This window comes from Rattus rattus, chromosome 15, assembly GCF_011064425.1.
Source record: "Rattus rattus isolate New Zealand chromosome 15, Rrattus_CSIRO_v1, whole genome shotgun sequence".
Classification (NCBI taxonomy): domain Eukaryota; kingdom Metazoa; phylum Chordata; class Mammalia; order Rodentia; family Muridae; genus Rattus; species Rattus rattus.
Window position 1 is genome coordinate 63,667,097 of NC_046168.1, and position 271,555 is coordinate 63,938,651.

General features: G+C 44.7%; 5 protein-coding genes, 1 non-coding gene and 2 pseudogenes across 8 annotated transcripts in view; 4 read left to right on the plus strand and 4 right to left on the minus strand.

Annotated features, from left to right (window-relative positions):
• Positions 1-6,525: 6,525 nt before the first annotated feature.
• Spire1 (spire type actin nucleation factor 1) lies at positions 6,526-133,338 on the plus strand. The gene is given in 21 exon segments (XM_032885769.1): positions 6,526-6,565; positions 6,568-6,609; positions 6,612-6,644; positions 6,647-6,703; positions 6,706-6,822; positions 29,141-29,175; positions 67,900-68,133; positions 74,471-74,596; positions 90,506-90,583; positions 92,836-93,000; positions 98,586-98,672; positions 99,060-99,189; positions 111,072-111,244; positions 115,124-115,214; positions 117,715-117,857; positions 119,906-120,079; positions 123,965-124,102; positions 124,972-125,042; positions 126,400-126,427; positions 126,516-126,652; positions 130,554-133,338. Coding segments are annotated over 21 exon segments (2,343 nt in total). The 5' UTR covers positions 6,526-6,540; the 3' UTR covers positions 130,813-133,338.
• Positions 130,334-130,498, plus strand: LOC116885080. The gene has a single exon (XR_004385953.1). It is a non-coding gene; the product is annotated as a U1 spliceosomal RNA (small nuclear RNA).
• Positions 133,339-140,942: 7,604 nt separating the features above from the next.
• Positions 140,943-142,604, plus strand: LOC116884692 (annotated as a pseudogene).
• A 1,629-nt stretch (positions 142,605-144,233) lies between these two features.
• On the minus strand, positions 144,234-157,965 carry Prelid3a (PRELI domain containing 3A). 3 transcript variants are annotated; one of them, XR_004385879.1, is made up of 7 exons: positions 157,735-157,964; positions 149,444-149,612; positions 148,561-148,650; positions 146,776-146,846; positions 146,579-146,681; positions 145,587-145,697; positions 144,234-144,573 (listed from the first exon to the last, which is right to left on the minus strand). XR_004385879.1 is itself a non-coding variant. In XM_032885706.1 (6 exons), exons 1-6 carry the CDS (start codon positions 157,764-157,766, stop codon positions 145,644-145,646), a joined length of 519 nt encoding a protein of 172 aa, XP_032741597.1. In that variant the 5' UTR covers positions 157,767-157,964; the 3' UTR covers positions 144,965-145,643. The 3 variants fall into 3 exon arrangements, 1 of the variants encoding a protein (XP_032741597.1); XR_004385880.1 differs by lacking the exon at positions 144,234-144,573 and adding an exon at positions 144,965-145,485 and having other exon boundaries at positions 157,735-157,965; XM_032885706.1 differs by lacking the exon at positions 144,234-144,573 and having other exon boundaries at positions 144,965-145,697.
• A 5,731-nt stretch (positions 157,966-163,696) lies between these two features.
• On the minus strand, positions 163,697-173,171 carry LOC116884398 (annotated as a pseudogene).
• A 1,971-nt stretch (positions 173,172-175,142) lies between these two features.
• Positions 175,143-219,203, plus strand: Afg3l2 (AFG3 like matrix AAA peptidase subunit 2). The gene is made up of 17 exons (XM_032886220.1): positions 175,143-175,612; positions 179,401-179,500; positions 179,862-179,939; positions 182,022-182,125; positions 182,234-182,386; positions 189,186-189,260; positions 191,431-191,555; positions 193,962-194,235; positions 196,757-196,894; positions 201,891-202,044; positions 204,932-205,039; positions 205,131-205,256; positions 208,123-208,233; positions 209,808-209,923; positions 214,544-214,744; positions 216,605-216,799; positions 218,484-219,203. Exons 1-17 carry the CDS (start codon positions 175,499-175,501, stop codon positions 218,718-218,720), a joined length of 2,409 nt encoding a protein of 802 aa, XP_032742111.1. The 5' UTR covers positions 175,143-175,498; the 3' UTR covers positions 218,721-219,203.
• Positions 219,204-220,434: 1,231 nt separating this feature from the next.
• Positions 220,435-230,330, minus strand: Tubb6 (tubulin beta 6 class V). The gene is made up of 4 exons (XM_032886222.1): positions 230,230-230,330; positions 229,616-229,724; positions 228,007-228,117; positions 220,435-221,890 (listed from the first exon to the last, which is right to left on the minus strand). The coding sequence occupies exons 1-4, from the start codon at positions 230,284-230,286 to the stop codon at positions 220,824-220,826; spliced, it is 1,344 nt and encodes a 447-aa protein (XP_032742113.1). The 5' UTR covers positions 230,287-230,330; the 3' UTR covers positions 220,435-220,823.
• Positions 230,331-254,707: 24,377 nt separating this feature from the next.
• The window catches only part of Cidea (cell death inducing DFFA like effector a), a 25,810-nt gene continuing 8,962 nt past the window's right edge, over positions 254,708-271,555 (minus strand). The window contains exons 2-5 of the mRNA XM_032885642.1: positions 264,387-264,531; positions 263,313-263,459; positions 256,169-256,344; positions 254,708-255,111 (exon numbers count right to left, since the gene is read on the minus strand). Of these exons, the coding sequence (XP_032741533.1) occupies positions 254,970-255,111; positions 256,169-256,344; positions 263,313-263,459; positions 264,387-264,531 (610 nt within the window). The 3' untranslated portion in view covers positions 254,708-254,969. The remainder of the gene's footprint in view (positions 255,112-256,168; positions 256,345-263,312; positions 263,460-264,386; positions 264,532-271,555) is intronic.

The window sequence follows — 271,555 nt, forward strand, 5'->3', positions numbered from 1 at the left end:
CCTGTCAATGTCAACCATCATGTTCCTTTGCATCTTCATTTTGTTTGTTTGGTTTTTTGAGACAGGACTTGACAGCCCTGGCTGTCCTGGAACACACTCTGTAGACCAGGCTGGCCTTGGCTATTCAGAGATCTGCCCGCTTCTGCCTCCCAAGTCTAGGATTAAAGGTTCGTTTGATCCATCACCAACAGACTGGTATATTCTCTAATTATATTTGATTCCTAGTTGACACATGAAGAATACACTTAAAACCCATTTTCCTATGACTTAAAGTTTGAACCAAATGTAGTCTAGGCTTTATATTTATAAAATTATCTTTATGTATGTGTGCGTGCGTGTGCTTCATATCCACACAGTGTCATCAGGTCAGACGAGAGTGTCCTTGGAAGTACAAAAGACTTTAATGTTTACAAAAAGTTTCCCCCTTAGTCTTACCTCCTTGGAAAAAAGTATTTGACTATAGATGTACATGTTTTTACCCCTCCTTGAGTCTTTTCTTTTATGTCAGTACCACACTTTTTTTTTTTTTTTTTTTTAAGAACTTATGTATCCCTGTTGACCTGGGATTCATCAAGTAGACCAGACTGGCTTGGAATTTGCTTTGGTTCCAAGTGCCAGGATTACAGGTGTGTACCACCATGCCTACTTTGCGACACTTTTTTGAGGCACGGTCTCACAATGCCAGGTTGGCATTAAATTGACTCTTGTAGCTGAGGGTGACTGAATTTTTGATTCTTGAGTCTGACTCCTGGGGTTGGGATTTAGCTCAGTGGTAGAGCACTTGCCTAGCAAGCACAAGGCCCTGGGTTCGGTCCCCAGCTCAAAAAAAAAAAAAAAAAACAAAAAAAACGAGTCTGACTCCTAAATCCTGGGATTACAAATAGTGCCACCACGCTCAGTTGTATGCAGTGGTGAAGATCAAACGTAGAGAGCCTGATGCATGCTACCCAAGCACTCAACCCACTGAGCTGCAAGCCTAGCACACACTACACATTTTGATTACTATTTGGGAAAGTGGGTTCACAACTTCATTCCCCAAGATCACTTAGATTGTTCTGAGTACCTTGAAAATTGCCTATTAATTTTAGACCCAGATTTTCAGTAGTTGGGGTGGGGCAGGTTTGGGGAGAAAATCAACTGGCATTCTAAAGGGTCACTTAGAAAGAGTGGGTGATTTGAGGGGATGCTGTTTTTCATGATGATAGCCTCGTCCATTCTTAAACCGTTCAACCAATGTCTTTGAATGGCAATCATGTCTCATGCAGATGATATAATTGAATCTTTTTAAAACCCAGTTGAAAGTGGTGTGGCTTAAAGGGATTGTTAAATTCACATTAGGCTCAGTGGTAGAACACATGTAGAAAGCTATGTATTAAATTCCCAGTAACCTCTTCAAAAAACATTCTTTTTTTTTTTTTTAAGATTTATTCATTTATTATATATAAGTACACTGTAGCTGTCTTCAGACACACCAGAAGAGGGCATCGGATCTCTTTACAGATGGTTGTGAGCCACCATGTGGTTGCTGGGAATTGAACTCAGGACCCCTGGAAGAGTAGTCGGGTGCTCTTAACCGCTGAGCCATCTCTCCAGCCCCAAAAAACACATTCTTATTCTATGTTTATATTATATTCATTATTCCTGATGTAATCGTATTCAGGTCTGCCATTTTTCTTTTTGCCTAGTGCCCGTTTTCTTTTTTTTTTTTTTTTTTTTTTTTTTATTTTTTTTTTTTTTTTTTTTTATAAGTACACTGTAGCTGTCCTCAGACACACCAGAAGAGGGCATCAGATCTCTTTATAGATGGTTGTGAGCCACCATGTGGTTGCTGGGAATTGAACTCATGACCTCTGGAAGAGCAGTCAGTGCTCTTAACCGCTGAGCCATCTCTCCAGCCCGCCCGTTTTCTTTTTATTCGTCCTTTACTACTTTATTAGTTTATAAAACCCTGGTTTTGCTTTGAGGTTTCGGTGTACTCGTGTCATGAGAACCCACCCCACTGTGGTATCATCTTTCTTAAGACAGAATCTTACTGGGCAGCCCAGATTGCTCTCAGACTTGAGGTCTACCTGCCCAGCTTCCCCAGGATGGGATTACATCTGGGTGCCACCATGTTCTATTCTATTTTTCTTCCTCATCCCTTTTTTCCTTTTCCTACACTGGTTCTTTTATTTTGTTAAGCAGATGTTCTGTAATTTGAAAAGAGCTCATTCCTGAGCCATATGTCTAGCCCCACGTCCTTTATAAAAAAGTATTTTCAGTATTATTTTTGAGAATGCCTTTTTGGGGCGGGGGTTGTTTTTGTTTTTTAAGACAAGGTTTACTGTTTTGGAGATAGCAATGTAGACCCGGAGGGCCTTGAATTCAGAGATCTGCCTGCCTCTGCCTGGGATTAAAGGCGTATACCACCATGCCAGGCTTGAGGATGCCTTTAGTCGGATGTGGTGGCTCACACACATAATCCCAGCATTCCAAAGGTTGAGAAAAAAGAATTGCTACCGTGAACGACATAGCTTCAGGTGGACTGAGCTCTAGAGTGAGACTGTCTGAGAAAAACATGTAAATGGTATATCTGTCTTCTGAAGTATGTATAGAAAGGAGTCCAGTTATTTAGTTGGTACTTGTATGCGTGTATATGTATGTACACTTGTGTGTGCCTGTATACATACATTTTAGTGTGTGTGTGCACATATCTACATGCACATGTGGAGGTCAGAGGTGGGGACTGAACACAGGGCCCCTGCAATGGCAACAAGTGCTCTTAACTGCTGAGCTGTCTCTCCAGCCCAAGATACCAGTTTCAAATAGGAAGTTAGCCTGCATGACAATTCATAATTGTTTTAGAGAGATGGGACCATGTCAACCACCATGGGAGGTAATTACTATGGGAGATGACTCTTGACAAAGCCCAAATGCCAGTTAGTGTACAAAAACTAACTAAAGGGATGGCCTGACTTAGGCATTTTTGGTGTTTTAAAATAGCAAGTTTAAACCATCATACTGCTCTTTTCCTATTTTCTTAGACTTGAAAGGAGGAGGGCTGCGGGTCAGCAACAGAGAAAAGCGAGCTGGTCAGGAGGCCTGGACTCCACTCCCACTCTCTCACTTTCCAGCCCTCCATTTTGTCCTGACTGTAAGATAGGAATAATAACTCACCCTTCAACTTTGATAAGTTGAAGAAAAAACAAATTTTGAAAGCATTCAAAGTCACTATAATGTATATGTATGTAATTATTGACAATGGAAATTGAGGTTACAACATGGAAAAAACCCACTGTTCTATTTTCCTCCCTTTGGTGTACTTTTCTAGGTGAATGTGTCTCTTAGGAGCATTTGTCTGGGATTAACTTGGGCTGCACACACAGGCCGGGCTCCCCAAAGGCCTCGGAGCAGCTCAGCCTCATCGTGTCCAGAGTATCAAGCGAGAAGTACATTTATTCTACAAAAATGTTAAGTAAATAGAAGTCTCAAGGATCCTATTTTCAAAATAAACATATGGAAATCAAGGAAAACTAAAATTATATTCTGAGTTACACCATTTAGTTTCACTGATCTCCCGATCCTTTGAAAATATCTTAAATGTTGATTTGGGTTGTTTGAACTTTATATAAAGTTATATAAACCCAAATTACAGAGTTTTTTTTTAAAACGATGGTAGAACGAAATTTACCAAACCAAAGGTATTGGAATTTTTGAGACTGAAATGATAACGGTGAGCAGGAAGCTGCCCCCGATGGCACAGTATTCCAGGGACAGGATCTCGGTGAGAAGCACGTTCCCTTAGCAGCTAGCTGTCGGTCTCAAGAGAATCGAATATGAGGGGCTTGTCAGAACCGCAAAGATACTGAAATCTCAGTACGGAGTGTCCAGTGTTCAGCTCCTAGCTGAGGAGATGCGTACCAGTTAAAGTCTATCACTTGAAGAATTTCCCTCCTACTCGTTCTGTGTAGAGAAGAATATGAAACAATGTTCTAGCTGTCATTTTGCTTCAACGTGTGTGCTCACAAAAGATAGATTTACTTCATAGTATATATCAGAAAATTTGTACTTCAAAACACAAAAACTCAAGAATTTTTCTTTATATATATAAAACCCATATATATATATATATATCACACACACACACACACACACACATATATATATATATATATATATCTTTCAGCAATTCATGGTATTTTTTCCTTTCAAAATGTTTACATTTTAAAAATTATTATTCAGAAAATGAAAATAATCCTAGGGTTGCAAATCAACTTTCGAAAAACCTATATAAATAGTCAACCCGGGGGCTGTGGCTGGAGCTAGCTGCTAAGCATTATTGCCTAGCATGCACGAATCCTTGGGTTTGAAGCTGCAATCAATCAAGCATGGACACACAGACAAGACTTATCCTTGGCTACAGAGAGCATTCATAAAATTCTAATTCTAATTTGGATTTTAATAAAGTTTCTGCTCACTTCCACCTCTTTCCTCTTTCCCTCCAGTTTCACAGTTAATTGAGCATTTATCCCCCCCCCCTCGCCCTACTTCAGTTTATGGCTTGTTTTGAGCGGGTAAGGCAAGGACAAAGCTGGTTTTGTGCAGTTCGTGTGCAGGGGGCAGCAATACTTCACAAGGCCAGAAGATGGCGGTGGTGTCTATACAAGCGGACCATTGTTTCTCTGCCTTGTTCAAAGGATGATAAGCTCCTCAGTATTGTCAAAAGCCACACAGAATCCAGACTTTTAAAAAAGCAAAATTTGGGGTTGGGGATTTAGCTCAGTGGTAGAGCGCTTACCTAGCAAGCGCAGGGCCCTGGGTTCGGTCCCCAGCTCCGGAGGGAAAAAAAAACTTTAAAAAAGCAAAATTTGGCTATGTTGGTATATTAATATATCATTATATATTATTAATATTATCATAGTAATCCTAGTACGTATTAGTCTCCCACACAGGACTGAGAAAGGCCTCTGCCTCAGAGCTTTGGCACACAAATACTACATTTGTTTTCTTTTACATCTTTTGTATGTATTGGGTATGTGCACATACACACGGAGTTCAAAGACCAACCACATGGAGTGGAGTCTCCCCTTCAACTATATGGGCTGCAGCTTGGCAGCAAAGTCCGTTCACCTGCTGAGCCGTCTCACTGGCCCTAAATACTGCACTTTTATATTTGAGATATGAACCCATAATTAAGTAATTTTTCTTGAAGAGCTTGTTTTATATCTCTTGCCTTGAAAACAAAAGGAGTCCACTGAGTTTTTCCTTAACCGCCAACTTCTAACCCTTAATGACTTTCTACTATAAAATTAACTGTAGGGTGCCATTTCCCACATTCCACATAAAATTGTACCTACTACGATGTTCTTACTTGGTTGATGCTACAACTCTAAGGACTTCGAAGGCTAGCCTGGGTGGAATGTTACCAATTAAAACCATCTATGATTGGATGGACATTTTAAAGAGTTATTAGCTTTATCGCACACTGGAAGGGGTTCAGGGAGGCCCCTAGAGTTCTTTTGTACTCCAGATAATTGTCTTTAGTTTTGTCTCTGACACCTATTCCTTCTCGAATTCCTTCTGGGTTAACTAGGCTAGGATGAGTGTGGTTATTACCTCAGGGGAGATTGAATCTGTAAGGCCTTGTGCATCACATCTAGGCTTTCGGAGAATTTGGCAAAGCAAGCCTTTGATCGTTGTCCTCACTGAACGTCTGAGTAGAGAGAGTACCAACACTAAAGAAGCATTGAAGAAGTAGCGGGACATGGTGGTTCAAGGCCAGTTTGGTTACCCAGGGAGACTGTTTCAAAATAAATGAATAGGAAAATATATTTAAATAATTTTGCAGATGTGCAGAGAGATAGTATGTGTCAAATGGTCCGGAGAAACTGAGACGAGTCTCGAAGGGCCCAGGGGGCCTGTGCTCGCAGGCCAAAGCTGGAAGCGCTGGGCAGCCAGTGGCGAGGGCGATTCAGATGACCGTTTCTTCTTGGTAAATCGCCCCAGATTGAATTCAAGTTCTTAAATAGACTGTGGGAGCCGAACGGGTGACAGCGCCTTCGCGGCCAGACGCCTGCAGGACCACAGCTCGGGCCCCAACCTTGCGGTCGCCCCTCGCCGCCCGTCACTCATCTCGGGGGTGACGCCCCCAGGCCGTGCTCCGCCGCGCGTCACTCACATCGGGAGGGGGCGTGACGCCCCCCAGGTCCTGCTCGGCCGCGCGTCACTCACCTCGGGGGTGACGCCCCCAGGCCCTGCTCGGCCGCGCGTCATTCACATCGGGAGTGACGCCCCCAGGCACTGCTCCGCTGCGCGGCCCCCAAGAAGGGGCGGGGCGAGGCGAGACGGGGCGGGGCGAGTGGACGCCATCGCCGTGCTACCGGCCGGCTGCGTGCTGGTCAGCGCCGAGCGCCGCGGCGTCCCCGCCTAGTCCCCGCGGCGGCGCGCAGCCGGCCTGGGCGGCGGCAGCCCGGGATGCGGAGGCGGCGGCTCGTAGAGACGATGCTCCAGCGCTGAGGAGACGCGGCAGCCGAGCGCCGGCGGCGCAGCGACGTGGGCCGCATGGCGCAGCCCTCAAGCCCCGGCGGCGGGGGCCGCAGCTCGGCGCGACAGGGGACCCGCGCGACGCGCTGAGCTTGAAGAGATCCTGCGGCTCTACAACCAGCCATCAACGAGGAGCAGGCGTGGGCCGTGTGCTTCCAGTGCTGCGGCTCCCTGCGCGCCGCCGCCGCCGCCAGCCCCACCGCCGCGTGCGCTCGGCCGCGCAGATCCGCGTCTGGAGGGACGGCGCCGTCACCCTGGCGCCCGCCGCGGACGAGGAGGGAGAGCCGCCCCCTGCCTCCGGTGAGGTCGCGGCCCGATGCCCCCGGCCCGGTGGGAAGCTGGCGGGCGGCTCCCGGAGGGCGGGCGGGGCTGCAGGACCTGGCCCCGGGAGGCTCTGGCGTGTCCGCCGGCCTCGGCTGTTTACCGGGGGCTGAGGTGGGGGGGGGGGTGGCGAGGGCTCCGGAGATGCATGTGTGAGGTTCGGTCAGGAAGATGACATCCTTGGGAAAAGGAGCTGGCCCTTCGTAGCGTTTTGAATTTGTCAGTAGTCCTTGGAAATGGCAGGGAAACCACTGAACCCCCAAGAATTGTGCTATTTTGGAGAGAAATAGAAGAAATGAGGACTCTGGGTACCCGGTGTGAAAATTCGCTGTGGTGAAAAGTACAGGTTTATAAGAAGTAAACAGGCTGTTTAGATGAAATTGCTTTTAGTTAGTCCGCGTACATTCTTCATGACTTGTCACCTAAACAGTGACACATAACCAGGAGCTTACTCACATGCTTTATTGATGGGAAGACTAGTAATAGGTTTCCCCTATCCGGTTTTATCTAATTCATTCTTTGAGAAGCAAGTCTATTCAAAACATAGCAAAACAATCCACCTTCACCTTTAGAAAGTTGATGGAAGTGTCAAAATGCTCAAGGATGGAAAATGTAATTAGAATAGTCTGTAAAACGACATTTCGTGAAAATCCTTTTCTAAATTGAGGGAAACGTTCAGTATTATCAGCCCTACTAGAATATTCTCTCATTTTTAGTTCAAGTAAACATAGTTTTGTTTATTTATTTAAAGCCAGCCATTGGGATGTATTAATAACCTCAATGTTGCACTATTTCAGAATACCGTGTGACGTTTTCATACACGTGTACCTCGAATGATATTTAAAGCCGACCTTTTGATGATCTTTTTGAATCTTTTTTCTCCCTTCAAACAAACATTTTTTTCTTTTATTTGATCTGTTGCTTGATTTTAGACCTTGGCCTTAGTAGATTACAGTTTCAGTTGTAACTTATTTATAAGATGCCATGAAAAGATAATTTTTTTCCCCAAACAACGAGGCTTTGTCTTGGTCCAGAACTCTTTCCAAAGGAGAGAGTGTGTGCGACCTCGCTTCAGAAGAATCTTTGGTTCTATTGAAAGAGCAGGCCTGGTTGTATGGTGTATCAAGAACTGTTAAGGAACTTGATCCCAGAAATGTTTTGACTGTCAAAGACCGATAGATTCTTTGTGGGTGATTCTTCTAACTGTTGTTGTTGGAACGATGAGGAACGATGAAATGAGTGCATCATTAATATTGGGTGTAATACATTTTGCAGAGAATAATAAATAGATGATTCCCAGAAACTAATGAATTTTTTAAAACGTATTTTTAAATGTCTATATATTGTTAATTGAGTGCATCGTGTGGCGGGGCACTTGCCTCAAGGCATGTGCAGCCAGAGGACAATGTCGATACACCTGTTCTCCTACCTTTAAACGGGTTCTGGGGGTCAGACTTGGGTTGCCAAGTTTGTGAGGCAAGCCTTTTACTCACTGAGCCATCTCACCAGGCCTTTATTTTACATTTAATTTTCCTTTTTGGGGGACTAAGTCTCCTGTACTCCAGCGGAAGCTGTTCTTGAACTCCTGGTTCTTCTGTCTTCACCTCACAAATGCTAGGATCATTGGCATGGACCTCCACACCCTACTTTGTAATGGATTTATAACCATCTTCTGTCTCCTATCCAACTCATGGTCTCTGCTGCCAGATACCAAGAGAACCTAATCAGAGTAGTTGGTACAGTCTGGAACATCTCAGGGCTTGTTGGTTAAAGCATTAGAGATGGGGGCAGGGGAAAGAATAGAATAAAAATACATTTATGAGAAAGTTTTTAATAGAAATATTTAGGGTTGTTCATTGTCAATGTAATATTAGTTTATTTCATCCTGGGATGTAATATTGGGTCCTTGGTTGTAGAAAATACATTAGTTTTAAACATTTAATGTTGAATTTTGTTTAAGACAGGGTCCTCTATAGCCTGAGTGGGCCCCAAACATTTTTGTGGAGCAGAGGCTGACCTTGAACTCTTTGATCTTCTTGTCTACAACTTCCTAAGTCCAACTACTGGGATTGCAGATGTGTACAATTAATTCTAGCTTTAAATTTGCTCTTAAAATGTGGTTAGTAATGTCTATTATGGTTGTCTGCATAGATTCTCTCTCTCTCTCTTTTAAGATTTATTTATTTTATGTATATTAATACACTGTCACTATCTTCAGACACACCAGAATAGGCATCAGATCCCATTACAGATGGTTGTGGGCCACCATGTGGTTGCTGGGAATTGAACTCAGGACCTCTGGAAGAGTAGTCAGTGCTCTTAACCACTGAGCCATCTCTCCAGCCCGAATCTTTCTCAAGAAAAAAAAAGTGATTAAAAAGTAGTTTGATACTTGATACTGGGTACATTTCTGTAAGTTTTTTGGTTTTTTTTTGGGGGGGTGTTTAGAAATGAAACAGGTTTATTGAGTGTACTCCAAGGGGGATCAGACTGGGTAATAATAAAATACTGCTTGCTTCTTTTTTGTTTGTTTTTGATATATGGTCTCACTATGTAGGCCTGGATGGCCTTGAAATGACAGAGATTTGCCTGCCTCTGCTGATTCAAAGCAGTGACACTCTACCCCACTTCAGGACCTCACTCTCTAGTCCAGGCTGGTGCCCGACCTCTCACTTGTGACAGTCCTCCTACTCCCAGTCCCTGCTCATTTAGTCTCCAAGTTGAATTTTAGAGAAGTCCAGTGACATGTTCAAAGTCACATGGTGAACTCTCACTCAGACCCAGCTTTGCAACATTGTGAAGTGACAGAGATTTTGTTTGACTCCTTCGGAGATGAAGACCTCAAGAAAGTTCCCCCGGTCTCCAGTGTCCCACATGCTGTGGGGAATCTGTGTCTTCCTTTCCTGTCTTTAAATCAGTGTATGAGGCAATATGTAAAATGACTTACACATTCATTCTTCCCAAAGCCTTGTCCTCTGGCGACACCAGAGGGTCTTAGCTAACTGTTTTAACTACTCACTAAAAAGGGACAGATATCTAAGGCAAGTGTTTCTTAATCCCAACACAGTTGACATTTTGGGCCAAATAATTCCGTTGTGGGGCTGTCCTGAGTGCCACTTCCCTCTTTGCGATGTCTCAGGACTCCTGTACTGCTGCCAAGAACCCTCCTCTCCAGAAAAAGACCTGTCTGTCTATCCATCCATCCGTCCATCCATCGATCAGTAGGGTCTCTCTGTAGCCATGTCTGTCCTGAAACTCACTATGTAGTAAGGCTGGCCTTGAATACACAACGCTCCTCCTGCCTCTGTCTCCCAAGGGCTGTGATTTAAGGTGTGTGCCCTCATGCTTGGCAATGAAAGATCTTTAGAAGCTGGCAATCTTCGAACTGGGGACTGGAGAGATTACTCAATGCTTTAGAGTACTTGTTCCTGCAAGGACCTGGGTTCCATTCCCAGCACCCACACAGGGACTTACAGCTATCCAAATCTCCAGTTCCAGGGGATCTGATGCCCTTTTCTGACCTCCAGAGCCACACACACACACACACACACACACACACACACACACACACACACACGCCAGCAAAGCATACACATAAAATATGTAAATTTAAGAAAAAAATTAATTAAAGAAACATCTTCAGACATTGTCAAAAGTAATCCTGGACGAGCACTGTTGCTAGCAGATGGTGGGTAATTGTGGCAGCTAACGCCTTAATCCTTTACCTGTGGGCTGCTGTTGAGTTGAATGAAATGAACACCTTTGGTCTTGCCTGCCAGTATTAACTCCATTGACCTCACCAGGAGAAAGAGCACCACACATGCCTTTCTGACTTGGTTTGGGATGGAGGATGGTAGAGTGGACCCTGTCCTTCTGACCTGTGGTGTGACTACACTCATTTTATCATCAAAGCAGAAAAAAAAGCCATGTAAACAACAACAAAAAACAATCTTATTTCAAGCATCCCAGCGAACTTTTAGTGTAGTTACCTCACTGAAATATAAGCATTTGCATTGCATGACATGGTTAAAAAGACTAAAGATAAAAGGTTTCTCCCCCGCCATCTGCCTTTATAGTGGCTGTTTGTTCGTCTGTTCCTATGTGTGGAAACAATGTCCAATAAAAAGAATTTTATTGTATTGAGTTGTTCTAAAATAAAAGAGAGAGTTGCAACTGGTGAGATTTAAATATAGCCTAGCTCTTTATGAGGTTAAATGTCTGTTTATCTGAATTGTAACAAAGAGAGTTCGTAGTGTCATCTTAGAAATGAGAAGCCTGATTGGCCCCATCAGCCTTTCAGAATTTCAGTACCCATTGGACAGCAATCATTTATTTCAACTTGGGTTCCAAAATTTTGGTAGACCTTTAGCTTAAGATGTACAAAGAACATTTTAAAAATTATGGCCCCATCTTGATTTTAAATAACCTGAAGGGTGGTGGCAAACTAGATGTTCCTGGGAGGAACAATGAAGGCAGTGTGCATACTAATGAGGGGTCCCTGGAGGGTGGTTTTGGGTATGGGGAACATTCAGGCTTTGTTTGGGCTGTGAAAAGCGGGTGTGACCAGGCTTCTCAGCAAGGCTCATGCTAATTTGAGGAGAGTGGTCTTGGAACATGGCCTACTTGCTTCTTAAGAGAAACAGTGTTTGTGGAAAAGGTGGACTCATTCAACACGGGCTTCAGAATATTTTGGTCCACACGTGCTGTGCTTCTTGAGTGTTCCTAACCTGCTCACTGTGGGCTGTGTATGTGTAAGAGTGTATGTGTGTGAGTCCAGTGTAGGTGTCTGGGAGGCAGAGGTGGGATTATAGACTCCCCAGTACATCATTGCTTACAAGAAGAAGTAAGAATCATCTTCGTTGCCTGGGTCAGACTAGTTCATTTTAGCAAACATCTTGACTTTATCTTATACGCAGGCAGTGTTCTGGTTTCCAGTGCAGTTTAAACATAAATAGTTGTAAGAAGGAAGAAATGTAAACACAGTGATGAATTTACCATGAAGTTAATGCTGCCTAAATGTCAGGCCTAGTCTTTTTCCAGGCACCTGGGAAGCTCTAATCACACGTTCAAACCCTCGGTTGCAAAGTGAAACCTGATTGGATAGTATTGCTGTCACTTTGAGTTTCAGTTTACTCCTCAGATACTTACTGCGCTGGATTAGCTGGAAGTAGCCACAGCATTCTGGGAGACATTTGGGAAAGATACCTCATAGTTTGCTTTTCTGCCTCTACAAAGGAAAAAGTAGTCTCATTATATTCAGCTATTGATAAACTGTTAGAAAATGATTAGTTAGGCAGGGGCAGAGGCAGGGGCAGGGGCAGGGGCAGGGGCAGGGGCAGGGGCAGGAGAATCTCTGAGTTCAAGGTCAGCCTGATCTACAGAGTGAGTTCCAGGACAGCCAGGGTTACACAGAGAAAGCCTGTCTTGAAAAACAAAACAAAACAAACAAACAAAAAAGACTGAACAAAAGAAAAAAAAAACCCACTCACATTTACCAATGACTGCATGTTAACAGGCTACTCATATTCTGCATGCATGGTGGCTCAATTCCAGAATACAGGAGGCTGAGACAGGATTGTCAAAGGTTCAAGAACAGCCTGGGCTACACAGTGAGTTTGAGAGAGGTTGAAAGGACACACACAGAAAGAATAGGATAGAACACGGAGACAATGTGCTTCATCAAGTCAGACGCATTCTCCTGTTATCACAACCTCTGTAAAATAGAAACAATTCCCATCTATGTTCTGTAGAAGCACCATTAAAGTTCTGTGTTTGGGATGGTCATGGTGCTATACACCATGCAGGAGGCAGAGGCAGAAGATTCCAGGCCAGCCAGGGCTACTTAGCAGGAGCCCCAAACAAAATGAACAAACAAAAAGAGAGAAGAGGACACCTATAGCAAACACACCCGTGGCAAACAGGAAATGCTTCTTGTATTTACACACCATGCTCCTCAGTCTCTTCTGAGCTGAGGGAATTTTTCAGAAGCTTAGATTTGCCTTATGCTTTTATGACTAGACTAGGGCTGTAGGCTTGGCGTGGGGAGGTGGGAAGAATACCACAGTGGTGAAGGTCTTATCTTATTACACCATGTCTGAGCACATGACATCCAGTGTAACATTGATATTAGCCCTGGTTGGTTAAGAAAGTGTTTATCAAGATGTTTTGTACCAAAACTCATTTTTACCTTTTTATATGATGGTTTAGAAATGACAGAAAATAAATATAATTTAAAAAATTTTGGTATTCTGAATCATACTGAAGACACGTTGTGTATGTGGGGCATTCACTCTACCACTAAGCAGTCCCCTGTCTCCAAACCTTCTGTCTTTAATTTTAGTTCAGATTTGTTTACATTTAGTCTGATTACTGAAATTTGGGATTGTTTTCGTTTTTGTTGGTTTGGTTTGGTTTGGTTTGGTTTTTCAAGACAAGGTTTCTCTGTATAACAGCTCTCTGTAGACCAGACTGACCTTGGACTCAGAGATCCACCTGCCTCAGCCTCTCAAGTGCTGGGGTTAAGGCATAAACCACTATGCCCAGCTGAAATTTGGTTTTTATAAACTTGTTTACTAGTTGTCCCACCTCTTCTATATTTATTGTCTGACTGATTTTTGATTATTTAAAAAAATTCTTCCAGTTGTATACCTTTAGTATAATATTCCTTTGTCATTATGTGGTTGCCTTATTAAAGTTTTAAACAAATTGCTAGTTGTATTGCTTTCTAGAAAGTGCAAAGACTATAAAATGCTTCTATTCCATTTATTTCCTGATTTTATATATAGACTGCTGAGAAATACTTTAATTCATGCTTTAAACTATCATAAGGCAGTATTTTTTTTACTTGTCAAGATAGTACTTTTTTAAAATTTATTTATTTATTTATTATATATAAGTACACTGTAGCTGTCTTCAGACACACCAGAAGAGGGCATCAGATCTCATTACAGATGGTTGTGAACCACCATATGGTTGCTGGGATTTGAACTCAGGACCTCTGGAAGATCAGTGACTGCTCTTAACCACTGAGCCATCCCTCTACCCAAGATAATACTTTTATATAATCTTCTTTTTATCTAGATAGATACATGTAATGCCATCTTGATCTTCAAGGAGATCTGTAAGATAAAAACCTACTTTTCTTTTTTTAAATTATTTTTTAGCATATAAAATAATGAGTTTCATTTTGACTTCTTCATATATATATACATATATATATCATCATACTTTACTTATATTTAGAATCCATTGTTCTGCACCCCTTCCATTAGTCCCCTTAAATACTTCCTGTTTTCTAGTCTTTTTATATATACATTTATGTTATTCGTGTGTGTGTGTGTGTGTGTGTGTGTGTGTGTGTGTGTGTGTGTGTGTGTGTTAGGGTTTCCATTACTGCATCAAAACACCATGACCAAAGAGCAAGTCGGGGAGGAAATGATTTATTTAGGTTACACTTCCATGTTGCCGATCTTCACTGAAGGAAGTCAGGACAGGAACACAAATGGCAGGAACCTGGAGGCAGGAGCTGGTGCAGAGCTGATGCAGAGCCATGCTTAAATGGCTTGTGCAGCTTGCTTGCTTTTAGAACCCAGGACTGCCAGCTCAGGTGCTTCTTTTTAGAACCCAGCACCACCCACAGTGGGCTGGACCCTCCCCCGTCAATCACTGAGCAAATGCTTTACAGTCAGATCTCATGGAGGCGTTTTCTCAGTTGAAGGGCCCTCCTTTCAGACAATTCGAGTTTGTATCAAGTTGACATAAAACCAGTCACTACAGAGAGGGGGTTGGGGGGAGAGGGAGGGGGGGAGAGAACTGGCATCTGGATTCTGCATATGAGATTAAGCTATCTTAAAAATGCATCCAAGACATTACTACAGTCTTTCCTAGATATCAGCAAGGGATTGGTTCCAAGGTTCCCCTTCCCGTTCTTTGCCAGGCACTAACACCCCAAAATGTTCAAGTCCCTTACATAAGATGGTTAAATATCGCATATATTCTCTCTGCACATTCCCCACCTCCTCTATGCTTTAAATGGTCCCTAGGTTTAAAGAGATACATAATGTGATACAAATATCCTGTAGTTATGCTCTATTATTTTGGGTATAAGAAGGGGAAAAAACACTCTGTATGTTTAACAAGGATACAGGAGTTTTTGTAAACACTTCATCTGTGATCGGCTCCATTCACAGATGGAGAAGGCCAACTGTCTTGTTTTTTGTTTTTTTTTTTAATTATATCCTATATTTTCCATGGGACCTTTTCTTTTTTCTTTTTTTTCCCGGAGCTGGGGACCGAACCCAGGGCCTTGCGCTTGCTAGGCAAGCGCTCTACCACTGAGCTAAATCCCCAACCCAGGACCTTTTTTTTAACCTGAAACTTCTTTTTACTATTTTTTGTATTATAAACGCCCATTGTTGAGTTCACTCAGTTTTTAGTTTGAAAATACCTTTATTTCTTATTTTGTTGTGTTTTTTTTCTCCTCCCTTTTGAGACAAGGTTTCACTTATGCCAGGCTGGCCTTGGATTCACCATGTAGTCAGTGAGGAACTTGGCCTTAAACATCTTTGATATTTTTTTAATAATTTTTAGAAATCTGAAATTATAGTATAATTGCATCATTTCCTGTTTCCCCTTCCTTTCGCCAATCCCTTCCATGCAGTCCCCATGCTCTTTCTCAAATACGTGGCCTCTTTTCCTGTGTTGTTACATACATGCATATGTGCATGTATATATACATACATACACACATTCCTACATGCATAAATACCACCTGTTCGTCTGTTTAATGTTACCTGTATGCAGAAGACCTCAGGACTGGCCACTGGGTGTTGGATAACCAGTTGGGGGACTCTTCTCTGATAAAGACCATTTTTCTTGCTCTTAGCATTCCCAGGTTGCCTCAGTTCTTTGTCCTGGGCTGAGGCCCAGAGAGCTTGCCCCTATCCATGCTAGCACTCCACTGGGCTCCTTATTGTGGACCCTTAGCTTGATCTTCCTGCCTTCGCTTGAGTGCTTGGATTATGCAGCTCTGGGGATCAAACCCTGGGCTGCTTGCTGAGCGCACTAGGCAAGCACTCCTAGTTGAGTTACTTCACCAGCCTTTGTCCTTATTGAAGGCAAATTTTAATTAAAATGTAATCTACAGAAATGTACATCACAGTGTGTGTACACACATTTGTGCACCCAGGACCCAGGTGACAGAACAGAGCTATTCTAGCATCTGGAAAGGTCTTCTGTGCACCTTGCAGTCAGCATTGCCAGGACTCTGATGGCTGAGTTCTTCCCACTCTCCATGTCTTATGGAGTGATTCAGGCAAAATGTATTTTTTTGTCTGATTTTTCTTTCTGAACTTTGTGAAATCAATCCAGATTGTCGCATATGGTTATAATTGGTTCATTTTTTAGTATCACATTCTTTTGTATGAATATGCTGTTGATTCATTCATCCTACCCTGCATTGACATTTGGGATTCAGATACCCACTGTCGTGATTAATGCTGTTATTGAACATGTCTTTTGGTGAACAGATGTAGCATTTATGTTTAGTAATGTGCCTACGTGTGTGGTCTCTCCTTATTTGTGTGTTCAGCATTATAATAGATACTGTGTTTTAACGTTTTCCAAAGTGACTATACCTCACAAACCTTTTTAAGGGTTATTTATTTTTATGTTATGTCCATGAGTATTGTGTCTGCATATATGTCTGTGCACCACACACAGACAGTGGAGGCCAGAAGAGAGTGTTGGATTCCCTGAAACTGGAGACACGTGTTGTTGTGAGCAACCATACAGGCACAGGGAATCGAACTCAGGTACTCTGAAAGAGCAGTTTAAGAGAGGGCTCTTAGCCACTGAGCCATCATCATCTGTCTAACCCACCTCACAGACCTAAAATTAAAACCACTCTGGGACATTTAGGTGACTGTACTTACCGATAATGTATATTTCAAAATAGTAAATGAAGCAAGAGTTTGTGAGATGGCACACACAGTAGGTAAATGTACTTACTTGCAAGCCTGGGGATCTGAATTTGATCCCTAGAACCCACATAGCAGTGGAGTCAACTCCATGAGATTGCCTTTGAACTCCTAGAAGGCTGTGGCACCCCCACCTCCCACCAATGCTCCCAATATACACATCCATACACTATAGTAATTCCTCAGAAAGTCTCAAGATCCCAGGATTTGGAGGTAGGGGTAGGTACATCTCTGAGTCGGAGGCCAGCATGGTCTACTTACTGAGTTTCAGGTTAGTAAGGACGGACTCCGTAGTAAGGTGCTGTCTCAACCAAAAAGTGTCTGAAGAGACCAAGGACACATGATAAATAAGTGACATGTGATATCTCAGGTGGAATCCTGGCCTAGAAAAGGGCAGTGTGGAAAAACTAAAGAAATCTGCATTTTAACAAAAGCATTTCAGAAGCATAGACAGGTTGATCTCTTGAGTTTGCGGTCATCTTAATTTATACATAGGGAATTCCAGCCACCCAGAGCTACATAGTGAGGCCCTGTTTACAAAGACAAAACCAGTCCAGAAATGATACGGTGTTAAGGTGATAGATCTTCTAGAATGTATTGAAATGTCACTTTACAGTTCATAAGTTATAGTCTTATTTATCCATCCAAATTAGCACATGCATGTTTTTATTAGTGTTATGTGGAGGGATTACAGTCCTAATAATCACAACCTCAGGGCCCATCCATAGTCAGCTTCTGGAAACGCTGAATCTTACGTTTTCACACTGCTTGTGCTGTGTTGAATCTCACGTTTTCACACTGCTTGTGCTCTTTAGGACTATTGCCCTTTATTTTCATATTTTCCACTTTCTACCTACACCCAGGATGCTTCCTCAGTGTGTTGTGTTTCTGAGAGATAATGATGGGTCCGGTTGGCAAGTGTGTACTCAGCCTAGCATGTGGGCTTAGGTTTTCAGTGGAAACCCAAGTTATCAGAGGAATTCCTGTTAAAGGTTCCATTTGCTGATTTCACTGGGATTTGTTTGCATGTCTTGTAAGTGGACTGTGCTAGATGTTGAAGTGCATAGAGGAATGGCGAATGACTGCACATAGAAGCTCACAGGTACATACAGTACCACATGAGGCACAGTTCAGTGATTTCAGAAGGCTAGGGATGTGTAGAAAACCGTGAGCCCAGAGAGTGGTTACCTTTGCCTCATGACAAGCATGTGTCACATAGAAGACTAAGTTCTGAAGCCCTGAAGATGAATAGAGGGTGAAATGGTATCCACACAGACAGAGGTATGTACTTAGAAAGGTTTACAAGTGTAGACGGACATCTTACAGTATCCATAGGACAAGGCTCCACGTGTGTAGACACTGTGACGTTTGTCAGGCCACCTATTTCTCATGCTAGAAGCAAATGCTGCTTACTAATCAGTGACGACTTTTAGCAGCAACCTCTTTAGTTCTCAACAGGATGCTTCAGGCAGCCACTACAATTATTTGGACTTGGCATGTGAGGTTAAACCCGTTTGTCTGCTTTGTGGTGGGTGTTCACTGCCCAGGGCATAGGATGTGTGTGGGCATGGTGGGGAGTAAGACTGGCTGGAAAGCCGTGTTTACTGAGAGCCACATAGATCATGTGTGTCTAGAGGCGAGGTGGGCAGTGGAGAGCACATAAGGAATGTAAACTAGAGAGTGGGTATGAGATTACTCTTTTTAGAAAGATACACGGGCTTTGTAGAAAGTACCCATCTCTGGCTTTGCTGTGATCCCAGCACTTGGGAGGCTGAGGCAGAGGGATTGTTTGTGAGTTTGAGGCTGACCTCAGCTACCTGGTGAATACCAATCCAACCAGGCTCGCAAGACCCTGTTTCCAAAGCAAAACAAATGAGTAGATTACATCTGCAAATGTAACTGTAAAGACAGCGCTTCATGCTGTCTTTAGGTATTAGTAGCCTCTGAGCTGATAAACCAGTTAGGAGTATTTCAGCTCTTCAGACAGGAGATGAGGAGGATTTGAGTAAGAAAGTAAGAGGAGAAAGAGCGGTAAGAGTAGAAAGCCAGGTTGGTTCTTTAGAGAACGGAACGTGGCATGGTTCTTTAGTTTTGATGTGTAGGTGCAAGAAGGAGGGAGGATGCCTCTAAGGTTCCCAGAGTCCTACCTGGTGATGCATGGGGAAGGCAGGAGGAGCAGGTTAGGGTGGGAAGATGATGATTTATGCCGCATGGAAATTAGGATGGTGTGCAGCATACCTTCCTGATAGAGTCATGTTAACTTCCACCAAGTTTGCTTTTTCAGATGCAGGCAAATCGCTTTTGATGTCCCCTGGCAGCATGGTGACTGCAGGGGATGTGCTTTAGAGTCTTGGTTCTGAGGCTTACTGGGTAGTGAAAGCCTCTGGTAAGCCACTTAGCCTTTCTGGTTCTGTCTTTTTTAATTTGTAAAAATGGAGCTGTGTTTGTCCAGCTCTTGTGATTGTGAGAGTCTAATGAAGACTAATGTACGTGAGGGGATTCTGTCAGCTCGTACACATCGTACAAAAAGGTCTTTTCCTACCGTTTTGTGAAAAATGTTTCAAGATCGTTTGACCAAAGATTGATAAAGAAAATTTAAAACAATATTAAATCTATATTTTGAAGTCCAGAAAATGGTTATTGAGGTTGACAAAATGTGAAATGTAGGTAGCTATTCATAGTTGCCCTAGGTCTATGACCAGATTTTTTTTGTAACAGACTTGGGAGCTGTGGAGAATTTCTCACAGCTGTCAAAGTTAGTGTCTGAGCACCATTCATAGTTCTGCATGCTTTCCATGCAAAGTTTTTTGTGTGGTTCTATGTCTATGAAATACCTAGAGGAGGCACTCCATTCAGACAGCATGTTGATGGTGTCATTACTGTGGCACCCTGTGATGATGCTCCCTGTCTATTTATGGGCCATTCCTGAGATGCTGATTTAAATCCTTTTAACCAGATTTAAATTGGACTGGTTTTCTTCTTATTTGTGGTTGAGTTTGAGGGGGTTCTTTATATCAGGTCTTTGATTAATGTTCAGTTGAAGGTTTTGGATGGAATGAGACAAAGTTCTATCTTTATCCAGTTTCCCCAAGACTTTCTGTTGGAGAAACTATTCCTTCTTCATTAGCTGGCCTTCATGAAGACACAGATAACTTTAACTTTCCAATGCACATATTATTAAATTCAGTTTCTTCTCTTTCCAACTGGCTGGTCATTTGTTGACTATGTAGCTTCTGTAAGTCCTCTGAAAAGTGGAGGAGGGCTCCTTTACATTGATCATGAAGTGTGCAAATGTATGTCTTAATTTCTGTAACATTTCACTTGAAATGTAGTTTAGATGAGACATTTGGACTATTGCCTGATGTATATAGAATTAAATCTTGGTGGAAACTGACCGTTCATTAGCTTAGTGGTTGCTCTAATGCACTTCTTTAATTTGTGCTCACTTCGTTCTGGTTATCTTTAGAGAACTTAAGCTCTCTGGATACTGAACACTAGTGAGTTCCAGGCTAGTCTGGGTAACTAAGTAAGACCCCTTACTCAAAAACAGAACAAAAACAGTCTTTTAATCATGAATGCAATACAATGTTAATTAGAAAGTTAGTTACAGAAGGGTTATTTCTTGTAATATACATAGTAAAAGTTAAACAGCTAAATGTTTGTGTTGGTTTTATTTATTCACTTATTCACTCCTTTTTTCCTCTCATGACTGGGGATTAACCTCAGAGACTTGTATGTATTAGGCCAGTGTACTTCCCAAGCCAACATAGATAGTTTGCATAGTTTAAAGAATTCATATTCTCTTTCCTTTCTCTTCTCCTTTCTTCTGCTTCCATTTTTTTTGTTTTTTTTTTTGTTTTTTTTTTTTTTTTTTTTTGGTTCTTTTTTTCCGGAGCTGGGGACCGAACCCAGGGCCTTGCGCTTAGCGCTCTACCACTGAGCTAAATCCCCAACCCCACTGCTTCCACTTTTGCTCTCCATTTTTCTTCCTTTTTTCTTTCATCCTTTGAGTTGACTCACTGGGCAGTCCCAGCTGGCCTCACACTGGAAATCCTCCTGGCCTGTCCTTTTGAGTACTGGGATTAGGGATGTTTGCTACTGTTTTGATAGAGAATTAGTAGTGAAGAATTAGGTGGGAGCCGTACATGGTGGTGTGCAGCTTTGTGCCAGATTCCAGGCCTCTGGAGGCAGAGACAGGCGAATCTCGTTTGAGCTGAAAGCCAGGCTGGTCTTCATTCTGAACTCTAGGCCAGCCAAGGCTATAAAGAGAGACCCTGTGTCTGGGTAGGGATGGGAGAGCAGGGGGGAGGAGGCTCGAGCAGGAAGGAGTGGCCAGATAGTGCTGCGTCTTAAGGGAGGTAGAAAAGTACTAGCGATAGGCCAGCAAGATGGCTCCACAGATTAGTCTGCTGATCTGAGTTAGAGCCTCAGAGCCTACATTGTAGAGGGAGGGAGAGAACCAGCTCCCAAAGGTTGTCCTCAGACCTCTCTGCGCCACACACACACATACACACACACACACACACACACACACACACACACACACACACACACACACACACACACGCCACTAAATAAATAAATGAATAAATAAATAATTTCAACTTTTTTGTTGTTTGATTTTTGTTTTTTCAAGGCAGGATTGTTCACTATAGCCCTGGCTTTTCTGGAATTCTCTTTGTAGATCAGCTTGACCTCAAACTCAGAGATCTGCATGCCTCTGCCTCCTGAGTGCTGGGATTCAAAGCACCATCACACCCAGGTCCAAATAATGTTTTGGGATTTTGTTTGTTTTTAAGGGAAAAGTACATGACTGTGAGAAAATTATTTTTGGCTGAGTGTTCTCATATTTAATCAAGTTCCTAAGTGGGAGAGGAAACTCTAAGTCAAATGCAGATAGAAATCAAGGTGGAATTTTGGGGTTGCCTCTGCTGGTAGAGCTGACCTCACTATTTGACCTGGGACATTTTCCCTCCAAATACTCCTTGCTCTTGAAATAACGTAGCATTAGAGTGCAGGAGTTTTGTTAGTTTTAAGGTTCCTTTTATGAAATTTAAGCAATGTTTGAATTACTTTTACTAGGGGAAATTTTAATTCAAGTCTCTATGGTTTGCCAAAAGTACCAGACTCTCTTCTCTTTGTTCTCTAACATGGTGCCAGCCAGCCTGGCTTATGCAGGAGAGGACAAATGCCATACAGTAGGCCGGAAGAGTCTGGGCCAACCTTCTCCTCAGTAGGGACCAGGAATATGGGACAGGGCAGCAGTCCCTCGTCCTTTGATGGTTCATTTTATGCTTTAGCATTTATATCTCCACATCTGTGAAAATGAGGCTCTAACTTAGAGTTCTTGGGTCTGGGTTTTAGAGCAGCAAACACGCACATAAAGCAAGTGTGATTAATTTTAAAGACTTAATGACATCATTCACCTAAACTTATTATTTAAGCATGAAAATTGGTGAAGAAAGCACGTGTGCCAGAGGGCAGTGGAATACAATATTGTTCTTTATGAGGAGATGCCTGATGCTCTAGTAGTCTGCGAAAACCAGTTTCTACCCATGGCATACTCCTACATTCCTGCCCATTCTTAGGTATCTGTATTGGTGGCATTGTCTAACAAAGAGGGAAAGGAGTTGATAATTTGATGAAGTAAAAAGTATTCTTTATGGTTGTTTCTTATGCCAAAGATATGCTTTTGTTAGAAAAAATTCTAGCTAATGAATGCCTAGTTTTACAATCCTAACTTTTGATTTCTTTTTTGTTGTTGTTGTTGTTGTTTTGTTTTGGTTTGGTTGTTTTTATTTTGAGACAGTTTCCCATGTAGACCTGGCTATCCTCGAACTCAGATCTGTCAGCCTCTGCTTCCCAAGTGTTGGGATTAAAGGACTGACATGACACCTAGCTAATTTTTAATATATTCATAGGGAACTAAAATATAACGATGTTCTTGGATGAATCCCAGGTCCCCAGTGGCCTTAATCCTTTAGAAATTCAAGTCTCATTAGGTTGCAGAAAGTTTTTAATTACGAAATGTCAGCCTGTTCATTATTCAAAATGTTTTTTCCCTTTGTATTAATGTGATAGCTATCTTAAATCTCAGCACCATTCCACACCACCCTTTTGGAGACAGGGCCTGGAATTTGTAACTGCATCCCAGGTTGTTGGAGAACTCAGAACAGTCCTGTTACCTAAAAGTTAGCTACTGTGCTTGTACAGAGAAATTGTATGTAGTACCTCCCACTTGATAAACACTCGTTTCCACTGAACTATATCCCTAACCTCTTCAAATTATCTTTTGATGTCTCTTACCTTTTATAATCCTGTCTCTACCTTGTGCTGACCATCCCCCTTACTCTCAAGGATGACAGCAGCCTCCTGGCTGGCCTTTGTCCCTCTGGACAAGGCTGACCTGGAAATACAGTCAGCTCACCCTTTGGTTTTGGTTTTGTTTTTTTGTTTGTTTTTGTTGTTGTCATTTTTGAGACAGGCTCTCACTGTGAACCTATGTAGCCTTGGATGGCCTGGAACTTGCTGTGTAAACCAGACTGGCCTCACTTACAGACGCCCGTACTTCCCTTTCCAGCGCTGGGATTGCAGGGGTGCACCATTGTCTCTTAACTGCCATCCGCTTGTGTTTAAGAGCACACTTGAAAGTTGGGGCCCTATGATCTGCCTGTCTTTCCTGCCTTTCCCAGCACACTCTGTGTACCACCAGATGTAGCCAGGACTCGAGCTCCCTCCTAGTTCTCCAGCAGGCTCTTCCTCCAGTCCTCAGTGGGCCCTACACAGATTCAATGTCTTTGTTTAAATATCAGGAGGGCTTGCCTGGCTAACCTAAGTTGGGTCATTTTTTTTTTACTTTCTCTCTTCCTTTTGTGCCCCTAGTTGTCATCTGTTGTTAATTTTTGTTTATATTTACTAAAATGAAGGCTCTGTAAGGCAAGGGCTAAGTCTGACTTGCTCTATGTGTGTTGGTGTTTATCCATGGTGCTTTGTAGGAGTCCAAGGATTTGTGAAACAGAGGGGTGCATCTGTTGAAGGCTTTCAGTTTTAGCATGAAACAGGACATGTTTGCACATGGTCAGGTAGGTCTGATTGATTTGAATCACATAGGACAAAATTAGTAGTTCTGAACCATTTAGTCTAAAATTTTGGAAACTCATTTTGGTGGGTATTCCTTGCTTCTTTTTAGTCAGCTAATTTGCCTCCCATTGATAATATGTGACTGACAATTCAAGAAGTCTGTGAGGTTACTCCAGAGAAAGCTGTCCACATTTATTTAACATTAATATTAACATTGTTAATATTAATTCTTTAATAATATTGATCTACATGAAAATCTGATTTTTTTTCCTGAACCTACCTTAAGGTCTATCTACAGGCTGTGTGGTTCATTAATATTATAGCTGTGTCGACGTGTGTGCGAAGTGTGTAATATCCAATCCTGAGCAGCCAAGGTTAAGGGGACCATTTAGGGGCATTCCCAGGAATGTTCTTCCTGGGACTTTTGGAGCATATTGGTTAACTGGAGTTTTTCTGATTATTAACATTTAAGGTTTAAAATGTCTAAAAGGGCTGGTGAGATGGCTCAGCTGGTATAGACGGGTAACAAACTAATAACGTGAGTGCTAGCCGAGAGTCATGTGATAGAAGGAGAGCAGCAACTCTTGTGAGTAGGGAGTGGTTCTCTGACCTTCACACGTGACTGATGGTAGTGTGCACACACAAATAAATGAATACAAATGTAAAATTTGTAAATGTCTCATAAAGTAAGTGGGATTTTGCTTGTGTGTTTGTTGTTTTTAGTAACAGGATAGTAACAGGCATTGTCTACCAGGTTACTTTGTTACTTAAACCCATTTGTATCACTTTATAAGGATTTTCTAATTGCTAGGCCTTGAGGGGGTCTCATCTTCAGAGCAGATCTTATACATTGAGTTAAAAATACAGATCTGAAGCATAGTCATGGTCCTTATAGCCCTAAATACAGAGCTAAGCTTTTAACTTTCTGAGCAAATCAATCCTATTTTTGTGAGAATTTTGAGATATTTGAAAACTTAATGATTACATACCATTTCAGATTTTATTAATATCTGTTCTAAATGTACCCAATGAAATTATAACTTGATTGAAAGCTAATTTGCTATGATTACAATCTGAAGACTTGTTAAAGCCTACCATAGTTTAGATTATTGAAAATGTAGAGAGTGAAACCATGGTTTTTCAGAGGTGAGAGGGATTCCTTGAGTGTGGTTTCTCTGAAGCAGAGATAGCCAGCCCTTGAAAAAGGACTCAACGTTGATGAAACAGAAATGCCTTATGTTGTACTGGCAGGCCGCAGCCGAAGGTGTTGGAAGAAAACAGTTAATGTGCTAGGACAGCATGCCTGCAATCCCAGCCGCCATAGCAGTAAACAATGTAACAAAGCCATGTCAGTATGCATGACGAAGCTAGGGGAGCCCTAGAGTATCTCTGTAGCCCTCCAGCCTGCTGTGTTGACATGAGAGTGTGTGTCAGTCAGTAGTCAGATGAAGAGATGTCACGCTGGCTTCCCGTTGTCACCTGCAGAGTGAATGGAATGTCCAAGGCCCTCTCAGCTCTGATGACAGGTGGTTGGGATTTCCTAGGTCAGTACCTGGGTGTGGAATTGGATGACAGAGTTTTGTAGGTGGTTGGGAATGTTGTGCTCTCAACCTGCATGTTTTCTTGAGGTGCTCAGCAGTTTGTGTGGGACAACCAAGTGTAGTCGCACAGCTGCACACAAAGTTTTTGGTTTTCTTAGAGAAAAGTTGTACCTGAGGGTTTTTCCACCCATGGGCCAGTTCCCGAACAAGGACTCGGAGCTTAGTTATTTATGACTATGCCTAGTCCATAAGCTTTGGCTTGCTCCCTGACTAGCTTTTAAACTACTCTATGCCTGCCCACACGCGTGCGCACACACTTGCTAATAGGCCAGCTTCCAGGCGATGCTTCCCCGCAGAGCGCAGGAGGTTATCCCTATGAGGGATCTTCGTATCTTTAGTTTTGCATCAGAGGTGATTAGAAGGAATCTAATTTCAGTAGCGATGCTTTTTAACACCATTCAACAGTTCCTTAAACACATTATTTTCTGGTGCAAAGACTTGCTCACAGATTCTTATAGCTGTCCTAGCCAGAGTTGCCAGTCTCCTGAGGGTTTCTGAATCTGCTGAATCAAGCTGGATAGGCTCAGGTGTGCCTTTGCAAAGTGGAGTTCTCCCATTTTTGGTGGGCAGAGTTAGTTTTTCAAGTTGGGTAATACCTCTACTCCCAGATCAGCACCTAGAGCTTCTTCTCTTTCCCATAGGTTAGGTTTGTATGTTGTCACATAGCACAAGCCATGACAACCAATAGCCACTCAGGGCCGCATAGCCAGACCTTGTCTCAAAAATCAAACAAGAAAGCCCAAGTTAGTATAGGTTTCTAATAGTTGTTTGTTGTTTGTGTGTTTGTTTGCCTTTTGGTGGGAAGAGTGAGAGCAAGATATTGTAACTCAGGCTGGCCTCAAACTCACTATATTACCAAGGATGATCTTACCTTGTGATTCGCTGACCCTCATCTCCCAAGTGCTGGAATCACAGGCATCAACAACCATACCTGGTTTACACAGAGCTGGGAATTGAACCCAGTACTTTGTGCAAGCCCTCTACCAACCAAACTACATTCTCATCCTTTAGTTCCAGAATTTCTGTGATTCTTTCTTCTTTAAGAACATTTCTTATTGATGATGTGATTCATGTACTCTTTTTTTAAAATATGGAACCCAAAGCACAGATTTTTTTAAGGTTTATTTATTATTTACTTTATATATGTGTACACTGTAGCTGTCTTTAGACACACCAGAAGAGAACATCAGACCCCATTACAGATGGTTGTGAGTCACCAAGTAGTTGCTGGGAATTGAACTCAGGATCTCCAGAAGAGCAGTCAGTGCTCTTAGCCGCTGAGCCATCTCTCCTCTCCAGCTCCTGATGATCCATGTACTCTTAAAGATGTTGTTTTTATTTGTGCCACAGTTTGGTGTCCTGTCCTCTCCTGTAAAGCACTCAGTAAATGTTTCCTCACAGACATCTATGCTCTGCTTTGAGCTGTTTCTTGCAGTATGCTTTTGAGTAAATTAATTACTGATTTCAGGAGTCCTAACTCCTATAAGTAATGTACCAAAGTATTGTGATCTGAACAGTCTTATAATTATATAAATATGTATATATATCACCACATATAAATACAATTTCATGTTAGCAACAAACTTATGCCATATATTTAGCAAGTCCCACTTTCTATATAAAAGCCTTATAATAAATTAAGGTCATTTTATACATGTGTTTTTGTTGCTTATATATAATTTATGTTTTACAATACCTAAGGTTCACATTTTCTTCTAGTCTTAATTTCAGCTACTGTTTTATAATATTTAGGATTATATTAATATTATGAGTGTTAAGGAAGGGTTTCAACTTTATTTTTTATTTTAAGAATTAGGTGGCAGAGCTGGAGAGATGGCTTAGTGTCAAGACTACTGAGTGTTCTGCCAGAGGACCAAAATTTAATTCCCAATGCCCACATTATGGCTCACAACTCCAGTTCCAGGGATTTGGTGTAATTTTCTGACCTCCTTGGGCACTGCATGCATATGGTGCACAGACATACATGTAGGCAAAGTAAAAATTAACAAATAAATAAGTAAAAAAAGTATTGGGTATGATTATATTTTCTTTTCTTTCTTTTTTTTTAAAAAAAAGATTTATTTATTTCATGTATGTGAGTACACTGTAGCTGTCTTCAGACACACCAGAAGAGGGCACTGGATCCCATTACAGATGGTTGTGAGCCACCATGTGATTGCTGGGAACTGAACTCAGGACCTCTGGATAACAGTCAGTGCTCTTAACCGCTGAGCCATCTCTCCAGCCTGATTATATTTTCTTTGATGTCACCATGAACAGTAAGATGGGTAAATAGTATTTAAACATTGAGGTTTCGAGCATGTTAGAGCCACTACTGTGGAGCAGTCTGGGAGAAGGAGGAGTTAATAGAGTGTTACTGGAGGGAAGGCTGTGCAGACCTGTGTGCATGACCCTTAGACAGTGACACTTAAGAGCAGATGGAACCCATGAGATGGCCTTAGTGAGTAACCCAGAGTCAGTCCTCAGGACCTACACAGTAAAAGGTCCCCCCACACATGTGCTGTGGCAGCTGTCTGCATGTACATATACACAAGTAGATAAATGTGAAAAGATAGAGATGGGGAAAATTAAAGTTTCTGCTAGCCCAGTACAGTTATTGTCGGTTCTTTTGTATAATAAATGACTATCTTCTGAAATAGCTGCTTTTATTTTCAAAGTATGATTTTGTCCCAAATTGACAAAATATATGGTTGTACAAGTCTTGGATATTATGTTTTATCGATGAGAACAGTTACTATTGTATGGAACAGCCAGTTGCTGTTCAATTTGAGAGGTTTCTTTCTTCCTTTGAGTGGTTGTTTTGACACAAGGCCTCACTCTAGTTCATGCTGGCCAGAAGCTCTAGACACTCCTGCCTCAGCCCGAGTCAGTGAGTCAGTGTGTGTCTCTTTCTCTGTGTTGTCTATATTTTTGAGACACTGTCTCACAGTGTAGCCCTGGCTGTCCTGGAACTCACCATGTAGAGCAGCCTGGCCTTGAACCCAGAGATCTGCCTGCCTGCCTCTGGAACTATGGTGTATACTGCCATGCCCAGTTTTTTTTTTTTTTTAAGTTCTTTAGCTCATGAATGCAGGTGGTGGCGGTTGTTGTTGTTTATACAGGGTTTCTCTGTAGTAGCTCTGGCTGTCCTGGAACTTGCTCATTTCGTAGACCAGGCTGGCTTCAAATTCACACTCATAGAGCTCCGCCTGTCTCTGCCTTGAGAGTGCTGGAGTTAAAGGCCTACACTACCATGTTTGGATATGCAGTTTTGTTTTTAAAATCTTTTTTTTTTTTTTTTTTTTTTTTTTTTGGAGTGGGGTAGTGAGACAGTCTCATTAGTCCTGGTTGCCCTGGGCCTTGCTATATAGATCAGGCTGGCCCACAACTTACAGTAATCTTCCTTCTCCACCCTCTTGAGTTCTGGGATTCTGATTATGCAGCCAGCTTGGTGACTGAATAAACCAGTAACTCTGTATATGCAAAACTAACAAAAAAATGTTAGTATTATTTAGTATTTAGTATTTTCTTAGCTATTTTCATGTTTAATCAAGCCTAGGCAAAAGTTGTTTGAATATATTATCCATGATTTAAAAACCCACAATCATTTGAAAGTAACTTTTTGCATTTTTATTACAGGTAAATTGGGATATTCACATTGTACAGAAACAGAGGTAAGAGAAATATACAAATATTTCTGTAAAAGAGCTTATACTTTTTGGTATGACTTGAGTGGTGAACTCTTGCCGTGGCCCCCAGTCTTCAGATAAAGTTATATGGAGAACAGACACATATCGTCTCCGTTCAGGAAGAACAGGTGCGAAAAGAATCAGGTACTTGTCCACTCGTCTATAGCATTAGAAGAAACAGCTTATTTCCTGTATTTGTAAAATTACTTAACATCCAGAGCCCTGAATAAGAAGTGTTTTAAGAGTGGTTTGTTTTCTCATAATACAATCTGGTATGTCATAATAATAACGTGCTGAGGATGAGAACCTCCATAGTGCTTCTTTAGTAGAACAAAATTAGGACATGGGCATTGCCCCAGTGAGAAGAGTAATGGGAAGAACTGCTCTAAGCTTAGTCGCCCGCTTGCTCAGTTTTCTCTCTCTCTCTCTCTCTCTCTCTCTCTCTCTCTCCTCCCTCCTCCTCCCTCCCTCCCCCACCCCCCCCCGTTTTGCTTTTTTTCAAGACAGGGTTTCTCTGTGTAGCCCTGGCTATCCTGGAACTTGCTTTGTAGACCAGGCTGGCCTTGATCTTAAAGAGATCTGCTTGCCTCTGTCTCCCAAGTGCTGGGATTAAAGATGCACACCACCACTGTCCAGTTTGCTTGGTTATTTCTAAAAGAAGTTTCATGATTTTAATTTTATTCCAGATTTTTATGTGAAATTTCATGTGATTGATTGTGCTCTTGCAAGGTGTCAAGGATAACAGGCCATCTGTAGCAGACCACCATCCTTACACTAGCGTAGTATCAGCCTTGTTAATGCCTACATAATTAAGAAATTGTGTCAGGGGCTAGAGATTTCTCAGTGGTTAAAAGTACTTACTGCTCATCCAGAGATCCTAGTTCAAATCCCAGCAACCATATGGTGGCTCACAACCATCTGTAATGGGTTCTGATACCCTCTTCTGGTGTGTCTGAAGACAGCTACAGTGTAAATAAATATATCTTTAAAAAAAGAAATTGTGCGTCTACTTTTACAATGCATCTGGATATTTCAGTAAATTTTAGTTAATTTTATGTGAAATGCACAATTCCTTAAAATGTTATTTCATAAACAAAAACCAAAAAAATACATTCTTTTTATATTCAATTTATTTTTATATTTTCTACTCAACTTTGAAGGTACAGATACATTTTTAAATTAGTTTTTTAAATGGATTAACGTATAATTACTATTTTTGATGTATTTCCCACACAAGTTAAGGAGTAGGTTCAATCTGAGTCAGAAGATAGTTTTGTCGTAGTTTCAGGATCTGTGAAATTTTGAGTGGTGCATTTTTTTCATCCCAGACCCTTGCCTATAAAATAGGATAATTTCTGTTAAACTCACAGGGCCGTGGAGCTGTAAGGAGAGAGTATATGTGGAATACGTCATTAGCTCCAAGGCACTGTTGTAAATTAAGAGTATACTGACAGTCTAGAATCGTCTGCATCTGTCTGTGGTCCTGACGCGAGGCTCGGTCCATCCAGTGGTGCACTGCCATAAGGTCAGCGTGGCTTTGACACTGTTCCCACCTGGAGGATGACTGTCAGCTACTTGCAGAAGCAAGGGTGAGATCTGGCTGTCTACTCCTAAGGCCGTTAGAGATTTAGAACGTTTAAAAAAAAAAAAAAAAAAAAAAAAAGGTCTTTTAATATTTTTTGTCAAACAATAGTTTTCTTTCCCTTAAAAGTGTTGTTTATATTAATGTGTTGCAGGTTAAAGAGGTTAACTTAGTATCTTCAGTCTTCGTTTTGATTTCCAGCACCGTGAACATTAGTCGTTCACAGGCTGCATCAATGATTCTCTTTAGCAGCCATTATTATCTAAAGAGTATTGAGGTTGGAAACCCGGGCACTGTGGGGCTGAAGAGCACCTGCAAGTGCGACTTGGTCTTGAGGAGGTGGAGTTGGGGGAAGAGGGGCAGCTAGAGGGCTGAGGCAGCGATGTGCAGTCACTATGGGGGTGGGTGGGCCATATAAAAGCTAGGTTGCACTGGGCTAGAAGGATTCTCTGAGAGCTCTCTTAGTTCTGAATTGACTTTCTCTCAAGGAAGAGACTCCCATATCCTAGTGGGAGGCGGAAGCCTTTCCTGCTCTCGCTGGCGGAAAGTCAGACTGAGAATGTATGGAGCTAGCTGCCTCAGACTGCCAATCTGAGCTAACGAGTGGGTGGAGGGTGGTGGAAGGGGTCATCCGAGCCCTCTCCTTCCGTCTTTTCTGAGTCCTCAGCCACAGTGGATGGCTGTGAAGGAGGCTGGAAGAATGAAGCAAGCCTTGGCATAGAATGTTGTTATTCTTCCTTGGGGGATCAGGAAGGACCTGATTCCTAAGCAGGGTTCATAGGCTAACGGAGGGAAATAAAATTACCTTTTCTGAGACTGAAGGAGCCTGATCAAAACAATGTAGTCCACAAAGAGTTTTTATAGCACGTAAAAACCATGTTATGAATTATCTTTTAGTTTTTAAATATGATTTTTAGTTCATTCTTCGAGAGTTCATAAGTGTATAAAATGTATTTTATCAAAGCCACTCTTATTTTCACTCTCTAACTCCTCTTGGATCCTCTTCCTCCCCCATCCCCAAGGCCCTTTTAAAAAAAGATAAAAAAAAAAGCTACTGAGACAGTTTGTGTTGCCCATGTGCACGGATGCGAGGCCATCCACTGGAACATTGTCAGGCTTTCCCTGCGCTGGTTAGGTTTTGGTTTTCGTTGTTGGTTGCTTGGTCGGCTGGTTGGTTGGCTGGTTGGCTGGTTGGTTGGTTTGGTTTGTCATTTTGATGCAAGCTAGGTTCATCTGGGAAGAGGGAATCTAAACTGAAACATGCTTCCATCAGATTCTCTTGATTAATGAGTGGTGTGGGAGTGTCACCGTGGGCAGTGACATCCCTGAGCAGATGGTCCTCAGTTGTATAAACAGGCCGAGCAAGCCGTGAGGGGCAAGCCAGTAAGCAGTGTTCCTCTGGGGTCTCTGCTTTAGTTCCTGCTCCAGGTTCCTGGTTGAGCTCCTGCCCTGATTTCCCTTCATGGTGAAGTGTGATACGATGAGATAAAGTGTCTCCTCCCTTGCTTTTGGTTAAGTTTATCACAATAGAAAGCAAAATAGAATATTTCCCTAGCAGCCATCGACTGTCAATAAATCTTCAGCCCAAGGCAGAAGCTTATGAGCCCCTCCTCTCAGCCCATGCTGAAATGTCAATTGGCTTAATCTTGTGCAGGTCCTGTGCAGGCAGCCACAACTGCTGTGAGTTCATGAGTGCAGCTGTCCTGTCATGTCCAGAAGACACCTTGTTTCTCAAGGACCTCCAGCTCTCACCTCTCCTGTGGCGCTCACTGAACCTGGTGGCAGGAGTGTATGATTCAGATATCTCATGTATGGCTGAGCACACCACAGACATGTGTGCCTGTGCTCTGACCACAGTATACTGTACAAGGAAGCTTCTCAGATGAGGACTGAAAGCACTGGTCTGTGGTATAGGGATATTATTTAAAGGGCAATTTTAGCACTGTGTCTATCTGATGAAATATTAGTAAGTTCTCTCCTAGTGCTTGTGAGCTCACTAGCCATGAGTTGATGGTCAGATTACTGTACCAGGGTGCCGGCTTTCCTCCTGTGGAAAGGCCTTAAATGTAGCATGAAGTGCTGGCTACTCTAACGTTCCTGCTAACTATTGCACCGGGGAGGATATCAATCTTGCCATATGCCGGTCATTATTTGTAGCCCACAGTGGTCACAGCTGGGTAAATGTGTTGATGTCATCCCTGCTGCAGCTTACAGATCACTTTCTGGTACCATTAGAGCCAGCCATTAGGGAGGAAGCTTCAAAATCAGTACCAGCTTGGTCTCTCCATGTCCTGTGATCAGTGTGATGGTGTCTTCAGCAGTAGGATCTTACCTATTATGAGGTTTGGGAAGACAAGGAGGGGCAAGGCAGTATCTGGTATTGTTTGAGGTTTTGTCTTTGGGGACAGACGGACACACACACGCGCGCGCACACACACACACACAGTACCCCACCCCACCCCCATTAGGTTGTTTTGTTTTGTTGTTATTATTTTGAGAGAGGGTCTCTTTATGTAACCATGGCTGTCCTGTAACTCACTAGGTAGACCAGGCTGGCCTTAAAGTTGCAGAAATCCGTCTGCATTTGTCTCCCAAGTGCGGAGATAAAGGAGTGTGCCGCCATGCCCAGCTGGCTAGGTTTTGTTAACTTGATACAAGCTAGGATCTGGGAAGAGGGAATCTAAATTAAAATGTGTCCATCAGATTGCCTTTGGCACGTCTGGGGTATTTCCTTATTAATGATTGGTGTGGGCAGTGCTACTCCTTGGCATATGGTTCTGGGAAGCATAAGAAGCGTAGCCAATGGTGAACCTGGGAAGCAGCTAGGAAACAGCATCCCATGGTCTCTGCTTCCATCCCTCTGTCCTCCCTTCCTGATGGACTGTAACCCGTAAGCAACAGTAAACCCTTTCTCCCTGAAGTTGCTTTTGGACATGGTGTTTTATCCCAGCAACAGAGACTTAGCTAAGACACTCGCTCCCAACACATCATGCTGCACTGGTCTGTGGCTTCTGGGGGCCTCCTAAGCTCTGGTGTAGTGTAATTCTCATTTACTCCCTCCTACCTGGCCTGTGCGTGCGTGTGTGTGTGTGTGTGTGTGTGTGTGTGTGTGTGTGTGTGTGTGTGTGTAGGAAGCTTATTAAATAGGTTTCCTTTTGTATTTTTCAGACATCCTAGTATTGTCTTTTTTCTGCCCTCTCCTTTGCCCTCACTGGTCTTATTTTTTCTATAATTCCTTCTTTTAAATTTATTTTATTTGTGGATGTTTTACATTTACTTATTTAGTGTGTCACACATGTTTATAGAGATCAGAGAACAGTTTTTGAGAGTCATTTCTCTTGCTGTGTGGTTTCTGGAGGCTCAAACTCAGGTAGTCAGGCCTAGTGGCATGTCCCTTTAATCATGGAGCCATCTCGTGTGCCCTGTAATTTTCTTTTTAATACTTTTCCTAATTCATAGAAACCAAACTGAAATTGAGTATAAAGAAAGCCAGGAGAGTATGTATAGATATTCAGTCAGGCCTTCTTCCTTAAGGCAATCTTGTATATCTTTAAATCAATTGTTTTTACCACATCTCTCCCTTTGGGAAGGTTTTGTTATTTTCAGTGCTGGGTATTTACCTCAGGCCCTGGCACATGCTAAGCCAGTGCTGTTCTTCAAAGCTAAACCTCAGCCACCTGGGAAATGTTTTCACATACTTGATGCTAGCCTTCTCAGCATTGGAGTTTGTGAGGGAAACGCCCCTTGTCTTGTCCTGTCCTGACTCTTTAGGACTTTGAGATGGGGTCTTGCTGTACAGCCTAGGCTGGCCTCGAACTCATGTGTAACTCAAGATGGCCTTACCCATGCAGCTGTGCTTCTGTAGGTCAGGGCAACTGGGACGTACCACTGTGCCAGGCTAGCTTTCGAGGGAAGGGAAGTCTTTCATATGATTTAAACAAAGGCCTGGCTTTCACTGTGTAGCACATGCTGGCCTATAACTCGCTCTCCTGCAGCTACTTCCTGAGTGCTGGAGTTCAGGTATGTGCCATTATGCCAGGCGTCAACATGAACATTTAAAAGTTTTAAATAGTTAAATTTCCCCTATTTTTTCAGTTCTTAACTTTTTAATTTTAATTAAAATATAATTACATCTTTTTTTTACCCTCCCTAAACCCTCATGTTCTCTCCCTCCAACCTTTCCCACACATCCCTACTGACTCTTGAATTTGTGGTCTCTTTCTTTTATTATTGTATATATAAACACTATATGAATACACCCTGAGCCTGTTTTATGTTGTTTGTATGTATATGACTTTAGACCACAAATGACTTGGTTTTTGAACATATAATTTGCATACAGTGAAGCTCGCCCTTATAAGTTGTTTTTCCAGTGTTCTATGGTTGCGTTCCTCTGTTAGCCATCCTTATAACCAAATTCTGTCATCTTCGAAACTCTCACCTCACTTCTCTTCCCAGCAGCCACCGATCTCTGCTGCTCTTTTTAATGCTTTAAGGAGACCTGACTCTCTCTTCCTAGAAGTGGCTCAAAGCCCGGCTGCTGACTTATAAACTTGCGAGTGGACGACTGGCCTGTGCTTGCGCTTGCCTGTCCAGAAGGCAGCTCTGGTTCAGGGTTAGGGATAGCTGCTGGCACTGCCATTTTACAGGGTCGGTTTTACTACTGTTATGTAAATAGTCTGAATGGATTGTAATCCTTGATGAAATTGCTGGACACTTTTTTCTAGATTGTAACTTAATTTGTAATTTCTAGTTTCAGCCTGTTCCATTCTGTCTTGTATTAACTGCCGCCAGTTACATAGCACTAGAGCCTTTTCCCTCTGAGAGGAAGGTGGCTAAATGAATAACTAGAGCAGGCTGCTGTTCTTGGGCCGGATTGGCTCATTTTAAGTGGACTAGGTTAATGCATTATATAACATTAGTTTGTCATTACTCAATCTTGATAGACTTGATTTAACTGGGCACTCACGGATAGAACTGATCGGAATCTGTACAGCAGAAGAAAACTGAAGGAAACTGTTAAAAACATTCATGCTTATGTTTTAAAAGGCTTACTTTATTTTAAGTATGCATATGTGTGGGTATGTGTTTGAACGCAGTGCCTGTGAAGGCCAGAGCCGGAGTTGTCATGGGTGTGGTGAGCCACCCTGAACTCAGGCCCTCTTAAGTAATGTGTGCTCTTGTCTGCCCAGTCTACTCTCCAGCCTCTCGAGCTTAGATCTTCTATCCATAAATGCCATTTGTAATGCTTATATTCTCTTCACTCCTGTATACATCCTTAAAAAACTGCCTGAGGGCCTACTGTGGTGAATATTGATAAAGACATTAATACCAAATTTACAAAGTTGATCTATAATTGTTGACATGTGATAGATAAGAACTAAAGAGTAAAAAGCACAGTAATTTATGATATTAATCTTTCCTGGTAAATGTACAGTCACTTGGGAGACACTCGTGGGTATGCTTGCGAGGGGTTTCTAGAGAGGGAAGAGTCATCTGAACTGTGGGCAGCATTGTCCCTGCTCTATAGAAAGAGAAAAAGGAGAAAGCAGGCTGAGCACCAGCGACATCTCGTCCTGCCACGCAGTGTGACCTGCCACGCAGTGTGACCTGCCACCTCATGCTCTTGCTGCCCTGCCTGTCCACCAGGATGGACTGCACCTTTCAACTGTGAGCCAGAGAGGAGCCTGCTCCAGTGCTCTGTCTGGGACCCCGTCACAGCAGCAGCAGCTGACACACTTCCTCCCCGGCTCTGTCTGACTCCTCGTCACAGCAGCAGCAGCTGACACACTTCCTCCACACTTCCTCCCCGGCTTGCACGGTTGGCAGCTGGAGTTCTCCTCACCTGCTCCCCGAGTTTATTCAGCTTCAGAGTAAGGCAGCCACACGGTGCTGCAGGCCATGATGCCCCTTTGGAGCAGCGAGCTGAGTAGGTGACTTCCTAGTCTGCAGATGCCTCTCAGCAGCCACAGCTTCACTTGCTGCCCGGGGCGCAGCCCTCCTGGGTTATTAGATGTAGTTCCTTTTCCTGTAGAAGCGTGTGAGATAGGCCAGTTCTAAATTACTCAGAATGATTTAGCAGTTGTCCTGTATACTGAAATTCTCAGGGAAATTAGACCTATAATTCTAGGTCTTCCTTGGAGAAACTTAAATGTCTTGGGAACGAACCAAAAAAATACATTGATGCTAGTTTCCTGGACTTACTCTCTTGTGGATATAGTTAGTTTTAGGCCCATATTACAGTAGACAAAAAAATTTCATTTCCTGGGCTGGAGAGATGGCTCAGTGGTTAAGAGCATTGACTGCTCTTCCAGAGGTCCTGAGTTCAATTCCCAGCAACCACATGGTGGCTCACAACCATCTGTAATGAGATCTGATGCCCTCTTTCGATGTGTCTGAAGACAGCTACAGTGTATTCATACCTAATAAATAAATCTTAAAAAAATATTTTAAAAAATTTCATTTCCTAATAGCCTAAAGTAAATCACTACAAGTAATGCGTGGGATGCATTTCTTTAACATGGAGTGTAGTGTTGGAAGTGTGTACTTGGTCTTTAGCTAAGTCTGCCCCTCCATTTTAATTTCCCCTCTGGCTCATGACTGCTCATGTGACACTTGGGTGCGTGCTGGGTTTTAAGTTGACATTGATAAGTCTTGGTTAATTTCAGAAATGAAATGATCTAATCTGAAAGAATATGGTGTTCTTAATAAAAAAATATTAGCAGGTTGGAAAAATGGCTCAGCTGGTAAAGTGCTTGGTACACAGGCCTGGGGGCCTGAGTTCATACCCCCCAGCACCTGTGGAAAACTCAGGCATGCGGTACCTGTCTGTGACCCCAGCCCAGTGAAGAGCTGGTGCGTTTACTGGCAGTTGACTGAGGTTACCTCAGTTCTTAGTCTGCAGTTCTTATGTGAGACTGCAGCATGGCTACCCTCTTCCTCAGAGCCAGCCATGGAGAAGCTCCTCTAACACTGGGTAACACGGCCATGGATTGGAATCACAGTATCACATCTGCTCTATCTTCTGTTGTCTAGAAGCAAATCACAGGGCTCATGGACATGACTGTTAGATGTGGAGCCCACAGGGTCACCATAGAGTCTATCCATATGGCCGGAGTTCACAGACCATAGGGCATGCCTCTCCCTGCTGGAAGAGCACACCCCTGCCTCTTGTCAGATGTGCATGACCCAGCGACATGATACAGACAAATACCTTAGGAGCTCTGTGTAGACTGTACTCCTCAGCTGCCATGCTACAAAGACAAAACTCAGGAACCGTTCTGGGTTAAAGGAGGCTAAACAGACTTAATGACAACTACAGCTGATGGTACTGGTTAGGGACACAGTACCGAGGAGTGACAGTTGACAGTTTAGTACGTTTTTGCATTACGTCGTATAGGCAATAACTTTCCTGATACAGATAATTGTGCAGTGGTCATCTGCAGTATGCCCTTAGTTTAGAAAATAGAATTCTACATCGCTTGGAATTGAGGTGGGCACTAAGTGTGCTTCACTCTCAGGTCTGAGAGAGGTAGGGAGGGAAGAATGGCACCGCAGATGAGGCAGATGCTTAACTATTGATAAATCTGGTAAAAGATAAATAGAAATTCTTAAGGACTACTTTTAGGGTGTTTCTGAAAGTTTAAAATAATATTAAAATAAAGTTCCCCCGACTGACCTGAGGGACAAGGAAGCTGTCCTGGAAGTTGGGAGTCTAAGGAATCACCTGGGGCTGGCACCGTCAATGCTGACCTGTTAGTCCCAGCTCTAAGCTCTTCATCCCGAAGCACTTCCTCTGCCACGTGCGAGCGATCCTTAGAGCCGCCCCCTTTCTCCTTGAGTCATTTGAGTTGGTTTAAGAGTTTGAAAGTCTTCCTTTTGATATAAACCAAGACTCACAGAAAAGTTTCAAAACTAGTACAAAGAAATCATTAACATGAGTGTTACCGCTAACACTGAAAGCTTTCCTGCATTGTTGGTGAATTTGGTTGGTAAAGTTTGTTACTAAAAACCTGTAAGTGCTGCTTCAGGATGCACATAGACTGAGACAAATGCAGTCTGAGAGCAGGAGGAGGGGACAGCCCTTCCCTTTCTTTCTGTGGTCATTAAATGTCACTGGCCTTTGTGTCTTCTATGAGGGAGTTCTTAGAGGTAAAACACTGTGCCTGGAGCTTGGAGAGGACTCACAAAATGACTGGCTTCTGAAATACTTTGAAATCAATTCTAGATTTCAGATACCTTATCAACATGTCTGTATATGAATATTATGGATATGTCTAGTTTAGCTTAAGATATAATCACAGGCCTATGAGGTGGCTCAGTGTGGCCACCCGCAGCTAAGCTAGTAAATAAGAGAGATTTATACAGATAGAGTGGCACAGCCATGGAACGACACAGCCATGCCAGGCAAGTACCAGAAAACCCGAAAGTAAATGTCACGGTTATTACTGAGTTTCCACAACTGTTTCAGAATCTTGAAATGCTTGTGATCTAATACCCTTTCCTGGGGTGACTCAGTCTAGTCTCTAGTTTAAAAATGCAAAGTATTCAGACTCTGGGCTGGCCTCGGCCTGCAGGCACCAGCACAGGCCAGTTGTCTCCGCACCCACCCCTCATTCGGCTTCATAGAGTTCCTGGTAGATGCAACTGGGCAGGGCCTACACACCCAGCTATGCACTAGTGTGGGCAAGAGAGCGACTACATTCCATTCTTCTTCTTGCCTTCACCCTGCATATTTAATTAGACACTGTCCTAGGTTGCTTTCTATTGTAATAACACTGGCACAAAGCAACTTGGGGAGGAAAGGGTTTAGTTTGCTTATAATGTAAAGTCCAGGCCAGGAGCTCAAAGAAGAACATGGAGACAAGAACGGAAGCAGAGACCATGGAGGAGACGGCTTACGTACTGGCTTGCTCTCAGGCTGTGTTCTGCTTCCTAAGAAGCCCAAACCCTGTTGCGTAGGGATGGTACGACCCCCCGTGTACTGGGTCACAGACATGCCTACACGCCAGTCTGACAGGCAGCCCCTCAATGCCTTTCCTCTTCCCGGTGTGTCAAGTAGACAGCCAGTGTTAGCTATCACAGACTTCTTGGAAAGTGCTGTCAGGAAACTTAACTCGGCTGTCTCAGGTCTCCGAGAGGCTCTGAAAAGGCAGTGGGAAAGCTTACCTACTTTGCTTTTTGAGCACCTTGAGTACAAGAGAAACCAGAGTTGAAGCTGTTGGTTTATCATTCTCAGCAAATTGTTACTGGGCAGCATTTCTTGTCCTCCTGCCAAACATGTCTTTGAGGCAGTCAGTTTTGTTTTGGGGACTTGAGATAAGACAGTCATTTAACAAATGTAGAGCAGAGAGGCACAGACACACAGAAGTGGCCTTGCCTTAGTTGTACCATTGTAGCGTTGGAAAGCTGCTCTAGCTCCTGCCTGTCTTCAGGAGTCTTCAGTGTCTGTCTGTGGGCTAAGGCAGCGCCATCACTGCTCACGGCAGGCACAGCCTTCCCTTCTGTGTTATTGCCTCTGGAGCCCAGAAGGCAGGACTGGCTGGTGGGAAATGAAGCAATAACCAAGTTTGAGTAAGGGGTGCTCAGGATCTGTAAAAGGCCCTGCATACACAGCTATGTCGGGAGATGTAACTGTGAGTGCCCCAGGGCTATGGAGATTGGAGCGGGGCTTGCTTATTCTTACAGTGAGGTCAGCAGCGTCCTGAATGGCTCACATCTGCAGTGAGCATGTATTTTGAGACAGGACCTTGTATATCCCAGGCCAGCCTCTTAATTTGCAGAGGGATAATCTTGAAATTCTGATCCTTCTGTCTCTACTTCCCAAGTGGTGGGTGTCTTAGTTAGCATTGTACTGCTGTGAAGAGACACCATGACCAAGGCAACTCCTATAAGGACAACATTTAATTGGGGCTGGCTTACAGGTTCAGAGATTCGGTCCATTATGATCAAGGCGGGAACATGGCAGCATCCAGGCAGGCATGGTGCAAGAGGAGCTGAGAGTTGTACATCTTCATCTGAAGGCTCCTAGCAGAAAACTGGCTTCCAGGCAGCTAGGATGAGAGTGTTATAGCCCATGCCCACAGTGACACACCTACTCCAACAGCCACACCTTCTAATTGTGCTACTCCCTGGGCTGAGCACATACAAACCATCACAGTGGGTTACGAGTGTGCACCACCCTGCTCAGCTTATACTCTGGGTCACACCTAGAACCTGGTGCACACTGGGCAAACACTGCCTACTGAGCTATGTTTCCTAGCTTACAATGACTTCTTAAGGAACATGGAGTCTGTTGTTAGGGAATTAATGAGAAATGTTCTGTCTCTCAATTCTGTGTATGTTATCTGTTATTTTAAATATTAAGGTTATTCAAATATGAACAAAACCATATTGTCTGGGAATATATGCAATTTTATCTAAGCTACAAATTTCCCCTAATGAAATCTTACTATGAATATCTGTCACAAGCAACAGCAAATCACAGTGGTTTCTGTTGATTACTCAAAATACTCTCCCTCAAACTTTGTAGAAAAGTATTTCTTCTAGATTTCTATACAGTAAAATTTTAATACTTGGTGATTTGACTTTTGTGTGCAATTATGTATATATTACTGTATATTTTTAAGAATTGGAAATAGGGGGCTGGAGAGATGGCTCAGTGGTTAAGAGCACTGACTGCTCTTCCAGAGGTCCTGAGTTCAAGTCCCAGCAACCACATGGTGGCTCACAACCATCTGTAATGGGATCTGATGCCCTCTTCTAGTGTGTCTAGCTACAATGTACTTAAATAAAACAAATAAATAAATCTTTAAAAGAATTGGAAGTAGAATTATAAAAGAGAAAAACAGCTGTGACACAAGAAGACCAATGAAAACTGAGATCACAGCAGTGCTTTCGGAAAGGAGTTAGAGCTAAGAGCAAAATGGAGACAGGAGCTTCCTGCTTTATTGGACACATGGGACAGAGAGAGTGCTAGCTACCTTCTTGGCTTTCCTTGAAGTCACTCTTTTTTCATTAAGTTCCCTCCTAAGGGTGGGCACCCCAGGCAGTTTGTTTTTCTGAGCTCTTTGAATTTACTTGAAAACTGTCCTCTTGTAGGCAGACGCAAGTGCACACCTGTTCTTGGCAACCCAGAACTCGAGAGTGGGAGCTGAGAGAGATAAGGACGCTCTTGGTCTGGCCATTGTGTCCTCCCAACAATGGCTCCTTGTGAGGCAGGAGCGTATATCAATACTACATTGTAGTTCTGGCTCATGTAATTGGTACAGTGTCTCTTCCAGCCCTCTCCCTAACTTTCTTCAGGTGCAAATAGGTCAAGGTGATGTGGGATAAAGGTGACTCCCTGAGGTACATGAGGAAGATAGCAAGGACAGGCTTCTCCAATGACAGTAGCCTCTGACCTCAGGACTCCACGGTTACCTCTCTAAGCCAGACAGTCTCTTCTCTTCTCCCCCCACCCCCGTGTGTGTGTGTGTGTGTGTGTGTGTGTGTGTGTGTGTGTGTGTGTGTGTGTGTGCGTGTGTGTGTGTGTAGCTGCACATGTGTACATTTCTGTATGGAGGCCAGAGGTTGGTATTTTCCTCAGGAGCTTTCTACCTTGTTTTTGACGGTCTCTCTCTGGGACCTGAGGGATGGTGATTGCAAGCCTGCCAGTGAGCAATGAGGATCTGGCTCCTGGCTTCTTCCATGCTGGGATTACAAGTGTGTACCACCATGCTGTATTTTTTAAATGTGTGCCAGGAATCAAATTCATGTCCTTGTGCTTTTTGTGGCAAGCGCTTTCCTAGCTGAACTGTCTGCCTGGCCCTCCAGGTCACACTTTGTATTTACCTGTGTATCTGTCACTTTACTGAGCTTTTTAAGGTCAAGGACTGCTTCATCGGTCTTCATATCCATACTTCAGTGTGTGGTGAAGCAGGCCTTCATTGAAAAGTAGTTGCAGAGTTGTTTAAAAACCACACAACTTTGTGTGGAAGAGGGAAGGTTGAGAAAAGCTCTCAGGAAGCCTAGCCTTTCCCGAGGCAGCCGAGCTGGCTGTAAACTCCTGAGGTTCCTGCCTCTACCTCAGAGAGCTCGGATTACAGCATGAGCACCTGTGCACGCTTCGCTGTCCCTTGTCTGTCTGGCTCTGGGACAGGTGAGCGATGTGTAGTTTTATTTAATATTACTTAACACATGAAAAGGATTCTAGTTTATTTTGGCTTACTTACTTTTTTTTTTCTTTTTGAGACAGTGTCCCACTATCCAAGCCTGGTAGGCCTAAAACTTGATATGTAGACCAGGCTGGCCTCGACTTTAGAGAGATCTACTTGCCTCTGCCTCCTGAGTGCTGAGATTAAAGGCGTGTATCAGGCTTTGTTTATATAAGTTTTACAGTAAAAAATGGAACGGCTAGAAAATAAGCCCCATACACCCCATCACCTCCACTTCCACTCTGTAGTAACTAAACATTTAGCATTTAATAGTTTCTTACCTGCTTTTTCTTGTGGATTATAATAAGAATTATAGTGCATATGAACAATACTGGTTTGTAACCAAATTTTTCACCTAACTCAGAGCCTCCTGATCTTTGCTTTGATGGTAGAGATGGACGATCCAAGCTGTTGGATAGGACGAGGTTATTAAACTTCAGCGCTGTGGTAATTATGCTGTGTGTGTGTGTGTGTGTGTGTGTGTGTGTGTGTGTGTGTGTGTGTGTGTGTATGTGAGAGAGAGAGAGAGAGAGAGAGAGAGAGAGAGAGAGAGAGAGAGAGAGAATAGCATGACCAAAAGCAACTTAAAAATGTATTTTGGCTCCAGAGGGCTGGCTGTCCATAATGGTGGGGAAGGTGTGGGAGCGGAGCACGATGTTCTCCGTGACGGACTCCTTCAGCAAGGCTCCACCTCCTCAAGGCTGGACAGCCCCCCTAAATGGTGCTACCAGCTGGGGGCCAAGTATTCAAATGCATGAGCTGTGGGAACAGTTTTTCATTTAAACCTCTACACACTCTCACAAACTAAGGAGCAGCTGCATTGTCACTAAAGGGTATCGATTCTGACAAGGATTCTGACAAGGTGCAGTGCAACTGTAAGACACCTTGAGGAACCATGTTAGATTTGCAGTTATTGCCATGAAGAGAGCCTTCGTGTTGGCAGCTCTATTGAGTTAGAAGCAGACTGGGAGCCTCTGCTATATAAGGTGGACAGCACCTCTTGGCAGAGAAGATACAGTGGAAGGGAGGCTGGGCCTGGAGTCTGCAGACTCATGATGTCGTTTACCCTGGGCTATGTGTGTGGATTTTGAGCAAGTCATTTAACCTCTTTTTACCTTCTGTGAACAAAAGGCGTGTTCTTTGAATATTTTTTTCTGTTGTTCAAACATACAAAAAGATTTTTGGTATTTCAGCTATCAGTTTTGTTATCAAAAGAAGAAATATGCAAATGAAAACTGGGATAATGCCCTCTTCTAAATATTTACTGTTGAGTTGCAGTTGGCACTTGCCATCTCACCCCTCATTCCTTCCCTGCAGTTCAAAGCCAGGCTGTTACCATGCCTCCGTCCTGTCACTCTGCGGGCTTTTCAGGGGCTCCATCCTCCTTCTGTAAGAGTGCTTACAGGATTGAGTACCAGGCTTCCACTATGGAGAACCAGGCTTCTCAGCTCCTGTTCACTTCCTTTACACACACTGGCTACCTTTGAATGTGATAGAAACATTCCAGGCACCTTCTGTCTGAGCCTTCATACTGGCTCCTGCGTCATTCGTTCTCAGATTGTTTAGTGCCAACTACCCCTTACCCAGCTTAATCCGCTCCTGTTAAGTCGTGGGGTATGAACTATCTATTGACTATTTAAAATTTTCCAATGCTGTCTTGAGATGCTGTTCTCTTCACAAGGTATCTAGTCTTTTCCCTATGAGAACACAGATTGTAGAGAGCAGGATTTTTTCCTTGGGTTCACTGGTGGTCACTCACTGGCTGGCCCTACAGTACTGAGTTAATAATATCATCCTCACAGATTTCGCTCACTGTATAAAAACAGCAACATGCTTGTAGTACTTGTAGGCATCAAGTACTCCAGGGAGCTCATGAAGAAGTAAAGACTCATAAAGAAATCCATTTCACAGAAAAGCAGGTATAGAACACCCCTGACTCGGGAGAGCTGTCCTGCTAGGCCATGCTGGTCTGGGGACTTCTGCAACATCCCTTCCCCCATGAGGGTAGCATCCTCAGGGACCCTCTGGGAACCCTCACACTCATGTCCTTTCTGTGTTTCGTCCCCTCATGCTGCCCTTTCCCTGGAGGCTTGAGGGCTGTGTGGTGGACATGGGGCCCATGCCAGCTTTGTGCTCCTTCCAGTTTAAATGATCTGCTGTGTCCTGACACTGGAATGCTTTTTATCTTTATGAGGAACATTAATTCCTAGTCTGCAGATCACATCAGAAGAAAACTTTCCAGCTTACTCTATTCAGCAGTTGGCATGTTTGGTTATTCAGCTACTGGTTAAAAATGTCCTCACCTGCCTGCTAGTATAAGCTCGCAGTTCTTCATCAGTGTTTCCTTCATGCCGATACAGTGTATGTGAACAGCTAGTGGGAAAATACTTATTTTGTTAACATATTGCTACATTGAACTGCCCTCCATGTAGCAAAAGGTAATTTTGTCTTTCACAGCATTAGGTCCCCACTTCCTTGTTTTCATAAGATGACAGAGGTGGTTGCTGTCACTGGATTAGACTAGAAGGAGCCCGCTGCTGTGTGTCCATCTGTCCTTGTCCTCTTTCTCCTCAGGCTGGGCCTTGTTTGTTTTCTCAACTTGGCACAAAAGTTTTTTTTTAGAAGTGATGATCTATAAACTGCTTAGAACAGGTTGGTTTACCTAAGAGCAACTTTTACCCAAGTATCTGGGTTTTGTACCCTTTCTGTCTTGCTAATGCTTGTGTGTGTTTGAAGAGAGATTGTGGTAAGAATACACCTGATCTCACACCCCAACAGGGCTGCACACCTCCTCTCCCAGTCCCTGGGCAGGGTGGTCCAAGGTCAGGGTTCTCTTTCCCTCACTGACTTTGACTGTATGTGAATAGAGTGGTACAGCACTCTGGAGTTTATGGCCTCTGAGGGAAGTGGATCTAGCGCCACTGCTTATGTTCCTTAACCCCAATTTGTGAGTCTCTAAAATTGGAAGGGTGTAGGTTAATATGCATAATGCCTGTTAAAAATGCTAGTATAAGAGTGAAAATGTGTGAAAATAGTTAACATAAGACCTTACATAGCCTAGTTCAGTAGATGTCAGCTGATTGGAAAATCTCGTTTAAGTTGTATTTCTTTCTTTCACAGTCTCCTTTTATGTATATTAACTTATCTGCACATATGAATAACTCTCAGATCTGTGCTCTGTGCTGAGTACACAAGGTGATCAAAACAGACTTGACCTTGATCACAGAGGAAAGATGTTTGTGCCCTGAAGTCTGACAGTTACTAGAACATTTAAGTTGAACCAGGAATAAAGTTTTAAATACACAGTTTAATTTTTAAAAACTCCAGAGAGAGAGAGAGAGAGAGAGAGAGAGAGAGAGAGAGAGAAAGAGAGAGAGAGAGAGAGAGTAGTTTTCCAGAGTTTTGAGTAAGAGGTGCTTACATTTGCTGAGAGAGCTTGTGTAACTGTCCTCCAAGGACAGTTAGTAGGTCAGTAGAAACGGAAGAAAGGGACAGAAAGAAACAGGGTTTGTGAAGCAGACTGGAGCAAGTCCATTGAGGATTTTTTTTTTTTTTAAAGTGAAACAAGGAAAGCAATTGTGAACTGGAAAGTGAAGTCCGGAATTTTCCAGCATAACTTTTGAAGCTGTAACTTCTGACAGCAGAGTCAGAATTAATAGCTGTTTTTGCCAGAAACAAAATTTGGCTTAACAGTGTGAATAGACCCCAACAGCGCTAACATGGTATGGGGTCGTGTTTGGTTTTGGTATGACCAAATATTATGTAAAAGTTTATTGTCAACTGTAAATAGTATATCATTTAACATATTTATTTTTATGTATGAGTGATTTTCCCCACGTGTATGTATGTGTACCATATATAATAAGTAATTATATATGTATTTATGTATTTATATGTATATATGTAGGTGCTGGGAACCAAACCAAGTCCCTTGTAAGAGCAGCAAGTGTTCTTAACCACTGAGCCATCGCTGCAGCCCCTAACACACCATATTTATTTCTATGATAAATATAATTTAACATATGAGGCCTGGCGTGGTGGTTCATGCCTTTAATCCAGCACTTGGGAGGCAGAAGCAGTTGAATCCTAATCCTGTGAGTTCCAGGACCGCCTGAGCCACACAAAGAAACCCTGTCTCAGAATAACAACCACAAAAGGTTTGGTATAATGAGCAGATTAAGTGCATTCATGTATTTATTTTTAAAGAATAGGAATGTAGTTTTTTGCTTTATATTAAAATAAGTCAATTTTAGAAATAACAGTAGCCATCAACTGATAAATGAATGACTAAAATGAGGTATAATCATATAATGGGATGTTATTTGAGGATAAACAGATGAGAAATCCAAATAGAGCATAATGTAAGTGGAACGTTCTAGGTGAGAGTGGCTGTTTACCATGTGTCGTATGGTTGCATTTGTATTATGTCCAGAGTTGTTCATCTCTAGACAGAAAGTAGACCAGTCATTGTGTGTGGGAAACAGGGATGAGGGATTGGAAGACAGCTAACTGCTAAAGGTCGCGGTGTTCTGGGAGGGGGGCAGTGAACAAACGGAAGGTCTTAGCCTGTGGTTGTGTAAGTACAGTGAGTGCTGGCATGGCATGTGATTAATGTGCATAAACGCTGGTTGTGTCTTAAATTAACCTCTAAGGTATACAAGGTAAAACCTGAGACTTACACTGACTTGGATTCTCCCTGATACTGAAGGGAGTGGGCAGCAGCTCTCTTTCTTAAAGCAGGGGTTCTCAAATGTGGCGTCACTGGCTGCTCTGGGAGGCCCCAGGTCTGCACTCTGGATTCCAGGCGGCAGGAAGTGGGGAGAGTTCCTTCAGAGCTGCTCCACTGCCTCAGCCTTCGCTTTCTTCTTCGTTGGTTGTTTGTTTGTTTGTTTGTTTTGGTTTTGGTTTTTAATAAGATATTTGTTAGGTGGACATGTATATGTGTATAGCACACGTGATAGACGCACGTGTAGAGGTCAGAGGACAACTTGTTGGATGGAGTCAGTTCTTTCACCGTGTGGGACTGTAACGTATAACTCAGGTTGTTGGATTTGGTTACAGGTGTCTCACTGCTGAGCCATATCTCGGGCCCTGCTTCAATTAAAAAATATATATATGTGTGTGTGTGTGTGTGTGTGTGTGTGTGTGTGTGTGTGTGTGTGTGTGTGTGTGTGTGTTGTGAGTTAAGCCACTGTGTGGGGTGAGAGCAGAGGGCAGAAGAGTGAGTTGGAGATCACACCCAGTCCCAGGGGACTTAGATATTAGATATTGAACTCGTCTCCTTCTCCTCCTCCCCCAGTCCTCCTCTTCTCTGATGTCTTCTTCAACAGGTCTTCTCTATGTAGCCCTAGCTGTCCTGAGACTGACCAGACTGATCTTACCTCAGCAATGCACCTGCTTCTGTCTCCCCAGTCGTCCTGGGATTAAAGGGGTGTACCACAAGCCTAGCTTTGTTTCAGTTTCTTAATCAGGAAGAGTTAGGATAACAGTCATGTCTACTTGGTAGAAGGATAGTGAGGACCTGCAGTGTTATATTGATATTGATGCAGATGCTGGCATATGTGCAGATAAAGTGGCACTTTTTTTCCTAATAATAAATTTTCATTAACTAGGTAATAGTGGTGCAGGCCTTTAATCCCAGCACTTAGTTAGTCAGAGGCAGGCAGAAGAGGTGAGTTCAAGGGCAGCCTGTTCTACAGAGTGAGTTCCAGAAAAGCCAAGGCTATACAGAGAAACCCTGTCTCAAAAAAAAAAAAAAAAAGAATAGATTTTTCAGATATTGATGCTTTTAACAGCCTCTCACCTTTAAATACCTTTAAATTAAAGTTTAAAATATCAATTTTTGTAAGATTTATTTTTTTTCTTTTTTTCGGAGCTGAGGACCAAACCCAGGGCCTCGAGCTTGCTAGGCAAGCGCTCTACCACTGAGCTAAATCCCCAACCCCTGTAAGATTTATTTTATGTATGTGAGTACACAGTCGCTGTCCTCAGACACACCAGAAGAGGGCATCGGATCCCATTACAGATGGTTGTGAGCCACCATGTGGTTGCTGGGTATTGAACTCAGGACCTCTGGAAGAGCAACCGGAGCTCTTGATTGCTGAGCCATCTCTCCAGCCCTAAAATAGATATTTTTCTCAACTTTCATGCAATGTAACTTTCTAGCTGAGGCACAGGCTAAAAACTAAGAACAGATATTACCAAATTTTACCAAATTCCTCTCGAAGATGGAGCCCTGTGCTGCTTTCAGAACACGTGGTAAACTGGCTTTTAAACTAGAGAGAGTCTTGGACATATGGAATGTGACATTATTTCTCAACTTGTTTTGTCATCTCCTGCTAAGACTGTAGCATATACTGTACTGAGAAGATTGTTTTTTATTTAAAGAATTGTCTTCATTAGTTCAGGTGTTCTGTGACTAAGGTCATCATTCTTGCTCTTGTGGGCTCACAATTCATTCCTTCCAAGGAATGTTAAGGTGACCTGACAGCCTGGCTTGAGAACTGTGGTTCTTGGGCAAAGGAAGGAGTATGGAGATAGTTTAAGAAAACTTCTTTCTTTGAGGGATAAATAAGTTCTCTACTTAGAGTTTAATGTTACAGAGTTATGGTGACACAGTGTCAGAGTGTAATTATATACTTTAATGGAACTAATACAGCAATACACAGCATAGGAAGGCTCTTCTCCTGAAATAATGCTAAATGACTTATAGGCCTTTATATTTGTCATATGCTTTCTTTCTATGTGAATTTTTTATGCTGGCTGACTTACAATCTTCCTTTCTTGATCATTATACAGACTTACCTCATTGTGTTTAGTATGCATTATAACATCTTTTTAACTTGTGGATTCTTTGTTTTATATCATGCACCCCAATCCCACTCATCTCCTGTCCCTTCATATCCACTCTTTGCTCTTGCAACAAAATAAAAAACACAAATAAACAAACAAAAAAGCATGGGCAGCATCTTACTGTGAAAGCTGTAGCATGTCACAGTGTGTCCCACAGTGCATCCCTCTGTCCACACATCTTCACTCGCAAATGTTCTTTGCAGTGAGTCATTGGTCTGGTTCAGGATCTCTGGCTTCTGTGACACCATCAATATTAGATTGTCACCAGGCTTCCTCCAGGTTATCTTGTTGCCCTGTGTCATGGAGATCCTGCAACTTCAGATAAACAGGGGTGGGCCAACCCAATGCTGCCATTGGCAGGAGGCAGGGTCAGCTCTCTTTCATGCCTTTGGGATGCACCCACACCTCCGGGGCCAGCTCCACTGTGCTGCTGTCAGGCCCACTCTCCCATGTGTTGCAGCCTGTGAGGACTTGAACCAGCTCTCCTGCTTTCATATGCTTGGGGTGGCTCACCCATGCCTTCACCTTCAGGGCTAGCTCCACTGTCAACCAGGTGAGCTGCAGGGTCTGCTCTCCTGAGGGGGCAGGGCTAGCTCTCCTGCTCTCCTGCCCTTAGGACTAGCTCTCCCACTGCTGGGGGTGGGGAGGCCGGGACAGGGACTCATCACTCTCACACCACCTCACCCTTGCCTCTTCTCCAAAGACTAATGGCAGAGGAGTGGCAGGGCCAACTCTCCCACGCTCTCACCCTCAGGGCTGGCTCACCTGTGCCCCTACCACCAGGCTGTACTGGTTTGTTGTCCAGGTGAGGGGCAGGGCCAGCTCACCTGCTCTCAATCTCATAATGCCAGGGCAAATTCTCCAGACAGCCTGTAGGTGGGGAGGGGTGAGGTGGGGAGGGCATCACACCCACACCCACGCAGCATCCCTGCAGACTAGTACTGCAGCTGGTGAGGGGCAGGGATATCTCCCATGCTTCTGACCATGTGGGTAGCTTTCCCAACTGCCGGAGTTGGTAAGGGGGTAGGTTAATTGTGCCTCTGCCACCAAGCCAGTACCTGTGCTGCCTGGTTAAGGCATAGGGCCTGCTTTCTCTAGTGCTGTGGCTGGTGAGAGGTGGACCAGCTTTCCAGAGTGCTGCAGCCAGTGAGGTGTAAGGCCAATCCCCCCTCCCTCACCCCCTAGAGCTGAGGACCAAACCCAGGGCCTTGAGCTTGCTTGCTAGGCAAGCGCTCTACCACTGAGCTAAATCCCCAACCCCAGATAAGGCCAGTTCTGCACAGCCCCTGGACATCCAAGTGGTCCCCAGTGGCTATCTGTCCCCAACTCAGACACGGTCCTCAGCCATAGCTTAGACTGGGACCTCATCATGACCCCAGATAGCGGAGTTGCCACTCCAAACAGCCTGCACCTCTCCCCCTAGAGCCTCCAGTTCATCTCTCTTCATAATGCTCAAACTACCCCATTTCTTTCATTCCTTCTGTCCACCACATACTCGCACATTGAGGTGGCTCCTGCTGCAGGCTGACCTTGGCGCAGGCTGATAAGCTCTTGCAACAGCAGTCTATTGCCTGCCTATGCTGTAGGCCCGTGGGCAGGCCTGTGGGTGACATGGTGGTCTGCACATCTCTCTATCTTCCTCCTCCCACTGCACTAGGTGGGATTCTGTATGTCTATGGCCTGCCCTGGCTGTGGGGTCAGGGGAAGGTCTGTGGGTGTCTTTCCAGCCCTCAGTGTGTGACCTGGGGGAACACAGGTCTCAGTCTTCCCCCATGCTGTGCTGCCTGGATTTGACTTGACTTGGTTTGATTTTTATGTGTCCTAGGCACCAAGCCAGGCGTCAGAGGACTGCCATTCGCCCTGGCCCTGACTGGTATAAGAAATGCGCCACCCACAGGTGCCTCTTTGCCCATTGCCAGGCGTTTCTACCACTTTAAAAGCTGACAGCTTGCTGGGCTCTCTGTGTGCTCTATCACTCATTTAATACTCACAGCAACCATGAACTAGGCACAGCTACTCACATTGCATAGAGGACTTGCAGGTATGGGGGGATGTCAATTAACTTTCCCAAGCCCCATGACCCTGGATTACTTGGGCCAAGGTATGGGCCCAAGTAACTAACTTAACAGACTGTTCTGTCAATCAGAACAAGTCGTCTAGCCTCTCTTTTATTTCTGTGGAATTTACAGATGTGGCAAGAATTATTTGACTATTGAATTTGAACATTGCCACTGTTGGTAGCTCTCTGCGCTATAGGGCTTGTAGCTGTCTTCTGCTCGTCCCCTCAGTGTTTCTTTTTTACACACATTCTTAAAAAGTGAAGTGTTTTAGTTTTCCGTATTTCAAGTGTGTGCGTGTATATTTCTTTTGGCTTGATCATTGTATTTAAATGCCCTTAAAAAAATTCTCCCTTCTGCCCTCCCTTTCGGACCCCTCTTCTCCGTCTGTCTCTCTGCCCCACTTTCTCTCTCCACCCCCCTCCCCCCATGAAGCTCATCTAGGCTAGATGGCCAATGAGCTTCAGGGATCTATGGCTAGATGGCCAATGAGCTTCAGGGATCTATGGCTAGATGGCCAATGAGCTTCAGGGATCTATCTATGGCTCACATTTCTTCCCCAGAGGCTGGATTGGTTTTGTTGCTGTTTGTTTTGGTCTTATTTAAGTTTTTTTATTACTTCCTTTTGGCTAAGATCAAGTGAATATCTGTTCTCAAAAATGCAAAGAGAAGTTAAATAGCAAGTAAAGTTTTGATTTATTCTCATTGTTATGTGTAATACCCATTACCATCAGGAGAATGCAAATTAAAACTACTTTGAGATTCCGTCTTGTTCTCCTGAAGAAAACAAAAGACAATGAATGCTGACAAGGCTTTGGGGAAGGAGGACCTTTCCCTTACTCACTGCAGTGGGAGTGGAAATCAGTGTGGAACTTCAAACCTAGAACTACTACGGACACAGCTGTACCACGCCTGGACACGTGCCCAAAACTCTAAGTTCTACTATAGATGTGCTTACACGTCCGTTTTCATTACTGCGTTATTTGTGTAGGGAATGGAGCCAGCCCAGGTGTCCATACATACCGTGAGGATATGATGTATCTGTGTGTGTGTGTGTGTGTGTGTGTCTGTGTACACAAAGGAAGTTTAACTGCTTAGCTGTTAAGAAAATTACCATGAAATTCACAAGAAAATAGATGTAATTTTTAATATTTGTGTGTGAATAAGGAGGCATGAAAATGGGTGTGGCTTAGGAGGCTGGACTGGAGACCAGGGGAAGGCAACCAGAGGTGCTGAGGAAGGAACAGGGGTAGGGGAAGTGGGAAGGAGGAAAGCAGGCTGGGGGCCAGGGAGCAGAAGGAGGGGGGTGGGAGGGGGTGGTAGGGGGTGGGAGGGGGAGGATTTGGGGAGAGAGATAAATTTTATCAAAAGAAAATATTCAATAGTGAAACCAATCTTAGCCTGGCGATTCTCTTCAAGGTATGTTTTTTCTTTTTGTTAATAAGTCTTTCTCCTGATTTGTCTTTTTCCTAGCATGGCAGCTCTGTCCTTTTACACCATGCTGTACAGTGTAGTGACTAGTGTGTTGTAAACTTAACTTTAAAAAAAATTTCCACTTGAGAATCTGCCTGTAATGGGCATGTTTCCCCTGATTTAACTTATTATGATATCTCACATACATTGACTAATGTCTGTCTTTGTATTATTTGCCCTGTTTTGGTCTTAGTACTTTCTCCCACCCTGAAAAGCATATTTTGCTGTCAAGCATGTGCTTCTGCATAGAGAGTCACTGACATAGAAGAGCTTTGGGAACTGCTCTCTCCAGTTGGTCAAAGTCCCCACAGCTTTCTGCTCGTCTTACCCATCATAGCAGGACCAAGACAGAAGCTCCTTCAGAGAGCGAGTGCCAGACAGGCTTGCAATCACTTAAACTGATGTGTTATGGATACCTGTACTCAGTGTTGAAAATTATAACGCAAGACATTGATTACTGGGTAACCTAGCTAATGCAATTAATATTGAGTCATAGTTTCCTATCAAACACATACAATTTTTATTTATTTATTTTTAATTAAAGTTGAGGGATAAGTGGGCTTCACCATTTGGGTAATGTTAGCATTCCTTCTAGGCAATTCATTCTCCACCCAGCAGTTACCTGGCAACAGACAGGTAGGCCTGGCCTGCTATAAAAGGGGCTGTTTGGCCCCTCCTTGCTCTCTGCCCCTTCTCTCGCTGACTCTTCTTGACCCCTCTCCTCCCCTTCCCCAATCCGTCTCTCTCTCTCCCCATGTCTCCTCTGCCTGTCTTCTGTCTGTCTTTCCCTATCTCTACTCCCTTCTCAACTCCCCTTCCCACGCCCTAAATAAACTCTATTCCACACTATATCTATTCTACACTAAACCACCTCAGGGGAAGGGGATGCCTCCGCTCGGGCCCACCGAGGCACCCCTCCCACCTCACCACACCTTTCGTTTATTCTTTTTCTCTTAAACGTTCTTTCAGCTTTCCTGTCCCTTTTCCATGTGATCTAGAAGAGACAATGTTATTAAACATGCCCTTTTGCCTTTTCATAGGCAGTATCAATAATTGGCAAAGCCAGAGGGCATCGAAGCACAGAAAGGAGTGGTTGACAGAGATGTAATTTTCAATTCCCAGTAGACGGAGCTATCACGGTCATGAAGGTGACTTGATTCCTATGGTGCTCTGTTACGTTGTGTCACGGTGACTGATTTGAGTTGAGCCACCCATGGAACCGGGAATGGGGTTTTCTTGTAAAGCACGTGATCCCTGTAGAGTTGTAGACAGTTGTTAGGGAAACCTAGGATTGAAAAGGTAATTCACTGAGTTCCTTTGTGCTCTCAATCTCGAGTGTTGGGAACATTGGCTAGTCTCAGTGAATTTTTTTCAATAGCTAAATTTTAAACTGGGGGATGCTTCATATTTAATCAGAGTAAAGTAAAAATTAATAAACAGGCTTTTTACTTTCAACATCTTTATCTTTCACTTATGGTTAGCATTTAACCTTTTAGTGCCTTGGCTTTCAAAATGGAGGTTATAATTTTGTGCTGTGTGGAACCTTAATTGATACTTACTATGGTGTGCTGTAATCATGGTATGAAAGTCTCTTCAGAATTCATAGTAACATTGCAAATAAACTGCTGAACTCTCTGGGGACACAACTGGCCTTAGTTCATTGACTTACATATTATGAGTCCTCATGCAAGCTTGGTGCCTTGTAAGGGAGGGATCATCAGGTGTGTGCTTGGTGAGGAGAATTTACTGCATCACTGCTCACATCGGGTCTGTGGCTTAGCATCAAATATGTGTGTGTGTGTGTGTGTGTGTGTGTGTATGTGTATGTATGTGTGTGTGTATATATATATGTGTGTGTTTATACATATGTATGTGTGAGTGTGAGTATGTGTGTGTATATATATATGTGTGTGTATATATATGTGTGTGTATGTGTATATATGTGTGTGTATATGTGTGTGTATATATGTGTGTGTGTATATATATGTGTGTATATAAATGTGTGTGTATTTATATGTGTGTGTGTGTGTGTGTGTGTAAAATGAGTCTGTGGCAAATAGAAATTACATAGCATCTCACTCCCCATGTGCACTTGTAGCTGATGCCGCTGTGCCTTCCTATACTGTCTGAGGACATGCAGGGCCCCTGGGCACTTCCCTTCTTCTAAAAATGACTACCACTTTCTTCCCTAGTGCAGAGGCATTTCTTCACATGCCCAATTACTGGAAATTTCTTAATGTACTTCTTTTTTAAAACAATGTTGCCTTTGCAAGAGAACTATAGTACCATGGATGTCACTGACACCATGTTCCTACACAGCGCTCTCAAACCTTGTTTTTCTCTTCAGCCCTCCATACTCTCCTTCCTCAGTCTTAGCTCTAATTGCAGTTTTCCTCACTCAAGAAAGCAGAAACAGCCCAAGGAGAACTGTGTTCCTCCATGCTGTGCACTGCCAGAGCCTGTTGAGATTCCCACTCAGGAAGGGCATTTTTCATGCAGGCGGTGATCCAGACAGAAAGCAGCAGAGAGAGTGAAACCATGAGAAGAAAGTGGCTCAGGAGGATCAGGCAAACTGGGTCCTAGTCAGCCATGATGTCTTCAGAGGCTCAATGACTGAAGGCAGCTGAGGCTGCCCCACAAGTGGAGGTAGGTGGTTCCTGGGACACTTCCTTGTGTCGGAAACTTTAGGAACCACGGTAAATAAGAAGAGTTGGATCTTTTGAATGCTGCTAAGCGCTAAAACATCATAAAAATTACAATCCTCAATATTTTAAAAATGTTACAGTTTATTCATGTGTACTAGGAGGTCAGGCCCTGCAGTCACAGGCAGTTGTGAGCTGCTGGGTGTGGAAATTTAACTTAGGTTCTCTACGAGAACAAGGTCTGCTTTCCACTCGAGCCGTCTCTCCTGCTCAAACCCTAGTATTTGTTGTAATAAAACACACACACCATCTTAACTGTTTCAGTCCATTTATAGTGATCCGCATCTGTCGTTACTGTCTGCTTCCAAAATCGTTACATAAACTCTGTATTCAGCAAACCTTAACTAACCCTCTCCCTACTAGTCTTAAAAAACGTGTTCTGTCTCTATAAATTTCCTTACCCTAGATGTGGAATCCTATCTTTTTTTGTGACTTCTTTTATTTAGCATAATATATGTTTGCTTTCTACTTTCATTTTTTAAAAAGATTTATTTATTTGTTTTAGGTAATATTCTCAGTGTCTTCAGACACACCAGAAGAGGGCATCAGATTCCATTACAGATGGTTGCGAGCCTCTGGAAGAGCAGTCAGTGCTCTTAACCGCTGAGCCATCTCACCAGCCCCGTGTGTTTTCTATTTCTATTAAAAACACAGTGACCAAAACCAGCTTGGGTTCATTTCATCGTACAGCTTACAGGCCATCATGGAGGGAAGTCAGGACAGGAACTTAGCAGAAAAACCCAGGAGGGAGGGAGGAACTGAAGCAGAGACCGTGGAGAGCGTGCTTGTTGGTTGGCTCCTCATGGGCTGCTCAGCCGCTTCCTTAAACACCTGTTCACAGTGGAGTGGGCGCCCACGTCAATTCATTAATCAAGGAAATGGCCCACAGCTCGCCACAGTACAACCTGACAGAGGCAAATCTTTCAATTAAGGTTTCCTCTTCCCAGATGACTCTAGCTTATATCAAGTTGACAACAAAAGGAAAAAAGAACTACTCAGCACACATGTTTTTAAGGTTCAACCCTGATTTGGTGTGGTTCAGACTTTCATTGTTATAAGGGCTTGATGATGCTCTATCGTATATAGCCTCAATCTAGTTTGTGACAGTGGTGCAACTCACTGTCTGGCCTTGAACTCACTGTGTAGCTAAGGATGGCCTTGAACCGTGATCCTCTGCTTCAGTGTCCCAAGTGCTGGGATGATGGCGTGTGCCACCATGCCCCGTCTCTCAATTATTTAAGCAGACTTCATTATTACTAGGTAATGGATCCTTTCCTTCTCAATGGTTGAGAATGCCTCTTTCCCCCAGCACTGTTCAGATTGGATTGTCTCTGTTTTTTTTTCTCCTCTTAATAACCTTAAAACCTGTTTTGTCCACCTGAAGGAAAGAGCCAGTTCCAAAATTGAGTATTTCTTAAGGAGGCCAGGCAGTTTCCCATGACAATTAGGTTGCTAATATAGGCATCCTTTACAGTACAATTCCTTTTAACACCTACTTGAAAAAAAATTTACTTAGCCTTTCTATTCATCACAACTAAAGTATTATACCTATGGTTTTTCATGTATTAATTCTGTGTTTTATTATTTCCCATACCCATTGTTGCTGGTGCAAGTTGTATGTCATGACCTTTGATTGAGTCTGAGGTTACATATCAGATAGCAGGTGGAATCCTACCTCGTGGCTCCTGGTTCAGTTATTTATTTATTTATTTATTTATTTATTTATTTATTTATTTATTTTTCTCAGTAGCATTAGTTCATTCAACTTTTAACAATCTTGAGAGCCAGGGTATGTGACTCACACCTGCCGTCCTAGCACTTGGGAGGCTGAGGCAGGAGACTATAGAAAGTCCAAGGCCAGCATAGGTTAAAGTGAGGACCAGGCTAGCCTAGGCTATCAAGGTGAGGCACTGCCAGAAAACAACAAATCTTGAGGCATAATTTAAATGTAATGAAACGTTGATAGTTAGGTGGTCAGTTTGATGAGTGTAAACAAACCTGCGTTCTTACATAAATGATATTCAAATCATTGCATCACCCCAGAAAGTTATCTTTGCATTCTGTTGCCCTACCCGAGCTCCAAGGTCCTTCACATGGCATTGTACAGGGTGCACCTTTAACGCTGTCTTCATTGTTGTTGTTGTTGTTGGGTTGTTTCTCTGTTGCTATTTTCTGATTAAGCACGGATGTTTGCAGTTCACCTAGATTGTCACCAGCCTGGTGTTAATCGTGTCATATTAGATTGTTCAGCTCTTGTTGAATAGGTAGGTTGTTTTACAGTTTTGGCCATTATGAGCATTTATGTAAAGAATCATTGTATATGGTGTGTGTGTGTGTGTGTGTGTGCATGTGCGTGTGCGTGTGTGTGTGTGTCACTTGTGCATGTAGAGGTCAGACGACACCTTCGGGCGTTAGTTGTTGCTTTCTCTTTGAGATAAGGTTCTGTCTGTTGCTTACCCACTGTAGTGGCCTAGCTGGCCTGAGGACTTCTGGGGAGTCTCTTGTTTCTGCCTTCCATCGTATTATAGGAACACAGGCAGGAATTACAGGTGTGAGCTACTACTTTTAAACGTTTTGTGAGTTCTGGGGATCAAACTCAGGTCCTCATGCTTGCAAGTACTCTACCTGCCAAGCCATCTTCCCCGCTGTCTGAGTCTTTGTTTGTAGACAGGATCTCTCTATGTAGCCCTGTCTGTTCCAGAACTTGCTGTGTAGACTAGACTGGCCTTGAACTCACAGATGTACCTGTCTCTGCCAGTGTCTCCCAAGTTACTGGTCTGTATGAGTCTTTTATAGACACACATGTTTACTGCTCTTGGAAGTGACCTGGTTGGGTTTTTGTCAACCTAACACAAGCTACCGTTATCTGGGGAGAGGAGTCTTAATTGAGAAATTGTCTCATCCAGATTGCCTGTAGTCCAGTGTGTGGTAATTGATTGTTGATTGATTAGAGAATCCAGCCTACTGTGGTGCCACCCCTGGGCCTGTGGTTCTAGATAGTGTTAAGAAAGCAGGCTGAGGAAGCCATGAGGAGCTAGCCAAGCCAATAAGTGTTCTTTCATGGCTTCTGCTTAGCTCCTCCTCCAGAGTCCTGCCTTGAGGTTCTACTCTGACTTCCTCAATGACAGACTCTGATGTGTAAGTGTCAGTGAAATAAACCCTTTCCTCTCCACATTGCCTTTGATAATGGTGGCTTTATCACGGTAATAGAAACCCTAAGACAGTAAATAAATAACTGGAAATGTATTGGTACTTAGGGTGGTAAATACATTTGACTTTTACAGGAAACTGTCAGACATTTTACAATATAGTTGTAGTCATATTATCTTCTGTTCATATCAGCAAATATGAATTCTTTTTTTTTCACCTTCCCTAATACTTAGGTTTAAAGGCTAAGTGGAGGTGGGATTTGTCAGACAAAAGGACAGCTTAGCAGAGGGCATTGTGAGTCAAAAAGAAAAGGACAACATGGGAAGTGCTTGAGGTGACTGATACACCCTGGGGAGCTGAGCATGGGGCCCCTTTGTAAAGGGCTTTGAAAGACGGGTGAATGAATATGTGATATGCTGACCTAGAAAGTCCTCTAATGTTGGTCAAGGAGTAACTACTGTGCGTGTGCAAATAGACCTTATCGGTTAACAAAGGCAACTGAGCCAGCACTTGAATTGCAAACCCTGGGCTCAATGCTCCCAGCACTGCAAAAACAAAACCATACAAACAGAGCAGATCTACCTCAGGGAAAGTGTTTTTGAAGGAAATCAGCTGCAGGTATGCTTTGTTCCTCCTCCTGATCAAACATTTGGAGACACATATCACTGTTCATGCATGAGGACTGTCCTTGCTGAAGTCCATAGCTGCCGCCTCTTGAGGCAGTGGGTGGTTCTGTGCTTGCCTACCTATTCCCACATTTGGGACACACGGCTGTGGTTTTTAAGTATTTTCTCCTCTGATTTCTGTGACTACCTGTCTTTATTTCATCTCCCCATTCCTACCCCAGGACTGTCACTCCTTTGTAGTCTAGACCTGGGCTTTCTAGCCTCTAGTTGATGGTTCAGTAGTTACTTCCTTCCCTGTCTGTTTTCTCCTTATACTGTTTCATAAGACTTCACTGACTAAGTATATACCAAGAAATTCCTTCTAGCTAGGCCACATAGCTGCCTATTTCTGCCTATTTCATGTTTCCCCAAACATGTCTGAACTCACCAAAATGCTACCACAGTCTCTATAGCACAAGCTAAAAAGTAGGACTCTCTTGAACTTTCTCCTACATTTAATACACTGAGAAGTCCTATTCTTTCTTCTTCCATACACTTCTCTTTAACCCACTGATCTTACCCTCCCTCCTCCCCTATTAAAGCCTCAGTCATCTTGACAGTTGGCTTAAGCATCTGCCATGGTGACGTCAGCCTCCATTCCTAGCTCAATACTGATGAATGCTGTTTCCCATCTCAGAAAGCTGTATGAGAGTCAGTGAGTTTTGGATCCTCATCTGCTAACTTTCCCTGAGAGCTGAGACTCCAGCACAGAGGTTTTTGGTCCTGTTTTTACAGTAATTCCCAGAGTCTTAGAAGGCATCCAGACTGGTGCTTTCACTGGGAGATTTATCACATGATTCCTTCAGCAGTTTTATTTTGTGGCTGATAATTCTAATTGCATGATTCCATAGTTATCTCTCAGTTATGTTTAAAACCCTTGCTGTCTCAGGTCTAGACTAGGAGCCTGAGAATCAGACACTCAGAGACTCTCTGATTCTCTGCACAGAGTGTGCAAGCATTGGAACCCGACTTTGATCGCAGCACCCAGATGCAATGCAACACATCCAGTGTGGGAAGAGAAGCAGAGACAGAAGGGCCTGTGGGTGAGTCATTCTAGCTGAGGTTCAGTGAAAGATCCCATCTCAAAAATAAGATGGAAGCCTGTTGAGGTGGCTTAGTAAAGGTGAAAGTCTTTCATATAAGCCTGATGACCTGAGTTCTATCCTTGAATCCCTGGTGGAAGGAGAAAACTAACTCCTGTAAGCTGTGCTCTAACCCTTCACATGTACACCATGTGACATGCATGTACCACAATCTTGCACACACAAGTAATGAAACTTAAAATTAAAAGATGAGGCAGAGAATGATTGAAGAAGATACCTAACAATCTCTGTGCTTTTCCATGAACACATATATACTTATGCATTCAAACACCACATATGTATGTATGCACACAAATGGAAGTAACATTTGAAAGCCATGAGATGTCTAAGAGGTAAATCTAAGTGAGATCATATTACAGAGGCATTCATGCTATCATTTTTCCTCTTTTAATTGTTTGGATTGTTTTTACCAGTGCTTAAACTTAACTGGACCTTAGCTTGAGGTTGTTTGGGGTAGGGATGGTTTTGCTGTTAGAAATGAGATAAGTTGTCCCTAAGTTTTGCTGGGGCCATGATGATACTAATTAGCAGATCTACAGTCTGTGGCCATTCTTTCTCGCTTCTTCACTTCCTCTCAAACAGTTTAGAATTGGAAGTGGCTTTAAAAGCTCCTGCCTCTTTATTCTTCCTTCCCCTCTTCTCTCCCCTAGCCTTCCCTTTTTGTCTTCCTTCTCTAGCTCAACCTCTTGTTTGGTGTGTGTAGCTTGTAGGATTTGTACTACTGGATCTGACTGGAGACAACAGATACAGAATCTCTACTGAAACACCATGTGGACTTAACATTAAACCTAAATAAAGCATTCAAAACATCACATGGTTCTTTCATAGTAAATAAATAAATGAAAGTTATGCTGTAGGTTAACTTTCTGAACTGCTGGTTTCCCAGTGAGAATGTGCTAAGGATACAGCAAACAAACACAAGCACCATTTGGGCTGATTTCTAATTTGTTCTTTGACATTGTGCCTTTTAATTTACAGTTTCTATATAGTTCTTCAAGTCAATAGACTTTATTCTTTCGTTGGTTTTGAAGAATGGTTAAATAGAATAGTCCCCATAGAGTCCTTCTCCTATAATTCCCTACATAATTTTGGTACATTGGTATATTGTTATTGATGCAAGTCCATAGTATATTAAGGTTTACTCTTTGTGTTGTACATGTATGAGGTTCTGACACATATGTAATGACACATGTCTCTCATTACTGTGTCCTATAGCTGTACTACTTGATAAGGGAACTTTCATTACCCTAAAAACTCTTATGCTTTACCTCTCCTTTTCCCTGAACCCTGGCAACCACTGTTTGTCTCCGTTTTCAGAATATCACGTAGTTAGAGTGAAACAATGCATAGCAAAGTAGCCACTTCATCTTGTAAAATTGTGAAGGGCTTGCATTTGTTTACAGTTCTTTGAACTTGACAGCCTTTTTTGATTGCTATGTCTCAGGCCTCACTGAACTGTGCCCAGGCTTAACTCAGCTCTTTATTTGTGGGCGATGTCCAGTGTCTTGATGTGCTTGATGTGCTATTCATCCACTTGCTAACTGAAGGACAATTTGGTTACTTCTTTGGGCAATTATGAATAAAGTTGCTATCAATATTTCATGTCTTGATTTTTTTATGTGCACATAAATGTTCAGCTTATTTGAATACAGTTGCTGGGTCATATGGTAAGAAAATGCTTACTTTTATAAGAAACTACTGGATTGTGTGAAAGGGAAAGTATCTGCCTAGGACACCTCAGAACCAAGTTCTCAGCACAAAGGAGATTTATTTGCCCCAGAAGGACAGAGGGCAGGGAATGAGAGACGAGGACAGGAGATAGAGGACAAAGGAGAGGGGGAAGGGAACAAGGAAGGGTGAACAGGGATGTTTGTCCAGGAGTGGAACGAAGGGCTGCCCCTGTTAGAGAGGAGACAGATGTGGCCCACAGAAAAATGTGGTTTATAAATATAAGAGGAACTCCTGTTTTAGGATAAGGTATTTAATTTTAATTGGGCATGTTAATTTGTCGAGCCAAAGCGGCTTTTGATTGCTGGATTTCAATAGGGGAGAAGAACAAGTCTTGCCACAGCCATGTTTGCTAGCCTGGGCCAGAGTCCCTTCACCATGGAGTTAACCCAGCCTCAGTGAATAAGAGTCCCTTTGGTCACGACTGGTGAGCTGGCGTGCACTTTAGTCTCATCCACTTCCAAGTCTGAGGAAGAAGGGTGGTTTGAAGCCAGCCAGAGCATCATAGTGAAACCCTGTCTCACAATGGGGGAAAGAAAAAGGACAGTTCCCATTGTTCCACATCTTGTTAGTGCATGCTACTGTCAGCTTTTGGACCAGCCTTTCTAGTAAAGTGGTATAGTAGTCTCTCATTTTCACCTGAAGTTTCTTTGACAATCATACAATGAATAGCTTCTTTGTTACGTGCCTGTTACCATCTGTGTTCTCTCTGATGAGGAGTCCACACACTTACTCATTTTATTTTTTAATAATTATTTTATTTTTCATATTGTGTGATGGGGGTGTGTATACATAAGTGCTCATGCCCGTGGAAGCAGAAGTATCAAGGCTCCATGGAGTTGCAGGTTCAAGTGGTTGTGAGCCATCAATGTGGATGCTGGAAACCAAGCTCAGGTCCTCTTAAAGGCAGTGTGTATGCTCTTACCCACTGAGCCATCTCTCCAGCTCCTTAATGCTTTTTTAACATTTCCACATGATTTGGGCGGTGTTCTCCTAAACTTAGTTTTAAGTAATTGTATGTGGGAGCTGCTATGTCCATAATGTGTCTAAATATCCTTACTTAAATTTTCAGTAGTTTTTCTGGCGATCACCTCTTGCTTTGAAGTCTGAAGAGTTACATACTCCTGAGGTCCGCTCATTCCCATCTGAGGGAAGAGCCACCCAGTATACGTGCCAATCTAATTATGTCCAGCTGGGTTATGCCTGCATCTGTAAGAGGCCGGCTTGCATTTAGAGCTACCTGTGACTCAGGCTAAGTCGTGACTCAGGCTTAAGATGAACAGTTCTGGAATGTTTAAATGGACCAGATGCTGTTTACTTTTGGGCTAGGAGATCCTCCTGAATGTTTCCGAGCCAATCAGGTTGGACTACCAGGTGGTCAGTTAGAAAAACAGGTTGGAGTGACAGGTAATCCTCCCTACGACTGTAGTGCCATATCTAAGCAGAAACCATGCACACACGAGTGGAAAGAAAGTTATATCTTAGGACGTGTTCTCTAGTTCCCTGTTGCTTATGCAACAATTTGAACACATGAAGATGAATTATAGAGGAAGTTTTGCTTTTAAGGAACTTCATTTTGTTGGAGACTTAAGAATGGGCCACAGAGATTCACAAGGTCTGGTTCATTTGTCTCCATTCGTTTAAGTGGTTTCTTCTAGACAACATACTGGTTTTTAGTTCACTTTTAGACTCGTATTTGAAGCATATAGACTCCTGATGTTCAGAATCATTGCTGACAAAGTTGCATCGGTGTCTACCACACTTGTGTTCTAGTCTCTTAACCTCTATTCTTTGCTCCTCTCTTTTGCACTCAGTGGTCTTTCTACCTTTTGTGATTTTTAAAGGAGCATTTAATAAAATTTTTCCTCTCACTTTTCTTAGCACACCAGCTATTTGTATGTGCTGAACTCTTCTTGTTTTCTTTAGTGGCTGCCCTAATGTCTGCAGTGAACATTTACAACTAAGTCAAGCACAGCTTCTGGTAACACTATCCATCGCTTTGTAGGCCATGCAGATCACCTCTCCTACCAAAAGAATCCCAGCTCTTCCTCTTGTTATTTGTCGTATTGTATTAGTTCTAGCTTACATTCCATGCATACATACATATGTGCATATACTCGCACGTACACATGTATACACATACAACACAGGAGATACATATATAAGCACACATAGTGTGCTGTTATTATTTTAAAATGTCATCTGTTAATAGTTAGATGTTTTTACTTCACCCTAATTTATTTTCTTCAGTGGTTTTCTTTTCATAGAGATCTGAGTTTCTGACTTTTTTTCTCTCTTCCTAAAGAAGTATTCCCCACTTCCCAGGCTAGTCATGTACCTAGGATATTAAATAAGGATAACCTTGTAGAGTACAAAGTCTAGGTTGGTGATTTTTGTTTTTTCCTCTAGACACAGAATATTCTGCTTCAATCTCTTACTGGTTGAATGCTTTCTGTTGATATAAAAACAAACAAAACAAAACAAAAGCAAACAACGCAGTGTTCACCGGAAAGAAAATAAAAGATAGTTTATTCTGGAGCTAGTTTGAATGACCGTGGCACAGGAGCCAGGCGAAATTTCATGGAGTTTTATAGTTTTATAAAACAATGGTGTGTACCTCACAGAGGCAGGCACAGCAAAATGAGGGAATCTTTTCTACAGGCCTCAAAAGCTATCTGATAATATTCTTAGCTTTTGGGTTGGTGGAAGCCAGTGGGTTTGCTAGGTTAATGGATTCCCAAAAGTTTTTATCTATTATTCATACAATGTTAGTACATACACAGAGGTGTGGACAAGATGGGCTATCCAGGGGCAAATGTTAGCCCAAGACAAGGTAACTGTCTAACACGTCAATCTTCTTCCCACAGTATTGTGATTCTGGCCAGTCAGTCTGTAGACACAGCACCTTCCCTGGATTCTCCTTCACAGTTTTGAGTCTGATGACGCTCAAATCCTTAGCTTACTTATTAGATGCCTGTTCCCCCACTAGCTTTTTTCAAGAATGATTTCTCTATCTTTGATTTTTCTGTGATTTGAAAATACATCTCTAAATTCAATTCTTGTTTGTTTCTTTGCTTGTTTGGTTTTGCATTTATCCAACTTGGTGTTTGCCAAGCAACCTGGGTCAGAATGTCCTTCCTGCTAAGAAGAACTTGTGTCAGCTCTAGTTAGTAGTTTCCTCATTCAGAACCAGGATGACTCCTTTAGTCTCTTGCTCCCATCTACCAGCTTCTGCTCCCCTATGGCTTGCCAACTCCACACTTCAGTGGATACACGAGTTCTAATGTCCAAGGCAATGGGACGGTGTGTGGACTGCTTTAGCCTCTGGGTCTTCGTGGCTTCTGCTGTCTCTGCTGAAGCTGTGTTTTGTCCTTGTGGAGTCTCTTCCCTCAGCTTGGCTTTCTTCTGGTGCTTGTGCTCCCAGGTTGTCCCTTGCCTTGGATGTGGTTAGCACACGGCTTTCCTTTAGTTGAGTCACTTGGGAGGATGGTGGAACAAGACTCAGCCCTAGGCCAGCGTGTTCCATGCCCCTGAAGCCAGCTCCTGTCACTACTGACTGCTGGCTCTTCTAGAACCCTTCCGTCGTCTTCTGGCTCCTGTGGCTCTGAGTCCTGTGTTGGGTGCCATGCCTTCCAGACAAGCAATTGGTGAGCATGGACAGGCCCTGCACTAAATGGCAACTGCTCCCAAAGCTCCTTAAGCACAGAGGGCTCCCAGATCTCCTCTCCATGCTCCTTTCACCACACTGTTATCTTGTTTCTCCACATGTCCTGCTGTCTCAATCCTCCTATTGTGCACTTCTGCTGCTTAGCTTCTCGCTCTGTGGAGTAATCTTTTCTGTCTTATCTTAACTCTTCTCCCTCATCAGGTCATACAGAGACAGCGTCTAATCTGCCATCTTTCCCAGAAATACTTTTTTAAAAAATAGTATCATTGTTTCAAAATGAGAGGTTAAGAACTTTAAGTATTATTCTTTTTAAATGCTTGTAGTATTCCCTCTGATACCATAATTTTTAGATTTTGTAGAGTTTGTTAAGTGAATATTTCAATGCTTTTACAGGATTTGTAAATGATGACACTGATGCTATTGTGTTTAACTTACCTTAAAACTCTTCAGTTAAAAATAATACTGTTTAAGTTGTTTTTAAAATCACAGCATTGACTAAAAGTAGAATAAAGGAACTGAAGTTTCCTCGTGCAATTTCAAGGTTGGTAACTGGATAAACATCAGAAACAAGTCAGTGTAGGGAAGGAAGGAAAGACAGACAACAGTTATTAGAACCTCTTGTAACTCAGGTACTATCCTGCTTTCATACATTATCATGTTTAGCGTCTTCAAGAACTCACGAATGGAAATATTACTAGTACTTATTTTATAGAAAAATGACTTAAAAATACTCTTTCTTGTGCCAGATGACTAGTGATAAAGGTCAATTTTTACTCATAAACCTTTGGTGTCATTGACTATTGTTTTTTTAAAGGGAAAATATGTAAGATAAAAAGCATAGTGTTATACAGTAAAGTAACTGAGCGGGTGGAAAAGGCAGTGCTAAGAAGTAATGTGAATCCTGCTGTACTAACCACGTCTGCAGCACTTGTCAGGCTGCGGTGTAACCTGATGGACCCCTGTGCACAAGTCAGGTTCACACTGCCAGGAGGTATTGCTGATGGAGGTGGGTTTTAGGGAGGATCATCTGTGTCCTTCATTGTAAGTTTTGGATTTAAAGGAAAAAAAATCTACCATTAGTTTATATCATTTGAGAGTGATGTTTTCTCAATGAGTGGATTGCAATGAACAGTCTGTATTCTGGTATGAAACGGTTTGTTATTTGGTCTTAGAATTGAATTTTCAGATACTTTGGGGTACCTATGAAGTTTATAAACACTGGCATAAAGTTTGTTTTGGTTTGATTTTTGTTTTTGTTTTGTTTTGTTGTGCAATATAGCAAGTCAGCTTGGCTACTTTTTCATATGCTTAGGAAAAACTGATCTTAGCTTCCAGTATAAATCTAAGAAAATATGAAAAGTGCTTGTGGATAGGTTATAACAAAATCACAGTAAAATGGCTGTCTCAAGTTTAATACATATGTTTATATAAATTTTTTAAATTTCTCAAGTATTAGTTATGTGTGAAATAATGATCATTTTATATCCTAGACTCTGCAGTCACTTCCATTTACCTCCTTGCTTTTAATGCTCCTAGGTTATCGAATCCCTGGGAATTATTATTTATAAAGCACTGGACTATGGCTTGAAGGAGAATGAGGAGAGGGAGCTGAGCCCTCCTCTCGAGCAGCTCATCGACCAAATGGCCAATACCGCGGAGGCGGATGGAAGCAACGATGAAGGGTACGGGGCAGCAGATGAGGGCCCAGACGAGGAAGACGGAGAGAGGAGAAGCAGCGCGGCCATTCGGTCCTATCAAGATGTCATGAAGGTAGACTGAGTGTTTGTCTCCCTGGGAGTTGTCATCTCAGGTTAAGAGTGGCTGGTGTGACCCAGCATTTGAGAGTAGTTTCCAGGCTTTGTACAGCCTGGCTTTGGCCTTCGCTGGGTCACAGCTCTTGACCACATCTAGGTTATCTTGGTGTCACCTCAGTCTGGCTGCACATGACGCTGTCAGCTGGCTGCTGCATTTCCTGTCTGTGGGGTAGATGGCACCTGCAAGTGGCTCTGTACTGAAGTCTGAGCTGCGCCGGTCACAGCTCTGCACCGGTCACAGTTCACTGTTCTGTGGATTTTTACTCTGGCCTTCCCAGAGGATCTGTGCACAATGATAAGACTGAAGTTTTCTTTGTCAATTTTGCTGCCTACACGAAGGGTAAATGTATAGAGATAAAAGCTATGAAGGATTTGACAAATTAGCCTTGTGATACTCTGTTCTGAGTTATATAGATAGAATCTTTACTAGTTTTTTCTTTGGTTGTTTTTTTTTGTTTTTGTTTTTTTTTTAGGTTTTTTGTTTTTTAAATGTATATCCCTTCAGAATATAGAGAAACACCATGAAAACAGTGTTTTTCAGTTGTGCTTTGTGCTGTGTACCTGGGTGCATCCCTGTTTCTCAGGAGAAACAACCGTCAGGACTCCAAAGGGATTATCCAAGATATCCTCTTCTTCCTCACCTCCTCCCTTTCCTCCAAAAATTTTTTGAGGGAGGGAGGGAGGGAGGGAGGGAGGGAGGGAGGGAGAGAGAGAGAGAGAGAGAGAGAGAGAGAGAGAGAGCGCGAGCATGTGCGTGGCCAGCAGAAGGTGACAAATGCCTTGAAACTGGAATTACAAGCTGTTGTATGCTACCTACATTAACTTTTCACAAATGTTATTCATTTTAGATATTCTAGATGTTAAGGACTATATTTAAAATAGACATGAAAGGCTAGTGTCCTAAGTGACATAAGCCATAGAAAAAGAAATTTTGTTTTCCCTCATGTGAAAGGAAAACAAAACTGATCCGAACATAAACTGGAGGTTAGTAGGGTTAGGCACGTTGACTGGTCATTGTGGGCATGTGCCTGTGTGAAAGTTATACCTACCCCATTAATGCATACAGTTACTGCAGAGTAGTCAAAATAAAATAAAGAAGACTATAAACACAGTTGGAGGCTGGCAGACCAAAACTGACCTAATTCTGTGAAAACCACTAATAAACAGTGATGGAAAATGTAAAGAACAGAAGATATTACATGAGAAGCAAAATTTACATTCTGACAGTGGCCACAGGCTTGGGGAGGCTGCAGAGGAGGGAAGAGCACAGGGACCGTGGTCTGAAGTCAGCCCCGCACCAGGACTCATGGGCGGCTCCCACTGTGCAGGGTTAGCCGGTGAATGGAAGCCTTCGAATTCTCACTCAGCAGCAGTATATAATGACTTACTTTTTAAAAAGGTTCTTAGGCGCCTAACAATTAGAATGAATTCATTTTACCTATTTTTTAAATTTGAGCCACTATGCCTATGAAAAAGTAAATTAGTAAAAGTGTACTTAAGACATATTTTGTAGTCTGGAGGAGAGCCGTACCTCATCAGTTCTAGTCTTAGCACCTTTGTTTGAGAATATCATAGCTTCACTGTCCGCTTTTGGTTTCCAGTGTTACTCAACCTTGCCTATACATGTCTCGTTTTTGTAAATATTGTGACTGCTCTTTTCAACTGAATGATGGGAAATTGCTAAGATGTTTAACAAGTTTTGAAAATTTGAAACAAATACCATAAAACCCATTGTTTATGACAATAGAGACAGACAAGAGTCTGTGGTTCAGTGGGATCAGTTAGCAATGACTGCTTGGCTTTGTTGAAAGAGAAGACAAAGAATTAACTAATGAGGAAATATGACTGTTCTTTCTCTTTTTAAACTTTTAATTAGTGTGTGTGAGAGTACTCGGGTGCCTTAGTGCATGTGCATGTGCATGAGCGTGTGTGTGTGAGAGAGAGAGAGAGACAGACAGACAGACAGACAGACGGACAGAGGACTACTTTGTAAAGGTAATTATCTCTTTTCACCTTTGCGTGAGTTCCAGGATCACCTGTACCCGCTGAGCCATCTCACCAAACTCTGATTTCTTTGTGATCATTAGATGTAGAAACATGAAACTAAGTTACAATAATACAACTGATAAGGATTCTAGGATCTTATACATTTATTTTCATTTAGTGTTAAAGCTCTCTGAGTATATAACATACAAACACTTCATATTTTATTCATGCCTCGATTATGCTGGAAAGAAAGCATATACACACAGGTTAAGTATAAAATACATGTAATTAGATTTTTGACTCCACCTGGGCTCTCTGCTGCTGATTCTAGAGCCACACGAGTGTACACACAAAGTTAGACATGTGTTCCTCTTCAATAAAGAGGCTGGAGAAGGCTGAGCAGTGAAGCTTGCTCATCTTCCAGAGGACTCAGGTTGATAATAGTCTTCATAAATGTGATTTTTGCTGGTTCGCTCTTGATGAACAGCTTATGCAATTTGACACTGAATTACTGCCCTGCAAAATACATTCTAGAGTTGGGGGTTTAGTTCAGGAGTAGAGCACTGGGTTTGATCCCCATCTCCAGGAAATAAAAGTCTTAATTAAGGAAATCATTTTGAGTTTGAATGGGAAACTGTTAAATTTGGATATGACATAACCCCACGAAGGCTCTTGTTAAAGCCTGGTCTCCACCTGTGGTGCTATTTAGAGGGGATTGAATCACAAAGGTGCTATGATGACTTCATCAGTGCTTTCTTGCTCTGATGAGATCATAGTTGGGTTGACCTTGTTGGAGGAAGTAGGCCTTTGTGGGGTGCCTTTGAAGGGTACTCTCCTCCGCTGGCCCTCTCTCTTTCCACCCGTCCACCATGATACAGCCACAGTACTCTACCACATCTTACCGCATGCTGTTCAGTCTCTCACCAGCAGAGCTGAGTGAGCATGGACTGAAACCTGTGAAGCCGGGCCTCAGAGTTAACCCTTTGTTTTTCTCAGTACTTTGTCACAGCAAAAATAGGAACACAGAAAAGAAACATGAAAAGCAATAGAGCTACTACTGACCACCTTTTATTTTTTTGACTTTTCATAATTTTTTTCCCTTGATATTCTTTTTTTGTTTGTTTTGAGACAGGGTCTCATTATGTAGCTTTGTCTGACTGACTATGTAGACCAGGCTGGCCTCAAACTCAGAGTCCCTCCTGCCTCTGCCTCTGGAGTGCTGGGACCTTTGGTGTGTGCAACTCCACCTTCGTTTGACTCTTAAAATAAAACAGTATTTTATGAGCCCAGGCTGGCCTTGAACCTTCTACATAGTGGAGGATAACCATGGATTCCTGACTTTCCTGTCTCTGCCTACCAACTGGTAGGATTGATTATAGGCATGCACTGACCTTCCCAGCTCTCTTTTATTCTTTCTTAGAAATTGTTAAAATATAACTTATTTTTCGACAAGTATATTAGTGACTAATTTATTAAGAGAAGTTACTGCTAGTGAAGAACTTTAAAATGTGCCTACCGAACATGTATGCATAATAGTTATATTATAGAAACATAACATAATTCTTTGGAATCTTAAGAGGATATCTTTGCAGTGAAATAAAGGAACAAATCACCTTTCATCATGCTATGCTGCATTCTTAACTCACAGTCAGTCATCTTGGGACATGAGGACACAGGCAGTACCTGAGTACACCACCAGCTCTGCCTTCCTCGCCACCCTCCATTGCCACTTCCCCACCCAGGCCTCACAAGTGAATGAATGTGGGCTTCAGAGCCTAGTAAAGTATGTTTAGATTCTGCTTGTGGTAACAAAACAGAACAGAACAAAACAAAACACACATGGGAAGGATTCGGGACTACATTGGAGAATGCATGATCGTGTAGTATATGTGACATGCCAAACACCGCATGTGGCATGGTAAGTGGTAGCTGGCTCTTTGCTTTTTGTTGCTGTGGTAAATACCATGACCAAATGCAACTTGGAGAGGAGAGGGTCTTACAGTCTGTTGTTGAGGGAAGTCAGGGTAGGAACTTGAGGCAGAAGCCATGGAGGAATGCTGCTTACTGGCTTGCTCCCTCTGGCTTAGCTAGTTTTCTTATACAACCCAGACCCACTTGCCTAGGGATTGCAGTGCCGGTGTGGAATATGTCTAGGCAATCAGCAATTAAGAAAATTAAATGGTGGGGATTTAGCTCAGTGGTAGAGCGCTTGCCTAGCAAGCTCGAGGCCCTGGGGTCGGTCCCCAGCTCCGAAAAAAAAAAAAAAAAAAAAAAAAAGGAAAATGGCCACAGTTAAAACATGGACACAGACCAGTCTGTTCAAGGCAAGTAAGACTTCAATTGAGGTTACCTTTTTCCAGGTTACATTTCTGTCAAGTTGACAGCCAAAACAAATTATGATACTGCTAAAATACCTGAGTTATTGTCATTATTTAGCAAATCCCCTCCCCCCACTTTTCCATCTCAGGTAGAACTTTGACACATGTCCTCTCATTTTCTTTTTCTTTTTTCCAAACTGGAACTCAGTCTTTATTATATGTATTATTGTCTTTTTTCTTTTTTTGTTTATTCACTTTACATCCCAATTACAGAGCCCCTCTCTCCTTTTCCCCCAATTCCACACCCTCCTCTATTACCACCTCCCCTTCTCAGAGAAAGGGAAGTCAAGTTGAAGTATGACTAAGCCTATCCTCTCCCACTGGGGCTTGATAAGCATCCAGCTAGGGGAAGGGGATTCAAAGGCAGGCAACAGAGTCAGAGACAGCCCCCTGTCCACGTGAAGAACAAGCTACACATCTGCTACAGATGTGGGGGGGGCCTGGGTCCCTTTATGCTCTTTGGTTGGTGGTTCAGTCTCTGTGAGCCTCCGTGAGCCCAGGTTAGTTAACTCTATAGGCCTTCTTGTGATGTCCTTGACCCCTCTGGCTCACTCAATCCAGTCTCCCACTCTTCCACAGGACTGCCTAAGCTCTGCCTGATGTTTGGCCCTGGGTCTCTGCATCTGTTTCCATCAGCTACTGGATGAGGCCTCTCAGGAGACAGTTATTCTAGGCTCCTGTCTGCAAGCATAGCAGAGTATTGTTAATAGTGTCAGGGGTTGGCTCTCTCCATTATGGTGAGACTTTAGTTGGGCAGTCATTGTTTAGTCATTCCCTCAATCTCGGGTCCATCTTTATCCCTGTGCATCTTGTAGACCAGACAGACTTTGGGTTCAAGATTTTGTGAGTGGGTTGGTGTCCTCCTCCCTCCACTAAAAGTCCTGTCTGGCTACAAAAGGTAGCTGCTTCAGTCTCCATGTCCCCAGCTGCTAGGAGTCTCAGTTAGGGTCACCCCTACGGACTCCTGTGAGCCTCTCCCATCCCAGGTCCTTGGCTTAGCCTAGAGATGTCCCCAATTTCCATTCTCTTTCCCAGCCCCCCATACCTGGTCCTCATCCCTGGTCCCCTCCTCACCCCCAGTTCCCCCCATCCATCCACCTCTTACATCTATTTGATTTCCCCTTCTGAGTGAGGTTCAATCATCTTCCCTTGAGCCCTTCTTGTTACTTAGTGTCTTTGGGTCTGTGGATTATAGGATGATTATCCTGTATTTTATGCTAATGTCCACTTAGAAGTGAGTATACCATGGGTGTCTTTCTAGATCTGGGTTACCTCACTCAAGATGATCTTTTCTAGTTCTACCCATTTGCCTGCAAATTTCATGATGGCTTTGTTTTTAATAGCGGAATAGTATTCCACTGTGTAGATACACTACATTTTCTTTATCCATTCTTCAGTTGAGGAACATTTGGGTTGTGTCCAGTTCCTGGCTTTTACAGATAAAGCTGCTATGAACATAGCTGAGCACGTGTCTTTGTGGGATGGAGGAGCATCCTTTGGGGATACGCCCAAGAGTGGAATAGCTGGGACTTGAGGTACAAGTATTCCCAATTTTCAGAGAAACCTCCAAATTGATTTCCAAAGTGGTTGTACAACTTTGCACTCCCACAAGCAATGGAGAAGTGTTCCCATTGTTTCACAACCCTGCCAACATGTGCTCAATTGAGTTTTTGATCTTAGCCACTCCGACAGGTAAAAGATGGAATCACTCATTTTCAAATAGGAGCTGATTCTAGTCAGCTTACCTTTGCTGTTGGGTATCTTTTACTAAACCATTTTTTCCACATGTTTGTGTGGGATGTACCTGTGGTCCTGTAGTATACTGAATCTCAGATGACAGGACATCTAAAAGAAAAGGTATAGGTAGACCAGGTGTGTCTGTTTTAATGGCACCTAAAATGCCAAATTCCATTTTTCTTTCTTCTACAGATATGTGCTGCTCATCTCCCCACTGAGTCGGAGGCACCGAATCATTATCAGGCAGTATGTCGGGCACTGTTTGCAGAAACCATGGAACTGCATACGTTTCTGACCAAAATTAAGAGTGCGAAGGAGGTAGGTACAAACACATATGTCTGTGGACTTTGGAATAGGTAGCCTGTTTTCAGTATTGTCCATTCTGTGCGTTTTAGTTTGAGCTTTGTTGTTTTCTTCTTTTAAAGACAAGGTCTTGTTATATGCCAAGGCTGGCCTCTCTCTCACCAACTCGTGATCCCCTTCCCTCAGCCTCTCTATTTAGGACTACAGGCGGTGAGTGACTGCTAAGCTCACCTCTGCTCCCGTCGGGTACTGCTCGCAGCAGTGCTTACATACATGTTGATAAACTAGACTCAGAGGAAACTTGCCAGAAGAGTGCAGAAAGGGGTGGACTGAGTTATTGAAGATCGAGTGCCTGTTTAGATACAGAAACAGGCAGTACTCAGTGCAAAAGGAAGCTTGCAGGTGAACATCTCAAGCCTCTCCTCACTAGAGTATCGGAGAGTAGGAAAGAGTATTTTTTTAAGGTTGTCCTGACCTAACCCTTCCTAGAGCATTTTTTTTTCAGTCTTGTACAGTAAATTAAAGGAGTTTTGAAATCGTCCAGCACTAACATTCTCAGCAGACATTGTTGAATTAAAGAGCGGTGAGCATTTTTAGCACTGTACTCTACTAATTTGAAAAACTTCTTTTTACTCTTGATTAAGCTTTGCTTTCTCAAAAGAGATGAACATCATTCCTGGAAGTGATGGCTAAGTGGTCCTCTGACCTCCACATGTGGGCCTGTACACACATTGAAAAAGGAAGAAATAAATTATGTTATTTGTAGGGGAAAAGATGCAATAAGGAGCTTATTATATATATGGTAAAATAATTCAGAATCATAGAGGCAAGAATCATACATTTCCTTTCATATATAGAATTTAGAAGGGAAAGGGAAGAAAGACATGAAAATAAGCAGAAGTTAAGCATAGTGGCTGTAATTCCAGCACCGGACAGCCAGGACAAGAAAGCCATTGCAGGTTCAGAGCCAGCCTGGCCTACATTGCTAATACTAGGCCAGCCTGGCCTACATTGCTAACACTAGGCCAGCCAAATGGTACAAGACCCTAGTGTCTTGTTCTAAAATGTCATAATGAAATCCATTGCTTTGTAATAATTACTAAATTTGTTGTTGTTAGTCTCTGTTAGCTCTAGCTGGCCTGGAACTTGCTCATGTAGACTAGGCTAACCTTGAGATCACTGAGACCCTCCTGCCTCTGCCTCCTTTCCATGCCTGTCTAAATACTAATTTTTAAAAGTTCCTTTACTGTTGCTGAATGATAGTCTACCACTCATTATTCATGTGATTGCTTAAGAAAGAGCCTGTGTTAGACACCTCTGCCCCACCTTTTCTTTCTCTCTCTCCATCACTGCCTGATGTCAACCTCTGTGTCTAGTTCCATGGTGTTTTCTCTTTCTTTCATAGTGTCGTTCCTTGTCCCTGGCTGTCTTGTCTTTCTCCTGCTCTTGCTGTGGCCTAGCATCTCAGATCTCCAGCATTTCTTTCCTGGATAGCAGCCGTACTGCCCCACCAGTCTTGTCTTCATGTCCTCCTCAGGTCCTGCTGGAAAATAAATAAGCCAGATCACAGCCCTCCTGGCCCAACCCTTCACAGGGCTCAGAGGGCTTAGTGTCTTTAAGGCAGCCTGAGGTTCCTCTAGTTTCCAGGAGTAGTTAGGCCAATGGGAGGAGAAAGGAAAGGGTGTGTGTGGGTGATTTCAGAAGTGATCATGGCAAGAGAGAGCCCTCCAAATACAGCTGAGAAAATGGACTGCTTTCTGACCAGACGGCCCGTTCCTGTCTCTGGGTCTCAGATTCTCTTGACTGTAGCAGAGAAGTCTTTGTGAACTAACAGATCCTTCCCTCTCAGGAGGGAAGCTAGCATTCCCTTCCCAAGCGTCTTCCTTTTATCCATAGTTTCCAAAGCTTCTAGGAAGGCTTCTTATACTGGATGCAGCCATGTCCTCGGAACCGCACTGAGTAGGCTGAGTGGGGGGACTTGGATTCCAAGGTCCCAGTCTTAGATAATAGGGATACTCCTACCTCACCCCTCCCTGACCACCCTGGAAAGCTGATACAGCGGTGGAAAGACGTGAAGTCACAGCACCTCAGCTCCCAGGCTCATCTTTTGGTTCCTTCTTCATCTCATTCTCAACCTTTGTTGCTCCCCAACCTCCCTTCAAGCAGAGAGCTTCTCTTGTCTCAATCAGAAAAGGGAAGGTTAGGCTTGCAAAGGTCCAAAGAGTCATGAAGCCTATACAAACAGATAGAGTAATAGGACTTTATAATGCTGTACTCATTAAACAAGCATTCCTCAGTTCTGTGTCAGTTTTAGCTTATAGGCAAAATATGCACATAGAGGCATTTTAAGTGTACATCCAAACTCTTAGACATTTTTATATTGTGTAAGTCTGACTTTCAAGTACATGCCTTGTAAAATTTTTGAGATTGTTACCCTATTTCAACTTATGTTACTTTTTTTTTAAGATTTATTTATTATATTTATATGAGTACACTGTCGTTGTCTTCAGACACACCAGAAGAGGGCATCAGATCCCATTACAGATGGTTATGAGCCACCATGTGGTTGCTGGGAATTAAACTCAGGACCTCTGGAAGAGCAGTCAGTGCTCTTAACTGCTGAGCCATCTCTCCAGCCCCTTATGTTACATTTTAAATCAAGACAGGTCTTTACAAATAAGCAATTCAGTGTTATAGATATAAATGTGCTGATTACATTTTAGATTGCTGCAGATCTTCATAGAAACTACAGATTTAACTTTTAAATTGGTGAGTTAACTATACCACCCAATATGGACACTAGTTTGACACTAAAAATAAATGCTTTCTTTTACAATCTAGTGGTAGATAACTCCCTTAAAGAAGATGTTTATTTCCTGAAAAACAAAACAAAACAACAGTAAAAAAAAAAAAAAACCCACAGTAATAGTTAAATAATGGACTTTAGGTTGGGAAACTGAGGCAGGAAGACTGCAAATTCAAGGCCTATTTGTGCTATAGAGTGAGTTCAAGGTTAGCCTAGGCAATTTTTAGCAAGACCTTATCTCAAAATTAAAATTAAGAAGGGGGTATAGTTCTGTGGGTCCTCAGCACCACAGAAACAACAGATAAATATATTTAAAAGGACAAAGTTTTCTTTCCCCTTGGGCATTTTTGAGATCGGTAATCTTGTCTTACATTGTCAGAGCAATTGCAGAATTGAAAGCTGAGATGATATTCCAGGTGGGTAATGTTCCCTTGGCTGGACATCTGTCAGTGATGCAGTCTGTGTGTTTGTGTGTTTGTGTGTTTGTTTGTTTGTAAACTAACATGACATTTTGAACAGCATCTGCCTTAATGTGTCAGGAGCTGAGTAAGGAGGAAGCAGAAAGCAGCAGCAGGAATTACACATGCACATGGACACCCGGCACCACTGCTCACACAGCCTCCCTCCCCTTCCTCTGCTGGCCAAGGCACTGGTGTGGAGTACTACTTGATTTCTGTTAGGTTTTTTTGTTGTTATTGGTTTTGGTTTTAGTTCTTACTGTAGGACAGCTGCATACTTGCAGAAGAGAAATGCAAAGCCTCTGCACGGAAAACCTCAGTTTAGACAGTGTTCATCCCTTGGAGACCTGTCTTATTGCCTGGGTAGCTTGACCTTCCCACTTTGATCCTGGTAAAATTCCCGCTGCCCTTTGCCTTCCATCTCTGTGTAGATAGGAAAAGTGCTTCTAAACCTCAGTAAAGTAGTGGTGACAGAAAGATTAGGGTTAGCTTTGTTTGTTTGTTTGTTTGTTTGTTTATGTTTTTAGAAGATGATGTTTCTCTATGTAGTCCTGGCTGTCCTGTAGACCAGGCTGGCCGTTCATCACCATGACCCAGAAGCTTTATAATTTTTAGAACTAGAAAAGGGGACTGGTGGGAAGGCTCAGTTGGTAAAGTGCGTAAGAACCTGATATTCAGATCCCTGGTGACCAAGTAACAGCCAGGCATAGCAGCATATGTCTGTAATCCTAGCATGGGGTTGCAGAGACAGGCAGATCCCCGTCTGTCTGAAACAGCAAGTTCTAGGGCCAGTAAGAAACCCTGTCTCAAAAAATAAGGTAGAAGAGGAAGACATCCAGCTTCAGACCCTGGCCTCAGCACACATATGTACACACATGTATACACATGTACACACGCACACACACACACACACACACACACACACACACACAATCAATCAATCAATCAATCAATCAACCAATCTATAAAATGAAAATGGGACTCAAGGTAAGAAACCAGAACATGAAGGTTTGTTTCTGTTAGCCCTAAAATGAGGAGCAATGAAGGACCTTGGAATTATGCTGAAAGGTCCACAGGATGCAGCACTTGTTTCTAGGGAGGTGTGCTAGGGAAAGAAGGAGGCACTAGACTTTAGGAGATCCAGGAACATGAGTACAATGATTACATTCCCAAAGCAGTTATTTAATGTGCGTGTTATGTACCAATGCTACATTTAATCATTTGTTCCTTAGGAATTCTGTGCTACATGCCATCCTAAGAAACTTGTGCACATTAATTCACTTAGTGATCACAGAAGGCCATGTGTTAAATGTGCTTGTTACTGCCTCTTCCCTTAAAGGCGAACAAGATGAATTTGGCCCATCTTCACAGTTCTTTAAGCAGGAGTGTTAGTCTAGGCGTGGACCGAGCACAGTGTGAGAAAGTTTGGTGGGCACATGCAGAGCTGAGACAGTGAGGGGCCTAAACTGCACTCAGAACCGACTTTGGCCCCAGCCGGAATGCTGCTGAGCAGAGTGGTGAATGGGGGCAGCCTGAGTGAGGCTAGGAGAAAGGGCAAGCAGGAGCTTACAGGAAGATATGTCCTTCAGACCGAGGGACCACTGTTAGGAGAGCATCTCATATAGGTACACCACTGGGGAAGTCGGGCATCTGAAATGGGGTGAGCCTTAGACGCTCCCTTTGTAACTACTTATACTATGAATGCTTTCTTTGGTCTCTATGTTTGGGATTCAGACCTTTCACTGAATTTGTTTTGTATATGTGGATCAATACCTCTGTGTTTAGTCAGGTAGTAAGCCTCTGAGCACATGCAAATCACTTTGTCTCCATGGAGATGCCGTGGACCTCCTTCTGAGCGAAACACTTGACAAAGAGAATGAACTTTCATCCAAAGGATAGTCTTCTCTCTGGTGCTCCTTATGACTAGATTGAAAATAAAGCACTTGCAAAACACAGTTAGAGGACCAAGGAGATAGGCCAGTCAGTAAAGTGCTGACGCCTGAGATTAATCCTACAGCCTGTGTTTAACCCTGGAGGCCTTGGCGCGTGAGTTTGTAATTCCAGATGGATCCCTGGAACCTACTCAGAAAGCGGGACCTGTCTCAATAAAACCAAGTGGTGACTCCCAAGGAACCGCCTCCTGGTTTGATCTCTGCCCTGCATTACATATGCACACATGTGAACCTGCAGGACACACAGACAAAGAAACTAAATACTATTAGTCGTTATTCAGTTTTCCAGAAATGAAGCTGCTTTATTTTAAAAATAGGACATGCGTTTTTCAAGGATCGATTGATTGATTTGAACTTTACAAATTAGAAGATGTAAATAAGGATATAATAGTTTTGTTTTTAAAAGAACAGTGTTAAATTGTTCACCTTTGACTTCCGATTTGCTATACTGAGAAGTTAATAGGCTTTCTAGGTCTTTCATATCTTAGTTTTTTTCTAAAGTTGTTCTAGAGAAGGAAATACTTTTCTTCTGGGTCACTACTAAGAGCTTCTACTGTTTAAAGAAAGTGGGATTATTTAGTGTTGAGAAGATGTTTTGGTCAGGAAACGGCTTGCTATACACACATGAGGACTTGAGTTCAGAGTCCAGCATTCAGGCATGGTGGTGGATGCCTGTAACACTGGCAATGGGTAGGTAGAGACAGGAGATCCCTGGACTTGCTGGGCAGCTAGTCTTGCCTAATTGGTGAGCTCCAGCTTCAGTAAGACACTTTGTCTCAAAACCTGAGGAAAGTGATGGAGGAAGACACCAGATACTGACCCATGGTCCCTACACACACAAACACCCATGTTCACCTACATACGCATGTGCACGGACCCAGCATGCAAACCCTCCAGAAATAATGTCAGTATTTTAATGTCTTGACTTTCAGATGCTGAAACAGTTCTCACATGTAACTTTGTAAAAACTTGTCATCAAGTTCTTCCAAATGGTTTTATGTCGTAAGCTTAACAAAACCCTAAGATGGGAAGATGACTTCTAGACGCCACTTAGCATTTAATTACTAACAGTTCACCAGGCCGTGAAGTCCTGGGATGAAGAATAAGAATGGTTGCTTAGGGATTTTTCAGGTTTTCTATCCACATTTTATACCGTGTGATCACAGTTATTACTGAGAAGCTCTACATGACTTACATGCATTGTTTTACTCAGTCTTATGTATAAAAGGACTTCATGTTGAAATCTTTGATCTCAGTGTATCTTGAATATGACTATGACTAAAATATCTTTCTTAAAATAGAACTTTTATGTACATATGTGAAATGTGAAATGCTTTAGAGAGCATATTTGGAATTGGCTCAACTGTTATGAAATGGCTTTTGTCTGGCTCATAACTACTATAACTACATTTTAAAAATTGAAAGTTTCAGAAAACCAAATGTAAATGTTTCCAATCTTACCATCTCTTAACCAAAGCCGGCTGTGTCATAGTGCAGACCGCACGTTAGCGGACACTGAGATGCCTGTTAGTGACCTGATTCGGCTTAAATAGATTCAGAGAAATAAAGCCACAGACATCTTTCTCTTTATACTGAAGTGCATTATAATCAGCTCTCTCCTTCCCTATCCTCCCTCAGGTCCGTTCCCAACACTTCCAGCTAAACAACTGTGGTGTTTAAGTTGGCTCGAAATTTATTCCTAGTCCTAAAGTGGGTTTATATCCTACCAAATGGTGGACAGACCACTTTCTGGCAGTCAGAGTCACCACCAGACGTCATTGTGCATGGTAGCCACTTGTTCATGTTAATTAGATCATTCATGGTTTGTAGCCTTCAGGATCCTCGTTGCTGTGTGGTTTTCTTTTGTTGTAAACGTCGGTGTACATGAGAGTGCTCACTTTCCCAACAAGATTTAAATAATCTCTGCCCAGAGTGTCCTTGCTCTTGTCACTATTGTCCCACTTTAAAAGTGTGTCTCAAGAATACTTTGCATGAAAGATGATGAAAAAACTGCTCCAAATGCCCATGCAGAGAGGAAATGACACATGAAAGAAAATGGTTACCACCTTGAGAAAAACAGTGATCTTTAAAATGTAAGAGAGACTTAATCAAAAGGGGCACTTAGATATGAATTGACCTTGAACTTACTAAAATGAATTGTACTCTTGAGTATTTGGTATATGTGTGATTTACAAAGTACATTTTATTTACTTGTTTTGAATATGCCAATAAACAATTATGTTGGCATAGAGATTGTCTTAGTTAGGGTTTTACTGCTGTGAACAGATACCATGACCAATGCAAGTCTTATAAAAGACAACATTTAATTGGGGCTGGCTTACAGGTTCAGAGGTTCAGTCCATTATCATCAAGGCAGGAACATAACAGCATCCAGGCAGGCATGGTGCAGGAGGAGCTGAGAGTGCTACTCTTCATCTGAAGGCTGCTAGAGGAAGACTGGTTTCCAGGTAGCTAGGATGAGGGTCGTAAGCCCATGCCCACAGTGACACACCTACTTCAACAAGGCCACACCTCCTAATAAGGCCACTCCCTGGTCCAGACATATACAAACCATCACATTCCTCACCCTGGCTCCCATAGACATGTTCAAACATATGAGTCTATGGGGGGCCATGCCTAAAAAAAGCATAATGCAAAATACATTTAGTCTAACTTCTAGAGTTCCCATAGTCTATAGCAGTCTTAACAATGTTAAAAGTTCAAAGTTCAAGATCTCTTCTGAGATTCATCCAATCACTTCACTGTAATCCCCAAAGCAAGACAGGAAACCAGCTGGGCAAACTCCAAACCCTGCATCTCCATGTCTGATGTCAAAGCAGTTTTCAGATCTCAACTCCTTTTTCATCTTTGTGGACTGCAACAGTCTTCTTTCTCCTGGGCTGTTTTCACTCCCTGTTAGCAGGTTCTCCTCAGCAGATAGTCCACAGCTCTGGCATCTCAAACATCTTAGGGTCTCCAAAGCAACTTCAATGTTACAGCTTCTCTGAATGTCTGGGATCCACACATGATCTTCTGGGCTCCTCTAAAGCGCTATTGTCACTTCTCCAGCTCTGCCCTCTGCAGCACTCTAAGCTCAGGTTGATCTATTCCACTGCTGCTGCTGTTCTTGGTGACCATCCCATGGTACTGGCATCTCCAGTCTTCTTCCTCTGCAACTAGGCTTCACATATAGCCTCTCCTAGGCTCTCTTCATGGTACCAAGACTCAACTCCTTTGCATGACTCCTTCACTCTTGGGACATCAACTGCAAATGAGGCTGTACCTTCACCAATGGCCTTTCATGGCCTCTCAGCGCCAAGCCTCAGCTATTCTTCATGACTCCTTCATGCCTTCAAAACCAGTACCACCTGAGTGACTCTTACACATTACCAAGTTCAGCTGCAGCATGAGGTACAACCTTGGCTATCTTTGGAACACAGCTTCTTTGTGCTTTCAGAAAACACTTCCTATAAGATTTCACCTCAGCGACACTGGTCTCTTCTTAATCATGACTACTTTCTTAGCTCCAGCTAGCCAGCATCAATTGCCCCAGTAGTTCCTTCTATTCTGGACTCTAAAGTCAGAGCCATGTGGCCAAAGCTACGGAGTTCTGCTGCTTACTGGGGCTGGAGCATGGCCTCCTTGTTCTATTACAGTATCTCTTCCTGTTTTCCAACTCCTTCACTGCCTAAACTTGGCTATCCTGGAACTTCCTCTGTAGACTGAACTCGGAGATCTGCGTGTCTGTCTCCTAAGCACTGGGATTAAAGGTGTGGTCCACCAAACTTGGATTTAAGTTTTTCTTTACCTAGAATTTGCTCTGTTCTAGGCTTGGCCTGAACTCTGAGATCTGCTTGTCTTTGCCTCCTGGGACTAAAGGCTTACACTACCATTCCTGGATCTAAATCTAGCTGGGTGGAATCTTACCTCAAGGTCATTACTCCCTTAATTCAATTTAATATCCTGGAATACAGGATTTAGCTCCATTTCACTTCCTGGTACCCCTTTAATACTCAAGCCGTATATTTCATTGATGTTTTTCCTTTCTCAGCTTCCTATGCTTGTTTAAAATGCTCTTCATGAGACTTAACCAGAGATCAAAGTCTATGATGGGCATTTCTGAGACTTCCTTTGTCAATGCAATTAATCTGAGTCTCTTTATCTTAGACTCAGGCAGACTCTTCAGACAAGGCCAAAAAAATAATCACATTCTTCACCAAAATACCACAAAAATATTCTCTATGCTACATACTGGAATTCTTCTCCTCTGAAACCTCTTGGGTCTGCACAGTTCAAATCACTCACAGCAACAAAGTCTTGCATATTCCTTCTAGGATGGCCCATTAAGGCCCACTTAAAGCATTCCACTGCTTTCCAAATCCAAAGTCCCAAAATCCACATTCTTCCACACAAAATCATGGTCAGGCCTATCACAGCAGTACCCCAGTCCCTGGTACCTCCTAATAGGGCCACTCCCTAGGCCAAGCATATACAAACCATCACAGGGATCTTCTAATTGCTAGCTGAGAACGGTTTCACCAGAAATGGGAAGAGTTAATTGGCATGTGTGTACTCCCAATTAGAGTTTTCTCACTGCCTTCTAAGCATAGGCTGGCATCTGTCATTACATTTATGCAAGAAAAAAAAAACTCATTCAGAAGTTAAAATAAACTAGAGGACAGACGCTCATCTCTGAAATAAGACCAATTTGTAGTTTATTTCCAAATAATTCAATTTCTTTTTTTTTTGTTAACTAGACAACCAAAAGTTTCAAGTCACATATTTGATCAAACTTGTACAATTATAGTATTTAAAACAAACTTGTTGATTTGTTCTGAGTTAAGAGTTTAATTTCATGAAGATATTAGAAGGAGGTATCAGCTGGTGAAACAAATCTGTAAGAATGAAAATCTTTAGGGATGAAATGTGGCTTCCTAATCATCCGCGCATGCCCTCAACTGGCTCGCACAGACCACCTACTTGGCTACTAAGGCTCTGCATAGAAACCAGGCTGTACTAAAAGCTAAGCGTTCTTAGCTTTTGTTTTTTGTTACGTTTTGGTTGGTTGGTTGGTTGGTTGGTTGGTTGGTTGGTTGGTTGGTTAGTTTTTGGAGAGAAGGTTTCTGTGTAGCCCTGGCTGCCCTGGAACTCACTCTGTAGACCAGACTGGCCTCAAACTCAGAGATCCACCTGCTTCTGCCTTCCAAGTACTGGGGTTAAAGACATAGGCCACCACCACCACCTGACTAAAATCTAAAAGTTTGTATTGTGGCCATTTCTACACATGATAAATCAGCTGAGGATTAGAGCTAAGATATGTAAAGTCACACAGCTGGAAAGCATCTGTTAACCATATATGCTACTGCTGTTAAGACACACGAAGTTCTTGAGCCAGTCATTTAAATTTATATTATATTTTATATTACTATTATAAATATTATAAATATAATATTAACATTATATTTAATATTATAAGAAATATCTTTTTTCTTAGCAGTAGGCAGGTAAGAACTTGATCCTAGTAAAGTGAAGGCAAGAAGTGTAAAGACCTACATTCAGTCAGAAATATGTAAGAGAATAATAACTAAAAAAGGGCGAATGGAGAATGAGCCATGGCAGGTTTAAAGCAAGAGTTCGAAATGAATATATCTAATTACTGCTTCTCATGCCCTTCCACCCCAGGACTAAACGTCACAGAAGCAGGAACTGATATTTCCGGAATTACATGAGCACACTGAGTCATGACTTTCAGTCTGCTGCATCTGCATAATCCAGCATTTTGCTCTGCTGTGCCTCCTGAATTTTGTTACCTTTTGGTTTTGAACAAACTGTAGTGCTTGCTATGGGATGAACCTTTAAATGACAAGAAGAACATGATAGAACAAACTTAATTCCTGTTGGCCCTGAGCAGCCCCCATGCTGAACTCTCAGTTATGTGCTGGCACGGGAGTATTGGTTAGATTTTTCTCGGGCACTGCGATTTCAAGTCAGTTCGTTTTGATGCTGGTTGAATCTTGCTGGCCTGATTAGTATTGCAATTATAATCAAACACAATGGGCTCTTTCTTGGAGACTGCAAAGCTAGGTCAAAGAATAGAGGAAGGTTTATTGCCTGCACCCAGCCAGGAGACCACTGTAGTTGTTCTGAAAGCAGCCAGTGCCTTTCAGACAACGGAAGCAAGCAGATTTTTATTCAGGAAGTCTGAGCATACGTATGCTTAAAGTCACTTCTGAGCATGCTATATTTAAGAAGCACGCTGTTAAGCGTGTTCAATTTAACCAGGGAAGATGGTAGATGCATCCCTGAACCTGATTAGCCCAGAGTCATGCGGCACATACAACCATGTGAAAGTTAGTAATAGACAAGAAGGGGCACATACAACCGTGTGAAAGTTAGTATTAGACAAGAAGGGGCACATACACACCGTGTGAAAGTTAGTAATAGACAAGAAGGGGCACATACAACCGTGTGAAAGTTAGTAATAGACAAGAACACTTCTGGGTGTGTTTACCTTGCTTTATAAAGATGTCAGATGGGAATTCTTAAGGGAACTCTTAACTTTTCCCCAAAAGTCTTCAGCTGAAACAAATTGAAAGGATATTTTAAAGATATGTTCACATACAAGTTTGCCCTTAAGGAGCTAGCCTCCTGTGCTGCTGACATAATTACTTCATTCTTAGGAATGTATTTCCTTTTTATTATTCATTATCTATTGGTCGAATGTAACACTTAAGCAGAGTATGAGCTCAAGTTAAGTATTTTCCTGAACAGGAGCATTTCTACCTCTAGTTCTCCCATAGGATTCTGAGTTTAAAGGCCTGAGATTTCCTTTGAATTATTTTCCTTCCAATTTAATTTGTTCCAATTGAAGTTGACTTAGTAAAGAGCTGTTGAAGACATTTAAGCATTTAACTTCTTGCTGTAAAGTGTCTTAATCTATTATTGGACAATTATTAAGTGTTATACATATTGGAGAATCCCATCACTAAGCAAAGTAAATGATTAAACAATGCTGTTCTCGTTACAGGAGGTAGAAAGAAAACACACAAAACATAGACTTGTAAGGGCACAGTGTCCTTTGAAAACAGTGTAGGCTAGGTTAAGTGCTAGAGGCTAGGGGGACTTAGGCTGTGAGGTTGGGCCTATTGAGAAGATGGCATTGGAGAGACTCTGAAGGGCGAGACTCTGAAGGGCAGGAAAGAGTTCTTGGTGGGTATCTGAGGAGAGCAGAGGGAGCCCTCAGCAGTTGCTCAAAAGAGGCAGGAAATGGGCATCTTCTGGCTCAGTGGTCTAGGCAGTGCTCTTTCCCTAAACCCTCAGTCTGTAAGGTAAGGCCCCAGAGCCCAGAAGCAGTTCACCTCCTAACCCCCTTTGCTTCTTTGTTGTAATCTAAGACCCCTAAAGACTGCACCTCCTCAGACCCGCCAGCAGTATGACTAAAACATGGAGCCTGCTAATAAAGTAAAGCTTAGCCTCTGCTAGGGCAGCACCCCAGCCGCCTCACCTAACCTAACCCTACTATCCTGCCCACCACCTGCCGTGGCCGGCTCTGTACTTCTTCAGCTCTGCTCTGCCCTGCTCCAGGCCTGTCCCCTCCAAGTCCACTCTGGATTGTCTTACTTCTGCTTTTCTCTCTCTGTCACTCCTCTGCCCATAAGTTTTGCTCCCTACTTCCTGCCCAGCTGTTGGCTTTCAGATCTTTATTACAACCAATCAGTATCGAGACAACCTCTGATACATTTCTAGATTGCTTTTAGGCAGGTGAAGAAGGACGAATATTTACAAATAGGAAACCCAGTGATGGACCATAGAAATGACAGTACCACAATCCTGCCAGCACTTAACCCTCGGCAGGTACAGAGTTAACAATTGAAAATACAGAGACACTCCTTCACACAATATGAAAAGAGGTTACTCCAACATCTTTCAGTCAGTAGAATAGTGTGTACTCTCAGTCATTAATCCTTTTTGCACAGAACTTCAATAACACCAGGGAAAACAAATAAGAACTTGTACCTGTGTGTGGGCCCCTCCCCACTTAGCTGTGATTTTGATACTTCATGGAGATCATGTACTTCAGACTGTGGTTTTGAATCATCAGAGAATTTTTTAAATTTTATTTTATATTTTTTACTTATTCACTTTACATCCTGCTCACTGCACCCCTCTTTACCCCCTCCCACAATCCTTCCCCCATCCCCATCTTGGCTGAACTATTGCACCCTCCTCTCCCATATACCCTTAACCCTGGCACTTCAAATCCCTCTGAGGCTAAGTGCTTCCTCTCCTACTGAGGCCAGACAGGGCAACCCAGCTAGGAGAACATGTCCCATGTACAGGAAACAGCTTTGGGGATAACCCCTGTCCCAGTTGTTCAGGACCCACATGAAGACCAAGTTGCACGTCTGTTATATATGTGCGGGGAGGTCTAGGTCTAGCCTTCGTATGTTCTTTGGCTGGTAGTTTAGATGGGGTTTCGATCTAAACAGAGAATTCTCAATAGAGGAATCTCGAACGGCTGAGAAGCTCTAAAAGAAATGGTCAAAGTCCTTTCTCATCAAGAAAATACAAATCAAAACATCCCTGAGGTTCCATTTTATACCCATCAGAGTGGCTAAGAGCAAATACTCGAGTGATAGCCCATTCTGGGAGGGATGTGGAGCAATGGCAACACTTACTCATTGCTGGTGGAATTGCAAACTTGTACAACCACTTTGGAAATCAATTTGGAGGTTTTTCAGAAAACTGCTTATAGTTCTACCTCAGGACCCAGCTGTCCCGCATCTGCACAGATGCCCAAAAGATGATCCAACATCTCACAAGGACACCTCAATAAAGCTCATAGCAGTTTTATTCATAATAGCCAGAAACTGGAACCAACCTAGATGTCCCTCAACTGAAGAATGGATAATGGAAATGTGGTACCTCTACACAATGGAATACTATTCAGCTATTAAAAACAAATTAAAAAAAACTAATTTGGGGGATGGGAAAGCAGGGTTTTTGAATATCACAAATACTATTCTCTAGGCTAGCACCTGACACATCTTAATAGAGAATGAAAAATCCTGATTTAATAATAATAATTCCTATTCAAAATTGATGTAAGATCATGCTACTTTTTAGAAAGACCAGTTAGTAGTCATAGATTTTGTTATATTTTCTTGTGTGTTACTAGAATTCTAAGTATTCCTGAAGGTTCCTTTTAATGAATTCATTAGAACTGGGCCTAGCTATCTCATGAGGACTCTCAGCCAGGGTGAGGTGGGGTGGGTTTGTTGGTAATGGGTGACCATTCTTCTCATCAGCTTCCAAACATCATCAGCGTGTCTGCATCCCTTTGCTTCAGACCTGCTCCTCACTCATTGCAGACAGGCCACAGACATGGGAGTTAGCCCTTCTGAGCCTCAGATCCTCAGCAATGTGGATTAGGGTGGATTTCACTTGTCTCATCACTTAGTAACTGCCATGATTATTGCCCCAGGACCCTAGTCTAGGTGAGTCCGGTAGATAGATACATTAGGAAAGAGCTAGGTAGCTGGAGAGATGGCTCAGTGGGTAAGAGCATTGACTGCTCTTCCAGAGGTCCTGAGTTCAATTCCCAGCAACCACATGGTAGCTCACAACCATCTGTAATGGGATCTGATGCCCTCTTCTGGCGTGTCTGAGGACAGCTACAGTGTACTCATAAATAAATAAATAAATAAATAAATAAATAAATAAATAAATAAATAAATAAATAAATAAATAAATCTTTTTTAAAGAGTTGTGATGTTCTAGAAAAGAGAACGTTCAGATAAAAGTAGGGAGTAGAGCTGAGATAGCACGGAAACCATCTGTAGTTGGTGAAATTGCTCTTCTGAAGAGACTGCAAATGCAAATTTGAATAATTGATTGTGTTTTAAGTTTTGATATATCCTATGGCATAATGAATTATGATTGATTGAAGTACAAGGAATTAAGCTGGACCCCTTTCCTATGCCAAGCAGTGTGTCCGTGATTTAATGTGACAGTCCCTTTAGTCCTTAGAAAGTAGAGGGCTGGGGAGTGGACAGCACCCAGACTGGGTGACTCAGACAGGCCTGCAGTCCAAGAACGGTGCAGGTCTTACTGCATCTCAGAAGGAGTCTTGGCTTTTAAAGAACATTGTGTAAACACATTCTGCAATAGCTAGAAATGGGTGGGGTTGGGGATGCTACTGTTCTTCCTTTTATTCAGCCTAGAACACCAGTCCATGGAATGGTATAATCCACATTTAAAGTGAGTCCACCTCAATTAACCTAGTTTTAAGAAACCACTCTAAGACATGCCCTGAGATTTGTTTCCATGGTGATTCTAAATCCCATCATGTTGACCATCAAGATTAACCATTACAAATGCATGCCAAGCATCTAGTAGTTCCAAAGCTCATATTAGCTCTGTGGGTGGACTTCTGCCTCGGGAAGCCTAGAGGGGAGCCCCAGACAAGTGTGACACTGACAGGATGGATGCCAAGAGCCCACAGATGTAAAGAGGTTTTGTAACATGGGAGAAAGGAAGGCCTGACTGAGGGGCAGGTTTCAGTTGAACGTGATGTCCACAGACAAGGAGTGGACAGTGGGAGAGAGGCCAAGCCAGGGATCTAAGGATAACTGTTTGCAGTTATAATTTGAGAAAGTAGCTTAATATATTTTTCATGTTGGTTTTTAATTTTTATTTTAACTGGTAGAACCTTAAGAAGATTCAAGAAATGGAAAAGAGTGATGACTGTAGCACAGATCTGGAGGACCTGAAAAATGCAGACTGGGTAAGGAAATGGATGAGCTTCTGCTTGGTTTAGCTTGAAAAAAATGCTGGCCACTAAGGACCGAAGCATGAGTTAGTACATAAATTTGCACACTTGATTTTACAAGTAAATAAATATTTTCGTTATTAAAACTTTTCTTTTGACAGAGTTGTTTCCATTGTGTCTGAAGATATTTGTATTAACATTTTTTTTCTTTTTTTCGGAGCTGGGGACCGAACCCAGGGCCTTGCGCTTGCTAGGCAAGCGCTCTACCACTGAGCTAAATCCCCAACCCCTTGTATTAACATTTATAATTATAAAGACTTTAAATAATACTCATGTACTCAAAATGGAAGCTCTGTGTAGCCTTGGTTGGCCTGGAACTTGCTCTGTAGCCTGACTTCAAGCCTCAGTTTAATCCACAGAACCCACACAGTGGAAGGAAAGAACTGACTCCTGGGAGTTGTCTTCAGACCTCCTGGCACACAGATGCTCACACACACACACACACACACACACACACACACACACACACACACACACATCAACATCATTTTTTTTTTTTTTTTTTTTTGGTTCTTTTTTTCGGAGCTGGGGCCCGAACCCAGGGCCTTGCGCTTCCCTAGGTAAGCGCTGTACCACTGAGCTAAATCCCCAGCCCCAACATCATTTTTAATTAAGAAAGAAAAATAGGTGGAAAGAGAGAACTGACTTACAAAGTTGTCTTCTGACTTACACATGCTCCACAGGGCGGGGGTGGGAGTGTTACACCCATGTATGTGTACATTGTGCACATTATACTTAATAATAATAGTAAGGAATCACTCGTTTTTAAAAATAATAATTAAGGGACTGGAGAGATGGCTCAGTGGTTAAGAGCACTGATTGCTCGTCCAGAGTCCTGAATTCAATTCCCAGCAACCACATGGTGGCTCACAACCATCTGTCATGGGATCTGATGCCCTCTTCTAGAGTGTCTGAAGACAGCCACAGTGTACTCACATACATAAAATAAATAAATCTTTTTTAAAAAGTCAAAAATACAGTAATTAAAATAACAATCCAAACTACAGCAGTCACTGACCAGAACCTGACAAATGTCGTGGGGACTCCACCTCCTCTTCATGACACACTCAGGTGAATTATGTAGACAGGTGAGAGTGGGAGGAGAGAAAGGTGGAGAACCCGGTTATTGTAAAGGAGGCCAGGAGCCCGACAAGTACATCCGTCCTCAGAAGAGAGTGCGGAGTGTACTGTTACACGTTGTAAATGAATACTGCCTGGAGGGCTTTTTTAGAAGTGTGGTCATTTATTTTAAATAGAAAAATGTTTTGGTATTGCAGATAGGACCGAGAAACTCATACATACCAACCACTTCGTCTATCAGAGAGCAACACACCTGAATGTGGAAAATTCCTATGACTTGACTTTATAACAAATACATTTAGAGAGCTACTAAATCACTTTAACTTTAATAGGGAACAGTTTAATTAAAAACTGTTATCAATTGACTTTTCACTGAACTAGACAATGATACACTGTAAGACAAGAGAACAAACAGATTAAGGGACAATTATATACAGTTTAGTATATATTAAAAATTTGTCATTTTGAGCATTTGATTTATATAAAAGACAATATGTCAAGTCTTCAGTATTAGTTATTTCTTCTTGATGAGATGAACTCGAAAACATAAAGGCACTGCTGGATGTCAGCAGCTAAGAGAAATGCTTGTGTCTGTTGGCTGTAGCTGCAGCTGTGCTGTGACACTGACCAGAACGCAGTCTAGAGTGTAAAGCAGTGAACCTACCTAGCTCGCTCAGCATTCTTCAGGCCAGCTCTGGCACCTCTGCTCTGTCCTAGGAACAGAGCCACCAGGCTTGACCCTTGGTATTTCTTGCTGCATGAAGAAGAAGTACAAGGAGGATAGCTTGCTGTATTTGTACTGCCCCCGCTTACACACACACACACACACACACACACACACACACACACACACACACACACGAACACACATGAACACACATACCCAAGTCAAGATGTGGGGAATACTCCCTGCAGTAAGCAGAGTCTCACAGTAGTCTGTATTAGGGACATGCCTTTTATCGCAGCCTACTGGCTTTCTACCCATTCCATAATATTCTAAAATGTAATGTGTTTCCTTTACTTGGTGTTTTATAATTCATGCCTTTCCTTGATTCTCTATGACTGTAACCATTCAAAGAAAATGAGTGGATTATTTCTTGATAACTATCCTTTCTTGGTTCTTTCAGGCACGGTTCTGGGTACAGGTGATGAGGGATTTGCGCAATGGGGTAAAACTTAAGAAAGTCCAACAGCGGCAGTACAACCCATTGCCTATTGAATACCAGCTCACCCCGTATGAGATGCTCATGGACGACATTCGGTGCAAAAGATACACCTTGAGAAAAGTAATGGTAAGCACACAAATGGTCACCTGTACTGTGTTTGTTAGAGATGGGCCAGTCAGGTACTTCTTCTCATAAAATACTTGACCACTGTAGAAACTTGGAAAGTACTTTAAGCTCAAAGAAGGAAAGTTATGAACATGTGATTTCATAACCAAGAAGAATCTTTTTATTATCTTGCTTTACCATTTGCATTCATACTCATTAACAACCCCACCCCCACCCCATGTTTTCTGGTGAGTTTTATTGTTCTTGTTTTGAAACAGGGTCTTGTGTTATCCTGGCTGGCCTGGAAGCCCCTGTGTAGACCAAAGCAACTCAAGAGCGATCCACACGCCTCTCCCTCTGCCTCCTGAGTGCCAGCGATCCAAACATTTGCCACTATGCCTGGCTTAATCAATCCTCAGTCTTTTTTCTGCACTTTATTAGACAAGATGGGCTGATTTCAGTTTAAAACTTATTAAGCTAGTTTCATGTTATCAATATTCTTCCATGTCATTAGTTCAACATTACTACTTATAAATGATAATATATTTTCTAGCTTATGGATATATCAGAGGTCATTAAGCAGGTCAGTATCAGGTATAGGCAGGCTGTTTAATGTATCCTGTTCTACACATCTTTAGTAATAGCTGTACAGTGAAGCCCTTGAGCGAAGTTCTAAGGAAGGGAACTTCTAGCTGATCAGCAAATCCTATAAGCTCTGGCTTGAAAGTGTCTCCTGTATAAACCACTTCCTCTCAGTCCCATCTCCTGTCCTTGTCACCTCATCTCTCATTGAGACTGTCACAGGCCTCACTGTTCTCCTGCTCGCTGGGATTACAAGTGTATAATACTACATCTTTAAATTTTTAGTCTATTTCCCCTGACATATGGTCTGTCTTGAAGAAATCATGTACCCTTAGGGAAAAATGTGTATTCTAAAGCTGCCAGGTGTGGTGACATACATCTGTGATTCCCAGCACTCAGGACATAGAGGTAAAAGGGTCAGGAGTTCAAGGCCACATAAGTTACCTCTCAGGAATATCACAGAAAGGCAGAAAGAGAAGAATATTCCTTATTAGGTAGAGAGTTCTAGTTAATTCATGAAAATTTTCAAATCCCTCTTTTTGTTTTCTGGTTGATCTGTCTGGTTCAGGGCACTGTTGTAAGTGAAGGATTAAAGGATGCAGCTGTTGTGCAGTTGCTCCTTTCCCTCTCCTGTCTGTCTGCTCATGTATCTTGGACTGGAATTTGGTTCATATTTACTAACAGTTGTTACATTTTCAATAACTGGTGTCTGTTGTCTTTCGTGAGAGATGTTTGCCAGACGTGTTTGCCCGGCTGCAGTGCTGCTGACCCAGCTCTTTTCTTCCGTTGCTTATGGTTTACATTGGCATTCCTCTCCACCCCTCACTCTCAAGCTTATCCATGCAAATTTCTTTTTTTCTTTTTAAAGACTTATCTGTTTTATACATTTGAGTGCTTTGCCTGAATGTATGTATGTGCACTGTGTGTTTGCCTGGTATCTAAGGGACCAGAAGGTGTCAGATCCCCTGGAACTGGAGTCATGAATAGTTGTGAGGAACTACTTGGGTGTTGGGAATGGAACCTGGGTCTTCTGCAGCCAGTGCTCTCCTGAGTCCCTCTCCAGCCCCTCTTTTAATTTTTTTTTTTTGGTTCTTTTTTTCGGAGCTGGGGACCGAACCCAGGGCCTTGCGCTTCCTAGGCAAGCGCTTTACCACTGAGCTAAATCCCCAACCCCTAATTTTTTATTTTATCTTAAAAGTAATTCGCTCACTATAAATATTACAAAATATATATAAAATAAAATTCAGTTCTATCATTTTGTAATGTGTTTACTTCTTGATATTTTATATACTATTATATAATATAATTAAATTATATACTCTTGTAATACCATGTTAACTTTCCCTTCTGTCGAATATGGGGTAAACTTGTTTCTATATCATAAAATATAGTTTATGTCATTTTAAGAAGATTCCGTGTCCATCAGTATTTTGCCTGCAGCTGTTTATGTGGTGTGCAAACCTGGTACCCATAGACATCAGAAGAAGGCATTGGAGCCCCTGGAATTGGAGTTATAAATGGTCGTGAGCTCCCATGTGGGTGCTGGGAACCATCCTCTGCAAGAGCAGCAGTGCTCTTGAACATGGGGCATCTCTCCAGCCTTTTTATTTATTTTTAAGTCATTTAAAAAGGTTCTTTTCAATATTGTTTTGAGACAGAGTTTCATAGAACCCTGCCTGGCTTTGAACTCTGAGTGTAGCTAAGGATGCCCTTGAACTCCTGATCCTCCTAGCTACACCTCTTGCTACCTAGAATTATAAACATGCCAGCATTCCTAGCTGATTTAAAATTTGAAAATAATTTGGTTTACGTACACAATGCATTTTATTCTATATGAACAAATTAGGGTTTACTTTTGAAAAGTTGCTCTTTCATAAGTTTGTTTCTCAGAGACAACCAACGTTGTTTCTTTGTACTGTTTTCTGTGTGGATGTGCTTGTTAATTATGTGCACATCTCTGGCACATTACAGATGTCTGTGTCTGTATCTGCTGACTGCATTGTGAAGCAGCATGTGCAGAGCCTTTCACATTGTAGCCTGCTTTTTTTTCCCATTGTTTCTAATTAGCGTGCGGAGTTTCACTGTGCGTTGTCATACATACATGGTGCTGTCCTGGGCTCCTTCCCTCCTCCATGCCAGAACCCGTCTTTCAAACAGTCCCACTCCTGCTCTGATAAGCTACACCCATTCAGTAGCCAAGGCGGTCTAGAATTTTTAAAAGATGTATTTTACTACATCTCAATTATGAACAGATACGTGCGTCTGTGTGTAGGTGAGCGCACATGAGTGCAGGCTCATGGAGGCCAGAGGGATCAGACCCCCTGAAACTGGAGATACAGACATGTCGGGGGCACAGAGGTCCTTGTACTCACAGAAAAGCTTTAAGGAAAACCAGGAATGTTAAATACACAGAGGCCTCTTCCTAGTGGAGGAAATAAAAATACCTGCTTTCCCATCCACAAGTCTGCAAATGGAGTTTGCTAACAACCTGGTGACCTTTTTGCCATCTGTGGAGGCAGACCTCACCTACCTTTTGCTAAAGAGGCAGACCTCACCCAAATTCTCCAGAATGGTTTTTCCAGACTCTTCCCTCCCTAAACTGTTACTCGCTCTTAGGGGAGATGGCACATGTACTTTATGACCTGCTGACCTCTGTGCTATCAGTCAGAGGTCACACTAGATTCTAGGCCTTTTAGCTATAGAACCCACCCTCACGGTCACATGCATTTTGTAAAGGAGTTTCTATGTAGTCACACCTTAAGCTTTATTGTGTACCTGGAGTTGGAATGATTGTTTCCTGGAAACCATGTAGAGTGTCTTGAGTATGCTGACCGTGACCTGCCTGGCACTAGAGTCCCCAAAGTCTGATCAGTTGACACAGTCGGTTTGCTCTGGGTTTTTATTCTCATCTCTTCTCACATCACTGCCTGCATGGACACCTGCCAGGACCCTCACATAGACAGCTGTGAACCACCCCATGTGGGGTTGGAAACTGGACGCAGGTCCTCTGGAAGGGCAGCAAGTGCTCTTAACTGCCACCCCACCCCAGCCCGTGGTTTACAATTTCTAATATTCCAGAGTAATCTAGAAATGGGCAAACCATAGTTGAGCTTATCTGTTGTTAGTTTACTGTTTGTAAACCTTCTTAATATAGGCTGTAGCACAGCTACTGGCTCAGTGGATATACATGTTTCTAGGCAGTGGTTCTGAACCTACAGCCCTTTAATACAGTTCCTCCTCATGCTGTGGTGACCCCAACCATACAATTCTTTTTGTTGCTACTTTATAACTATAATTTTGCTACTGTTATGAATTGTAATGCAAATATCTGATATACAGAATATCTGATATTCTATTCCTAAAGGGGTCTTTATCCATAGGTTGAAAAGGTCTGCTCTAAAACTAATAAATATTGCCAGATTGTCTAATATAATTGTAAGCCTCTTTGTGATTTGAAAGTCAGATACACATATTTGAAGTAATTCTGAGTTCTAAGACTATAGCTTCCCATAGTTCTAAAGAAGCTGTTTTCTCTACATGAGCCAGGGCCTCAGGTCAGGGCATGGGGTTTTTCAGCCCTCTCCATGTTTGGCACTAGTTGAAGTGTACATCGCAGCTTACTGAAGTGCGCATCAGTGAATCGTGAGACTTCATGTCCAGAGAGCTGCTAAAAGGGAAGGCTATGACCTGTGAGAACCAAGGGGATGGCAGTAAAGCAATTACTTTATCTGCTTTACTTCAAATTCAGCTGCCTCAAAATATTTATTTAAGAAACTAGACAGGGTTCGGGGTAGTTTTAAAATACTTCAAAGAAATCACTTTTTGTATACTATAAGATTTTTGTTTGTAAACCATTGTGCCCTTAAAATATGATCAGTTTCCTGTAATTGATCCTATTTTCTTTGAATTGACAATTTGTCCATCTGGAATCATTTCTTATCTCGGTTGGGACTGCCTTTTGTTTTGGCAGTGGTTCTGTGACCTGAGGATGCATCTGCTGGCCCTACAGTGCTCTCCACACACTGTAGCTTCCTTTGTGTCCATCACCGGGGTCCTCAGCAGGAGTCAGCGCACAGTGGGGTTGAGACCCATGTTGTAGCTCTTGGACACTGAAGATAAAGCCAGCAGTGTTGGTTCATGCACACAGGAGTTGACAACAGAAGGATTAGGAATTTGAGGCATAGCAACTTGAGGTCAGCCCAGGCTACTACATAAGACCCTGACTGAAAAGCCAGAAATACCAGGAAAGTATCTCATGGGACACGCTTCTGTGGATGTTGGCACTTGCAAGCCAATCTCATTTTTTTTTCCATTTTTTCTGTTTTCTGGTGATGGAAAATATTAAAGGCATATGAAAATTATTTAGAAGGATTACTCCTATTTAAAAGTAGAATCCTGGGGTTGGGGATTTAGCTCAGTGGTAGAGCACTTGCCTAGCAAGCGCAAGGCCCTGGGTTCGGTCCCCAGCTCCAAAAAAAAAAAAAAAGTAGAATCCTAAGAATAGGAATATCTGGTTAAGTTGTATATATCACAGGATCACAGGTTTTTTAAAATGTTACACACTGAGAAATCCATAGGTAAGGGTCACACCACAACAGGCTAAGTCCCACAGCGCTATGTGTGCAAGCCCACGTGCAAGTACACACACACACCCTTTTGATTTTTTGAGCCGGTTTTTAAGGGGATGGTGTTAGGTAGATCCCAGTGCAGTTGTCATAGGGGAAGAACCAGGCCTGAGGCGGCAGTTCCACCTGTTCTATTTAAGTAAAGACTGGGAAACAAAGCCATGTACAATGGAGCACCCCTGTGACCCAGCACTTAGGCTGTAGAAACAAGAAGATTGGAAGTTCACTGCATATCAAGTTCAAAACCAGCCTGGAATACACAAGGCCTTACTACAAAAACCTACCACATGGTAAAGTGGTGACAACTGTGCTCAGGAAAGCAGACTCTGTTATTAAATGTACAGTGGTGACTCCTCTCTTCACATGATCTGATTTGTCCTTGTTTTTGTCTCCTTTTAGGTAAATGGTGACATTCCCCCTCGGTTAAGAAAGAGTGCTCATGAGATCATCCTTGACTTCATCAGATCAAGACCCCCTTTAAATCCAGTATGTAACTTAACACACTCTCTCCAAGGGTGGGTCTGTAGCACTCCACCACACTCTCCCCTGACAGTAGGAAGCCCACCTGTAAATTACAAACTAAAGCACAGAGACATACCTTCAGTTTTTTAATGTAATTATTTGGTATGTCTTCACTCAAAACTCTGTTATTATCTGACCTCCACTCCTGTGCAAGCACACAAAGTAAATTACACACGCACACACATGTATGTATGTATGTATGTATGTCTTGATATTGAATGACCTGATTAGCCTTTTATTAGGCAACATTACAGCCAGTGACATAAAGTTCATAATTCTGCATTATATGAATGACTTTATTAAATAAAGAATAGTTAATCAAGTCTCTAACCATTGTACTGCCTTTTCAAGGCTTCAGCCAGAAAACTGAAACCAACCCCACCACGGCCACGGAGCCTCCATGAAAGAATACTAGAAGAAATTAAAGCAGAAAGAAAGCTTCGGCCTGTCTCACCAGAAGAAATTAGACGGAGCAGACTAGGTGAGTCTCCGCTTCCTTTACTCATGAGTCACCACTAGGAAAATTGTTTATACTTTCACACATAGACGTTAACCCACAGACTTCTCGGTCCTTGTCTAGACCTCCTGTTCCTGTCTCCTCCCTTCTCCTCTCCTCTCCCCCTAGCTTGTGTACGTATACCCTCACATTGGTTTACACTTGAAATTTATGTGACATGGCAGTGTTTCCCTTCTCTGATGTTGGACTGCATGAGAGCATTGTGGCACAATGGCAAGAGCTGAGGTTTAAGGATGACATTTGTGGTGGTTTCCATAGGAATGGCCCCTTAGACTCGTGTGTGAGAATGCTGAGCCATAGGAAGGGGCACTAAGGGCTGGAGAATACCTCACTGTGGGGGCCGGCTCTGAGGTCTCCTGTGCTCAAGCTGTACCCAGTGTAGCGCAGTCACCTGCGGCTACCTGCAGATCAAGTTGTAGAACTCGGCTCCTTCTCCAGCACATCTGCCTGCATAGCTCAGTGCTTCTCACCCCAGCAGTGATGACTTTCCTGTGAGGCGGTAAGCTCGTCCCAGCTAAATGCTGTGCTTTGTGAGTTGCCATGGTCATGCGCTCTTTACAGCAATAACACTCTAAGATAGCACGCTTTCCCCTTCTAAACATAACTGCCTTCATCACCAGAAAGGAGGATAAAGGATCTTACCTCTGTTACATTTTTTCTATGAGAACTAAATAGGATCTTGGTAAAAAGGAAAGAAAAACCTTATAAACTGACATGTGTGCAATAAGAGATGATAGAGACATAGCATTACTTCACTTCTTTCAGAACCCTTCTGATTATGCGTGTGCGTGTGCATGTGTGTGTGCGCGCGCTTGTGTGTATGTGTGTGTGTGTGTACGTGTGTCTTCTCTGCCTGCCTGCCTGCTTGCCTGTGTGTGTGTGTGTGTACACGTGTGCATGTGTGTACTTCTCTGTATGCACAGACACAGGCCAGAGGTCAACATAAAGAGGGGTTCTGCCATCATCTACCACATGTTTTGAGAAAGTTTTCACTGCACTGTTGTAGGTAAGCTAGCTGGCCCAGTAGCCCCTGGAATCCATCTGTCTCCACCCCTCTCAGCACAGCTCTTACAGGAGCGCCAGGGTCCAGACTCAGGGCCTCAGGCTTGTGCATCGAGCCCTTTACCCACTGAACTCGATTTTGCAGGACTTTCCGTAGTGACCATACCATTGTGTTCTCTCCAGCAACAGCAAACGCTCTAGTTGTACATCCTTGCTCCACCACGGGGGGCTTGGAGGGACTTGTTTGTTGACGATAACTATCCTGACATGTCTAAGGTGATTTCCAATTGTGGTTTGGATTTTCATTTCCCTAGTGATTGATAATTGATATTTGAGCGTTCTTTCATGAAGTTATGAACAGTTTCCGTGTAACCTTGGGATTGTCTTTTTAGGTTCTTCTGGGGAAACTACTATTGGAGATCCCCATGGCATAGGCAGGAGGAGACTGGAGGGATGGCTGAGTGGGTAGGAGCACTAGCTGTTCTTCCAGAGGACATGGGTCCAGTCCACTCACATGGCAGCTTCAACTGTCTACAGTTCCAGAGGATCTGCTGCTGCCAGCCTCCTACCCCATGCTTCTGGCCCTGAGGACCCACATATGTATATAAGTAATATACACACTTTCATGCAAGCAAAACACTCAGACAACATAAAATTAAATAAATCTTTAAAAAAATTTTTAAAAAGATTCTCTGGGAGCCTAGGAGTATAGCTCCATGGTAGAGCATTTGTTTATCATGAACAAGGCACTGAGTTTACTCCTTGGGCGTGGTGGTGCACGCCATTAAGGCTAACACTCAAGAGGCAGAAGCAGTTTGAGGCCAACCAGGTCTGCATGCTGAGACCCTGTCTCAAAAAAAAAAAAAAGCAAAAGGATTTCCATGGGAACACACATCTGTAGTCCCAGCACTAGTTTGGATGGCAGAAGATCATTAACTTGAGGCCAGCCTGGGCTGTATATGGTGTGTAGCCTTAAAAAGAGGAGAGAAGAGGAATAAATAGGCACAGAGAGAAAGAAGAGACACTGATTTTTTTTTCTTTTTACTGGGATTGAGTTGAATCTGTAGGTAGTTTGGGTATATTGATTTTGGGGGTTTGTTTTGGTTTGATTTTGAGACAGAGTCACCATGTAGTCCTAGCTATTCTGGAACTTAGAGAGATACCCCTGCCTCTGCCTCCCAAGTGCAGAGAATAAGGACATGTGCTACCATGCTCAGAAGGTACCTGGCTACCTTAACAGTATTAGTTTTTCCAATCTGGGAGCACAAACCATCTTTGCATTTGTTTATGTCTCAGAGTTTTCCACATTACTGATGTTCCTGAATAGCTGATTATTTTTAGTGATGTAACCAATGGGCTTGTTTTCCTGTGTTACTTTTCACATGGGTTAAATTAACACACAGTACATTTGTTTTATGCTGATTTTCTATCAAGAAACTTGGCTGAATTTAGTAGCACTTTTAAAGAGATTTTTATTACTGTTTTCCTTTATGTGTGCTGGTGTTTTGTCTGTATGTAAGTTCATATACTGTACACATGCCTGGTACCTGTGGAGTTAAAGATACTTGAGTCGCCACGTGGGTGCTGGGAATCAAGGCCGCATTCTCTGGAAGAGCACCCAGTGCCTTAGCTGCTGGGCCATCTCTCCAGCCCTGCTTTAACAGCTTCATTTTAGTTTGGTTTTAATGGCACTTGTAGGATTTTCTTTATAAGATTATGTCTATAAACTGGGATAATTTTATTCCTCCTTTCCAATTCGGGTATCAGTTCAGTCATATATCCTCATTCTCTCTGTATTGTTTTTCTTGCCTAGTTGCTTTAATTAGGACTCCTAGTATTATAAGGAACACAAGAAAGGCCGTGTGTCTTTATTTCGGATGTCAGAGGACCTTTCAGGTTCTCACTGTGAGTAGTGTAATGTGGTCTTCTCACAGGAAGGCCTCATTCTGGCAAGGCGGTTTCTCTGTAAACCAGCTTGCTGAGTTTTCGGTCTGAGAAGGTTGTTTTGTGAAATGCTGTTTCTGCAGTTCTTGAGATGACCATATTTTTTTTTTATCCTCTAGTCTGTTAAATGTGTATCACATTAATTACTTTCTCTTGCTTTAATAAATAGACACTTTGACCAGCAGTTTAGGGGAGGAAAGGATTTATTGCAGCTCACACTTGCAGATCATAGTCCATCATGAAGGGTCTGTCAGGACTGCACTCAAGCAGGAACTCAAGCAGAAGCCACGCAGGATCACAGTGGCTTGCTCACTAGCTCCTGTTCAGCCAGTATTTTATTTATTTATTTAAGGATTTATTTATTTTATATATGTGAGTGCACGGTGGTTGCTGTCTTCAGACACACCGGAAGAGGGCATGGGATCCCATTACAGATGGTTGTGAGCCACCATGTGGTTCCTGGGAATTGAACTCAGGACCTCTGGAAGAGCAGTCAGCGCTCTTAACCACTGAGCCATCTCTCCAGCCCTCAGCTAGTATTCTTACACAGCAGAGGCCCACCTGCACCAAGATGAGCCTTCTCATGTCACTCATCATTCAAGACAATCTCTGACAGTCCAGTCTGCGAGGCAACTCTTCAGTTGAGTTCTCTTTTCCCAAGTGAATTTAGGTTTTGTCAAGGTAACAAAAACTAAACAAGATAACATCCTTGTGTCCCAGAAATAAATCCTAGTTAGTCATGGTGTATGACCTTTTAAGGTTTTGTTTTCTTTCTTTGTGTTTTAGCTTTAGTGTTCTTCTGTGTTTTAGAACAGTTTGGAAAGATTGGAATTAATTCATCTTTCAAAGTTTGGTAGAGTCATGGGTGAGGCAATCTATTTTGGGAGTTTTCTTCTTGGGAGGTTTTCTGTTTGATTTGTCTTTTGAGACAGTGTCAGGTGCTTCTCAGACTTGCTCTGTAGCTAAGGATTGATTGATTCAGGTGCTGATGTCACAGGCTTGTGCCACCACTTCTACACTTTTGTTTGTTTTCCTGAGACAGGGTCACAGCTCTGACAGGCCTCATGTATAGACCATGATGGGCCCAACCTTGGCAGTGGTCCTCCTGAGTGCTGAAATCTCAGGTTGGGAGCTTGCGGACTTCTGATACATTCAGTCTGTCATGGCAGGCCTTCTCATACACATTCCTTCTATTTCACCTCTTAAGAGTTTATGTAAAGGCTAACCCTCCTTTAGAAAAGCTGAAGGACAGATTTATGTTGTTTACCGTATTTAACCCTGAGCATTGGTATTTCAGTGTCTAGCATTGATGGTTGTGGAAAGTGATTATTCAGACTCCGGTGAACTGGCTCAGCTCTTACAACCCTTGCCCAAGCCTTCGATACAAGATGATCTCCAGTAGGACACACTCGGCAGAAGAGACTCCTCAAGTTGTTCTTTGAGACAGACACACAGACAGACAGATAGATAGACAGACAGACAGACACACACATAAAATAAATTATAAATTTTTGAAGAAAGGTGATTACTCTGGGATCCTTGCTTCTAGGATTCTGAGTTTAAACTAATCTTAAACCTCAAATGGAAAGTAAGAAATTTTACTCCCCAACCCCTACCCCACTGTGTTGGGTTTTCCTATAGACTTGTATTTTATGGTATTTGGTTTAGATTGGATTAGTAGGATTACCTTGAAAAAACAAATTTCTCTGAATATTTTTATATTTCTTCCCTGTATTTGCCAGTAGAAACAATGCTGATGTTTGGGAACATCTTACTGCCCACGGAGAGTATTACCTCTACTTTAATCTGTGGGCATCCACTGTGAACTCGTGCCTTACAAAACCACGGTGAGGGCTAAGGAATGGCTCAGTCAGTAAGCCCTTGCCTTCAAGCAGGAGGGCTTGTGTTCAGTCCTAGAAGCCATGCACAATGCCCAGAAGGTAGTCGGTGCTCAGAATCCCTGCATTGAGGGATGGAGAGGAAGAGGATCCCTGAGGCTCCTTGGCCACCCATCTATTCCTGAACTGCAGGCACTGAAAGACATTACTTAAAGGAGCTAGAGGCCTTCCCAGTGCTGTCACCCAAGCCTGTCCTTCAGCTTCTGGACACCCTTCCACGCATAAAAAATAAAATTAAAAATTTTAAATGGGTGGTGGTCATGCACCCTTTAACCCCAGCACTCAGGAGGCAGATGCAGGCAGATCTTTGAGTTCTAGGCTAGCCTGGTTTTCTGGTAAGTTCCAGAAAAGCCAAGGCTACACAGAGAATGTCTTAAAAAACAAAAAAGAGAAGAAAGTACAAAGAAGAAAAAACAAAAGCAAAAACCAGCCAAACAAACAAAAAATAATGACAAAAACTATTCTTTTAGTTTAATACTGGGTATGGCCTGAACATTTTTCATCATTAAACATGAATCAAACATGATTTATTTGGACATGGTCTCCCAACAATGCCTAAGTGATTTATTTACCTACTCCCTTACTGTTACATGAGCCATTTCTTTTCCTAACAAATCTGAAATTATTATTGTTCCTCAATCTGTCATGTCACTGATATTTTTCTGTTCTAAAGTTCTTAGTTACAGTGATCCTTCAGTGGTCCTCTTGGTGGTGTATGATTATAGCTGAGAAAGCAAGAGCCTCAGTTAGGGAAACTCACTCAGACCCCCAGCAAGCGAGTGACAAGAGGAGAAGCCAGGGGTGCAGCTCAGTTTATGGTATACTATCCTCCTGCATAAAGCCCCCCGGTTCAGTTAGCTTAACAAAACCAAAAAAAGGAGAGGAGAAAAATGAACCACATCTCCTAAGAAGGGATAGCATTTCTTTTGTGTGTGGTGGCCAGTTTATTCAAAAGTTATATTCATATACCAGAGAAGAGCTCAACAAAAGATATTAGCAAACTTGATTAAAGAGTGGTTTGAGAATGTATGTAATTTTATTGGCTATACTTAGAAAGGGAAATCTGGAATATATTTGAATTAAGAACTAAGTATTTTATTTTATTTTTAGATGGCAAGTGAAAAATTATTCTCATCAATACAAAGTCTCTATCTACTTTCCTGAAACATCTAAACATCTAACTTGCACATTGGGGTGGTTCCTGCCCATTAAACATTCTTTACATTTATTTTGTCGTGAACATAACTTTTGAATGAAACTGAGCACTGCATACAGAAGGATGCCGTCAGGTCTGGGAAGACTGGGTTCTTATCTTTTCTCTGTATCTTGTTTATCTTGTTGTCATTTTCAGTGTATTTAAAGTGTTACTTTTACTTTTTATTGTTAGTTTGTTGTCATAAAACTGGAATTAAGACTCTTTAGTTGTTTTGCGTGTCAGACTTGCATCCACTAGCTTCTAGCTAGACTCCAAGGAGGGCCAGTGAGAGCTCTGGCCCTCCCTGCCCTGTCTGTCTTTGGATCCCTGATGGCTGAATTACTTTCTTTGTTTGTTTTCTTTTTTGCAGCAGTTCGGCCACTTAGCATGTCTCACAGTTTTGACTTGTCAGGTAAAAAAAAAAGCACTTTCACACCTGACGTGGTTGCGTGGTTTCTGTGAATCACATTCATTTGTCTGCTTGTTTAAACATGTCAGAAAGGAAAATTGAAAAGCTTTCTTCTGAGCTGTGGTCAGCTTAAAATAAAGTAGCCTGCCTCTTTCAAAGCAGTGCATGTAATTAAACCACAGTGAACGTGCACCTCCCAGCCTCACAGAAGGCGGTGGATGTGGCCGCCCCGTATATGGTTGCTCTCACTGGGTCAGACCTTTCCTGGAAGGGAGCAGAGAAAACTGTAAAGAACAGTTTTAAAGCGCTCCTTTCTCTGAAACACCGAGAGCCTTGGCGGGCAGGAACTGCTTCTGCACCACTCTGCATAGTGGTAGAGCCTGTCCTCATGTCTCTGCCCATTACACCCAGAAGCTCACTGTCACTACCTTCTGTCATGCGCCCTAAGTTTACAGCGTGCTTAACGGTTTGTGTTGAGTGGGCCAGGATGATGGTAAATGAATATCTGAAAATGGCTATATTTGATTATAAAACTAGCTTTTTTAAATAAAAATTTAAATATATTTATGAGCAAATTTTCATATTTTTCTTAATTAAGATATTTTGCAAATTCAGTTTTTTAATTTCATAAGTCACGGATTCAGACTAACATGAGATTAAGATGTATTCTTTCAGAATGTTTTTTGAAATGTTACAGACTACCTCTTAAGTTACAAAGAATTGTTGACATACAAATTTATCCTTAATAAGCCAGCAGATTTTCTACATTATTGACTGTTTACTGTCTTGTGACCACAGGCTAGTCTCCATACTTTTCTGTTTATTTTTGTAGCTCTCAGGCATGACTAATATTTTGGTCTTAAACTGCTTTTTGACTGACCACCAAAGAGCCTTTTCTATTTTCTTTATCCATTTGGCTAATTTTATTTATTTTATGAATCATTTGTGTAGTGAATCTGTAAAAAATTTAGACTGAAAAATAAAGCCAAAATTTGGACCATGTGTGTTATGACTGATCTCTAAAAGCTGGCCACATCCATTTCCTATCCTGTCACTCTGGCCGCACTTGCGCTGATTGTATAAGGAGTAGGAATGCCTGAGCACATGTCCCAGACCGGCGGGCGTAGCCGGGCAGCCTAGGTTCGTGTTGTCAGTGTTCCTTGTTTGCTGTCATCTCTCTGTGCCTTGGTGCTGTGCTGTGTGCCTGCCCTGTGGGCCGGCGCTCACTGCTGACCTCTCGTGCTGCTTGGTTTCTCATCGCTGCCCTTCACTCTTCATTAAATCGCCCCAGATCATAAGTGGGAAGAGTAACCCATTCTTCCAACCCTGAAGATGGGAGAACATCCTCTTAGTAGGGACATGACTAGGAGTAAACAGCCTAAGCACGTAGCCTAGTAAATGACTGGCCTTCAGTGCAGAGCGGGACATAAGGAAGTGCGTTCTGCCGTTCACGTGAACCTTAGGAATATCTCTTAGTGAGAATCCTAATAAGCCATTCAACATCAACTGAGGTAAGTCTGATTTATTTTTCTTATGCAAATATTAAATATATAATCCATGTTCCAATCATATTTCTTCCAACTGAATAAAGGGACAGACAGAATTATTCAAATATTTAATATCTTGGACATGCCTGAATCTAAGACATGATAATTTCTAAAAAAGAAAAATCTCTATTTTATATTTTAACATGTGCTCTAAATATAGATAATATTTTTCCCCTCAAGAAATTCTGTCTTTAAGAGTTTGACTCGTCTCACTTAATATACTGAATCATATATATTATTTCAATATTAGATACAAATAATCAAACTCCTTAAAATACATTGTGCCAAGCCTTATAGGAAATGAAACTACCCAGTGTCTAGTGTTGGAGTCACCAGAAGCCTCCTGGCAGGACCATTACCAGTCACATTGTCCGCAAAGCTTCACTTAGTACAGACGTTTGTTTGAGTCATCTTAGTCAGTGAACCACATGACAGCTGTTGGGAAAGCTTTTCCTGCCACTGCATCACAGTATCACGATGAAATGAGCCACGACAGCCTCTGTCATTTAGTGGATTTCCCTAAACTGAAGTTTATATGTCATTTTACCAACTTCCTCGTGTGTGTGTGTGTGTGTGTGTGTGTGTGTGTGTGTGTGTGTGTGTATAACTAATGTGAACTAAACCCCAGAGAGTTGCACAGTGTGGCAAAGTGCTACAGCGTCTGACTTACTCCCTTGCTCTTTTCTTTTTTTAAGTGTGTTTTGTTTGTTAAGGCAGGGTCTCATGTAACTCAGGCTGGCTCCTATGCCTGGTTTTATGTGGTGCTGAGGATTCCCGGAACCTGGATATACTAAATAAGCACTGGACCAGTGGAGTCCATTTCATTTTGAAGCAGGGTCGCTCAGGCTTGTTTTGAGTTCACTTTGTGTCTCAAGCAGACCTTGGTCACTGAACTTGTCGACCCTTCTGCCACCACCACACCAGGCTTTGGATTTTGCCAGTTGAAATTCTTCAGGATTCTCTAGAGATACGGAACTCAAAGAATGGGTTATTATGAAATCTGCACTGTATGTATATAATATATACACATGATTTAATAAGGTCTTGGCTTACAAGTTGTGTTCCCAGTGTTCCAACAATGACAATCCTCTGACAAAAAGTCCAAAAATCCAGTGTTGTTTGGTCCAAGTTGCTGGTCTCTGATGGCAGTCACTATGCCTGGGAGGGGATGAACTTGCTAGCGAGAGGCCAAGCAGGCAGAGAACCAGCACTTCCTTCCTCCGTGGTCCTTCTATAGACTGCCTCCGCAAGACGTGGCTTAGTGAAGGTGGGGCTTCCCACCCCAGAAGATCCAGATTGAGGGTGGGTCTTCCCGATTCACGGGATTTAATTAAGAAAAATCCCTCACAGGTGGATCCAGCCTCTTGGGTTTAGCTAAATCTAGATATACTCAAGTTAATAAACAAAATAACCATCACACCAACACTACTTAAATATTTTTAATCTAAATTAAATACTATCAACACGTCTTTAAATTTTTTTATTTTGTTTTGTTTTTCAAGATAGGGTTTCTCTGTGTAACAGCCCTGGCCACCTTGGACTCTATTTGTAGACCAGGCTGTCCTCGAACTCACAGACAAATGCCTGCCTCTGCCTTCCAAATGCTGAGGTTAAAGGTGTCTGTCACCATGTCCAGCTCTCAACAGTTTAACATGTTTAGTCTACCCTGACTCTGCAGAGGTGACTCGGTGATTGAGGGGAGACTCATGGCTAGTCTGCAGAGGAGGGTTGTGGCAGCTCACAGCCCTCTGTCATTTCAGTCCTGGGGATCCAACACGCACTTCTGATCTCCACAGGTACATGCCTGATGCACTTACCTACATTTAGGCAAAAACACACATTCGCACAAAAAAAAAATCTTAAAAATTTTTAATCCTTAAATAACTTCTAAATTTTCTTCAGCAATAGCACCCACAAAAATGTGGGTCTGATATCATAGTTTTTTACAAGATAGTAAATGAATATATGGCCAGTAAAGTCTGTTTGCCTTGACAGGGTGAGCCCAGTCTTGGAAGCTGGGAGTCTTAAATCCCTGTCTAGGAGGTCAGCTAGGTCACTGACTTTTGCTGCTGGAACACTGGTAACTGAGAAAGGACACAAATGCAGTTTGTCTATATGTTTATTCCTTTTTGGGTTTGTTTATTTTTTGTGATGAGGTCTTACTATGTAGCCCTGGGTGTCCTGGAGGTGTGTAGACTAGGCTGGCCTTATCTTCTTGCTTCTGCCCATGAGTGCTGGGACTCTGCCTGGCTCAACAGTTGTTTTACTACTATTTTTGTTGATTAACTACAAAAGTAATTTTTGCAGGAGGTATGAACTAAGGTACCTTTTTTCTTTTTCCTTTTTTTGTTCTTATTGTTTGTTTTGTTCTGAAATAGGTCTTACTCCCTAACCCAATCTAGCCACCTAGCAATCCTCCTGCCTTAGCCTCTCAAGTGCTGGGATCATAGGTCTGAGCTACCAAGTCTGGCTTCTTTTTTTCTTAAGTAGAAATTAACCTTCCAGTATCATATAAACTGAACCTGGTGGTATACACTTGTAATCCCAGCATAAGGGAAGTGGAGGTTAGATGATCAGAAGTTGATCCTTCTCAGCTACATCGTAAGTTCAAGGCCAGCCTGGTAAGCATGAGACCCCATCTCAGGGGAAAAAAAAAGGAAAAGAGGATGAGGAAGAGGAGGAGGGGGAAGAGGAAGAGGAAAAGATGATAGCTACACACTGAATGTTTTCTACTTCAGGCATGTAGATGAGAGAAAATTAACCTTTAATTACAAAGCTTTCCCATCTCAAAGTCTTTCTCTGTCTGCTGTTTAGAAGTCCCATTACCCAACAGAAGCTTCATAGATGTTTCTGTATGCAAAGAGCAGTTGATTGCCCTGATCTGCACATTAAATTCTGCACTGACTGTCACATTTTTACTTCTCTGATTTTATAGTTAGCTATTAGCAGTAACCCATGTTGTCTTTATCTGAAATGCTCAGGAAAATCAATTCTGTTTGCATGGGATTATTCTAGGCTAGAGTACCAAGAGCAGGCCTTGGGATTAGCTCTGGCCCACATCACTGTCAGTCAAGGGACTGGGTTACTTGGAGAACTGAAAACCAGTGTTACTCTTGCCTAACATTGTACTAGGCACAGTATGTCATTCTGTTGCTACCCTCCTTAATCTTCACAGGTAGCTGTATGTTACTACTCTGCTTTCCAGGGGAGGAGCAGAGGTTAGGTAGCTTGCCCAGACAGCTAACAACAGAGGTAGACTCTGAGTCCTGTCTGCATTACACCAACTGTATACTGCTTTGTCTTCTCCCATATACTAGAGAGCTTCCTTCCTCATTCAGATGTGAGCCCTTAATCATTTAAATCTGATGTATTGAGGGGACCTGCCCCAGATTCTCTGTGCTTATATAAATGTATTTATATGAGTGAAGATTCTTAGCTACTTTGATTTTTAGGACAAAACATTTTTAGATCTTATCCGTAGGAAGACTGTGTACTGTATCTTCCCTCCACCCACCGCTGGCCCCTTTAAATGAGCACAGCTAGCTTCTCTTCTCTGAGACTCCTTTTATTTATCTGGGAAACAAGAGGTCAAGGTCACTTCTCTAGGATTCCTCCCAGAACTCCTTGAGTTCTGAACTACAGATGTGAATATATAGTTATTCATTTTAAGTTTTCCTTTAATCTGACCATAGCTTTAACAAATATTCCATATGAATAGGCATGGCATCACTGTGCCGGGCCTTTGTGTTTTTATTCGTGTGACAGGGAAATGCTGTCACCTGGTTGTGCTTCTAACACAGATTACCTTTCCTGGCTCCAGAAAAGGTAAACTTTTGTCTTTCTCTTACTAGATGTTACTACACCAGAATCTCCAAAGAATGTGGGGAAATCATCTGTGGTGAATGGAGACTTAACATCTCAAACGAAAGAAAATGGGCTGGGTGCTGCCCAGCTGGGGCCTGCACAGCCGAAGAGGCTCCTCAAAGCCCCGACGCTGGCTGAGCTGGACAGCTCTGACTCTGAGGTAAGGCTGCCAGGCACTCAGATGCCCTCTGATCCTGTCCCTCTCCCAGTTCCTTGAGCTGTTTCCTCATCTCTTCTCATGTTCCAATCAGTAAAGGTAAGGCTGAAGTTAATGTGGCTGGAAGGGAGATTAGTTACTGTTCTTACTGTAGACCAGTGTGGTAGATATGCTTAGAAAATGGCTACTGAACTTGAGGTCTGTAGTCTTAGATTAGAAGTAGGATTAAGATAAATCGACAATCTTAAACTGGCATGGCCTCCATCGTTGTGAGAAAAGGAGAAACTGAAGTCGAGACATGTTTCTGTAGGCTCTTGTCCCTCTGCAGTGCACATAGACCCATGTGGGCTTCTTCTTTCCATAACAGCAATGCCAACAGACAAGCCTTCAAGAAGAAGCTGCCTTCCCTGAGTCTTTGCTCTACTCCGTGCCCTGCATTCATGAATGCTCATCCGTTCAGTGTACCTCAGTGTACCTCAGTGTACCTCAGTGTACCTCCATTCATGCTGAGCCTTCACCAGCTTCTGCTGAGCTATGAGTGTCACGGTGCACATTGCTTGGTCTCCATTGCCTCACCCAAACTTAGACAAAACGAGACGATCCCCCACTCTTCTCCATGCTGCATGGATGCACACACATTGTTGTATTGCTGGCTCCATCTTCCTCATGTCTATCCGCGTCAGAAAATGCTACTTAATTGTTTTATTTTCAATCTTCACCACCATCCCAAACAACACCAATAATACGGTCTTTCTACTAGAAGTTTTCCCAATAGGGCTAGGAAGATGGTCCAGTGGGTAAGAGTATTTGCTGTGTAAGCATGAGGAACTGAGTTCAAACCCCCAGCACCTAAGTAGAAGGCAAGGCATGGATGCACCCATGTCTGTAAGCCCAGTATCATGAGGGTATAGGCAAGAGGATCACTGGGGCATGCTGGCTGTCAGCTAAGCTCCAGGTTCAGTGAGAGACCCTGTCTCAGGGAACAAGGCAGAGAATGATATTGACAGATAACAGGCCTCTTCCTTGGGCTTCTTTGAAGGCTTTTGTGTATTTGTACAATTGAGGGCATATAAATGTGCCCATGAACCACACACACAGAGCAAATATCCTTATTGCTGACATTAATAAATGTCTCACTACCTCTTCTGTTTGATTTTCTTTTCAAGCTTCCCAAATCACACCCTGCAGGGATCCTTTTTCACTCAAGAGTTTGAAGGCTCCCATCCTATATAGCAGATATTCATGTTTCCGAAGGATACAGATGTTAGAGAGCCCTTCCCCAATCCCCTGCAGAGAGATGCTTATGACCCCTCTATCCTTGTCCCACACTCTCCTAGCCTCCCATTTTATGTGACCACAGGTGTGGCCATTGTCTTCCCTAAACAGTCTTCAGTTCCTCAGCTCTGTGCTTATCTGTGCCCACAATTTGTCTGTACTCCTGAGATCTGTGCAGCCCTGAGGAGTCAGAAGGCGTCTTTGTATTTAGTGTATTTCCCATGCTACTTGGGCTCTTCCTGTGGTTCTGTGCTAACCCTTTAATGGCTCTGTTCCCCTCAAGTAGTGGTTCTCACCCTGTAGGTCAAGACCCCTTGGGGGTATCAAATGACCCTTTCATAGAGATTGTCTAACATAGAGATTGGAAAACATAGACAGTTACATTATGATTCATAAGTAGTAACAGTAGCAAAATTACAGTTTTGAAGTAGCAGTTAAATAATCTGGTAGTTGGGGATCACCGCAACATGAGGAACTGTATTAAAAGGTAACAGTATTAGGAAGATTGACAACCACTGCTCTAGAGCCCCTGTCTTCGTTAGGGTTTCTATTGCTGTGATTATTTAAAAAAGAAAAAAAGAAAAAAAAGACCAAAAGCAGCTTGTGGGAGGAAAGGGTTTGTTTTAGCCAATATTCTACAACTCAGTCCATCACTCATGGAAGTCAAGGCAGGAACCTGGAGGCAGGAGCTGCAGAGGCCATGGAGGAGCACTGCCTCCTGGCTTGCTCCCCATGGCTTGGTCAGCCTGCTTGTTTATAGCACCCAGAACTGCTAGGTCGTGGGTGGCACCACCACAGTAAGCTGCTCTGCCTCACATCAGTCAAGGACATGACCTGTAGACTTGCCTATAGCCTAATCCTACGAAGGCATTTTCTCAGTTAAGAGTCCTTCTTCCCAAGTGACCCTAGCTTGCATCAGTGACAGCATAGCCCCTAACCTCTTGTCGTGTCATTGACTGCTGATCTCCATCTCTCTCTCTGCTTTGAACCATAACTCCTATGGCCCAGCAGGAGACACTCAAGGATTTAAATAAATCTTTGCAAACTTTATAAGGATAATTTAAATTGTGAAAGCATTTAGCTTAGTGCTATCTAAGTGGAGCTCTGTGCTATCTGGAACAGTGTTCCTTGTCACTATTTTTATTTAAATAGGTTATAATTAAATTAAGGATCTTCATTGTCAGTCACAGGGGGTACCAAAGAGGACAATGAAGATATGACCGTCCCCTCATGGAATTTCTTTGGGCCCCACTGATCTATTCTCCTGGGAATTTGCATTCCTTCAGTGTCCCCCACGTCACCTCTGTCCACGTCCTTGTCCAGCCCCATCACACATTGCAGCATTACTGCGTACAATGTTGTGACTGGATGTCTGCAGCCTTTACAGCCTTGGTAAAGGATACCCTAAAACAACATTGATTTGCTTGGCCATATTTGCTTTCTAATAATGGCCATAAAAGCAAAGCTGCTGGTGTCCCCATATCCATGGCAGACTCTATTCACTTTATATGGTAAAGTTTGTTTCCTACTTCATGTATTCTTTCACTCTTCTTTTTCTTTTCCAACTTACTTTTCCTTAGTTTTTTCCAGTGAAAGTGTCCATGTTCCCATAGTAAGTATCAAATGCAGAGGCAGAAGTGTGATGGCGCTCACACCTGTTGCTTCTAATTGAACAAAGCATGCCTAGTGAGACATGTTTGCTCAGCAGCACCTTGGCTGTGCAGCTAAATCCTGCAGAGTTCAGAGCTTGGATAGTCTGGAAGAGCTAGGGAAGCCTCAGGATTGATTGGTGCATACCTCAGACTGACAGGGCACTTCCCATGTTTCTGTGTGATGTTGGTTGGTCTCGCTGTGCCGTGGAATGCTCATCTGATTCTCCCCACTAGACTCATGCACACACCTTCCTCAGAACTGATCCTGACTGTGTGTCAGTGTCTCTGTCTCTGGCTGTGAGTCTGTACAATGAACTATCCTTCTGTTCCTCTCTTGCTCCTTTCCTCATCCTCCTCCTTATCCTTCTTCCCTTCCCACTCGTTTTTCCAGTTTATCTGAACATTTCCCCATCTTGAGGAACATCCAGATTCCTTGTTTTTAAACATCAAGACATATTTTTACATCAGATTCCCAGAGTAGTATACGTCCAACAGCTCAGAATGGGATGGAACTACAGCTAAGTCCACTCAGCACCTCACCTCTCAGGACTGTAGGGAACACTGGTTAGTTCATCTTCCATTTTAAGAGCAAGTGTTGAGGCTAGGGCCCAGTGGATAAAGCTCTTGTTCTAGTTTGTTTTCCTGTTGTTGTGATAAACTCCATGTTCATGCATTTATTTCAGCCCATAGGTTAGGTTACAGGTCCACCATTGAGGGAATTCATGGTTAGCACTCAAGGCAGGAACCTGAAGGCAGGAAGGACCTTACTGCCTGGATCTCTCCAGCCCTGTCCCATCACTTTTAATTAGGCAAAGAGAGGACATCAGGTCATCCCTAATTTTAGACCCTTTCTCGTTTGTCTGGAGCCTTTGACAATGTAATTTGGTGTCTCCTGTTAATGTATCTGTTTACTAGGATGCTATTAATCTGAAGCTCATGAATTTGCCTTTTTCAGGAGGAAACTCTGCACAAGTCAACCAGCAGCAGCAGTGCATCTCCCTCCCTCTATGAGGACCCAGTACTGGAGGCCATGTGCTCCAAGAAGAGTGAGTGCACACTGTAAAACACGTGGCCTAGAGCAAGGACCCCACAGTGCACTGATCATTTGGAATAGATAAAGCTAACCCTTCAGTGTCAGGAGCAGACAGGGTCAGGTGTCTTCCCTTAGCTCGATCAGGTGCATCTATCTGTCTGTCCATCCACCTGTCCATCCATAGCACACATATGGATAAGTCAACAGTGTATATGCATGCATGCATGCATACTTTTTAGATTAATGACAGGCTCAGATGTCTTCCCACGCTGCATGAACGTTGACTCAATCAGACTGATTGATTGATTGATTGATTTAAACATAGCATACATATGGATAAGTCAGCGATGTACATGCATGCATGCTTTTTAGATTAATGACCTCCTAGTCTGAATTTAAGCTCAGAAGCACTAAATAACCATATTTGCTCCCTACCTCCCCATACATACAGCCATGCCCAGTGCATGTATAGGTAGGGAAAACACTTTACAGCTATTGGGTAGTGGATTGTAAACACAGTGTCTAAAATTAAGAGATTTCTAAAGGCCCCTAGTAATGTGAAATCATTGTGAAGAGCTAAAAATTAATTCATTGAATATTAAGCTATTCTTGGGGGATGGAGAGACGGCTCAGAAGTTAAGAGCACTGGCTGCTCTTGCAGAGAACCGAGGTTAGGTTCCCAGCACCCACATAGCTGCTCAGACTCATCTGTCACTCTCTTCTGCCCCTAAGGCATCAGGCACACACTGTGCAAATGTGAACATGGGGACAAAATACTTACACACATAAGACAGAAACAAAAAAAATTTAAGATATCCTTAGAATGTTGGCTTGATTTTCCATATTCTTATAAAACAGAGTCTCATGTACTGCAGGGTGGCCTTGAACTTGATACATAGCTAAGTCTGGCCTTGGACTCTTGATCCTTCTGACTCTCCTTCCCAAGTGTGGGAATTACATAGCATTTCAGTTACTTAAACAGATGATATAAAAAACAGTGTGGGGGCGGTGCAGGCAAGATGACTTAGAGGGGAAAAGCACTTGCTGTGCAAACCTGACAACCTGCCTTCTGTCCATAGATCCCATTGTGGATGGGGAGAATGGTGGCAGGTGCACATCTGTATTCATATCACACACACACACACACACACACACACACACACACAGACAACACACACAGAGACACACACACACACACACACAGACAACACACACACACACACACATGGACAACACACACACATACAGACAACACACACATACACACACACACACAGACAACACACACACAGACACACATACATACACACACATGGACAACACACACATACACACACACACACACAGAGACATACACAGAGATACACACACATACACACATACACATACACACAGAGACACACATACACACACACACACACATGGACAACACACAGACACACACACACACACACACACACATGGACAACACACACGGACAACACACAGACACACATGCACATACACAGACAACACACAGACACACACACACACACACACACACAGACAACACACACAGACACACACACACACACACACACGGACAACACACACAGACAAGACACACACACACACACACACACACAGACACACACACACACACACACACACACACGGACAACACACACACACAGACACACACACACACATGCACACACAATAAATGAAAAAAACTTAAGTCAGTAGGAATTGGCTTTGGTCGTTTCCTGTGATTAGTACTTGGCCAGGCCTGTTGCACATACGGAGGCAAGAGCTGGAGCTCTAGCTCAGTCGAAGAGTGGTGAGTGCCTTGTACACGCGAAGGCTTAGATTTGAACTCTAACACTGAATCAAACCAGTGGATCGAGTTTATAATCTAAACAGTCAGGAGGTAGATGTAATAGGATCAGGTCAGTAGTTTGAGGTCATCCTTAGCCATGTAGTAGATTTGAGGCCAGCCTGGACTACATGAGATCCTGCTCAAAATGAATGAATAAGTAAATAAATAAATATTATAGAGTACCCATCATATTGTGCAGTGAATTTCAGTACAATTTCTTGACTGGAAATTACTTTTAGTCTTTTGTTTGCCTTAGTAGCTTGCCTTCATGGGTTGATCCAAATACATGAATTCCTGTATTTCTGTGTTTACAAGTAGGAGTAGAGAGCCCAGTTGGAAAGTTTATGGAAGTAGCATGAGGGCATCTGCACATACACATCTTAAAGCTATCATAATGTGTTTTAATGCGAACTCAAACAGAACTCTCCCCACCCCACCCCCATTTTCCTTGCTGTTCTGTACCAATTTATCTTTCAAAAATATTTGAAACAATTCTGCCTCTTTCTCCTGAGCTGCTGGCCTAAAATAGCTTTCTACTGAAGTAAGTCCTTCATCTGAACGCAATGGCCCTGCGTGATACAAAGGTTCTGTTGGGAATCTCAGAGTCCAAGATTTTATTTTGTAAGAGAGTTCATTTATTTGATTAAATCTTCAGAGCCTCCAAAATTCTTGCCCATCTCATCAACACCCCAGCCCGAGAGAAGGCAACCACCACAGAGGCGCCACTCCATTGAGAAGGAAACTCCTACGAATGTGAGGCAGTTTCTGCCCCCATCCAGGCAGAGCTCACGTTCTCTTGTAAGTATGAACAGGGATGTGCCTAGGAAGGCAGCAAGCCTGTTTGCAAAGAACAGGGCAGAGAGCCCCACAAGTTAGCTGCACTGTAACATCTCTCTGCTCAATATCTAAGGGGTGGGCTCTGGCTACACTGGCCCAGCCTTTGGTTTATTTTATGCACTCATTTTCAAAAACTTTATCGGTGAGTTATTACTAAAGAAATGTTTTCTTTCTCTTAGAGGATATTAATCCACTTAAAATTGTCAAAGACATCTTAGCATAATCTGACTAGAGCAGATTATTTTATCTGAGCAAAACAGAAGAGTCGACCACACATAGCCACTGTAACTTGTGTTCTAGTGTGTTTATAATGCAGGGAGAGCTGTTATGTGAGCTGCTTAACAGCTTCTACCTGCTCGTTGCAGTAGGGGAGTTTATTGACTTAGCAGCCAGAAGTGTGCAGAATTTCCTTTTGGTTTCCTCATGAGCTTCCAAGGTGTCCACCAACATTCTGCCCACAGTCTGACAGCTCTTGTTTTCTTCAATTTCTGAGGAAGGAGAATCACATGAGCGTGCTTATAGCTCCGTCTTTACCTGCGATGAGTCATAAGTTGTTCAAGGAGGAGACACGGTGGTCAGTGTAGACAGGAAGTATGAGCAGAGCTTAGAGTGCTGGCATTTGCTGTCACCTCTGCTCCAAAATGGTACTGTTAAAGAATTCATGGGGTTATGGCCGTATTTTTATGAATTTTTTCTAACTCCTACGTAGTGATTGAGCCACTGATCTTGCCTGACTTAGTATTATACATGTAGAGGGTCACCACAAGGTCCAGGCCAACCTGGGCTACAGAATAGGAATTTGTTTAAAAAATAGAAATTGCTCTTTGAAATACAGCCTTGTTAATGGCCTATTAGATATAAAATAACTCAGCACAAGAAGCTCGGACTTTAACTCTGTTAGTGAATATGGATAAATTATTACCCAAATACACAGCTGGATATGGTGGTGCACACCTGAAATTCTGTCCCTTGGGACGCTGAGACAGTGAAGGTCAGAAGGTCAGGGTCACCCTTGGCTACAGCCTCCAAGGTTCCATGAGACCCTGTCTCTCGGGGGATGGGGGGTCAGCATAAAGGAGCTGTAGGTTTCTACAAGGTAGTTCGATCTCATACTAAGCGATGCCAAGACCTGCAGCCACATGCAGTGCAGACAAAAACTGTTTGTGATGAAGGTGAACTGTGGTGTGAGCCTGGTCAGATTGTGAGCTCTCTGTGGAGAAGGGGAGAAAACAAAGAAACCTACTGGGAGTCACCGAGAAGGGTCTTGGGAACAGGCAGTGGGGAAGGAGCCCTGGGCCACACAGATAGTGCAGGTTAAAGGGCAGGGAAGGAGGTCATGCTGGGGACAGCTCCCTCAAGTGCACAGGGGCCCCAGATGAGAGAAAGAAAGCCTCCTCCACATAATGGCTTTTCTCACTAATAACTCCTCATTAGTAGCTTGGTGAGTTTATAAAAATCACTGACAGTGAAGTTCTTACAGGATGTCCTGGGAAACTCTCGCTGTACTCTGCAGTGCAGTTAGGAATAGTTTCCCTTTTGTCCCTCCAACTGAAAATGTTAGGATGCTATTGCAGTTAATACATTTTATTATGTTTAAATGCTCTTTTATTATTTGGTGAAATTACTGATACTGATTGCCCATTCAAGTGAAAAGCAGTTGCCTTTAAGGACCTGCCCAGGCACAGCAGCTGGGCCTGTGGGCACAGGACCCAGGCACTCTGCCCTGCCCTGCATCTCAGCCAGCCTCTTTTGGGAGAATCAGTGCTCACAGACCACCAAGTTAGAACAGCCATCAGTGTCTCTGCTGTGTGACCCCGGGGCATGGCTTACTGCTGATCCTGACGGTGAGAATGAGTGGGATGTCTCGTGGACCATTGCCATCCTCGTGGTTTCTGTTGTGCTTTGTTTTGTTTTTCTTTCACGGTCTGTAATTGCTGTTTGCAGGTCACTTGTTCAGCGTTTTCTCCTTTTCTTTTCCCTGCTGTTTTCTTTCTCCCTCCATTGTTCAGGTTCCTAGGATAACCAGTGTATGGCCAAGGACGCCTTTCCGACCACTTTTCTCTGCCATACAAACAGCTTCTCTGCTGAGCTCTCATCCTTTTGAAGCAGCCATGTTTGGGGTAGCAGGGGCTATGTATTATCTGTTTGAGAGAGCTTTTACCAGCAGGTGGAAACCCTCAAAGGTTGGCCTCTTTCTGCTGGTTCTGGGAATTCCTTTACTCTCTGTCTGACAGTGACACCTCAGCTACTACACTCTGCAAGAATTAACAGCTCAGATGGGCACTCTGCTTTTGATTGCTGATTCCAATCTTGTATAGGACGCATAGATCATGCTGTGATCTCATTGGAGAAGAAAATAGCTGAAAGGACAACAAACTCAAAATGCAGCATCAGCTAGAGAGCCTGTGGGTGTTGGTCTCTGGGAATGGCTCCCTGTCAGCAGGGCATTGCTTCCTCCTGACTCATGCTCTCCCACCAGTGGAGTTTTGGGAAGGGTTTATTCACTCGCCCAGCTGGCAAACCAGCCCCTTGCTAGCCAAACAGCCATGATGGCCAGCCTGCCACACCTATAGAGGTGTGTCCCTGGCATTTCCTCTACACTTCATCATCAGCTCTGTGGCCCAATACCCTGCCCCCCTCGGAGTGCTGCTTCTCCAGAGAGAAGTGAGTTGTCTTTTTACTGATAGTTATTCAAAACATTTTTTATTATTTCTCATTACTTTTGGGGGATTTTTCTCCTCACAGAATAATAAATGTCACTATCATTTGAATGTTTACAAAAAAACAAAAAACACATTAAAATCCCCCACTCATTCCCCAGTGTAGAGAGCAGCCAGGACCTGGCTCTTCAAGGATCTATGTTATAGAACAAACTCTGGACAGATGACTCAGCCACTGTGGTCTTCTTTACTCATTGTTACTCATCTGAATATAAAACACATGAGGCACAGAGAGCCTGATCCTATCTTTGTCATTTGTCATGAAATCTCTATATCCTGTCTTCTGTCCAACACTCCCCACCTAACTTTAGATTAGCTCCATAGACAAAATGGGTGGGTCTCTTTTTTTTTTTTTTTTTTCTTTTTCTTTTTTCTTTTTTTCGGAGCTGGGGACCGAACCCAGGGCCTTGCGCTTGCTAGGCAAGTGCTCTACCACTGAGCTAAATCCCCAACCCCCATGGGTGGGTCTCTTAATTCCTCTTACAGCCACAGGTTGACATTTTTATTATGAACACCCTCAAACAGAAATATCTACATGCAGTCCATAGACTGTTTTAAGGAAAAAACAAATTCACTTTGAGTTTTAAAATTGGATTTGAAGGAGTGGTTAAGTCTATGTCAAATTTTCTATTTAAATTGACTTCCCTTTCGATGGTTCTTAACAACTGATGGTTTTACAGCTGGTGTATGGAGCTTCTTTCTAACGGAAGCCATCATATGAAAGATGTCTGTTTGAAGCCTGCACGGCGGCGCAGCAGGTTAAGGCGTCTGTCACCTGCCGAGCCTGCCAGCCTGAACTCAATCCCCACGACCCACATGGTGGGAGAAGAGAACCACAGTGATCAGTCCACACCTCACTGTAATATATATGTCCCACGCCTAGCATGTGATAGATAGATAGATAGATAGATAGATAGATAGATAGATAGATAGATAGGAGATAGATAGATAGATGATAGATAGATAGGAGATAGATAGATGATAGATAGATAGATAGATAGATAGATAGATAGATAGATAGATAGGAGGTAGATCTAGCTCATTTCTCTGTGGCCCAGTCACTAATAATCAATTTCACTTTCTGCTCTCTGGTTTCTGTGCTGCCTCATTCTGACTCCTTTTGTCTAAGAGTTAACCAGAATATTCAGTAAAGCTCAACTTGTAAATAAGCTATGACATAACTGCCCCACTGCCAACGCCTTTGCTGCTTTCCCCACACTTTGAGTTACTTTGGGACATAGAGCTCCAAGGGTGATGGTGTCAGGCTGGCTGGCATAACCCAACCCACTGAACCCACAGCAGGAGACATACAGGGTCATGGTGGACAAGGTACTCTCTTAAACGTTCTTGTCAATTGGAAAAATAATTGAAACTATACTAGTTAATTTATCTTTTTATTTCGTGTTGCATTAAAGTCTTGTTGTCCTTGGGCAAGCTCCAGATTTAACATTAGCATTTGACCTGATGGAAATCATTTTATTAAAGGATGGTATGAGTGAAATTTTTAAAAAGAGTAAGGAAATACAATGATTTCATGATTTCAATGATACATGATTTCTTACAATGCTGTACAAATTTAAAATGGTTCAGAGCTGAAAGTTGAGGGTGCACTTGACAAAGGACAAAAGTCTTGTGACTTAGACTGCAGAGAAGGAAGGAGCAAGCTGTCAGCTTGTTCCGTGGCAGTCTGTCCCCAAGTTAAAACACTCAGCAGCCAGGGACCTACAGGGCACAGGGGTCTGAGTGCCTTGTTAGATTAGACTAGGTTGGTTGGGTGGGTGGGTGGTTGGTTGGCTGGTTAGATCAGTACAGTATTTTGGTGCAGCTTAGCAGTTTGGTCATAGTTAGCTGTCAGCCACCTTTTATTAAATACTGGTGGGAAAACTTCTACAAAAGCTAAAGCTGAAAACTCCTGTGAGCGTGTTCAGCCAACACTGCTTATTTACTAGCCCGCTTAGATGGTCTAACTTAGAGGTGCCTAAGTTGTCCTTTGACATAGCTCTGTTCAGTGGGTTAAACAAACACATATATAAATTGAGCATACTGCTTAACTGTCATCTCTGAAAGCTGTTCCCACTAAATGGGAAACTGTGAGATGGGCAGCTCTTTTTTGAATGCCCATTGTTGGCATCGTAAAGTAAATGACACAGTCTTCTTCAGCTGGCCCCCAGCTACGGAGAAGCCCCCCCTAACAACTCAACAGCGTGGTGATTCTCTCCAAAGCAAGCATAGCCTTCCCTAAGTTAGCTCAATCGGATTCTGTATTGAACTGAAACAAGTTAGCCAGACTACTGTTTTGTTTGTTTTTTTTTTAGTAAATGCTAATGTTTGTCAAGTTTGCAACCTAGATTTATGTTTGTCTCTCTGATTGAAAGACAGAACTGAATGCTAACACTCCATAAACTGACTGCCCTCGTGGTCATGTGCTTTCTCATTTGGCTTGTTTGGTTCCAGAATGCCTGGGAGCAGTGCTATGGTGTGTGGGAGTGAATTGTAATGTGTGTGCTGAGAACATTGAGTTTCAGTGTCAATACACCACAATGGCCCCTTGAAGCCTGGCAGGGCCTGAGTGCACAGGGCTGTTCTGTCTTTCTCTTAGATCCACCAATCAGCAGCGCCGGATGGAGAACGGATGGTTCGAGGCTCTTATTCAGTGGATCAGTTACATCAACATTTTTCACAGCTGTTTGTAAGGAAGCCATTAACATAAGAAGCCAACATAAATATTTATCACGAAAGGCTCTGTCTCCATCTGTGCTGACTGTGCATTCAGCAGCGTTGAAAAGACCTGGGGCTTCTGGAGTGAGCTGTCCTGCCTCCCGCTTCCTGTTACAATTCCACTCAAGCCTTCAGGGGTTTTTGAAAGTGTGCTGATGTAACTGATCACTCAGTAATGCTTGTCCATATAAAGTACTAACCACCTTCGCTTGGCTATTCTGGGTACCACAAACAAAATCCTGCAGTTTTGAAAACAGGACCAAACTTGTGAATTTGCTGCATTTCTAATCCGAGTATAGCTCACAGCACATTTGCATAATCTTCTGTGACACAAAACTGGTTTAGCATAACAATGCTTTCTCAAGTTCTCAGCTCTGCTGGAGGCAAAATACCTGCCTTAATGTGAGGAACTGGTTTATTAGAAAGTGCTACACTGTTTCACTCTGTCAAGGTCCTGTTCTCTACCGTGGGCTTAGGAGTGATGTGGTCCCCAGAGGGAGCCAGCTCTGTCCCAGTGATCATGGGAATCCTGTTCTCTGGAGCTACTAACCAGGTGTCTGATTTGAAGGGAGTGCGGCAGCCCTAGAGCAGAGCGGGTGCGCCTTGCTCACGAGGAACTTTGAATTGCAGGAGGAATTCTGCTACCCAGTGGAATGCCTCGCTCTCACTGTGGAGGAAGTGATGCACATTCGTCAGGTCCTGGTGAAAGCGGAGCTGGAAAAGTACCAACAGTATAAGGATGTCTACACTGCCCTGAAAAAAGGAAAGGTAGAACTCTCTAACGTTGATTGACCTGTATGAGAATGGCCAGTCCCAGGCATGGTCTTCTGTAAGAGGCCTGTGTGCTTAGACAGGTGGTATAGGATTTTAGGGGTCTTAGAGGTGAGGTATTTATATTCTAGGCTGATCCCTGTTCTTCCTCACTTACAAGATGGGATTTTTGTTTTTCCTTGGCAAAATTAGTGGAAGGTTTAAAAACCACCCTAAAAGATAATAGTATGGCTTCCTAAGGCCATGTACACTAGAGTTGTAATTTTAAAGGATCAGGAGGGGCTGGAGAGATGGCTCAGTGGTTACGAGCACTGACTGCTCTTCCAGAGGTCCTGAGTTCAAATCCCAGCATCCACATGGTGGCTCACAGCCATCTGTAATGAGATCTGATGCCCTCTTCTGGTGTGTCTGAAGACAGCTACAGTGTACTCACATACATAAAATAAATCTTTTAAAAAGTAATAAAATAAGGGGTTGGGGATTTAGCTCAGTGGTAGAGCGCTTGCCTAGGAAGCGCCGGAGAGGCCCTGGGTTCTGGTCCCCAGCTCGGAAAAAAAAAAAAAAAAATAAAAAATAAAGTATCAGGAAAGAAAGCATGCCTGAGAAACAGAAGTTAGTTACTTTTCCTCAGAATTGATCCTGTGACCACGGGATGCTTGAGCACTGTGACCTTTCGTGACTTTTGAAGAACATAGAACTGGGTTATAAGTGCCAGAGCCAAGCATAAAGCCCAGGTTTGTGTTCCTCACCCTCATCTTTCTGCAAATGTACCTGGACCATCCCTAGATGACCAGGAAGTGGCTCCATCCCAGGAGCCTGCAAGCAGTGGCCCCACCTCTCTTCTCCTTTAACTTTGTATTTTTTAGCTCTGCTTCTGTTGCCGAACCCGGAGGTTTTCCTTCTTCACCTGGTCCTACACCTGTCAGTTCTGTAAGAGGTAAGGGTTCTGTCACTGGGGGTCCAGCGGCACTGAGAAATGCACTTGCCTTTTTGGTTCCGTCTTTTCCTGCTTGGGAGAGGAGTTAGAGGTGGCCTGGTCTGTGGCTTTGCTCTGCCTCCTTACTGGCTTGGCATAGTGGATCCTAACACTTGATAAACCTGGGTGGGAATGTTACTCTGCATGTTACTTCTTTCTTTTTTATTGTTGTTGAAAGGAGGTTTCATGTAGCCACCAGCCTCAAACTCATTCCATAGCCTTGGGGGAGCTTCAGCTCCTGATCCTCCTGCCTCTACCTCCCAAATGCTGGAGTACAGGTGCATACCACCATGCCTGGTCTGTTTCTTTTATATAAGCAAACTGAGACTGTCATCCTCGAACAGGACAAAAACAAAAACCAGCCATGGTTATCATATGATCCCTGGACACACTACTAAAATTCCGCATGGAAGTTGATCCTCTTTATTTATTTGTTTGTTGTTACTATTGTTGTTTTAAGGTTAATTTTTAGGTGGTGGTGGTGGTGGCACAGGTCTTTAATCCCAATACTCAAAGGCAAGAAGTGCTCTGTGAGTGCTCAGGACAGCCAGGTCTACATAGTAAGACTGTCTCAAAACGAAAAAGATTTCTTTATATTATTCTTATTTATATGCATATATGTGTACTCTGAGTGAAACCCCACAGTGCAGGTGCCATGGAGGCCAGAGGCATGGATTCCTTGGATCTAGAGTTACGATCTATCATGAGCCTCTTAATATGGGTGCAGGGAACTGAACTCAGGTCCTTCCTTTGGAAGAGTAGTAGGCACTTTTAACTACTGAGCCATTTCTCCAGACCCACTCTCCAGCGCCCCTTTTTGGTTGTTTGTTTTTTAAGATAGATCATATTATAGTATAAGTTGGTCTGGAACTCATTATGAAGCTGTAGTTGGCCTCAGACTCTCAATGGTCTCCCTCTAGTGTCCCAAGTACTAGAATTACAGACATGAGCCACCATGCTTGACTGACCTGAGTTTTTTGTTGGTTTGATTTGGCTTAGTTTGGTTTTTGGTTTTTGAAGACAGGGTTTCTTTGTGTAGCCTTGGGTGTCCTGGAACTCACTCTGTAGACCAGGCTGCCTCTGCCTCTGGAGTGCTAGGATTAAAGGTGTGCACCACCACCACCACCCTGCTAGCTGATCCTGTTTTTATGAAACAGTGTAGTAGCTAAATTTTATAGATTGTCTCTTTGGCAGTCTACACTTGTATCATTACATTCCAACACACCGATAATGTCTGACAGAACAGCACAGCTCTGTAGCCCTGGCTTCACTTACATTCACTGTGTCCACCAAGTAACACTTCTCGTTTTATCCACAGGCCCGTGTGCTCACAGTGTTGCAAAAAGGTAAGCTGAACTCGGTGAAATCACCAGTGCATCTGGTTAGGGCCTCTGCAAGTGCTGGAGCTCATTCTCTCCTCATTTGGGATAACAGATGCGGCTGCCTTCCAAGCCATACTCCACTTTACCTATCTTCTCTTTGGGACCTTCTGCCTTGCAAAGAGGGGAAAGTTGTTCGAGGTCAGAAAAACCTTCTACTGGTCACCATCGGCCGCTTCGAAGTATTACCAGGTGAGTGGGGACCTGGATCTCCTAGAGCGTCCTCTGAAGAAAGAACGCTTGGGGTTAGGATGGTCATGACCAGGGCTAGGGCTTGACTCGGGGCATGTTGCCAGTTCATTGGTTTTCAATAGTTTTAGTCTAGCACAATTCTTCAGAGTTCCCCAAGGTACTTTTTAGGTGATAATGGCTATTTCCTTAAAGTTATTTTAGCATAGCTTTGTTTTAATTATATTTTGTAATAACTTTTATACATTTTCAAAGACATCTTTAAAACTGACTTTTAGGCTAAATGAGCCATGCATGTGATCCCAACAGTTGGGAGAGGGAGACAGAAAGAATGGAAAGGAAGTCACTGGGATTGAAGAGAGGCTCAGTGCTTAAGCATTTGCTACTCTTGTCGCCCTGCTAATGAAGCCTACCATTGTCTGAGCAGCCTTCCGGAGGTGGCACAAGATGACAGACTCTCTTTAGCAGCAGGGCTTCTCCTTCTCTAACTTTGTCTGGGGAGTTTAAAATCCTCCACACACCTCTACCTGTGGAACATTACTTAGCCTTAATTAGATTACATGTTCAACTTCCTATCTCCGGATTAGAACCCATTCAGCTAGCACCTGGGATTCCTGAAATGCATCCCTGTGTCAATGAGGCACCTTGGTATCTTCCGCCTTCAACCTATGACTTTCTGGATACCCATAACTCCTCCACCCCCAGAACTATATAAGCTTTAAATCGCCCCAAGTAACTTGATCTGCTTCTATGCAGCTGGTCCCAGTGTGTCAGCACTGCCATACATACTCACAGGGCTTCCAAACCTCCTTCAGTAGACTCTTCAGTAGACCTACATTCTCCAAAGATCCTGGGGCTTACAGAGGACCTAAGTTCAGTGCCCAGCACTGACATGAGACCTCACAACTATAATTCCAGGTCTAGGGACTTTGGTGCTATTCCAGCCTATACAGGCACTATACACATGCATGTAGGCAAAATCCTCATACACATAAGAAAATAAATCTTAAAAAATAAATTACAGACATCCACCATGCCTAAGAAGAGTGCAGGATAGAGAGGCATAGTCCCCATGTGAGCCAGGAGATCGCAGCCCAGAGGGCTGTCCAACTGGGTCCAGAGCAGCCAAGTTAGAACACAGAATTTAGTAAGTAATTCAGGGTTATTAGTGGGAGGTAGTGGAGGTTAGGTAGTGGCCCATCTGTTGTGCTGTTTAAGGCATATTAAAATGTAAAGGCTGAAAAAAAATAGTTCATCTTCAGATAATAAGAGCAGGCTGGGTTTCCTGAGAGCCTATTCACAAAACAAAACAACAGCAAAAAAGAAAAAGTCCTTTTCCCCAGTCCAACCCTCCTTGTCTAGCTAAGATAAAACCCATTGACACCTATGTTTATAATGACTGCTATAGTTTTGAGTTGCTCTGCTTATTGTAAAGGCAGAGATAAAGCTTTATGCCAATAACAGAGTCTCAAACTGTTGCATTCTGTACAGGGTAAGGCAGTATCGTTCTTAACAGAAAGGTCCACTCAGGCCACATGCTGGCTGGGCCAAGATATCCCTGGCTCTGGACTGTGGGGTAAGAACACCTCATGCATTGAACTATAACCTGGATCCTGAAGCCTTGGGTCTTGACTTGCCCTCCAGGTCTTTGGGTGCCCATGCTGAGCACTGGTAGGGCAAAGACAAGCCAGGACAGCCATCCATGGCCAGGGCATTTTTTCTATTCAGTGATGACCTTGAGCCTTCTGTGTCTTCCTTTTTGCTTTCCCCTTTGGGAATTAGTTAATTGATATAGTAATGAGTTAGATGATCCTCAGGTTGATTACCTCAGACTTGAAAACATGATTATAATTCAGCTCTCTGGATTTACCTAGCCAGTCACTCTTAATAGAATTGTTGGGGAGACAGTGAATGTGATTGTTTCGGGAGGGCGGCAATGGGGGGAGGATGGGGAGGGGGGGAGGGGGGGGAGGGGAAAACCCATATAGAAGGGTAGGGGGAGGGAAACCGGGAAAGGGAAAAACATTCGAAATGTAAATAAGAAATACTCAAGTTAATAAAAAAAATAAAATTAAAAAAATTAAAAAAGAATTTTTGTTGGGGAGAAGTGAACACATTTGTTAAGATAAGAACAATGGTGAAAAGGTGTTTTTCAGAATAAGACACATAAGCTCTTTAGCTTCCTATAGTCTGACTTACTGTCTACCACCTACTAAAGTTGATTGATAATGACACAGGGAACTGGACCTTGGAAAAGGACCTTAAGTCCTTCTGAGTCATCAATAGAGTTTTTACAACACATATTTGTATTCCATTCAGGTATTTAAACTCAGTCCATGATGTGTGGCGATCAAGAAAATACCTGGACACCCTATTTTCCAAAAATTCTACAAGATGAGAATCCTACAAAATGAGATCTCATTTTCTTTGTTTCTTGTTTGTTGTGGTCCTGGAGTTGAACCCAGGGGCTTCTCTCCCTAGACAAATTTACCATTGAGCACCCAAGCAGCACCCAACCACAGTATTGGTTTTTGCTGTTGGCTCTGTTTTGGTTTTGAGTGTTTATGTGTGTTTGCATGTGTATGGGCACACAAGTGTGTGTGTAAAGGTCAGAAGTTGATGAGTACTGTCTTCCTCAATCATTCTCTGTCTCATATATTGAGACTGGGTCTGAACTTGGGCCCTCCCTCTAGCTGTCCTCTTGCTGCAGGGTCCCCAGACTTTGCCTCCTGAGTACTAGGACTAAAGGCAAACTACCATGCCCACTTGAGTATCAGCACTCCTGGTCCTCACATTGTACAGCAGGAGCTGTAACCTGCTGACCCATCACTCAGCTCTGCTCTTGACTTTTGTATTACTTTATGCATAAAGGTATTCTGCTTGCAAGGAAGTCTGTCGCCTCTTGAGTGCCTGGTACCTATGGAGCCCAGAAGGTTTCACACCCCATGGTCTAGAGCTGCGGGTGCCTGTGACCTACCATGGGTTCTGGGAATCAGATCCAGGTTTTCTGGAAGAAGAACCAGTGCTCTTAATCCCTGAGTCATCTCTCCAACTCCACCCTATCCTAGAGTATTATTATTTTTCTTTTTTTTTTAAAGATTTATTCATTTATTATATATAAGTACACTGTAGCTGTCTTCAGATACACCAGAAGAGGGCATCAGATCTCTTTACAGATGGTTGTGAGCCACCATGTGGTTGCTGGGAATTGAACTCAGGACCTCTGGAAGAGCAGTCGGGACTCTTAACCACTGAGCCATCTCTCCAGCCCCTGTTATTTTTCTTCTCCTTCCCTTTCTTCCTCTTCTTTCTTCTCCTCCTCCTCCTTCCTTCTTTTGTTTTATGTTTTTGGAAACAATGTTTTTCTGTGTTGCCTTGGCCTCTAACTGACCTGGAACTCACTCTGTAGACCAGGCTGGCCTCAAACTCAGAGATCCACTTGCCTCTGTCTCCCAAGTGCTAGGATTAAAGGCATGGACCACCATGCTCAGCTAGTATTACTTCTTAATAAAACGTGTACCTGATTTCTAAAAAGGTTGTTGAACCCTATCTGCAATAATAAATTCCTTCATGGCTATGACATAATCACACACCCTTTTCTGTGTTGTTTTGTCAACCCTTTAAAGGTTTTTTCTTTTATCAATTTTTAATATTTCAATTAAACTATTAAAAATACTAAATATTACACTTAGCTGGCATGGGAAGATACCATGATCACAAAGGTGATTTTCCCAGGGCAAGGCTTGTCCATTGCATTCCGGATGTACTGACCCCTGCAATTTCCCCAAATGAGAGGAAGCTCGACTACTTAATTTGTGGTAGTGAGGGACTGTGTTGCACTCTCCCAAAAAAAAAAAAAAAAAAAAAAAACTTAAATATTTTTTGTCGGCTCTCCCCACCCCAGATTCTCTTCAAAATCAAAGTCTGTGGACAAATCAGATGAAGAACTCCAGTTTCCCAAAGAGTTCATGGAAGATTGGAGCACAATGGAGGTGTGTGTAGACTGCAAAAAGTTCATTTCAGAGATCATCAGCTCAAGCCGGCGCAGCCTGGTGTTGGCCAACAAAAGAGCCAGGTTGAAAAGGAAGACACAGTCTTTCTACATGTCCTCAGCGGGCCCCTCGGAGTACTGCCCTTCAGAACGGACTATCAACGAGATCTGAGCCCTGTGCCTTCCCGTTCTTTGTGTCCAGAGGCGGGCAGTGCAGCAGGGCTGCAGGACTGACTCTTCCCAGGGGTTTACTTCCCAGGCTCCGTCGGCAGCAGGTCAGGCTTGGGCTGTACCATGAGACACAGACTCAAGGCTGTATTCCTATCAGCTGATGGTACGCGGCAGGTCAGCCACTTGTTCATTTGCACTCAGAAAGCCTAAAACTTGATTTTGTGTATGTGAGTAGGGAAGCCAGAAACTTCCTTAGTTCGGTTCCTCAATGTTCTTCGGATAATTTCCTGACTAAGGCAAAAAGCTTCTTGTGTGTGAAGTCAGTCTGCCGGAGTGTTGACGTTAGCACAGTTGTAAGCAGTAAGTCACACTGGCATTCCACATCACAGTGTTCCTATCTCATGCACAGACAGAGTGGCCCAAAGCCCTGCCACACACCGGCTCCCTGCGGGGGGGCAGGTTGGTTCAGTCTCACAGCACAAGTCTAGAAGGCCTTGATGATAATTCTCTTTTGGGGCTCTGCTGCATCCAGTGCAGAACAATCACGTAAGCTGTACACCGCATGGGTGGCCACTTCTCTGAGCTCAGGGTCTGCCCAGGCACAAGCCTCAGTGTTTCCTGAGCTGCTAACAGGCCTGTTGTGAATGTATTACGGTTTTGGATAGTTTTATAACACATGTCTAAGAATTAAGACTTTGTGGACGTTTGAGGAAAAAGGAAGACTACAGTTTTGTCAAGCAGCTGAGCAGGTGTGGTAACTGATAGGCTATAACAGCAGGGGTGCCAGCAGAAAGGAGCTGTGTCTCCTACCTTTTCACCTACATTTTCCATAACTTTATAGTGTGGCCATCGTGACTAAATTAACCACAGTTTGGTACCTGAGTCTCAAACTGAAATTTATTTTTATAAATGAATTTTAAAAGAAAAACCTTGGCTGTTTTAAAATTTCAAGAAGATTAATCTGCTCCATGCATAATCTTTTGATGCTTTTTGCACTAGTTGTCTTGTAAATGTCACTGAGTTTCTGATGAAGGGTGACTGACAGGTAGTATTGTGTGCCTGAAATTCCTCAGCTCCTGTGACACATACCATGGCTGCCCCTCACTTCCACAAGCTTAGTTAGAAATAACCAGTCAATCAAATCACCACTAATGTTTGGAAAATGACGTAAAGCACATGCACAGTCTAACTCCTGAAAGCTATAAAAACCCACCATCGTAATCACCACTGATGACAGTTCTGTTTAATAAAAGGCATGACAGCTGCATTTCATACCAACATCCAGACAGTAACATTTCCCATTAAATTGACAGCAACACCTCAGAAATGCTCCAACAGTCATTTCTAATGCACTGGAATTTATAGTTTAGTAAATGGCTTTAAATTCCTTATACTGACGAAATAAACCTTACCAGTTGACTGATTTAATGCATGTTAGTAGTTCATCTGTATGCATGTAGAAGTGGGCCGCCAGAAAACCCTCACATTCCAGCTATTTTTAAGACCAAGAGCTGTAAAAATTGCAGTGTGTGAATTCCGTTTCTACAGTTTTCCTGAAGACCACCAGAACTTTAGACTGCAGTTAGGTGGGACCACTGCTGCTATGGCCCCAGGTCTGTATTCTAGAATGATCTCCTGGAAGGAAGCAAGGAAGAAGGAGTATACCTGTGTGGGTTTATAAGCATGCATATGGGGTAACATGCTTCTGCAAAATGGTGACTAGTTAGTGTCTGACTTCCCACGTGAGATACGGAGCCCAGCTCCACAAGTGAAAATTGTATTCACATTCACAACTCAGTGGCCCAGTCACTGTCACACATTTGACCTTTGACCCCATTCCTTCAGGCGCACAGCACTGTGCACAGTGTTTTGGACATTACGGCCCCTTGTACCAGAATATCAGGATATAAATTCTTCAGCACATTAATGGATTTGCCAACTGTGTTAAGAGTTCAAGTATATGCCGTGCCCAGTAAACAACCTGCAGGGAATAGTGGAAAAAATGGCAGGTGGCAAGGTAGAAATTACAGAAATAAAATTAACATTGTTTGGGAGACACCAAAAAAAGAAAATGTGCATTTAACTGTGTCTTTTCTGTAAGACTGACTCTTCCCCTCAGCACTCATACTAAGCTAGGGTTCCATAGGCTAGGGCTTTGGCCAGAGAGCGGGTGCTGCCAGTGTGGCTTGCTTAAAGTCCTAGCTGACAACAGTTAGAGTTTCCTGCTCCTCCAGTAACCTTGTGCAGGGCCCCTTGTCCTGCTTCCCTGCTGTGTTGCTCTCTCCGTTCAACAGTTGTTTATGGCTGACCCCAGAGTCCGATGCCTCTCCTGGATACAGCTGTACGTCGTTCCTGAGCCTCCAGGTGTGAGCACCAACCAGTGGTCCCATGTCCCTGAGGTCGAGTATGTCAAACTGCTGTACATATTGTAACATACTCATGAATATTTGAAAGGCATTTTGTCATTGGCAATGGAAATTAATTCCCCCAAGATAAGTAAAAATTAAATAATTGATTTGCACATTGACTTAATGACCTTAATTACTTGATTTCAAGTCTCAGACCTTTAAAATTAAACCCAAAAGTTATTATACAGTAATTCTTAAAATGATGTGTTTTAAAGAGTGGTTAGTACCATGAACTCCCGCCATGAAATCTGTAAGGTTTTATTTTTCTAACTGGACTGGACTTTAGGTGAGTGCAGGAGGCATGGAAGCTTTTTTTTTTTTTTTTTTTTTTTTTGGTTCTTTTTTTGAGCTGGGGACCAACCCAGGGCCTTGCGCTTCCTAGGTAAGCGCTCTACAGCTGAGCTAAATCCCAGCCCCGCATGGAAGCTTTAACCTTTGTTGCTATTTGTTCAAATAAAACAGAAAATTTTACACATTTGAAGGACCAGTGTGTGAGCAGAGGATGGCTGATATTCCAGGGGAGGTGACAATGCTCAGTGTGCTCCACAGAATGAGTATTTCAGCCAGGCGTGACGCCAGCATTTAGGTCCAGCATTCCAGCAGCAGAGGCAGAAAATCTGTGTGACTTCAGGGCCAGCTCGGTCTACACAGTAAGACCTCTTTTTTTTTTTTTTTTTTTTTTTTTTTTTTTTTTTTAAGGTATTTTATTTTAGAACTTATGAAGAGGGAAAATAAACTGGCTTTCATCATACCTTCTGTGTTGAATTCCTATTGTAAAATGGTGATGTTTCCAGGGATTAACGAGCTTTTAGATATCACTCAGGCTGTAAAGAAAAGGTAGGTTCTTGAAGCAGCAGTTTAAACATATTTGAAAGCCAAGTGGTGGTGGCTCTCACCTTTACTCTCAGCACTCTGGGAGCAGTGGCAGGTGGACCTCCAAGTTTGAGGCCAGTCTGGTCAGCAGAATGAGTTCCAGGACAGCTAGGGAGAGACTTTGTCCTCAAACAAACAACTTTATAAATACAGTTCCCAAGGACCAAACAAATTAAAACAGCTCCACCATCAGGGACTGCTGTTGTGAAGCTATGTGACTAAAGAAAAGAGAGATTGCCAGGGACAGTGGAGCATCTGTGATTCCAGTGTTTGGGACACGGAAACAGAAGGATCGTGAGTGGAAGTTAGCCTGGGCAGTGTGGCATGGTGCAGCAGCCGTGGTCCTCCGTCTTCCCTCCACTGTGTGCATCCACTTGGCTTGTCACCCATCGGCCATCTTAACAGGACAGGGGGAAAGTGCAGACATGGGTCTCGGGTATCATTATCAAGAATGCTGCCCACATCTTTGGGAAAGGGTCTATCATTGCTTACCAACCAGACTAGGCTGATTTTCCACGTGTTTGTATACTTCTGTTGTTTCTATTGATAACCACCTTTAATCTTACCACGATGGTCAGATAGGATGCAGAATGTTATGTCAGTTTTCTTATATTTGTTGTCTTAGTGTGTGGTCAGTTTTAGAGAAAACTCGGTAGCTTCTGGAAAGGAAGTATATTTCATGGTTGGGTGGAATGTTCTATGGACGTCTGTAAGGTCCATCTGATTTATGGTGTGAATGTCATAATTTCTAGGTTTAGTTTTTGTTTCTATGACAAGTCTAATGGTGAGTAGATGTTGGAAGTTACACACTATCTCTGTGAAGGTCAGTATGCAATTTGAGCTGTAGTGTTTCTTTCATGAACTTGGGGGAACTTGGTTTGAATCTATTTTGTCTGTATTAAGATGGCTTCTTGGTTCCACTGCTTGGAATAGCTTTTTCCAACCTGCCCTTAATGGTGAGGTGAAGTGTGTTTGTTTCTTGGATATGGCAGAATCTCTCTCTCTTTGTCTGTCTCTGTCTGTGGGGGTGGACATGTACGTGCGTTTCGAGACAAGATTTCTCTTGTCCTGGAATTCACTCTGTAGATTAGATTGACCTCTAACTCACATACATCTGCCTACCTCTGCTTTCCAACTGCTGGGACTAAAGGCATGCACCACCACACCTAACCGGATCCTGCTTTCTAATTCAGTCCGTTAGTATGTGTCTTTTTTATGTGAAATTGAGACTATAATAGTTATGGGTAGTTTTTATTGGTTCCTGTTATTTTGTTGTGTGTAGTTTTTTATCCCTTCTGATTTACTGTTTGGCAATTATATGTTCCTTTTGTCTTCTTGGGTGTAGTTAACTTCTTCAGAGTGAAGTTTTCCTTCTAGTGCATTCTTAAAGCTGGATCCATAGATAGAAATCACTTAAATTTGGTCTTATCATTGAATTTTTTTTCTTTCTCCATCAATTGTGCTTGATAGTTTTGCTGGGTATAGTAGTCTGGGCTGGCATCTGTAGTATCTCAGACTTTGTAGAACATGCATCTAGGGCCTTCTGATTTTCAGACTCACCATTGAAAACTCAAGTGTTATTCTAATGGGCCTGTCTTTTATGTTACTTGCCCTTTTCCCCTTCACTTTTTTAATATTATTTCTTGCTCTGTACATTAAGTGTTTTGATTATATTGTGTATCATGGAGTATTTCTTTTCTAGTCCTATTTGGTGTTCTTGTACCTTATATTAAGGTACCTCTTACAAACTGGGGACATTTTCCCCCTTTGGTTTTTTTGAGACAGGATCTTCCTACATATTCCTGGCTGTTCTGAAACTCACCATGTAGACCATGCTGTCCTGGAACTCACAAAGATTGGCTTGCGTCTGCCTCTGAAGTACTGGGATTACAAGTGTGTGCCACCACACCTGACCAAATTGGGGAAATTCTTTGATTTTTGTTAAAATATTTTCTGAGCTTTTGACCTTAGTTTTTTTTTTTCTCCTTTCTCTATCTCTATTACTCATAGGTTTAATCTTCTCATAATGTCCCAGATTTTCTAATTGTTTTATGATTGGATTTTTTTTTCTTTGACTGAGTGTCTTAGTTAGAATTTTATTACTGTGAAGAAACACCATGACCATAGCAACTCTTATAAAGTAAAACATTTAATTGGGGCTGGCTTACAATTCAGAGTTTTAGTCCACTATCTTCGAGGCAGGAAGCATAATAGCTTCCAGGTAGACATGGTGCTAGAGGAGCTAAGAGTTCTGCATCTTGATTTACAGGCAGCCAAACTGACTGAGACACACTATCCAGACTTGGTCTTCTAAGACATCAAGCCTACCTTTGATCATAGTGGGTCAAAACAAAGCCACACCTACTCTAACAAGGCCCGCTTCTATAATACCCTCCGCATGAACTAACCATCCAAATGCATGCATCTATGGGGCCATATCTATTGAAATCACCACACTGAATTATCCTCTGTGTGTGTGTGTGTGTGTGTGTGTGTGTGTGTGTGTGTGTGTGTGTGTGTGTGTGTGTGTGTGTGTGTTTGTGTGTGTGGTTTGTGTGTGTGGTTTGTTTGTTTGGTTTTTGAGACAAGGTTTCTCTGTGTCCCTAGATGTCCAGGAACTTGCTTTGTAAACCAGGCTGGTCTTGAACTCAGAGGTCTACCTGCCTCTGCCTCCTAGGTGCTGGGATTAAATGTATATGCCACCACCATCTGGCCATTTATCTTCCTATCTTCAAAACTTGAGATTTCTCTTCCTTGTCTATATATTCTAAGCTTGTTTTATATTCTAAGCTTCTCATTTCCAGTTTTACTTTAGTTCAGGTTTTCTTTGACTCAATTGTTGTCCCCATGTTCTTTCACTTAGATGCTAGTCATACCCTCTCTAAGGTCCCTGGACATGTTCATAATAGCGATTTCAAAGGTCTTGTGCTTCAGCTGAGTCTTGTCTCAGCCTGCTTCAGTGTTTCCCACTGCTGGAAGAGACATTTGCTTGACTATTCGTATATTCGAGGTGTTTGTTGGTCTTGTCTTTGTTCTGATCTTTTTTTTTTTTTCCGGAGCTGGGGACCGAACCCAGGGCCTTGCGCTTGCTAGGCAAGCGCTCTACCACTGAGCTAAATCCCCAACCCCTGTTCTGATCTTTGATTGCTGTTGCCCACCCTGGATCCTAAGCATGTCTGGTGGTTCTGAGATCCTTGGTACAGAGTACTTTCTCATCTGCAGATGCCACAAAAAATGGAGATGGACCAAGAGGAAAGGCTGAGGGGGCACTGGGTGCCAGGGGGAACTGGGGTCCACACCATGTCTGCAGGGCATGGATGGAGGTGGGATAGGATGAGGTGCTCCTGCAGAAAGGTGCAGTAGAATGAAAAGTAAGCCTAGAGAGAAGAGTGAGAGGCTGTTGGTTGAGATGGACCTCATGTAGCCCAGGCTGCCTTGAATTCCTGACTTTCTTTCTTCTCCCGCCCAAGTGTTAGGATCACAGGTGGGCATCACGAGGCACAGCTCTGTGTGCAAAGTAGTTCACCTGACGATGGGTCTGGGAAGCATCCTCACAGAGTCTGCTCACATGTGCAGTGAACTGCCAGCTGTAGCACAGAACAATGGCACGTGGAGGCAAGGCCGCTCAGAGGGAGAGCAAGGGCCATCTGCCAGCCACATCACCACCTGTGCCAGGCCTCAGCTTAGATTTCAGAGATCTGTCTTCATCAGAAAAGAGTACAATAAATAAACAAGTGGAGTTAAATCTCCCTAAAAGAGGCTTTCTAGTCAGGATAGTATTATTTGAGGGAAAACTTAGAGTGACTGGATCGTTGTGAAAGGGAGGACCTACTGTACTTCCATGTAGAGTGACATTAGAGACGCCAATGGACCTATCTTCATCTGAAGGCTGCACTGGGCTGCAACTCTGCTTCCAACGTGGCTGCTTGCACAGCTAAGTGCCCTAGGGGCCTGCTGGGCTCCTCAGTGACCTTACCATATGGCAGACTGAGTCACGGCACCACAGGCACTGCCTGCCTTACATGGCTGAGTGCAGCAGCCCATATACATGCAGACAGACAGCTCAGGAGAGGTCATGAGGCACAGCCTCCTGGGACCATCATGGAAGTGACAGATTGGTGCAGAATGAGACAGTGAGAATATGAAGCAGATGGATCTAAGGTCTTCCTAGGGAGGCTTTCTTGTCCAAATGGCTGCGCAGGAACCTCAGGAGAAAGTGTCTTAGTAGGAGTTTTATGTTGATGGAAATATAACTGTATATCAAGAGAGGAAAGCTGTCTGGTGGGAGAAAAATTGGTTTTATTTACAATGATCGAACACAGTGGGGCCCTTAGAAAACTGGACACTGTGGGCGTCCATGTCTCTGCCAGATAGCCTGGAGTTGAGAGATTATTTTCCATAACCCTCTGAAAATAGCAAAACCATCCCAGCAGTAAGCTTGTCTGCCTGTGTGCTCTTACCAGCAAGTAGCACAGAATGTGAAAGAGCAGGATGGAGACCTACATGGTTTCTGGGAAGTGTTGATTACTACTGGATGGTGTCACAGTTGACCCCTCTTACTGACTTCAAAGTTAACACAAAGAAAAAGTACCCTCGCCCACCGTGCAAGCTCTGTTACTACAGCTTCCTCAGCACCAGCAGCCCCATAGCCTGGGAGCCCCTCACTCTGCTCTGACGCTCACAGCCCTTTGGAGTATGTCTCCATGTCCTTGTTTCTTGCATGTTCAGCAGGCACAGGCTGACTGAGTTTTCTCAGATCACTGTAAAGACCAGATGATGCCTGGCTACCTCAAATTCCCAGCACAATCCAGTTTCAAATCCTAGGGATACCAAAGTTCTAACAAATGTTTCGAGCCTAGAATTGTGGCTCAGCGAGAGCACACCAAAGAAAAAGTGTTTGGTAGGCTCAGCCCTAAGGAAACCCATAAGTTGGAGAGAAAATGGCAGAGAAAAGAGTTAGCAAACTTCCATATCAACACTCAGGCCACCTGAATATGAGTTGAGTTGAAAGACCTCTTCAGAAGCTAAAACCCACTGGCACAGAGAGGTAATCAGACACTATGTGTGCACGTGCATGCATATGTGTAAAGATTTGTATTTTATGTGTATAAATGTTTGTCTGAATGTATATCTGGTACTATATGTTTGCCTGATGGCTAAGAACCAGAAGGAGGGTATCAGATCCCTGGAACTGGAGTTACAGGTAGTTATGAGCCACCATGTAGGTGCTAGACACTGGGATCCTCCTGCTCTTTAAGAGCTGGGCCACATTTCCAGTCCTATAGATAGAATTTTGATCCCTAAACCAAATAGGTAGAGAAACTTTGAAAATTAATGCCAGTGATTCTCTACAAAGAAGCCTGCTAAGCCTCTTTCCTGGGTTCCAGAAGCCCAGCTTCTGAGAGGGAACACTATCTTCCCTTGAATGCTGGTCTAGCACTGTGTGGCTCTCCTCAAGAGTGGCAGCCACTTCAGATGCTTAACTCACTCCTTACCTGCCAATCCTATCTGATGATAGAACCTAGAAGCTTTCTTGTCATTATCCCTTAAACAACACACTGTAATAGTATTTATGTAATGTATAGAATTAGGTATTCTTTTTCAAAGATTATATTTATTCATTTTATATATGACACGTACACTGTCACTGTCTTCAGACACACCAGAAGAGTACATCGGATCTTGTTACAGATGGTTGTGAGCCACCACGTGGTTGCTGGGATTTGAACTCATGACCTCTGGGAGAGCAGTCAGTGCTCTTAACCACTGAGCCATCTCTCCATTCCAGAATTAGGTATTTTATCATTGAAAAAGTCTTAAAATTAAAAACATTGTCATTTCATGAAAAAAAAAAAGCTGAAACAAATTGTCTTTAGAAGAATTTATAAGGACAAATTATAGCACATGGACTCAGGCAGCCATGAGGCACCAAAGGAGGAGAGCAAGCCAAGATGAGTTTCACTGGAAGGGGTAGCCATCAAGGGTCCTGAAGGAAAAGCTGTCGATCCCCTCCATTATAAAGTGTGTCAGAGTTGCACATGAGTCTCAGGGAAACAGTCTTCAATTCCAAAGTAACTAAAGGATTGCCCTCTCTTACAAGTTTCTGGCAAGGGAGTGCCCTCCAAGGGTTTCTGAATGCCTTCTCTTATGGGTTTCTAGAAAGGGAATGCCTTCTCTTAGTTTCTAGATCAAGGAGCTCCATCCAACATTAGCCAGCTTTCATGCCCAAGAAGAATCACTAGGCAGGGAAGCACTAGATAAAAGCAGCTTCATGGTTGCCTTGGGCTTGAGCGTGGGATTGTTGTAACACCAAGTTCCATAAAGACTTCTCTCGTGGGTGATGGGAAAGATGACAGCAGTCGAGCTCTTCCAGAGGACCAACGTTCATTCCTAGCACCCACTCAAGCAGCTCACAACTGCCTCTGGTTCCAGCTCCAGGAAAACCTACCCCCCACCAATCCGCCTGCTTCCTCAGGCGTCTGCACTCTTGTGACATATCCATAAATAAAAATAAATCTTTAAAACAGTAACAGCAGTTTGGTGACTAAAAAGACAGTTCAGACAGTAAAGTGCTTAGCACACAAGCATGAGGGCCTAAACTCAGATCCCCGGCACACATGGAAAACAGTCCGGCATAGTGGCAAGCAGTGAGCCCACTGGCTTCCTGGCACACCTTCCCTAGTGTGACAGCAGACAGGGACAGCACCCCGGCAGTAAGCCCAACTCAAGCCTCCATCCCCTGCATAGTCTCATGCACTCTCACAGGCTGCAGCCCACATTTCTCTGAGTCTGCACAAAGGCCTGACTCCACAGGCTCTCAACCCTGCCAAGACTGCCCAACTATGGCACTTCTTAGAGACAAGTGGAGCTTCCTCACACACTATATTCTAGGTTTTGCCCGTTAGGCTCCTAGTTTGTGTTTTTACTGTGGGTTTTGTTACTTTGGGGGTTTATGGGACCCTTCAGAGGAGCATATTGGAATATGAGGCTGTCCTTTGAGATGTTTCTTCCAGGTACTTGAGCACTGACTAGCTGTGGAGTGGGATGTGTGAGGCTGATGTGATGCTGTATTTTTTTGAGCTGACTTGTGTCTGTTTTCTTAACTTAAAATTAAGGTCTAGCTCTCGGTCCCATACTGAACTCGAGTTGGAAGAGGCATGCCCGGTCTCAAAATGGAGGTAAAACCACCCGCCCCCCAGCCTGACTCCAGCCACAGTAGGCTGGAGTAGAGGTGGGGTTAGGGTTGGGGGCGGATGCAAAGGAGCCAGAGCAGTGAGGAAGCCGTTTATTGGTGGTTGAGCTTTGAAAGCATAGGTGATAGCTTAAGAGAACATTTTGAGAAATGGGGCACACTTACAGACTGTGTGGTAATGAGAGATCCTCAAACACAACGTCCCAGAGGCTTTGGTTTGGTGACCTACTCTTGTGTGGAAGAGGTGGATGCTGCAATGTGTGCTCGGCCACACAAGGTTGGTGGACGTGTGGTGGAACCAAAGAGCTGTTTCTAGAGAGGATTCTGTAAAGCCTGTTGCCCATTTAATGGTGAAGAAAATTTTTGTTGGTGGTGTTAGAGAGGATAGGGAAGAATATAATCTGAGAGACTACTTTGAAAAGTATGGCAAGATTGAAACCATAGAAGTTATGGAAGACAGGCAGAGTGGGAAGAGAGAGGATTTGCTTTTGTAACTTTTGAAGATCAGGACACAGTTGATAAAATTGTTGTTCAGAAACACCACACTATTAATGGGCATAATCGTGAAGTGAGAAAGGCCCTTTCTAAACAAGAGATGCAGTCTGCTCCATCACAGAGAGGTCATGGAGGTGGACCTGGCAACGTTATGGGTCATGGAGGAAACTTTGGTGGAGGAGGAGGCTATGGTGGTGGAGGGGGTGGCAGCAGAGGCAGTTATGGAGGTGGTAAAGGTGGATATCATGGATTTGGAGGTGATGCTGGCAACTATGGTGCTGGTCCTAGTTACAGTAGTAGAGGAGGTTATGGAGGTGGTGGACCAGGATGTGGAAACCAAGGTGGTGGATATGGTGATGGTGGAGGACATTATGGTTACAATGGAGGAGGAAAGTTTGGTGGAGGTAACTATGGTGGTGGTGGGAACTATAATGACTTTTGAAATTATAGTGGACAGAGACAATCTAATTATGGTCCCATGAAGGGGGTAGTTTTGATGGCAGAAGCTCAAGCAGTCCCTGTGGTGGTGGCTATGGATCTGGAGGTGGAAGTGGTGGATATGGTAGCAGAAGGTTTTAAAGTAAAACAGAGACAAATGGAAAAAATTAAGGTCTAACCTCTTATAACACTAGATCATAAACCATTAACTCTTATGATGATGAATCCCAAAAGGAAGGAGGGTTGTGGAATCCACTTCCAACCAAAACAGAAGTTATAAAGCCAAATGGCTTTACACAGAACAAACATTGAACACAACTATACTCCTTAATTTGGTTGAACTTCAAACAAGTGTTACCTACTTTTCTCACTGCTGTGACAGGAGGCAGCTTAAGGAAAGATGGGTTTGACATAGTTCAGAAGAGTCTAGTCCATTGTGGCTGCAGAAGTGGTGTGGTCTGAGGCGCCAAGCAAACAATGAGAACCCTGCACTCTGGTGGCTTTTGCCTTTCCCCAGTTGCCTGTGGGGGGAATGGTGCTGCCCACGGTCAGAGGAGGTGTCCTTTCAGCCAAACCTCTCCAGGAATGCCCTCACAAACACACCTAAGAGTGCTCCTTAGTGCCCTAGATGCTCCCCACTCCAGCCAAGCTGTTAGTCAATAGTCAATAACCATCTGAAAGTGGAAAAGTGTCTAGGAGCTGTTCCCACATAAAGAGGGAGCTGCAGCGTCCCTCCAGAGTAACCACCGTACTACGGTGGCTAACCCAGTGACTGTGGCAAGAAGCCTTCGGTGACCTCAGGAACTAAAGCCTAGGCTCTCGGTAATGAGTTCTCAAAGGGGACTTTTCAAGACACTGTTGTTTAAAAGTAGAAAAGAGTCACAAAAATAGTTACAGTATGAACTAGATTTAATGAAAGAAAAAGACATAGGAATAGGCATAGGAAAGTTCTAGAGGGGTCTAAAAATAGTGAGTGGACCAACAGAGGGAGAGCAGAAGTCTATACTATTCAACAGATTCAATACCTCTTTTTAAAACCACAAACATGGAGTGTGTGTGTGTGTGTGTGTGTGTGTGTGTGTGTGTGTGTGTGTGTGTGTGTGTGTTAACCTTGATGGTAGGAAGCCAGACCTGACAGACTCATAATTCATAAGAGGTGGAAGAAGATGGAGGAAGCCAGCGCATTTAATTTATAGTGAGTTGAAGGCCAACTGAGTTACAAGTTACCTTGTCTCAAGACGGTAGGCAGTACCTCATGCTCATGTCCCTGACTGAAACACTGACAGACTAAAGACCACAAAGAAAATGAGGAACACAGAAACTCTGAGGCAGGAAGGCGATGTAGGTAGGGGGAGGGGCTTCAGTCTAGGACAAGAGCACAAAAGCACTCACACCCCAGCAAGACCCCGAAGCCCAGGATACAGAGAGGGAATTAGCTGGACAGCTCTTTGTACCTAGCAGGACATTCCCACCTTCAGGGACAACCAGGCTTGTCAGGAGAACCTGATGAAAAGACAGTTGGAACTTGACAAGGATTCCATGACGAGCATGGTGGTACACACCTGCGATTCCAGCACTTGAGATGCTGAGGCAGGAGGAATGCCATGAGTTTCAGAGCAGCCAGGGCTACATACATAGCAAGATCTGTCTCAAGAACAACAACCAAAAAGAGTCAAGCATTGCGGCCCAAGTCTGTAATCTCAGGACTTGGGAATGGGGAAGCAGGAGGAAGAGTTCAAGACCATCTTCAGTCACACAGAGTTCAAGGCCAGTTTTGAGTTTGAAAATCCCAGTTGCTGCTGGATCCCAGTGGCCTGTGTAGAGAGCTCTGAACTGTTTTTGGATGCAATGCATGATGGGGACCCTGAGGGCCAGAGAGCAATTTCTCATTCTCCTTCCCAGAGGCAAGTGGGACACTATAAAGGACATAGGGTCACCAGGAACAGAGGACAACAGCCAGGCCCCTAGAGAAGGTTTGCGGGATCTACCCCAGCTTAGCTTGCAGGGCATGAGCTCTTCTCTTGGTGGAGTGACCAGAGCCAGCACAAAGAAGTGACACTCCTTCCAGAAGCAAATAAAGCTTAAAACCAACATGGGCGGTGCAGCCTAGCACAGGACCTACAGGAGAGCCCAGCAGACGAGGGCTCCACACCACTCCCGAGAAAGAGCCTCTCACAAACAGCCTCGCAGAGCTGGCGCCTTGGCCTGATGCTGCACTGGGAGGTTATCGTGGACAAGGAGGATTCCAGCAGATACCTCTTCCAGACTTGGCGGGAGCCACTCCACACTTGCCTCTCGTCTTATTTGTCCACACTTCCTTCTTTCCTTTCTTCTTTGACTCTTTTTGGTGAGACATCTGAGTGAAGAGAGGGATGGTTTAGCTCTAGTTGATGAAGGAACAACCTGCAGAGCTCAGACATCACATCAGGGCTCGCTCGTGCGCTCTCGCTCTCTCTCTGTCTCTGTCTCTGTCTCTGTCTCCACACACACACACACACACACACACACACAGAGACCTGCACACAGCTCCCACAAGCTCAGCTCAGATTGATGCTTAGAGACCCCAAAGCAGGTCTTGGCCTTGGATTCAAGGGAAACTTCTCTGCCATGTTTTGTTGACGGGAAAAAGCAAGAAAATCTTAAAGATACCTCAAACCCCACAGCTTGTCGGCTGAGGGAAATGAGGAAGCAAACATGACTGGAGGCAACAGAGGGATGCAAGCCACCACTGTCAGCAGCTTAGCAGGGACATTCAGGCAGGAAGTGAGGAGATCTCACCTAAAGGGAAGTAGGATGCTCTCTGTGAGGACATAAGACAAATGCCAACCAATTAAGTGTCAAAGATCTGAGGGCTGAAGAGACCAAGGAACATCTGTGAGGAGGTGCTTTTGCCACTACAGTGATGAGTGAACAGGCACAAAGCTCTCCATAGAGACGTGTACAAACGGGGTGGTGCTCAGAGGTAGAGGGCTTACCCAAGCCTAGCAGGCGTGAGGTCCTCAGTCCACTCCCCGGCATAATAAAAATAATAACAATGAATTTTTTTTCAAGAAGTACAAATTTTACCAAGACGAAAAACTCCAGATTAAATTTGCTGATAACACTGTGAACCTAATCGCAGAGGCTCTTCAACAGCCATGACAATCCTGAAGAATGTTCAGACAGCCAGGTACTGAGACCTCAGGGAAGCAACTGCTACACCGCCTTCCTTCCCAGACTCCGGCTGACAAGAGCTCAGGTGTATCCTGGAAAGAAGCCTTGGCACAGACTAAGGGCAAGAAAAGGATGGAGCTGTCCACTGTGACAGACAGTATGCAGCAATCTCTCATGCACCCCATGCACACAGGTAATGAAAAGCTAAAACTGTACCAGGTTAAGAAGTTTCTGTGACTGCCCCTTGTGTCACCAGGCATGGGTGCAGACCTGTTAGCTTATGGCGCTCTCAGAATGTTCAATTATCCACTCAATGGCAGCCCACCCCTGCAACAACACAGAAGGACTTCAGTTCTTGCACATGCAGGAGGGAACTGCTGTGGTAAAATGTACCAATAATCTCCCTGAACCATGGACAATGAGGTGGTCTGAATAAACATGGCCCACACAGGCCCATAGGGAGTGGCAGTAACAGGAGGTGTAACCCTGTTGGAGTAGGTATGGCCTTGCTGGAGGAAGTGGCTTGTTAGGGGTGGGCTTAGAGCTCTCAGAGGTCAAGCCAGGCCTAGTGGGCTCACTGCCTCTTCCAGATACCTGCGAGTGTAGAGCTCTCGGCTGCTCTCCAGCACCATGTCTGCCAGCACAATGCCATGCTTCCTACTATGACAATGGACTAAACCTCTGAACTGTAAGCCAACCCCTATTAAATGTTTTCCTTTTAAGTCTTGAGATGGTCACGGTATCTCTTTAAGCAATAGAAACCTTAACTAAACAATCCCCATAAGCAAGCTATTCAAGCTCAGAAACACAATGGGATGTTTCCATACCTAAATTTCTCTAGAGTTAAAGAATGTACCAGCTTGAGCTGGTCATCTCAAGGTCAACACCCTCTTGGAATAACACAGCCAATCCACATCTGAGAGAGACCTAAGACATCCCAAACTCCCAGAGCCAAACTGCCGTGTGGAGACCAGAGAGACCAGGATGAACTTCAAAGCAATAGTAATACTTACTGGGACAGATGTCTTTCCTCTCAGAACCTGGCCAGCCCTTCTGTATCTCTATAGAGCTGGGGTGGGGATTCTATGGCCAGAGAAGCTCAACTACAAAGATCCTAGTCCTCAGGAGGACCCAAGGACCAGACACGTCCCCACTTCACCTGGCACATAACCACAGAGTATACCAGGGCCCTCTACTGAGGTGTGCACCTTCTTGGCATTGGAGGATATCGTGGTGGCCATTAGACTTTCCAGGTAGCTCCCAAGGCTGATCCCCTTCACAGTGATGATGGCTTCTTGAGTGAGCATAGTCCTTCAGAAGAGCAGAAGTAAGTGGCTGACCAACCCCGGGAGGGAGGCTCCACCCACCCCGGTTGTTCAGTGTGTCCCAGGATGAGGTGACTCACTTTTCAGGGTTCTCTGGATGAGGCGTGTACACCAACCTCTCATTCACTGACACCAGATTCGTGAGCGTGATCTTTAAAACAAACACACACACATTAAAAGAAAATACCACTGGCTTTAGGGACACCACGGGGCGGCTCCTTTTGATGATGATTATAGATTTCTCCCTACACCTGAGGCAGGATCTACCTTCAAGGTACCCATCCATCACCAAGCCTGTCAGCAGCTGTAGGCTAGAGTCCACTCAGTAGCCAACTTTCCAGCCCTCATGGACTCTCTAAATGCCTAGATGTGATAGGTCCGGGATCTGCACAGAAGCCTTGTCTCCAGTCAGTCCTACTTCCTTCAGCAAACTAACTTACTGTTTGTCTTTTCTATTAAAACCGACCTAGAGCCAGTGAGATAGCTCAGCAAATAAAGGCGCTTGCCACATGGGCCTACCAACATGAGTTTGATTCCTGGAACCCACTTAAAGAAGAAAGGAGAGAACTGACTTCATAAAGCTGTCTCCTGACCTCCACATGCATTCAGTGGCATGCTCACATACAGTAATAAAAATTAAAAATAAAAAAAAACTACCTAAAAAAAATGCCTCTAGACTATCATGGTGAGCAGAGCTCGCTACGGCACTACGACGTTCCATTTGTGTGTGGCTAATGAATGCCCAGGATGCAGACTGAAGAATGGCACCAGGGAAACAGGAACGACGTTAACACACAGTTGTCTCTTCAAAGAGAGAGATGCATAACCTGTTTTCCGCCTAGAAGGCTGGGAGCCGATACAGTTAATAGCCTGGTGACTTTTGTGCTGTCTGTGGCACTGACTACACAGGATCCTCCTCCTCCTCATCTTGAGCTTGTTTTTCTCAGTCAGACCACTAGAACCTATCCTTACGGACAATGTCACTTGTTCTTTACAAAGAGATCCGACGTAGTCCTGTCTTAAGCTTTGTCGTGCATTGAGTTCATTACCACTGGAAAACCTCACCAAGTTGTGCTGTGCTAAATATGTCTCAAACTACCTGGGGTCAGACTCTCAAAGTTTGAACCAATACCAGCTACTGAGTTCTGTTGAACCCAACTGCCTTCTTGTCCCCCGGGATTATCACTTCTGGCTGTGGTGTGCCAGCCACCTCACACTCCACCACTGTGACTCAGGACAGACTGGGTTTGATCATGGCTGTTGCTTTATCTAACTGTTCACACTTTGTGAAAATTGTGTGCACTTCCGTCTCATTCTTCATCCTATTTGTATTAATACAAGAAAACAACACATTGCATAACATTCAAATCAGGGTAAGAAGTGGCTAATCCCACACTAGGAAGATCTGGCGTTCCAGGTCAGCCTGGTCTATGTACTTAGACCCTGTATCAAATTAAATAAAATTTAAAAAATCAGCATAAACATTTCTGATTCCTCAAATATTTATATCTTTGTGGTAGAGACATTCTAAATATTTTCTTTTAGTTCTTTTAATACACACACACACACACACACACACACACATACACACAGAGTTAGCTGGGCATGGTGACACACATCTGAAGGATATCTGTGAGTTCCAAGCCAGCCTGGTCTTCATAGCAAGTGCTAGGCCAGCTGGAGCTACATGGTGAGACCCTGTCTTATGATTACGATTACGATTATTATTATTTATAAAATACACTTCCTAAAAACAAGCGGGCTCAGAGCGAGCAAAAGGCAAGCTGGAAGTACGGTTTCAGGGAGGCGTTACGCACCATCGGGGAGCAACATTAAGCACCTTCTCATCCTAGACCACTGCTTACATTGGTGGAACACAGCTCCATTTTCCTGGCAGCGGGATCCACGACAGAGCGCTCTTTGATGTACGTCAAGGTCCTGTTGGCTCCCAAAATCTAAGAGACGAAAGAGTAGAGCACCATGCTAAGGACCAGTTATGCATTTCCTTACAACAAACCCTCTATGGATTCAAAGACGGGCAGAGAGATCAATCCCCCAGCAGATATTAGAAAGTGGAGCTAAGAGTTTAGAACATGAGAACGTTTGGGGTTGGGGATTTAGCTCAGTGGTAGAGCGCTTGCCTAGGAAGCACAAGGCCCTGGGTTCGGTCCCCAGCTCCAAAAAAAAAAAAAAAAGAACCAAAAAAAAAAAAAAAAAAAGAGAACGTTTCGACAAAACTTGAACCAGGGAAACCTGAGATCCGAGGAAAGAGGCTCCCTGCCGACAGTTTTGAAGGCAAGAATCGGCCTGCGGGAATGGTTTCCACATCCTACACACAATCCAGGAGTGGCAAAGGAGCCCCATGGAGACCCTGGGGCTATACAAGGGCCTGCACTTGGAGTAGAGAGAAGGTCTACATTCTCACAGCTCTCCACCCGACCCCATCCCACCCCCATTTTTGGCTCTAAAAGCGAGTATAGGCTGAGTTGTGTCTACCTGAAGTGCACATGTAAAAGGTGTAACTGCAAACGTGGGATTCTGCGCCTTCACATGTGTCACTGAAGAAAGGTCACCCAGCTCACCTAACCCAGGGGGACTAGCGTCCTTCCCAGACAACAGAATGGGATCCATGGACAGTCTAAGGAGAAGGGGGGAGGGGCTGCAGGGACCCACTCTACCCAGCCATTTGTAGCATCCGACCACAGTAAGTGCCTGCGGCCACCCAGGGAACACGCAGGGAATTCTCACCGCACGCACGAGGCCAGGCAGCCCCCATTCGGTGCTGAGCAGGCGTAGGCTGTGCAGGCGCCCATAGCCATCCACGCTGCGCTCCAGCACATCCACACCCACCACGCACGGGTTCATCGGGTTAGGGTACTTCCGCATGGCTGCCTTGATCACCGTGTCCCAGGGATGGCTGTCAAGAGAACACAATCATATAGGAAGTGGTCCTGGGGCTCAGGTTCCTGTGTTTACTCCGGCCAGGCTGTCCTGGGTGCCGTCTAAACCCGTGTCTTCTGGCCGGGGGTCCAGGGGCGCTGCGAGGGGTGTCTGTACTGAGGCTACACGGGTTCATCAAGCTTAGTTGATCTCTGGCTTTTCCTGTCCAGGTCCTCCTCCTGTCCACGGAGGCAGAAACCTTTTGTGGGCACTTCTCAGTGAGACCAGCTCCCTATTTGCACCTCGCTGCAGTCCTTAATGCAGGATGGCCCCTGATGTCCCGTTGGGTTCATGGCCTTACCTAGGATGGCCTGGCTATCCGGCAGAATACCAAGGAATCTTAAGGATGTCCCGAGAACTCCCCAAGGTATCCCTTGAAGAGTCACACTTCTCTAAGTCAGAGCTTAGAGCTAAAGGGTGAAGAACTTTCCTCCTAATAATTTACCTCTTGCTCTCAGAGATGCCAAAGCCTCAAACAGCAGCCTACTCCTGTCCAGAGCAATGCCCTTGGTTAGGATGGACCTAACCTCAGACCTCAGACCCCTGAGATGGAGCCAAGTTAAAGGAGCCATCCTTCCAGATGTTCAACATGGCTTCCCCATTGCTGAGAACTACTGTCAGGTCAGCTAGCCTTCCCTCCCTTCCTCTTACCTGTCCTGGAAGTCTCCCTTGCAAAGAGGAGTGTATCACCACCATGCCATCATCTCTCTTTCTGACTCAGACTCAACGGATAAACAACTTGTTTACTTGCAGCAAAATAACCACAGAAGTTATTGTAGATATGTGTAAGTTGTAAATTGTATTTTGTTGTTGGATTTTTGGATTTCAAGACAGGGTTTCTTTGTGTAGTCCTAACTGTCCTGGAACTTCCTTTGTAGACCAGGCTGGCCTTGATATATGTACCTGCCTCTGCCTCCTTAGTGCTGGTATTAAAGTGTGCTCCTCCACCACCACCTGGCTGTGTTGTGTTTTATCCTCATGTTTATATGTGTACCCATGTGTGTCTGGTACCCATGGAGGCTAAGAGAGTATCAGATCCCCCGAACAGGAGTTACCTGCTGAGAGCTGTCCCTAAAGCTATGTCTAAGGTGACAAAACCCAGCCCCAGCCTTCATCCCAGCAGGGAAGCAGAGGCAGACAGAAGAGATCTGGATTTGAGGGTAGCCTGGTTATAGAGCAAGTTCCAAACAACCAAGGCCACATAGAGAAACTGTGTATGGAAAAACAAAAACTAAAATTAAGCAGCAAATTCTAGGCACAAAGTGCACCCACTGGCTAAGAAAACAGTACTATACAGCCAGCGTGCAAACCTCGTAGCATTAGGAGCTGAGAATGGCACGGCTGGCTTTAGGCATCTGAGCTGTTCGTGGAGGGGCTGCTGCTCATCAGCCTGCAGGAAGAAGCTACAAGGGCACAAAGCTCTCTCTGGCAGATAAGAAGCTGAACGGAGGCCAATCTCCAGAGGCAAAGTCCCAGCTACACAGAGACTGGGGTGACTGTGACCTATCCCAAAGGAAGGGAGGCTTCTGCCAACCCCCATTCCAGAATGGTCCCAAGCATCCATAGCAAGGTCTGCCTGGAACAACGAAGCAATGGGAGGACTAATTCTGGCTTCTGTGCTGTATTATAGTTATTTGAAGGAAGAGAACAGAGAGAGACAAAAAGAGGGAGAGAATGTATACGAATTATTTGATTATATATATTCAAGGGGATCTGTTGGATTGGCTTACATGATCCAATCTAGGTAGCCCCCACAGTGGCTGTCTCACTGGAGAGGCTGAGAGGCTGGTACCTGCTCAGCCCGCAGGGCTGATCCCAGCAGTCCCCATCTGGTGCTGAATGCCTGGAGGACAACTAGAGAGCTGCTGGTCTTCAAGGCATTGGAATCTTGAAGAACTGGTCCTAATGTCGATGTCCATGGAGGAATACCATAGCGACAGGAAGGATGAACTTGCCAGCAGGAGTGAGAGCAAGCAGACAGAATTCGAAGCTCCCCCTTTCCATGTCCTTTGATCTGTGTAGCCATCAGAAGATGCTTCTCACCCTTGTGGTGTGTCTTCCGCTTCAAGTCATCTGGTCAAGAAAGTCCCTCGAAGGAGTGTTCAGTAGCTTACACTTCAGTTGACCTGAGGTCCAGTAAATTCGGCAATGAAGACTCATCGCACATGCTAAGGAGTGAGAGTGTCTAAGGGAGAAAGAAGCCCAGGCAATAGCAGGGTGGTAGAAACCAGTGTCCAAGATCTGCCTAAATCAGCCAGGCGGTGGTGGCACAGGCCTTTGATCCCAGCAGAGGCAGAGACAGGCAGACCTCTGTGAGTTCAAGGCCAGCCTGGTTTACAGAGCAAGTTCCATTACAGCCAAGACTACAAAAGAGAAGGCCAGTCATGAAAAACAAGACAAAAACCAAATCAAAACAAACAAACAAACAAATGATTTGTCTAAGTCATTTAGTAAAAAGGCCAAGGTGCGAATACAACATAGAATCAATCGCGCTATGAGAGGAAGTTAGCCCAGAAGATTCACCAAGGATCCAGGATTCTGCTCTTCCCACTCTTGCTTATTTCTGGAAGTTGTAGGTTTGGAGGTTAAGAGGCAGTCACAGGACTAAAAGCTCAGCTCTATCCTACCTCCAGTGGGTTCTGCAGAGCGTGGGCTGCACCCTGGGGGTTCTGGACCTGGCTGTCACAATGTGACTGGGACAGTACTAGCTTTTACCATATCAATATTTCTACTGATGACTCTTAGAGCAGTAGGGGAAAGTACTGGGCTCTCCCAGCAACGCAGGCCAGGCTCCAAACCACAGCCTGGCCACACCGCTGCTCACACACGCACTTAGCGAAACAACTCAGGAGTAGGTGATGAAATGGTAAAGTGGTTAATCTGATCATCACTTGACCCTGAGGACTCTTCTCTTTGACAATCTGCAAGAGAACAGGAAGCGTGCCAGAAATATCTGCGCAGGACAAGCCGATCTCCGGCTGCCCCGGGTATGTCAGGCAGCTGTTCTGTCGAGAGCTCACACAACAAGCTGCCTCTCAACACCCCTGCTTGCCCTTGCAGGAACAATGCACAAACTGTTCGCTCAGATTTGGGGACTTGGCGGGTGTTTTCTGGGAAGTGAAGAGAGCGAGCCTGTCACTTTAAGGCAAACATCTTTAGTGTTCGTTGTCCAAAGATAAAACCTGGGCTTCTGAATGAAAGCTGGAATCTTAGGAAACTTGTATCCATTACCATGAGCATGACCAGCCCACACTACAAACCTGGGGGGATCACACACCCCCACAGGACGGATGCACCACTTTCTGGTCACGCTGTTCTCAGTCACAGCAACAGAAACCCTAACTGAGGTCAGACATATTCATGTTTTACAACTCCTTATCTGTGTGATGCTGGACTCTACCCATACACCCCAACAAAGGCCATACATTACAAAACACCAGATACAGGCGTAGATAAGAGAGTCAAACTACAGAAATACAGGAATCGTGGATATTATTTTTAAAGTACCAGAGTCTCCCAATTTCTGCAAAATAGTTATGTTTTTTTTTTTTTTTAATTGTTGACAGAGGGTCTCATATATACTCAGCTGACCTTGAACTCCTGATTTTCCTGCCTCTACCTCCCAACTGCTGGGACTACAGGCATGTACCATTAAGTCAAGCTTTTGGGGTTGGAGACTGAACCCAGAATTCATGCATTCAAGGCAAACATCCATCATCCTCATCCCAATTTTTATTCTAAGTTGTATAGTAGTAAGTAGTAAAGGCTTAAAACCAGGCATGATGGCACACTCAGGAAACGGACACAGAAGCATCAGGAATTCAAAGTCATCCTTAGCTCCACAGTGAGGACAGCCTGGGCTACATGAAACCCTGTGTCCAAAACCAAAAGGGAGCAGGGTTATTATTGTTTAATGTAAAGAATTAATATTGTAAAGTTTCAATTACAATTTCTAATGGTAATATATAGTTAGTTGGTTCTTTTTTAAGATAGGGTCTCTGTATGCTTTAAGACCCTTCCTCCTAAATGCTGGGGTTACAGGCTGTGACACTATACCTGGCTCTCTGATATAGTAATTAATATAAGATATAATCAAATAAACAAAACTGAGGGCCTCAATATCTCCAAGATTCAGTCTATGGCCACTTGTCTCTGTGCCTGTGACAAGGCAGAACACAATGACAAAGACCATGAAGAGATGGCTCGGGGGTTAACAGCACTGACTGCTCTTCCAGAGGTCCTGAGTTCAAATCCCAGCAAACACATGGTGGCTCACAACCATCTGTAATGGGATCTGATGCCTCTTCTGGTGTGTCTGAAGACAGCTACAGTGAATCTATATACATAAAATTAAATAAACAGATAAATATATTTTAAAAAAGAACAAAGTAGTAAAATATTTTTTGACCCATTGATAAGATATAATTGCCCACTTAAACATACAAAGCCCGGTACCATCCATCCCTTGAAAACATTAATAACAACCTGTAAATACACAGAGCAGAATCTTAACATCACCTGCCATGGCTTCTCCCCTCTCTCCAAGTAAAATATTTTTTAAAAGACCATGGAGTACAGAGGAGCAGCTCCCCTCAAGACAGAGAGAGCAGAAAGGAATAAGAGAAGAAGTGAGGGCCAAGGCACACCTCAGGGGACTCCCTCAAACAAGATCCCAGCTTACATGGGTCCACCATTTCCCATTCTCAATGTAGGAGATCAATATTAGGTCAGAGAGCTCACGAACTCATCTCCTTTGACAGTGGTTCTCAATCTGTGGGTCACGACCTCTTTGGGGGTCATAGATCAGACATCCTGCATATCAGATATTTACATTACAATTCATAACAGTAGCAAAACTAGTTAGGAAGCAGCAATGAAAAGAATTTTATGGTTGGCGGTCACCACAACACGAGGAACTGTATTAAAGGGTTGCAGGATTGGAAGGTTCAAAGCCACTGTATAGAAATATCCTAGTAAGAGCACCAGTGGAAGAGGAAGCCCTGGGTCCTGCTAAGACTGAACCCCCAGTGAACTAGACAGTTGGGGGAGGCGGCAATAGGGGGAGGGTGGGGGGGAACACCCATAAGGAAGGGAGGGGGGGGATGTTTGCCCGGAAACAGGAAAGGAATAACACTCGAAATGTATATAAGAAATATTCAAGTTAATAATAATAAAAAAAAAAAAAAAAAAAAAAGAAAAGCTCTTGCAAACATACTCAGAGGCATGCCCTACCAATCTCCAGGTGTCTCTCAATCCAAGATAACAGTATTGGCCATCACAGGCCGTAAGTACAGAACAAGCACATGTGTCCTTTCATAAGACAGGGCAAATTATCGCATTCATAAGGTAGATTATACAGCTAGTGTAATCAACGTATATGTACATCAACTTATATCCATATGTATCAGCTTAGAGCTCAAAAACACACATGATTGGAGGAAAAAGAAACTGCCAAAAGATCCTTGCGGGATGGTGTCGGGGATCCCTATTTGGGAAAAACAAACCACATTATGCGGATTTACACATAAGCATACACGTATGTGATGGCGTGGATGCTGGCATGTTTACCATGTGTCAGCATGTTTTCGACATTTGCCATCTCAGTTGCCTTTGTTGAAAAGAAAAAGAAGAGATAAAACTGAGGAGAGGGGGGGTTGGGGATTTAGCTCAGTGGTAGAGCGCTTGCCTAGCAAGCACAAGGCCCTGGGTTCGGTCCCCAGCTCTGAAAAAAAGAAAAAAAAAAAAACTGAGGAGAGGGTAAAGTGGACATTTTCTGCCTCTCTGGAAGGTTACCTCTTTCCCAGCTCCTCACTAGGAAGCAAGCTAGCTGTAAGTTTTTCTCAAAGCCCCACTACCATGAGTGGGTGCTGATGGCCTGCCAGAGTCTACTGCTGCCCTTATTCTGGAGGGGCATCTGGTCTCCCTGTGAGTTCCTCCCCGTGAGCAGTGCCAGGGTCAGGCACTGGCAGGGGACCTGGGACATAAAACAAAGAACCAGCACATGCTAGCCACCACATGGGTGAGCCTCGATGATGATGATGATGATGATGACGACGACGACGACGACGACGACGACAATAATGCTTATCACAAGACACCAGACACAGGAAAGCACTTATGATGTTGATTATTTATATAAAATATCCAGGAGAAAAATCTACAGGAACAGATCAGTGGTTCCCCGGGGCAGGAATGGCGAGGGAGTACATAAAGTTCAGTATATCTTTAGACGATAACAGGAATGTTCTAAAACTGGACCACCACAGTGATGACTGCACAATCTGCAAAAAACTAAAAACGACAAAAACCAATTTCTGTAACTATACTAAAAATTAGTCAACTATATAATATATTTAAAAAGTTTTTCTCATGTTCTCTTTCACATGTATGAGGGTGAGTGCTGTGCGTGGGGTGTGCATGCCTGTGGAGGCCCGAGACCGATGCAGAGATCCTGTTACCCCTTTTCACTGAGGCAGGGCAGTCCTGCCAGCTGGCTTGCTCCAGGCATCCCCATCTCCATCTAACCAAGCTAGAATCACAGGCCAGCCGCTCCAATCACTGAGTTGCCTGAGTTCTGGAGATCTGAACTACAGCCCTCACGCACTCATGGCAAAGACTAACCAGTGAGCCATCTCCCCAGCCCAGAACTGTACAATACACTTTTAAGTGGATGACTTGGGGCCAACAAGATGGATCGGCTGCTAAAGATGTCTGCTGTCAAACCTCGAAATCTCAGTTGGATCTCCTGATCCACAAGGTAGGAGCTGAGAACCGAATCCCCCATGTTATCTTGACAGCAGCTTGCGCGCAAGTGCATGCACACGCACACACACACACACACACACACACACACACACACACACACACCACACACACACACACATTAATTAAATGTCATTTTAAAATTATTAAAAAGAGCCAACCTCGGTGTCACATGTATTTAATCCCAGCACTGGGGAGGCAGAGGCAAGCAGATCTATGTGAGCTCGGGGCCCTCCTGGTCTAAGGCCACAGAGTGAAACCCTATCTCAAAAAAAGAAAAATAATCTCCCCCAAACACACACACATTAAAATGAGTGGTAACACATTACAGATTACAAAATGTAAATAATAATGATTTTAAAAAAAGAGAATGGAAGCCGCAAAAATGGTCAAAATTGTCAACAGTGATTTTCCAGTGGCAGTCAACATTTCAGGACCCTTAGGGTAACTCTCAGCCGGCCCAAGTCAATACTCTTGGCATCTCGGCATTTGATGACTTTCTACCCGTCTCTGCCTCTGGCCCGTACAAATCACGTCTGAATCTTGGGAAAACCTTCAGAAAGCCTGCCAACTTTTCCAAAAATCTACATACCACCCGTCTAAGGTTCCATATTTAAAAGGGATTTTTTTTTCTAAAGGCGGATGCTAAAGTTCAGTGATGGAACACTTTTCTAGCAAGCTCGAAACACTGGGTCGGGGCCCAGCACCATCGAAAAATAAAAATAAAGAAGCCAGAAGTTCTGAAGCCAGGTGGTCAATTTTTATTAGAAATTTTACACTTTAAAGGACAATGGACGACAGTTCTGTTTCATGCAGTCTCTTCACGTCCACCCCCGCTCGGAACGAAAAGCTTCTCTAATCGGGATCAGAAAGTCTCAAAAATCCTTTGAAAAGATATCAAAACACTGGATGACACGCTGGAAGGCGCCCCAAGGGTCGGGGGAGCACTCGAGGCAGTTCGCAGTCTCCCTGGGGGCTTGGAGGCGTCCGTGCGCACAACGTATTCAGGACCAAACGCCCCAAATGCCTTCCTCGTGTCTAGATTTCTCGGGGGAGCCTAAGTCCCTCGGGCACCGTGGGTGACACCCGCTGCAAGGGGAGCTGGCCGTAGGCCGCTGCCCTACTCGGGATGGATCGCGACGACCCGGCGCAGCTCGCAGTCGGTACAAACCGGCTGAGGATGAGGAGGCCTCCCCACGCACCTGACACCCGGCTCCTCGCCCCGGCAGGACCCCGGCCCCGGAGCCGCTGCGGGTCCCGGCTCCCCGCCCCTCCCCGAGGCCGCACGGCTATGGCCACGTCCGCGCATTTCCCAGCGCAGCCCTCCGATCGCTCACCCGAACACGTGCTCCGAGCTCCAGATCTTCATCGCCGCAGCCGCCCGCCCAGGGCGCGAGTTCGGCGCTCTGCGGGATGCTGCGCGGCGCCGTGGGGGCGGGGCGCCCGCTGTACCGCCTCCCCCGTCACGTGGTCCGGACTGCGGCGGCTAAAAATAGGGAAGTGGGAGGCGAGTGGTACCCAGAGCGGCGCTGCCGCAGGGACATTCGCGAGTGCGCAGCCACAAACCGCAGCTCTGGGTTCTTTGACGCTGCCCAAATCACGGCCCTGCCCTTTCCAACCACACGCGAACGTCGTGGACAAACTAGAATTGCCAATTCAAAACAAAGTCTGGGTATTGAATAAGCTTAACACCCCAATCCTATCAAAGCCCGTCACAGGCAACCCACCAGAGAGGCTACAAAGACGGAGCTCTCCTGCTAAGAAACAGAAGTAGCCAGTTCTGCGAACGCTTTTTACATGAACAATATATTATGGGGCTGCCCCGAAAGGGTTGGGGACAAAAAGAGACTTCGTCCTAAAGTTATTAGTAATTATTACATTTATCCTGGAGACACAAAACAGTTCTCGCCTCGAGGGGAGTAAGACCCAGTTTATTTTTGAGCTAAATATGAGAGATCATGATTCAGGAACAAGGATTGAGGTTTCCCTGAAAGGCAGGACCCACAGCGGATGTGGTTACTTATGTGAGCCTGAATTAGTTTCAGAACAAAGAAAATCACAAATCGTGGCATTTACCAAGTCAGCAGGGACCAGGGCAACTAGGGAACTCTAGGCCTGTAGGGCTATAGGCCTCAGATGTTAACATTCTTAGCATTTGGATTGGTAAAAAGTCAGTGTAGGGGTTGGGGATTTAGCTCAGTGGTAGAGCACTTGCCTAGCAAGCGCAAGGCCCTGGGTTCGGTCCCCAGCTCTGAAAAAAAGAAAAAAGAAAAAAAAAGTCAGTGTGAAGGTTCTGATAGGCAAGGATATTTGGTCAGATACACGGGTATGCAATGAATTGTCTTCAGAGGGACTGAAAACCAGGCTACTGGGTTGGTATGGCAGCCCACACATAATCTAAGTTCACTGGAGGTAGATATGGAATCTAGCAAGCAAGATGGCTAGCTAGACTAAGAAGCTACAGTTTAGCAAGAGATTACATACATACATGCATACATACATGCCGACACACGCACCATGTGCCCACACACATGCAAATAGGAGCATAAACATCACACACAAACACAAACGAAAAAGAAAAATTTAAAAAGGACTAAAAATCGCTCCAGATAATTTGGCTCTAATCAGCAACATTTTAACTCTCCGTAAGCACTAAGTTCAGTCAGTCCGCCTTGGAGTCTTTAACAAGGTGTGGCTTTTCTTTTCCCTGGGAACTTCAGAAAAATAGATTGATCATAAATTAGGCTGGCAGGGTGGCTTGTGTTTATAATCCCAGCACTTAGTAGGGTAGAGAAAGACCAGGAGTGAGAGGCCAGGTTGGACCACATAACAAGTGTTAAATGCGAAGTAAGATGTGCCAGCCGTGGTGTGGCCTGGTGTAAACTGAGCTTAGCAGGGCACACCTCACCTGGGACATCTTCAGCTATAGATGGAGTCTGCGACCTGGACAGCACAAAATCTTGTCAAGACAAACAGAGGCAACAAACATACAAAAAAAAAAAAAAAAAAAAAAAAAAAGAGTAAAAAGAGGTTGGGAATATATCTTAGAGGTGAAGCAACTGCCTAGAATGAGCAACACGCATGGCTCAATTCCCCGAATAGGAGACAAATATCAGAAATTCAGCACCTCTTTCGGACACGAGGTATACCTGCAAATTGAAATCTCGTGGCCTCTGAAGTCATCCTCTGATCCTAGGGAAAAGGAAGCTCTCTATCTTTGATGTCACCATTTCAAAGGAATGGCTTCAAAATCTTTGAGAAAGACTGGCCCTGGTGGGTTAAAACTGAAAGGGTTTGATTTAACTCCCTGCAAACGCGTGCATGCATTTCAAGAAGCGAAGGCCTCTGCTGCCAAGGGTGGCTGCATTCAGAGGCTGGAAGATCATCGGGAGTCTAAGCTGAGACGGCCCTGAGCTGTGCGAGACCCTGGCTTAAAAGCAAACATTGGCTCAGTGGTTAAAAGCACTTTCTAAGGCTGGAGAGGTGGCTCAGTGGTTAAGAGAACAGACTCCTCTTCCAGAGGTCCTGAGTTCAAATCCCAGCAACCACATGGTGGCTCACAACCATCTGTAGTGGAATCTGATGCCCTCTTCTGGTGTGTCTGAGGACAGCGACAGTGTACTCACATAAAAAATAAATAAATCTTAGGAAGGTTTTAAAGTAAAGAAAGAAAAAAAGAAAAGAAAAGCACTTTATGTAAACCTTGAATTTTCTCCTCTGGTCTCACAGTGGACGGAGAGAACGAACTCCTGAAAGTTGTCCTCTGACCTCACGCCTACCACAGCAAACCTGCTCTCATATACTCACAATTAAGATAAAAATCAAGCTGGGTGTGGTGGTGCACAGCCACATCTCAGTATTTTGGGGGAGGATCAGGAATTAAGTCAACCTAAGCTACATAGTGAGTTCAAGGCCAGCTTGGGATACAAGAGACCCTGACTCTAACGGGGAGGTGTGCGATTACAAGTTTTCTAAAATAAATCCCCTAAGAAAGATAAAATGGGGGCTGGAGAGATGGCTCAGCGGTTAAGAGCACCCGACTGCTCTTCCAGAGGTCATGAGTTCAATTCCCAGCAACCACATGGTGGCTCACAACCATCTGTAAAGAGATCTGATGCCCTCTTCTGGTGTATCTGAAGACAGCTACAGTGTACTTATATGTAATAAATAAATAAATCTTTAAAAAAAAAAAAAAAAAAAAAAAAAAAAAAAAAAAGAAAGATAAAATGGGGAGGCAGAGGGGGAAGGGGAAGGAGAAAAGGGAGAGTCTCCCCCTTCGTTGACAAGAGACATGGCCGCTGGCTATGCATTATTTGATTAAACCAAGCGTAAGGTGTGGTTGTTTCTTCATGTTCATTTCTTTAATCCTCAATTACCCCATTTTACAAAGGAAGTTTCAGGCCCTTTAGATTCCGGCCCACAAGCTCTACACCAGACTGCAGCTCAGCGAGGACAGCAGGTGTGATCTTCCCCATTTACAACTACCAAGACCAGGGACTCCATCAGACGGAAAAGGGAAAACGTGGGTCCATCTCTTTCTTTTTGTTTTGTGGCAGAATCTCACTATTTGTGGCCTCAAACTAGCAATTCTTGGTCCTCTGCTTCCCGAGTGTTGGGATTACAGGAGTAAACTGCCATAAAATGGCTCTCGTTTCATTTGAATGGCTTATGTAGTCCACATGGGATGGGTTCCTGAAGGGTTTCTCATTCAGCCAAGGCCACCCAGCACCCCCACCACACACACACATAGCAGCTCAGCCCTGTGTCTCACTGGCCCTCTGTATGGTGCTGGCCTGGCAGCACACTGTATGGGTCCCTCACTCAGTGTTTTCCCTGTGTTCTTCCCACACTGACCTCTTCTTTCTCAGCACTCTCCCTGAAAGCATGTCCCAAGCCTCCTGCACCTCTGTGCTGACTGATATTACGTCACGGACATAGGCTAGAGTCACTGGAGAGGAAGGAGCCTCTGTTGATAAAAAATGTTCTCATAAGATGGGACGGTCCATAAAATGTAAGACATTTTCATTGGTGATTGATGGGGGAGGGCCCAGCCCATTACGGGCCTGGGCTGGTGGTCCTGGTTCTATAAGAAAGCAGGTTTAGCAGGCCAGGGGGAAGCAAACCATTAAGCAGCACCCCTCCATGGGCTCTGCATCAGCCCCTGCCTCCAGGTTCCTGCCTGTTTGAGTTCTGTCCTGACTTCCTTCAGTGATGAACAGTGATGTGGAAGTGTGCGCTGAATAAACCCTTCCCTCCCCGAGTTGCTTCCGGTCATCGTGATGTTTCATCACAGCACTAGAAACCCTGACCGGACGGTCTCCGTGTCACACTTCCTCAAGCTTTAGTCTCGCTCCAGCGGCCTGGGTGCCTACAGTCTCGCAGCAGGCTCCATGCACAGTATTCCTTAGGGTCCCCAAGCTAGACACCCTTAAAGCCAGTCAGCCACAGCCTTTTGAAATCTACTGCTTGCACAGGGCGCTAAGCCACTTCTCTATCTCCATCCTACAGGACACAGCAGTCTTGGGCTAAGGTCGCCCCTCCCACGCTCCCCAACCCCCCCGTCCCTTCATGAGTTACTTTTCTCTAAACCTTAGGGCCTTTATCTAAGAAAGAAGCTGACCGGCAGCAGCTACCCCAAGAGTGAGAGAGACTGGAATGCAACCATGAGACTAGCTTCCTTCCGCAGAGTGGCCTGACAGCTGTCATTGCCATCCTAACCCCACCCGCTTCCTCCTCATGACTGGTTTCTGCCTCCTATCAGCCTGCCTGAATACATGCCTGACAGCTGTGCCTTGTCCCTCAGGACCTGTCTCCTGCCTCTGTAGGCATGCCCTACAGACATTAGGGCTGCCCTTGGGTGCCCCTCCCTCACTCCTAAGGCTCAGAAGCCCTCCTGCACCTCTGGCCCTACTCAACAAACTCCTTAGCTGCTGGACTCGATGGTCTGTCCCTCCTACCAGACTCATGCTGAGCTGGGCTGGTTTTCAGGCCTGCTCAAAGCCTCTTGAGTGGGCATTTCTGGGGCAATATTCAGAAATTATCTTTCTTCTTCCTCTTTCTCCTCCTCTTTTCCTCCTCCTCCTCCTCCTCCTCCTCCTCCTCCTCCTCCTCCTCCTCCTCCTCCTCCCTCCTCCTCCTCCTCCTCCTCCTCCTCCTCCTCCTCCCTCCTTCTTCTTCTTCTTCTTCTTCTTCTTCTTCTTCTTCTTCTTCTTCTTCGTGATTTTCCTGAGCCATTTAAATGCTGGGCAAAGTTTAGAAAGCGGGTCTCAGCTTCTTTGAGCTCTCCAAGGACAGGATCAGAACCCCATTTGCTGTGCACACAAGACCTAGCCCAGTCTCTGGCAAACAGGCAGTCTCTGGCAATTGCTTGTTCAGTGACTCAAGAATCATTCCTCGGGAGTGATAAGGTCAAGAGGGGCCTGGCCCTGCGTGGCAGGCACACCACCCAGGGTAACTCCCAGCAGTCAGCTAGTGCAGTGTTTCCAGCCCTGTTCAACCCTACTGCCCCCTGGGGAAACCTACAGGCGAGTCCAGCAGTGGCCTTGCTCTTTAGCTGTTTGAGACCAGGTTCACACTTTGTGGTCCAGACTGGTCTCAGAGTCCTGATCCTCCTGCCTCAACTTCCCAGTGCTGGAATTATAGGCCTGCAGTGTGTGTGTGTGTGTGTGTGTGTGTGTGTGTGTGTGTGTGTGTGTTGGAGATTAAACCCAGGGTATTAAGTATGCCCTCTACTACTGGGATACATTCTCCCACTCTTTCAACATCTATTTTTGGGCCAGGCATGGCGGCACACATTTCTAATTCTTTCTCTTTCTTAGCAGAGTTTCAGTGAAACCTGGGCTAATATTAAAATAGATAGATAGATAGATAGATAGATAGATAGATAGATAGATAGATAGAGATAGAAGTATGATCAATCTGGTCTTCACCTTCCTGCCTCTACCTCCTGAATGTCAGAATTAAAGGCTTGAGCCACCAGGTATAACTCAAGTATTTCCTTCCTTCCTTCCTTCCTTCCTTCCTTCCTTCCTTCCTTCCTTCCTTCCTTTTCTTCTCCTCCTCCTTGTCCTCCCCCTCCTTCTTCCTCTTCTTCTTTTTTTAAATTAAAGACTCTGTTCCTAAAAATGAGCGCAGTATTTGAGAAGTGCTATACTTAGGTAGTTGTTTTTTTTTTTTGTTTTGTTTTGTTTTTAACTTAGAAAAAAAACAGCTCCCCAGAAGTGGAGGAATTAAAACAACAATGACAATGACAACACACGTTTGGAGTTGCTCCCTGCCTGTTTCCCACAGATATTTGTTTCATTCATTTCCCCAGAACTACAAGAAGACACAGGTTCGGGTGTATCACCAACTAAGTCAACAGCAGTAAAGACTCTGTTTGTAGAGCCTTACTGCTCTGTTGTGTTGTCAGAGCAAACAGCGCACCAGCACCACAGAGTGCCTTGCCCTATGGAGGTTTACTGAGCTCTTCCTGACAGAATACGCTGGAAGGGGCTGAGGATGTAGCCTGTGGTATAACTTGCCTAGGCCCTGGGTTTAAATGCCAGCACTGGAAAAGAAATCACTGGAGGAGCTAGAGAGAAGGTTCAGTGGGTAAGAGCACTATGTGCTCGCAGAGATCTGGGTTCGGTTCCCAGCACCCCCATGGGGGCTAACAACCGTCTCTAACTCCAGTCTGAGGGGTATCTGATGCCCTCTTCTGACCTCCACAGGCACTGTGCGCATATGGTGTGTGTAGATACATTTAGGCAAAACACGTATAACACATAAGGCAATAAATAAATAAATTTAAAAGGAATTACTGGAATCCAGACATAATCATATCTATCTTGAGCCTTATTTTGCAAAGGTTTCCAAGCATCATATTATTATTATTATTATTATTATTTTTTGCTGTTGCTGTTGCTGTTGCTGTTGTTGTTATTGTTGTCAGGTTTTTTGTTGTTGTTGTTTATTTGTTTGCTTGTTTGTTTTGAGACAGGGTCTCTCTGTGTAGCCTTAGCTGACCTGGAACTTACATTTAGAGATCTGCCTGCCTCTGCCTCCCGAGTGCGGGGATCAAAGGCAATGTGATACCACAGCCCAGCTTCCTAAGTGTGATCCTTTTCTTTTTGGGATGCTTTCTTTTCCCAGGGCCTACTAAGTTTTCTTCCTTATTTCTGTCATGCACGCATCAATTATATATAGTTTACCGCACACAGTTTTCCACTGGGAACCTGGGAAGCCGTTTCCTTGCAAACCTTTCTCCGCCGTGCCTCTGGCATTGCAGTATCATACTGTGAGGTAGTGATCACCAAGGAGTCTGATATACCCATTCTCTGGCAAGAAGACACATCGGGCTTTTTGCTTTGCCGAGGACTGAACTCAGGGTCTTGTACATTTTCGGAAAGCACTCCGTCTCTGAGCTGTGCTCCAGCTCCAAATCTAGGGACATTGTGACATTGCTGGTTTATTTTACTGTACTATTGAGGAAACATTGCAAGGAAATACTGACTGCTCCGAAGAAAGGGCTGGTCAAGGAATTCTAAATGCTCTGCTGGCACTGTTCACACAGCTTGTGTTGCTAACCCTCAGGGCTACTGTTGTAACTCCTGATTTTTTTCATTGTCCTGTGATCGTTAAGTGGACATTTTTAGAGTACTTTACCTGAGACACGTTATCTGGAGGCAGATCTTGCACAAGCTTTGTCTTGTGGAAAAAATCCTAGGATCTCGAAAGATAAACTACGGGCAATAGTAAAATCATTTAATGATAATTTCAAAAGAACCGCAGGCCAATCTTGTAAACCTATTTTAAGGGTTTTTTTTGGTTTGGTTTCTTTTTATTTTCCGGAGCTGAGGACTGAACCCAGGGCCTTGGGCTTGCTAGGCAAGCGCTCTACCACTGAGCTAAATCCCCAACCCTGGTTTAGATTCTTGAGACAGGGTTTCTCTGTGAAGTCCTGGTTGTCCAGTAACTTGCTCTGTAGACCAGGCTGGCCTCAAACTCAGAGATCTGCCAGTCTCTGCCACCAAGTCCTGCTTTATTTTACGTTTTTGTTTGTTTGTTTGTTTGTTGTGGTTTTTTTTTTAATGCAGCTAAGCTGCTTGAGCGTCTTGAAGAGCTTTGTAGCTCTCTCCTGACATCTAGTGGACAAACATGCGGCACTGCTCGGTTAGGCAATCCCAAGGTCCTATGAGAAGCAAGGGGATCACAAATTCAGGGCCTGCTTAAACTAACACAGTACATTCAAGGTTACACCGAGCAATTTAGTCTCAAATTAAAAAAAAAATAATAATAAAATGAGCCAAGTGTGGAAGTGGCATCGCACCTTCAGTCCCAAGAGGCAGGCAGATCTCTGAGTTCGAGGCTAGTTTGGTCTACACAGCTAGGTCCAGGACAGCAAGGAATACACAGAGAAACCATGTCTTGAAAAAAGACAAATAAATAAATACAAGAATAAATAAAAAATAAACTAGCTAAGCAGAAAGTATATATGAATATATATGTGTATATATGTGAATGTATATATTTATATGTATATACATGTATATGTGTGTGGTTTTTGTTGTTTTTTTTTAAAAGACTTATCTGTAAGTACACTGTATCAGACACACCAGAAGAGGGCATCGGATCCCATTACAGATGGTTGTGAACCACCATGTGGTTGCTGGGAATTGAACTCAGGACCTGTGTGTGTGTGTGTGTGTGTGTGTGTGTGTGTGTGTGTGTGTGTTTTAAGGCTGGGGATATAGTTCAGGGCCTGTCTAACTACGGTGAGGCTCTGGGCTCATCTCCAGCAAACAAGTCTGTACTCTGTGGAGCACACACTGTGTGTAGCACTGTCCTGTAAGCCCATCACTCAGGAGGCAGAGGCAAGCCTGGTCTATACAGTGAGGTTTAAGGCAGTCTGGCCTGTATAGTGAACCTGTCTCAGAAGAAACACGCTGCAGATGCTCGCTCGCTTGCATAGATAAAATGACATGTTCATTTTATCATCTGAACTGGAAACCCCTGGGGAGTTGTTTACATGCTCCTAGTGGGTAAATTGCTTGTTCCACAAACGTGCGGATCTGAGTTCAGATTGCTAGAACCTTTGTAAGATGCAGGGTGTGTTGGCAAATGCCTGTAACCCCGGGCTGGGAAGTGTGGAAAGAGACCAAAGGCTCCTGATGGTCTGCTGGCCAGTGAGACTGGCTTAAATAGCGAGCTCCAAGTTCAGCAAGCAACCCAGCCTCAGAGAGCAAGGTGGAGAGCAATAAAGAGACGTTCAACGCCGATTGGGAAGCTTACAAACCGTTGTGGAATATAATGGAGCTGACTAAAATCTGAGAGAGGCCTGGGCTGTGGCTTACACGTCCAGTTCTATGAGCACTGTTTTTAATCCCCAGTACTGGGGGAGGGGGGCAAAGAAAATACTCAAAGTCATTAACAAACAAAAATGTATATAAAGCAAAATGCCATGTGTATAAATAGAACTCCCTGGAAAATAAAGTGTGTTTGCTTGCAAGCACATACGAAACATAAATTCAGGCATGGAAAAGCTGTCTGTTTAGGGAAGAAGGATGAGAAATTAAAAGGGCTTTTTTTTTCTTGCTTTTTTATGAGATAGCTCAGGCTGGCCCTGACCTCATTCTGTAGGCCAGGCTAGCTTCACACTTGCAGTGAGCCTCTGCTTCCCAAACGCTGGGGTTAGAGACACGAGCTGCTAAGCCCAGCTCTGCCTACCTAGAGTTTGAGATGAGGGCTGGCTATGCAACTCAGGCTGTCCTTGAACTTGCTACCCTCCTGTCTCAGTCTCTCCTCTTCTAAGACCATAAATGTGCACAGCCACGCCCAGCTCTAGTTATGCCTTTGACCTGCCTGACCCTGATAGATAGCGGCACTGAGCAGCATCCGTAGGCTTCTGAGGCGTTCGTGTTTCTACCCTTAGGGCCTTTGCCAATTCAGGGGGAAAAGTGCCCCCCTTCTGATGTGGAGAGTGTGTGTGTGTGTGTCAGAGAAAGTGAGAGAGAGAGAGAGAGAGAGAGAGAGAGAGAGAGAGAGACTGTATATCTCTGTGTGTGTCTGTATCTCTGTGTGTGTGTCTGTATTTGTGTGTGTCTGTCTTTATCTGTGTGTGTCTGTATTTGTGTGTGTCTGTATCTGTGTGTGCCTGTATCTGTGTGTGCCTGTATCTGTGTGTGTGTCTGTATCTGTGTGTGCCTGTATCTGTGTGTGTGTCTGTATCTGTGTGTGTCTGTATTTGTGTGTGTCTGTCTTTATCTGTGTGTGTGTCTGTATTTGTGTGTATCTATCTTTATCTGTATATGTGTGTGTCTGTATCTCTGTGTGTTGCCCTCCTTCAGAGTTGGTTGTCTCCTCACCCTTCTGTGGGTTCTTGGTATTAAATTTAGGTCTCCGGCTTGCACAGCAAGCACTTTCACAGGCTGACTCATCTTACCAGCCCTTGCTTGTTTTTGAGACCAGATTCACTCTGCAGCCCAGAGTAACCTTGAATTCTCCACCCACCCCCAGGCTCCTACAGTGCCACCCAGCTTGCTTTCTTTTTACACTATTGTCATCATCTTTTAAAATTATTATCATTATCCTGAGTTAGGGTCTCTCTATGTAGCCCTGGCTACCTCAGAACTCACTAGGTAGACCAGGCTGACCTAAACGACATAGATCTACCCACCTGCTCTGTCTTCTGAGTGCTGGGTTAAAGGTGTGGACCGCCACCGCCCGGCTTACTTTGTCTTTGAGCACTTTTACATCTGTGTGCCGCATGCATTCCTGGAGCCGGAGGCAGGCAAAAGAGGATCAGCTCTCCTGGAACTGGCTTCTCAGGTGGTCGGGAGCTACCCTGTGGACTCAGGTCCTCTGCAAGAATAGAAAGTGCTCTTAACCACCGAGCCACGCCTTCAGCTCCTAACTGATACCCCCTTCATTGTGGAAAACACTAACAACATAGAATTTGCCATCTTGGCCACTTACCGAAATGTAAAACTAATTAATGTCACAATTCTGCTCACCATCTACTCTCGGAACTTTTTTCCCCCTCCAAACAGAAACTGTAGTCACTGAGCACCCCCTCTCAGCCTCCCTTCTAATGCATTTACCTAATACATTGCATTTCTAAGAAGTGGCCTATTCTAGAACTTCCATTTAGGTGGGGCCATCCAATATGTTTACCCTTTTGTCTGCCTTTTCCCACTTTTCGACTTACTTTTCTTCTTACAAGTTTTATTTGTTTTTGTTTTATACATATGAGTGGAGATTTTGTTTTGTTTTTTCTTTTTTCTTTTTTTTTGGAGCTGGGGACCAAACTCAGGGCTTAGCACTTGCTAGGTGAGCGCTCTACCACTGAGCTAAATCCCCAACCCCTTGTTTTTGTTTTTGAGAGAGTCTCACTATGTAGGCTTGGCTGCCCTACAACACAGTCTGTACACCAGGTTGGCCTTGAACTCACAGAGATCTACCTGCCTTTGTCTAAAAGTTCTTGGGTTGAAGGAGTGCACCACCGTGCCCAGCAGTCTGAGTGTTTTGCCCCTGTGAAAATCTGTATGTACATCATGTGCCTGCAGTGTCCAAGAAGGCCAGAAGATGGCACTGATTTCCTGGAAGTGCAGTCATAGAAGGTTCTAAGCCAGACTCAACCTTTCTAATACTATGACTCTCTCATAGTTTCTCATGTTGTGGTGACGCCCCCCGCCCCCACCATAAAATTATTTTTGCTGCTCTGTTTTAACTGTAATTCTGCTACTTTTATAAATCTGTGTGTTTTCCGATGGACTTAGGTGACCCCTGTGAAAGGGTCATTTCCCACCCCCACCCCCCAAAGTGGTTGCACTCCGCAGATTAAGAACTGTTGACCTGGGCTGGAGAGATGGCTTAGTGGTTAAGAGTACTGATTGCTCTTCCAGAGGACCTGAGTTCAATTCCCAGCAACCACATGGTGGCTCACAACCATCTGTAATGGGATCTGATGCACTCTTCTGGTGTGTCTGAAGACAGCGACAGTGTTCTCATATATATAAAATAAATAAATCTTAAAAAAGGGGGGGCATTGTTTTTCTAAGCAATTGTGTGGGGGTTGGGAACTCAGATTTTCTGTAGAAGCAAGAAGAGCTCTTAACTAGGGAGTGGTTCCTGGTGCAACTAGTCTACACGGTACAAGACCTTCAACCTGTGGGATGAAGCCACCTACATTTAGGGAGGGTCCTCCCTTCTCAATTACACCACTTTAGAAGCGCCCTCACAGATGTGCCCAGAGGTTTGTCTCCCAGGCGATTCTAGATCCTGTCCAGCTAACATTCAACATAAACCATAAGAGGTATGTTGTGGTTTGAATAGAAGTGACTCCCACAGATTCATGGTTTTGAATGCTTGGCCATAGGGAACAGCACTATTAGGAGGTATGGACTTGTTGGAGGATATGCCACTCTGGAGGTGGGTTTTGAGGTCGTATATACTTGAGCCACTCCCAGCGTGGCTCACACTCTCCTCCTGCTGCCTGTGGATCAAGACGTAGAATTCTCAGCTCCTTCTCCAGCACCACATTGTGGATTGATGTCTGTATGCAGGTGAGGGCGGGCACAAGATAAGGCAAGGCCTGTGACTGGACAGTGAAAAAGTAAGGCGGGCGCAGAGTTTTGGAGAGAGGAGAGAGAGGAGGAAAGAAGAAGAGAATGTGGAGGAGAAGGATGACCCATCCATGTGTGGCTTTAATTAGCCACAGGTAGCTATGAAAATCCTGTAAGGGACGGATTATTACAGGACAATTTGTCTTATCTAGGTGGGCAGCTTATATCAATATCAATTGGCTCTGAGTTCATTGTGTGGACGTTTTGTGGAGTGAGAATTTACTGATATAAATCTGACTGATAAATTACAGCTTCTAGAGTTGTGATTTTACCAGGTTACTGGGAATTGTGGCTATGGGGCTGGTGTAGAAGCAACCTGCCAAGGGAACTTAGCAAGTCGGGTGGAGACATTTTGAGAGCTCTGGGCCAGCCAAAGAGTCTGCCGAGTCTGGCTGACCGAGTGAGACCGCTGGCATCAGGTAGCCCGCCGGTGCCAGCGCTAACGTGAGGTGGAGTTCCTGTGTTTAATATTTACCACTACACCGTGTCAGCCTGCATGGCGCCATGCTTCTTTCATTATAATGGATTGAACCTCTGAAACCAGCCCCGGTGAAGTGTTTTTCTTTAGAAGAGTTGCAGTTGACCCGGTAGTGGTGGCTCACACCTTTAATCCCAGAACTTGGGCGTCAGAGGCAGGCAGATCTTGAGTTTGAGGCCAGCTTGGTCTACAGAGTGAGTTCTAGGACAGCCAGAACTACGCAGAGGCACCCCAACAACAACAACAACAACAACAACAGCAACAGCAACAACAACAACAACAACAGCAACAGCAGCGACAACGAAACACAGGAGTCATGGTGTTTTTTCACAGCCATAAAACCCGAACGAAGACAAGGCCCTGGCGTAGGGTGGGGATTGCGGACACCATATTGTCACGCAGCGACTATGTTCAGCTTTTGGAAGAACAGCTTGCTTTTTTTTTCCCCCCACCAACTTTCCATTTCTAAGTAAATCTCACTTGGTCATGATGTGTATTTTAAATATGTAAGAGTGCGCCTAACTCTGTGTTTAGTTTTCGGGGATTTTGCTCAGGCTTCTCGTGCATAGCTGTCTGTAAGATATGTTGGCTAAGATCATTGTTTGTATTCTGGGTTTTGGTGCCAGTAATCAAAGAGTTAGAGAATCCCTTTCTCTTCTCTAGACACTTTGTCAAAGATTAAAGTTAATGACCCCCTCCCACCCCCAGCCCTCCACATACACACATAGGATTTCTCCGAGTAACAGCCCTGACTGTCCTGGAACTCACTCTGTAGACCAGACTGGCCTTGAACTCACAAGAATTCACTAGCTTCTTCAGACCAAGTGCTAGGATTAAAAGTGTGTACCACCACTCCCGGCTTAAAGTTAATGTCTTTTTTAATTGCTTGGTAAAATTTACCACAAAAGTCACCTGGTCCTGTGTGATGGTTTGCATATGCTTGGCCCAGGGAGTGGCACTACTAGAAGGTGTGGCCTTGTTGGAGGAAGTGTGTCACTATGGGGGTGGGCTTGGAGACCCTCCTCCTAGCAGCCTGGGGATGCTCAGTCTGTTTCTGGCTTCCTTGGGGTGAAGACGTAGAACTCAGCTCCTCCTGCACCATGCCTGCCTGGATGCTGCCATGCTCCTGCCTTGATGATAATGGACTGAACCTCTGAACCTGTAAGCCAGCCCCAATTAGATGTTGTCCTTTATAAACTTACATTGGTCATGGTGTCTGTTCACAGCAATAAGACCCCAACTAAGACATCCTGGATTTTCTTTCTTAAAATGCTTTTGATTTCTTTCGGCTGCAGAGACGTCTCAGTGGTTAGGAGCGCTTGTGGATCTCGCAGAGGCTCCCGTTCAGTTCCCAGCACTCCCTGGCAGCTCAGAGGTATCTGGAGGTCCAGTTCCAGGGGAGCCAACACTCTCTTCTGTCACACATGTGATGCACAAACAAACATGCAAGTAAAACACTCATACACATACAATAAAGAAATATTGGGCTGGAGAGATGGCTCAGTGGTTAAGAGCACTGGCTGCCCTTCCAGAGGTCCTGAGTTCAATTCCCAATAACCACATGGTGGCTCATAACCATCTGTAATGGGATCTGATGCCCTCTTCTGGTGTGTCTGAGGACAGCTACAGTGTACTTATATATAATAAATAAACCTTTTTTTAAAAAGAAAAGAAAGCAGACTTGTTCATCTCTCTTGTATTTGATTGTTTAAAACCGTACTTTTACCATCATTCTGGTGAGTTTTTGTTTTTTCTTTTAGAACATATACATCTTTAGGCTGGTAGTAGTGACCCACTTTCATTTCCAATCATATTTATTAATTTCTGTGATGTTGGGGATGGGACCAGAAGCGTGAGCATGTTATGGGTGGTGTTCTGCCACTGAGTGGCCCACCCTGCCGTTGTAGACATTTTCACTATTTTTATTAAAGATTCATCAATTCTATACATTTTTTTGAGGTGTGAAACAGGATTTTTCTGTGCAGCCCTGACTATTCAGAAACTCGTTATGCAGACGAGGCTGACTGGGAACTCAGAGATCAACTGCCACTGCTTCTACAATGGTGAGATTAAGGCTATGAGCTCTCATGTTCTATGGAGCTGCTGCTGCTGCTGCTTCTTCTTCTTCTTCTTCTTCTTCTTCTTCTTCTTCTTCTTCTTCTTCTTCTTCTTCTTCTTCTTCTTCTTCTTCTTTTGGGGGTGGGGACCGAACCCAGGGCCTTGCAGTTGCTAAGCAAGCGCTCTACCACTGAGCTAAATCCCCAACCCCAGCAAATAATTCTTAAATTGTGGTTGGGGTTGAAATAACCTCATAAAGATATGGGGAGGCCAGGCGCACCCACAGATCTTAACTACAAGATCACTATAAGACCACTCTTCTCTCTCCTTTCTTTCCTGAATAACCTCTCTCTGATAGGGTTCAAGGTAGAGTTCGTCCTCCTCATATTTTGTCCACTGGTCCTTAGGTGAAATCTGATGCCTCACAGTCAGGTCTAGGGCTCTCTTCGTTTGAAACATTGTCCTTATGAAGGTCCTCAGGAAGCCTTCTTATGGCTTCTTTTACGTCTTCAGTTTCATGTACTGTATCATCTCCCATTAACTCCAGTTTACTGAATCCTGTAGCATCATAATACCACATCCGAAAACCATCCGGCCACCCGCTTGATGCTGCAACTGCGGGTCTGCCCGCCATTTGACCCCTTCTTCTTTATGATTTTTAAAAAAGATTTATTTATTTTATGTATATGAGTGTACCGTTGCTTTCTTCACACACACCAGAAGAGGGCATCGGATCCCATTACAGATGGTTGTGGGCCACCATGTGGTTGCTGGGATTTGAGCTCAGGACCTCTGGAAGAGCAGTCAGTGCTCTTAACCACGGAGCCATCTCTCCAGCCCCTGTGGATCTGCCTTTGTGTCTTTTTTTCTTTCTGCTGTAATTTTACTCATTTACTTCTTTGGGGCAGCATCTCCTGTATGTGAGGGTGGTTTGCAACTCCTCACAAAGCTGAGGATGACCCTGAAATCCTGACCTTGTTGCTTCTCCCTCCTAAGTGCTGAGATTACGGGTGTGTGCTATCATGTCCAGTTTGTGTGGCACGGAGGAATCGAACCCAGGTCGTTCTATAAACTATAAATACATTTGACTGAGCCACATCTCCGAGCCTCACTTCAGTTTCTTTGCCTAGAGCGGAAGCTGAGAACACTGATCTAACATAAATCTGGAAGTGTAATAAAAAAAAAATCCATGTAATTACAGCTCTCGCTTCATCTACAATTTTTCCTCTGAGATGAGATGTTTTATTATTTTTATTTATATTAAAATGATTCCTAACGTTCAATTTCCTTTTGACACATGGGTTGCTTAAAAGCACGCTGTTGGTAACAAACAAACAAAGGGGGAAAAAAGGAAAAGAAAGAAAGGAAGGAACTTGCAGGAGAACGGATGGAACTGACAAACAGTAATCAAGGTAATCCAGACTCAGAGAAACAAATACTGTGCGTTTTCCCTCATATGTGGCCCCTAGTCTCTGTTAAACATGTGCACATTTTGGAAGTAAACAAGGGTTAAGGCTAGGAATCCAGAAAGGCAGCCATGAAACTGGACAAAAAACGGCTTTGAGGGAAGGTGGTGGTGCAGACAGAGCAATGTGGGAGGGGAGATTGGGGCAAAAGGGTATAGTAGTGAAGAGAAAGTCGAAAAGTCGAAGGGAAGGTTAGACCCAAAGGAACGACTACGATGAGCCTTCTTTATGGAAACCTGTCACTGAGTCATCACCCCAGCCCCACTGTTGGTCTTTCTCTGATCCCGATTTCTGGTTTGGTTCTGTTATGGCTAGCAAGTATACATTGTAGGGTCTCACTACTTATGATTCATGGTTGTCTGGGTAAATAAACCTGAAAATATTGTGCCCAGGAAATTTCTTTTTCTGTCCTTGTCTGTGTGGTGCTGGGAATTGAATTCAGGCATTCACACATGCAAGTCATGTGGAAATTTTCTATAAATATCAACTAGATTTAGTTTAGTCATTGTGATGCTGGGTTAGACACGAGGATGAATAATGCTTGGGGTTATTAAAGGGACTAAACACAGCCCGAGACAATTTGGCTCTGGTTTTGCAACACCCCAACTCTTCACGGTCAGGTAGTTTTGACCAGTCACTCAGCATTGAAGAATCTTTAACACAACCTCAGTTCACAGTAGTGTTTGAGGACAGCCAGAGCTACGAGCCTGTCCCAAATAACACCAGGAGAAAATAAGTAGATGTCTTGGCCTTTGCAGAACTTGCCTCATGCCCGTCAGTGAGCAATCAGTTAACTACTCGGTAAGTAGTCAGAGAGTGAATGCTAAAATGTCAAACAAGACCAGTGGTCTCTAGTCCTGAATGAAAAATGGTCCTTTTCCATAGAGCCTCGGGTCAACTCTTTAAGGTCCGCCCTCGAACCTTTGCTCTCCTTATTTGGCCCCTCCTGCTTTCCTTCTTCGGTCCCTCCCTCAGACCCGCCTCTCCTGTGCCGATCCTCTTTAGGCCCCGCCTCCTGCCCGCCTCCACACTGCCCTTCGCACCAGCTTTACCCCGCCTTGACCTCGCCTCCAAAGCTCTCATTTGCTACCACCGCCAGCCCCTCCCCCCGCAGTCTTCCAACTCCGCCCCAACCCCGCCCAGCCTCGCCATCAGCTATTTCTCCTCTACCCCGCCTCCTTTGGGCTCACACAACCACGCCCCGCCAGTTCTTTAGTAGGCCACGCCCTTCACCCCGCCCCACTCTTCCTTTACTCCCGCCTCCAGTCCTACCCCTTCCCTACCCAAGAGCGTGGTCGGCCGCCTAGAGGGCACGTCGACGTCCGCACGCTGGGGCGGGGCCTGGCGAGCGCGCGTGGAGCGTGGGTTCGCGTTCTGCCGCGGGTCTCCTGCGCCGGTGGCGCGTAGTTCCCGGATAAGTTGCGGAAGCTGCGGGTTGCCGACCGCCCGCTTTGGCTCGGTCCCTGCGCGGGCCCGGGAGCGGGCCGGGCCCATCATGGCTCACCGCTGCCTGCTGCTGTGGGGTCGGGGCGGCTGCCGTCGCGGCCTTCCTCCCCTGCTCCTGCCCAGCGGCTGCCTGGGTCCCGGCCGGCGGCCCTGCCTCCGTACGGTGAGTCCCGCGTCGCTGTTGCTCCCTCCAGCCAGCTTCCGGTTAGGGCGCAGGTGTCAAGGTCACCGGCCCGGGACGCGTGACGGCCTGAGTCTCCTGGTCCCCGTGGGTGGTATTTCTCCTGACCCCGGGGCCCTGTGGACCGCGCTGTAGTGAGTGGCGCTCTGAGCCCGGGAAGGTCACGCCTCTGCTTTGCTACTCGCTGCCGTGGTCTCGTTGGCTTTCGTGCCACTGGAAAAGGACAGTCGAGTGGACTGCACCGGCGAGCTGGAGGGGAGAGAGAGGGCTGTGGAACTTCCCTTTCCGAACATCTGTTGAATTTGGAGGGCCGTTGCTGGCATCCGGAATACAAATGCCACTGGTGTCATTCATATATATATATATATATATATATATATATATATATATATATATATTTCAGGTTAGGGCCTATGTATTTAGTTGCATAACAGCGCCTATCCGGAGGCTTCGCTGCTCGTGTAGGGCCACACACTACCTAGTACCTTTTATTGAAGTGATGTTGTGTTGGCAGGACCATGACACAGCTTCTTGCTGTGTACCAGTCCAGCATAGGTTTTACCCGGAGGTACATAGCATGGCGGTTGAGAAATGTGATTGGTCGCTTGAACCTGGCTAGACAACTTACTGTCCAGCGTCTTTGAGGTGATTAGTCTAGCCTCTTCACTTAGAAGCTAGAGGTAATAATACAGCAGCCTTTCAGTTTCTGGAGGGGATTAATGCATGGACCCTTACCAAACTTAAAGGATGCATGCCCTCCTATGGGCTTTGGTTTGTTTATGTTTTGTTTGGGGATTTTTGAGATGAGGTCTTACTGTATAGCCCAGGCTAGCCTCCAGGATCTCCCACCCGATCCTCCTAATCATGCTGGCTCTTCGCTTATCCGCTCATTTCTAGATTGTTTCAGTACCTAATGTGGTGTAAACTGTTAGTAAGTAGACTTTACGTCCTAACACTCAATGAACAGTGACCAAAACCCAACCCAACCCACTCCTCCCCATACAGGAAACAACAAGAAACCCCTAAATTGACCTCAAACATTCCTCATGCTGAGGTTGGCCTTGACCTACTGATCCTCTCTTCCATCTCTCAAGTGTAGGGGTTACAATTGTGCACCACCACACCAACTCGTGTAAATTTTTGTTTGGTTGTGTGTGTGTGTTCTTTTCTGGTTGTTTTCCACCAGAGGTTGGTGGATATGAGAGAGGAAGCCATGGGTAAAGATGGCTGAGGGTGCCTGTGTTTGTGACATTTATTGTGAAACTCATTTGTCACCCTCGTGTCTGAGTCCTCGTTTCTACTGTGAACTGCCCTGCTCTAGGCCATCTGTTCAGTGTTTGACCATTTTCCTATCTTACCTTGCTCATCTGATCCCTTCCCTTTTATCATCAGTGGACATTGGACTCAGGGATCTACCTTGTGAGATTGAATCTCATAAAAGGCCTTAGCGGGACTGTTGTCCCTGTGAGTCACCAGCGCACGCTGAGACACAGTCCTCGTTTGGACAGCTACAGTTAATTGGTATGCCTTTCTTTGCTGTACAGAATGTATATAGCCCAGGATAGCCTTGAACATGTTATCCTCCTGTCTGTTTCCTATATGTTGGAATGTGGCCCGTGCCTGGTTTATTAGTGGTGTTGGAGCATCAAACCCAGGGCTTGTGCATTCTAGACAACCACTCCAACTGCTATATCCTCAGCCTCCAGAGGGCATTAAACTCTCCACCCCACCCCCCCATAGGGCATTTGGAGGTGACAAATATTTGTGGAGTATAACTTGTGTGTCTGGTTCCATGCCAAGCTGCAGAGTCCTGTCACATGTCATGACATGGAGAAGTGTCCCCTCGCTTCTGAGCTGACCCTCCACATCAGTACTTTGAGAGCATTAAACATGGAGAAACTTTCCTTCTGGAAAATACAGTATCGTTCCTAGAAGATGCAGTCCAACAACAAGTTAGAGAACAACTCTCTTGTATTATGCATTATAAGTAATATAAAGGTGGTGTCTTAGTTAGAGTTTCACTGCTGTGAACAGACACCATGACCAAAGCAACTCTTATAAGGACATTTAATTGGGACTGGCTTAGAGGTTCAGAGGTTCAGTCCATTATCATCAAGGTGGGAACATGGCAGCATCCAGGCAGGCGTGGTGCAGGAGGAGCTGAGAGTTCTACATCTTCATCTGAAGGCTGCTAGCAGAAGACTGACTTCCAGGCAGCTAGGGCTAGGGTATTAAAGCCCACGCCCATGGCGACACACCTACTCCAACAAGGCCACACCTCCAAATAGTGCCATTCCCTGGGCCAAGCATATTCAAACCACATTCCACTCCCTGGCCCCCAAAGGCTTGTTCACTCAAGTCTATGGGATGAATACCTAGTCATAGTATAATAAAAAATACATTTAGTCCAACTTCCAAAGTCCCCATACTCTATAGCAGTCTCAACAATGTTAACTCCAAAGTTCAGTGTCTCTTCTGAGATCCATCCAATCAGTTCACTGTAATCTCCAAAGCCAGACAGGAAACCAGCTGGGCAAACCCAGACTGCATCTCCATGGCTGATGTCAGAGCAGTTTCACATCTCAACTCCTTTTTCATCTTTGAGGACTGCAACAAATTTCTCTCTCCTGTGCTGGTTCCACTCCCTGTTAGCAGCTTTCCTCAGCAGATATCCCAGCTGTGGCATCTTTAAAAATCTTTGGGTCTCCAAGGCAATGTCACCTTCACAGTTTCTTGTTCCAATGTCAGGTATCCACACATGATCTTCAGGCCTCCTCCATAGGGATCAGATCACTTCTCCAGCTCTGCCCTCTGTAGCACTCTAAGCCCGGCTAATCCACTCCACTGCTGGTGCTGTTCTTGGTGACCATCCCATGGTTCTGACATCTCCCATACACTGGGGTCTTCCTTTGCAACTAGGCTTCACCTATAGTCTTTCATAGGCTCTCTTCATGGTGCCAAGCCTCAACTCCTTTGCATGACTCCTTCACTCCTGAGCCATCAACTGCAACTGAGGCTATACCTTCACCAAAAGCCTCTCACAGTGTCAAGCCTCAGCTACTCTTTATGACTCCTTCATGCCTTCAAAACCAGTACCACCTGGGTGACTCTTAAAACATTACCAAGTCCAGCTGCAGCGTGAAGTACAACCTTGGCTATCTTTGGAACACAGCTTCTTTGTGCTCTCAGAAAACACTTCCCAAAGATAGATAGATAGATAGATAGATAGATAGATAGATAGATAGATAGATCTCTCTCTCTCTCTCTCTCTCTCTCACACACACACACACACACACACACACACACACACACACACACACATATATTAAACATGTTGGGATTTGCCAAACCAGTGACATTTAGCTCTGATTTTTCTCATCACAGCAGTGTGATAGAGTTAGCATTGTTTATAAGCAACACTGGCTTGTAACTTCAGTTAGTACCCAAAAATGACTCAGCATGAATCAGCAGACTTTGGGTTAAAGTTTTGGGTGCTATAAATAAGATAAACATTGCCAATGAATGTGTTCTTAGGTCTTTATACTTGGACTGCACCCTGGGTTGTGCCTGACGTAGAAGCACACATGTTTTTGGGGTAGTTACTGCCTATCTGTTGCTTCTGTTGCTCGAATAGATGAGTAGCTTTGTGACATCAAGCCTTAGTTCTTCCCAAAGGGAAGTTCACATCTCACTTCAGGGTGTCAGGAGTGAGGTCCTTTCCCTCTGTTTTGTAAAATAACCTCATGCTCTTATTTAATGTCATGTTGCAGCTTTATCAGTACGCTACGGTCCAAACAGCAAGCAGCAGAAGTTCTCTTCTAAGGGATGTAATTGCTGCTTATCAAAGATTCTGTTCTCGACCTCCCAAAGGTAAGTGCTTCAGTCTGACTCCAGTGCTGTGTGTTCTTGCTAAAGGTGCATACCCCAGGAGGAGGGGCTTCCTGTGTGGGTACATAGGTTGACTTCAGGGTGACTAACTGTTGTCTGCTCTATCCTCACTCTGACTTCAGCTTCTGTCTGATGGTAGCAGGGGAAATTATGTGACCTACAAGTGAACATCTTACAGGTGGTGGAATTGACACCTCTGGATTGTGAACTGTATTATTTAGACTTTGCTATATTTCTATGAGAGGGATATTATGATTTCTAGTGGTGTGTCAGCAGCTTTATAACAATATGCACAAAACCTGATGAAATTTAGTTTGAAGATATATTTTATCTTTTTTAACAGGATTTGAAAAATACTTTCCTAATGGGAAAAATGGAAAAAAGGCCAGCGAATCTAAGGAAGCTGTTGGAGAAAAAAAAGGTAGTTGGGAAAGAAGACTGAGTTTTTATTTCCTTTGCTTTTCTATCAGAGAGTCGCCAGAAGTTGGCTATGTAACTGTAGTTATACACACATCCAAAATTCCATGGGTCCTGTTTTGTTCCTTGAGTCTCTCTATTTTCTTGCCACTTTACACATTGAAGTAGTTCAATTCACTTTGGAGAGAGACTGACTGCTCAAACTAACACTGTTTGGTAGGAATTCTGGACATATAATTTAAACTATTGAGAAAAATCTTAGGAACAGAACACATGCAACTTACTGTGGGATAGTGCAGGCTGGGGTTTTGTTTGTTTTTAATAAAGATTTTTAATTTATAATAGTAATTATATTTATTAATTATATTTTTATATTATTTTTATTTTTGTTTGTTTGTTTTTGTCTTTGTTTTTCGAGACAGGGTTTCCCTGTGTAGCTCTGGCTGTTCTGAAACTTACACTGTAGAGTATACTATGCTGGAACTCAGAGATCCTTCATCCTTTGCTTCCCGAATACTGGGATTAAAGGCATGTGCCATCATTGCCTGGCTAAAGACTTATTTTAGATTATGTATGTTTGTGTATGAGTGTGTGCACATGTGAGTGCAGGTGTCTGTGGAGTTGGAAGAGGCCATTAATCCCCTAGTGTTGGTTACAGGTGGTTGTGAGCTGCCTGGGGTAACTTGGGTACTGAGAACCAACCTGGATTGTCTGGAAGAGTAAGTGCTCTTTAACCACTTAGCCATCACTTAGTTTCACAGTACAGTGTTTTAAATTTTTAAATTAAAAACTTAAATTTAAAAATGAAAATCTTGAACCTTAAGAGAGCCCTGTCTGCTGGCTTGGAGAAGGTTTTACAAGGCTGGGCAGGTGGACAGATACTGTGGCACCAAGTCTTCCGGTCCCATTTCATAAGTATTGTGCAGTTGAGCATAATCTTTGACACCTATTGGTATCCAGTGGTGGCCCTTTCAGGGAAACATAAGGGAAATGTAAGTCAGACCTTTGGTCTTTTGTTATTGGTGGTCCTGGTCATTGAGCCCAGGTCTTCACCTATGCTAAGCAGACCATTGAGTGGCTTCCCCGGGCCAGCCCTTGTTTTTAATGAGCCCAGCCCAAGCTCTGGGTTGCAGTGTTGGTTACATGGGCAGCGCTGCGGGATTTACACAGGCATAGTCCAGTAGTTGGCAGGCTCACCAGTGACAGACTTACAGCCCTTTGGATGCGACCTTACCAGAGCAGTCAGGAATACCGTCACCCAACCTGTGCCAACTCAGTTTCTCAGTGCTGTGCTGTAGGGTGCCCTGAGCTGGCGTATGTCACGTCTGCCTCTGTGCAGGCAGTGGTTCAGTGAATGTGTCATGAAGCCACCCCAGCCTTACTGTCTGCTTTGTGAGAGAGGTTGTTTCATGGTGGTTGGTGACATTAGAATGGTAGGTCACTGGGAAGATAGAGAAGTGACAGAATCAGTGACTGTGTCAATTTGTCTGGGCTCCTTTACCAAGGGTCAGATCTTTGGGGAGGAGGTTAGAGAACAGACTGTCACCTCAAGTTCTGGAGGCCACCAGGCCTGGCTTTTGTGGTGCTGGAAGCAGAAACCTCAGTTTTGTGTGTGTTAGGCCAATACAGCCAAGCCAGTTACTCTCCCTCCCATGATCCTCTGCTCTCCCTTTTACATTCCCAGCCCAGCCCACACTTTTTAATATTGAATGTGGACTCAAGAATTTGCTCATGTTTAAACTGCCCCTGTTTATTCACACATGTCACATGGCAACAAATTACCCAGCAAGTTACTTACTCTCAGGTCTTCTCTGTACAATGTGTGTAACAGTAGCGATCTTCTGGGGTTGTTGGGTAACTGTGTACTTGCTGAGGTCCTAGGCAAGTGCATTGGAGCCTCTTGGCCTTTGCCACTTTGTATCAATGGCTTTCTTCATAGTGCTTTCTGCAGTAACTAATGTGCTAGCCAGTCAGTGGTTTCTTTTAGGTTCTCAGTCTCAGTGTGGAGCTGTGCAGGCCTTGCTGACAGCAGGGGTGCTGCACGCTGGACATGCTTCATGCTGGACGTGCTGCTCTCTGTTTATAGAATCACAACTCTCCGGCCCCCAGTCTTCTGGAGGTGCAGGTGGTGGGGGAGGGAAGCGCCGTGGCAAGAAAGAAGATTCTCACTGGTGGTCCAGGTTCCAGAAGGTTTGATTTCAAACTGTTTACTTTTGAGGTTGGGTTGGTGGCCCCAAGAAAATCCCACATAGCACAGATCGTATTTCTACACAGAAACTGTTGTCCCTTTCTGTCTAGGGTGACTTTCCATGGGATGACAAGGATTTCAGGATGTACTTTCTCTGGACTGCTCTTTTTTGGAGTGGAGTCATGATTTACTTCCTGTTCAAGAGCTCTGGGAGAGAAATCACGTGGAAAGACTTTGTCAATAACTATCTTTCTAAAGGAGTGGTGAGTAATGTGGGGCTGGGGGTGTCGTGGTTTAGATGGTGAAATGCAATTGTGTTAGACCATAGAGTGGCCATCATAAATAACTTTGCAAATATTTTCCTTGAATTTTTTTTTTATTAGTTTACAATTATTATGGAGGGGGCATGCATGTGTCATGGCATGTGTGTGGAGGTCACAGGACAGCTTTGTGGACTCTTCCCCTACCTTTATGTGGGTCCTGAAGATTGTGCTAGGCCTTGCATTCCAAGCACCTCTATTTACAGAGCCATCTTCCCAGCTCCACATTCTTTTTTTTTTTTTTTTTAAATAGATTTATGTTTTATGTATGTAAGTACACTGTTGCTGTATTCAGATGCACCAGAAGGGATATCAGATTCCATGTGGTTGCTGGGAATTGAACTCAGGACCTCTGGAAGAACAGTCAGTGCTCTTAACTGCTGAGCCATCTCTCCACCCCTCCCCCCAACCCCCAGCTCTACATTCTTACATTTCATGTATCTTTTGTTTCCTGTTGTTAGCATTTTAAGAATCATTGATGAATCCCATGTCATGAAAATTTTATGCTCTATTTTCTTCTGATAGTCAAGTCTTTGATTTGGGTTAATTTTTCATATACTTAGATAAAAGATTTATGTAGTTACATAAAGTTCAACCCTATTCTTTTGCTCATGGATATCTAGTTTTTTTTTTATTGCTTATTACTGAAAATAATTCCTTTCATATAATATATTCTCATTATAGTTTCCCTTCCCCGAGATCCATCCTAACTCCTCACCTGTCCAACTTCATGTCTTCATTCTCTTGTTCTCTTTAGAAAACAAACAGGCAAAACCAAATAAAAACAGAATAATTAAAAAATACAGTTAAGGGAGGATGGGGAGGGGAACACCCATATAGAAGGGGAGGGGGAGGGTTTAGGGGGATGTTGGCCTGGAAACCGGGAAAGGGAATGACAATTGAAATGTAAATAAGAAATACCCAATTTAATAAAGATGGAAAAAAATTACAGTTAAAAAACACAAGAGCGGGGTTGGGGATTTACCTCAGTGGTAGAACGCTTAATTAGAAAAAAAAAAAAAAAAAAAAAAAAAAAAAAAACAAAAAAAAAAAAAAAAACACAAGAAACAGGGCTGGAGAGATGGCTCAGCGGTTAAGAGCACTGACTGCTCTTCCAGAAGTCCTGAGTTCAAATCCCAGCAACCACATGGTGGCCCACAACCATCTGTAATGAGATCTGATGCCCTCTTCTGGTGTGTCTGAAGACAGCTACAGTGTACTTATATATAATAAATAAATCTTTAAAAAAAGAAAACAAAACACAAGAAGCAAAGACAGATACACACACACAAAAATCTCATAAAAATCACTAAATCAAAAGCCACAAAAGACCAAGAAGTTAAAATATTCCCAGTCAAAACAAGAAATGAGATTTTAAAAAATATCTACAAAAACACCATTGAGTTTGTTTTGTGTTGGCCATCTGCTGCTGGGCCCAACATATAAGTGTAGTATAGTTTATATACTTATGTACCCATATAAGGGCCCCCCTTAAATGTAGTTAATTCCCAGTGAGATTTGATTGGAGAAACTAACTTTTCCTTCAGGAGCGATTGTGATTTGGAGATAGCTTCTTGGTTAGGGATTCAAGCTCGTGTCCTCTCCCACTCTCAGCACTGGGACCCACCCATTCTGTCTTGAACCTGTGGATTCACATGTCTGTCAGTTTTGTCTGGAAGGCAGTGTTTCCTGGATTCCATTCATCCCCTCAGCTTTAATAGTCTTCCTGCTTCCTCTTCCACAGGGTTGCCTGAGCCCTGAAGGGAAGGATTTGATGGACATCCCATTTAGGAACAAGTGTGCCAGACAGAGTTTCTCTCTGTCCAGTTGTGAGACTCTGTGTTTGTTCCTTCTATGTTAGGAAGAAGCTTCTCTGATGACAGCTAAGAAAGACGCTGATCTATGGGCATAGCAGAATGTCATTAGGAGTCATTTTACTGTTATGTTCCTTTTCCCTAGGCCCATGGTCTGCCTAGTCTCAGAATCTTGGGCACCTGAGCAGTGTCAGGCATGGGTTCCAAATCTTGGAATGGGCCTTATCCTAGCTAGGGTTTTACTGCTGTGAACAGACACCATGACCAAGGCAAGTCTTATAAGGACAACATTTCCTTGGGGCTGACTTAGAGGCTCAGAGACTCAGTCATCATCAAGGCGGGAACATGGCAGCATCCAGGCAGGCATGGTGTAGGAGGAGCTGAGAGTTCTACATCTTCATCTGAAGGCTGCTAGCAGAATACTGACTTCCAGGTAGCTAGGATGAGGGTCTCAAGCCCATGCCCATAGTGACACACCTACTCCAACAAGGTCACATCTACTTCAACAAGACCACACCTTCTAATAGTGCTATTCCCTGGGCCAAGCATATATAAACCATCACAGGTCTTAAACTGAGTATCCATGTTTGTTGGAAACATTCCTTTTCTCATTGCATGGTCTTGACATTCATGTCAAAAATCATTTGATTCCATTTGTTTCTGTGTTGTCTGTTCTATACCATTGTCTTTTTTTAAAGATTGTTATTTTTTTAATGTATATGAGTATACCATAGCTGTCTTCAGACGCAGCAGAAGAGGGCATCAGATCCCATTACAGATGACTGTGAGCCACCATGTGGTTGCTGGGAATTGAACTCAAGACCTCTGGAAGAGCAGTCAGTGCTCATAACCACTGAACCATCTCTCCAGCCCCCTTTCCATTATCTTTTTTCACAGTTTTGAGTGCTGTAGCTGTGTAGTCGTGTAGGTCTTTCAACTTTGTTACCTTTTTCTGGTTTGTTTTGGCTGTTCCTTTGGGAGTCCATACAAATTGTAAGAATGGTTTTCTATTTCTACAAAAAAACATTTTTAGACATTAAGTCTGTGGATCACTTTCATAACAGTATACAGTCTTCTAATCTTTGAGTGCAGATTTTCTTTTATCTTTCTTATTTCTAAATAGCTTTCATTGCACATTTCTTTCACCCTTTGCTTAAATTAATTTAGTCCCTATACATTTTATTCTGGTTGCTATTGTAATTTATAACTATTTTCTTAATTTCTTTTACATATTACCCCTTGTTAGTAAATAGAAATATTACTAATTTATTATTTTTTTTGTTGTTGTTATTATTATTAATTCTTTGCTTTGTTTTGGTTTTGTGTTTTTTGCAAGACAGGGTTTTTCCATGTAAGCCCTGGCTATCCTGGAACTCACTCTGTAGACCAGGCTGGCCTTGAATTCAGAGATCCATCCGCCTCTGGCTCCCAAGTGCTGGTTTTACAGTTTTTTAATGTGTTTCCCTGTGTATGTGTGTACATATGTGCAGGTCAGAGGACACCTTATGGGAATTAGTTCTTGCCTTCTACTCTGAAGGTCTCAGGGATCAATCTTAGGTTATCTGCTTGGCAGAAAGTGTCTGCTTACTTAGCCATCCCACTACTCCTAAGGCTACACATGAGGGGGCAACAGGATCTCCTTATGTGTAGCCTTGGCTAACCTGGAGCTTATGATATAGTCCAGGCTGGCCTCAAACTTATAGCAATCCTCCTGCCTCTCCTTTGCTTCCCAGGTGCTGTAATTATAGGCATGTGTTGTATAAAATGACACTATGACCACTCCAAAAGATGGTTGAGGAGAAGGTTTTATTGTAGCTATGAGAGAGACTACAGCCAAAGACGTCTAGAGGTCTGGTGCAGGGAGAGAAAGTAGTAGCTTGAACATGGCCTGCAGACTGGAATTGGCCATGGAGGAGAGAGCTGGGCAGAGTGAGAGAGGGAGACAAAGTGTAGGCAAAGGAGAAGGGGCCCAGAGATGAAAGAGAGAGAACGTGGCCTAAACAGAGGGTTATATGGGAAGGAGAGGGGAAGGGAGCCCATGAGTCGGGAGGTTTATAACTAGCAGGTTATCAAAGACAGCCATTTGTCCCTCTGCCAGTGATAAGGAATGGCTCCTTTGGTAGAGAGAATAGGGGGTGGGTGGAGTTTCCTTCGAACCTGCCGGGTACCACCCTGCCTGGCGGTGTGTTGGCTGTTGTGAGCTGACTTTGAATCCTGCTATGTTCTGAATTCGTATATTTGTTCCAGGTTTAGAGGTGTGTATGTGTGGTATTTCCAGCATTTTCTACAATAGCTACTCCAGTTTTAGTTTCTATTAGCGTGATAAATGTCTTCCATCCTTTTACTCTCAATTTGTTGGTGCCTTTAACCAGTAAGATGTGTTTCTTAGAGACAACAAAGTTAGATACAGTTTTGTCAGGCCTGAAAGAAACCCAGAACAAATGGCTAACTGTGCGTCCATTAATACATCAAAGCAAATGGTGGCCTCCTCTAGTTCCTAAACCTCTCTGGTTCCTGGGCTTCCTTTTCCCTCGCTTCTCATTCTCATATAACCCTGCCATTTCGGCTATGGCCTCCCTCATATCTCCTGGTTCTCTGCCCTCTTGGTCTCTGCTCTTGGTCTTCTTGGCCCTCTTTCTTCTCTCTTCCCTCTCCTCTCATGGTCCAGTTCACTGTGTCCATAACTAGTTTTGTACTTTCTCCCCCTACTCTGGACTCTTCAGATGCCTCTGGTTATCTGGTTATATCCTACTTCTTATGTATAATAAAAGCTTTCTCTTCAACCACACCGTGGAGCTGCCATGCTGTTCTTTCATTCATTTTTTGAATCTAGTAAGCCTTTTTTTTTTTTTTTTCCGGAGCTTGGGACCGAACCCAGGGCCTTCGCTTCTTGGCAAGGGCTCTACCCCTGGGCTAAATCCCCAACCCCTAAGCCTGTCTTTTTTGATACATTTTTCTTATTTATGCATATTTGTGTGTGCCTATATGATATATGTGTACCATATGCTTGCCAGTGCCTGCAGTGGTCAGAGATCACTGGATCCCTGAAACTTGAGTTACAGACTTGTGAGCCATCTGGTGTAGGTGCTGAGAATCCAGCCTGAGTCCTGTGCTCTTAACTGCTAAGCCGCCTCTTCCCCGCCAGCCTGTCTCTTTACTGATGAATTCGGGCCATTTATGTATAAAGTTATTATAGAGAGATGCTTAGTAAATCCTGGGGGTTTTGTGGGATGTTTCTTTTGGTTTGTTTTCTGGTCCGAGTGTTTGCTCTTGGCCTTTCCTCTTTAGTGTCCAACCTGCTGACACGGTGGAGGACGTGGTAGGTGCTTTCCTTGTTTCACCCCTGTTGAGCTATTCCTGTCCCAAAATGTAAGCTTCTCGTGCTCCTGTTTCCTTTCTCCTCTTTTGTGTGTACTGTTTCCATAAGCATCTTTTGTAGTGCCATGTTGTTGGTCATGAAGTTCCTTCATTTGTGCTTGTCTTGAAATGTCCTTCTTTGTCATTTCAAAATGTAAGGTGGCGGGGTATGGCTCAGCATTAGCTGCCACAGGGTACATATGGAGGTCAGAGGTCAACTCCTCCCACCTTACATGGGCTCCTGGGACTAAATTCATCAGGTTTCATAGCAAGTGTTTTAAACCACTGAGCCATCTCTCCAGCACCCTATATCTAATTCTTAATGATATTCTTTCCTCTGCACTTTTAATAATACTTTTGAAATACCATATCTGAAGGACAGTGACAGAAGGTGTCCTTTAAGACATTTATTTCTCATGATCTGCTGTCAGTAAGTCTTCCAAGTGACAGTGGCAAACCAAAAGCCAGGGTGTTCCAGAGAAGCTAGCACAAGGGGTTACTCTGTCTGGGAAGGAATGGCTAAAAGATCTGCGTTCTAAAACTGTTTGGGAATTCCAGGTCAGCATGTGTCTTCTCATACAGTAACAAATGAGCACATATAAAATAATACAAATGATAATAGTTTAAAAATCGGAAATTAGGAGAGTAAAGAAAAGTCTGTACTATTTGATATTCAGGGAATGGGGAAAAAGTAATATCTTATAGTAGCGAGTATTAGAGAAGAAAGCAATAAGAATCCTTGACTAAAGAGTGTAGATTGCAGAGGCACTGTGGAGAGCAGTTTGACAATACCTAGGGAAGCTGAAGGACTGTGCAGTCTACCACTTACCAGTGCATCTGCATCTGTCTGTAGACTGTGTATCCTGGGAAAACTTTTGAAGAGATGTTCCAGAAATTATCCACAAGGGTGTTTATTGCAGTATTGGGTAGGACTGTGTACAATTTGAAAAACTGTTAATGAACATGGAGGTAACCTGGAGTGTGCTCATCAAAGGCAAGGCTCCACAGAACCAAAATGCTGATGTAGTGAACCTTGCATATGTAGTGATGGGAGGAAGAAGAAAGGGGAATAAAAACAGCCATGTAAAAGTTTGAAACCAGGCTGGAGTGAATGTAGATGCCATTCAGGGTTAGCCCAAAGGCAAGAGCTGTCTTAGCCTCTGGGAGTGCAGTTCCAAGGGGTGGGCATCCCCTGTGTGGATGCTGAGAACCGAATCCAGGTCCTGTGGGACCTCTACCTCATTTTGATAAAGGGTCTCAACCCTATAGTATGGTAGTTCTGGTTGACTTCTGTAGAGACTGGGCTGGCTCTGCCTCCCAAGTGCTGGGATCACCATGCCCAGCCTGTCATATGTCTTTTAAAAAATGAGAATAAAATAAAATCTCAAATATTTTTTTATAATCTTATGTTTAAATATTTGCCTTTTTAGCAACCTTTTTTTTTTTTTTTTTTTTTTTGGTTCTTTTTTTCGGAGCTGGGGACCGAACCCAGGGCCTTGTGCTTCCTTGGTAAGCGCTCTACCACTGAGCTAAATCCCCAGCCCCTAATATTTGCCTTTTTAACATTCTAGGTGGACAGACTAGAAGTTGTCAACAAACGTTTTGTTCGTGTGACCTTTACTCCAGGAAAAACTCCAGTTGATGGGGTAAGTAATTTTATAAATTGACATGAGTTAGTGGTAAATTAAGCTTTCTCAGGTTTAGACAAGAAAACATCCCTGGCATTGCATTAGCTGCGTATTGGGGACAGTGGGGTCTGCGAGCGCAGGCGGATGCTCACTGACAGCTGGCGTGTGCATTGCTGACACATGGAGAGGCTTCAGTGTTGGGCTGGTGTTGGTCGTTATTGTAGTTTCACACCTAGAACACAGTGAGGAGGACCTCAGTGTTCAGCATTCCAGAATAATTTCCGATTCTTGAACATGGAAAAACATTTGCTCAGTTGGGCAAAGCATTAACTTTTGAATCCCATGTGTTTTGAGGTGGATTCTTTCAAGCCAATTTCGGAGTCTTTCTGCTTATTTTCCTTCAACCTTTTTGTGGTAGCCGTTTGTTTTCCCAGTTTTTATTTGTGTATTTTTGAAACAGGGTCTTACTCTGTGACCGGGCTACCTGTGGACTCACAGAAGTCTCCATGCTTCAGCCCCTACAGAGCACAGACATAAACCATCACACTGGGCTTTGCTCTTCTCATGTGATCTGTGTTTCTCCTCCACCTAGTTTGGACTCTGTAGAGACAGCAGAAGTGTCAGATGAGCAGGGGAGGTAATGCATAGGGGAGGGAGACTCAGGTAATGTCAGCCCTTCCCTGGTCTGACCCTACTCCCAGTTCTTGGGTGTCCTGCCACCCTACTGTCTCTGCCAGGCCAGACTTCCCACTGTGGCCTGTTCTCTAACCATTTTCTAGCCACACCAGGCACCTGCTTTGGGAGATTACCCTCCCTAATTGTCTGTTTCCACCCTGTTAGTACTGTCCTGTGGGACTATCTTTGATAATGGAGAAGGACAACTTTGATAATGGAGAAACCTCATTTCTAGGACTAACATTCACAAATGTTTACATCTAAAATTGATAGCATTGTGTTATTTTTATTTCTCCATTATGCCACAGTAAAGGTTTCTATCTCAAGCTTGTTGGCTTTGTTTGTTTGTTTGTTTTGTGGTATTGGGGATTGAACCTAATCGCCTCATAGATACTTTTATCTCATAGCAAGTCCCTAGCCCTAAATCTTAAGATCATAGTCTGTCTGGTGTACGCACTGTAATCCTAATGCTTGAATTAGGACTTCAGAGTCATTCTTGGTTGCACTGAGGCTTTTCCCCATCACTGTCCTTAACTAGGAGAAGATTTTCTGTAGCATTTCCATGGTGTCAGTATTTTATGTCATCTAGAATTAAAGTATATAAGATACGGTATTCAGATACTGTTCCATTTCAGAGAAGGGACTTGTGTATCTCACATCTTTGTTTGAGGTTTTCTTAGGATTTGGAATCATTTCCCTATGCATCTTGGGGAGGGGGGTATCACTATTTTTGTGTTTCTTGTGTCTCTTCCATATTCTTCCAGGACCTCAGGAAGTCTCCAGTCCTAGGTATTAGAAGGGTAATGCCCAGCATAGCATTTCTGGTACTCTCTACTAGCCAGGTTTTGATTATTCCTGATCCCACTTCTTAGGAACATTCTCAGGGTGAAATGAGTTGATGTACCCATCAGGGCTTAGAGCAGTGTGTGCACGGCTGCCTTAACCTGTTCCTGCTGTGTCAGACTGGGTTTTACTGTGGAAATAGGCCTGTGGGAAGTGCACAAGAAGGAAAGAGTACTCGTTTACCTGCTTTCAAGTAGGTTTTTAAATGCTTTTCTCTTTTAACGATTTGTGGTTTTTTATATTTTATTTTTATTGTGTGTGCTAGTGTTTTGCCTGCATCTGTCTGTGCGCTATGTTCATGCAGTGAGTGTGGAGGCCAGAAGAGGGCGCTAGGTCTTGTGGAGCTGGAGTTAGGAGCTGTTAGTCGATATGTGGGTGCTGGGAATTGAAGCTGGGTCTTCTAAAGAGCAGCCAGTGCTTCTAACCGCTGAGCATCCTCTCGTGTCAGTGTTGTTCTGAGTTTATAATTTTTAAGCCAGTGAGGAAGATGGCTAAGGATTGCCACATGTTCTCAGCAAATTAAACAGTCACCATGTCTTTGCAGCCAGACTTTTATTATTGTTGAAGTCTTTGGGGATTCTGAAAAATTCTTAGCAGGTTAAATGCTTTAGAAAAATCAAAATTCTGTTTGTTCTTCATTCTTAGGATATTTGTTTTTCTGTTTTTATAGCAATACGTCTGGTTTAATATTGGCAGTGTTGACACATTTGAGCGGAATCTGGAGACTTTGCAGCAAGAATTGGGCATAGAAGGGGAGAACCGGGTGCCTGTGGTTTACATTGCTGAAAGCGATGGGTAAGAAATCGTTTAAAATACATGATTTGTGCCAGATAGGGTGCATATACCTATAATCCTGGCACTTGGGAGCCTGAAGCAAGAATATTGCCATGAGTTTGAGGTCAGCCCTGGGTACATAGAAAGACCTTGTCTCAAAAAGCTGGAAAAACAAACAATAAGAAGACAGATTTGAGTACCATTTACTATGCTGTGGATGGTTCGCTGTCCCTTGTCATTAAGTGACAGGGTTATAAATTTAAAGTCTCTTTAATTTTTAAGGTTTATTTTTTCATGTATTTTATGTAAGTGAATGCTTTGTGTATACACCTGCACACGAGAAGAAGGCATCAGGTCGCATTGTAAGTGGTTGTAAACCACCACCATGTGGCTGCTGGGAGTTGAACTCAGGACATTGGAAGAGCAGCCAGTGCTCTAAATTGCTGAGTCATCTCTCCGTTAAAGTCTTAAGCAGGCCTTGCTCTTTTTAGCTATATTGAAAAATAAATCATTAGTAGTTTAGTCTTTGCACATGACTACTGTCTTTTCTACATGGTTATGTTCTCTCGGTTAAGCAGGATTTAGTTACAGTCCAGTGTGCTGTCCTTGTATAAGTTTTGCATGAACAGCCCCATGTGAAGGAGTAGCATCCTACCCTTAGCTGTTGTTTACCTTTCTAGTTGACAGCCTTTCAGGATTTAAGACAGTTTTCAGTGCTGGGCAGTGGTGGCGCACACCTTTAATCCCCGCTCTCAGGAGGAAGAGGCAAGTGAATCTCTAGGAGTTCGAGGCCAGCCTGGTGTACAGAGCTTGCCAGGACAGCCAGGGCTACACAGACAGACCCTGTGTTGAAAAACCAGAAAAAAAAAGAAAAGAAAAGAAAAGAAAAAAAGAAAGAAAATTTCCCAGACTAGAGAGGTGGCCCAGTGAATGAGAGCACTGGTTGCTCTTCCAGAGGACCTTTGATTCAATTCCCAGCAACCACTCGGTGGCTCACAGCCCCCAGTAATTCTCATCCTGGGAGATCCAGTGCCTACTTGAGTCTCTATAAACACAAGGCATGCACACGGTGCACAGATATCTATGCAGATAAAACATTCCTACATTAAAAAAAATTTTTATCTTTCTTCAGAACTACTTCTCCTAGGGTTTATCTGAATAACTCCACTTATAATTTGGGCAGATACTCCTGTATGTTGAGGATATATGGGCTGGGGAATGAATAGTAGGCTGTTCATCTGTTGTGGTGTGCATACGTGTAATCCCAGTGCTGGGTCCTTTTCATTGAATGCAGAAACTGTCCTGCTATGAGACAGGCAGGTCTATAGTGTATCATTTTTCACTGTGTGTGAGAACAAAACCAGCTAGTGTGTTAATTGCACTGTTGGTGTCACTCATAACTAGAGACTTCTGGAATTGGGCCCTGGCGACTCATCTCCCTCTAGTATGATGCCTCCCAGCTGATGGGATGCTTTTGCATGAGATCTTAAGGTGGTTGCCCAAGTTGATAAGCTGTTATGGGTGTAATAGGCTAGAATTTCACAAGCTGGATAACCCTTATGTGGTACGCCTGGGGCCTGAACTGTTTCAGGTTTTGGAATGTCTACATAGACTTTGCTGATTGAGCATTCCTCGTTCAAAACTTGAAATTCAGATATCTCCAAAATTCTAAATTTTGTAAACGTCTGTTGGCACTGAAAAGTACAGGTTCTCTGGTATCTCAGATCCATGTTTTTTAGGTTAGGCGTATTCATAGACAGTTGCATTTCATTCTTTCATAAACTTGTTTTGTAGTGCAGGTTATTTCCCCCTGAGTCTTTAACAGTGTTTAAAAATGTATAAACATTTAGTAAGTTTGTACTCGAAAGTTAGGTTGAATAACAGTCACTCAGTCAAAAGACAGATTCTTCCCCGGGCTCTGAGGCGTCTTTGCAGGCACCATGCTGGAGACGTTCTGCTGAAAGGTTCTGCTGAAAGAGTGTCAAGCCAGAGCGGCCTGTGCAGCTTCATGCACGGAGGTTAAACATTGTATGCGTTACTTTCTACACCAGCATGCTGTCTGACGAAGGCTTTTCTGGAGGTCGAGGCCTCCTCATAAGAGAACCGGAGTCTGAGGCTAACACCGGGATTATGCTCAGCGTCTAAGTGAGTAACTGGAAAGAAAAGAAACTTGGAGACAATAGTAGTAGCCAGCAGGCCTGTGCGTACTGAGGCAGGAACAAGACACTGAGAGCCTGTGTGTTCACACACTCACTGTGTGTTACTTGTTATTGTTTTAGAGATATAAACATGCCAAGATTCTCCCGTGCCTCAGATAAATTATTAGATTATTTTAAACTACTAGATTTTTGGAACTTGTCAATGTTTGCCCTGATATCTGAAGCATAGGAAACTTACCAGCTGAACTGTTGTGTGTTGTCTCTCTAGCTCCTTCCTGCTGAGCATGTTGCCCACGGTACTCATTATTGCTTTTCTACTCTACACCATAAGAAGAGGGCCCGCTGGCATTGGTCGGACCGGTCGGGGAATGGGTGGACTCTTCAGTGTTGGGGAAACGACAGCCAAGGTCTTAAAGGATGAGATAGATGTGAAGTTTAAAGATGTGGCTGGCTGTGAGGAGGCCAAGCTAGAAATAATGGAATTTGTGAATTTCTTGAAAAATCCAAAGCAGTATCAAGACCTAGGAGCAAAAATCCCAAAGGTAAAAAGATACTTGGAGAGGACTAAGTTCAAGGTGTATGTCTATCAAGATGTCACCTATGGCCTATTCAATTAAATTTTCATTCTTCTTTCCAGATTTTGTTTCTGTCTGATTCAGTTCTGTAGCCTGTTTTCTATATCTCATTTATAAATGTTGTGTATTCCTACAAGTGTTTTTCTCCCTCCGAAGCCTTCTTTGATTGGGCTTTGTTCTCCCTCCATCTGATTTAGACACCTCCCTTCCTGTGGCAGCTATACCACCTGGTAGCATATTCATACTGCAGGGCTCCAGTCTCATCTTCCACAGAGTGATAGGCCATCTGCTCGGACCTGAGACTGATGGTCTTGGCACAGTGTGTGTTGAAGAAGAGACAATGCTAATATTCACTTCTAACACATATATCTCATAGCTGCTGTGTTAATGCTGTGCCTATATTGTGTTAGCCCTACAGCCCTTGGCTAGGCATAAAGTAGCAACTTCCCGTTTGTCAAGTAGCTTGCTTATAGGTGGAGGTCCTGTTGATGGACCTAGGATGTGTGCTAGCTCACCGAGTACTTTATCACTGAGCGGTGGGTACTCCAGCCCTCTTTACATAGTCTCATTAAGTTATCTGAGCTGGCCTTGAGCTCTTCCTATGGCCGGGTAGGCCTTGAATTTACTGTCCTCTTGCACCAGCCTTCCAGGGAGTTGGGGTTATAGATCTAGGCCATAAGGCCATCTGGGATTAGCTAGTAAGTAACTGGATAAAATACTTCATCTTCATCAATAAAGTTTACTTTAAGAAATGCTTAGGCTCTGGAAAGATGGCTCAGCAGTTATGCTCAGGCCTTTGCTGTTCTTTGAGGGAGCTGGAGTTTGGTTCCTAGTACCCGTGTCCGGTGGCTCACAAACACCACTCTAGTTCCAGGAAGTCTAATGGCCTCTTCTGGCCTCTGTAGGCACTTGCATACATGTACACACACATACACTAAGTACAGGTAAATATTTTGTAAAAGAAATGTTGTTGTTTGGAGGTATAGCTCTTGTTGCCCTGGACTGGGTATATAGACCAGGCTGGTGTCAGACTCAGATCCGCCTTGAAGGCGCGCTCCACCACATCTGGGCTGATGAAAGCTCTGTAAAGCCAATTGTTCTTGTGATTTCATGTCTTACCTGTATGAATTAAAAATTCATGTTCCTGATAAAAATAATTTACTTAGTAAAAGATTTACATAATGCCTAGGCAGATGGAAATAAACAAACTTTAAAAAGTATTTGAGTGTTGTATTACAACCTCGAAAAATGCATTTTTGACCATATTATTCATCTCTCCACACACAGTATTTGGAAATAAGAGTCGTATGTATATTTATAACAGTAATAGAAAGTAAACAGTGAATTCACACAGGTATTGGGTCCTTTTCTGTTGCTGCGATAGACAAGACAGTTTATAAAAGAGTTTATTTGGGCTCATGATTCTAGGGCCTAGAAGCCGATGATGGTGGAAGGAGTGGGAAGCTGAGGGCGCACATTTTGAATCACAGTCACAAAGCACAGCATGAACTAGGGTTGATGCAGGTCTTTTTTTTTGAGACAGGGTTTCTATGTCGCCCTGGCTGTCCTGGATCTCACTCTGTAGACTAGGCTGGCCTCAAACTCAGAGGTCTGTCTGCCTCTGCCAACCTAACATTGGGATTAAAGGTGTGAACTACCATTCCCAGCAATGTTACAGACCTTTAAACTTTCAAAGAACACCTGCAGGGCGTACTTTCTTCTTTGAGGCCATACCCCCTTACCCTTCCCAAATAGTACCATAGCTGGGGACAAAGTTTTCAAATATCCAAGACTGGGGAGGACATTTCTCATTGAAACTACCACAATACAGTTAGGCTTTAAGGTAGATGTGCATCTGTGCTAAGAAGTTCCTGACTTGTACATTTTCATGGACGTAAAAGTCAGTGGTTGTGTTTATACAGTTTCAAAAACCAGTTTTACCTGTAAAAAGCAAAAGAATTTTATAAATTGGGAGTGTGGTATTTATATTTCTTTATTATTTAAACAGCAGTTTATTAGAACCTAGCTGAAGTTTCTTTTTATACCATTAGGTTGAAAGTTTTAAAAACAAACACAACCATTACCACAAAACCCAACCATTAAAAAAAAAAAAAAACAGCCCCCAAACCTTGGAGTGTTGCGGATGCTTGTAAGTGCTGTACGTGCTTGTACATGCTTGTACATGCTGTTCGTGCTGTACGTGCTAGCCAAATCAGCACCAAGCTACTGCACAGCTCAGCACCAACGGTCTGGATAAGAGGAATGTGTGAGACTTCACAACACATTGTTACCATAGTATTTAGAAATAGAATTGTCTCTAACAATCCCTTTCTTAACCTTACTGCTGTAAAGACATTCTGCTATAATGTAAGTATTTCATTTATCAGTAGGATTTAGAAACAGAGGTACCCTTTGGAATTGTTAGGAATGTTCAGTGTACGTTTTCAAAATTCTGATTCCATGTACTCTTTCATTTCTGTGTCTGAAGGGTGCCATTCTCACTGGTCCCCCAGGTACTGGGAAGACACTGCTAGCTAAGGCCACAGCTGGAGAAGCCAATGTCCCCTTCATCACTGTCAGCGGATCTGAGTTTCTGGAGATGTTTGTCGGTGTTGGTCCAGCCAGGGTAAGTCTTGTTTTGCCCCTGGGTGGCTGGTGAGGATGACCATTTCTTGAGTTCCCAGAGGGACCCCTCACTGGTAATGCCCTCATTCGGTCTTCAGCTACACTAGCAGGGCTGTGCAACTCCCATCTACCTCCCCCTGCCCCAGCCAGTCTTGTAGTCCTTCTCAAGATAATTCTGATGGATAGATTTCAGTAAACGGCTTTACTTTGTGTGTAGTGGCTCTTGAGGCATGTTGGGTAATTGACTCGCTGTCCTAGAGTGTACAATTAAATGGGTTTTAGATCTGTGCAACTGTTAGAACAGCTAACTCATTTTAGTCATGATAAAAAAAATGCCCAGGTCCTTCAGTCTTCTCTTTCTCCCATCCCTAAGCAGAGACTAACATCTATAGATTTCATATTTTCAGACATTTCAAATAAATGTGTGATCTGTTCTGTTTTGAGCTTTTTTTTTTTTAATGTGCTTTGCTGTTTTGCCTCAGTAGATATCTATGTCAGATCTCTTTGAACTGGAGTTACAGGGGAGGGGAAGGGGGAAGAGGAAGAGAAGGAGGAATTGTTTTAGGTCTAAGGCAAACTATGTGATCTGCCACGTGGGTGCTGGGAATTGAACCTGGGTCCTCTGGAAGAAGACCTCTACGTCGTCATGTGGACCTTGCTTTGTGTTTTGAGACAGGGCCTTGCTGTGTAGCCCTGGCTAGCCTTGTGTTAGCTTTGTAGCTCTGCTTGGCTTGAACTCACAGCAGTGTTTTTGCCTCAGCCTCCCAAAGGATAGGCTCATAGATGTACACCGTTACGTGCCTGTGGACATGCCTGTGCTATGGTGTGCATGCGGAAGTCAGACGGCAGCTTTGTGGAGTCCGTTTTCATTCTGCTTGAGATAGTTTTTCTTGTTTGTACTGCCTGTGTAGGCTTGCACTTCCTGCCTCTGCCTCCCATTTCACTAGAGGAGTGCTGGATTTGCCCCTGTATCTGCCTTTTTACATGGGGTTTGGGATTAGCAGCTTCAAGGTGTTAGGCTGGTGTGGCAAGTGCTTTTATAACTGTTGAGCTGTCTCCCTGGCCTCGCCTCCTGGTTCTTCTTTTATTAATTTATTTATTGATGCTTTGTTAATTGAGTGGTCAAAAGTTTCATTTGGCTACTAATTCCTCGTTATATAATTGGTTTATGAACACTTTTTTCTTTGAGACTTGCTGTGTAAACTAGACTGGCCTCAGATTCACAGTGATCCATCTGCTACTGCCTGTGAGTGCTGGAATTAGAGGCATTAGCCACCAATCTTCAGCAAAAAGTCATTAAATTGTTCTTTTAAGATTTATTTATGTATACAGCATTCTGCCTGCATGTATACCTGCAGGCCAGAAGAGGGCACCAGATCTCATTGTAGATGGTTATGTACCATCATATGGTTGCTGGGAATTGAACTTAAGGACTTCTGGAAGAGCAAATAGTCCTCTTCACCTCTGAGCCATCTCTCCAGCCAATCATTGAATTCTTAACCTAATGGATTATAATTTTAGGCAATGGAGAGGTCTTTTGTATTAAATCACAAAAATCTGCTTCCTGTGTTCTGGGATAAAAGATGTAAGTTACCATGCTCAGCACACCCTGAAGCAAGGACTTGTTTACTTGTTTGTTTATTTGTTTGTTTTTAAAGATTTTTTTTAAAGGTTTATTTATTTATTTCATGTGTGTGAGAACATTCTCTCTGTCTTCAGACACACCAGAAGAGGGCATCAGATCCCATTACAGGTGGTTGTGAGCCACCATGTGGTTGCTGGGAATTGAACTCAGGACCTCTGGAAGAGGAGTCAGTGCTCTTAACCTCTGAACCATCTCTCCAGCCCTAAAAAAGATTTCTTTTTTTTTTTCCTTTTTTCGGAGCTGGGGACCAAACCCAGGGCCTTGCGCTTGGTAGGCAAGTGCTCTACCACTGAGCTAAATCCCCAACCCCTAAAAAAGATTTCTTAAGGTGTGTGTGTGTGCGTGTGTGTAAGTAGGGGCAGGAGGAATAAGAATGTATTGTGTTGGGGAGGAGAGAGAAGGAGGAAGAATATGTATGTGTCTGAAAGGAAAGGGGAGATTGACCTATGGACAAGGCAGTGTGGCTCGCTCGCTCTTTCTCTCTTTCTCTCTTTCTTTCTTTCTCTCTTCCTTCCTTCCTTCCTTCCTTTCTTTCTTTCTTTCTTTCTTTCTTTTTCTTTTTTTCTCTCTTTCTTTCTTTTAGTTTTTTGAGACTAGGTTTCTCTGTGTAGCCTTGGATATCCTGGAACTCATTCTATCTGCCAGGCTGACCTTAAACTCAGAGGCACCTGCCTCTGCCTCCTGTGCGTGGGATTAAGGGCATGTGCCACCACTGCCTGGCTCCTAACATATACATATACATACATACATATACACATACACACACATATATACATATATATATACATATACATATACATATACATCCAACTCTCATAGCATTATTGTTGAAAATACCATTTCCCCTACTGAATGGTCTTGCACTGTCAACCACAGATATATGCATTTTTTGCTAGACTCTCAGTTCTCTTGCTGATCTGCACATCTGTTCCTTAACTAGCACCATGCTCTGATTACCTGTAAGGTAAAATGGGCCAGTTGAAGCTAGACTAAAATACACATAGGCAGCTTTACTGCCATGAGGAGGGAGAAAGAGAGAAAGGGAAGAGAGAGAAAGAGCTCTCACAGAGAGAGAAGAGAGAAGGAGAGAGAGGGAGAGAAGGAGAGAGAAAACCATAATGACTGGAATGTATAGGGAAGAGCCTCTGGGGGAAGGGCAGCCCATCCCCTAGTCTGGAAAGTTCAAGGTTGGGGGCAGGATATTGCCAGCTAGGGACTGCAGGATGCTGAGAGAAACCTGAGGCCAGATCTGCCTTGGAATGTAAAATATGCACTGAAATCCTTTGCCCTAGGGTCTGAAACCAAACAATTACTATAGTTCTGTAAAGTTTGAAATCAGAAGGTATGGGGATAGTTTAATTTTAAAGAGATATTTTTAATGTATTTTACCTGTGTCAAAAATGTTAACCTAAATTAAAAAAAAAAAAAAGCTGTCAGTGTGCGAGGTGGTGTCACAGCACTCTGCAAACACGCTGACAGAGATAGCTTTTAATCTGTAGGAAAGTGTGTTATCTGGTAGCGAGTATACTGTGGGGATCGGGGATCTTAGTGTCAGTGATGGTCACAGTTAATGGAGTAGGTGGATTATTATGGATTTGCAGGACAGATATTCCCTAGAAGAACAGAAGATGGAGTCAGGTGATAGGTGACATACCACTAACCCTTACATGCACAGGGGTGTTGAAGAAGGGAGGTGTGTGAATGGTGCTGGACCTGTAGGTGGGGAGGCGAAAGGGGATGAAGCCTTGGTCATATGAGGTGCTTGGGCTGCACGTGGTGAATTGGTCTGGCAGGTGGGAGTAGGCAGGATGGACAGCTTTTGGCTGACTTTACTGAAGGCCAGTGGTGGTGCTGGCCTTGAGTGGGTCCAGCAATCATGTGCATGTGTATATCCACAACGGGAAGAGTGCCCAGCAGGCATCAGGAGTGTGGAGGATCTTAGCAAGGAGGGTGGGGCCTTCCACATGGCAGGAATAAGACTTTGCAGTAGAATTCTGAAACTTTCCTACAAATTAAAAGCTATATCTTCTTTTTTTGTTTTTTGTTTGTTTGTTTGTTTTTTTATTAACTTGAGTATTTCTTATATACATTTCGAGTGTTATTCACTTTCCCGGTTTCCGGGCAAACATCCCCCTCCCCCCTCCCCTTCCTTATGGGTGTAAGCTATATCTTCTTGTTTGGAAAGTAACACCACCTTGCCCTTTCATAACATTTTTTTTTTTTCCATTTAAGTCAACATAGGTTAAAATTTTTAAAAAGGAGGAGCAGTAGTAGTAGGGCATAGGGTAGACCCCACTTGAGAGCTTTGCAAGGGTGCCAAGTTCCAGTTAAGGCCAGGAGCTGAAGGATTGGGCTTGAGGGCAAGAGGTCTTTTGATCACAGCTCTGAGGCTGGGGTTGGGAGTTCACAAGCAGGGATGAGTTGGAATGAAAATCTAGAATCTAGGCTGGGAAAGGACATGAATCTGAGCATGGGAAACTGGACTGTGCACTTGCCAGGGCTGATGGTGAGGCCCAGGGCTATTTCCCTTTCTATGTTTCCAAGTTATAGCCTTAAGGGGAGCAGCTAGCTGCAGCAGTGGCCTCTGTTGTGAGTTGTGGGTAAGAACCGCATTGCCAGTTCTGTTGGTGAGCTGGTGGGTGTGGAAATTGAGCTCTGTGTGAAGCCTGTTAAGAGCCTTGGTTGTTAATAGCTGTCCTGGGCATGAAGTGTGAGCATGGAAGAAGCTAACTGACTAGCTCAGGGTCAGAGGAGAGGCCAACTACAGTGTATCTGCAGGGCGACTTGCACAGTACTGAGTATGCTATAAAAACAGCCGGTGTGGTCAGCATAGTAATTTATGGATTATAGGAATGATATTGACCCATCTTATGTCAGCTGCTTAATACTCTCATTTCCTGCTCCTTTACTCCTCATAACTTTTTAAATTATGTTTTCATTTATTTTTGTGTGTAGGCAAGTGTGTTCCACAGCATATAGATAAGTGGAAGAGGACACCTCCAGGAAGTCAGTTCTCTTTCCACTGGGTGGGTCCAGGGGGTCTAACTTGGGTCGGCAAGCTCAGTGGCAGGCACCTTTACTCACTGAGTCATCTCACCAGCTTTACTACTTATAACTGAAACAATATCTGGATATGTAATGTGAGTCACAGAAAGACTAGGGTTTACTAGTCTTTAGGGAGGGAGCAGGGTTTTATAGTGTAGCCCAGGCTACCCTCCCTTTTTCAGTCCTCCTCCCCCAGCCTCCTGAGTGCAGCAAGGACAGGTGTGTGCCACCGTGCCCTGTTTTGAGGTTAGCTTTGCTGAACTAGTAACATCGATCAACAGAGTAACTCAGATTTCTTTCTGTCAAGGTCCGAGACTTATTTGCCCTTGCCCGGAAGAATGCTCCTTGCATTCTCTTCATTGACGAGATTGATGCCGTGGGAAGGAAGCGTGGTAGAGGCAACTTTGGAGGGCAGAGTGAGCAGGAGAACACCCTCAATCAGCTGCTCGTGGAGATGGACGGTGAGCGGTCGCCCATCTGTGTCAAACTGAGCTCTAGTCTCACATCTCTGAATGAGAATTTGAACTGTGACAAACTTTAAAGAGTAAAAGAACATTGAGTCATTAGAGATGAGAGTCTAATGACAGCAGCTGCTGCTCCGCCAGGGGATGACCCTGCATGGCAGCTGCCTGAAGAGAAATGTACAAGTGCTTTGGCTCACAACCATCTGCAACTCCAGTTCAAGGGGTCCACCTCCTCTTTTGGTCTCCACAGACACACACACCTGATGCACATACATCCATGCATCTAACGTTATTCTACACCAGTCCCTTAGCTCGCATTTGCCTCAGTATTGGCGATAAGATGATGCTGACTAAGAAAACTGGTGAAGTAATCATCAACCAGGAGCTAATGTCTGTCTCGTCCTCAGAGTTGAAGGTGGTTCTGGAACATGAAAACTGAAGCACAGTAAAGTGTGAATTTGGCAGATGTTGACCACAGGTGCTTTTTGACCTCTGTGGGTTTGCATTTAAGTTGAAAATACCCTAAGTCCAAAATACAGTGAGTATCTCTGGTGCACAGAGCTTCTATTGAGCAGCACAGCACTCTGTGGAGTGTCCTAAGGGTGGTGCGGCTAACTGGAAGCTGCAGCTCCTTGCTGCCACCTGCATAGTTAGAGAGGATCAAGCCAGACTGCTGGTCCTGGGAAGAAGCAGATTCAGAATCTGAAGTACAGCCTTAACCACTTTCACCCCATCTTTCAGGTTAAAAAATCCGAAGGTAGGAGCTACCTGTACTTCTTAACCCAGAAAGTAGCAGTCTTTCCATGCTGGGCAGCCTGTCTGTCAGTTAAAGACACAATTTCTAGGGCTGCATCCTCCTGCTGGGAGGTGTGTGAATGCTTGCTTCTGTTTACAGAAAGGGAAGGCACAGTGCCAGGCATCACACTGGCTTAGATGAGGAAGCAGACACAGTATCCGTGTGTGTGAGGGTGGAGACCTCGCCCATCCTCTGACAGTCAGTTTACCCTCCAAGCTCTTGAGTTCAAATCAGAGTGCCACACTGGGGTACCACCCAGGAATGCTCTAGTGCCTGTGGGCAAGGGGCAAGGTTGGGGGAAGGGTATGAACATTTGAGAATGGCTAATAAAATTGAGCCGTTTGATGGTGGGAGAGACAGCGTAATGGTTAAGAAAGAGTAGGTACAGCTGCTACCGAGGACCCCAATTTTGTTTTCAGCAACCTAAGTTGTTTGTACCTTAGAACTGTCTGTAACTTGGGCAGCTCATAAGTGCCTGTAACTCCAGCCTCTGCACTCTAAATGTCTCTAAGTCACATGCAGATACACACATGTAGTAAAAATAATAACAATCTGAAAACAAAGGAAGTATTGTGGGCATAGGGCACAGCACTTGGGAGGCAGGGCTAAGAGACTCACCACAAGTTGGGTCCACGCGGTAAGTTCTAGGCCAGTCCAGAACACAGAGTGGCCTCTGTGTGTCTCTTTTCTTTTACTTGTTTATTGACTCATGATTGGTTAGCTGATTGATTCATCATGGTATGAACTCATGTTATCACCACTATTTAGCCAGTTTTTGACCACTCAAAGTGGGTTTCTTGTCCTGAATATTCTTTTCCCCCTATTTATTTATTTATTTATTTATCTATCTATCTATTTATTTATTCACTTTGCATCCTGATTGTAGTTCCTTCTTCAGCCCACCTACTACTCTCTGTATCTTTACAAGGAAAAAATGATTTAAAAATAAGAAAATTGATTGTTAAAACTGCCATGTAAGGAAAGTGCTGGAGAGAGAATGAGTGGTGGGTGTTAGTGTAGTTATAGAGGAGTAATTTCTAGTCTCTAACAGCAGGGACCACAGTTGTAGTTACCAGGCAGGGCTCTCTAGAGGAGCAGAACTGAGGGAGAGAGACACAGAGAGAACACACACACACACGGAGTTTATTAGAGTGAGTAACTTACAGGCTGTGATCCAGCTAGCCCAGCCAGGGATGTCTGCCAATGGATGTCCAAGAGTCCAGTAGTTGTTCATTCAGTCCATGAGGCTGGGTGCCTTGGCTGGTCTTTAGGATAGGCTAATGCCAGTGAAGGAATGGACTGGATGTGTAGACTACCAGTAGAAGGTGTGGTTCGGATTAAAGGTGGATCTTCCCACCTCAAATGATCTAATCCCTCAGGGGTGTAGCCAGCCATTGAATTTTAGTTAGCTCCAGATGAAGTTAAGCTGACAACCAAGAATAGCTAGCACAGCAGTGGACAATTGTTTACCTTTCAGAATAGCTAGCAGAGGGCATTTTCCCTGTTCCCAGCACAAGTGCCAATAATCACCCATTGTCTCTCATGCTGAAGTGTCTCTTGTGCCTCATTTACAGGCAAACGTGTGTGTTAGTAAGTAGGCATTTCTGAAAATAGGAATAATATTGGCCAAAACTTTAATATGTGATTTTTATGTCTAAGAACAAGGTGACAAGTGAGAAAAATAATTCAAGGTTTTGGCTTAAAAAGTGCTAAGTAAGAGTCGGGGTGGGGCAGCAGCGGCAAAAAAAGAGAGAGAGAGAGAGAGAGAGAGAGAGAGAGAGAGAGAGAGAGAGAGTGAGTGTCTAGAGAGACAGGTCCGAGCACCAGCTGCTCTTCCGCAGGGTTTGGTTTGGTCCTCGGCACGCACATGACAGCTCACTATAATCTGTCTCCAGTCCCAGGGGGTCAGATGCCCTCCTCGGGCCGACAAAGCACCTACCTGTGCACATGAGACTTTCAAACGTTTTAGCTGAGAACAGAAAACAGCGTCTACAGCTATGGCTCTGATGCCCTGCCACCGCCAGCCAGTCTTGTTTTCGGCCTTCGTTGTTTGGTTCTGACTCTGCGTTTCCATTACCCCTGCTTTAGGCTTCAACACCACCACCAACGTGGTCATCCTGGCAGGCACAAATCGACCAGACATCCTCGATCCAGCTCTGCTGAGACCAGGCCGCTTTGACAGGCAGATCTTCATTGGTGAGATGGTAGTCACTGGGTTCAGTAGATCACTTTTGTGGTAGAGCTGTGTCTCACTGTGACCCTTTTCCCCTTAAATATAATTCTAAAGGACCCCCAGACATAAAAGGACGGGCTTCAATCTTCAAAGTTCACCTTCGACCATTGAAACTAGACAGTGCCTTGGAAAAAGATAAATTGGCCAGAAAACTGGCGTCCTTGACTCCAGGGTTTTCAGGTGAGTGGAAATTGCTGCTGTTCTCACTGTATTTCAGTCACTGGTAAGGCCAGGTCATGGTAGTTCCCTTCACTTGGGGCCCCCATCACTTGTTTTTACCTTTTAGTTATGGGAAACGTCAGAGATGCAATAATTAGAGGATGCAGTAGATTGAACGCCGAGCACATTAGCAGCTTTGGGAGAGCAGGTGGCACTTAACATCTGGGCCCCATCCTCTGCCTGCATAGTGCATTATCATCAGCTCCTGATAGAGGCAGACATCACTTTATCCAAACGTCTTTAGGATCTGCTCCCAGCTGTCTTTCAACAGTTATTTGAGTACATAGCATGTTGTAATGCCCACCACTACCAAGTGTGCATGTGGGTTTAGTGTACTGACATTGTAGTGCAGCCATCACTATAATTTAACTTGGAAACACCATATCGCTCTGAGAGGAATCTGTCAGCAGCCCTTCCTTCCACCTCCAGCCTGGACAGCAGAAATCTCCTTCCAGTCTTTGTGTATATTTGGGAGTAAGGGAGGCACATGTGCATTCTGTGGCAAATGTGTGGCCGTTAGAGGACAAAGTTGTCAGGTCACTTTCTCCTACCTTTACCTGTGTTCTCAGCTTGAACTCAGGTCATCAGGATTGCACTGGAAGCACTTTCCTGAGTTGCCATGACTGGCCCTGATAGTGAACAATAATGTTTCAGGAAAACCAAAATCTGAGTAGTCTCTGAGTGTGCAGGAATTGGTGCCAGGTATGAGCACTGGGGACCGGCCAGTGACTCTTTCAAGTGACTGATTGTAGGTGTTGGGCATGTTGTAAGGAAGTGTCAATTCATGTGGCTTCCCTTTTGTGTCCCTAGGGCCCCTGCTAGCTGTGCTTTGCTTTGCCAGCTGCCAGCTGTGTAGGCTCTGTCCCGCTCCACAGACCTGAACTATGTCCCCTGGGGTTCTTAAGGGTCTGGCTGGAAGCTGGTGGCTTCTCAAGGGTATTGAGGGTTGGGGAAGAAATCTGTACAGGCATGAGACCTGTGTTCTCATTTTCAAAGTCCCCTATCTGCCCATCATCCTGCTGGAGTGATGCATGCCAAGGGTTCGTTGGAGAGTCGGTGTGCTTGACCTCTACAGCAGAAAGCAGCTGGCAAATGGTTCTGGGGTTTGGTCTGCCTGCTCACTGCAAGCCCCGTGTTCTCAGTTGTCCTCAGTGAGTGGTATCTTCTTCCAGCCACTGGGGGTGGGGGGCTGCCTGCGCCTGAGTGCTCTCAGCCTGCACTGCTGCCTGCGGGTTTGTTTGGTTGTCAGCTCCTGGTCCTCATATTTGCTGCGGTGTCCTTCAGAGCTGTGGCTTACCCTAGGACTGTAGCGGGTTAATTCAAGTCCTGATAGCTATTGTTCTGTGTTCTCAGACCACTGGGAAAGCACAAATTTAAAAACTAGGTTCCTCTTGCCTAGGAAGCGCAAGGCCCTGGGTTCGGTCTCCAGCTCCGAAAAAAAGAACAAAAAAACAAAAAAAACTAGGTTCCTTCCAAGATGGCACCTGACTGTTCCAAGTCATATGGAATAGGATTCCTCTCCTCTGCTGAAACTTGCCACCAAAATAGATGCTGTGCGGCCTGTGCCCGTTCTGTGGTAGCAGTGTCTGCTGCCGCCTGGGAGCTGCAGAGCTGGAGCAGTGTTCTCATGGCCTGGTTTCTCCCATGTCACCCTTCTGTGCTCTGTGTCTCAGCTGGAGTCAAGACCTTTGTGACCTTGTGAAGCTATCTTTCTTCTTACCCTGAGATTCTTCTCCTTCAGGGGCAGTTTCTGTGGGTCACCTTATCCACTGTACTGTTTAAAACTTGTTTATTTAGCACATGTTGTAGCTTACTTGAGTTAACACATACTTAATCTGAAAAACCCACATAGAGCCACTATTGGCCAAACAAGCATTTGACAAGCTTCACGTTATGTAAATTTAGTTCGTTACCAAATATAGATTACTTTAATAATGTATGTTTATTATACCGTATATAAGCATTTTGTTTAACATGCCTGTGAGTCGTTCTCAGTAAAGATGGGTGAGACTGAAAAAATTAATGAACATTTAGAAACATTGTCATTGTGCTGGGGAGAAAGCTCAGAGTTAACAGCACTGGCCGTGAGTTGGAGAGATGGCTCAGTGGTTAAGAGCATGGGTTGCTTTGCCAGAGAGCCTGACATCAGATCCCACAACCACATGGTGGTTCACAACCGGCTTGTCCTGGGAGCTGATGTCGTCCCCCCCCCGTGTCCCCCCCCCCCGCTGAGGACCCAACCCAGGGCCTTGCATTTGCTAGGCGAGTGCTCTACCACTGAGCTAAATCCCCAACCCCTGACGTTTTCTTCTGTTATGCAAGCACACCTGCAATAGAGCACTCCTATTCATAAATTACATAAATAAATAAATCAAAAAAAAACAAAAAACAAAAAACAAAACGCACTGCTCTTCTTCCCGGGTACCCAGGTTCTATTCCCAGCACTCACAGAGCTAACAATCTGTGACTCCAGGTGACTCACCGCCCCTTTCTGGTCTCTGTTGGCATTGCATGCAATCAATGTACAGATGTACGTGTAGGCAAAACACTATAGACATAAATAAAATGAACATTTTTAATGCTATCATAGTTTGCTCTTACATGAATCATATCTATTAAGGTAAATAGTTTTCTAAAGTTACCTGTTTACAACTGGTCCTCTCGTTTTAGCTCACAGGGCCAAGATTATATAGGTTGTACTTAACACCAAAATAGTTTGGAGTTCTTACACACTTCCCGTTGTATTTCAGTTAAACCTTTTGTCAGTCCCATGGGTGTCAGTGTGTGACCGGTCAGTGTGGGATGATTCCGTGTGTTTGTTTTGCAGGCGCTGATGTTGCCAATGTCTGTAATGAAGCTGCTTTGATTGCTGCCAGACACCTTTCAGACGCCATTAACGAGAAGCACTTCGAACAAGCGATTGAGCGAGTGATTGGAGGTAAGGCAGCTGAGCATGACTCGGGTCAAAAGGATGGTGGTAGTCAAGGTGACAGGTGGTCTGTGGCTGTAATCCCAGCACTCAGAAGGTGAGAGGAGAAGCTCAGATTCGAGCCCAGTCTAGGTTAAATGGTGGATGGTGAGAGCATGACTCTTTTTAAAAGCTCACGATAGGACTTTCCAGTCCATTATTTCTCTGTTCTTCCAAGAGCTACCACAGAAAAAGTGTATCCGTGTGGTCTTGGGGCTTGCCGTGCCGTCTCCAGTCCTGCCTCCTGCTTTCTTGCGCCTGAACCCTGCCCCATTGGGAGGTGGAAGGGAGTTTGCCTGTTGACTCTGCTGCCTCTCTGAGCCAAAGCCTCATGCTTTGTAATAATGGGGCACACTGAGACAGAGGAAGCCTGGGATGAAGTGTGAGGAGATGGTTTGTGAAGTCAGATAAGCAAGAAGGTTAGGGTTTATCAAATAATGGTGAAGTGCCTGCTTAGCATGCACACAGCTCTGGGTTCCATCCCTAGCACCCAAAGAAAGCAATGCTTGTGGAACAGAAGGTGCATTAACTCATCCTTAGTAACTTTTGACCTTAGTAGCTTTGTGGAGTACACTTATCTTGGGTTATACCATTGGGAGCATAGCTTTTTTCCCCTTCACATGAATTACTTTAAACAGAGAAAATACTTAGAGGGTGATGGTTTGCCCACTACAGAATGAGCACTATTAGGGTTTGCAATTATAGATTGTGATATTAAATGAGCCTTGGGGTCTACCTCTCTGCGGTCTGGAGAAGCTGAAATTTCAGGTCTTTGAGCTCTACAGTTGGTATTGAACTTTTTTTTTTTTTTTTAAAGATTTATTTATTTAATGTATATGAGTACACTGGAGCTGTCTTCAGAAACACCAGAAGAGGGCAGCAATTCTCATTACAGATGGTTGGGAGCCACCATGTGGTTTCTGGGATTTGAACTCAGGACCTGTGGAAGGGCAGTGCTCTTAACCACTGAGCCATCTCTCCAGCCCTGGTATTGAACTCTTACACAGGGTCATTTGGGCTGTGGATCTGGGACCTGACCTTCCTAGAGTGTTTCTTGACAAACTCCTTCATCCCTTTAACTGCCTGGCCTGTGTGATGGCCTGGCCAGCTTCGAGTAGGAATTTCAGGGCTTTGACTAGAATGATCTTTCCTGTCCTCTGCCTTCCACTGGCAGCCACAGCAAGCATCCTTGTGTTCTGAGGACTTGAGGGTTCTACATAACAAAGCCAAGCAGAAGACTCTTCTGGTCTTCTCTCTTTCCTATGAGTTTCCTGTTTCACATGACCTAGATGCGAATTATATTTACATGTCTGTTGATTTTCCCAAGAAAGGTATGGGGCTTAGGAACGAGCCTGGGGCAGAGATGAGAAGTACATTTGTGTTGCAGTTGGATATATTTTAGACTTTGTCCCTTAGCCTGATTTCAGTCAGGAAGTTTAGGCAGCCTACTTATGTCTTTGGTAAGGAGGTGTATAGTACTGTATCGCTATTTTTTAATGTCATTATCACTAAAACAGTGGTTTGGGGGTTTTTGTTATTGTTAGGCTTGGAGAAAAAAACCCAAGTTCTGCAACCCGAGGAGAAGAAGACTGTGGCTTACCACGAAGCAGGCCACGCAGTCGCCGGCTGGTATCTGGAGCATGCAGACCCACTCTTAAAGGTGCCGCAGCGTGTATTTCAATAGGCAAGCCAGCTTAGTGTGTAAGCAGTGACTCAAGAAATAGCAGACACAGTGTAGCTTTGGAGGGATGTAGCAGAGACTGATGAAGGTTGAAGGAGGTACTTATCCTCCTGCAGACACTGCCCACGTTCAGACAGCACACTTTTCCTGTTTGCTGTCCTGGATATTGAACCTAGGACCTCATTCATGCTGGATAAATGCTCTGCCACTGAGTTATACCTCTAGCCCTTTCAAAATTTTATCTTACTTTTGAAGTATGTGTGGTGTATATGTGTGTTTGTGTTCAAGTGTGTGCACACATAAACACCTGCTCTCATGTGTACACTTGAATGTAGAGTATCTTTCTCCATTGCTCTCTACATTACTTTTATTACCATCATCAATATTATCAACAAAATATCTCACTCACCTGGGGCTCACTGATGTGGCCAGACTAGCTGGCAGCCAGGGATCCTCCTGTCTCTGCCTTCTGAGTGCTAGGATTACAGGCACATAACATGAGGTAGGTGCTGGGGTCTGAATCTACGTCGTAATGCATGCCCAGCAGTCACTTCACTGACTGCCCCAACCCCTCTACTTTCTATTTTGAGGTAGAGTCTCACTATGTTTCACTCTGTGGCCAAGGCAGACCTTGAGTTTTCACTCTTCTGTTTCAGCCTCTCAAGGTTCTTAGAGTGAGGCCTGTGCTACTATGCCTGGTTCAGAAAGCCACAGCCAGAGGCAGAGCAGAGTTGGGAGAGAGCTGAGCCATAGTGAGCAGCAGTGTTGGCATTGGCCTGAGCGCTTCTGTAATTACACCACAGTGGGTGAAGGTATTGGCCATCTTGAGGTGCCAGAGTATTGTTGTAAAAATATGAAAATAAAAAAGTATAGTTGTCTTTTACCCCACTAGATCCGCACAGCGGTGGTGCCCAGGATATCTGCTAGATATCTTGGTGGAAACACATCCCCACTCCTCGGCGACCCAGTGTCTCTTGTCGCCACACACTTTCCTATACTCAAACCCTCACAAAAAAGAACACACAACACAATAATCTTTGACCCAATTGGTAAGATACAATTGCCCACTTAAACATACAAAGCCCGGTACCATCCATCCCTTAGGAACATTGATAACAACCTGTAAATACACAGAGCAGAATCTTAACATCACCTGCCATGGCTTCTCACCCTCTGCTCTCCTTCTGTCCTGTCTCTTCCTCTCTCTCCTAGTCTCCTCCTCCTTCAAACTTCTCTTCCGCCCATCCTTCCTTCTCCTCCAATGACAGGCTTCCTTCTATCCTGTACCTGCCCCTCACCTGTACTTTACAAATTCGTTGGGGAGGTGGTTCTGGTGAAGTCATCTGACTTCTGAGTACGTGACTAGGTAGCTGTCCTTGGTGCAGTAGAATTAGCATCAAAATACACATTACTCCAGGGCAAACCACAACACCAGAGAAGAGAGTTCAAAATTCCAAAAATACTGGAAATTTAACAGGAAAATTCTAGAAACAAAAAAATACTGCAGAGTTGAAACCCAGATCTGAACAGGAGCTGACCATATCTGGCTGACTGATAGAGCTATGTATGGAATGGGGAATCCCAGAGATCCTGGCCACAGCACAGCAGAGCCTAGCAAGGTCTCCCTCTGGAACTTCCAGCTGCCTTGTAATGTCAGAAGATGGTTGATGGGGTCAGCTGGAAAGGAGTCACAGAGGAGGTCACATTCACATACACATAAAATACCCAAGGATTCTACAGAGAAGCCACTAGAATTAATGAGTTAAGAAACGTGCAGAATCCAGGGCTAATATACAAAGATCTGTGATGTCTCTGTATTTGTTAATGGATAATTGGAAAATAAGTTTTTGTTTAATTTTAATTTTTTTTGGCAAATGCAGAGATTAGCCAGGTGTAGTAGCCCATCTCTTTAATCCCATCGTGTGCATGTGGAGGCAGGTATAGCTCTCTAAATCTGAGGCTAGCCTGGTCTACATAGCAGGTTCCAGGTCAGCTACATCTGAGGCCAGCCTGATCTACATAGCAGGTTCCAGGTCAGCTACATCTGCATAGGGAAACCCTGTCTCAAAAAAGAAAAAAACATTTCAATTGCATTTTCACTAGCTTCTGAACACATAAAATATAAATTTAAGAAAATATCCTAGGGTTTATACATTGAATTAAGGTATAAATAAAAGTGCATTCTGTTTATAGAATCATGTGCTGTTTCTTCCCAAGCTGACCCGTAGCCTCATTGCAATCTCTGTCAGGATTATAGCGTTCTTTTGCAGAACCTAGGCTCACACATGCTAGGCAAACACTCCAAGTCTCAGCCACACTCTCAGTCCAAACAGGCTTTTTTTTTTTTTTTTTTTAAATTGTGAAGCTGAATTAGAGTTTTCTGGAGATGCAGCTGGAACAGTGGGAACAGCTAGGTGGGAGAATAACCCTGCCTGACTTTCAGACTATGTACTGCTGCATTCAAGCCTGTGGCACTGGTGAGGGGACAGGTGAGGTGCCTTCTTAGGTGGGAAGCTGGGTGTGGTGGTGCCTGCCTGTAATAATAGCACTTGGGGGCTAAAGCAGTAAGATCTCCAGTGGGCTTAAAGTCACCCTTGACTTTTGAGGTCAATCTGGCCTTTTGAGACTCTTAACTTCATAAAGTCAAAAGATGAGGGAGACAGGGAGGGAGAGACAGAAGGAAGGACTGTCTTAACATGTGATTCTGATAACTCTGGGCTCGTATGAAAAATCAACATCAACCCTTGCATCGTGTGCCAGGAAATAGACGGAGTAGAGAAGCTAAAATGTAAAATGATGAAACTTCTCACAGAATATGTAGGAATGTTCTTGGAACATGAAAAGCATGAAAGGTTGGTGAATGGGTAGACAGGATGGCTCAGTGGGTGCTTGCCACCAAACCTGACAGTTTGAGTTCAATGCTAGGAGCCACATAATGGGGAACAAGAGAGCATATTCTTATATGCACACAGCCACACATACATGGGATCAATCAATAAATAAAGGAAAAGGGAGAGTTTATAAATGGAACCTCTCCCTTTAAAAATTGAAATTTACGATGGTTACTGAGCTCCAGGCATGGTATCTATCACATGCCTATAATCTCAGCATTTGAGAGGCAGAGACGAGGATTTTAAAGTTATGGCCAATCTGGGCTATATGAAGACACCAGCACTACTGGAGGATGTAACTCAGTGGGAGAACATGTGACCAGCATGCATGGTGAGCCCAGCCTGGGCACAGAATGAGACCCTGACTCAAGGAAAAACAAACAGCACCCGTGACTTAGAGAAAGGCCATGAAGAAATGTAAAAGGTGGGGTGGGCACATGGTGGTACACTCAGGAGGTGCAGGCAGGAAGATAGGAGTTTCAGGTCAGCCTGGGCTGTATACTGATTTCCTGTCTCAAAAATGTAATCATTCTGAAAATGATTTTCAGTAAATATGTGCAACAAAGGAGAGTTATATCTGGAAAAACAAGTCTTAAAGCTGGCACAGTAAAGCAGTGGGCAAGACTTCCATACAGACTCTGTTAGAACAGGACATAGGAACTGACATCAAGCCGAGAAGTTGCAAAGGAATCATAACTAGATACCAGAGCCACTTACAGGCTGTGTGCACTGCTGACATAGTAAATGGCTCTGTTTGCTGGGTTCTATGAAAGTGATCAAATGGCCCTCACCCAAGATGAGTGAGAATGGATTCCACACAAGAATTTTCCTGCTGTGTTTATAGTGTCTGTAGGCTGGAAACAATCTGGCTGTCCATCAAAAACTGGAGCTGTGTGCAAGGTGGTGGGGGACACTGATGCTTGTAATCTCAGCACTTCAGAGGGTAGAATTAACTTGCCATGAGTTGAAGGCCAGCTTAGGGAAGTCTGAGACCTTGTCTCAGAAAACAAAGAATGGATACCTGACGTTCATCCAGTGGCATGCTATAAAGCTGTAAAAATGAATAAGCAGGCAGTTAGTATACACAACAATATGGATGAATCACACAAATGCAATGAAACCAGACCCAAAGCACACTTTATGCAGTGGCACTTAGATGCCATTCTAGAAGGGCAGACTTGTCAGTCAGTGGTCATGCAGTTGCTGGGAGCTCTGTGTAGCAGCTAGGGGGTATGGTGGCCCCCATTTTATTTATTAGTTGTGGTTGGAAGTTGTTTATAAAACTCTGTTTTATACTTAGAGTGGTTAACACTTTATACAGAAAATTCCTTCAATATAGTTAACTTCTAAAGAAAACAGAACTCACCTAGTTTCATAAAAGTGACCTGGAAGGACAGTGACAGCTCTTGAGTGTCTTGGCCCCTTTGTCCTCTGAGACACAAGTGGCTGTGCAAGAGTTGAGTCAGCGCTGTGGTCTGCAGAGGGGACCCCAGCCAGCAGTCATCAAGACTCCTCTGTTAAAGACTGGTTTTAGTTTGCCTTTATATAAGGGCAGTAAATGCTTTTTGAAACTCTCCTGGTCACTGCTAGGTCTCGTGGCAGTGACGTGGGTGTGCAGCCCAGCACTGTGCTGCCTTTTCATCAGTGAGTGTCCTCACAGACACTCTGCCCAGGTCTGCATTGGCAGTGTGTGCTTTCTGCTCACCAGGTATCCATCATCCCGCGTGGAAAGGGGCTGGGCTATGCTCAGTACTTGCCCAAGGAGCAGTATCTGTACACAAAGGAGCAGCTGCTGGACAGGATGTGCATGACTCTGGGTGGCCGTGTCTCCGAGGAGATCTTCTTTGGAAGAATTACGACCGGTGCCCAGGATGACTTGAGGAAGGTTACCCAGAGTGCCTATGCCCAGGTGAGTCTGGAGCTGGGCTCTGCCTCCCTTTCTTACCAGCCTGGAAAGGTAGCCTTTGTGGGTCACTGAAGGTTTGTGCAGCAGAGATTCTTTCTTAAATGCGCGGGGGTGGCTGGAGACAGGACTCAGCGGTTGACAGATAGTTCGTATTGTTTTTACAGAAGACCCAGAACTCCAGATCAAATCTGACCCCTTTGGCCTCTAAGGGCACCTGAACTCATGGGTAAAGACACAATACAGACACATACATAGAATAATTTAAATACTTTAAAAAATCCACTTTAAAATAATAAAAACTTAAGAAGAAAAAATTGTACCATGGTTTTCAAAGTTTTCCCTTAGGGTCCTGCGTGTAATGCTTACAGGTAGTTTAAAATTAATTTTTCAAAGTATATTTTTGAGAGGGCCCAGGCTAGTCCTCACTACTTGTTAAGTAGCTGAAGGTGACCTTGGACTCTCAGTCCTCCCAAGTGTTTGGGTTTTGGCATGTGCCGCAATGCCCAGCTGTAAAGCCTTCATTTTTAAAAACGAATTCATTTTGTCATTTGAGGTATATGAGTGTCTTGGCTGTGTACATACATGTATACCACATGTGTGCTGGGGCCCTTGGAGGTCAGAAGAGGGCGTTGGACCTCCTAGAACTGGAGTCCAGTGACTGTGAGCTGCCGCGCAGATGCTGGGAACTGAACTCTGCTCCTCTCAGGCCCCGGCATTTAATGTTTACATCCATGTCCTCACAGCAGCTGACAACTGGACTCGGGGTCTTCCCGCACCTATCCCTTGCCACTCCCTGAGCAGCTGCCTCTCCTAACTGTAACCTTTCCTGTTTTCTTCAGCTTCTACCACAGGTTTGGCCCAGCAGTAGGCTGTTTTCTTTAGGCTGACATGAACAGCTCCTTCAGGAACTGCTCTCCACTGACAGCTCTTTGCCTGTCTATCCTCCATGTCTTTTTTTGAAAGTAATATTTTCTAATTTTTTAATGTTACATTTCCTAAGACATTGTTGCTTATTATTTGCTCTTATTTCTTTCTAATCTGTGTGTATCTTTTTCCTGCCTTCTAGCACCCATGAGTCCTGTGCTTGATTCATGGCTTCCTTTCTGCTTCCTTGCTGGCCTCATTTCTGCAACAGTGGGTCAGTTTCCTCTGCTGCAGACCTGCCCTTTCATCCAGGAAACATTATTCTGCATCTTAGTTCTTTTTCTCCAGTAACTTCCTGTTGTCCATTCTGACCTCAGGAGTGGGGAGGACTGGGGTGTGGAAATGGGGAAGCCTGTGCTTTTCCTCACTCTGGGAACTGGAGTCACAGATAGCAGAGAGCCTCTGTGTGGGTGCTGGGAACTGAACCTGGGACCTCTGGAATAGCATGCAGTGCTCTTGACCGTTGAGCCATCTCTGACCCTGGTCCTTCTCTTTCCAGGTCAGTTTGCGCTTTACTTCCAGAAGCTTCTCCCTCACCAGAGCTGTCTAGTTTGGGAGCCTCACATGAGTCATAGTACATCAGCCTCTTCATGTTGTCCCTTGGCTCTATGGACATACAGTTTGTGAAAAAAATGGAGATGTCACCCTGTGTCCCATGTTCTCTGGGTGTGACTGTCCATTCACAGGAAGAACTCTTTGGCAGTTTGCTCACATCAAGAGCTTTTAGCTCTTATCTTCTCTCCACAGTGGAGTAGCCTATAGGCTTTAGAGCTGTTGAAGTTTGCCCACTGTTTCCTGAATGTACTCCCAGATGAGCTTAAACCATCTGCTACTCTTGCCACCATCTACAGAGTATCTTTGTCCACTCCGCTAGCCCCTGTGTCAGTCTTTAGGGGTGAAGGTCCTCTGTCTAACCTATTAGTCCTGGATCTTTTTCAGATTGTTCAGTTTGGCATGAATGAGAAAGTGGGGCAGATCTCCTTTGACCTCCCACGACAGGGGGACATGGTATTAGAGAAGCCTTACAGTGAAGCCACTGCAAGAATGATAGACGACGAAGTGAGGATACTCATCAGTGAAGCCTATAAAAGAACTGTGGCTCTTCTCACAGAGAAGAAGGCTGACGTGGAGAAGGTGGGTGCCAGCAGATGGACAGGTCTGCACGTGTGTGTGTGTGTGTGTGTGTGTGGGTGTGTGTGTGTATGCATGTGTGCGCATGCGCGCGTGCACAAATGTCAATTAAATGATAATTCTGTGGAGTTGGTTCTCCTACCTTTTGTGGGTTCTAGGAATTTAACTGAGGCCATCGAGACTGCTCAGCTCGTGTCCTTACCTGCTGAGCCTTCTTGCCAGCCTTGTTTTTTGAGACAGAATTTTGCTGTGTAACCCTGGCTGGCCTGGAACTCATTGGGGAGAACAGGCTGGCACCATTCTTGCTGTGATTGCCCTGCCTCTGCCTCCTGAGTACTGGAATTGCAGGGTGAGTCACCACATCTGGCATCTGAAGAGCTTTTAGCCCCTTCCTTCCATCTGCTTGCTGTGCTCCTCCTCTCTGAGGCTGAGTGTCTTCCCCGTGCCTGGGCACAGATGCAGAACTGTTCTGGTGCTGTGTTAGCCGAGGGGAAACTAAAGAACTGCTTTACGCCAGCCTCATTCCCAGGGGCTTTGCCAGAACACCCGTGAACCAAGTAGTTAAAAATGAGATCACTATGTCTGTGCTGCAGCGAGGATGCCAACATGATGGAAGTGAGTGGGGGAGGGGGGGGTGCACTTATCGCATCCCTACCCAGATGCATGAGCTTACAGTGTATAGCAAAAGAATGCTTGCTGGGAGGAAAATACGTGGAATGGGGTAAGGATCCCGAACACTGGATTTTAGAAGTACTTTCTGACCCAACAGAGAAAAGGAAGCAGATGAAGAAAGTTGAGCCAGCCGGGAAGTAGTCTACTTCAAGGAGAGGGGCTGAGGGCTTTGCTCAGGGCCTCACCTGTGGAGGAAGGACTTGGCAGGTTGTCTGAGGTCCTTCTTCAAGATAAGGGGAAGTAGCTAACAGTACCAGCTAAAACCTGCAGGTTCCTGAGGTACATAGAGTCATTATCCCCACTTTCCAGAGACAAACAACAGAGAGAGGTCATGTGATAGCTTAAGGTCACAAAGTCAGTGAGTGAGTAGCAGAGGCAGCTCTGACCAGCTGGGAGCCTTTGCATAAGGGTTTCAGATGACTAATAGCCCAAGGTGACAGCCTCCTCCGTGGCACACAATCTCCTCGTCCTCCTAAAAGCAAGCATAGTGTGTTACGTGTGTCAATGTGTTACGTGTCCTATGCTTTTCTTATCTTCATGCAACTATGTGCATTCCTTTATTACAGCTACACAGTCCTTAATCATATAGATTAAAATGCCTGTTTGCTTATAAAGGATATTTGTGACTTCCATATAATGCACATCTTACTCTAAAATCGTGTGACCTTATCTATGAGACATGTTCTGTTATCTTAGGTCCTTTTTATCTCTTTACTTTTTAATATTAAAGTTTTTTTATGTGTATGAGTGTTTGCCTGAATGTATGTGTGTGCAAGTGTGCATGTCTGGTGCTCTCAGTGACCAGAAGTGGGGACTAGACCCCTTGGAACTAGAGTGACAAGAAGGTGACTTGCTGGGAACTGAACCCAGGTCCTCTGCAAGAGCAGTATGTGCTGTAATCATTGAGCCGTCTCCCCGGTACCTTAGGTTTTTATTAGAAAGAGCAGCTATAAGTGGAAATCTTAACTTTTGAGTAGATTTTGCTAAGTAACTCAATGGATTGCTTGTATTTCAGGTTGCTCTCCTACTGTTAGAAAAAGAAGTATTAGACAAGAACGACATGGTTGAACTTCTGGGTCCCAGACCATTTACAGAAAAATCCACATATGAAGAATTTGTGGAAGGCACTGGCAGCTTAGATGAGGACACTTCTCTTCCTGAAGGCCTTCAAGATTGGAACAAGGACCGGGAGAAGGAGAAGAAGGAGAAGAAGGAGAAGGAGGAGTCCGTGAATGGGAAGGTGGTCAGCTAGGCTCTCCCAGGGCTGGAGGCCCATTTACCTTCCCCTCTCGGGGCCGTCAGAACAGCAGCCCTGATGCAGCCCGCTGCTGACTCAGCCAGGCTGAGGACAGCCTCCACTGAGCCGCAGTGTCAGCACTGCCCGCCCCTCAGCCTGGCCTCACGAACACTGGCTGGAACAGGAGAGACAGCACCACCTGCCAGCGCCTGTCCCGTGGACTCCATCAGAGGGAGAAGACTCTTCCCATCGCCCTCTTCAGTCCTCTTCCTGTGACATCTCTGCAGGCGTGCTGTGAAATTCGGTTGGAGTCCTGAGGAGAATATTTTGATTCAACCAAATATTTTCAAATTTGAGTTCAGATCACTCGTTGATGTTTTAATGGAATGGTTTTCTATAGAGAACTGTAACATATTTAAAAACATGAATGTATTGTGTAAATATGGATTCTTTACATCAGAAATAAAAGGTGGACATTGTACTTTTTTCCTGAGCATATGAAGGGTTGCCATATTATGTTCTGTTTAGAAAACAATGTCAAGAAATTAAGCGTTGCCTTGGAGATGGATTCCTCAAAATCTCACCTTTCTGGTCTCATCAGCTCCCACAGAAACCCGCAGCCTTCCAGGTTCATGTCCTGGATCAGTACTGTTGGATCCAAGAGCCAGGCGTTGGGAGCAGCTCTGGTGACTACATCACTGGGCTCTCCCTGAGCTGCTCATGACTAGGTACGTTGTGCCATCTAAGCGAGGCTGCCCTGAGCCGTCTCAAGTTCAGGGAGGGCATGGTAGATCAAGGTCCCTGACGATGCTGGGGGCGTGTGGTGACTGTTGCTCTTGTCAGTCACTAGAGAGGGTTATAAAGGTTGCCCAGTGAAGATTGGTTCATCTTGAGATGCCATTGTTTGAGCTTCGAGGTACTACTATCTATTTTTCCTTTTTTTTAAAATCGGATTTACTGTGTAGCCCAGGCTGGCCCAAAAGTCACTATACACTGAACTTACAGCAATCTCTCTGCTTTGGTTTTCTTTAGAGATTTTTATCTTTTTTAATGTTAGTATTGTGCCTGAATTTGTCTGTGTACTACATGATGCCTGTCCCCTGAGGATAGAGCAGAGTATTAGATCTCCTGAGACTGCAATTATAAACAGTTGAGAGCTGCCCTGGATGTGGATGCTGGTAATGGACCCTGGGTTCTATGAAGAGAAGCCCATGTAGTAATGGAACTTGAGCCTCTCCTGTGAAGGGAAATAACTGGCCAGAGACCAGATTGCTTGTAGAACAGTGGAAGAAATGCCCTTCAGTGGCTTGTAGAGTGGCCAGGTCTTCGCTTGCCTGAAAGAACTCAAGTTTTCAAGCAGGTAGAGCTGAGACTTTGAGCCCTTACAAGTGTCCAAGGGTTCTCCTGCCCTCATGTGGTGGTTCCTACCTGCCTCACAGTAATCGAGGTACCAGCAGATGCCAGGTCCTGCCTGGCAAGCCCGGGTGCAGGAGAATGGTGTCTCTCTTGTCCTGGGAAAATGACACCAAGTTTGCACGTGGGCAATGTCAGTGGTACCCACCTCACCCTTTCCCTCTTCTGCACAGGAATGGGTAGCAATCGAAGCCTGACCCACAGCAAGGCCTACTCCAAACAGCTATTTCCAGGACAGATGTAATGGTCTGGTATCTCACAAAACAGGTATCTGAAGAATGAGACCTACATATCACAATTCAAGAGACCAATGGGAAGGTTTAGCATTTTATTATGAATGGATTGTCATCAAGTTCCATATTATGTATTCAATTAAGGCAGCATGGTGTGGCTTCAGTTTTTATCACCAAGGACGAAAAACAAATCCTTATTCTAACTACCCCGCTAACTCTGATGGGGCCGGGGGTGTGTAACAGAAGGTGGTCACTTTCTTTAGCCCTGTATGGCCCCGTACTTAGCTTGCAGTGTTCCTATATAACATCTCCCTGGTCTGCTGGGACTGCCAATTTTCTGATAAAGTTCTCTGTCCAGGTAACCTGGGGAACAGTGTGGTACATTTGGTTTGAGAGGGGCCTGTGACAGACCAGGGCACCATTGCCACGCCATCAGGGCTAAGTAGATATGCACTGTAGCATCTTACGGCCCCTATTCGTTGATCTCTTCTTCATCCTCATCTTCAAAAGCCTCTTCCCCATCATTGACCGTGGCGTCCTGGTACTGCTGGTACTCGGACACCAGGTCATTCATGTTACTCTCAGCCTCGGTGAACTCCATCTCATCCATGCCCTCGCCGGTGAACCAGTGCAGGAAGGCCTTGCGGCGGAACATGGCTGAGAACTGCTCTGAGATGCGCTTGAATAGCTCCTGGATGGCAGTGCTATTGCCTATGAAGGTGGAGGCCATCTTCAGGCCCCGTGGTGGGATGTCACACACGGCTACCTTCACGTTGTTGGGAATCCACTCCACAAAGTAGCTGCTGTTCTTGTTCTGGATGGCCAGCATCTGCTCGTCCACCTCCTTCATGGACATGGGGCCCCGGAAGACAGTGGCAACGGTCAGGTAGCGGCCATGGCGTGGGTCACAGGCAGCCATCATGTTCTTGGCATCGAACATCTGCTGTGTGAGCTCAGGCACTGTCAGGGCACGGTACTGCTGACTACCCCGGGCTGTGAGGGGGGCGAATCCGGGCATGAAGAAATGCAGGCGCGGGAAGGGCACCATGTTCACAGCCAGCTTGCGCAGGTCAGCATTGAGTTGGCCAGGGAAACGCAGTGATGTGGTGACACCACTCATGGTAGCAGATACCAAGTGGTTGAGGTCCCCGTAAGTGGGTGTGGTCAGCTTGAGCGTGCGGAAGCAGATGTCATAGAGGGCCTCATTGTCGATGCAGTAGGTCTCATCGGTGTTCTCCACCAGCTGGTGCACCGACAGTGTGGCATTGTAGGGTTCCACCACGGTGTCTGAGACCTTGGGAGACGGCATGACGCTGAAGGTGTTCATGATGCGGTCTGGGTACTCCTCTCGGATCTTGCTGATGAGCAGCGTGCCCATGCCCGAGCCCGTGCCACCGCCCAGAGAGTGAGTGAGCTGGAAGCCCTGCAGGCAGTCGCAGTGCTCACACTCCTTGCGCACCACATCCAACACCGAGTCCACCAGCTCCGCGCCCTCCGTGTAGTGGCCCTTGGCCCAGTTGTTCCCGGCACCCGTCTGTCCTGTGAGGCAGGAAGAGTCCAAGGGGATTATCAGTGACCTCATTTCTCCAATCATATTTTTTTTAGTGAAAGAGACTAGAGCAAAGGAACAGGAATCAGGCTGTAACAGGTACCCATCACCGTGCCTAGACGGTAGATGAGCAGGGACCTCCTCAGAGGCTATAAATCTGGGGTCCTGCTCACTAAAAGAGTGCACTTAATTCACTGAGGTCCTGAACCTGGAATCAACCTTAGGACATTATATTAAACAATACAAAATTTTAAGATACATGTGTCTCGACCTGGTAATGTCATTTCTTTTTGTTTTGAGTCAGTCTGCCTATATAGCCCAGGCTGGCCTCAAACTCACGTAGGCCAGGCCAGGCTCAGACCTTATTTTTAAATAATTTTGGCACATGGTTCAAAGAGGATACAATATATACATCATGGTTCTGAGCTTTCTAAACTTTGTACTAATCCAAAAACACTTCAAAACCCAAAACTTTCTGAGCTTTGATCTGATGCCACAATGGGAAGTTTCAAACCTGACCCCATGTGAAAGGTCCAACAAACGCAGAAACTCTGACAACAGTGCATGGACTGCCTTCAGGTTCTATGTCTAAAGTGTATGATACAATTCATGTTTGCAATCCGGTCTGCAAGGAAGCTCCCTGGAGGCATGCAACTGTTTCAACACTCCCGGGCTTCAAGAATTTTTAGATAAAGGAACAAACACTTACTTCCTTCTCAAGACAGCAATTTGCTGTTACACTACACACTCATGCCATGTGAAGACACTTTGATTTCACTCAGTGATGAAAACATTAATCACCTTTCAATATTAAAAGGTGGATTTTGAGTGGGCAACCCAGCATGACCAGAGTGACCTCCCTCTTGCCAGCCTCAGGAGGGTGCTCAGACTCTTGGTCCCGCCATTTTTGTCTCTCTGTGTACAGGGAGGTACCAAGATCATCGCTCCACGGTGGTCTGGGCAGATGCCCACTCCATGACTACAGCATACCTGAAAGACAGACGCTGGTCCCTCTAGCCTCTGAGGTAGCCATTTTCTTGCTTTGCTTTTCCCTGGCCTAACCTTGTCTAAGATGGGCCTCTCTTCCATCCTGTCCAGCTGTGCTACTTGGTGAAGCCTGGCTGTCTCTCAGATGATGTCTTGGGTTTCTATGGCTGCGATAAAACACCGTGACCAAAAGGCAACTTGGAGAGGAGAGTTGTTTCACCTTTTGGTTTAAGTCCATCATGGAAAGAAGCCAGGGCTGGTACTCAAGGCAGGAGCTGATGCAGAGACCATGAAGGGGTGTTGTTTACTGGCTTGCTCAGCCTGCTTTCTTACAGAACCCAGGACCACCTGCCCAGGGCTGGCACCGCCCACAATGGGCTGGACCCTCCCACGTCAACCATTAATCAAGAAAATGCCCCACTGGCTGGGTGGTGGTGCATGCCTCTAATCCCAGTAGTAGGCAGGTTTCTGCGAGTACAAGGCCAGCTTGGCCTACAGAGGGAGTTCCAGGACAGCTGGAACTACACAGAGACGCCCTGTCTCACACAGCAACAACCACCAGAAAAGAAGAGGAAGAAGAGGAGGACAAGGATGAAGAGATGGAGGAGAAAAGCAAAGAAAGAAGGGAAGGGAGGGAAGGAATGGAAAGGAAAGGAGCAAATGTCCTCAGACTGGCTTGCCCACAGGCCAATGTGATGGGGGTATTTTCTCAACTGATCATGTCATTGGGAACTCTCACCTTTTAAAATTATCTATCACTAATACAATCACTTTTCTTTTTCTTTTCTTTCCTTTTCTTTCTTTCTCATCCCAAAAGCCTCTAGCTCTTATCAGTTAAGTTGACCAAGCACTAGCCAGCACAGATTGTCATTGTCCTTCTTAAGCACTCACAGACCCATGTCTACCCCTTCCCACACAACTCAGCAGGCATCAGCCAGGCTAGACCCCAAGCCAGGCAGTGAGAAGAACAAACCCTGAGGTCAACTCGGAACTCAGGTTTGACCTTGTACTGGGAACTCACAGAAGGACTGCACGCACGGTCAGAGCCTAGAAACCATTCATTAAAAGCGCAGAAAGCATAGAGGGCAGCTGAAGGCAAGACAGAATCTTAAATCAAGCTTGCTCAAGCTTTAAGTGTTCCAGTGACACTGAACTCCAGTTTATGCCAGCAACTCAGATCCCTCGCAACCTGAAGCACGGATTAGCTCCAAAGTATTCTCTACGCTTGACAAAAGAAGGAAGCTGGTGACTTTTTGAAAAAATATTTTGCCATTGTCTCCTAGCAACAGATCATCCCTGCTTAAATATCTGGAGGTCATAAGTTGAACATCCACACAGTGCATTCGGCCATTAATCAGTGACTCCGGCTTGTTAAACACGGGCTGCAAACCTGAAGCTTGGCAGGCACGCTGCAGACGCCTAGGCTTTCCTCACAACCCTCCCTCTGGTGTTCCTCCAACTCACTCCGGGTGAAGAGTTAAGTCTGCCAGCTCCCCGTGCTCCCTGGCTCCTCAGCGAGTCGTTCATCTGAAGGAAAACTACAAACCCACAAAGGGGCTTAACTGTCTGGCGCTTAGCTTCTTTCCCTGTCTTCTTGGCCGTGTGATGACCAGCAATTACAGATGAGAGTATGATCACGTCATTGGGAACTCTCACTTTTAAAATTATATATTACTAATGCAATCACCTCTCTCTCCCCTCTCTCTCTCTCTCTCTCTCTCTCTCTCTCTCTCTCTCTCTCTCTTCTCTCTCTCTCTCTCTGGTCTGAAACAGGGTCTCTCTATGTAGCCCTGGTTATGCTGGAAATCAATAGGTAGACTAGGCTGGCCTTGAACTCGCAGAGTTTCACCTGCTTCTGTGCTGGGACAAAGGGTGTGCGCCATTTCAAACTCTATCCAGAACTGAGATGACGCCAGCTTCCTGATTCAGTCTTCTGTTGTTGAGGAAGGGCCCTTCCTCACGTTCCTCCACTCGATAAACTCTGCTTGACAACGCTGTTTTAATTTACCAAAGCTGGCTCCAGGCTGTGAACCAGCTGAGATGAGCCGTCCACGAGTCAGCGGCAACTTCAAATAAATACATTTTTTATTGTTTTTTTTTTTTTTTTATTTTCCAGGATAGGGTTTCTCTGTGTCTACCCTTGGCTGCCTGGAGCTCGCTCTGTAGACCTGGCTGGCCTCAAACTTCATAGAGATCCACCTGCCTCTGCCTCCCGAGTGCTAGGATTAAAGGTGTGCACCACCTTTAATTATACCGCCCCATGTAATTAATTCATAACTGGGAGTGGGTGGCCGCTGCAGAGGTAGCTCAGTGGTTAAGAACAACTGCTCTTCCAGAGACCCAGGTTCAGTTCCCCATACCTACTTCAGGTGCTCACGAACGCCTAGAAGCCCCAGCTCCAAGGACTTAACACACACACACACACACACACACACACACACACACACACACACTCTCTCTCCTACCTGTTGCCATACACCACACAAATAGAATTTAAAAAAAAAAAAAAGGGGTTTGGGGATTTAGCTCAGTGGTAGAGCGCTTTCCTAACAAGCGCAAGGCCCTGGGTTCGGTCCCCAGCTCCGGAAAAAAAAAAAAGACTGGGTATGGTAGTATATTCAAGTTCCAGGTCAGCCAGAGTTACACAGTGAGACCCTATCTATATTTATATCTATATATCTACATATATCTATATCTATCTATCTATATTTATATCTATAGCTATCTCTATAGATATTTAAAAGGGAGGGTGGCGAGATGACTCAGCAGCTAAGAGCGCACTGGCTGCTCTTCCAGAGGACCCGAGTTCAATTCCCAGCAACCACATGGTGGCTCACAGCCATCAATAACGGTATCTGATTCCTTCTTCTGGTGTGCATGGGAACAGAGCACTAGGACACATGGAATAAATATTTTCCTAAGTGTGTATCTCTGTGTACTGCCTTTTAAAAATATTTAAAAGGGGGGCTGGGGATTTAGCTCAGCGGTAGAGCGCTTACCTAGGAAGCGCAAGGCCCTGGGTTCGGTCCCCAGCTCCGAAAAAAAGAACCAAAAAAAAAAAAAAAAAAATATTTAAAAGGGAAAGAGAATGCATAAAGGTACAAGAAATTTTACGGACAGCTTTAAATGCCAAATGCTATTTTCTTCTGCGTGTGTGCATATACATATGTACCTGTGTATGTGTGTACAGTATACAAGTGAGAGACTGACAATTGCTACCCCTACCTTCTCCTCCCCCTCCTCCTTCTTTATTGGACAAGCTCTCACTGAACCTGGAGCTGGCTGGTTCAGCTACACTGGCTGGCTAGCAGGTAGGTACCAGGGCCCCCATCTCCAGGGGCACACACAGAGTACCCAACGTTTTTTAAACCGGATGCTGGGGATAGAACGTAGACCTCATGTCTGTCCAGCAAGCTCTTTACTAACCAAGATGACTATGCCATCTCCCTAGCCCCCTAATGCCATTTTCTTACATTTGTGAGGTCAGCATTGGGTCACTTCGATCACAAGTGTGTGTGGGATACTAGGCTTGATCTGTTCGGGTTTCTCTGGGGTGAGCCTTTTGTTCCAGGGCCCAGTTTCTCTTTTCGGGGTAGATACTTGGGTGTGGACACTTTACACACAGAACAGCCTCTTTCAGGGTTGTATTCCTGTGATTCCTACTGAGTGGACTTTTTTCCTTGGCTTGTTTTATGTGGTTCTGGGATCAAACCCAGGACTTTCTATATCCTGATCACATGTTCTGCCCCTGAGCCACACCCCATTCCTGGTAAAGCTCAGGCTCAGTGGTTTGAGTTCTCAGAACATCCGAATACCAAGTTCAGGTAGAGGCAGAGGTAAACTGTGCTGTGGTGGTACTTATCCAGTGGGAAAACTGACCAAGTCTTCTTAAATGTTTGCCTTTTGAGAGTCGACTCTGAAATTAAAGTCAGGGAAAAAACCCTATATGGGACAAAATGTTCATCTTCCTTTTTTAAAAAAGATTTCTGTATGGATCTATGTTTGTGAGTGTATGTATGTCCATGTCTGAGCGCATACATGCCCAGAAGACAGAGACAGCTTTCAGGACTTCTCTATCATTCTCTGCAAATCTGAGGCCGGTTTTGTTTCCTTTCCATTCCCAGCAATCCTCCTGTCTCTACTCTCCTTGGAGCTTCGATTACAAGTGTGTGTGGGGGGGGTTGGGGATTTAACTCAGCGGTAGACCCTGGGTTCGGTCCCCAGCTCCGAAAAAAAAAAAAAAAAAAAAAAAAAAAACAAGCGTGTGTGGGATACTAGGCTTGTTCTGTGAGCACTGGAGATCTGAGCTCAATATTCAGTTCTCACAGTATTCTTCTGCTGGCTCGTTTGAGACAGGATCTCACATAGCCCAGCCTGGCGTTGAACTCCCAAACTTTCTACCTCCAAATCCGATATGCTAGGGTTTCAGGCCCATGCCACCCCTCCCAGACCATTAGTCTGTGTGTGAACACATGTGTGGGTGCATGTGCACATGCATGAGAGGAAGCCAGAGAGCCTTCCTCCATCGACAGGGTCTCTGGATTAACTGGAACTCTCTGATTGGCTGAGTAAACCTCAGGTATCCCAGGTATCCTGGCTCCATCTCCCCTGCCACTGGGATTATAGGTGTACACTGGGGTTCTGAGGTATCAGGGATCATATGTGTGTGTGTGTGTGTGTGTGTGTGTGTGTGTGTGTGTGTGTGTGCATTTATACCTATGCACATATGGGCTGAAGAGATGGCTCAGCCATTAAAAGCTAGCCTCACAATCAAAAATATACCCATGCAGCACAAACCAGGCATGGAAACCCACTTGCTTTATGCATACACAGCGGAAACCAGGCATGGATGGAAGGCCAGCATCTATAATCCTGACACACGAGAGTTTGAGGCAGGAGGCTCAGTTCACAGTCATCCTCAGCTACATAACGAATAAAAAGATTTCAGATTTGCAGCATTTTGAATTTTCAGGTTAGGAATGCTGCGCCGTGCTCCAAATCTGAAATCTTTTTTATCATCTACAAAGTGCCGCAAGTGGACCACCCCAATTCAACCCCTGGTACCACAACAAACACATAAAAATGAAACAAGAAACGCAGGCCAGCAGGCGGAACCTACCGAAGATGAAGTTGTCAGGCCGGAAGAGCTGCCCAAAAGGCCCAGACCTCACGCTGTCCATGGTGCCGGGCTCCAAGTCCACCAGGGCAGCCCTGGGTACGTACTTCTTAGCTGGAGGGGGAAAAGCCCACCAGAGTTACTCCCAGGTTTCTGGAAAAATCGACTCAGCAAGTCCCACCAGGCCAGAGCGGACTGGCAGGGATGACCCATGTCTTTTCAGAGAGGGTACTGTGAGTTTCTCTATCATAGATGAGAAACTACTAAGCCAAAAAGGCAGGATTAGTGGGAAATCAACACTACGGCCTACTTCGTGTCCACTGGATTTTCCAGGTCACCTCCAACACTCCTATTAGACAGGTGCACTCCTCTAGCTGCAGAGAAATAAGTAAGATTTGTGGCAGCAGCGTGGCCTTCCGTTTGCTTTTGGGCACCTGCCCTGCGGATAATGGAATACATACAGGTACCTAAGCTCTCTGAGCAGCTCCCAGGCGCCGGCCCAGGGGCTCCGTGTCCCTCGTCTTCAAACTCGAATGAGCTCTTCACTCGTTTGAGTAGACAATGTGCCCGTGTAGCACCACATGACACCAGGGCAAGCTTTCATTCCCATCCGGTGAGGACGGGCTTTACAGCAAGTTCCACCACATCCTGCTTGGCTCTGCCCAGAACCAAGTTGAGGAAAGGGTCAACAAAATGTCGCCCAGTGAATAAGAGGAAGTGAACGCTGGAGTGTCTCTTAAGAGCTGCCTAAAGATTCCATGTGTTTCAGGTCTCCTTAGATGAGCAATATCCCATGATTCATTTCTACCGCCCTTCCCGGTTCTGGGTGAACAGGTGGGAAGTAACTGGTGACTCCAGTGTCTTTGGACACTTTCAATGTCATGCCGTGGGAACGTCTGTACATGCCATTCTGGGTGTTCTCTCTGCGCCCTGCGATTTCGTTGGTTTGTGAGGTGTGTGTCACACTCTTATAATAAAACTTGCCCTGTCTTAAAGTAGCCTTCAGAGCACAGAGGCGCTATTATTCCCAAACTGGGATTAGCCAGAGTCTAGAATTTTACTAATCTCCCCATTAATTATCAGAGCCGCCTACAGTTTTGGCGTCCAATGAATATAACTTCAGGTGAAAGACCAGGAAAAAAAAAAATCACTTAAGCAAGTGTTTCTCAAACTTTTAGCTAAGCATCCTTAATAAAAGACGCCCTTTAAAAAACCCCATTCCATTCGTTTCCGCCGCTCTCTTCTTTCAAAGCTTAAAAAGATGGCCTGGGAGCGATGAGGTTATTTCACAACCTCAACGGATGGTTTGGTGCGAGCCTTCGGGATAGGCCGGATCCCACAGTTTGAACAGACCTAGGGCGGGTTTCCCGCTCCAGGGGGAGTGAGGGAGTGGCCGGGCATCCAGCTCCATCCCGCCCTAACTTTTCCCTGAACAATTTCTCCCGGCGCCAAGACCGCACCCCGCGAGCCTCCCCCCTCCGGGTCCAGCCCGGGGTCCCGGCAGGGTACGGTCGGGTCCTGTCAGGGCAAGCCCGAGAGGCAGCCGGGAAAGGCCAGGTGCCGGCGCCGGAGGCGGGGGTTGGGGGAGACAGCCCGAAGGCGCGCGACTCACAGGATGACTCATTGTAGTAGACGCTGATCCTCTCCAGCTGCAGCGCCGAGTCGCCCACGTAGCCTCCGGCCGGGTCGATGCCGTGCTCATCGCTGATCACTTCCCAAAACTTGAGAGGGGACGGCGAACGGATAGAGAGAGTCAGACCCGGGGTCTGAGAAGTCCCCGCCACCCGCACCGGGACCTGTGATCGGCTCTCCAGGGCCAGCTCCCCGAGTCCTGGGTCGGAACCCTGAGTCAGCCCCCTGAGACCCGGGGCCCACTCTCCCCGCCAGGTCGCCGCAGGCACCTGGGGTTCAGTCCCCCGGGCCAGTTCTCCAGGGCGCGCCCTTCGGGACCGCTGGCCCGCTCTCCGAGTCCGAGCTCTGGGGCGCACCCTCTAGAACACACGGCTGGGACCGGTGGCCCACTTGGAGCCGGATCCCCAGGGCCAGCTGGCCCACTCTCTGGGCCGGATCTCCGGGTCTGCCCGCGGGGACACGGGGTGGGCTCTCCCGGGCTTGCTCTCCCAGGAGTGCGCACGGTCAGCCGGGCTCGGAGGAGCAAGGCGGGGTCCTCCGAAGCCGGCGACACTAACTGCCCACCCGTGGATGGAAACGCACGCCGGGACCCACCTTGGTACCGATCTGGTTCCCACACTGGCCCGCCTGGATGTGCACAATCTCCCTCATGGCGGGCGCGTTTGCGCTCGGGCGCTGGCTCTCCCGACTGAGGCGTGACTGCGGCCGGCCGCGCGCTCCCGGGACTCGACCCCGCTCGGCCCTCCGCCCTCGCCTTCCCCTCCAATGGCAGCTGGCTGTCCCGCTTGCCGTCCCCGCCCCCTCCCAAAGGCTAGCGGGCGGATCCCAAGCCAGGCTCGCCGTCCTGACGGCTGGAACCCTGGGCGTCCGACTAGGGGGAGCAGGATGGACTGGCGGGGACACCCGAAGAGAGGAGGGAAGCCCTAGACTCTCACTGCATCACGGTGCTATTAGTACCCAGGGTATTGGTCACCTGTCACCGGGTGAGTTACAACTCTCCAAGAGAGCTGGGAGAGCCACCCACAACCCTGCGGGTGGAAGGCGACCTTTGGGACCTGATGTGGATTCTTTTGGTTGTCGCACTACCCTAGGCACGCGTGTTTAGCTTGCACCGCTTTACCTCTCAGCCCCATCTATAAAGTGACTCCACCGCTGCGTTTGGCTAGCAACACCCTCATCCACGCGGCCTCCCAACGACAGGACTCGCTCCCGCCCTCACTCACCCCCTCAACTTTTGAAAGAAAGCAAAACAAAACTGAGCACTGTTCTGAGGGAGGGGCAATACACAGGCGCGGTGCTGCTGGAGAGAGAGGACCAAGAGGAAAGCAATCAGTCTCAGGAGGGGCAAGGGGCCCCTCGGAGATGCGGGAGTGCCTTACGACTATGATGCCCAAGGCCCCAAGTTTCTTGTATGATGGCTCCCGGTCTGTTCTTGGCCTCAGCAACTTTGCCACTGCTGGGCATTCCATCCTAGGAGGCTGTCCCTTGCCCCTCCAGCAGGCAGCCTCTTCTTGTTCCGCAGATGCCCTTACTTAACCCACAAGGACTAGTCACCAGCAGGGATGGTAGGCATGTCCTGACACCAGGGAACCTAGAATGCTCTGGAATCCCATCGGAGGCTCATCTGGCAAGGATCCGGCCCAATGCCAGGGGAAAACACCAACAGGTGAAAATCAGTGTATCCTTAGGGACCCTGAGAGGAACGAGCCCTGGCTGAAACGACTTGCTTTTCGGTTCTGGTGGTAACACTCAGGGCTTCACCTTCCTCGTTTGTAAAATGAAAGGCTTGTCCTGGAGACACCTGACTGGCTCTCAGGTGCCAGGATTCTTTGCTACCTGTAGTCTGTGCAGCCGGCAGAGATTCCCAGGTGTTCTCAAAACGCTTCCTGTCAGGACCTCCTGTGTCCTCCTGACCCCAAGCCAGGCAGAAATGCCACACAAAAATGAGGAAGCAGCAAGATCAAGATCGGTAATTTGTAGCAGTGGTTTCTTTTTAGATCTGTGAAGACTAACAACACCGTAGTGTGGAGCTGGGGAAGTGCTCCATTGGTAGTGTTTGCCTGTACGCATGCGGGAAGCCCTGTGTCAAATCTCCAGTATTCCCTGTGCTCAGAGGTTCAGGATTGATCTAGGTTAGAAATACATTTGAGGCAAACGGGTTGTGTGTGTATCTACCTACAAACATGAGAGAGAACACAAATGTGGGCGAATCACCTGAAAGGAGAAAACCCCCATTGAGAAGATATGCCCATAAGATCCAGCTGTAAGACATTTTCTTAATTAGCAATGATGGGGGAGGGTCCAGCATTGTGTGTGTGGATGTTGGGGGTGCCATCCCCGGGCTGGTGGTCATAGGTTCTATGAGAAAACAGGCTGAGCGGCCGTAAGAAACCAGCATATAAGAAGCACCCGTCCCTGGCCTCAACATTAGCTTCTGCCTCCAGGTCCCTGCCCAGTTTGGGTTCCTGCCCTGACTTCTCTCAATGGGTTGCGATTCAGGATACCCAAGCCAAACAAACCCTTTCCTCTCCAAGTTGCTTTTGGTCGAGGTGTTTCATCACAGCAACAGTGACCCTGAGACAATATATCTACTTGCCTTTGAAAGAGGGCAAAAGACATCCAAAAGCAGTTTTCTTCTAGAGCTTTTCAAATGTTTCCAAATTTGGGTATTGTTGGGACCTCCCCCCTCCCCCCTCCATCACTCCAGCGCTGTTCTCCTGCCTTCTTATGGTCTCCGGGACCTCCCCGTGCAGAGCTCTCCAGTAATATTCCTGGAGAAGCTGGGAAGAGGCCACCACCTTACCCAGGTGCCCGGGAACCATGAGCCTGAACCTACCCAGCTCCCCATACGGGACATTCAGCTGTCTCAGCAGCCTCCCCAGTGTAAGAGCTCTCTCTCTGGCCCTCGCTCAATGTAATTAGTGACTCCCAGTAAATGCTACCCTTTCCGCTCAGAGCGGAGTCTAGGGTAGGAGGAGGCCATAGAGGAGCTGTGCGGTTCCTGGGGCTCTGCTCTTCCTCCTCAGCCTTGAGCAGTTTAAAGGACACCTCCCACTTCCTCCGAGGCAGCCATTTCTACAAGGTGGTCCTGAGGCTGTGATCTGAGCCTATAGTTTCCTGTTGGGCTAGAAACTGGGTGCCAGAGCAGCTCCAGGAACTCTACCAGGAAGATAAGGATTCATTAAGGAATAACAGATCTTAAGGAAGTTTCTGGAGGTCTCCTCCTCCCGCCTGCGCCTTACACTGTGGTGGGAGAGGGTAAGAAAATAATGAGACCTATTGCTGGATGTTTTTGTCTGGAATTCATGGGATTATCATGGTCCTAGTAGGTGTTCTAGCAGGTGAGAAAAATGGGGGCCAGCTTAGACCCCATCATCCTTGCTAACAACTGGATGAAAGTCTCTACCCCAGGTCTGAGGCCTGCCCAGGGTACTGGGGGAACTTAGCTTAAGCAGAGCATGTGCTTTATATTTAAAAGGCCTGGAATGGGGTGGGGCTGGAGAGCCAGCTCCCTGGTTAAGAGCACTGATTGCTTTTCCAGAGGACCTGAGTTCAAATCCCACAACCACATGGTGGCTCACAACCATCTGTAATGAGATCTGATGCCCTCTTCTGGTGTGTCTGAAGACAGCTACAGTATACTTATATATAAAACAAAGAAATAAATCTTTTTTTTAAATATTTTTTTTATTTATTTATTTATTTATTTATATATAAAGTACACTGTAAAAGAAAAAAATCATCATTACAGATGGTTGTGGTGCTGGGATTTGAACTTCTCGGGAAAACATCGTGCTCTTAACACACCTCTCTCCAGCCGAAATAAATCTTTTTTAAAAGTAAAAGAAAAGGAAAAGGCCAGGGGGCTATTTCCTGCATACACACATTCATGTGCACATGCACACATCACACAAACCTGGTTTGGTGTCTGGAAAGCCGGTTGCAAATTTAGACCTCTAAGCCTCCTTGGATCCTGATCAGGGAGAGACAGTGGGATGCTGTTGGTATCTTACGTCCTTCCCTAGCTCTCCACTCAGCTCCCTTCATCCCCACTCTCAGTTCCCCCACACTGGAAGGGTCTATCCCATTATATTGACCATCCTACATCAACCCAGGTTCATCCTATCACCCACAGGTATTATCTCAGGCCACCAGGAGTCAAGAGGTCTTGAATGCAGAAGGCTCAGGAATCCTGGGGTCTGGGGCTGCAGTGTAGTCTAGAGCAGTGAACACATTGGGTAGGCAGCCCAAGGGCTCTTATCTGGGTCAAGGGCAGCAGTGGTTCTGACTCGGACCCTGGCCTGCTGCCCCAGTGGATAGGGGGTACAGCCTGCTCACCCCTACCAGCTCCATATTTAGGATGTGTTAAGCACTTCTAGTACATGGTGCCTTCCATAAATCATTGTCAAAACTTAATTCTGTAGAAGTCCTCAAATCCTACCACAAGGCACTCGAACCAATGTCAGTGAGTGTGTGGACATAGATATGGCCCATTTCAAGGCTGTTGGCCCGAGACAGGTTGGTTACAAACGGGAATAAAGTTTCAAAGGTAGCCTACAGGCCAGCTAGTGTGGACTATGTCCAGCTCATTGTAAAAGCATTTCCTGGTTCCAATTCCTTCATGTAAAGGAACTAAAACATTTTTTTAAAAACCAACCAGACCACGGTGCTCATGAGCTGAGGGAATAGAAGAGGCTCACAGATGAGGAGCCCAGAACACTGCAGGATGCTCTGGGAGACAACGAAACACAGAATGGGTTCTCTGCTGCAGGGAAGCAGCCATATTGTTATCACAGGCTCATGACTTGCCTCAGATGTCTCAGGCGTCTTGTCTAAACACTGCAAATTAGACAAAACAGTGCCCAATAGCTGCGCTGTGAATAACCTTTTCTATAGCTGGGTGGTGGCAAAAACAGAGTCAGGTAGGTCCCTGTCTTAGGGTTTTACTGCTGTGAACAGACACCATGACCAAGGCAATTCTTTTTTTTTTTTTAAGATGTATTTATTTATTATATGTAAGTACACTGTAGCTGTCTTCAGACACACCAGAAGAGGACATCGGATCCCATTACAGATGGTTGTGAGCCACCATGTGGTTGCTGGGATTTGAACTCAGGACCTCTGGAAGAGCAGTCAGTGCTCTTAACCACTGAGCCATCTCTTCAGTCCCTTCAAGGCAACTCTTATAACATTTCATTGGGGCTGGATTACAGGTTCATAGGTTCAGTCTAATATCATCAAGGTGGGAGCAGGGCAGTGTCCAGGCAGGCATGGTGCAGGAGGAGCTGAGAGTTCTACATCTTCATCTGAAGGCTGCTAGCAGAAGACTAACTTCCAGACAGCTAGGATGAGGGTCTTAAAGCCCACACCCACAGTGACACACCTACTCCAACAGGGCCACACCCTCTAATAGTGCCACTCCCTGGGCTGAGCACATACAAACCATCACAGTTCTCCTCCCCAAATCTGCAGAGTCCAGGATAACTGGACAGTTAGAAACTTGCACATCATATGAGTGTCCTCAACCCCCGGGCAGCAGGCCAGGGTCCGAGTCAGAACCACTGCTGCCCTTGACCCAGATAAGAGCCCTTGGGCTGCCTACCCAATGTGTTCACTGCTCTAGACTATGCTGCAGTCCCAGACCCCAGGAAACCATTTCCATTTCATGTAGCATGGCTTATCTTCACACTTGATAAGCCTGCCCCTCATGACACTCAGGAAGGCCAGCCTGGAATTTGGAATTTTCTGATACGATACTCTGCATCATTTGCTGGATGGGGTTAGACCCCAAAGGGTATTGAAGCCCTGTGCCTGACTGACTTGCCTTTGCTTGGCAGCTCTGCTCGGTACCTTGGGGCCCATTTGCATATTAGGTAGACATTAGGCCCTGTTCTTCAAATGGTACCCCTTCCTGAGCCAGTAGTCCCTTCAAAGGCAGTGGTTAGAGACCCACCACACAGAACAACCATTTGTTTTGTAGGAAGCATGGAGGGCCTGTCTGAACTGCAGGGGGATGCTGCTGGTTCTAACACACAGGCCTAGCACCTCCTGTCTCCACCCTGGTTCCTGGACCACTTCTCCAAGGTCCCGGTTCCTCTGGGTTAGTTAGGTCATTAAGTCAAAACTGTTCATAGGGCTTTCAACTCCTGGGGCTAAGTATCTCAGACATCTTTCCTTTCAGACAGTAATGGAGACTGAGATTATAATTTGCTTAAACTGTGGCAAGCATGGAACCCTCATCACTGTGTTATTCCTTTTCTCCATCTTGATTATTTATTTTTTTTTTTTTTTCTTTTTTTTTTTTTTTTTTTTTTTTTTTGGTTCTTTTTTTCGGAGCTGGGGACCAAACCCAGGACCTTGCACTTCCTAGGTAAGCGCTCTACCTCTGAGCTAAATCCCCAACCCCTTGATTATTTATTTTAAAACCTGTGTTGGTTGGGTTTATGTCGACTTGACACAAGCTATAGTCATTTGAGAGGAGGGAACTTCAATTGAGAAAATGCCTCCATCAGACTGGGCTGTAGGCAGGCCTTTCTTAATTAGTGATTGATGTGGGAGGGCCCAGTCCATTGTGGGTGGCGCCACCTCTGGGCTGGTGGTCCTGGGTTCTCTAAGAAAGCAGGCTGAGCAAGCCATAAGGAGTAAGCCAGTAAGCAGCACCCCTCCATGGCCTCTGCATCGGCTCCTGCCCTCGAGTTCCTGCCCTGTTTGAGTTCCTGTCTTGGATTCCCTCAGTAGATTGTGATTCAAGATTTGTAAGCCAAACAAAACAGTTCCTCCCCAAGTTGCTTTTGTTCATTGTGTATGTTTCATCACAGCAATAGTAACCCTAACTAAGACAGACCTTCTATCACTTGGGAACTAAACCTCGCAGCCATGCTGGATAGAGCTTCTGTGTCTCCAGCATAGTGAGGTAAGTATTAGGAAATGTTCATCCTTGGCTAGAAACCACTGATTTATTTCTCCTTTAAAATTCTCTCTTAAAACTGCACACATTACTGTGTCTACTGCACACCATGAACTGCCCTTGGCTCTGGGACTACAGTGATGCCTGAGGCAGACCCTAGACTGAGTAGGTGTGTCCAAGAGCACCACAGGCTGGAAAGAAGGCAGCAGTGGCAATCTGGTGGGTGTGGAGGAGTTTGCACTGAGTTCCAAGTGGTGTGGTCAGGCCACCCCCAGAGAGAGGAGAACAGGATGCTTCACTTATGGCAAGGAAGGGAGAGATAAATCAAACCAAACAAAAACAAAAAACAAAACAAACAAACAAACAAAACCCCAACCAACCAACCAGAAACAAACAAACAACAAACCAAAAAAAAAAAAAAAAAAGAATGATTATGAATGGTAGCTAAAACTCTAAGAGGTTCTTTGAACAATTTCATGGGACCTGTTCAGGGTTCCTGGAAGGCCCAGAACATGAAGAAACTCATGGCAGTCCCTGCTTTAGGGGCTTCCTTCCAGATAAAGTGGGTACGATGTGGACCAGAGCATCCCTTCCTGCTGTAGGTATACCCAGGAAGGACCACACTATTGGGGTGGGAGCAGGCCCATGGGGGCCAGGAGCAACATCACTGCTCTGGAAGAAAGAACTGGAAATCTGAGAAAGCAAAGTCTCAGGTTCAGGCCCAGGCTCAACCAACCTAATCAGGGGTGGGACAGGACCGCATGAATAGACTGGGGTTTGTTCGGAGCCTTTATCTGAGGCTAACGGAGTACCATGGGTAGAGTCATGTAAGGGTGTGAAAGCTGAGGCTGGAGTAGGAACCACACAGGATACCCTCTCGCATAAGGTAGAACACCACTTGGAAACAAGAATGGAGAAGTGGTGTGTGCACTGAGGTAGGTAAACTGGGAAAAGCATGCTGTGTAGAGGTTGTGAGATTCCACTCCAGTGAAATGGTAGAGTGGAATAATGTTTGTCAGGTCTAGGGAGGGAGAGTGAATGGATTTCTAAGGAGTGGGTTTCCTTCTAAGAGGTGAAAATGTCCAAACATAGACATGTGGGGTTGGAATACTGATCTGTGCCTGTACTCATAACCATCACATTGATCCCTTCAGATGAGCAGATGTAGGTGAGTTGGAGCTCATTAAAGCTCTTTTTTGAGACAGGGCCTCGTCATGTAACTCTGACTGGCCTGAAACTCTCAGAGATCTGTCTGCCTCTTGGCTTTGATATTCAAAAAATATTAAAAAAAAATAACTATCAGTAAACCTGGGTGAGTAATCCATACCTTTAAGCCCAGCACTCAGGAGGCAGAGGTAACTAACCATGGGGTTAAAACCCACACCGGGTCAGATTAACTCCAACTCCCACACTAAGGCAAGATGCATGATCCTTCCAGGACACTGATGTCACTTACCTCAACTCCATAAACAAGAGAAAAAAAAAGAGGAGGAGGAGGAGAAGGAAGAAAAAGAGGAGGAGAAAGATGAGGAAGAGGAAGGGGAGGAAAGAAAGAAGAGGAGGAGAAGGGGGAGGAGGGGGAGGAGGGGAGAAAGAAGAAGGTGGAGGAGGAGGAGGAGGAGGAGAAGTAGAAGAAGAAGAAGGAAGAAGAAGAAGAGGAAGAAGAGGAGAAGAGGAAGAGGAAGAAGAAGAAGAAGAAGAAGAAGAAGAAGAAGAAGAAGAAGAAGAAGAAGAAGAAGAAGAAGAAGAAGAAGAAGAAGAAGAAGAAGAAGAAGACGACCTAAAGCTGAGGAGATGGCTCAGTGGGTTGGAGAGATTAGAGTTGTTTGTATTATGAATGCTAATTATAAAACGGCTTACACAAGAGGGTCTGCATGTAACTTCTGGGAGCCTGCCCCTAATTGGTTCTGATTAGTAAATAAAGATGCCAACAGCCAATAGCTGCAGAGGGCAGGCAGAGACGGGGTTTAGGATTCCTGGGCTTGAGACTGGGAGGAAGAAAAAGGAAGAGGTCTGTCATGCTGGGAGAATGTGGAGGAGAGGAGAGACACCAGGCCTGAGAAGAGTTGAGGACAGAGAGGCACAGCCATCATGTGAAGAAGCTATGAGAGCACAGCCTGGAGGGCTCCCCAACTGGGTCCAGGACAACCAAAATAGATCATAGAATTGGTAAGATCTCGGGATTAAGCGCTGTAGCCAGATGTTAAAACTCTCTGACTGACAAGGACTTTAACCAACTACAATTCACATGCTGGAGATCTACTGAAAAAGAAAAAAGAATAATATGCATGAACAAATTGTATAAAAAAAGAAAGAAATTATAGAAAACATGGGAGACACTGTGGGGAGAAGATAGAGGATTCAATATGGAGGAGGCAGGGCATATAGAGGTGGTCAGGACAGGTGGCAAGAGGCACCAGCGGCCAGGAATTCTTATTTGGAAAACATTGTCAACCACTGTAAATTATAGTCATAATAATTATTTTACTTTTTTTATCATTTTGATTTTTTGAGATGGAGTTTCTCTGTGTAACCCTAGCTGTCCTGGAATTCACTTTATACATCAGGCTGGCCTCAAACTCACAGAGATCGGCCTGCCTCTGCTTCCCAAGTGCTGGGATTTTGAAGCCCTGCACTACCATGCCCAGCTAATAGTCACGATAATTTTGACTGTAACTACAGGAAATACCCAGGGAAGTACAAGGGACAGGAACATCTTAAGGTATCTTTGAAACATTGTATCTAAGGAAAACCCCATTCTAGTAGCTGCTAGACCGGCCCTTTGATGTGCCTGTGGTACCCAAGGGCCTGCCTGAGCCTAAGACCCTGGGCAGGATCCACCTTGTCGGTGGACACAGGCAGTGGCTGTCAACTCTTGGACAGCTCTGCACTCTCTGGCTCTGGACAAGCTCAGTGTCATGGTGTCTGTCTCAGCCTTTGTTAGTGATGGTCTGTGTAGGGGCTTCACTGCACAGCCAAGGGTAGGCAGTACACTCCCACTCCACACCCCTGAGTCTTAAGTTTGGGTTCATTTTGGACAGTGGTTTTATTTTGTTTGTTTGTTTGGTTTGGTTTTTGTTGTTGTTGTTTTGGTTTGGTCTGGTTATTTTGAGACAGGGGTGGTTTTTTTTTTCTTTTTCTCCTTCTTTCTTTCTTTCTTTCTTTCTTTCTTTTTTTAGCCCTGGAGATCTTGGAACTTGTTCAGTACACCAGGCCAGCCTCAAGCACAGAGATCTGCCTGCCTCTGCCTCCTGAATGCTGGGATTGAAGGCACACACCACCATCTCCCAGGTCATTTGGACAATGTTATGCTCAGGGAACAGGCCACAGCTCCCCTGACTCCCTCATCAGAATACTTATGCCCAGGACAAGAGGAGACAAACAAGGTCCTATGTGCATATCTCTCTACACAAGAGAGAGAGTCCACACATGTTTGGGAGGTTCAATTAGGATGTATTTCTGGTCTGTACCCAAGGAGGTCTCGTGTGAGTCTGCCAGACACAGAAAAGGAGTTCAGAAGTTTGCGTCCCTTTTGTCCTGGATTCTGGACATTCTGGGTGTAGAGAGCACCAGTTTCCCTATCAGCCTGTGAACAAAGCCAGATGACCTCTGAGTCGCTCCTGGTCACATCCTGTGACTAATGGGCATCTGCCGAGGCTAACACAGTCAAAGATGGAGCTCCCTCCAACCCCCACAGCTGCCTGGTCTCAGCCTCAAACTCAAGATCCTCCTGGCTGAGCTCTCTGAGTGCTGGGATTACGAGCAGGGACTCCACACCCAGCTTTCTTTCATCCTTGGTTTGCTTTTTTTGCAGTACTAAGGACAAAACCGGAGCCTCAGGTATGCTGGGCTTGTGCTACCACAGAGCTGTACCCTTGTGTGCCAATTCTAGTTTAAAGGGATTTCTAAAACAAAACAAAACATAACACCGCTTATTTTTCTAATTGACAATAGGCTTAGTATATGTATTATATATATATATGTATGTTATGTATTTATCTCTCTCACGTATTTCGTTTGCCTTGATATATGTATACATCATAAACTGATCAAATTAAGTCAATTAATATGCATTACTACACGTGACATTCTTCTAAGGAAAACTACGCTTTAAAATCTACTCTCAGCAAGGTTCATGGAGGAGGTAGGAGGTACATTCTTGTTAGCTCCTGACATTGGCACAGCCACTGCCTTGAATTGTCTCCTCTTACTGAACCTTTGTTTCCTCTGACCCCCATCTTCCCTAAGCCCCTCTTTCCTCTGTTTCCAAGAAAGCAGAGGCACACATCCGTGTAGTATATGATGGGGGTGGATGCCCTTCAGAATGGCATAGCTGTCGCCATTCTCAAATTAGAGCAATGAGAGGAGCCCGCACTCCCCCTTTGGGAGGTAAGGGCTGTTATCAGTCTTTTGTAGAAGGGGTGAGGGTCAGGAGACCCTTGCCTGAGAGGCCAGCAATTTCCTCCGGGTGGACTCCCCTGCAGCTGAGTCTTGTAGTAACATTAAGTTATTGCTGGGGGCAGGCCTCAAGTGAGTTGTACCATGCTGAACTGGGACTTTTTTGATGATGTAGTTGCCTGAAGTTACCCATGTTCCTCTAAGTAACCCCAATAAACTCACCGGTTCAGCAAGCTGGACCTGGATGAGGTAATTTCTCTGGTCTCTTGATATCTTCCCTGGAGGAAGCAGACACTTCTGTGCACCTCTCTAGGGGAAGTCACACAATGTGTAGACAGGGACTGCAGCAAACCCAGCCTGTGACAGAAGAGGCCTGCTACCTCAGAAAGGTAACAGTGTTAGTGAGACCTGCTACCTCAGAAAGGTAACAGTGTTTCTGAGACCTGCTACCTCAGAAAGGTAACAGTGTTTCTGAGACCTGCTACCTCAGAAAGGTAACAGTGTTTCTGAGTCCTGCTAACTCTGGAAGGTAGCAGTGTTTCTGAGCGAGGTAGTGCATGTGGAGGAGTGGCGTTCACACAGGACTGCAGCCAGTGGCTTTCCCAAAACCAACTCAGGTCTGTAGTGTGGCTTGCTAGAAGAGCCCTGACCAAGGTGAGAGAACACTGAGATTATTCCTTAAGAGACCCCTAACTAGCTCTACAACCTCACAACCTCCAAGCCTCAGTTTTCCCTCTGTGATACATGGTTGTGAACATTCCTGAGCCCAGATGTCCGGGCTGCATTGGCAGCTCTCAGACAATGGTGGACCTTTCTCCTGCTCCTTCAGGAGGCCCCCCTTCCTGTGTACACACACACACACACACACACACACACACACACACACACACACACTGAATACACCCATATGGACTAAGGAAAGAACTGTGGGAGAGGACAGAGGCCTGGGCAGAGAGAGAAGCCTAGTGAAGTCTCATCTGGGATAGCCCAATCAGGTGATTTAGAGTAAAAAGAAGAGGAAATAAAAAGTGCTTTAACCTTTTAATTTTTTGTTCCGTAACCCTTTTGTGTGTTCATGCATGTGTGTGTGTGTATGTATATGTGCTTGTGCATGTGTGTGTATGTATATGGGCATGTGCGTGTGTGTATGTGTGTGTGTGTGTGCTCGTGCGCGTGTTACTAGGCATAGAATGTTGAGTTTTTTATGTAAGACAAGCATTATTCATGCTAGGCAAGATAACACCATTGAGCTGTACCTCAATGTGGGTGCTGGTGTTTGCTTCAATCTTTAAATTATTATTTTTATCTGTGTGAGCACACGTGCACCCACGTGAGACAGCACACGTGGAGTCAGAGAATGACTTTGTGGGGTTGGGGATTTAGCTCAGTGGTAGCTTGCCAGCAGCGCAAATGCCCTGGGTTGTCCCCAGCTCCGAAAAAAAAAAAAAAAAAAAAAAAAACAACAGAGAATGACTTTGTGAATTCTGTTCTCTACTACACTCCTATGGATTCCAGGGATCAAATCCAGGCCGTCAGTCCTGAGTTCCTGGGAGCAAGTTCCTTTACCAGCTGAGCCGTCTTGCCACCCCTGGGTTTTAGTTGGTCCTTGTGTGTGGACAGTCTGAGTGTTTCTGGATTCCTATTAGTAGCATTAGAACATTTCAGTAGACATCTTTGTACCCATGGTGTGTCTTGAGTTTAGGACTGAGGACTGGTTCCTGGGTAACTGGTGTGAAGACTTAGGCAGATGTCAGTCCTCGGTCCAGAAAAGGAACATTCTAGAAAAGGAACAGCAGCATTGCTGTAGGGGCTTCTCAGAACCTGAGGCTCAAGGTTACCTGGTGAGAAAGGAAATTCCCAACTGTACCCTAGCCTCCACTTCCTTTCTGGATTCTCTGAGGGAGACCGGCAGGGCCGCCAGCAGGACAGAAGAGCACTTGACTTATGGGGCCATATTGCCCCTAGTTAGGGGCAGGTTAAGGGAGATTGAGATCCTGCTGAGAAGCAAGTCTAATGGAAGAGGAACCTGGCAGCTCTGCTGTGCCCTCTCCTGTGCGACCTCCATGATGTGAGAGACACTTCTGGAAGACAGCTCCCATCTTTATGAGAGCTACCCCTGAGGATCATTCGTGAGGTTAGGGGCCCCAGCTCCCTGATGGGTTTGAGGAAGAGGACTGTGAACCCACACTCTACAGGACAGGCCTCAGGAAAGACACTCCACCCTCCTTGGGGCACTGACTTCATCACAGAATCAAAACCAGATCGAGGGCCAAGGAGATGGTCAGTGTGTAGAAGTAATTATCACGTAAGCCTTTCTAATTGACTCCCACTTGGGAAGGAGAAACCATCTGCTCTTGAAAGTTGTCCTCTAATTGTGCACTCGTGTACACATACACACACATGCACACACAGGAAATGCACACACACACACACATACACACACACACACGCACACACACGAAATGCACACACACACACACACAAACACACACACACAAATTGCCATACACACAGATGCACACACACAATAAATTTTAAAAAATATTTTTGAAGACCACACTGGCTGTGAAGGATACTATCACTCCAGGATGGGAACTGTGTGGTGACCTTGTGTGTATAATACAGAGATATGAGACGTGCTCTCAAACCCTTAAATTTGCAATTAAACACGTACCTACCCAAGATAACAGAAGAAACAGTAAGTGTTCTGTTTACTATTTCAACTATGAGTGAGAAGAGAGTGTGGGAGAAGAAAGGGGAGAAGCACCCTATGGCTGGTGTTCCCCAGAGGCTGCCCCTAGGGCTCCTGACTTGTCTGTCCCATGGTCCTTACCTCCTACTGGGCCCCTCACAAACAGGACCCAGAGCTCAAAAGCCTATTCTGTAGAATGTTGATGGTCAGGGCCGTGTGAGCGAGGCACACCTCTTTCATTATAAAATACTATTTTTAGTGTTTAATAATGATTCACAATTTGCTCGCTCTTTTCTTCCAGAAATAGCGAGTGCTTGCAGCCTTGCAGCCCCGGCACTAGGTGCTAATCGCCATCCTTAGGCCCAGTTGGGAACATCTGAAAGATAAAAAATAATTCTCAGATGTCGGGCCAGGAATGCAGCTCTGCCGTACAGCATGTGTCTAGCACACCCAAGACCATTATTTTAGTTCCCATCACTGAAAAAATTATATATGTACATATATATAATTATAAGTCATGGAGTGCAGAACAGTGGTTACCAGAGGCTGGGGAGGGTGCTCAGGAGGGAAGGATGGGTGAAGACGGCCTGTCAGTTTCAGGTAGATCTCAGTGAGCAAGTCTGTGGGGCATTTTCTTGATTAATGATTGATGGGGGGGGGCGGTCCACTGTGGGTGGTGCTGCCCCTAGGCAGGTGGTCCTGGGTTCTATAAGAAAACAGAGAAAACCATGGGGCCCGAGCCAGGAAGCAGCACCCCTCCATGGCCTCTGCTTCAGCTGCCCTGACTTCCCTTCATGGTAAGCTGTAAGTGGAAATAAGCCCTTTCTTTCCCGAGTTTCTTTGAGTTATGGTGTTTATCACAGCGATAGAAAGCTAGCAGGAACAGAGTGGAATCAAAGTATCATGCTGTGCTTCCTCAACATGCACAATGTTTATGTGTCAGCAAAAAAGAAAAATAGAACGACAGGATGATCCGGTGATTTTCATCATCATTTGTTTGTTTGTTCGTTTCTTGAATGAGGCATGGTCTCATGCAGTGTGTGGCTTTTGCTACCCTGCCTTAAGCTCCAGGTAGTCTGTGCTACCAGTCCTCACCCAGAGAATACTGATCCATGGATGAGGAACACAGACACTCACATACTCACACACAGAGACACACAGACACACACACAGACACACACACAGACACACACACACAGACATGCATACAGACACACACATAGACATATACTCACACACACTCACACAGACATAGACATACACACGCACAGACACAGGCACAGACCCAGAGGCACACACCCCACACACACACACACACACCCCACACACACACGCGCACACACCCCACACCCACACACACACACACACACACACACACACACACACACACACACACACACACACACACACACACACACACACACACACACACACACACACACACACACACACACACACACACACACACACACACACACACACACACACACACACACACACACACATACACACACACTCACACACACATACACACACACACTCACACACATACACACACACACACACACACACATACTCACACACACACACACACCACACACACACATACACACACACACACACACACACACACACACACACACATACACACACACACACACACACACACACACACACACACACACACATACACACACTCACACACCCCACACACACACACACACATTGCTCAAGTTCAACCTGCCTTATTGACTCAACTGCTGGGCTCCTCTAATCCTTCCTCTGCCAGCGTGCCCTTCCCCACACTTAGCTCAGCACCTCTCAACCTGCTCTCAGCTTTAGTTGCTGAGTTACCTTCAGTCCCAGGTCAACCTCCTAATGGCCACTCTACCCAAGATCTCACATGGCTGGTCACCTTTTGTCCCTTCAAAGCATGTCAAAGACACCTTTCTTCTCCTCGAGTCTCTTCACCTCCTCTCTGGGGACCCAGAAGTTCCTCTTTCCTTCTGCCCAGCAATTAGGCCCTGGCATCTTTACTGATGGATCAAGAACCAACTGGGGAATAGAACCTTAGCATCAGAACAACTCCCTGTAGTCTCAGCCTGGTCTCAAACTCACAATCCTCCTGCCTCAGCCTCCCAAGTGCTAAGATCACAGGAATACATCACTACATCCAGTCATGATAGAAGGCATGAATTAATTAAGTAGTTTTTAGATTACTGCTGAAGAAGAAGGAGTAGGCCAGAAGGCTGCCTTGGGGATGTGAGGGGACAGGGAAGTCTTCAGTGGGATTTATTTGTATGAATCCAGCAGACCCCTCAGGTAAGCTAGACTGGACTGACTGGACCTATGAACGTAGGGATCTAGTGGACCCTAGGGTCTGTGGACCCCCAAGTGTCTCAGAGGCGAGGGCTGCTGCCAGCCTCTTCATCTGTAGCCTGGAGAGCTGCTGATACAATGCCGCCTGGTATGAAGACAGACCTCAGGCCATATGGCTGAGTGGAGCTCACACCCATTTCATCCAGGCTAGCCCGATGACCTCTGCCCTGCCTCCCTAAGCTCTCCATGGCTTCCCAAACTGTGCTCACTATGGACAAGTTGTCCTGTCACCAGCAAAGAACCTTTCCTGATCAAAGTTCTGCACATCAGAATCTGTGCCTGAATTGGCTCCTCTCATCTTTGTGTAGTGATGTTGTCTGTGGAATGGCTACCTCAGTCTTGTCCTGGTCCACTCACATGTACCTCTAGTTTCCTGAGATGTAGACCCTGCCTGGCTCCCCTATCTTGAATTCCCAGAGTCCTGTTAGACTACCAGGGCCACTCCTTGGGAAAGACCCATTTCCTGTCACCTGCTTTCTCCACAGCTACGGTATCTGTCCCTGGGTTCAGGTTTCTACCTCCAGACTCTGCCCGGATGCCTGACTGTGTGTTCATCAACTTCCAAAACTTCTGCAAGAGCCCCCCCAGGTCGCTTGCACCACTCCCTCTCAGCTCATTCTGCCCCTGGACTGTACTGAAACATTTGGATCTGTCTGCCTCTCCCCTCCCCCATCACCAATTGTACGATCACGTACTGCCGTGTGACTCGTTCACTATCAAAGGCACGAGCGACAGTGTTTGTTTTTACCCTCCTTACATCTCTGCTTTTTCCCTGGACAGGCTCCAGGGATGGGGCAGGCATTCTCTCTGCCTCTTGTTACTTTTTAACCTAAAACTGTGGCTGTGGGGAGAGTTGACTCAGTTCACACAGGAGGCCGCCCCTCCCCAGCTGGCTCAGCTGTTCTTTGGAATTCTGCAGCAGCCACTCCCTAGCTCTCAGCTGGCCCGGGGAGCCAGAAAACCTCTTTCCCCCACCCACCCTAAAGCTCTCACCCTCTGTATCTTTAACCCTTCCCTTCCCTTCCAAGTTACATTTGTTATTAACTCCCAAATATGTGGGCCAGAATCTATGGGAAGGCAGAGTGGAGTGTGTCAAGTGTCCGCCTCTTTTGATGGTTATCCCGTCCAAGACAGGTTGTATAGGGACTGGTGTTTTCAGAGGTGGAAACGAAGGCTGGAGAGACATTTTGAGCTGTCTCTTCCTCTGACTCCCCGTTTCTCTCTCTCTCTCTCTCTCTCTCTCTCTCTCTCTCTCTCTCTCTCTCTCTCTTTTCTCTCTCTCTTTCTCTGTCTCTGTCTCTGTCTTTTTCTGTCTCTTTCTTTCTCTGTGTGTCTGTCTCTATTCTCTCTGTCTCTCTCTGTCTGTCTGTCTTCCCCCTCCACTGTGTGTATGTGTGTGTATGTATGCGTGTGTGTTTGTGTGTGTGTGTACTCCACAGCACATACAGGGAGGTCAGAGGGGAGTCCGTTCTTTACTTCTATATCGTCACACGTGGTGGCAAGTGGCTTTTATCCACTGTGTTCCCTTCCCCACCCCTCCTCACCCCTCAACTTCTCCTTCTGTCTTTCCATTTGTTTAGAGAGCTGAGGGTGATACGTAAGGCTTCGATCATGCTCCAGCCCCTATATCTTTAAACAAGTTCAGCAGCCCATACATCAGGCTATCCTTGTGCTGGGAGAGCCACTAGGCTGCCTTCAGCCTCAGTGGATTGTCTCAGTCCCATAACAGCAGGAGGAATTCTACCAGGGAGAGCTGGGCTCACCACACTTTGTTGGCTGAGCTGCAAATCCTAGCCTGTGTTTCTGAGGTGCCCTGCCTGGGTAGAGCTTTCACTGCCCCATAGTGACAATACTCAGAGTGGTTGGGCACCACCCTTGTGCCTCGCTGGGGACACTCCTCCTCCACCCTCTCAGCTGCCTTCCACTCAGAAGAACAGCTGGAGAAGTGGCCCAGGACTGTGTAGCTATTTTTATGCGACCATCTGCCACCTAGGCCAGGTCTGGCAGGCAAACACAGGCCTAAGAATCCAGGGCAGGTGGTGACACCCAGACAGCTGAGGATCCTCCCCCTGCTCCACTCCCTGGGCCAACCCTTCATGGACCATGGAGCCAAGGATGCTGGAAATGTGGCTGAGAATAGAAACCAGAAGGGTCCTCTGCCCATCATAACACAGGATGGTGCGGCGGCCTCCTTCCTGAACCATCTGAGGAAATGTTGTGATCCTGGTAAGGGTGGCCTGGGCAGAGTCTGGGTCCAGTGCTGGCCAGTGGACCCTGCTGACCCTCCTGCTACCAACCTTACAAGAAACTACTCCAATCAGCAGAAAGCATGTGGCTTCGCTGGTGACAAGCCCCTACAGTGCCTGTAGCCCAGGTCCACAAAGCCTGGTGTGGTCAGGGTGGTAGTTCTGTCCCCCAACCCCAGTGGCTGCTATGAGATGGGGTGCCTGGGAGACAGCAGCCATCAGAATTGAGGATAAAAGGTTTTATTTCACTCAGCTTTTTGAGAGGGAGGTATGAACATTTTTTTTTAAAAAGTCATTCTAGAACATTCTGAACATATTCTAGAAACTAGAATGATGAACCTCCACATATCATCATTCGAGGTCATGTTTTGTTTTCTTAAAACTTATATCTACTTCCTAAAAAGGAAATGGGAAAAGAAAAACAGAATGCTTGCATCTAATTATAGCAAATGTTTTTGTTTTTCATTTTTAGGGAGGAAAGATGGGTAAGGTATGTTAAAAGACATCAAATTTTTCTGTTGTTTTTTCCTCCTCAGTGAGAATGAAAAGGTGTCTACAGTGTCTATTGACCAAGCTTCCGTCAGCTCTGTCTTAGAACACCAGCTTGATCTTGGAGGCCAGGGGAGAATGGTAGGTGTCCGCAGCCCTGGTGTGGTTCCAACCGCGTTCACGTGTGTCCTGGGGAACCCAGGTTCCAGGCCTAAAGGTTTCCTCACAAGTAGAACAATCATAATATTGACCTTAGCTGTCTTATTTCAATATTAAATACAGTTATCAAGTCTGTAAATACTTTATAATCTAAAAAATTACTGTAAATACTTTATAATCTAAAAAATATATTTTAAGGCAAGGCCTCACTGTGTACCTCTGTTGGACTGGAATTTGCCGTGCGGACCACAGACTCACTATGTAGACTCTCGGAGATCCACCCGCCTCTGCCTTCTGAGTGCTGACATTAAGTGTGGTGCACATCACCATGCTCTGCTCAAAAAATAGTTTTAAAGTTCTCTGGCTTCAAACTCCTGGGCTGGAAGGAAGGCTCTCACTCAGGAAGCTGGGGGCCTTGCTGTGGGGAACTTGAGTTGTTTTGAAGACCTGAACCAGGAGGGGGGAGATAACAATCCGAGAGCAATGATGAAAGGCTCTCGGTTTACTCTGGAAGCAAAACTCTCCTCTTTACCTTCCTGGTTCAAGAGAGAGACACACAGTGCCCAGGGTAGTTGCAGCAGCAGCAGCAGCAGCAACAGCAGCAACAACAACAACAACAACAACAACAACAACAACAACAACAACAACGGCACCTAGGGCTCATGCAGCCGTGGGATAGAATCTACAGAAGCAGAGCTCAGTTCGTGGTCCAGCTCGAGCCCCTCCACAGTGACTCCGTGAGTCCTGGCTCAAATGTGCAAAAATCCCCTTCTCCTTGAACTGCTTAGAAAGGTCAGTCCTCCTGCAACACCCACCCCACCCTGGGACGAAGGTGACTCAGAACGAGAGAGACAGAAGTGACAGTCTGTTAGGTGTTGGGAACAAGCAAAAGAACCGTATTCTAAGTACTACCATTTCATTTGCAGACTCCATTTAATTATAGGGAGAAAGTAAATTCAAGGTCTCAGGCCCTAGGGGAGCTGGGGACTTCCAGTAGCTGAACAGCTTCTGCTGTAAGGAGAAAGTTGTTTGAGTCCAGATACCCCAGGGACAACTTCTCCATCTCGCTGTCGGGGTCACACTAAGTTCATGGTCCCAGGTCCAGGAATCGACCGACTCCTATCCTGATTGATGGAAACTCCCTCGATCAACTTACGTCAAAATATGACTGGACTATGTTAGAGCCCACCCAACTCCCTCTTGGTTTAAGGTATGTTGTGCCCCATATTTCTTCAGGGTCATACTTCAGTTCCTGAGTCTGTTCTGTATCCCTGACCGATCAGTATCAATAAAATTTTTGACATCTGCATTGACCTATTATTGAGTTCTGTTGGATTTAAGCAGACTCCACAACATGGGAATGGGTGGAGGAAATTGCCCATCAAAACCTTCTGCGGGCCCCAGCATGGCTGCATACTCCTTTAATCCCAGTGTCTGGGAGGCAGGCAGATATCTAGGTTTGAGGCTATAGTGTAGAATAGTTTATTTAGGACATGGGAAGGGGAGTCAGAAGGGAGGAGAGAGAGAGAGAGAGAGAGAGAGAGAGAGAGAGAGAGAGAGAGGAGAGAGGGCAGCAGAAAAGGGTAGCAGAGAGGAGAAGAAAGAAGGAGAGAGAGAGAGAGACAGGGAGAGGGAGAGGTGGTGGTGGTAACTATTTGGGCATAAGTCTAGAAGGAACACTAACAATAGCCCCTGTCTACAGAGTGAGTTCCAGGACAGCCAGGCTGCTACACAGACCCTGTCTTGAAACAAAACAAACAAAAAAAACACCCACCCCCAAAAAAGAAAAGAAAAGAAAGAGCAGGAAGTCTGTGGCTGTGTAAGTTGGAAGAACTCGGATGAGAGGAGCCCCAGCTGTAGCTCTGGTGTCTTTGGGGGGTGGCCTGTGTGTCTCGTGGGAAGCAATTGTTTTACGAAGAGTGGATAAGAGTGGCAGAGGAATTGTGTGTGGACCAGGGACAGATGCTGCCGACCAAAGGCATGATGCTCACATTGAAAATTTCTGCAAACGCCATGCTGGTGCAGCATACCTTTAATCCCAGCACTCGGGAGGCAGAGGCGGGGTTCTTTGTGAGTTTGGGGCCAGCCTGGTCTACATAGTGAGTTCTAGATCAGGTAAGGCTATGTAATGGGACCATCTCGATGATGATGGTGATGGTGGTGATGGTGGTGGTGATGATGATGGTGATGATGGTGGTGATGTGATGATGATGGTGATGATGGTGATGGTGGTGGTGATGATGGTGGTGATGATGGTGATGATGGTGATGATGGTGATGGTGATGATGATGGTGGTGGTGATGATGATGATGATGGTGGTGATGATGATGGTGGTGATGATGATGATGGTGGTGGTGATGTAAAAGATAAGTTTTGTGCAAAGTGAGTTTTCCAGGAATGGAATTTCTGGGCCACTTAAGTTGACTCCTAATTTTACAGATAGAGGCTTGGACTACACATTCTGCCCCTGCAGGGGGGTTTACACTGGCTTTGGCCATGAGGGAATAACTTATGGACTACTTCATTCTATGTTCTCAGAGTTTGGATGACACACGGACCCCGCTGTGGCAGAACACTCTGGATCAGGCCACCGGCCACAAGGTAGAGGCACTGGCTGCCATGTCTTTGTGTATATGGGGACAGCCACACTGGGCATAGACAACTGTTTTTAGTTTGTCTGAAGAAAGAGATCCACTTAGAAACATCAAGGTGAGGCTCATGGGACTCTGCTCATGGAAGAGGACCTGGGTTCTGTTCCCGGCACCCATGGGGTTGCTCAGAATCATCCGTAACTCCAGTTCCAAGTGATCTTATACCCTCCTCTGACCACTATGGGCACCAAGCACACACATGGTACACATACATACATGTAGATAAAACGTCCATATATATAAAATAAAATGTAAAAATATGGGGAAAAGGTATGTCAAGATCAACATAGTGTCAGGGTCATGAACTCTGAGCTCATGAGAACCTTTCTTTCTTTCTTTTTCCCCCCTGAGTTGTTATTCTAGACACAAATTAGAATTCTTGTGCTTGTCTCTATTCATCATCCAGGATACACAGCTCTTGACAAGGAGTGGGCTAGCACCCAACACCTGGCACGGCCTTCTCCTGCTGAGCCAGTTCTGCCTGCTCCTGCTTTTCTCCAAGATGTTTGGTGGGAGAAAAACCAAGATTAAAGTGAAAGTGTTATGTTTGGAAAAAACGGGCTGCCCAATTAGACCCAGAGAAAGAGCTGTGTCTTGCTAAGGCCCCTCCCATATATAGCTATATAGGGTGATTATTAACTGTTCTCTCTGTCTCTCTCTCTCTGTCTCTCTGTCTCTCTGTCTCTCTGTCTCTCTGTCTCTCTGTCTCTCTGTCTCTCTGTCTCTCTCTCTCACACACACACACACACACACACACACACACACACACACACACACACACACACACAAGCACGCCCAGCTTCAAAGGCTCTTTAAAGAGCCCTCTGCAGGGAGTCTTTGGTGACACAATACCAATCTTTGTGGCTTCCTCCCAGCAGGTCTTCCTGTCTCTGAGTATTCTGGGAGATGACCTTTCAGGGTCATTGACTCACTCAGTCAGCTGGAGTCAAAAGCGGGCAGACCACTACCTGTTCCGAGCCAGGTGGTCCTCCTGGCCGCAAGTCCCTTCTCACAGGGAGCCCGGTCCCTCCCCAGGTCTCCCTTGGTGGCATCCTTCACTCCCCCACCCTCCCTGACTCGCATCCTGCGAGGAGAAGGACAAGCCCCTCTCGCTGGCAACTGAGTAATGGGAGTCAGAGAAGTGGCTGACTCAGCAGGAGCAATCTGGAGTGAAAATTCCTTTTTTGGAAGCCAGGCTGTGGCTTCCCAGGAGGGTGGGATCCTGGGGAAGTGATGCGAACCCGAGGGGGGCGGGGAACTGGGTTCTGAGGCCGCCCATTCAGACCCCACCCCTTCCCTCCTGGGCTGTCACTGCAGAGCTCCCGCACCCCGCTCCTTTTGTAGGATTGACAGCCAAGGACGCGCGTGCGCGCGCGCGCCGTGTGTGTGTGTGTGTGTGTGTGTGTGTGTGTGTGTGTGTGTGTGTGTGTGTGTGTACACGCGTGTGAGATGGTGAACAGGGGGACTCCTAGTCTTAGTGTCTTTTCAGTAGAGTGAGAATAGGCCTCTGGACCACAGTTCTCATCAGCGAAGTCACAGCTAGGGAAGAGGCTGACTCAACAGGATGGATCTAACAGGAACAGATGTGTCTCTCCCGGGGACTATTACTCTTCAGTCAGGGGACGGCACCTCTTTTCCTCTGGGGAGTCTACTCCCTGCTTTGATGACAGGGTAGGAGAGACACAGAGACTCCCACACAGGAGCCGAGGGCGACACTCACTGGCTTTCTTTTGAGCACGGTGACCCAGTGATAAAGCTACCTTCAGAGGAAGAACCAGGTGAGAAACAGGCTCCTCACAAGGCGCTTTGACGGCCTACACCCAGCTGAGCATCAGCGAGAACCCACAGCCAGCAGGGCTTTTGCCTTGGCCGGTGATAGGCAGAGCTTGGCTCTTGGCCGCAAAGGTTCTCTTGGCAGCATGGCAACACTTTGCCTCCAACGCGAGTTCTCACAGTTCTGTTGCTTTCTAGAAGCAAAGCTGAAACTACCGGCCACCCCCAGAAAGCCCTTTATGCAGGTCCTTAAGCTTTAGGGACTTTGGGACTCATTAAAGCCTTAAAGGGGCAGAGGTGGGGTGGGTGTGGGGGGCAGGGAAGGGAGCAGGGGCAGGGCGGGTTGGGAACGAGAGGAGCAGGGGCAGGCAGGGTAGGGGCAGGGGCAGGGGCAGGGGCAGGGCAGGGGCAGAAAATAGCACGTAGATGAGGTGCTTGCTGTATATGATTGCAGATCTGAGTCTGGATCCCCAGAACCCACGTAAGGCTGATACTTAAAATTAGTGGTTCTCAACTTGTGGGTCGAGACTACCACAGGAGTGGCCTGTCAGACATCCTGCATTATCAGATATTTACATTAGGATTCACAACAGCCGCAAAGTTATAGCTATGAAGCAGCAATGAAATAATTTTATGGTGGTTGTGGGGTCGCCGCAGCATAAGGAACTGTATTAAAGAGCTGAAGCATTAGGAAGGCTGAGAACCGTTGGTTTACATGTACCATGGATCTACAATCCCAGCACTCCTACGGCCAGCTGGAGGTGGAGACCCAAGAATCCCCAGAAGTGTGTGCTAGCCTGTGTGGCTTTCTAAACAGGGTGAGGACTGACCCCCCCAGGTCGTCCTCTGTCCTCCACACATATGCCATGGTGCACGTGTGCTTGCACTCACACTGTATGTATACACTCACAGGAGAGAGGCAGAGATTCTTTGGTGGGAAAAAGTAAATCAAATATAATCCAGGCTTGTGTGATAGATCGTTACTTTTGCACTGAGTACTGATAAGGATTAAACAACAACCGGGCTGGAGCAGTGACTCAGTGGTTAAGAGCCCTGCCTTTCCAGAGGACCCAGGTTCCATTCCAAGCGCCCACTCACAACTGTCTAGAACTCCTCTGAGGAGATCTGGCGCCCTCTTCTGGCCTTCTGGGGCAGCGCATGCATATGTTGCATAGACACCACACAAGTAAACACACACACACACACACACACACACACACACACACACACACACACACACGCCAAATAATATAATAAAGTTAAAAAGAAAGATCAAACAGCAGTGGTATCTATCTTTCTGTCTTTGGCTCTGGTTTTCGTTCTGTGTGAGTGGTCCTCTCCAGAGAGACAAACCAGTTGCGAGGAAGCACGGCAAGTATTAATGGCGACTCTTGTGTTTGGTTTATTACAATATGCAAGAGACTGATTCGTATGTTCCCAGACACTCTGCTGTTAGTCGCTTCCTAAAGCTCTTGAAAGGCCCATCTGCCTCCTTTCTCTTGCGGGAATCCCGCTGCTCGGTCCTGCCCTGGGTACCACCACCAAGCCCCGTTCCTTCCTCTGACATCCCACAGCCTGTAACAGATGGTAGAGAATTTGCGTGAAAGCTGGGTCCCTGGGCCTCTGTATCTGTGATCTGATTACATGGACCAGCCTTTGGCGCTAGCCTTGGGGGATGGCTGCTCTTCTGTGTCACCCAGTGCTCGGAGCACGTAAGCGCCCGCATAAACCAGGAACTGTCCCGTCACCTGGGCAGCATAGGACGCGAACCGTAGCAGACTCCTGCAAGAAAGCAAGAGAAAGACACATCAGGCTTGAGATTCTCTGGGCTGGCCAGAGATGGAATGATGGGAATGCGTCACCCCACCCCACCTTACTAAGCTCCAAGGGGGCACCAATCATGTTTGAGTTGCGGCATCCATGAAATACCACTTTCAAAGCACACAGTGTCTGATTGCTCCCTGGTGGGCTGCCAGTACTCTCCAGCGCCACCTACTGGGGACAGAGCCCTCATGCAACTTTGGCAGGAGCCTGCCTAAGTAGAAACTCCCACAGAACCTCGGCCACTCCCGAGAGCATGTGCTTGCTATCGGAGGATTCTAGCAGCCAGGTGGCTGTGAGGGAATTGCTCCTACAACCCCAAGGTCAAGGTGATAAGACCGGTAAAACTGAGGAAAATTGTTGAAAGAACCAGAATTATGATCCTCTGATAGGGCATGTGGAGGCTAGGTCGTTGGGGGTGTTTCAACTTGCTCCTCACAACAAGAGGACACTTTGCCCTGTCCTAGCCTCTGAAGTCCCGAGACTGAACTAGTCTCATTTCAGATTAGGTTCAACAAAACGTGTTTCCTCATGTTCTAATTCTCTTCCTGGTCTCCGAAGTTTTCTCTCCAGTTTTCATGTCAGCGGAACGTCTGGGCCAGGTTCCATGGCGTGCGAGCGTGGTGCGAGCGTGGTGCGAGCGTGGTGCGAGCGTGGTGCGAGCGTGGTGCGAGCGTGGTGTAGGCTTGGTGCCAGCATGTATGTGTCTGTTGCTGGGTATTGGACCTAGGGCCTCTAACACGCCGGGCAAATGACTTACCACTGAGCTATTTCACACTTACATCAAAAAGCACAAAGTCCAGTTGGGGATGTAGCTTTGCGCTTTTTGGTATAAGTCTGTGATCTAAAAGTTAAGTTGAAGACCACGTGGATCAGAGCACACCGGTTGACAACAGAGGATCCAGGCCCTGTTGTTGGGCTCTGGGGCAGAAGACAAGTTAGGAGGAGCCACCCGTCCCACACGTGGGTGTGTCCAGACCCCCACTGTACCCCCACGATACCCCCTGGAGTTTGTTACCTTAGCAAGGCCTTGAAGCTTGTGCAGCGGATATCGTAGGACACTGAGTACATCTCATACATGGTGGCTTTGACATTGAGACAGCCGAGGAAGTCCTTGGGATTCAGCCTGTATAGGTCGAAGGTGATTCTGGCTATTCCTGACTTCTTCGTTTGTGTGCAGACATACTTATTGCCCTGAAGTAAAGAAGCAAGGAACAGGCTTCGAACCCATGCTGGCAAAGACAGTCAAAGTTTGGGTCTCCTAACTGTCAGCTCTAATTATTCCTGCCAAGTGACCAGCAGGCTGACGTGTTATACCACAAGTGCCCTTATCTCTTCCCTCAACAACTTCTAGTTTTGTGATTCCGGATACGTTGCTTTGGTTTTGAGGATTCGGTGTCTGATGTAGAGAGGTGTACCTGTCTTAGGGAGCCTCCTTGCTTGTTTGCATAGAGCCCGAGGCCAGACCTTGAGGATGAAAGGACTTGGTCGGCCTCCTTTTGCAACTGTCACATAGCCATGGAGGAACAGAAAGCACTATTTCTGTTTCACTTCACAAGTGCCCCTGATGAAGCAAATGCTGGAACTCATGTCTCTTGGGGTGTCTCCTATTTTCCAGTAACTGCCGAGGAGGACAGATGACTGTGTGGAAACATTAGCCACTTAAGGAATCACTCTGTCCCAGGGATACCAGGTGACCCTTCAGGTTGGGAGAGACATGTACTACAAAGGCTTGTAGATAGCTCTGTCACACCCAGAGAGAACAAAGGCACCCCAAGATGCAAATGCTAAGTCCAGGGAGATGGCTCAGTGGGAGAGAACTTGCCTAGCATGTGCAAGGTTCTGGGTTCAAGTACAATCTCTAGTCCCAGTCGCAGGGTTGGAGGGGCTCAGGAGCTGCTTTCCTAAGTGGTTTTTCCCCCCACCACACACCAGCCCCACTGTATACAGGGTCAGGCTTAGATGATGCAAGAGTCCATACCCCTCAGGAGTTGTGGGGGTTGGGAGTGCTGGAAAACTTCGAGTATTACACAACATGATCAAATACATTTGAAATTAAAACATGGGGCTAGAGAGATGGCTCAGTGGTTAAGAGCACTGGCTGCTCTTCCAAAGGTCATGAGTTCAATTCCTAGCAACCACATGTTGGCTCACAACCATGTGTAATGAGATCCAATACCCTTGTCTGGTATGTCAAGGACAGCAGCATACTCATATACATGAAATAAATAAATAAATAAATAAATAAATAAATAAATAAATCTTGAAATTAAAACATAAGTAACCCCTAAGAGCGTGCCAGTCCTTCTTGCTGAAGCCACTGTCGGTGTCCCCCTCTTCCTACCACCCAGATCATAGATGACAAGTGATTTTGGTTGTCGCCCAGTGTACCCCGCATAAGAGCCTGTGTCACTTCTAAACCTACCATCCATCACCCAAGAAAGAATCATCATTTAAAAATCCAAAACTGAGTCCAATGTGGTGGCACACATCTTCATTCCCAACACTTGTGAGGAAGAAGCAGATGGAAGATCTCCGTGAGTTTGAGGCCAGCCTGTGCTACATAGCAAGCATCAGAACAGTTGTGGTTATGAAAAGAGACCCTGGGGTTGGGGTTATGAAAAGAGACCCTTTCTCCAAACAAACAAACAAATTCAAAGCTAAGAAATAGGAGAAATTAAATTTACTGCTTCCCTCTGCTTCTATTTTACTGCCTCATGTTGCTTTCTGGCTTTTCAAAGTTTACCTGATGCTCCCTTTAGGCTGCCTGTAGACTAGACCAAGATGCTCTCACAGTGCTAGGCCAGGGGTCCTCACATGTGGGCATTCAGGATCCTACAGCCTGTCAGAGAGGAAGGGCACAGCTAGAAGACATACTGTCTTCTTCCAGGGTGGCAGACAGCATCTTCCCCTGAGATTTTAGGATTCCGGGACTGAGCAAGGGAGACATCTGGTGGCTGTTTCTTGGTTGAAATCTTTGTTCCCTTTAGAAGGAGCCTCTGGGATAACCTTCCTGAGGTAAAATGGCACTCTGTCCTCTGCAGGAAGCCACCATTTCTACCTTACAGGAAAATGGCTGAGGAGGTAAGCCAGGAGAGAACTCCAGAATCTTTGATGGGGTTTAGTGGTAGAGCATGAGAGGTACCTATCTGTGAGAGCCTGGGTTCCATTCTTACCACCCCAACTCCACCCTCAAAATCCAGTCCTCAAACCAACCATGTATTTCAGATTCACAGGGCCTGAGCTGACCCTTCAGTGTGGTACTCACGATAGTCACACTTACTACATCCTGGCATGACTTGGCACTGCGCTGCATTTCTTAGGTCCCATTACTGTGTAGGATTTAAATGTGTCATTTCTGAATTCGCCTCTAAACTCTCCTTGTATAAACCAACAGCAAACACCTTTTCCATCTGTGTTAGTTTCCTATTGCTGCTATAATAAGTTCCCAGAACTGCAGCTTAGACGTCACATGCTTCTGCTCTGAAGGTTCGGGAACAGCGGTCCTGACCAGTGTTCCCACCGTCCTTGGCATGTGGTTCTCCTTTTCCCCTGAACCTCAACCTGGCCCATATCCTCTGGCTTCACCACCCCATGAGAACGCTGTGGTGACACCAGCCTCTGGAATAGTGAGGTGACCTTCCCATCTCAGGACACACATCTGCCAAGGCTCTCTGCCAGGAACTGTTCTGAGAATGAGAGCAGATGCTCTGGAGGTCGTGCAAGCGACCACACTTTTCTCACACAGAAAGACAGGGATAGAGGAACCACTCTGGGAGAACACCAGCCTGACCTGTGACAAGCCACAGGTAGCTTGTTCCCAGCAGTAACAGCCAAAAGAAAAAAGCTCACGAGAAGAAAGAATTGGAAGCTTGGCAGTGGTGGTGCACATCTTTAATCTCAGCTCCTGGAGGCAGAAGCAGGTGGATCTCTGTCAGTTCCAGGACAGCCTGGTCTATATAGTGAGTTCCAGCGGAAGGAGGAGGAGGGGGATGAGGAGGAGGAGGAGGAAGAGAAGGACGAGGAGGGGGAGGGGAGGGGGAGGGGAGAAGGGGATGATGACGACGACAAAGGAGGAAGGAGGAAGAAGAGGAAGAAGAGAAGAAGAGGAAGAAGAAGAAGAAGAGAAAGAGGAAGAAGAGGAAGAAGAGAAAGAAGAGAAAGAGGAAGAAGAGAAAGAAGAGGAGGAAGAAGATGAAGAGGAAGAGGAAGTGGAAGAAGAGGAAGAAGAGGAAGAGGGAGAAGAAGAGGAAGAGGGAGAAGAAGAGGAGGAAGAAGATGAAGAAGAGGAAGAAGTAGAAGAAGAGGAAGAGGAAGAGGAAAAAGAGGAAGAGGAAGAAGAGGAAAAAGAGGAAGAGGAAGAAGAAGAGGAAAAATAGGACAAGGAAGAAGAGGAAGAAAAGGAAGAAGAGGGAGAGGGAGAAGAAGAGAAAGAGGAAGGTACTTTATAGGTATGGTTTCTGTGGTGGTCCGCACAGACACACAGGGAGTAGCAGTAGTAGGAGGTGTGGCCTTGTTGGGATAGGCATGGCTTGTTGGAGGAAGTGTGTCACTAAGGGGCTGGCTTTGAGGTTTAAGATGCTCAGGCCCAGTGTCTCACTCTCTTTCCCTGCTGCCTGTGGATCTGGATGTAGAAATCTCAACCCCTTCTCCAGCACCGTGTCTGACTGTGTGCCACCATGCTTCCTGCCATGGCAACAATGGCTTAACCTCTGAACTGCAAGCCAGCCCCAATGAAATGTTCCCTTTATGAGTTGCCACGGTAATGGTGTCCTTTCACAGCAATAAAACCCTCACCAAGACAGTTAGTTGCCTATTTTAAGAATAGCATTTAAGGAGGATGCAGGATGGCTCTTACAGGGTACCCAGGTTCGGTTCCCAGCACCCACATGAAGACTCACAAACATTTGAAACTCCAGGTCCAGGGGACCCAACACTACCTGCGGGTGCCAAGCACATACATAGTGCACATCTGATAAACCAGCCTCCATCTTGGGCTTTGAAGCCATCTTATAGGAAACTCAAACTAAGTCATTCCTGCGTATGATTAAATCTGTTTTTCAAAGATTACGTTATGTCCCACCTGTAACCATGACTCCTAATGCTTCTGTACTGCCCTTTCCAGGAAACAGCAACCACGTCTTTGTTTCTGGAGGTTTGGACCAACCCTGCCTTATGTTCTGCTCCTGCAACCCAATTTATTTGCTTGCCCAATCCCCCATTTGGAAAGCCCCTACTCCTAAACTACAAGAATCTTATCTTCTCCATGCCCAGCACTGATCTCTTAAAGCCTACCTCGGTAGGATGCAGCCATTGTGCACAAATAAAGCTTGCTTTAATGTCATAATAAGATAAAACAAGATCTTGTCTATCCCAGAGGTCCTGTGAGTCTCCTCTGGCTATCTCACCAGCACGCAGGAGGAAACCACCTTGGCTTTCCCACGAACACTATATTGCCAACTTTGTATAGTTTTGAATGACCTAGAAATGGTTTAATGCAGAAGTTCTCACGGTGTGGTCTGGAGAGAGAGGATCAAGCTTAAGATCCCTTCCGGGTTAAAGCTATTTATACAATACATACGAAAAGACCATTGTCCTTCTCTGTTCCCCTAGGTCCTGATTTTCTACAGCATGCTTAGGGGACATGTGTGGCTCAATGAATCATTATTTTATTTTGTTCTTTTTCTTTTTCTGCTGTTTTCCCTTTGGGCTTAGAGATCCAACCTAGGGCCTCGTGCTCGTGAAGTTCATTCACCACCAAGCTACACCTCAGTTCAAAGTCAGTGTTTTCCAAATGATCTAAGTATAACGTTTCAAGATCACTTTGATGAAAGATCCTTTCAAAATGCAAGACAGACCGAAGAGCTCAGTGGAGCAGAGTAGCCAACTCCACTGGGACCTCCTCAGATTCTCCATGGAAGCTGAGCTTTGTGGAACCGGCACCTGTTGGCTCTCACGCAGAATCAAAGCAGAGCATTCTCAATGGTGTGAAAAGACCGTCAGCACCCTCAGTGTTTCCTCTCTGTCTTCATATCTGCAGCCAGATTCCCTTCATAATTCCACCCAAACAATAGAGTATAACAGGTTAAACACAAAAATATCTCTGACAATCACTTATGGTGCGTGCGTGCGTGCGTGCGTGCATGCGTGCATGCGTGTGTGCATACCTGAGTACATGAAGTGCCCCTACTCAGAGATCAGAAGAGGCATCAGATCCCTGGAACTGGAGATACAGATGACTGCGGGCCACCATATTGGTTCTGGAAACTGAACCCGGGTCCTCTCCGAGAGCAGCGAACGCTCCTAACTGCAGAGCCATTTCTCCAGCTCTGAGAATTCAAGTGTCTTCTAGACATTAAAGAGGTTTGCAAAAATACAAAAAGTATAGTTCCTTGCTCTCTTTTGGAGAGTGATTGTTTGTTTTTATTTATTTTAAGAAAATAGTACTGAAGCTGGAGTGCTATCTGCTCTTCCAGAGGCCCTTAATTTAGTTTAATTCCCAACAACCGCGTGGTGGCTCATAACCATCTGTGCTGGGATCTCATGCCCTCTCTGGCATGTAGGTGTACCTACAGATAGAGCACGCATATATTAAGGGAATAAATAAAATCTATTTAAAAAATTTTAAAAATATATCTTCTTATTAGAATATGTGGTTTAAGCTAACCTTTATTGTTATTATTAAACACATATTTCTAATTTCTCAACTTTAGTCTTGAGGATTGGGAATGCCTGTACTTATGGCTTCTAGTTTCTCAACCTCGGCACAAATGACATTTGGAACTGGGTGATTCCTTGTTGCAAGGGCTGTGCATTGCAATTTCCCTTCTCGACAGTAACAACAGTGTCCCCAGTCTGTCATTCTAGACCATCCTTAGTTATTACGCCACGGCTCCTACAGGCAAAATATCCCCAGGTAAGAACCTCTGGTTGGATTGACAGGTATCTGTTGACTGTTTTGGTGAAACCCTTGTTAAGGACAGGTACTCAGAGTCTTCATGACCCTTTGTGAATCCCGGAATGAAGACTTCTGAAGGTGGCTTGCCTGATGTACTGTGTGCTGCTTTCTCAGCACAGTGATGGGATTTCCACAGACAATGCCTGTAGCTGCAGCCATGTGTCTTCAAGGTTGAAGGGCAATCTACTCAGTAAATAGGCAGCGGCAGGTCAACCTATGTGCAGTTAAACGAGCACACGGTGATGGCTGTCTGTACGTCTGCATCCCACTGGAATACAGTGATGGCTGTATTACATCTTCATCCCACTGCAATGAACCTGTGGGTTGTTGACAATATTTACCACCGTTCACAAAGGTGACACGGGTGGTCCTGATGCACATCTGTTATACTGATGTTAGTGTGCTCCAGGAGCATGTGCCCAGGGGAGGATCCATGTTTCTAGGTTGCAAACTATGTTTCAACCCTGTTGTTTTAGACATCAATTTGTAGGGGGGTAGGGAAGCTTGTCCTATGTCTTGAAGATGGAAAAGGGGATCATGGGGCTCCCACTTTCTCTTTGCTGTCTTCATTTCCTGCCTCTAATACAAGTGGCTTTGCCCCATTGCTTGCTCCTGCAAGGATCTGCTGTCTCAGCAAGGAGGCTGCATTGTTTGTTGACCGTGAGACAAGATAAACCTTTCTTCTTTCTAAGTTAATTGTCTTAAGTATTTTATTATAGTGTGGAAGGTTGATGAGTACAGACACACACACACACACACAAGATTAGGGTAGGTCACTGACTAAATAAAGCTCATGATTCAAAATAATTTATTTGAAATCACACAGTAGGGCTGGAGAGGTGGCTCAGCGGTTAAGAGCACTGACTGCTCTTCCAGAGGTCCTGTGTTCAAGTCCCAGCAACCACATGGTGGCTCACAACCATCTGTAATGGGATCTGATGCCCTCTTCTGGTGTGTCTAAAGACAGCTACAGTGTACTTATATATAATAAACATATCTTTTTAAAAAAGAAATCATACAGTCTAAATTCAGAGACATCAGATTTTTCTAGAAATGCGTGAGAATGCCTTTGAGGGTTATAGCTATACCTGGTAGGTGAGAGGTGAGTGTATACAGTATTTAATTATGATTAGGATGTGGCTTGCTCAGTGCACTTGTAGGTAGACTGTCTACCCAGTTGTTTGCATAGCAAGGCTGTACTTACCGGTGTCCATTTCTGTCCCTTTTCCAAGATCATGAAATGTGTGTTGTCCCTTAGGGTCTGAAAGAACTCCTCTGTGTCCACCACGGTACCATCCTCCTCCAGCACCAGCGTGACCAGGCCAGTTGTGATGACCAAGACATCCAGAGTCTAGGTTTGCAAGGGAGCACAGGAAGAGGATGAAGGGAACAGGATGACGTTTATGTTAAGGTTTCAGGGGGTCTGACTGACCGGGATAAAGCCGTGCTGGTGAAGAAACCCATTGACAGGCATCTGTGATTCAACCTTCATTCAGAAGGACAGATTAAGAGCGCTCTCTTCCTAGAGTGACCTAGTGCATGTCTACAGTTTCTGAGATTGCCTATCACGTACAGGAATAAGCAGATGGCCTTGCACACCTTGTACTTTAAGTGCATGGCCTCATGCAACACCTCAACCCCTGCTTCATGGGCTGGATGCCCACATCATGCCTACGTCTCATTTCTGTAGGAATCTCTCTGGGACTCGGCTGAGAACACTGTCTAGCCTGGTCAGATCTCCTAGGTCATAGTTTCCCTTGTCAAAGAAGGACACGGGGTTGGGGATTTTCAGTTATTTCACCTCTGGGCCCCAGTTCATCCATATGAAAAAGAGACAGAATGTCACTTTTCAGTTCCTTCACCTCTTGGGCCCCAAAGTCCTGGATGCAGAATGGACTGATGAGTTTGATATACTTCACTTTCTTTTCTTCTTCCTCCCAAAGTCCTTCCCCCTCGAATGGACTGATGAGTTTGATCCTTTTCCCTCCTTTTCCTTTTTCTTCTTCCCTCCTCCCCTTCTTCCATCCTTCTCTTCCTCCTTCCTTTCTCCCCTTCCCTCCCTCTTCCCTTCCCCTCCCCCCCCCCTTTTTGAGACAAGCTCTATGTAACCCTGTCTGCCCTGCAACTCACTCTGTAGACCAGGCTGGCCTCGAACTCAGAGTGCCACCACTACCCAGCTGATACGCTCTCCTTTAACGCTTGTGTCTTATCACTGGTTTAGTGCCCTCGGCCTGGACTCTGAGCTAGCAAAGGGTACCTGAGGCTGTGACCACAGTACCTTGCTGATAAGTTCCCGCAGGCTGCTGGCCATCACCCCACGCCGGCTGCTTCGGTCATGGTTTGAAACCCGGAAAGGACGAGCAGGGTGTATGAGGGGGGTAAGCAGGACCTTCTTCGTCTGCAACCCCATGAATGTCAGGGGCCTATGAAGGAGGCACAGAGGAGACCACTGTTCAGACAGGGTCTGGTTTCTGCTTCCTTCAACCCCCCCAACATGCACACGCACACGCACACGCACACACACGCACACCACATACAAACATGCACACACACTCACATGCACACACACACAAGCACACTCTGTCTCTCTCTCTCTCATACACACACCACACACATGCACACACACACGCACACGCACACAGAGGATTTCTCTTTGTAATAGCCCTGGCTGTCCTGGTCTTGAGTTGAAGACCAGGCCGGCTTCAAACTCACAGAGATCTGTGTGACTCTGCATCCTGAGTGCTGGGATTAAAGGCACCTCCCAGGCTTTTAAGAAGGGGTTTGACACACACACAAATAATGCAATTTTAATATTTGTGTCTAAAAGAAACACACCACATAGGAATTACTAAATGTTACATATATCCATACCTCCAAAGAGCAAGCTAGTAACTGATCAGCTTAGTGCATCCAGGCATGGCCTCAGTGTGGTCCTCAGCTCCTCTCCAAACTATATTCATCAAATGTCGATTCAAAACATGTTAGATTTATTTATTTTATGCGCAGGAGCATTTTGCCTGTACATATACACGTGTATCACGTGTGCCTTGTACCTGTTGAGTTTGGAAGAGAGCATTGAATTCCCTGGAACTGGGGTTACATGGGGTTGCTGAGTCTAGAACCTGGGTCCTCTGCAAGAATGATGTGTGCTCTCAACCTCCAAGCCATCTCTCCAGCCCCCAAATATAAACGTATTTTATTATTATTGTTGTCGTGTGTGTCTGCATGTATATGCTGTGTCCGTGTAGGTACACATGCTGAAGTGTGTGAGGGGTAGTCAGAGGACCATTTCCAGGGGATGGTCCTCACCTTTTACTTTTATGTGGGTTTGGGGATCAAACACAGGTTACCAGTCTTGTGGATCAAGAGCCCTTCCCCTCTGAACCACCTCAGCAGTCCACTGGGTGTGTCGTAAAGCTAAACGTTTGAGAATATGATTTCTAGTGACTAAAAGCAGCTAAGCCAATTTAGAGAGTTGGTGTCGGTAGACAGACAAGTAGGTACCTATTTGTATAACCCTGGTGCAGAATTAATTTAAAAGGCAAATACTGTTCAACGTGTTAGTCAGTCCAGGGTTTTCATCTGTTTTATTTTTAGTGTAGGGTTAGAACTCAGGGTTCTGTGACTGCTAGGTTAGTACTCTGCCCCTGAGCAGAGTCCCAGCCAAGGTTTTGAGATCAGCCTAGAAGGGTAGTTGGGTATGGTTAAAAATCTGTAACACTTACAACAAAAAGTTGGCTTAAAACAAGTCATTCAGGGCAACAACGCATGGCATGAACTGACTGAAGAAACAGATCTCTAAAGATACTTTTAAACTGGGATGTGCAATTTCTGTCCTGTCTTAAAACCACACTTAAAAAGATAGGGTTTAAAACAATGTTTCTTTAATGGGGTATTAAAATTACACCTCCACATATTTGTACACAAAAACTTTTCTTGTTGACAACCAAACTTTGTAACATGAAAATAGCCCACTTGATGTGGCTTTTGCACTGTCCGAACTTGGTTTTGCCTTCTAAAAATTTTGGAAGTGTACAACATTGAAGAGGTTAAAAATCACTGGCTCTTGGAATCCACCACCCCTTGGCCCCCTTTCAGTTTGCCTGAGCTCTGGCAAAAGGTTCTCTCAGCCAAGGTCAGGAAAGTTCCTAGTCTCTATAAAATGTGGAGGTTTTATAGGTTATTTTATTTTGATATTAAAAGAGCTTCAATTCAAAACTGCAATTGTTAAGGCTCAAATTTAACAGGAATTGATAGTGAGTAACCTTGTTAAATGATCAGATCCTTTAAACATGTTAAAAATACATTTAAAGTCAGGCTAAAAACTGATGCTGTTGGGCTGGGGAGATGGCTCAGTGGTTAAGAGCACCGGTTGCTCTTCCAGAGGTCCTGAGTTCAATCCCCAACAACCATATGGTAGCTCACAACCATGTGAGACAGGATCTGATGCCTTCTTCTGGTGTGTCTGAAGACAGCGAGTATACTCACATACATGAAATAAATAAATTAATTATAAGATTAAAGCTTTATTTAGTCTCCTATTTTATATTTGCAAGGCACAGTTTAAAACAGATAACTAAAAACAGACAAAGATTGTTTAACTCAGATATACTAGGTAAATACTGGCCCTCAAACCTGTCAGAGATCAGCTGAATAAGGCATTTAATGTTTAAACTTACCATGACAGAGACTCCCAAAGCCTGATAGTGACACTGCCCCACCCCCGCCAAGGTCTCTAAGAAGATATGGTCCCAAAGGCACTACCTGGAGTGTGATACAGTAACCACTGGGCATAACTACCCCCAATGTCTTGCCTGCTGCCAGGGCTGGCCTGAACTGTGGACGGAGGACATTGGAGAACTGATTGCCACACTTTGACAAGGTGAGGTCAGTTTCTCTCATGTTCCTCCTCCACAGGAAAAGCCTCTTCATCTTCTGGGCTGGATGACCAGAGTCGGCCTCTGCCCCTAGAGCCATAGAGATACACGAGCCTTGGGCATCTGCCTGAGTAATAAATGTGGACAAGTCTCTGGCATTAAAATTGATCCTTCTTCAAGTTTCTGATCAAATTACCAACTGTAGCTTGACAGCTAGAGAACAACAGACAACTAGCTCCTTACCTCAAGGTAATCCCTCACCGGGTTTGCTTATTAATTAATTAAAACTACTAATCAGTTTATTAATTAATCAAAACTACTAATCTCTTATGAAGAAGGACAGACAGATTTGCTTTGCTCGTGGTTTCATGTTACCATCTATGACTCATGATTAACAATTAAATAAAAATTACAAAATTTAAAATTATATACATTATATATTAACTTTATACATATGATATATAAAATGTAAGGCTATAAAAGTTGCTAAGAATATTCAAAAGCTCAGTATGTTATAAAAAAGATCAGAGGGCCTAAAAAGATGTTTTAAAGCATATACATACAAGTTATAAAGATATTAAAAACACTATAGGATATGTAAAATACGAAAAGACGTTTCATAGTTCTCCCCCATGCTGTTGTTATTTTAGCATCGATCAGTGGAGTTCTGATAACCGGATGGAACGCTGGGTGCTCACAGCTCAGCTGTAGCTTTGAGGTTTGGTACTCTCTTTGGTTGTCTGCGGAATAGACTTAAAGATGCTTCTCATCATTCTAAAACCATCTCTGCTCAATCTGTACATCTAACCCTTTGCACTAAATGTTCCATGACCTTTAACCCAAACACACACACACACACACACACACACACACACACACACACACACACACACACACGCCTTTTACTAGATCTCAAAGGTCTGAGTCTACTCCTGCTCTTAGAGACACCTGCTAATTGCTTTTCGGAGAGTCCTAAGACGCGGATCCCTTTGCCACAGATCAAACAGATCTGTCTGTTCTTAAAAATGGGGTTTTCCCCTTGGGAACTTAAACTTTCTTGGGCCACTATTCAAAATGGAGGTCTTATTCCTCCATTTAGTAGTTTCTTACATTGGTGTGGGTGTCTCTCTTGTGTTGGGGTCCTTCACTGGGGCAGTTTATGCCATGAAAGCTTACACAGAGGCAGGAAGGGCTGTTGGGTGGTTGGTTTGGGTCCAAGCTTGTCGGGGGTAACTATACAGAACAGTTCTATTGACTTTCATCATGATTGGTTTCCAAGGGCACAAAACATAACAAAAGATGTAATCGATCTTGGCATTAGAAAGTTTCCTAGTAACAGCGAAGACATATGAAAAAATTCCTTATAACCCCAGGGTAGCCAAGTAACAGTTACCTAGGCCTTAACATTTTACCTAGGCCTTATCAATAACAAACATCATGAATGTCATCAGAAGAACAGAAGGGGGAAACTCTAGGTCCTGAGTTCCATGAATTTTTGTATTTAGTTTTTATTTTTAAAGATTTATTCATTATATACACTGCAGCTGTCTTCAGATACACCAGAAGAGGGCATCAGATCCCATTACAGATAGTTGTGAGCCACCATGTGGTTGCTGGGATTTGAACCCAGGACCTCTGGAAGAGCAGTCAGCGCTCTTAACTGCTGAGCCATCTCTCCAGCCCATGTATTTAGTTTTTTTTTTTTTTTTTTTTTTTTTTTTTTATTAACTTGAGTATTTCTTATTTACATTTCGAGTGTTATTCCCTTTCCTGGTTTCCGGGCAAATATCCTCCCCCTCCCTTCCGTATGGGTGTTCCTCCCCACCTCCCCCCATTGCCGCCCCCCCCAACAGTCTAGTTCACTGGGGGTTCAGTCTTGGCAGGACCCAGGGCTTTCCTTCCACTGGTGTCTTACTAGATATTCATTGTCCTATGAGGTCAGAGTCCAGGGTCAGTCCATGTATAAGTGGCTTAGTCCCCTGGAAGCTCTACTGGTTGGCATTGTTGTACATATGGGGTCTCGAGCCCCTTCAAGCCTTTCCAGTTCTTTTTCTCTGATTCCTCAACGGGGTCCCGCTTCAGTTCAGTGGTTTGCTGCTGGCATTGGCTGTATTTGCTGTATTCTCTGTGTCTCAGAGGAATGTATTTAGTTTTAATTCTTTGAGAATGTGAAATTTACACCTTCTGCTAAGCCAGGTTACCACATGGGAAACAGCAGGCTCTCTGGTGTATTCTGTTCATGTCCGCTCTCAGAGATAATTAATATCATTTAATATTCTCTTCCCTAAGCAGAGACTAAGTCACAGACTTCAGTTGAGGCAGAGCTTTACTGATGGCTTTTAAAAAAATGTACCCCCCAAATCACACCAACGTGGACCGGGGAAATGGCTACAGCAACATCAAAACATTTCCTGAGAAGAACGACCCAACCCTCCATTATTTAGTTTTTGTTAACAGGAAACTATGAAGAAGTAGTGTGGTGGATCAGTGAAAACGAAGAAAGATGGGCACTCTTTTAGTAGTTAATTAGGAAAACAAATTTTGTTTCATTTTGGGGTTAATATTTAATTAAATTTCAAAGTGTGATGGGCCTGTTCCTGTTGCTGTTTTAAGTCAAGGTTCTCATGTAACCCAGGTTAGCCTCTCATGTAACCCAGGTTAGCCTTCAATTAATCCCCTATGCAGCAGAGGACGACCTTAAACTTCAGATTCAGCCCCAGGCATTCACTATCACTGTCCACTGTGAGCTAAGCAGCAAGGGCACAAACGAAGGGCACGCGATTAAATGCAAGACACGTTGGTCGCCATGAAAGAGTGCCTCTGAAATGCTACTGCATGCTCTCAGACCACACGCAAGCCTGTATTCAACAAAGGAGAGAAATAATCCTGGGAAATGGAGCATTAAGACACGCCCTAAACACAGCTCCCTCAGGTGACAGGTGTGCTGTCGAGCCTCCCGGGTGGCTAAGCCTCTGTGGAAAGCAGGGGTGTGACACACAGGGAGCTTTAACCCAAGGGCTCTTCCTCACGTAGGAACAGACCCATAAAGATATTCCAAGGAGGGCTGGAGAGATGGATGGAAGAGCACCGACTGCTCTTCCAGAGGTCCTGAGTTCAAGTCCCAGCAACCACATGGTGGCTCACAACCATCTGTAGTGAGATCTGATGCCCTCTTCTGGTGTCTCTGAAGACAGCTACAGTATATTCGTATACATTAAATAAGTAATAAAAAATGAAAAAAGATATTCCAAGGAGCTGGAGAGATGGCTCAGCAGGTAAGAAGCAGTAGATGCTCTTTCAGAGGACCTGGTTTTGAATCTCAGCGCCCACATTGTGGGTCACAGTGGTAGTTCCAGATCTAAGGGATATGGTGCCCTCTTCTGGCATTTTTGGGTACTACATGCATGGGATGCACATATATACATTCAAATAAAACAGTCATACGCGTAAAATAAAAATTAAGGAAAAAAAACCCTGTCAGGTTAAGTCAGGTTGCTATCTGTGTTGATGCATGTAAGGAAGTTCTGAAAAGGGGACTGCCCGTCAACACTGGCCACTCATAACTTCTTATTCCCTTTTCTCCTCCATTCCTCTCCCCCTCCTATAGCTCCACCAACAAGTTGACACTCTGAAATTAGACCTAGGTTGTCAGCAACGATTTGGTCTGAAGTGCACACAACCAGCCTCCCCAGGACCCCATACTGCTCGCCTCTGAGCACCCGTCATGGTGATTCTTCAAATGCACGGTCACCACAGCACCATACCCCATTTCTCAGATGGGAAGACTGAGACCCGACACGGTGTCTCAAGGTCATCCAAAGTGATAAAGGGAAGTGACGGGATGGGATGTGGCATCTGTCCTCCTAAGCCAAAAGTTTCTGTTGGGTGGGAGAACTGGATCACAAACAATCTACAGGGGGGTTGGGGATTTAGCTCAGTGGTAGAGCGCTTGCCTAGCAAGCGCAAGGCCCTGGGTTCAGTCCCCAGCTCCGAAAAAAAGAAAAGAGAAAAAGGAAGAAAAAAAAAAAACAATCTACAACATCCTGGAGCAACCAGGTCGAGAGCACAGCAGCTCAAATCGTGATTATTTTATCATTATTACAATAATAATTCTCTCTCTATGTAGTCCTAGCTGGCCTGGAACTTGTGTTGCAGACCAGTCTGACCTCAAACTCGTGAAGATCTGCCTGCCTCTGCCTCCTGAGTGCTATGATTAAAGTTTTGTACCGCCACATCCAGCCTATTTTTTAACCATTTTTAATTAGGTATCGGTGTGTATGCTTGCTTTCGGGTATATGCAAGTGAAGGCAAGTGCCCAAGGAGGTCAGAGGCTCAAAAGTCCTGAAGCCGAAATTACAAATGGCTGTGAGCTTCCTGATATCCAAGCTAGGAATTAAACTCAGGTCCCTTGTAAGAGCGGCAAGCGCTCCTGACCGCAGAGCTCTCTCTCCAGTCCCAAGCACAGCAGGTGTATATTATATACTGGATTCTTTCCCTTTTCAGATGTGTAAAGTGGCTGCACAATAGACGCCTCCCATGAGACTGTGTGGAGGGGACTGGGCCAGCCCTC

Excerpts from the sequence above, each read along its gene's own strand:
- Prelid3a (XM_032885706.1), bottom strand. The coding sequence starts at position 157,766 with ATGAAGATCTGGAGCTCGGAGCACGTGTTCGG. Across the intron at positions 149,613-157,734 it reads AGCTCGGAGCACGTGTTCGG|CCATCCCTGGGACACGGTGA; the intron begins GTGAGCGATCGG and ends TTCTCTTGACAG. Across the intron at positions 148,651-149,443 it reads TGCCTGGCCTCGTGCGTGCG|ATTTTGGGAGCCAACAGGAC; the intron begins GTGAGAATTCCC and ends TTCGTCTCTTAG.
- Afg3l2 (XM_032886220.1), top strand. The coding sequence starts at position 175,499 with ATGGCTCACCGCTGCCTGCTGCTGTGGGGTCGGGGCGGCTGCCGTCGC. Across the intron at positions 194,236-196,756 it reads TAGGAGCAAAAATCCCAAAG|GGTGCCATTCTCACTGGTCC; the intron begins GTAAAAAGATAC and ends CTGTGTCTGAAG. Across the intron at positions 205,040-205,130 it reads TGACAGGCAGATCTTCATTG|GACCCCCAGACATAAAAGGA; the intron begins GTGAGATGGTAG and ends ATAATTCTAAAG.
- Tubb6 (XM_032886222.1), bottom strand. The coding sequence starts at position 230,286 with ATGAGGGAGATTGTGCACATCCAGGCGGGCCAGTGTGGGAACCAGATC. Across the intron at positions 228,118-229,615 it reads CTACTACAATGAGTCATCCT|CTAAGAAGTACGTACCCAGG; the intron begins GTGAGTCGCGCG and ends TTCCCCCTCCAG. Across the intron at positions 221,891-228,006 it reads GCCTGACAACTTCATCTTCG|GACAGACGGGTGCCGGGAAC; the intron begins GTAGGTTCCGCC and ends CCTGCCTCACAG.